General features: G+C 43.1%; 3 protein-coding genes across 5 annotated transcripts in view; 1 reads left to right on the top strand and 2 right to left on the bottom strand.

Moving 5' to 3' along the window:
- VOPP1 (VOPP1 WW domain binding protein) overlaps positions 1–46,356 on the top strand; it is a 68,496-nt gene extending 22,140 nt beyond the window's left edge. Inside the window, exons 2-5 of the mRNA XM_054816429.1 lie at positions 24,138–24,196; positions 39,778–39,855; positions 41,895–42,031; positions 45,913–46,356. Of these exons, the coding sequence (XP_054672404.1) occupies positions 24,138–24,196; positions 39,778–39,855; positions 41,895–42,031; positions 45,913–46,094 (456 nt within the window). The 3' untranslated portion in view covers positions 46,095–46,356. The remainder of the gene's footprint in view (positions 1–24,137; positions 24,197–39,777; positions 39,856–41,894; positions 42,032–45,912) is intronic.
- Positions 46,357–54,240: 7,884 nt separating this feature from the next.
- LANCL2 (LanC like glutathione S-transferase 2) lies at positions 54,241–89,120 on the bottom strand. Its single transcript, XM_054817346.1, has 9 exons — positions 88,035–89,120; positions 74,000–74,117; positions 71,533–71,740; positions 69,171–69,318; positions 68,399–68,545; positions 64,723–64,905; positions 62,593–62,769; positions 59,172–59,244; positions 54,241–57,401 (listed from the first exon to the last, which is right to left on the bottom strand). Exons 1-9 carry the CDS (start codon positions 88,239–88,241, stop codon positions 57,286–57,288), a joined length of 1,377 nt encoding a protein of 458 aa, XP_054673321.1. The 5' UTR covers positions 88,242–89,120; the 3' UTR covers positions 54,241–57,285.
- Positions 89,121–119,238: 30,118 nt separating this feature from the next.
- EGFR (epidermal growth factor receptor) lies at positions 119,239–288,133 on the bottom strand. Of its 3 annotated transcripts, none has more exons than XM_054815212.1 (28): positions 287,654–288,133; positions 171,286–171,437; positions 169,272–169,458; positions 168,418–168,552; positions 166,566–166,634; positions 163,609–163,727; positions 162,168–162,309; positions 161,191–161,307; positions 160,067–160,193; positions 159,894–159,967; positions 158,611–158,701; positions 157,684–157,883; positions 156,531–156,663; positions 155,006–155,105; positions 152,965–153,122; positions 147,403–147,438; positions 145,438–145,579; positions 143,616–143,738; positions 142,256–142,354; positions 137,368–137,553; positions 133,851–134,006; positions 132,923–132,998; positions 131,604–131,750; positions 128,947–129,044; positions 128,321–128,488; positions 128,184–128,231; positions 127,978–128,080; positions 119,239–126,954 (listed from the first exon to the last, which is right to left on the bottom strand). In XM_054815212.1, the coding sequence occupies exons 1-28, from the start codon at positions 287,754–287,756 to the stop codon at positions 126,578–126,580; spliced, it is 3,666 nt and encodes a 1,221-aa protein (XP_054671187.1). In that variant the 5' UTR covers positions 287,757–288,133; the 3' UTR covers positions 119,239–126,577. The 3 variants fall into 3 exon arrangements, with proteins under 3 accessions (XP_054671187.1, XP_054671185.1, XP_054671188.1); XM_054815210.1 differs by having other exon boundaries at positions 127,978–128,083; positions 287,654–288,132; XM_054815213.1 differs by lacking the exon at positions 287,654–288,133 and adding an exon at positions 206,088–206,233 and having other exon boundaries at positions 127,978–128,083.
- Between the last annotated feature and the right edge of the window lie 225 nt (positions 288,134–288,358).

Here is a 288,358-nt window from a genome sequence, read left to right as displayed (position 1 = left end):
TGGGTGAAGATAGTGACCCAGAGTCAGCTGGGTGAAGATGACCCAGCTAGGTAGTCTTCCAGATAAGAGGCACAGAACATGGAAAGCTTCCTGAGCTTGGTTTTGTATTGTATGAAACTCTACAACACAGAGTGGAGAGAAAGCGTGGGATTTTTTTTGGGGGGGGTTGTGGGTTGTGTGTGTTTGTGGGGGTGGTTTTGTAGCCTGTGTTGTTGAGGGAATGCACTCTGATACTTGGTGCCTGTTGGATTTTCTGAGGTACTGATGCCTTTATGGTATATCACATACATCTTAGTGCTGTAGTTGGACTGAGAGATGGCAAAGGCACCCATGCCAAGAGAGCCTGCAGTATGAAGTGGGATGTCCAAGCTGTTGGGGTGTCTTAACTGTGCTCTGCCCTTGAAACTACAGGTAAATTTAACCACTTGTGGATGTGCATGGTGAGTCAGAGATGATTGGAAAAATCCTCAAAGCACATTCTGCTGCTAATTTTGCCTTCTTTATCTAACCCTGTCACCACAGTGGTGAGATACAGGTGGAACTGAAAATCATCTACAGATTGTTAGCATTTGCATCCATGTCACCCATTTTAGTATCACTATAAATAAAGAAAATTGATCCTTTTGAGCCTTAATTTGGTTATCTGGGCACAAACTGCTGGAGAAAGAACTGGATTACATGCTTTGATCTGTGTTGTATCAAACAGATTACATAGTTGGGCTGTTCTTAACTAATGCTTTTATGAGTGTATCTTATGTTAAATATTGTGAATCAAAGTTCAACTGCTTGGGATCTTACATGATGGGTTGGGGTTTTTTTTTGTAGATGAGCTCCAGGTGTGGGCCTATAGTAACTGTAAGTTTGTTCATCAATATAGAATTTTTTTCCACAAATCATATGCCCATGATTTTAATGTTCCTTGTGGCAAACACAAGCATTTGGGTTCCACTTGCTCAGAGACATGCTGCTTCTCCTGTTTCCCCTATTCTTTTAAATTCAGATACATACAGTCTTGTTTCACTTCAGGCCCTTTGTAGACTTTGGTTTACCTATGTTTTGCTGATGTGTGACTAGGTACGGTTTTTTGAGAAGGACTGTTTTAAGCACATCTGATACTTAAAGCCAGAGACCTGTGGTTTCTGTGTCATCAGACCATTTGCTGTCATGACAAAGAATATTGCTTCATTGGTTGCTTTCACCCTCTGTTTGCATTTTGCTTTCTGTTGCTTCTTTCATTTTGTATTTTGATAGTCCCTGCTCCCTTTCTGTGTAGTGATTGTGCAGCAGTGTCCTGGTTCCTGATTAGGGCTTCTAGATGAAACAAACTATAAATACGAAGTAATAGTCACCCTGGCATACTTTCTATCAAACTCTACTTCTGGTGAATTTATTTCTCCTTTATTTCTTTCTGTGGCAAACAGCTGCTCCTACCAGCAGAAACTCAGGAAAACTGACTTTCCCACTGTTCGTTTTCCCTTCAGTCCATACAGATTTCTCCTTAGGCCTAGAGGCAGATGCACTATGCCTGTGCAGTTGTGTAACATGCTTGCTTTTCTGCCCTGAACTCATAATGAAATATCCTAAATGATTATAAAAGCTTTAGCACCAGCTTCATTTCATTTTAATAGACCAATAAAAGCAACCGGTGTGCAAGCTGCTGGCTCCAGTATTCCTGCATAAGCCATTAGCAAAACAACATTACTGGCTCTTGACAAAGAAAAACAGCAGTGACAAAACCAAGAATTTGCTCTGAAAAAATGTCAACCAAGTGCCAGTGAATCCAGAGACTCACTCTTATGCATGCTGGCTGCCATGAGCTCTTTGTTTGAGGTTGAAAAGTCGGCACTTTCTCATAATTTGTTTTACATTCTGACTTTGTCTTCTGTAAATATCCTTTGCAGTGTTTCCAGCAATGCTGGCAACTGCCCAAGCACCTGAGGAGCTTTTCCAGTTAACTTGTGTGCATGGAGACCTGACAGGTTTTGCATTTTATGCATGAGGCTGGCTCATCTGGCCTCTTCTTATGCTCTCCCCCTGCAATACCAGCAGCTAACGTATTGGCAACGTTATACCCCACATGCCAGGTACAGTGCATTGGCTTTGAAGAGCAGGAGTCTCCCCGTAAGGCCCAAAGGAGCCCCAAGATGTCCCTGCTATAAGGTCCCTGGATACCTCGCTGGGTCGTGGGGAGATGGGAGAAGTGTGCCCATCTCATGGAACCCAGCACATGGAGCTTTCAGTCTTGGGCAACAAAAAGAATATCCTAGGAACCCTCTATTTACCTAAGGCTTCTTAAGCATGTCTCAAAGTGTGCCTGCACAATTGGTATATTGTGTATTTCTAAGTACACAGAAACTGTAAAACTACCTGCTATCCCACATGAAATATAAACTAGTACCATCTGTATATATATTATCCTCTAGTGTTTTGCTGTGTTCAAGAAACAAAAGCACTGCATGAGTTTTGGTACCTACATGGACAGCCAGTGGTCTGGTTTCAGACATGGCTACCTGTCAGGATGGTTGCACCCTGGCACTTTCTCATGAATGGTAAAACTCCCGGCTGGGTAGGTCAGAAGACCTCAGCTCTGCTGACAGGCTTTTTTTGGATGGTTTGTGGTTAGGCTTTGCCTAAGCCCTCTGCAAAGGCAATACGTGGTTCAGAGAGATTTAGTCCCCTCTTCCCTCTTTCTTCCTTAGTATTCCTTCTTTCAAGCTGAAAAAAACCCCACCTTTTCAATTTCTCTTGCTGAATTTTAAGATGTCATGATCACTCTCTTTTCCAGGAAGAGCTTTCAGCGTTTCAAATTGACCTAAGACATTCCCTGAGTATGGGTGTTCCCAAAAACAGCTGGTTGCTGGAGCAATCTAAAAATGCAGTATCAGCTAGAACAAGACAGATGCTGGAAGAGAGATACAGATGACCTCAGGGAGAATGAGAGGATAGGAGAGAGGATGAAATTATCCCAGAACAGAGCTTGGTAAAAGAATGAATTTGCGTCTATTGTGTGTTATTTTCTAGTTTAATTGTGTATTAGGTATAAATAAGGGAACTGAGACTTCTTCCTGTCCCCTATAACCTAGAAGAGCATTTAATAAGTTCATATGGACTCTTCCCTTCCATCTCTTTGCTGTTGCAGAACTGGGTGAACAGCACAGTATCATCACCTTTCCCTCTTGTTTCTCTGTTAAGATGTGTTTCACTGTCCCTACAGAACATCTACCAATCATCTAGGTGCATATGGTTGCATGTATACAGTTTTTTAAATTTATACTATTCTGTGATTCATCTGTGTTCAGTGTCATTGGCAACAATCTAAGAGTTCACGATCTGGTGACCTGGTCCTGTGTGTTTCTCTCCTTACTTTTTTGACTGACCTTTCTAGTTGCAAACCTTTGAAGAATGCTCATCCTGTTGTCTCCAGTCTCCTGATGTCATTTCTGGTTTAAAGGAGATGTTCTTAACCTATCACTAATGCCATCACTATGGTAGTTAGGCTTCTAAAGTTGCAGGGGGTTTTGTAGAGCTGTTCGGAAATAGGACAAGAATTTCCAAATGATCATCCTTAGACTGTCAGTGCACTGTCAAGTTGTTATTTTTAGTGATCTTTGTAATTTAGTTGTCAGTCTCATGGTGATCTCCTTCCCCCGCCCAGATCAGCAGCTAGAGTCAAGGGGTTGTGGTTACTTTCACAAATGAACAGGGAGCTTTGTAGCCTGATGGTTGCAGACAAAAAGTTTGAAGTTTCATTCTCTTTGAACAGAATTATAAATAGCAAACACAAAAACATACCATGTAAAGAATTCCAGCAGCATCCTGCTACTAATGTTGGTTTAAAGTGAAGAGTTTCTCCCAATGATGATTCCTTTCCTTTTTATTTAAAAGAACATTGTACTGTTCCAAGAGCAGTCCATGTGGATGTGCCTGGAAGAAGTAGTCATCTCACAGATGCGGTCATTCTGGTTGTAGGGTTTTGGTTTGTTTGTTTGTTTTCCCTGCAAAATACTTTGTGAACATGAGACCGTAGTAAGACAGCTTTGTGGTGTGGGGTTTTTTCTTTTCTTCTCCTCCCCTCCTCCTACCAGTGAAAGGAAAATATAGCCCTTCAGTTGCATCACCTGGTAGTATAGTTGCAAGCCCTGAGGTCTCACTGAAAGCTTCTGGCTGGACTAGGCTGTAAGTGTGAAGAACATCCTCTAGTATAAAGGTTTCCAGACTGTCGTACAAGTACCAGCAATGGCACATGAGCTAGTCTAGACAGATGCACATACTGCCTGCTTTTGCACATGTAGGGTCTGTTCATATTGGTGTAATACCAGCTAAGTTGTTCTTCTGAAACCTCTGTATTAAGTGAGTTGTTGGAGCTCAGCGATGACCAGGGTCTTGTTACATCCCTTCCGTGCATCACCTTCATGTTGCAGTGCATGCAGGAGTGTTGCTGTGATGCCAGGTGTGTGATTCTCTGTTTCTGTTTCCTCTGTTTTCCTTGGTTGTCTCAATTTACTTAGTTCAGCAATTGCTCTTGTGGCACAGGCAAGTGCTTATATTATTGGTAGCTCTGATACCAAATATAAAAGCTGAATAAAATCACTTCTGTGGTCTAGTTTCTTTCTTTGGAGAGAGGTCATGATTTAACCCAGCCAGCAGCTAAAACCACCATACAGTTGTTCACTCACTTCCCTCCCCCCACAGTGGGATGGGGGAGAGAAGCAAAAAGGGAAAAATAAAACCCCAAAACTCCTGGATTGAGATAAAGACAGTTTAATAGCACAGAAAAGGAAGATGATAATAATAGAATATACAAAACAAGTGATGAACAGCACCATTTCTCACCACCTGAAGCTGATGATCAGCTAGTTCCCGAGCTGCCCTGCCTCCCAGCCAACCCCCTAGTTATATGCTGAGCATGACATCACATGGTATGGAATATCCCTTTGGCCAGTTTGGGTCAGCTGTCCTGGCTGTCCCCCCTCCCAGCTTCTTGGGCACCCCCCTGCCTTCTTATTGGGAGGGCAGTATGAGAAGCTGAAAAGTCCTTGACTGCTTGGCCACAACTAAAAACATCAGTGTGTTATCAACATTATTCTCATCCTAAATCCAAACCGCAGCACTGTGCCAGGTGCTAGGAAGAAAATTAACTGTATCTCAGCTGAAACCAGGACAAGAGTAAATGAAATGTTTCAGCTAGACAGTATGTTCTCAAAGAAATATGCACTGAATGGATCCTATCTGAGAGTGCTGAGTAGCAGCCACATCCGCTTCAAACCATGAAGGCCTGGTCTTTTAGCACTGGGGACTATAGCCTATAGGTCTTTACCTGGCTGGATAGGTGCCTGTATGCCTTGATATAGGTATTGTCCCATGACGTGACCTAATATGCACAAGCATCATCTGTCGTGGGAGCAGACATGCATGCAGGGAGCAAGCTGCGGGCAGCCAGAACAATTAATTTAACATGAATAATGAGTTCAGCTCTATTACTGCTGTCTCTATAGACACCAGAGGGATATGGCTTTCCTCTCTTTAACAGCAGGAGGAGGGGAGCAGGAAGGACCCAAGACACCTTCTATGAGCAGGATGAGGTCAGGGAGAGCCTAAAAACCTGAGGAACAGCTGCAGGCTGAGCTGTCTCCAGCAGGCTCCCCAGGGCTCTCACCATTGCTTTGTCCCTTCACAGAGGATTTCCCCAGGTTCACCTGGATGCTTTTCTCCACCCCGGGGCTGAGGGCAGAAGCACAGCACTGCTGTTGGCGCTGCCTGCCTGCTGTGCCCACCCTTAGGCCCTCAGCATCGCGTGCTGTGCCGCATCTGTGCCCTTGGCCACCTTTTGATTTTAAACTCATCCTGCACTTTACCTGCAGGAAAGCATGGGGTCGTGTGTGAAACTAGTCTTTACATCTGGTTTTCACCCCAACTGATTCATCTTCTTCCCCACCTCAATCATGTTTGCCAGGCAGTTTATTTGATGTTATAGGGAGATCTGAACCAGAATTGTTGAGTGTTGGATTGAGCCTTTGCTTTCACAAGGAGGGATAGCACTGCTTGCCTTGGCTAGCAATGGGGAAGTCTCGCCAAAGGCTGGGTTGTTGGGGCCTCCCCCTCCCTTTTTTCTTTTTTTTTTTTTTCCCCCCCTCCCTGGAGTAGATTAAAACTGTATCTGAGCATAATAGAGGGAACTTGGCAATGTTGCAAAGTTTGACTTTTTTGCAATTTCTCCTCCCCCCCCCCCCCTTAAAACGGATACTTAATCGTGTTTTAAATTTTGCTCTGCTAGTGGTTCCTTAACAAGAGGAGAACAGAACTTTTTTTCACTAAATATTACCTGCTGAATTCTCTGGCTTTATGACCTCTAACTGTGCCTTTATGCATGCGAACGATGCAAATGAAGCCCAACAGTGATAGAAGCTCTGTATTTCCAATTATAATCAACAGTTTCCCAATTTCCCTGTCACTTCTGAGCCTTTGAATTTTACTCCTATACCTAAGTCTTTTTTCTTTGGTACTTCATCGCTACTCATGGATGTTGTGTGTGAATTTATAATCATTGTCTATCTACTAATTCTGCTCAGTCTAATTTGTAAGCATGAGAAGATACTTGGTAACTGAAGGCAGAGCTGCAAGAGATGTAGCTAAGCACTTCTGCTGCATCTGACTTAAGTGCTTCAAAAGTGTTTTTAGTATTTAGATGTGGTTTTAGTTTTTTAGACTCTCCCTGCCAAGCTTAAGAGGCATGGTTTGTTTCATTTCTGTTCCCTACAAATACCAAGTACTTTATTACTTTGGTCTGTACTAAACTAGGGAAATCCACTCATCCGGACTGTAGACAAAAGTTGGTTAAAGCCTTTATTCAGGGAGAAAAGCAAGCGAAACCTCCCTGTGTAATGCACTTCACACCAGAAACGCTCAATACTTAAAATAGAAAGAAAAATCAACTTTTCAGCTGTAAAAATTCATGAAGCAGAAAGCATTTTTATTAAGCACACTTTTTTCCTGCTATTCGTGTTAGTAAGTCTGTGATCCTGATCTAATCAGCTGGCGAGTCGACTAATAATTTTAAATGAGAAATAAATGGCAGGAGGAGATGTTTGGCATGGATGTCCAGTGGTCTACATGTTGTCCTCCTGCCCTTTCTCTGCTTGCTGTAGCCGTTGACTTGCCTTTGGCATTTGCACAAGCTAAAATATCTGCCTCCTGCTCAGATAGCCTTGTGCCAGGACTGAAACTGGAGCATATTGTTCCATCATTAAATGGGCAATGTTGAATACTTGGGAAATTAACAACAGCTGCAAGTTCTTCGGCTATTTTTATTTGTACTGTGGCTATAATTTTTCTAGTGTGTTTGTAATGAAGTCAGAAGAGGAAAGGAAAATAGATCTCCCAAGAGGCTGACTTTTTAATTAAAAAAAGGCTATGCTGAACAAAAGCATCCATAAAACAAATAGTACCGAGGGCAGTCTAGCAGTTTATTCAGTGTTACGTGGGACCCCTAGTCTGGTTGCTGGTACAACTTTCTGGGGGTTTTAGTGGCACCTCAGCACATGGTGAGGTAACCAGCACCTTCCACAGTCAGCCCTCTTGTTTAAAAGTCCTACTGCTAGTAAGTAGCATCTGTCTTAGCCTTTTGTAAAGGTTGGTGGCAGCAAAGCAATTTTCTGTTTTGTTTGTGTTTTACGGTCCTACCCTGAGACATAAGCCAAAATCCAAGGAGCCACTCTGTTCAGTCGTCTCTGGATGAGGCCCTAAAATCAAGCTAAGAAAGCTTAAGAGAATGATTGTAAAATACGATTTCTTAAGTATTCTTTAAGAGTCCAGTGACTCGTATTTCTTCCCAGAAGTCGCATGATCATGCGTCAGGAATGACAAGGCAGAGCCCACGCTTTAAAACGAAAGGTCAGTGTGGATCCATGAATTGGCATCTTGCCCTGGTACCAGCGGGGTCCAGGCTCCTGCTCTGCTTCTTCCCCCCGCAGTGCCCCACAGCTCTGCAGGTGCAGAGAGGAGGTGAGGAGATGATGCTGGGGGAGAATGGATATCACAGTGTTAGTTGCTGGTGCGTTTTGGAGCACCTGGAATTAATATCCCTTACAAGGAGTTAGGCTGTTGTCTTGAAGTTTGGAACATAGTGAGAAACAGCAGCTGTAAGGGTCACTGAGGGGGAAAAATGAGGTTTTCACTTAATCTGTGGCCTCTTTAATATTCTGACTAAACACTTGGTGAATGCAGGAGTGAATGACAAAAGCCTATCCTGAAACATTACCCCTTCTGAAAGTACAAGATGCTCCTTAGAAGCCTTCCCGTTAAGCAACTGTGGGAACCAGGCGTAAGTGCATTGTTTGTTTATTTGAAAAGCAATTTAGCAAGAAACTTAGCAAGAAAGTCTTTTTCCTTTAACTGAGGGGAGAGGTGGTCCAATTCTTTTGTCTTTTTATGTGACCCAACTTATGGCAAGACATCCATTCTTTAGGCTGGAAATCATTTTAGAAAAATGCATACCACTTTGGGAATTTGTAGCCATTCATTTAAAAATGTTGAAAGTGTGTTGGTATATTTCTGGATTTGAGAGAAAACAAATAAGGGAGATGGCTTGCTATTCTCACTCATTAACCTAAAACTTTAAGGGCAAAGCTGTTCCCCCTAACGCTTGTGCATGTGCTTACCTTCACTACCGTGAATAGTAACACAGGTCCTCTTTGGAGTCCTAATACGGAGTCCTATTCACGTATTTGGAGGACTGAGGCTTTCTTTGGTATCTTATGTCTGATTTGGGAGTTTGTAAACTGGAGTAAAGATTGCTGCTGCTATAGAAAAACATAGCTTTATTGACATGAATTGGCAGTGCTGCATTTAAACTGTTAAAATTTTTCATCTCTTCATTGAAAAAGAAGAGTATCGTGGCAAGCGTGAGCCAAGGGCGATCAACCTCTCAGTGGTGAGGTGCCATGCTTTTCCTTTCCCAAACTACAGGATAAGCACACTACAAAACAAAGGGTGGGGTTTTTTGCCTTGCACTGTGGGAAGATAAGATTCGTGCCCTGGGCTGGCGTGAGGAGCTGTAACTAATTCATGCTATCATGCTTCTGTGTCAGAAAGGGCTCCTGGCTTGGAACTTGGTTGTAGGTGAAAAATGGGAACTGCTGCCTTGCATGGAGGAGAGGTGCACCAGCCATCTGTCTGCAGTATAAAAATGACAAAGCCAGTGAAGTTGTCCCCTCACCAATACCCTTAGCAGGATGCTGTCACTCCAATATGGTGGCCTGTCTCTGAGTCTGCCTCTGTGATTTCTTTGGCGGCCACCCTGTTGGTTTCTGACCTCTGAAGCCTGTTTGGAAAAGTGCTGGGAAGAAGCCTTGACTATGGCTCAGAGTCGTCGCCGTTTGTTCTAGTTAAGCTCTTGTGCTGCCTGATGGTTTTGTTTCTGAGGAGCAGAAGGGAGGAGGGGAGTTGACCTGACTGAAGTCTGATGTCCTTCTGGATAATCCACATCCTGAAAGCTACACCTGTGGGGTCAGGGATGACTCAGTGTGATTCTGGTTTGATGCTTCACTTCCTACCTACTAACTCCAGCTGGTGTACAACCCGGTGAAAGAAGAATTAGCCCCAGATTTTATTCTGCTTCTCATCTTGCTGGTTATCTTGGATGCGTCATTCTCTCGCTTGCTTCTTTGCCCTGCTGCTCCTATTCCACTTCTTTCTCCAATCTGTGAGTTTACATTTGTGGTTACAGTCTAAAGCGTCGTTTGCCTGCACAGAACTGCCCTGGAAACATATAAGAATGGTGATGCTGCTTTAGTGCCTTCTTTCTGTGGTGCCGTTTCCCCTCTGGGATGAACCCTGTAGCACTTGGAAGAGCAGCATGCTCTGTCTGCTGGCAGGCCTTTGAAGAGAGGGACAGCAAGCCGAGCCACATCCTGTGAAAGCAGGAGCAATGCTCTTGATATCTCTGGAGTTACCCACTCCTTGCACAGGGATTTAATTTTCTCCAAAAGTTCAATTTATGCAACATTGTCAACGCTGACCAAATATGCAAGTGTGTCTGTGCTCGTTTCTGAGCTGCTGGTGCTGTTTCCATGTGTTAATGTGGGCAGGCACTATTAAAATCCTCAGCATTTTCAGTCTAGCTGAATAATTTTCTAGCTGCTAGGTTTATAAATTAAACATTTATGGCCATATCTGATGCTATTATCCGTCCATAGCAATACCTCCAGGCAGGGATCATGAGCTTTTTTGGAGTGTAGACCACGTGTTAATGGAGAGCGAATGTTTCATTTATACCTCATCTCAGTCCCGCACTTCTCAGTTGCAGAACATCCTTGAGGTAACCTCAGATATTCTTTGTGAGGAAATAACCTTAGTGAAGAGATCTGTGATCTCTGTGTAGTTTGTGTCAAAGGGAAGAGCAGAGTTCATTGCAGCATCCTGACTTTTTTTTTGTGTCTTGTCAAGTAACTTCCCCATGCATAAATAGGAAGCAAGCAGGAATAAAGGACAATGTAACATCAGATGAACCACAGACCACAAGAGTGGTAACTAGAGGTCCAACGGTGATGGCTAGGAAACTTGCATTTAACTGTTATTAGAGAAAGCTGGAAGCTTGATAGGGTCCCAAGAAAATCCACGTATATGGACCGATGTTTGGGCAGGGAGCGTGCACTGATTGAACAAGAGAGGAGGCATGTAAAAAGGTATCCACATCCAGCGTGTCCTTCGTCAAGTTGTGGAATGGTGGTTTGAGGGGTGAAAAACAGTATGAGCCAAGATATGGCTGCTATACCAAGAGATGATTTGAATTTGTCTGGTTATGTGTATCCAGTATCTCTATCTAGACAGTCATCTTTGGAATCTACAGTAGATCCTTCTTCCCACCCCCCCCCTTTCCAGGAAGGTATTTTAAATGTGGAAAAACTCAAGTAATCACTCAAACCAAGGGAATGATCCTTTTAGAAAAAGGCCAAATTCTAGTATGCTTTTGATTGAAATGAAGAGATTTGTCAACACTTAGTGGATTGTGTTGAAATTTGACAAACTGGGACATTGGAGGTTATTGTTTAGGTACATTCAGGATCCTAATAGAAGAAAAGCAAACGTTATGGTCTTATGTAGGAAGTTACTTCATTTGGAAAAATGCTTTGCCATTAGTAGGCATTGTTACTTGCCAAAAAGGGTTGACTATTTATTTTTTATTGTAGTCCTTTCATGGGAAATATTCCAAGGACAAATGCTTAGTATTTCTTCATGCTCAAATAAGTAGTTGAGGTACAGCTGTTGGATCTCTCTCACTGGAATGTATTAATCATATGCTATTGCTATGGCAGTGTATTGGACTGTTTGAGTAGGAGTGAGTTTAGGTTCTTAGTTTAATTTAAAAGGCATTGATGTTTCAGTCTACCTGGTGAGTGTCTGCCCAAAAGCCACAATAGAGCATCTTCCTGAAAGCTTGAATTGACTGGTTAAACACAAATTATGCTTGGTCAAACTCTTCTGCTGTTTCTTTATTTGAGGAGTGTTTTGGCCTGAGAAATATATGTGTTTGCTGCCAATTGGAAGGTACTTTAATAGACTGTGTGCAAGCATAGAAAAACCTGATTACTAGCCTGGATTAACCCACACCCATTGTGCTGGTTTTGGCTGGGATAGAGTTAATTTTCTTCATAGTAGCTGGCATGGGGCTGTGTTTTGGATTTGTCTTGAAAACAATGTTGATAATACAGAGATGTTTTCGTTACTGCTGAGCAGTGCTTACACAGAGCCAAGGCCTTTTCTGCTTCTCACATCACCCCACCAGTGAGGAGGCTGGGGGTGCACAAGGAATTGGGAGCGGACACAGCCAGGAGAGCTGACCCCAACTGACCAAAAGGATATTCCATACCATATGATGTCATGATCTGTATATAACTGGGGAATTTAGCTGGGAGGCAGGGTTGCTGCTCTGAACGGATTAGGCATCAGGTTGTGGGTTTTTTAGGAGGTTTTTGTTGGTGGGTTTGGTTTGGTTTTTTTTTCCTTCATATGTGGTGAGCAATTGCATTTGTGCATCACTTGTTTTATATATGTAAAAATAATTATTATTGTTATTCTCTTCCTTTGTTATCCTATTAAACAGTCATTTTCTCAACTCACAAGGTGGTTTTTTTTCCATTCTCCTCATCCCACTGAGGGGAGGAGCGAGTGAGTGAGTGGCTGTGTGGTGCTTAGTTACCGGCTGGGGTTAAACCATGAAAGTCCTTTTTGGCACTCAACGTGAGGCATGAAGGGTTGAAGAAATGACAGATCTGACTAGTGTGTGTTAAAACAAATTAATTGCAAGCATTCATTATATTAGTTTAATAGTTGCTGGTCACAATGTTATATTATTTGTTCTCATGGTTGTGTAAAGTAATTCCTTACTTGTATTATGTATTCCCCACAGGAGCTGGATGAGGTTTTTCCTTTTGCTGCACTGTGCACTACTTGCTTATGATAAGATAACATTATTGGCCATGAGAATGATTTGGTCTGTGTATTCAGCATTGCTGTCATTTCCGTACCTCGGGCACTATCTCCTGAGAATTCTTAATAATCACACTCTCTACCCTTTTTCCCCAGAGAACCAATCTGTGGGGAGACGGGGGGGAAATACTTGTACCTTCACCTTCCCTTTCTCCTTCAGGCTAGTTACAACAGCTCTTGAGAATTTTGAATACTCTTGGGATGTTCAGACCAGCATACTTCTATTGCTAGGTCTCCTGAATGTGTTTCAGGCCTTGTTTAGGGTTAAACAACTATCGAAGAGCGTCACCCAGAGATCTGCCCCGAGGCTAGATAGTTATGAGTGGCAGGGTGTGTGGGATAGTATGAGCAAGTACCTAGAACAGTGGGCACCTCCAGTGTTTTGGAACTTCACCTCTGAACAAGTGCAGAATTCTGTAAAACTAGTAGAATATTTGCAAAAAGTATGCTGTCACCCTGGCAATTCCAGAGAGACTTAAATCACTGCAATGTGCTGGGGCCTGGCCCATGCCTGAGCCCTGTTCAACACTACTCAGTACCCTCAAGGAGAAGAGAAGGTCTCTGGATCTGATGACCAAATGACAGGCACTGTGGCCACTCCAACCCTGGCAGCAGGCACTGCAGCTGAACCAGAGAACCAGCCTGTGCTGGTATCAGTCATCCCCATACAGAAAAAGTACACAAAAAAATCAGCTCACTTAGTAAAGGAGATGACGAACCAGAGTCATCACAAAAACAGGAGGAGGAGGCAGAACCAAAGATAATCACCCGATGCCTATCCCTGAGCGAGCTGTGAAATACACAAAAAGATTTTTAGCCGTCATCCAGGCAAGCACATTGTTACCTGGCTGCTTCAATGCTGGGATAATGGGGCCAGTAGCCTGGAATTAGAGGGAGGGAAGCCAAGCAGCTGGGATCCCAGTCTATGGAAGGGGGGCATCGACAAGGCGATTGGAAAAGAGACACAAGCCCTCAGCCTCTGGATGCGACTCCTGTCAGGTGTGAGGGAAAGGTATCCCTTCAGTGAAGATGTATGTTGTCCAGGCAACTGGACCACCATGGAGAGAGGTATCCAGTACCTGAGGGAATTAGCCATGGAGGAGGTAGTTTATTATGACCTGGACAACACGCGGTTACCCGCAGATCCTGATGAAGTCAAATGCACACCACCCCTGTAGCGGAAGTTTGTACGGTGCGCACCATAGTGTATGCCAACTCATTGGTGGTAATGGACTGGAAAGGCAAAGAGGCACCGACAGTGGATGAAGTGGCTGGCTGACTCCAGCAGTATGAAAAAGGTCTCTCTTCCTCCCTCATCTCAACTGTGGAGAAACTGTCCCAGGAGGTCCAGCAACTCAAAGAGGATAGGTCCTACTCCTTGCCTGTACAGACGAGTATCTCAGCTATAAGGCATAAGCGTTCCTCTACTCAAGAGAGAGGATATAGTGGGTACACACTATGAGGCACCCTGTGGTTTTACTTGCGTGACCACAGAGAGGACATGGAGGTGGGATGGAAAACCTCCCTTAACCCTGGAGACACGGGTACATGAGTTGCCAGGAAAACCAATCACAAAAGGGCATTCTTCCAGGAAAAATGCTCCTCCAGCTTCCAGCAGGCAGTTCCCTAGACAGAGTAGAAGGCCTGATTGTACTTATGATCCTCTTGAAGGGACTTGTAAGTAATTTTTCAAGGAGCAAGTAATGAATACAATGAGCAGGATTAGAGGGGCCCTGCCTCCAGCAAGGTGGAGGAAAGAGACAACCAGATTTACTGGACTGTATGGATCCAATGGCCTGGCACGTCAGACCCACAAGAGTGTAAGGCTCCAGTGGACACTGGTGCACAGTGTACCCTAATGTCATTGAGTCATGAAGGGGCAGAACCCATCTGTATTTCTGGAGTGACAGGGGGATCCCGACAGCTAACTGCACTGAAGGCCAAAGTGAGTCAAACTGGGAATGAGTGACAAAAGCACCCCATTGTGACTGGCCCAGAGGCTGTGGGCATAGACTACCTCCAGAGAGTGTCTTTCAAGGACCCAAAAAGGTACCGGTGGGCTTTTGGCATAGCTGCCTTGGAGATAGAGGAAATTAAACAGCTGTCTACCTTGCCTGGTCTCTCAGAGGACCTTTCTGTTGTGCGGTTGCTCAGGGTCAAAGAACAACAGGTGCTAGTTGCTACCACAACAGTGCACTGATGGCAATACCACACCAACCAAAACTCCCTGATTCCCATCCATAAGCTGATTTGTTGACTGGAGAGCCAAGGAGTGATCAGCAGAACCTACTCGCCCTTTAACAGTCCCATATGGCCAGTGCAAAACTCCAGTGGAGAGTGGAGGCTGACAGTAGACTATTGTGGCCTGAATGAAGTCACGCTGCTGCTGAGTGCTGCTGTGCAGGATATGCTGAAACTCCAACATGAACTGGAGTCAAAGGCAGCCAAGTGGTACGCCACAACTGATACTGCAAATGTGTTTTTCTTGATCCCTTTGGCAGCATAGTGCGGGCCACAGTTTGCTTTCACTTGGAGGGGCATCCAGTACATCTGGAATTGACTGCTCCAGGGGTGGAAACACAGCCCCATCATTTGCCATGGGCTGATCCTGACTGCACTGAACAGGGTGAAGCAATACATCATTGCATGGGGCAAGACAGTTACTGGCTGAGGTTAAACAATGACACCCATAAACTCCTCCTTCCAGGAACTGAGTCCCAAAGCAAATGGTTTTCTGGACTGCAACGTGGAGATTGTATTTCAGCATTCTAATACTCACACTAATGCAGCCCTATTCAAGGAGCTAGCCTTGCAGACCAGACCATGTTCACCTTTGCTGTGTTACTATGTGAGTCTCAGGGTTTACTTCAAGGTAGTTAGTCTAACGTAGCTGGACCAAGTGAACTAAAGTTTCCTTCAGAACTTTCTTCAGTCCTGGTTTGGTCATTAAACCAGATTGGACCTGTACCATAAATTATACTTCTGTGCTTTTCCCTTGAGAGATTGAGATGCCTTGTGAGGATGTGAATGACACAGTAATGATGACTATTAATGGAAGTATCTGTAGGTAAGCATCTGACAGCGGGGCTTACAATCACTGTTTAAGCAGGTGGGACTTGACCAAGAATAAAGCTTCCTCCAGCAGAGTGTTGAAGCAAATACTTCTACTCAACGAACAACCTGGATTCTGACTTTCCAGGATTGTTTTAGAAACTGGTTTTCAAATATCAGAATGTTTCCAGGGTAACCTCTTTAATCTCTGCTGTATTCAGATGCTCACTTGTTTAATATACACGTGATGTCTGTAATCTGATTTAAAACGAACAGATGCTCCTAACAGGGGAACAGCACTTAAATGATACTTCATGATTATCGATTTATTTTGTTCCCTGCACTGGGTATGTGATTGGTCATGGATTCTTGTTTCTTGAGACTGAAGAGTTGCTGCCTTTGGTGTTACAGATGTTTTCAGGACTTCAAAGCACAAAGGATTTTTATCCAGTATTTGCAGTTTTGGAATAAATATCTCAGAAAATTGAAAAGGGAGAAGTCTTAGTTAAATAAACAAATATTTTGTTTTCCAATGACGACTGATAAGAAGGATCTGAGGAAGGTGTGCATCACTGGATTAAATGTCAAGAGTGAAAAATAAGGGTAGTTGGGAGGGGAGCAAGAGTTGCTGTGATTATGCAGCTGCGCTCTGTCCTGTCAGTGCTCTCGTTCTCTCTTCACGGAACAAATGAGCATGTGGGGGGTGCATAACATCAACAGAACAAAGCCTGGGAACTCCCAAGGCAACTGCCGTGAGTCCTGGTGACCATCAAAGAAATCTATTTTCCTGCAGCCTTTGATGGTCTGTCATAGTTTAACTAACCGGCATCTGTAACACAATGCTGTTACTGCCTCAATCTTGTCTGTGCTGCAAATGACTGAGAAAATTGAGTTCTGAATCCATCTTCCTTTGCTCAGTCTTTCTTTGCTTTGGTTTTATTATTGTGGGAGATGAAAGACAGCCCCTGAGGATTTAAGTACTAGGTAATTTAAAGGCTGTTTTCATTCTTGGGATGGTAAAGCAAAAGAATGAAATGTACATAGGAAACAGGCAAATTTGCCATTTCAGCATGAACTGAAGGGAATGAATGCTGGCGTAGCTTTAGATAAAAATAGGGGAAACCCAAATCTAGACTTTGCTCTTAATAGTACTCTAGATAGTATCAGTTCCTGTGAGGAGTAAGTGCCTATGTAGGGCTAGGGCTGGAGATAAACCAAGCTTCCAGTTCTTAGTCAAAGGAAAGCAAATTTGTTATCTATGTCTTGGTGGTGACATTGAAAGTGTTACCTATGTTCATTAGAGGCTTAAAAGTAAAATCATGGTATCGCTAAATTCTTTTATCTGTAAAAAGTAGTATTTGGTTTGGTTTGTTCTTAAAGAGCCTGAAGGTGGAAGTAGTGAAGAAGTGAATATCCTCACTCTTGGCGTGGTCTTCCTTTCAATTCCTGACAGATAATCCTTTCCCCCCACACACCCTACTTTGAGTTGTTTTATAAGGTGACTTATGACTTATTTTGTAGTTAAAGAATGCAAATAATAACCTTGCTTTTATTTCTCATGCACATATAAAAGGAAACAAAATAATTGCGAAGTTAAATTCAATTTTGGAGCTGTGGAACCTTCCCAGTAGCATTTGGAATAGATCAACTGCCTCTAGCGGAGTTGGGAAAATGTTACATCTGTTTCCTTCCAGTTGGAACAAAAAAGGCTACTGCTACCCCCTTGAAGCTGCAGAAATTCCAGTGGAATGTTGAATCTTTTTTGCGCTTTTGGGGGTGAAAATGCTTTCAATATGTGGCATGCCTCATGCTTTCTTGCAGATCTGCTGTTAGAACTAAAGGCCAGTTCCATCAGGAAGGTTTAAACCCTCCCCCAACTTTTATGCTCGTGCAAATGTTGTTGAGTTCATGGGTGTAGAAGTAAGAATGTAAAGCGCGTCCTAACTATCGCTGGAGTTGAGGATCTCTTGACACTTTCATAAGCATCTGGTTTGATGTTCTAATGTAGATCCAAGCTGGGCATTACACGTAACAACAATAACTACCATAACTATGGCTTCCCAAACAGTTTGAAGAAGATTCAGTACAGTTGTTCCATCCAAGTTGTTCTTCTTTTCTCATACTAGGGCTCAAATATGCTGTGAGCTGTTTAGTAGGTGTGACTGCTGCACGCAAACAAGAACTGAGCCGGGTGATGTATGTGGGTGAGGTTTTATATACGCGATTTATGATACCAAATCGCTTTACAACCCGGAGCGCGTATGGAAGGCGAGGGGTGTCGGTCCGGTCCGTCCGTTCCGTGGGGCGCGGCGTGGCGCGGCAGGGGGAGCAGGCGGGGCGGGGCGGGCGCTGTCCGCGGTGCTGAGGGCGCCCCGAGCGGAGGGACCTGCCCGCCCCCTCTCGCATCTTGCTTAGCGTGGGCTCTGAAAAATGAGTCTCTCCCAATTTTCCTTTTTTTTTTTTTTTTCCTTCCTTTATTTATTTTTTTTCACCCTAGGAGGTTGATGAAAGGATTCTATTCAATTGAAATTGTATCGTTCTAGGACTGAAGTGCATTTGCAATTTGCGGCATAATGGGGGGGAAAAAAAGTTGAAAAAAAAAAAAAAAAGTCAGGCTCCAGAAATGAAATTGCATGGAAGGATTATTTGTATTTCTTTTGTGGGAAAGGTTAATAGATCTAAATATAAAGTAATGCTTTGTGATGAGAGGCTATCGAATGCTAAACCCACATTAATTCTAAATAAAAATTTGATGATTAATGCATGTGCTCTGAGCTACTAGAAGAACTAATAAGAATTAGCTGTTTGTGCTGGAAAGTTTTACTGTTGCAAAACACAGATTGATTAATTCAAGGTGAAAAAGTTGCTTCTTTTAAGAATCCTATATGGGAAATAGTCCCTTCTTTCTTAAAGAACAGCCAGAAAGACTGGCCAGAAACAACTCCTTCTGAAATATCTGAAAATCATTCTTCATACTATGAATTATATGACTTTATAATCTTGGTCTTGATGAAACATCTGTGTATTCGGAATAGTATTTGTTCTGTTTACTGTTATATGGGAGGGAAAGCTTGGTAAAGGATCAGCATCCCATTATAGTAGAGTTTCCTGCTGTTTCCTCATGGCCTTAATAAATAAAAATACCTTATTGGAATCCTAGTTTTTAGTAAGAGTTCCCTCTGTCTTTTGTATCAAGAATATTTTTTGAAATCACTGGTAACATGGCTTGCCAGCTCAGTTTCTTAGCATAGATTGGAGATGGGCTACTTTTACCCTCAGCTGTTACTATCACCAGGGAAGAAGTACAGATGAATTTTGATTGATTCAGGCAAGGCTAAAACAAAATGTATTTTCTCTAGTAAATTGTTGTCACCCTTATGCTGCACTTTTCAGTTTCAATATATGTTGTCTCTTACTCTAATGGATGATATTTTGCCCTTTTCTTGACTATGGAAGAGCACTATGCTCATATTCTTGTCTCTGCAAATCTAATGTTTCAAACTTTCAGCATGTAGAAGTTCTTCTGATTTCAGCGCACCATGTCTGATGAGCAGTTCGTACCTCATAATGCTTTCAGCTCATGTCTAGGCACTGAAAAGGATCGTGTTCTAAAAACTGATAGAATTTTAAAGGTCAGATCCCATAAAACATTGTGATTCCTAGCCAATAATGTGCTTTCTGGAACTGATTATTTAGTCTGGAGTTGCACTTTAGACTATCCCATCATTTTGTCTGGGCTCCGTCACGTACTTGCCAGGTGCAGTGACCAATAAAACTGGGAAAGATCTGTGTGGGTGTTTTGCAAGAGTCCTTCTGTAACAGAGGCTGCAGGTATAGCCAGTTGTTTCTCACATGCTATGGAGCTGTATGGTCAGAAAGGTGTTGTCCTTCCCATTTCCTCAATTATGAGTTTGATCTAGCTGTGTGGAATACAGAGTTCTGGGTGTACGTTGGAATAGGATTGTGTAATGCTCAGAAACCATGAGGTCTTGTTCCACATCTTAGATACTTCTAACTCTTTCTTCCTGTTCATCTCTGAATTAATCCTAGTAGAGCCTCAGACGCTGTAGCCACAACAATGACATTTGCATCAACTTGCACCATACTAATGTACAGCATATACCCAGCTGAATGGGAGGTAATAGCCACTAAGTGGGTCATCCCAGAATACTGGGAGCCATTTCTGTCATATCAGTATGGCAGGTCGCTCTGTTAAACGCCTGCTGTTTTCCTTCTGAATCTACCTATTTGGAACCTTATAACTGTAATGCATAATGGAAATTGTTTGTGGCATCTAGCTTTTTGTCTGGTTAAAAAGGAAGACCCTCACTTTCAGTTACTGATAACTAACAGGGTTTCATTGACTTTGTGATTGATAGCAGACCTGTGCCTCCTACAGAATCTGGCTTTGAGCAGGTGTCACAAACTCGCTGTGAATGTCCCTTCAGCATACAGAGAGCAATCGCCCTCCCCCTGCTCTCTGCAAACATGTCCGTCCACAGCAGGCTGCTTTTTTCATTGGTAGCTGTAACAAAAAATGCACTGTACTCATACTGGAAAGTATTTACTATCTGTAGTTGGGGCTATAATTGTTTTTACTTTTTTTATTATCAATTTCCAAACCTCCAATAAAAGCACTGGGTGTGAATCTACCGCTCCCTTGATTGCAAAGAGTAATTAACTGATCAAAGCTGTTTTCTTTTTATTGTCCTGTGGACTAAAAGATAATGATGTGCAATGTGGGGGATATTCCTGCTAGAGATAGTATTTCTGCAAATCCTGCAAAGCATAACTAATGATCTGTAGAGTACCATCTGACATGCAGTGAGCAGACTGCCTGCTCTGTCTTCTCCCACACCATGTGCATACATATGTACTCGCGTTCTATATTTTATGGTGTGATCAAAACCAGTCTTTGGTTAATATTTTAGTAACTTCTCTTTCTCATTGTTCTTACTAGCAGCAGTAAGATTTGCAATTTCAATCTGTGGCAGGAAGCATGTTTCCTTTCTTAAAGGAAATCTGGATGAATTTAGAGGCCACAGAAAAGGATGGCTTGCAATTTGTGTTGCTGCAGTCTGTCAAGGAAAACAGGCTACAAGACAGATGCTGATTTATTTAAAAACAAACAAACAAAAAAATGAATCTTGTGTTTTTTCTCTTTCCAAATACACAATCTTAAGGAATGTATTCAAGCATCTGGCTAATTCACATACCATTAATTCTCTAAAGATTATATATGCACACAATTAGACCTGTTTCACTTATTTAAATAATGAACATACTCTTGTATTTATATTTTTTATAGCTGTGCTAAATTGTTAAAAGACATAGAAGAAGGAATTTTATAAGCAAAATACGCGGAGTCCTTCTCCTAGAAAAGTTGAAAGCATCAGCAGGACCAAACCTAAGTTTAGTTTAAAAACCAGAAACACACTTTTTTTTTTTTTTTTTTTTGCTATTGGTGAATGGGTAAATGGCTTTTTAAAGACATGAACTTGTTAGAAACTCTGAGATATAGTCTGTCTTCGTACAGGAGTTAGTGAAGTGGGCACCAGCCCTGATATCTGAGGTCCTTTTGTATTGCAGTAACATGAGCAATCTTCCCTTTGCTTCTGTTTTGTGGACTGCAGTGAGTCGCTGCCAGCTGCGGTTTCCTGAGGGTTTAATAGTCTCAAACAACTACAAGGACATCATTCTCCAAAGGCTCCGTGAGGATGAGTGCCTGAAGCTGATGGCGTATGTCCCCTCTCATGCTTGTACAGCTCTCCGCCAGCTTAACTAAGAGGCCAGTACCACTCAGAAGAATAATTTGGATCTTGGCAAGAGACGGGCGATCATAGCCTGCTTCAGAGGATGAGTGCAGGATGGGAAAAAGTAATCTGTGTCCTGACTAATCTGTTCATCTCGCTGGCACCTGAGTGCTAAAGAGGCTCAGATCCTTAAAGGCAATGATATTCTTGTCTTATTCTTAGCGGTGAATTCCTGCAAGGTCTGCTAACCAGCAATGGAGGTGGTGGTTAGTAGCTGCCTACTTTATGTTGGGGTTTACTGGAGTAAAGTTGCCATGGAGATCAGTAGGAGTTTTAACGGAGCAGGCACCACAGTGTTTGTCCTGTGTGTGTAAATCTGTTTGGCATGTATCTATCGGATTCTGCCGTGCTGCTCATGTTTCAGGTCCACTTGCTTGTTTGCCTGATTCCCGTGTAGGAGAGCTGAGCAACTGCCATGCAGTATTCATAGTGCTGTGATATTAAAAAAGGGCAGAATGAATTGGAATTGGTACTTGCTGTTCCAGGGCCCATATAAAAGCAAAGTCTGGGCACCAAAGGATTGTTAGTGTAGGTATCTAAGCCCCGTAAACTAGAAGGAACTGTTACTTGCAAAACTTTCCTAGGTTGGAGCCTTTCTTGTGACAGCATTAAGCATATTGGCTGTCTAAAACAGAGAATTGTTAAGAGGCAGAAACAGAAATCTTACAACTTGGGAGATGTGGGAAGGAGGAATCTTCCCAACTCATTTTAGAACTTGTAAAGCAGATTAAAGTATGGGGAGGAGGGTGAGCAGAATGAGTGCTGAATATAAATATCTCCTTTACACTTGTAAAGGGTACGCAGGCTCCACATGCTCAAAAAGCATTGCTGGGAAAACATCAATTAAAATGCTCAAGACTGACAAAGGCTCTAAGCCTGTTGAGGTAAACAGTGACTCATGTTGGTTGAGAAGCAGAAAGGAAAAACGTTTAATGGTGTACGTCCAAAGCTGGACTCTGAAATGAGGCTTCCCAAGGGGTCAACCTGCAGGCAGTGGGATTTTAGCCAGGCACTGCTGATCTGCAGCCTTCAAAGGCTAAGAGCCAAAGTGGTTTTCACTGGCTCAGCAGTGGACCTGCTGGGTCTACAATGCATATGTGTTTGTGGAGTGTTACAGAGAGAAACTTGGCACGTTTCTAATTTTAGAGTAAGAGGAAACAGCAAACTGATGTAAAGATTCAGAAGGAAGGCTTACAAAGTTGAAAGCTTTGAAGGAAGAGGGGCAAAAGGGGGAATAGGGCAAATGTGGAGATAGATCTAAACACCGCTTGCTCCAGCAGCAGCTATGGAGCCCACCTGCATATACTGCCTTGACCATGGCATTGATTTGAGGGGAATGAGGCTTCCGCTGTGTTTATCCCAAGGAGAAAAACCAGTCCTTTCAACTGAAGCTAAAGCTTGTGCATCTTGAAGACTGGTGTGAGCCTGTTGTATTAGAGGAAAGGCCTCATCACATGCATCAAAAGCATTGTCGTTGTCTCCTCCCCCCATCTCCTGTACCGCTCTTAACAATTTAATCCATAGCAGTTTGTCTTCATGGGCTGTAATTGATCTGTCTGTGATTTAGCTCATCAGATGCTCATTAAAGAGCTTGCAGCCTTTCTTATTCATGAGGAGTGAGAGTCAGGGATCTAAAAACACTTTGTCTTTGTCTTAACTGGACTCATTTAGTATTCTGGGATTCGGGGAGGCTAATAAACTTATACAAGCTATTATTTAAAGGTGAACTGCCAAGTGAACATGAAGAATGATCCAAGCACCACTGGTGTGCCAAGCACGCTCCGACATTGGGTGTCAGGTGTGAGCAGCAGAGGGAATTGTTGCTAAAACCCTAGCAAGATATTCCTTGTTGCTCTGTGGAGGGTGTCCCACAACACCCTGGCCATGTGTGATCGGATAACGCAGCTTGCAGTGGAGCTCCTGGAGCTACATCTGCAATGAAGACAGCATTTTATGCTAGCGATGTCAGCAGGATATGCAGAAATATTTTGTGTGTTGTATATAGAGTTTGGGCTTGACATCTGGTTTTCTTTTTTAAGTGCTGCTATTGTTCTGAGCTGCCGTCTGTACTCTGGCAGTGCCTGTAATGATGTGCGCTTCCCACGTTGCCTGCACACACACGCTCAGAAGCTGCCTGTCGCCATCCTTTAACAAGGATACACTGGCAATCTGCAAAAGAGAACAATACCCCTGGGCTGCAGAAAGCAGTTTCCTTTCCCTGGTACTTTAATGAACACTTGAGATATTTCCAGGCTGTAGGAAGAGGAGATGGGATGGATGTGTTCTCTGTTCAGCTCCTTTCTGAGCCTGGCTCCACATGCCAGAGGCTTCCAGAAAGATGACTAATTCCCTGCAATTATTGAATTTACTGTGTAGTCATATGCATAGTGCCATCAAACTGCTTATGCCTTGGAGGTCTCTTAAGTGACTAAAACCATGATGGGCTCTTCAGTTCTCTGGTCTTTTAAGACAGCAGTTCTGCAAGGGAATATGTGCAGCTGGATCCTGTGCCTGCACCGAATGTACGGACTTCGTTTGTGAATCACAGGGAGCTGTGGGGCCCCGCAGACATCTCCCCCGTGAGGGATCTGAACCCTGGCAGGGCACTGTGCCATTCATATGAACTGACTTCCCAGTTGCTGTGCGTATCAGGATTGCGAAATCTTTGGGAATATAAACCTTTTCTAATTGCTCAAAGTCACAGTATTTATAAATACTCTATGCTTGTGTTTATAATTGTACATTGTCCTACGTAAATATTAATTCTATATTTTTCTTTCTTTGTAGTGTACAGAGGCCAAAAAGCATTGCTGGTATTTTGAAGGATTATATCCTACATATTATATGTAAGTAGTCATCATTTTCCTTTTTGTGTTTTCTAGTGCTCAAGAGAGATTCTGTAGGCTCTTAGAGTGTTGTTCTTTCACTAATTATATTTTTGCCATAACTTCTCTGAGACTTCTTCTCATTTAAAAATGAAGGTGCAATAAACTTTCCTTTCCCTCCTTCCCAGTGTCCCATCTCTTTCCCTGTCTCCTTATTAAAAAAAGTGTACAGACTCGTTTCGCCACCCAATCCAGGCGACCTTTCCACTTGAAAATAAAATGCAAGATCTTAAACAGCTCTTATTTCAGAACGCTGAAAGGAAACATAAGTAGAGCTGTGGGAGGACAGTTCTCCTTTTATTTTGAACAAGGGCAGGTAATCAGGCAGAATACCAAGAATGCTTTGAAAGTAAATTTGTCCCTGTTAATACTGTTGTTTAATTTAGGGAGTTGGGATGATTTGTTATCTGTGGCATAATTGTCCTTCTGATGAGTGGCATCTGTGTTCACATCAGGCTTGAGTATGAACCAAATGTCAATGACCTGTAGGTGCATGATTGAGGATCTCTCTGAATTGCAGTTTTCTGTTTTAAATTGCCTACAGCAACAGCACAAAGACGGAGGAAATGTGTGGGTGGGAGGTATCTTCTGTGTGGATTTGGGGACAGAAAGGAGATAAATGTACTAAACTTTGTCCCTGGGTTATATCACTTTATAATTGTAAACACCTGTAAACAAGTTTGGGGGAAAAAAAAATTTAGGGTGGAGGACTAGGTAGCAGCAATAGGTCATCTGTTCCCTGAGCAAGCTTTTCCTTGCTGAAGGATTGGAAATTACTGTAATCCTTATGCTGCCCAAGAACTTTCCTCCCTTCTCTCCACCTCCACTTCATCTGCCAAAAACGGGAGAGAAATGCTACAGACAAAAAGCAGCCAGGAAGCCAGGCGAGAAACAAAGCTCACTGAAATAATGAAACACTGTGCGATTTAATCATCTGCAATCCTGAGTATTAACTGCTTAGGAAATGTTTGTGCCTAGAACTCACTGTCTTTTTTTTCAGGTGATTGAAATGTTGAGAATTACTCATAAATGGTTGGCCAGAACAGATGGGTGAATTTAAATAAGTTCATTTTCTTTGCATGCTAATAACAGGACTTTGGTTCCACCTACATTTTATTTTATTTTGCTGCAATGTGGGAAAGAAGCTGGGATGTTATGAAATTACGAAAATCCCACTGACATTCCCACTTGACATTCAGGTTGTTATTGGCATTCTGTTTACGTTTCTGCCCACATGCTTTTGCAGCTCTCACCTGGTAGCTACTTGGATACAAGTGTTAGTTCAGACTCTTTGTGCCACAGGTGAATACATAGTCCTGCAAAAGCAAGGGGTACAAAGGGGAGGCTCACTCTCTGCAATAGATTTAATGCACACAAGGTTGCTTTCTAGTTGGTTTCCTTTTGGTGACTAGTTTACTGTCATCTTCGTGTGCTGAAATGGATTATCTTTTAGAAAAGCAGTGTGTTTATTTTCCAGTCCATCAAAGAGGCTAATTGAAATTGCAGTTCATTGAAAGGAAGAAGTGTTGTGGTGTTGTTGAGTTATGGGTTGGTTTGGGAGATCTTTTAATGTGGAGGGAAAACCATTGTGTATTGACCATGTCAGGTCAATAAGAAGACTCTTAATAGTAGCTGTGTGTGGTTTTGGTAGTTACTGCAGCACGCTGTTATCAGAGTCAATGCATAAATGTGTTGCAATTGCCAGTCTCCTGGATGGTGTAAGTAAATGGAAAAAGGAAGGAGAAAGGGGTAGGATGTGTGCGCTCAGTGATCATTGCATTGGTGATGAGTGTCATGTTTGTGCTATTGTTGTTACTATGATTTATGAGTTTAAGTGAGGAAGAAGAAACACTAAGGAAAGATGATAAGGATTTGGGGATGGTAAAGCTCAGCGGATAGATGATGTGTGACAAGAGAAGAAATGTGGAAGGGAGAGGAGAGAGGGCATTTGAGGGCATAGGAGCCCAGTAGGTTTAAAGTGGGCATGCATCAAAATGATAGGAAGGTCATTGATGTCTACAGTGCCTGGGGTTTTCTACTTTGTAGCTTCTGCAATTTCAATTTATGTTGTCTAGGATCTCCAACTGCTTCCTACCTGTGCTAACTCTTCACACCTGTATGATGGAGGAGAGGCATACCACCAATCTCAGTATCTTAGGGTGAAGTCCCATTTGCTTTGGCACTTGTTTGACCCTTCACTGAGTTAATTCAAATTGCAAATCCCACATGAAGTTGTTCATTTTAGTACCTTTGAGTCAGTGTTGAATCAGCTTGGTACGGTTTTTGGCAAACACTGGTGAATTGGGAAGAATGAGTATTCTGTATATTGTGGGGGAGGAGGTATGAATAGGATCTTATCCATTAGCATATGGTTAGATGTTAAATCATCTAAAGGCATAACGTGTAACTTTATCCTGAGAGTGTCTCCTCTGTGCAAATCTAGATCTGGGACGTACTGTAGTGAAACGGGTTTTATTTTATCTTACAATTTCTGGAACAGTCCATAAGAAGCAGATATATTTAGTCAAATGAGTTTGCAATAGATTCCATTCCCTTCTATCACTGGTTTTCTGACAGAAGTTTTTTCTGCCCAGTTAACATATGTAGTCTGTCCTTTGGTCTTGACACTATCTTTGGAGACTTATGAAACCCAGCAATGCAATCCTTTTTTAACGATTTCCCTGTGATTTCTGGCAGTATGTCATTTCTCACTTGGAGATGCTTTGTATTATAATGAAAAGGTTGGCTTGTCAGCCTAGAAATAGCAAGTCCTGTGTCTGTTCACAGATCTAGTGTGGCATGCTCAGACCAAGGCATCCCTGGACTGGCATGTCCATATGCATTATCTCTTTTGGGTAGGCACATCCTCCTAGAAGGTGCCTGCTTCTCTTTAAATTGCCCAGAGTAATAGAAATCCAAGGTGGACTGTCACATAAAATGTTTGTTTGCTTTTATCGGAAGTTTAAAGGCAAGATAGCTGAGTTAATCTTTCCTGTAAAGGCTCTACTTCAGCCATCCTAAGACAGAGATAAGAGTCTGTCTGCTAAGCAAGAGGAACATGGGATAAGAAATCACTGTGCCAAAATAAATGTACTGGAAATTCAGCTAGATTGGGGGGTAAAACTTGCAGTGATATGACTGTTCTTCTTTTGGAGCTTAAGTTTTTTTAGTTTTTGATTCAATCTGTCTTCCAGTGTAATTATTTAAAAAAGAAGAAGCTTTTAGAGATGTTGCTCAAAACTTTCTTAAAACTTGTTGGTTGTACTTTCTGTATTAACAGCTAGGACAAAGGTTGGAGGTCTCGGTTACAGAAATAATAATACATCTCTCTGTCCAAGTAGTTAATGATACTGGTACCTTTTAAAAATTATTTTTCCAGTGGACATAATTGTTCTAGCTTTCATAGATCAGCAGTAAGCTTTAGTTTAATTCAAGCATGTTTCTTCCAAATATAATTCCATTTCTTAAGGCTAGACTGAGGAATTGATCATTTTCCAAACTTTTTTACCTCTGTGTGAATCTGTTAAGATACGGCTTATTTCAGACCAGAAGCCATCATGGAAAGCTTGCCAGGAATTTAAGACATACATTTGTCTTCTACTGTTGATACAGAGAATTTCCAAGACTGCTGTTAACTTCACTAACCAAACCAACCATTTCTTCGCGTCCTAGTTGTCTGAGTCACAAGATCTTGTCAGATAATTTTCTCCTGCTTCAGCAAAAGGTTTATTTATGTGGCCTGGAAAAATAAACAAATGTAAAGCAGAGAAAGGAATTAGTCATTGGAGTCTAATTCTTATCCTTTGGAAAAGCAGAGAGCCAAGTTATCCCTGACTTTGCTAAAAGAATTAGATCATACATCTCCTGGTGTGGATGCAGAGAAAGCAGTTCAGAATTAGAGCTGTCTCAACAGATTTGGCTCTGATCCTCTACAAGGATCCTCATCCTACTCTCACTTAAATAAGCAAGCTCAGTCTTATTCTAGATGTACCTGAAGTGCTGATGGTTGGTGGAAAAGACAGTCAAGATACTTCTCTTGGCAATAATGTGAATAATGACATAGTGAATGCATTAGATTGTGAAATCACCTACTCTGTATGCAGATGCCAGCAGCACTTAAGATACTGCAGTTGGTTTTTTTCACTTCTGAATTGGGAATGAATAGTAGAGGGAAGGCTGTCTTACATTTTGATGATGAGTAGTTTGATCAGACTGATTGTGAATGTCCCCCTCATTATGGGGTGAGATATGTTCCATGGTATGACGGACCAATCCCATACATCTTTTCTGTTTATTTTTCTTCCTGTTGTTAGCTACCATCACATCGGAGCTTTTAATGAGGTGATAAATTCCAGATGCTAGAACCTGCATGTTTCTAATCCTCTCCTTTCCAGGCTCTGTGGCATGTTTATAAAGCAGCACAAATGCTTTTGAGTATGAGTGGTAAGCACATGTCCACAGCAATAGAAATACCGTGGCTGATGTCACTGGATCAGTGAAGTAGTCACCCACAAGGAGGGGGTTGGCTGACTTAGAGGGAGAAAAGAGTTTTGATGCTATCCAGTATTGACTTAACATTATTTCAGCTCATCCTGTTGAATTATCGTGTATTGAATTTTTAATATTTTTTTTTCAGAGTAGTAGTGAGGAAAAGAGAGTAATTGTGATTAGAGAATGAGAGAATAACTCAGGTGAGAAGGGCTCTCAGGAGACCTCCAGTCCAAACTCCTGCTCAGAGCAGGATCAGCCATGAGGTCAGACCACATTGCTCAGGGCTTTTTCCAGTTGGGGCTTGCAGAAACTCTGAGGAAGGAGATGGCACAGCCTCTCTAGGCAACATGCTCTGATGTCTGGCTGTCCTTTTATGGTGGTTAAGATCCACATACCAAGTCAAAACATCTTTTTGTTTCAGTTTACATCCATCATCTGTTGTCCTCCCACCTTGCACCACTGAAAAGAGCCTGGCTCCATCTTCTCAGTGAACTGCTTCTGGGTACTGGCACGTTGCTCTTGGGTCTCTCTGAAGCCTTTTCTTCCCTAGGCTGAACAAGCTCAAGTCCCTCAACCTGTCATCACAGGGCGAGTGCCAACTCTCTCAGTGGCCCTTTGCTGAGCTCGCTCCAGTCTATCAATTTCATTATTTTTATTGGGGGCACCAAAATCAAATGTATTTTAGATGTGATCCAGGTAGTGCTCAGTGAAGGATGATAGTTACTTCCCCTGATCTACTGGCTAGGCTTCTGTTCACACAGTCCAGATTGCTGTTGGCCTTTATTGCTGCCATGGCACATGTTTGGCTTGCTATCTACCATGACCCCTAGGGCCTCTTCATGAGAGCTGCTCCACAGCCTGCAAGATGTTTCTTCCCGCAGGCAAGACTTTGTGTTTGTCTTTATTCAATTTCATGAGGTTCCTATCAGGCCATTCCTGCAGCCAGTCTACGTCTTTGAGTGGAAGCCCTGCCCTTGAGCTCACTGACTAATCTCCACTTTGCTGCCATCTGCAAGCTTGGTGAGAGTACTCTGTCTCCAACTCCAGCGACACGCTTGTAGACAGGTCCAGACCTCTGTGGTACTACTAGCGATTACTTCATACATACATAGGGAGAGTATGACCTGTTGACCACTGCCCTCTGAGCTCCACCATACAACCTGTTTGTTTTTGCGTGGTTTGTGGTTTGTTTATTTTTTTAAGTCATCTAGTTGTCTGCCTGTCTAGACTGTAATATCTGAACTTCGGTATAACAATATTGTGGGAGACAGTGTGGAAAACTTTGCTGAAGTCGAGGTGAATGACATCTGCTGCTCTCTGGCTTGTCCACAAATACCATTGTTTTACCCTAGAAGGCCCTCTGGTTGGTCAGACATGAGTTACCCTTGGTAAATCTATGCCAGCTGTTCCTGGTAATTTTCTTCTTCCTATGTGCAGAATTGTGTTTCAAGAGGACTTGTTCCTTGATTTTTTCCAACAACTGAAAGTCTACTGGCTTAGAGTTCTCCAGATCATCCTTTTGACATATTTTTGAAGACAGGTGCAACATTTGCCTTTTTCCAGTGGCTGGGGATCTCCCTCAGTGTCTGTGACTTTTCAAAGATGCTGAAAAGTGGCCTTGCTATGACATTGGCCAAATCCCTCTGTGCCCTTGGACGGAGCCCATCTGGTCCTATAGAATTGATATGTAAGTTCTTGTAAGTAATCTGTGACTTGATGCTCACCTACCTCTGGTAATTCCATCACCTTCTCCAACACTAACTGTAAGCACAGAGGCTTGGGAGATTTTGCTGGTGAGAAGTGAGTTGAAGGCATTGAGTACCTCAGCCTTACCTGTCTCCACTAAATCACCCAGCCCACTCAGCGGAGGCTCTGCATTTCTCTTGTTTTTCCTTCCAGTGCTAGTGTAGTGGTAGAAGCTCTTCTTGCTGCACTTGGTGTCCCTTGCAAGTATCAGTTGTAGGTGAGGTTTGGCTTTCCTAACATAACACCTACTTGTGTATGTGATGATTTCTAAACTTCTCCTTGGTAGCCTGTACCTGCTTCCACCTCCTGAATACTGACTCCGCATTGGAGCTCAGCGGTGAGTTCTTCATCTAAGTATGTTTTGACTGTTTACTGGTGTGCTACTAGGTGAAAGACCTCCAGAAAAAAACATGGAAACTTGCTCTGGAAGAAAATGTTACTGTTGCTGCTGGCAAATATGAACAACAGAAGAAACATAGGGGAGTGCCATCCTGTAACCTCTGCTAATTCTTGTCTGAAGCAGGACCAGAATTAATGTTAAAAGCATGTGCAAAGGGAAGTGCTATATTTTTAGGCTGATACATTTCTGCCATAGAAAGTAGTTTACTGCATACAGCAGACAGCTTGCACGTGTGCACATTTATGTTGATTAAATCTGTTTAATTTTTCATTTAGAATAAGAACATTTATGTAAACCTAAAGAAGGAATGTTTGCTAATATTCTTCATGTTTAAAACATGTTCCTGCCCTACATGGGAACAGTTGATTCTTTTTCTTATTTTGGAGAAGAATGCTGATTGTGTTCTGTTTGTGTTTTTTCATGGTTTCTGAAATAAATTTCTTGTGCATTTCCACACAATTCTCTTCCTTTGCAGATTAAATTTTATTGTATTGATCATGCAGTTGTATTCATCTGGGTTTTGAATGTAAGCCCTTATATGCTTGGTGGTCAGTCTATAAGAATAATTTTGGGCATTACCAAAAACCTGCAAATTGTTCCAGATGAAAACAATAAAAAAGTGGTTTTCTGTTGCTGTTATTCAGATAGGTTAGAGAGCACTTCTTCCATCAATGTGTGTACAAGGGGCTGGGAAAACCCCCCTTCTAGGCACGGAGCATGCTGCATGATGGGAGCTACTTTCTGTGTTCCACATCCTGTTATGTTTACTGCTTTTAATTAAGTTGACTTTCCTGATGATATACTTAGCCTTCCCATTGCAATTACAGCTGCATGAAGTGTCAGCAGGTGTGTGCTTAGGGCAGTAATCTAGCTGTTGATTTATTCTTCCATTTGATTTGAAGCCAGCATGGAGGAGGAGGAGGAGAGGGGAGGCAGTGTAATAGTTTTGCACGCTTCCAGGCTCCTTGAATGGCTGGCACCGTACAGAAATGGAGACCTGGATTCAGGCCAGGGCCACCGATTTACCAGCAAAGCAGCTCCAGGAAGAGCGTGTTTGCATATGTAGTTCAATGCAAGAATGTAAATGCACAGTTTGCATTGTGAAGGAAGACAGCAGTAATTATCAGACCATCTGTATATAACGGCAACAAAAACCCACCACCATTGCTCAGTCCTGTGTGGCCTTAAACAATAAGGTTACAAACCATCACAACTAGCTTCAGTAGTCTATGCTCTTAAGGTGTGGTATGTTTCATGCTTCAAATAAGGGGCTAGATTCCCTTGATGTCAATGGATTTGTTGAGGTTGTAGTCCTCACTGCTGTAATCACCCAGGAACTAGTTGCCTTGCCACACACTTGAATTTGCTTCGATGGATTGGTTGTACAATGCACAACCTAGGGAGAATTAGGCTACCAAATTAACAACCCATTCAACTTGCTAGGAGTGAGACCTGAGGAGGGAAGAGTGATTTAATATCTCAGCCTTCACAGGCAATCAAGCAGGTGACTGACCTAACTTGAAGCTCTGAATGATTTTGGAGTTGGAGGCTGACCAGGTGTAGGCAGCTTATTGTGCGGAAGGAGAGGAGGCAGTCTTTGTCTTCCAGTGCAGTACTCCTCTGAAACCAGACTCTCCTCTGGCTGAGGTGAAGCAGGGAACCCAGTCCACCCACCTCTCATTTCCAGGGGATACAATAACCACAGTTGTGGCTTATCATGAGTTTTTCCTGTTGAGGCTGTTTAACTTGAAATATTCATCAGAGCATTAACTCTTCCATTTCATAGGCAAGAACCCTAATGTGAGGCTGATAAAAAAAATTTCTTCTGGCTTCCTGTCAGTGGGACAGGAAGGTCTGTACCTGGTTTGAGCTCCAGTGGACTGCATCAAGGAGCACTTGACCCCAAAGTCATCTTGAAGCTCCTAACCCTTTCTGGGTAGGGAGAACCTGAATTAAAATTTTGAAAGACTTGGTGGCACCTAACTGTTGGCCATTAGTACCTATGTCCTTCTCTGTGTTTGATCCTGTGGTGGCTTGGAGAAGAAGAAAGATTTGCTGTGCATTAGTATGTTAAATTCAGGCAGATTGCAAATTCATGGACACCCATCGCCCCCTGCCAGCAGATTGCTTACAATCTCCCAAAGCAGTGATTAGGTGCAGTAGGACACTGGGAGCAGCTTGAGATATGAAGAACCAATTGTATTTACTAAGGGTCCCGATGATTAACTAAAGTCCTCATTCCTCTTGGTATGTGAAATTTTCACTTCCACCTCTGGAAAATTAAAACTGCTATCATACAGATAATCTATGTCTTTCTTTTGCCAGAGCCTTAAACCAGGCTGTTTCTCTGCTTTGTTCTGCTAAAGAAAGACCTGCAGCCTGTGTTTGAAAAATAGCTATTTAAGGTGCTATATACTGCCACTGGACAAAGCCCAAACCCCAACAATTCTTGCTAAGTTCTGCCACAGGAGAAGCAGAGATTTCCAGATGGATGTGTGCTGGCTGGAAAACCATGTGATGAGATTTGCCGTCTTTAGAGTCAACAATGAGAGTACCTCTGTAGGGTGGCTTTCCTTTTGGGGTCTGAGAAGAGAGGTATGGTGATATGGCAAGCCCTTAGGTAGCTGAAGGTTTGTAGTAAGGGTTGGTTTGATAGGAGCAGCTGAACAAATACTTCTCATCCCATCAGAAGTAGGGAAAGATTTACCATATTCTGCTTAGTTCTTGCACAGTGACAATGTTTATAGGCTCTTCACCTAAAGAATAATTGAGAAATAATCCCTTTTTCAGCTGTTGCCTGCTCTTATTTTTCATGTCTCTGAAGGACAGGAGCTAAGTATCTCGTCTCATTGTAGGAGATTTTAGTTGTGTCAAAGCAGACAGGAATCTAATCTGAGCAAATATTGTTTCTGTCTCTGTTGTTTCTACCCTGCAGAAAAAATGACCTGACATCCCCTTTCCTTCTTCTTGCCTTATGTTTTCTTATGTAGTTAAGGGCTGAGTGATTTATCAAGTACCTGGGTAACTATATCTCTAGTGCTCTCCTGGGTACCAGCAGCAGTGTTTTAAGTACAGCCATTCTACGGAGGTCATGGCTGCGTTGATCTATGAAGCAGTTATATTTGTTATATATATTGTTATATATTTGCCAAAATCAGACCTATGTTTTACAAGGCACTGTTGTTGCATGCACTAAGAGATCACCTTTGCTATGTATAAGAAAAGAAGAGAAGCACTTTTGGGTGCTGAGAACCTGTGACTGCAGGTAACTCTGGTGGAGTTGTGTCCCTCCTGAAAATTAGGCCACATAGGCAGACGTGCCAGGGAGACACAACCAGCTCCAAGACCAAGGCTGGAAAGCAGATGTTGCCTATAACTCTGCTCCACCAGCCAAAGATCTTGCCTGTGTTACTGCTCCTCAAGCATCTAAGTGAATGCCAGTGGAGGGATGTGGCCTTTGCGTTGCAGCATCTTTCTGGAGAGAGATTAAACCACTTTGGGACTCCAGAATGGAGAACTGGACTTTGTGTTTTGATTTCCGTGTTCAGTGGGCTGCTGTAGCAAAATGGATTCCTTGGGATAATGTCTCTACCATGCTTGTAGCATTAAGCTCCTCCACATGTCTGGTGGTCTTCCCCATGTGTGCGGTCAATAACGTGGGTCTTTCCTTACATAGCAGGACAGCCGATGGCTTTGCTGTGAAAACTTGCTTTTTATTGAAAGATGGAAATGCACATACAGAATAGTCTGAAATGGATTAATCAATGGTGAAATAAACTTGGTAGAAAAATAACTCCTTCTCTTTCAGTTACTTGGTACACCTTCTATTGATCCTATTCCTCATCCTTCAGGTCGAATTCTGAGTCTCGTGGCAGTGTAGTCCTGTTGAGCTCAGTGGCATTATTCCTCATTGATCGCGCAGCCAAGACTCTGAGCTTCATCAGAATTGTTTCTGCTAGTCGTTTTGTGGTGGTTGCCTGCTTTGGTTTTGTTTCATGGCTCGTTTGATTTTTCTCTGTTCAGCATCACTGTATCCTGGCAGCTTAGTTCCAAGCAGATTAAATTATTTTTTTTTTAAACTTTTTTGTTCTAGAACAAGTAACTACATACACAGACTTCAGCTATCTGCCTTCACTTGTTTAACAGTAGCAGACCTGAGCCTTTTGACTTTGAGGGCTCAGCGCTGAGTCTGCCTGGAGGTGACTCAGTCTCAATGGTCCATTCCTTCCAGTTCTTGTGAGCACCTGTAGTTCTCCTTCTGGTGTTTTGCCTATGCCAGTATTAGGACCACAACTGGTACTTCCTTAGCTTCATCTGATGCTACTAGCCAGTCCCCCAAAATCTTTCTCTTCTGTTCTTAGCTTTGATCTGTTGCTACACCCTCCTTTACTTAACTTCCCTGCTCCCTTTGGTTTCCTTACATTTAAAAACCTGCCAGTGTTTCTTGTATTCCAGTGAAACCCAGTTTGCTTCATAGACCTTACATACATGCAGCAATCGTTTAACCTCTCAGTGGTGTGCAGCCTTTTTTGGAATTAAAGTCATGCTTGTCTATAGGACACTGGTTAGAAATCATGAAGTTTACTGTAACTGGCTGTTGTGGGGGTTTTGTCGTTTTCTTTCACCCTCCCATCCTCTGTCCCTGTGTCTACAGTAGGGTTTCTGACACTACATGTGGACTGACAATCTACGCTTTGCTTTTCTCTTTCAAAAGACATTGCTTATCAAGCATCTTAAATGTTAAATCAGGTTTTGGCACATATGATGCAAACAATCTAGAGAAGAAATCCAAGAACACTACAGCCTGCATTTCAAAGGGATGGTGCTGATGTGGAATACCCACAGTGGGTGAGGACAGGGAGTGTTGTCAGACCACTGTGGCCATACAGTCTGCTGAAGACTGAAATCCTTGCTTTACCCCTTTAAATTCTCCAGTTTTCAGCAAGTGCCAATCAGGGAATTATTTTTAGATGCAGTTCTTTGCTGTGGCAGCTCCGCTGAGAAGGGACTTGTTCAGCTGTGTAAATGCAGGTATAAATGGAAAAGAGCTTCTGGACCATTTCATTGAGCATTATTATCTGCAGAACACATGCAAGTGCAGGGTTTGTTTGTGGGCTTTGGGTCATACCATATACCCTTAAGTGAGACTTTGTGCCTTGCTTGTCCATTAGGGAAAGAAGTTCAACGCCATGATTTAAGTGCAAACCCATACAAAAAGCTTGTTGCTGTGATCTGACATGCAGTGTAATTTTGATCTGTGACACAGCAGTTCCTTGGTGTGCTAGCAGTACAAGTCATTGGACACACAGACGCATTCATTTCACTCTACTGAATTATGAATGAAAAGATGTACCTTCTAAATCATAAATCACATGACAGTTTTCAAAAGAGAGGCCGTATTGCTTGGTGAAGTTGCAGATTAGCAAAGTAACTAATGGATTGTGTCTTACCCTATGTAATGGGTTAAATTTTGATCTATGAAACAAGCATTGCCCTAGGGAGGCGCAGTTCTCACGATCATTGTTGATGTGTGAAAGAAGGAAATTGGCTTTAGAAAAGTCTTCTGTAGGAGATGTGCTTGGTGTAGTTCAGATCGATGGTAAGGCTCATTCTTCAGCTGGCACTAGGCACATGCAGTCCTTCCTCATTAAGCAAAGCCAAAGCACCAGTGTAATTTAAAGAATATGCATATCAATTCAATAAATATATGTGTGTGTGCTTAATTGTTTCTTTCTGAACCAGGGTCTTAATTCTGCTGGGATTTGTTGTCAGGCAATAAGAGATAGTACCTCAAAGACCGATTGTACTCAAGCTTGTGTGTTACTCCATTAATAAACTGATTTTATTGACACTTTTCGCCTGCTAATAAATATGGCTTTTGTAAGTAAGTTTATTTCTTGTAATTGGGGTCAATGTTGGCAGAAGTTGTGTTGTTTTTTCATAGCGCATTGAATCAAGAACAAGAGATCAGAGCTTCCACAGTACCCTGACAGCAGCATCAGCAAATGAGCCATTTATTCCTCCAGTCTTTTTTGGCGCTGCTGGGGAATACAAACAGCAGGTTGTTATCGTGGTATCATCCTTGATTCCAGGCTCCTACATATGGGTACCTGTGTCCACACCCGCAGGCACACACTTGTTTGGTTTTATGGGTAAAAATTAAAAGGGTTACTAGTGTCAGATCTCAAAGGCATTTCCCTCTGAATTATGATACAGGTTTAGCTTCACAGATCCACCCAGCAAATGCAGTGCTTAGCCTTCGATGAGTTGCCTCGGAAAGCTTACTGGCTTTTGTAAAATGGAGCTTCTCGAAACACAGCCAAAGTGAGAGACTCCTCCATCCTTTGCATCATCATTTTCAGCCATTTGAAAGCACAATCATCCATGTAGGAGACAAAACTTCTCTTTGATGGCCTGTTTGTTTGCCATTCAGTGGTCTCAGGAGCTTCATAAACATTCAGCAGTTGAGCCTTTCTGTCTTCCAGCTGGTACTTTAGTCCTCTTTTGCAGGAAGAAAAGCTAAGTCACTGAGACTTTAAAAATGGTGCCGACTTGTAGGCTAGACAATTTAGAGATTAAAAATAAAAAGTAAATTTAGGTACTATACTCCTCATTCAGATGCTGGTTTAATTTTGGTGGTTTGATTGACCATAATTATATGTTTTAAAATAGCCTTTTCCCATCTCTTCTGGCTCTAGAGAAAACAGAATAGGCGAGGCAAGGTTGGGCACAGGGGAGGCATACGTGCAGCTACCCTGGGCTCTCTGGTTTAGTTTAACTTTTAGTACAAGTTCAGCTCTTGGGGCTTGATCTGGAAAGTGGCTTTGGAGCCAGAGCCCTGCCGGGCGCATCCATTCCCTGTCCTGCTTGTGGTCAGGTGTAGGTGTCTGGGCTGACAGAGCTAGCATGTGGAGGCTTAGATAAAGACTGCTCACATCCCTAAAATCCTTTTTTTGGCCTCAATTGCCTCAAGAAGGGCATCTACATTTACAGGCTCTGTTTCCTCTCCGCTTTTCTGGCTCGACAAGCCTTAAAAAGGCCTTGCTGTGCAGCATCAGCAAAAGGGGCAAGTGCCGATCAATGTGGATGAGGTGCTCCAACCAAAAGTGTGTTGAAGAGCAAAAAGGCTACCGTGACCATTGGTTTAACAGAAGGCAGCAGCTGCTACCCAATTTCATAAGGGGCCTGATCTTGTCCATTATTTAATGTATGTCTTGAAAGCTCCCATTGGGTTGATCCACCTGGGGAGCATAGAGGAATGCTTAATTCTTGGTCCCGATTGGGCTGCAGGTAATGCTGACTTGCTAACTGTTGCTGTAGTTTTGTGATATCTGGTAGTTTTGAGTATGAGCAGTTGTTAGGGTCCTGGCAAGCTTTGAAGAAGAATGGTTGGAGATTGGGTCACTTTCAGGTTCAGGGACGGCAAAGTGGGTGTTTTCTCTTTTGGCATGAGCAACTGACTCTGCTTGAGTCTCAGACTGGGTGCCTGAGTATATTAATAGAACTTGCCGTGCTGATCATGTCAGATCCTCTAGCTTGCTTAAATAAATCCTGCCTGCTTGTCATCAGAAGAGCATGCAACTGTTTTCACTTGCAAAACAATTGATTCTGTATCCATAGAGCATCCCCCTCTGGCCCCAGTTTGAGGCCGAAGCCTATGTGACTTGATGTATTTTGTGAGTGGAGGCTTGTTAATTGAACGTGTAAATGTGTAATTGTTTGTACAATTATCTAATTGATTTTTTTTTAGCTTTGTGTAGAAATATGGGAGCACAGTCATACAGTTGGGCAAATTTTCCAAAACCAGATGCTTAATTAAATCAGTACATTGAGCATACAGATGTGAACCATTAAAAAGATTGATCCAGTTGTGGTAACCTCCTCTTTTCTTTTGGTGTGTGGATATGCTAATCTGAATGTGTTCACCCGAGTCTGTCATATACCATAGTTTCTGTGTTACCTTTGTCATTTTTCCTACTAAATACATGGAGTCTTTCATTGCTGTGGGAAATGGCAGTTACCATAGAAATCGTTCAGAGGATGCTGAATGTATGTGCTGGCTTTTAGTGGAGTTGTACCTTGTACTTACAGTGGTTGGTGCTATAATACCTTTAAAATGGTTCTATTTCATGTGAAATATTATGGGGGTTTTTTTTAGTGGGAAGCCTGTTTAAATTATGTGAGTGGTTGGCAGTTGCAGTCCAGTGCAACTTCTGAGAAGCAAAAAATGCCATTAAATTTGCAAATAATGGTATGCTTGAAGTTTTCTCTGCACTCGGTTCCTCTGTTTGGAACCTGCTGATTTGCAAAGAGTGAGTGATCTGGCAGTTTTGACCTTGCAATTCTTGTTTGATGGAGTGAATAAAACCCTAGATGACTCGTGTTTGAGGTTTGCAGTGTTCGTTTACTGTGAAAGAAAACACGGTAGTACTGCTTTTCTTTATAATGTGTCCTTTTCTATAGAATTAAACACTACATTCACTCTTTTTGAGGTGGCTTTAAAAGAAGCATCTAGGAAGGTAGTTTCGATAACATGCAAAAAGTTCCTGAATAGTGATAGAGCTGTGCCGTGGATGTGTACATGCGATTGACAACTTTATCCAGCCAAGGGTAGTCTGTTCTTATCCATAGGCCCACAGAATGGTTTGGGTTGGAAGGGACATTTAAAGATCATCTAGTCCAACCCCCCTGCCATGGGCAGGGACACCCTTCACTACATCAGGTTGCTCAAAGCCCCATTCAGCCTGGCCTTCAACACTTCCAGGAGGCTTTGCCTCCCAGGCTCATGGCAATGTTGTAAATGACGCCTCGAGCAGGGGTGCAAACGGTGTCAGATTTGGGGATGCCATTTTAACCTGAGTGACAACCGTTCCCCTAATGCCCTTTTCTCTTTATTTCTCTACAGATGTCGCTCCTACGAGGATTGCTGTGGTTCAAGATGCTGTGTAAGAGCTCTCTCTATCCAGCGACTATGGTATTTTTGGTAGGTCAGAGCATCTGGGAATTTTACATTTGTCTTATTCTTGTCTTGTTCATAGGACTTGAATCAGGGTATTCCCAGCCCTAGTAGGTACAAGTATGCAGTAATGTATATGTGTACACATAAATGCAAGAACTTTGGGATTTTGCTTATATTTGCTTATAAAATCCTCCTGATGTAGTAAGAAAACACTGAAAAAGGAGGTTACTCATGTCGGATTGACTTTTCCTGCTTCTGCATCCTATTGGTCTGTACAGGCAGCAGTCTCACTTTTATCCAAAATTGCTGAATTCCTTATGCCAAGCAGCAGTGTTTGTCCGGTTTAGTTGGGCACTCGGTTTTAAAAGAGGATTGTATAAGGAGGATTGTGCATTTAGGCAGGGTTTAAGACAGTCTTGCCTGCTGAATTGAGGCTTCAATTAAACTGACTTCAGTTATGACTGTGGGGATTTCAGTGGAGATGACAGTAAGGGAAAAGAAGGCAGAAAGATTTGAGCTTGTGAAACCAGCAGCTCAGTAATCTGGATAAAGCTTAAACTAATCACTGTTATATGCATAATGAAAAAATAAGGTAAATTATTTTTGGACAGGAATTTAAGAAAGCACCTGAATAAAGTCTTATTACAGTAGAGAGAAAGCAAAAGCTCTCCTAGGAAACCTGATTTCAGGCATTTTTATGTAGAATTTGAAGACTGCTTAAAAAAAAGCCTTCAAAATTGAAACGAATAAACACTGAAAACCAGAAGCCTGATATATACTATAATACAGAGATTTCCCGAAGCTGACTGTGAGATTTCAGTGTACAATCCTTACTGATATAACTGAAGAGCTCTGCATTTCAATCCCTGGGGTGACGTCGTAAATCTCTGTTTTTCTGCTCAGAACAAATCCTTTGCAGGAACTCTGCCAAAAGGGAATGTATTAATATTGGCTCAGGGAAACAGGATCTCCTTCTGCTCTCGTTTCCACCGCAGAAACAAAACCAGAAATTGTCCCTTTGCATTAAATACCTCTTGCTGCCATGCAGTGTCACACTCTTCTCGGGCACCTGGGAATGCTCCAGAGGAGATTAGCATGGTATGTAGGCTTGCCTATGGCCAATCTCAGTGGCCTCTGGCCAACTTCCATCCCTTCCAAAACAGCACAGTTGTCATTGTCTTCCAGTAAAGGGCCCTGAAATGAGGTGGCAATTAATGGCAGAAGAACCATTTGGGTTTACGGGAGCTTGCAACAGTCACTAGCATGTCTGATAACTAATCAAGGAAACACAGTGAAAGCCACTGTCTGAAGAACAAAATCTTCTGACGTGCTCTTACCGCATATGCCTGTTCCCACAGCACCAGGGCAAGGGAATGATGGAGACAGTTTAGTCAGGTCAGAAGAGGAGCTGAGAGGAGAAGCACTGAAGCAAAATTATGTCCTTTTCCTTGAGAATGTATATCCCATCTAGGATGCACAAAGCAAAGCTTGTCATCTTCAGTGCTGAATGCTTCAGTCTTCTGGCTTGAGCTTAAAGCCAGCTACCATATTTCCCATGGGGGACAAAATTAGTGTTGAATAATTTAAGAACATCTAATGATTTTCTTTTAAGGGCAACTGCAGAACAGTATTCCTCTTTGTTCAGCCAGTCCCCCCTAAACCTGGCCAGCCTCGATACTATAAAAGTGAGGCTTGTGTCCAGGAGATGCAGTTTGAAACTGTATGGACCTGGAATTTCAGTGCAGCATCCCAGTGGTAAAAGTCAGGTATGAACCTGGACTTTCCAAATGTTCAAGGGCATTTTAGTTTCAGATTTGTATTTTACATGCCAGAAAACATGCTAATAGTACTAATTGCTAAAGATGTCTGTATTATATCCATAAGTGCCCCAAGATACGGGTGTCTGAAATGACATAGGCCTGCTCTCAAGAAACAACCTATTTAAGAAACCCCAATAAAGCTCAAGATTGCTAGATGATACTCTGTTTCTCTCAACGAATGGTCTGGGTTTGAGAGTTGCCTGAATGCGGGTGGGTTTTGACTTCCGTCTTCTCTTTGCCTAGGTTCCTTTTGATGATGGGAGTTTTGTTCTGTTGCGGAGCTGGTTTCTTTATCCGAAGGCGAATGTACCCTCCTCCACTAGTAGAAGAACCTACTTTTAACGTGTCTTACACCAGACAACCAGTCAACACTGCGTCAGGTCAGAGACTGCTCATTAAACAAGTTTCACTAATTTCTTACATTTGCCAAGGCATTTAAAAAAGGTGGGTTAGGGGGTTTTATTTGGTTGGTTTTTGGAAACTGTGGGATTTGGACAAGGAATTGCACTTGCAGTAAACTGTGGAGCCACCTCCTGTGACGAGTGAAGTCTTCTGCCTTCCAAACAATGTAATTCAGCCGCAGCAGTGTTTCTGAAACCCAGGGTGACAGGACTTTCAGTTCCTTTCCATTGTGGTTCCTGATACCTTTACAGCTGTGCGTCCATGCATGGAAGGAGGATAGCAAGTTCTCACTTTGCAGTGTTGACAAAATTATAGGCATCCAAAATGAACGATGACATGAAGGAAGAGTTTTAAATACAGTTGGTACCATTTGGCAGAGGTGAAGGAAAGCCTAACATTTTTCTTCTATGGACTGGCTATCTTACAAGTCTTCTCTTTTTGATGAGCCCGTGCGCTGGGCTACAGTTTTTTCTGCAGCAGTGGTCTTTCTCTCCTTGTCAGTCTGCTCGCTGGTCAGCAATGGCCGTGAGCATCAGGAGGATCTGCTTAGTGATGGCTCCTCTGGCAATACTGCATTCTAACTTTCCTATTTCTTCCCCTCTGGCTGTTATATAGTTGGGAGAATTCAGCAAAATAAGAGTCACCTGTAAGCAGAAGATGTTTGTGCCTTATGGGAGCAGTTTGAATCCAGCTGTCTCTAGTTGGAAGACCTTCTGCAGTACTGAGATTATATCTGAGTGCACACTCAGGTGCTTGCCTTCTCCCTGCCTCAGCAAGGCCAAACTGAGACATTTTTAACCACTGTCCGGATTGCATAAGCCGGTGCTAACTTGTGCCTGTGAAAGCACACACATACGCACATGCAGGCACGCTTGGTACACTGACACTTTTCCTGCCAGGCTGATATTTTGCCGCACATTGTATTAAAGCTGAAGCCAGAGGATAATTACGTTTTCTGACAACTTTTTCAGAACTGGCAATTTGATTTTGTTTTATAGTGGCTTGGAAGTGGAAATACAACTGAATATTTTCTATTGAGAAGGGAGATCTCTCTGAAAATTTGCTGCCTCAAACCTCTTTATCAAAATTCGTCTTCTGAAACACTACATCTCTGCAGTATTGTGGCTGCATCAAGACAGCCTCCTTAGAAAAGTGTCCTAAACCCCTTTCTAGCTAGCTGTGACTATGAGCGTTGTGCAGAGAGGCGGCATTCAGGCTCTCTGCCCTGTTGTGCTGGCTATTGCACGCCCATGTGCCTTGTGCAGACTTCGGAAATGCTCTTTCTTGTACCCTTAAGCAGGTACCTACCCATAGACATACATTTCCCCCCTCTCTCTCACAGGGCTAAATGGATAAAAAGATGTTACATACACAACTAACATTTTATTCACCCTTTTTTTTTTTTCTAAATCCTAAAAGTTTTTTTTAGGGCTTCCATTCTGCATCTGTTTTTATGCTTGACTGAACAAACATTTCCACAGAGAGTATTTATTTTTCAACAGTGGGGAGGGAGCCAAACTAACTAAACTATATTTTTAAGCCTGAAAAATAACCTCAAGATTATGTGAACAGGGAGTGCCTTTGGCTGGATTGGTGAATACCAGATTTAATTTTAGAGCAAGGTTTTAGTTTTTCATGGAATGCAAACTGCAGGCAAATATAAGCACAAGCCCTTTGACAACCTCCTTAGGCTACCTGCTTCCAGACTGTTATTACTATTTCTTAAAAACTCTGGGCTCTGAGCTAACCCCACCAAATTTTTTTCCTACTTTTTCTATTATTCTAGGAATATTCAACAGCAAAAGCAATGGGAATTAGTAGTCAACCAAGTTCTCATTTTCCTCTACCTCCTCTTCCAGATTTGGTGGCAGTAGCCAGCTCATGGTTGAGGTGGAGCCCTTGAAATGTGGCTCCTTGCCCATCTCCCTCCTTCTTTGTAGAGATAACAGCAGCATCTTCTGCCATCGCAGCAGCAGCCTGGAGGTGGGAGTGCTTTTTCTGTGGGCCTGACTGGGAAAATGGATTGAACACCTCACCTGCAAGCAGCAGTTTGCAGACCTGGAGGTGTCTTTCACTTTAGGTCTGGCCTCCATAGCCCCAAACTGGCAGTTCAGGTGCTAGAAGAAGGGTCCCTTTGTAGACACTTAACAAATGAGTTGATAATCAAGTGTTGTTTTCTGCTGTGTTTAATGAACTGAAAAAATATCTCAAAAGATTGGTGTCCACACTTGCCCCCCCTCAATCAATAATAATACATGGAAGTTTTAATGAAAACAGTTATTTTCCTAAAGAGCAAGCTGCAGTGAGCTGCCTCAACCTCTCCCATTTCCCCATGTGGATGGAAGTTGCAGAAATGCAGAGCTGGGCAGGATTTAACTTTCAAACAAAAATGCTTAAGAAAAAGGCTACAGAAAAGGATATTAGCCCAAACTTTGGAGAGGTAGGACTCGGCTCCTGTTCCCAGCCCGGCTCTCCCGCAGCCACGTGCTGATGCTATAGGTGGAAGCAGAAGGAGGGCTTCTTGTCACCGTTGCAAAGGAAGAGAGGCTGCGGAGCAGCCCTCTTCGTTCGGACAGGCAAAAGGAAAAGTTATTGTGGTGGTGCATTAAAATTACTGTGCTAAGAAGGAAATAGCTGTGTTCCTGGTCTGCTTTCTATCCTCTTTGCTCCCGAGTGTCCAAAGCAAGGTCCCTAGGCAGACACCCCAGGCACTGGGACAGTTTGCACCCCAGTGCCTTATGGCTCGATCCATCTGATTTAATATTGTAAGGACACATTTTTGGGTTTGGTATGTAGCTCCTTCCTGAATGCTTGCAGTACTAAAGGATACTTAAAGCTTCAGGAAGCCTGTATTCCTTCTGTGGCAATAGTGAGTCCTAGTGTTACTAAGTCATGGAAAACTAATGATTGAGTGGAAAATCTGTGAGAGGCTGTGTCATTATAAGAAAAACAGACTGACATCAAGAGAAGAAAACCTGTTGCTCAGCCATGATTTTTTTTTTTCCGGTCCAGTCTTATTTAGAGACAAAGAGAAGAAAACTAATTTACATATTCCAATAGAGACTGTCTGTGACTTTAATTGCTGGAATTGCATTAAGTCGTCTTCCAACACTCGCTGTGATATCTGACGAGGGTTACATGCCACCTTTGTTATTCCTCATGGCAGCAGTCTCTGTTACTCATCAAGTGTCATGGCTAAGGAATTTTGCGTTTGATCATACGTTTCCTTTCCTCATCCCTGTAGGCTCCAATATTGTTTCTTAAATCTAATCTGTGCAAAGCGATCTTGTCCCATTGTGTTAGCCAGCCATAATTGGCTTCAACTTGGGTTTTTGCCTCATACATGTTTACTCCTTAGCTGTATCGTGCCTTGAAGGGAAATTATCTATTTAAGATGCACTCTGGTGTACGGGCAGATCCAGTACACCACAAAATAATCTGTGAAGTCCTTTTGTAAGACTTGACACCTGAGTCAGGGCTGCAGTGGAAACGCCTTTGTCCATCTAGGATTCCACGCCTCTCCTTTCTGCAGGCATGACAGCTTTTCTGTCCAGGGAACTGAGCAGGGCTCACTGTTTTCCCTTTCAAATGGTAGTCACTTGGGGCAATGGTACGCTTTGTTTCACTAAATGATTTCTATTGCATGCAAAATTGAAACTTTTTGGTGAAATCTCAAGAAGTGAATGTAGTCCTGCAAGCCTGGGTTTTCTCTGGAACAGCAGAAAGGTGTCTTGTTGTCTTTGCTCTGATGAATACTTTGAGACAACTTGTCCAAGTGTGCAGAGTATAGGCCCTGGAAGAGCATGACCTTATGCTGCTGCCATTGTTGATACCTTTTCTCTCCTTTTCTTTCTTTCAGGGTCACAACAACCTGGAGTGCCGTATTACACAGATCCAGGTGGACCTGTGATGAATCCCATGGCTATGGCTTTCCATGTCCAGCCCAATTCCCCACAAGGAAACCCGGTTTATCCGCCCCCGCCTTCCTACTGCAACACACCACCTCCCCCTTATGAGCAGGTGGTGAAATCCTCCACGTGAGGACTCTCTGGCTCTCTGACCTGACTGTCTGAGAAGAAGGTGCCATTGCAAAAATGACCGAGATGGAGGGCATCTGCCCATTGGAACACTTGCTAGTTCTCCAAGTCCTCTCTCCCTTCCTTCCCTGCACCTTTCCTCATTAAAGTTACTTGCAAAGGGGTGATTTTTAAATATTTTTTTTTTAGTAGAAGTGGATTTTTTCTTTCTCTTCAAAATAAGAGAAGTTGTCTTTGTAATGCTTTTAATGGAAACCTATATTTAAAACCTGTATGTCTTTCTCTTTATTTACTGTTTGTTTCAATCACGGGTTTAATTGCCTTGTGGCAGGCTACTGATATGCAACCCCAGAGTGATGTGCACTCTCATAAAACCCCATGGCAGAAATGCCCTCATCTAAGGGAAATGACAGAGAAAGAGGGCAGAAGTAGAAGAGGGAGGGCAATGCTTTTACCAGAAATGGTGGCCACCATATTTTCCATTACGTTTTTCTTATGAAACTTGGTTCTGATGCACAACAGAGAGACGCTGTGATAGAAGCCCATGAGTGATGGGAGCACCAGTGTTGGTTGAGTTGTGGCAGGGGCTTTGCCAAGTGCCCTAGAAAAGAGGGAGTCATTACTTTAAATGATGCATCTAAAAGCAGAGGACCAGGACTTGAGTGTTTCTTGGCCAGCACCTGGACTCTGCCTGTGTGATCGGCATCCTGACTCCCCTTGGTTTGTCAGCACTGAGATTATATGAAACAGCCGATGACCTAAATGTTGGTAGTGAGAGGGAGGTGTTATAACCTCAGAGCTACTTGTGCTTGTTCCTCTTGCCAGAACAGTTAGAAACTCTGAAATACGTAGGTAAGTTTTCTTTCCTAAATCGGAAAATAACTACAGTAAGAAAGAATGGGAGCACACCTCCAAGTTTGGTCCCTTTGAAACTGATGGGAGTTTTGTCCCTGAGAAACAGTAGCTTTCATTGTGGTCTTACTGCTGCCACAAAGAGTACTGAGCAGAGCTGTCGCCTCCAGGTGACAGATCTGTAAAACTGCTCTCCTCTGTAGGCCAGACAAATAAATAACTTTTGGGGCTGGTGTGTAAGAGCAGTTCCTTGGCCTGATGTGCAGATGGTTTGGCTTTCAAACACTCTTAGCTCTTGGTGGGGTTTGCTGTGAGTGGCCCCAGGATTCCAAATTCACTCTCATGCTCGTGGCTGCCTCTCTTGAATGACCGCAAGTCAACACCTTCAAATAAACACAGAGCCCCTTTCCCTCTGAGGGCTCTCAGGCCCATCTAGCAAAAGCATGAAGCTACTCTGAGGCATGACTACATACTAATGGGACCTTCTCCCTTACCGTGTATTCAGAGCCATGTCACTAACAAGTGACAAAAAGATGATGTCATCACCTTCTACTGCTGAAGGACCTGCAGAAACAGCATAGCTGAGGGTGAAGAGTCCGATATTGTCCTTTGGGTACCGGGTGAGTGCTTACTGCCAATACACTGACTGTTCCTGTGGCACTCCAGTCAGGGCACAGAAATCACCCTGCAGTGGTTTGGAGTACCCTGAAAACCTGCGTTGCGCAGAGAACAGCTTTATTGTGCCGTTAATGCATGTCAGTGGTTTGTGAGAATTTCCTCCTAGGCAGAAAGCTAGGTTTGCAGAAGTGGCAGAAAAGAGCATCCCTTTGTTATGAATGTGAGTCTCTAACAGAAAAAAAACCCAAGGGATGCTGTGTTTCTAAAAGCTGCTGGTGGTGTTAATAGTCATCTGGAGCAGAGCTAGCTTTTGAGGAGCTCACTCCCGCAGAGCTGACTTGGGTGAAATTGCAACTGATGTAATTGCTTGGCAGCTGGGGAAGGGAGAAAAGTATTTTACAGTCTGTTCTACTGATGGGTGTTGTGGAGACCTGCCTGGTTTGGCAGGACCAAAACTCTGATTCACATTGTGTTACGTTCCCCAACATCCTTTCTCTATAACCTGCCTTCCAGGACAGTGGTGGCTTCTCTGAGCCAGGGAAAGCTGTGTCTGTCATTTCAGGACATAGAGCCCCTGTTCTGGTCCATAAGGATGATTCTCAGGTGGCATAGAAGATCTTTAAAGGATAGCAGAGCTGATTCTCTCTCCAGTGAAATGAGGGTCAGTGCAAGGGTAGACTCAAGCTCTGAGTTTGCACTTGCATTATAATCCATGCAAGGTTCTCCTAAAACGTATCCTGCTACGTATGTTTAAGTTCAGCATATGTTTTAAAATGTGGAATGATACACACTTATCTTAGGCTGCAAAATATTCTTGCTTTTTTTGAAGCAGGGCACTTTCTGTTGTGCTAGCAGGATTCACATGCCCTGGTCCAGGCTTTTGCTTAAACTGCATTATAACTGATTACAATTCAGCTATCCACAGTCTAATACTTTTCACAGTTCTTTTTCACCGCACTTAGAGATGAAGAAATGCCAGCAGTCCTAGGTAAGCCGCCTTTTGAGTTGAAATGTATTTTAGTAGTGGTGAACTTAGGAAGGACAAAAATATTGTCTTATCTTCTCGGAGCTGATATTGTGTAAATGGTGTAGCTAGAGCTGAACCTTAAGTAACCTTTCCATCGTTTCAGGTATTTTCATAGGCAGAGCTGTTTTGCAATCATTTGGCTTTTTCATTTTAAGTTGCAAAACATAAAAGCAGCTAGTCATGTCGAATGCTCATGTAAATGCTTGGAGAGAACTGCCTGACAAGTGAATGCTTTGATTTTCTTAAACATCAGGGGTTCTGCACAAACTTCATGGCATGTGAGAAAAGACCGAATGAGCAGTTATGTGCTGCTCCTCCCCTATTGCTGTGCTGCTTGGAGGGCTCTTTCCAGTCACCTTGTCTCCTCCCCAGTATATCACAGGTTGGAGAACCTCCTCCCTATACCCATTCATCGAACCTGAGCCAGCACAGAAATACTTTTCAAAATATTTCAGTAATAAAATGCTTTTCCTTACTGTGCATCATCAAAAGGGACAAAGCAAAGTAGTTCTGTGTGTGCAGTGTTGGCTCAGCGGACACTTAAGATACAAAAATGTTCATTTTATATATGATTACTAGGTCCATCTGCCTGCACAACTGTACATATATATTCTAAATTTGTGTGCACTCAAAGTTTAACACCGACTATGGTTATATATACAGGGCATAATCTTTTTTAAAAGGAAATCCAACCTGTCTTTTTCTGTCAATAGAAATGACAACAGATCTCATGTTAGTAGATAGTTGTTGTTAAGTCCTTTTATATTCTGAAATGTATCTACGAGAGCTGGCGTTTTCCTGACCACATTGAATAGAAGCCTTTTATAGTGTAATTCTTACGCTGTACATTGAAATTCAATTTCTGGTGAAGTTTTCCTTGAAGGCTGGCTGGTTTATTTGCTAGTGTTGGTGGATGACGCTACCTCTTGCCACACACACACACACACGCCTCTTCTAGCAAACTTGCTTGGTCTTCTCTTAAAAATGCGGCATCTGTGTAGGCATCCATTTGAATTGCTTACAAACTGTGTACATGCCTTTCCTCTCACTGTCTTGCTTTTGGAAGGTTTTAGGTTTCTTCTCATTTTTTTCCCTTCTAACCAGTGGGCAGTGATGAGAGGTGAGGTGTGCAATCCCAGAGGTGAAGGAAAACATCATCTTCAACCCAATTTTACTTGGCAGTAGTGATGCACTAGGAGCTGGCAGCTGCTGCAGCTTCACTAATGTGAGCTTCCCTATGGTGTGTTGATGTTTTATCCATCGGGATGCCTGTGTCGGATTCTCTGGGTGCTGCTACTGTGTCCTCTCTCAAACACAACACAGGTTTTGGTGTCTCGCTGCTGAGGCAGGGTGGTGTGACTGCAGAATAAAGTTGGTGCTGGTGGTTGGGAGCTCCCAGCTGACTCCCCACCTGCCTTTGAGATCTCACCATTTATGTCAGAAAGTTGATTTCATGTGCTGTGAGGATAGGGTGCCTGTTTCTTTCATTGGTGTTTGATGTGGGGGTTTAAATGCCTTCACCTTAGACAGAATGGAGATGCTTAAGCCTAGCCACTGAGCCCAGAGGGGAGCCAGGAACATAAACAATACCTCCTTGAGGTCCTTTCTTCGGTTGTGCATCATCAAAACATGTCTGATATATCTGTGAGGAGGCAGTCATCGGGAGGAGCATCCCTAGGTGGGTAAGGAAGGGAAACCTTTGAGGTCTCTGCTGCTGTGACCCTGGCAGCAGCGGGGATGGGAAGGGAGTTAGTCCCTTTCTGCCACGACAAAATCTCCACTTTGAGAGCCCAGGCACTACCAGGGACTCTTGGCACACCTTGCACGTAGCTCTGGTGAGGCCAGGGCTTCGTACATCCATGTGCGAAAAGCCCAGGCTGCGCTGTGGGAAGGGGAGGGAACCTGCCCTTTTTGTGGCTGGGCAGCTGGTTTTTCAGCCAGAGGTTTCGCTGTCAGTCCTATCTCAATGAAGAACCGCAAAGATTATGGATGACTGGATGTGCTTTGCTCTCTTTTCTTGGGGACCGTGCAGGGAGGGAGCGAGCAGAGGTCTTTGCAGACTTGACCGAAACACCATCCACCCTTCCTCCTCATGAACTCTTCAGCTAGCGCTGCCCTACCTCCATCCCACCAGCCATGTGTCTCCCAGGCCAGAGTGGTGCAGGGTGTGGACTCTGCTCCCCAGGTGGAGGGAATAGTTTAGTTCTCAAGTGTTTTTCAGGTCATTAATTGGACCAGTCTGGCTACAGATACCAGAACACCTTGAGATTTATTTTGGATTCTGTTAAATCGATTGGCTGGCTGATGAGTGCTAAGGGTAAGTGCTTGGGACAGATTCCTCCACACGCTAGAAATGCACTTCTTTGGCAGAACAGGCCTTCTTAAATCTTGGTTTAGGGAGTAAGCCGAGGGTGAGCAGGCTCTGCCAGCCTCCCCTCATCTCTGTCATGTATGTGAACCACCCTGCCATGGGCTGCAGCCACAAAACCTGGCAGCAGGGGATGGATGCAGGCAGTGCCAGGCTGGTCAGGAGCTGCCTGTCAAATGCGATGCAGTCGGGGAGGCGCACAAATGCTCAGCTCTGTGGGTTTGGGAAGAAAATCAATCCCAAGCCCTGAGCGGCTGTCCTCCACTCCCGCAGCCCCATCTTGCGTGGTGGCAGTGGAGAGCTGGCAGTCTGGGTACCTGCTGCACTAGGGAGATGTTTTTGGTTGGGGGAGAGGCAGATGGATGCGTGTGACCCAGCAGCAAAAGAGGGACAGAAGTTATCTGGCTTTCATCAGTAAAGGTGTGAAGTGGCACAGCCTGGAAACTTGCTGGTTAGCATTGTGTGTGATGCTCTATGGCTGTGGTCAGCTCCAGGGGTTTACACAGACTTATCAGCCTGGGTTTGCTGGTGGGCTGCTGCGGTTTGAGCGGGGTGGAGAGGAAGAATACTCTTGTAATACTATCTTCTTCTAACTAGCTACTGCCAGGAGTAAGCAGGGGTGCAGAGCAACTCCATGATCATGGGACCAGCCTCACAGGTGCTGTGTCCTGCCTGTCCCAGGAGGCTTTGGGAATTACTTTCCTTGGGCTTTTTTTTTTCTCCTCTCCCTCTTGTATGGTCCACACATCTCCTTTCAGCCCTGCAGCAGGAGAGTGATGTCTCATTCAAGATTCCTCCCGTCGGAAGAAAACCAGCAATGGGGATTGCTTTTTTGTCCTTCAGCAGGGCTGTAAAGCCTCTTTGAGCAGTCAGGCTGAAGCTCAACCTTCAGCCACTAGTGTCAGGGCTGTAACTGCCTCAGGCTCACGCTGGAGGCAAGGGCTGGCTGTTGTCAGACCATCTCCTGACCACAGGAGATGCTTTTTTTCCTCAGGAAAGTAAGTAAGTTTTCATGCCATGAGGTGCCTTCCCTCCAATGTGCTGCCTTACCCTGCTATTGAGGGAAGGCTCCATATTAGTGGGTGAATTAGTTTCATTGCAGTCTGAGGGTTCATAAGGTTTTGCTGCTGCTTCTTCAGCCTTCCAGCAAGTACGCAGCTGTGGCACTCACTGTCAGGCCCTGGGCACCTGAGACACCTCTGCCACGGTGTGGGTGAGGGAGCCCATCAAGGCAGCAGTGTTGGGCTGAAGCCGCTAAAGTAGCACAATCTTATTCATGGCATTTTGTTCTCGTGTCTCTCTCCTCTACCTCCTTCTCCCTGGTGTGACTGGGTACCCCATGGCTCACAGGAGAGGGGCAAACATCCCCTGCAGCATCCTGCAGTGCCTTCCGTGCCTCCCAGTAATTAGCAGGCTGACTCATCAGTTCTGCTGCAAATAGGCCCTGGATTGACAAGGAGGGTACCAACCCTGCCATTTCTGTTTGGGGCTGCCAGGCAGCTGCACCTGTGTTGCATTATCACTTTGGGAAAAGATAATGTAGTGAGAAGCTTTTTTGTTTTGTGGGTGGGGTTTTTTTCCTTGTCTTTAGAGCCCCATGACAGCTTACACCACTGTGAAAACAAACAGCTGGGACTGCATTTTCCAACAAGCTCTTCAGCCTATGTGAAGCAGCAAAGGAGGTATTGCTTTCTTCCCTACTTCAACCAACCAACCAACCCCAAAACCCTCAGATGGCCGAATTTTATATGCATATACCCAAGAAGCCACTTCTTGGCACACAGGTCAGCCAAGGAGATAAAACACCTTGTCAAATGGCAGAGATTTTTTTTTAATTTTTTCCCCATTTTTCTTTTTCTGGTCTAACTAATGCACCACTGCTAATTCAGTGGGTAAAAGAAACAGGCCAGGATATCTTTGGAGGCCCTGTGGCTGTGGGAGCCTTCCCCTCTGGTGCCCTGTCCCTGGAGGGTTGAGCTGCCGTCTGGGATTTTACAGTTGTTTGTACTCTCTGACAGGGAAACATGCAGGGGAAGATTCGGCATAAGGCAGTTTCTACAAAGCAACTGCTAGACAATAATGTTATTAAAGAGGAGAAGTGCAACTGGCAACCACTGTCCCAGGCTGCCAGGTGCTGCCAGGTGCAAGAGACAGCAGAGAAAGCAGAGGGAACAGTGACAAGCAGCCCTCTGACCCCAGCCCCTGCAGACAGAGGTAGCTCCTTAGCTGCGTATACATGTTATTTTGGCTTTATGAAGTGAGAGAAGTCGCAAGAATATGTGTATGTGTCTGTATCTGTGTCTCTATATATAGTTATTGCTCGCTGCCTAACCCTAGCTTACCTAATAGCTACAGCTGGATTTACAGCATCCCACTTGTAGCTGTTGAAGAGAAGCGGTGGCTGAAGACAGGTCACTACTGCTCCCTGTGTGCAAATCACAGCTGCTCTGCCGTGCAGAGACTGGATTCTTGCACCTGTGAATCAACATGAAACCAATGAAAACAGATAGGGGAAAAGCAAACAATGTCTTCAGGAAAAAGACTGCTGCATCAAAAAACCCTGATGGGCTCGGGCAGCATGCTGCTGCCTAGCTATTACCTGTCACGCAGCACACACGCTTCCTCCCACCTCTCTATCCCAGCCTATTTTGCTGGGACTATTGTGCCAGAAAAGTCCCAATGCATTTATCAAGCTACAGCTGAATTTGTACCAATTATCTTCACGTCCCTACCTACAGATCAGAAATAATGCTATTAATTCACAAAAGCAGCAGTTGCTCTCAGTGGCAGAGGGTCACCAGTGGCACATGGGGCGTTGAAACAGAAATACTGCCCCTTGCTTGCAGCACACTTGAAGTTTTCTGTTAAAGCCTAGCTAGAGAAAAACATTGACCTTTCTCAAAGCTGGAAAACATGTTAGTCAGCTGAACAGAGAAATTTCATACATGTGTTCTTAAAAATGAGCTAGTCATGTCAGGCTTTAGCTGCAAACTCTTCAACAGGACCTATGTGGCCAGAAAGGAAGGCAACACTTTGCACTAAGCAATCCACGCCAAAATTCACCTGGGAGAAGCAGCAGTAAAGAGGCCTGCAATGCTTAGTAGAAGGTGAAGTTTTTTTTAAAAAAAAAAAACAACAAAAAAACCACAATTTGCCCACACTCTGGCACACATTTCATCCTGCAGGACTATGACCTCGGGAAGCATGACCGCTATCACTACAAGTGCTGGAGGGAAGGAAGGAGTACAATGGTGGGGGAAAAAAAAAAAGGAATCACACAAATTACCACCACATAGCTTGATCTTTACTATTAAAGCCAAAGAACAAAACATCAGCATTTTTTTTTTCCTCTTTTTCTGCCCAAAGAGCATCTCCATTTTTAACACTACTGCTTTTTGCAACAGATGGACTATTACACACAGACAAAGCAAACCAGGGAATATTGAGACACTTTCCATATTTTTAGTTTGATGTGATTTCTGAAAACAATGCCTTGGTGAAATGCATTTTTTCACCTTCACACAGTATCCTTTCTTAATGGGCCACCTAAATATCACAACGCTGTGATGAACAGAAAGGAGCCACAGGGAAATTCACGTCAGGAAGACGAGGCAGACGCACTGTCAGGTACTTCCTGACTCAATACATTACGTTTCCAGTCTTGCTCAATTCCAAGAGGATTCTGTGGAGAAAGACGGTGCAAGGCCCCACCGCAGCAGAAGGCTGGCTACGGTACAGAAGGAGCTGGTAGCTGACTTGCTCATTATTTCGACGGGTGCACTCAAGCATCTCGGGGATCTGCTCAGTATTAAGCTGTTCTAAATGCGTATATACCTATATATTTTTTAAACCAGCGAGTTTTAATTCCCCTTGGGCTCCAGCCAGCCAAAATCACCTCCCACAGGTGCCATTCCAAGCTCAGCAGCCAAGAAGGCGTATATGTATGTAATCTGTATATAATTTTGTAATAAAAAACCCCCCTGCCTGTCAAACCCCCAGTTAAGCGGTCAGTACCACGCATGCTCAGGATCTGCTGGGAAGGCCGGTGGCTTCTGTTCTGTGTTCGCAGGTGGTTCCTGCAGACCTGGCAAGCCCCTTTCCCTGTTAACCCACCCCATATGCTCTGCAGTCACAGTGGAGGGGAAGGAAAAAAGAGGTGGGGGTGGTCTGAAACAGGATCAGGGCTGCCATCTACCTCCTTTGCAAGGATTTCTGAGAGACTTCACCCTGGGCCAGGTTCCTCCTGGGGTTGTTTACAGGCAGGGTCAGTGATCCACAGGCTAAGAGTTAGACCTCAGCACGCTTGCCACGGAGGAACATCTCAATTGAGATGGCCTCTACTGGTACACTCTGTGCATTGCCTCCTGGTAATCTGCTCTGCCTGTTCCCCACTGATCCCTCCGTTTTCTGCCGCTCTGCTCCTGTTTGCTTCACCCCAGCCGCTTGCCATGCAGCTTCCCTCATTCCCACTGCCTTTCAGCAAAAATTTTTTCCCTTGTCCCTGGTTGCATGGATGCAGCTGGCTGTAGTGTTCCCCACCTCATCTTCTGCCCTTTGCCACAGGGGTGGAAGTGTCTCCTGCTGCTCCTGTGTTTTAGTCCTATCTGACAAACTAGCAGAGGAGCTATGCTGTGACATTAAGCCAGCACTGCTGCTCTTGCCCAGTAGAACTGAGCGTGGAGATTATTAACGTCCCAAAGGATTTGGCAACAGCCACTATAAAGTTCAAGGAAGTCACCTGCTACCATTCAGAGATTTATGCAGGAACGACAACGCATCTCCAAGCCCGACTGCAAATGCTGGCGCTCAGCAGATGGCCCACAGGTCACGTATATCCCAACGTGCACCTGAAAGGTCACAGTCTCTGCCATCTGTCACACTCCCACCCGACAGAAGATATCAATTAAAATAAGCACCTGGAATGACAGAGCACAGGGAGATCTGAGGGAAGGATGACAACAGAGCTTGAGTGAGAGTGCGCTACACTTACTTACCTTTCCCAAGCAGTAAGAGTACTTACTAACTGGAACACCTAAGCCCACTATAAGTGTACTTACAGTATGTCCCACTTCCCCTCCCAAACCGAGCACCTGATACTCAGGAGCACCTGGAAGCAGGTCTAGTATTTCACAATCCCACCACACTAGAAGGGGAAGCAAAGCACTAGCAACACAGTTAAAACTAAGTGCAAAGGGCTATTTCTGTTTGGATTTTAAGATGAAATCAACTTTAACTACAGCCTCTAGCAAAGGTTTCATATTTCTCATTAATCTTCTGCAGCCTCCACAAGCAGCTGGTATTTATTGTTCCTATCACACTATATAGGCTAAATGCAACAGAGTAGGAGAGGGAGCTAAGGGCCCAGAACAAATCACCGCCTTGGTATGGAAGCAACACTCATCCTGAGTTACCAGCATGAGAAACTGCCCTGACGCCCTCCCTTTTCATTTGTATACTAGATGCTGCAGGACAGGTTTATTACAAATCCACGTACAGGAGAGGAGAAGCAGAGTTATGCCGTCCCTGCTCTGCTCTTGGCAGCAGCAGGAGGTTATTATGGGTGACACCACCTTTGGTTTGTTAAGCTCATGCCACGGGATGGGGCTTTGCAGAAGTGGGGACAAGCATCTCCACCCTGCTGGAAGTGCCTAACACGCTAACCAGGTGCAAGGACCAAAGGAAGCCTCTCTTTCAGGCTTTCAAAAAATCCTCTCACAACAGCAGCAAAATACAAGTCAGGTGCCTTCCAACCTGCTAAGTTTCTGACAACTGAGATGGCATCATACCTCTTCATCAAAAAAGGCTGATCTCTATCACCTTAGCTTCTGCAGAAAAATAATTTTTCATCTTTTTTTTTTTGAAGTTGCCAGCTCACCAGTGAAGCTGGGCAATGTCCTGCAGTGAACTCTCTGGCATAAGGTGGAACTCTCTGGGTAACCACACTGCAGAAAGCGACACTGGTGTTGTGAGTCATGCACGAAGGTACAGGACAGAGATTCACACAGAGACCAGCTTTTTGCTAACAAGACTCAAATCAACAGACAACACCAATAAACATGCAGAGCATGTCAAAGACCTGAAGAAGACAAATACAACAAAAGAGAGAAAGTTCAAAACTTGACTTCTCTTGTCCTGTATCTGAAGGTGTCACTTCAACAGAACTTAAATGTGGCTTCTCCCATTCATGCTCTAATGACTTCATAGTCCTTTGAGGCGGGGGTTGAGAAAAGGGGTTTATCCATCCATCAGTTCAGAGTCGAGTTGGTTCAGTATCAGAGGCACTAAACAGTCTCATCTCTTTTGGCATCAATTTCCTTTCAAAATTATCTTTTAGCTGTCCTGTTCCACTTTGTTCTCCCTCCTCTGAGGTCCAAGTTCAAATGCTGGAAACTGGGAAGTCTCCGGTACTGAAATATCTGAGAGGAAGTGAATAGCTCCAGCCATGCCTAAAACATAATGAGAAAGAGATCTTTGTGCATCTTTGACATTAAAATATCACAGTTGACAGCAAAGGCAACAGTGCCTTTTTGAACACCTCCTCACTAGATCTTTTTTTAAGCAGGTGAACTTAGGGCCTACAGAAAGGCAAGTTCATCTGTACTTTGCCCAGGAAACCAAGTTTCACTTGAAAAAGATCAAAGGCACGAACCAAGATCTCTCTGCTACCATATTTTCAGCCGCACAACCTCAGTGCTCCTTCAATTAAGAAAAAGTAAATCCCCGTTTGGACCATCCCTCAGAATTTGAGCCGCTCTTGCTGATTATTTCACTGGTTAAAAAACAAAGGCAAAACTTTATTGTACTTGGGATGTACAGAATCATTTGTTCACTGTTCACTGTTCATAAAGAGGTCATCCAGAACCTGAAGCACTACCACCAGCATCACCTAATAAAACTCTTAATGTGACAGAGGCACCCTACAGCAGGAGAGCAAGCTCAGTTTTATGATCAAGCTAAAATCCTATTTTATCAACAGCTAAGCACATGTAAACAAAAGAGCCTTCCTGAAATACAGCATCTGATGCAAGTGAAACGATCCAGACAATCCCATCAGATGCACATGCAACTTCCACTGAAAGCGTGCACATACATGCAGCATTGGACAACTTCACGCACAACTTTGGCTACAAAAAACCCCACCCAAATTAAGACTTTTTTTGTCTCAAGTTTGAGACTTCTGGATTTTTCGAAAAAAAAATCACTGACATTAAAAAACTAAAATAGAAGCTGTATGTCAGCATTAAAGCACAAAACATCCTGCTGTTGGCATTGCTTCACCTTCTCATCAAATTTCAAAGTTCTTATACAACAGATTGTACGCCTGCCCTTTCCCTCTACAAGTGCATGCAAGGGAGCTTTCAGGAATAAGAATAAATATACTTTCCTCCCTTAAACATTAAGACAATAACTCTATATTTAGAAGGGACGCATATAACTACTGCTCTCTTGTGTTCATACCTTGGATTGGTTTATTTGTAAAATAATCCTATTCGGTCTGCTGTAATTTCACATATTTATGATAGGTGGCACACTAGGCTCATTGTTCATAAAAGAGCAGCACTACTCTAAATCCTGCTTGGCTCTATGATTCCTTTGCTGCTGTGTTTCGAAAACGTAAGGATGAAATAGGGAAAATAAACTACAAATAAAAAAAATACAACTCTAGGAAAATATTTAGGAACAGCTTTGAACTTACAGAAGAGCCCCTAAGAACTCTGCATTTCTCTTCTGTTCAAGTGATTTGGGTTCATATGAACCCTAGCTTTTCCTTGCTTTAGTATTGCAGCAGAGAAGGTCTAGTTCTGACAAGCCAGCAACTACTCTGAGACCCCCTACCCAGAGCTGCTCCTCTGCCCAGTCCCTCTGCAACAACACCTGCGACAAAACTGTTGCCTGGACTTTTCTTTGCTTTAAGCCAGGAGGCATCAGCACAGCAGAATTTTATTCGGGAATGACAGTTGCACTGGCTTTGCATTGGAAACTGCTAAAATGCAACCAAAGGTGAAAGCTGTGAGAGTGAATGATTTTTTTATGTCTTTTTCTCCACCATCACCCCTCCGCCTACTTTTAGGCAGAGGTGGTAGTAGGGGGTGGGTCTGTTTTTAACAGAAGAAGAACCCACCAAAGATTACCCAGCTCTGAAGCACGTGTCACAACTGCAAGGTTGCACTCCTTTCCTGTATAATGCAATACCATTTGCAACACCATAACTTTACCTTCAAAGAGAGAATAAGGTCGGTCAGGAATACGACATCCATGTGCACCATACTCCAAACACCATTCAGCAAACTGGCGAAAACATTAAAAAAAGAGAGACATATTAAATTTTTTTTTTCATTTAAGACTGTTAAATGCAAGCTTGAGTATCTGCATATCTTTAATAGGTACTAAATGTAAAATAGTGTAAGCAGAGACATAACACAGAAATCACTGTCCGAGATCAATTTGTCCCACTTCAACAGCGGCAAGGCTGCAATTAGGTTTTAGGATATGTATTTCCACAGCGCGAGTTTTGGTTTCATAACAATGTAATTAGGTGGGCTGTACTTAACTTCTGTTTTCTGTAAATCAACCCTTCTACATGTCAATGAAAAATGCTATGAGAACAGGTATGTTCAGTTTCAAAGGCAAAATTTTTCTAATACTATAATATCAGTTTCTTATCTGTCTTGGTGCTTAATTTATCCACATGCTCAGGACTCAGGGTTGTTAACTGCAGTTTGGTTTTCTTTCACTTCCATGGACCAATTTAGAGTATTAAATTTCTAGCTGCCATTACTTAATTTTATTTCTCTCCCTAAGCCTTATGAAAAATCGTTATAAATACAGTTAGACAATTATGGTCATCAATAGTTTGTTGCAGAAGATGGAATACCATTAAAAAGAGTTAACAATGTCTTGTGTTTGATCAACACTGCTGCAGTAGCTACATTAGACATACATGACTTATGGACCGCATCTGGATCAATTTAATAGCAACCATCTATTTCTCCTTTATGGCTCCCCAGAGCATATGGGGCCCACAAGTTCCCCTGGCATTTCTGTGCTTGGAAGAAAACCACTGCTTATTCAAAATACAGTGTAGAGATTCCTGCAAAGCAAAGAACTGAGAAGTTTCTCCCCACTCTCCCTGCAATTTGGGCAACCTGCTAGGAAACAGCTCATCTTACTGAACAGAGGGTGACCTGGCTCTGGAGCTGTAAGGGGTGTGAGCATGCCCCTAGAGCCATGAGGATAAAGGATAAAGGCATGTCCTCCCTTCTTCCCCCCACTCTGTTCTGTTTATACGTTTACAGGGGGATGGATTTTTCTTCCCTTGGTAGGGGTGCGTGCATGCACGTCTTGAGGAAACCCAGCAAAAAACCCACAAACACAAACATTGTGTTCTGCACCGTTAATGAGAACTGATAAAACATTTTTGGGCCTCCCACGGGTATAACTCTTGAAACCAATGTTTAATTCTCCATGTAATCTTGTCTTATATATGAGGACAGAACATGTTTATGGCATGTTTCTAAACTACAACCCATTCTTGCAACATCCACATCTTATTGCATGCTAGCCTTTATTATTACTGCCAGACTGGGAACTGCAACAGAAATTAAAAAAATGCACCCCAGGGTACTGAAGCACAACCATCATTTACAAGTTCATAGCTTCAGCACAACTCACAGATCCAGTAAGCCGCACTAATATCTTTGTTAAACTAAGGGTGGGAAAAGAGAGAAGTATCTTCTAGCAGGAAGACATCTGCCATTATTTGTCACACAGACTGGGCATGCTTGCCATCAGCAGTGGTTTAATCACAACACTGAGCGGCACAGGGCTCGGATGCTCTCTGTAGCCTGGAGCCCAGGATGCCACAGCCCCTCTGTCCTCTCACAGGCAGGCCAGCTAGGAGCGGCTCAGCCTCCCGGGAGCCTGGTCTGATAATGTAGGAGAAAAGCTGTGAAGCTGAAAGTGAGAAGCATGGTCTCTGTGAGCTATGGCCTTTCAAGCTTTCCTGGTTCATTTGTGAAACAGTTCCGTGGCTCCCAAGAGGAAACCAGGGATTCCTAGCCAGACTCCTTCCTCTGGGCCTCATGTTTTCAGTATGAGCAAACACCCCTGGGAGGGGAAGCCATTTAGTTCTCTGTTACATGCCTTTAGGTACCAACATAACTCCACACTTGCTTCCCTGAATGCTGTGGCTCTAAAGGAGAACATTTCAAGAATGCCAGACAAATTCCTCTGCCTGTTTCAAGACTTCCCCCGCAAGAGCCCAAAGGGTCTGACTGCTGGCGATGCCAAAGTGCAGGATGGCTGTAAGTACACTGCCAGACCTGACTATGCCAGGCATCTCCAGCAAACAGTCGTTTGGCCACTGTGCCCCGTCTTCCTTCTCAAAGGGATTTCAGGTACCTAACAGAGTCTCTTCCTTCTTTGGCTTTGAAACAGACGTGCTTGCTTTTCTGTAGCTTGGTATGGAAGACTGTCAGGGCTCTCTTGGGCCAGAAATGCAGCACGAACAGGAGTTGCCAATGCTGCAGAGAGCCACAGAAGATGTACTAGCATGGAGGGTGACAGGGAGAGCCCGACAACTGTGCCGACAGCAATGCCTGCTTGGTGCTGTAATTCACATGTCAGCAGTGGGAGGAGTGTTCATATCTAACAAAGTCACACATTTGCCGTGGGAGTTCTAAGGGCTTATGTTCTCTGGGATACAGGTATGCCTACAGGAGTCCTCATGGCCTGACGCTTTGGTAAACGTAAGATGAGACAAGCAGCAACTTTTTAAGTCTCTGCTGACGAACGACAGGCCGACAGTGGAGCTGAATACAATAGCTTTACATGTGGCCAGTGCTCATATGAAAGCACCTAAGAAGCAACTCATCAAACTTCCCATTACAATCCTTCCAAAAAGGCCTCAGCTAAATAGCTATGTATGCAGTACGAAACCTAATATCCATTAATTAAGCTGAAAAAAACCGCATCCAACAAACCAAACCAAAATCAAACCAAACCAAAGTCTTACAGGATGAGGAAACAGAGGCTGAGAAAGCCTCCTCCTTTGGCAACTGCTAGCATAGTCAGAGCTGACAGCAGAACCTGGACAATTCCAGTGGAAAAATTCTGAGTGTGTCTTTCTCTGCAATTTGTATTAATGGAAAAAAAATAAATATCTAAGTGAGCAATTTAGTAACTGCAATTCAGAGCTCTAAAAGCCCCAAACAGACACTAGTCTGAAAACAAATAATTACACAAGACTACAAGCAGTATCACTCAAGGAGCTGAGGACGACAGTGTATGTCTCAATGGAATAATTACCACCACATAACATTAGTCTGTTATTGTTCAGGCAGGCTGATTTTCAGACTCTACTTTCTTCTGAACATGTTTAGTTCCTCCCCCCTTACAGGACATGTGGGTGTTTCCCTCTGTGTAGTAAGACGGTGCGTGCCCCACGTACACAGTTGAAGTCATCCAGTCAAAGTGTGAGCAAAGGGGAGCAAGTGACAGGACGCTGTTGACCCATGCAGCTGCACAGCCAGCCAGCTCCAGCACACAACAGCCTACTCCAATCAACAGTTTACTCTTGCACAGGTATTATGACGTGAAAGGGCAACAGTAATTTTGTTGGCATGCTGCAGAGCTCACCTTGCAAGCTCGGTAGAGGTACTTTTTGTCCTGAGTTAGGTTATAGAGAGACAAGAAGGAATAGCCATTGCCAGCAGTACCATGGCAGATCCCATATCCTTTTCTCAGTAAGCCTCTCTGCCAGATGACATCACTACACTCCATAGCATCTTTCAAGTATTTATCCTCTTTAAAGGTCTGTGGAATAAAAACAGAGAATAAACACACAAAAATTAAGTACTAATGAAAACGAAAGGAAGCTGGACCTGAGAGATGTTTTGCTGTTGTGTGGGGGTTTTCCATATACAATTTATTTTGAATTTTAATAATCCATTCATCATAGACTTGCCTTTCTTTTCTAAGTTGTTTCTCCTTTCCCTGCATTGAAAAGGAAAGAACTTCAAGGTTTTGTTTCTGAAATAAGGACCCCAAAGGAAAAACTCAAGTTCAAGGCCCTTGGTTCTACAACCTATAATTTATTTGAAGGATCTGTGGTCCTTTTTTGCTTGATTTGAAATACAGATATGTAGTTCTTGCCTCCAAGAAATGTAACACAGAATACTGGACATCAAATACAGTCCTAAAGTGCTAGGTCCTGGTCTTCGCAAGTAACTCTTCCTAGTTACTCACCACCTGCCTTCAATTCCATGTAAAATATGCACAATATCTCTTTGCATAGCACAGAGCTCTTTTCTCTGTCACAAGTACAAATAGGAACACTCCATTACCTTGATTAGTATTTGTATTGGAAATACTCAGAAGCACTAGCCAGTTTGGGCAAAGGACCAATTTTGCAAAGTTTACTGCAACTGAAGTGCATTTTGGACACAGAGAGCCCAACAAGAGAGCAGAAACAAAAGCAAGTAATTTAGCTGAACACCACCAGACTTCCACCTTTACAGGGCTACTTTTTTGCTCCCCTTTGCCTAAGTCACTCTACAGATCAACAAGACACATACACAAAAAAAAAAGTAACCAATGCACTACTGTGGACTTGGTTCTTTAGAGACGGCATCTCCTCCCAGGCTATTTAATAAGGTAATAGAAGCAATTAACATGCAAGATTCCTAAATCCACAAGCTTGATAAAGTCCCTCTCTCTGAACAGGGTTTGTCAGCTACTTAGCTGTAACATTTCAAATTAAGGCCTGGCAACAGCATTTGATTTCCAGGGAAAACACTGCTGTCTGTTACTGCAAATCCCTGTGCTTGGTATGAAAGCATAGCCAGCAAAACATACTCCAATCTTTCTTAACACTTCTTCAAAAAGTGGAATATAGAGAGTAAAAGAAAAGCATCATATGCCCCATCACCTAAAACATAAAAACAGACCAGAAAGGAGACTGCTAAACAAAACAATCTCCTACCACAGTCGGAAGAAAAAGCAACTGTGATTGCTGCTACATTCAGCAGTGCTGTAAGAGATTTACAGTTCACATTTCAGGTAGCAGCATGAGGTATTATTCCATAAACCAAGCCTGCTTTTCATCAGCCCACCCAGAGGCTGACCAGGGAATTTGCCAAGGAGGGATGTCAAAAGCAAAAATCAATTTACATAAATTTAATTAAATGGCATACTTTCAAATATCATGCAAATCAGAAATGCACAACACAAGAGAGATAGCAAACCTAGTTAAGAATGGAGACGAGCAAACAGTAGGCTGGTGATAGCTGAGTGGTTATATTTATACCCTAGAAGGGGCCTGGGATCTTTGCTCTGACATTAAGTTCTCAAAAGCTATATCTTAATAATGGAGTAATTTATGGAAGACATTCTTTGGCAAGACACATGAACCCATGCTTTTGAAAACCAACATAATTCTTAAAACTCCTGGGATGAAGATTCAAAGAATTTAGGTCAATGTTCTCACACCCAGGACTCTGATATCAAATTGTTTAAATACATGGCCCTTTTCCAAGAAACCCTAAAGTCTAGTAACTACTAGCACCCTGAGAAGCAATTTTACCCACTTACTTCCTCTTTACAGACATACCTATGTCAGTATTTTGAGATTTTTAAGTATCTAGCCTAGGGTTATGGTGTGAAAGTCTAGATCTAGAAAGATGTAAAATGCAAGCCTTACGATCTAACAGGCCTGCGTACAGGTGCCTCTGTAAAAAGAGAGGTCTGTAGGAACACAGAGTGACTCACCTTATAAGCTTGCATGAGCATGTGGATGACTCCAGGGGCACCATGGCACCAGTGAACTAGTCTGTCAGTCTCATTGCTCAGTGACGATGGGTAATTCCCAGATCTGAATTTTTTATGACGCACATAGTCAATGCTTGGCTTCACCAACTCTGTCAGGGTCTCCTGGTCCACATTTGCAATAGGCTAAAGAAAACATTAAAAAACAACCACAACCAAAACCATAAACAGAAACAGTAACAAATTGTGTATCAACACTTAATTCTATGATCTATTTTCAAGTATCCTACATATGTGCCCTTGATCCAAATACTTTGAATCACTTCATACAGATTTAATTAATGTCTGCTCACAATACCCTTGTGAAGAGTGTTTTTACAGCTACTGTAGTGACAAAGAAATTGGGGCACCAAGGTGTTACCTGTCTTACTGGAGGTGACACAGAAAGACTATGGAAGAACTGAGAACAGAATATGGATTTCCAGACTCCCATGTTTCTCTTTATACCTTAAGATAGAATACTTACAGGAGAAAGATGGTTTTATAGATATGTTGCTCATAACACACACTTAAAACACAATGGGTTACACATTTTGTTTTAAAATTAACTAACATAGACAAGCCTGTCCTATTTCCCAATAAATGAAGAGTGTATGTAGTGGCATACCTGGCAAAGGTTTATGAAGGTTAATGTTTTCCATCACAAACAAAAACTCCCTGAACTTACGGGCTATAAATATGCATTTCCAATTTCAGAAGAAACAGCTACTTCTCCAGGTACCTAAACATCTTTGTACTACAAACTCATCCTTAGATTGCTCTTCTGAATTTTCTTTCCCAATTTTTCTATTTAGTTTACATCCTTGCCAAAAGGATTATATTCATCAACCTGCATGTTTCTTGTAAGTAAAGGTTTAGAAGCCGAGTATCTGTTTGGTCTGCAGTTGTTCTTAGTTGGCAATACCTCCTCTACCAGCCCATTTTACAGTATTTTTGTAACAGAGCTCTCTATTTTTACACAGCCTACATTTCTGGAATTCCTGCAAGCTGTGCGAACAACTGCAGAAGCTGGAACCTATAGGAGCCTAATAACTAAGCTTATTTTTTTAAATAACTTGTCTTTGTTGCTGACTCAATGTCATGAAATTTCACTGTTTCCCACCAGCTCTAGCACATCTGTGTTCAATAGGTGAGCACGCTGCTACAATTGACACTCTTACAGCCAAATAAAGAAAGACTTTTAATAGCTGTATTTTCAGTAACCTGAAAAAAACAAAAGCCTCTATTTCATCTCAGCCAGGAAAGCTTTGCCAGACTTCTACCTACCAGGTCCCTCAAGCAAACTCCACCTCTGTGCTTTTCTGAGCGGAACAGAAACCTTTATGCTGCCCATCAGAAGTACACCTGAATACAGATCAGCTTATCATGAAGAACACCCCACAGCTGATCAGCCCTCACTCAGACACTAACCTGTAGGGTCAGGAGGCTCTGGGGGAAGCTTTGTTTTGGGGCTCCGATTTCACACTGCACCCCTACAGTAGAAGGGAAAGTGTGTGGGCACCAGCAATAAATGCCTTCAGTCTTCAGCTGTGCAAGCCCAGCCCAGCACATTTGTCCTTGGGAGGCAAATCCAAGAACAGTAGAGCTCTTTACAAATCTCCTTCTCACCTTGAGCTTCTGAGAAGAGTTCTTTGCCCAAGCTGCTGAGGTTCCCACCACCTATCTTCCAACCTAGTAACCTAGAGGTATGTGTCCTGACTCTCTGGCCGAGAGCAGTGATATGCAAACAGACATTTTTGCCTCAGGGTTAGTGAAAGGGGCTAGGATTAGATATTCCCTAGCTAGCACTTCAGAATTCCCCCTCCACCTCCTGGATGAGTTATTTAACACTGCTGAGCTCTTATTCTTCCAGTAGTCGTCTTAGGTAAATCCAGCAGTACATGTTTCTTCATAAAGGTGTTGTACAGAAATGATGATCAGTGACCTTCACATCTCAAGTGCTATGTTGGGTGCCTCTTTTTTTTGTTATCAAACCACCACTCAAACCATCTCTTGCGTTCTTTGCTGAAAATATGGAAATATTCTTCCAATTTGGCGTGGGAGGGATGGGGAAAGGATGGACTCCGATATGCCATCATCTTCTGCAATGGATGACTCAACTCTGCATGATTCACAATATTTAATGTACAGTGAAAAGACAGTAATCTAATGCTGCATAAACAATGGCTTTGTGGTAATTCTTAAAAGCAGCAATCATATGTAAAGGAAAAGATAGTTAGGATTTTAACATGTAGACAGAGTAGCTTCTGCTTAAACCAAAAAGCACTGTGCAATTATTTCTTCTATCAGCCTTGAATAGTAAATGAAGGATGGAGGCTTCTTTAAAGGACTGGACATTTCTCAAAAAATCTAGCAGAGCCAGGGAAGGAAAAATAGAAGCCAGGAAGATGAGGGAGCTGGAAGGGCGTGGACCACCTTGTTGAAGAAAGCAGGAAGTGAAGATAAGGGCACAGTAAATCAGAGCAGCCTGAGGCCCCAGTGAAATGGTCACTGCAGAAAATGGCTGCAGTGAGGTTTTAAGATATGCCCCCAGGTAGCAGAGGAGAAGCCACTTCCACAGCAAAGTCAGCTGCTTTAGCCTCAGCTACCGGTGGAAATGATGTGAGCTAATCTGAAACAGATGGGGAGAAGTCACAGCATGTTTTGCAAATAAGGAATGGCTGAGCAGTGGTAACACCAAACACAAGCTCAGTCACTTCCACAGTATTTGTACGCAGCTTCAGCCTGCAAGGATGTACAATACTTCCACTTGCCTGAAGGAAAGTCATTCTGCATAACACAAATACAAATTTTGCAGCTCTATGGCCATCTTCCATAAAGAATCTTAAGGCTCTTTTTTCGGATTGTACAACCAAAACAAGACATACAGGTCTGTTCTGAAAAACATCATGATCCTATTGGAGATTCTTGGGACAGGGGGGAATGGATTTAAGTGTAGGAAAGAGGAGGTAAACAGAAGAGAAGAATCTCACTCAGGACAACAGAAAGAGGAGAGCAGGGGTCATAAATGCACTAAGGAACATCAGATTTTTGGGGGAGAGATATGAGGGATAAGGAAGAGGAAGAACATATAAAGAATAAAAGGATACCGAAGACTAATGTGTGATTAAGGATAGTCTTCCAAAAGTTTCAAGACAGTGAAGGAAAAAAAAAGTCACTGAAGAAGAGAGAAAGGGCATGGAGCGCAGGAGGACAGGAGGTACCAGCAGTGCACTCATTTAAAAATAGGAAAATATTAAGATGAAGAGTGATGGATGGTGAGTAAGTGAATATTTAGCTGGTCTAACTTCAGGCACCAGGGGAAGTAAGTATGGGAATGAGGGGAGGCACCTCACTGTCTCTGTTGAGGACAGAAAACTTCAGCTCCTGGAACAGTGGTGCTCTGAACCACAACTCAAGGTTTAATTCACTCTAACATGAGAAAATCCAAGTCATAGTCTTCTGCTACCAGGGCCTGAGCTAGCATCTCTGCACAGTTCAGTGCTGCAGAGTCTAACTTCACATTATGAGACCCTGACCCAGCACAACACTGCACTGTATGAAAGCTGAAGATAAGATCCTCTGATGCAAAACGAGAAATCACTGGTGTTTCACCCAAGCCCACAGAAGACGCTCTTACCTGCATGAGCATGTAATAGATGCCAGCCACTCCATGGGCTGCTCCAACATACTGCTTCCTGTGCCACTGGTACAACAGGGGACAACGGTCTGTTTTCCGCTCCTCCTTTGAAAAGTTTTTCCCCGATTCAATAATAGCATCTATTACCTAAGAAAGAGAGCACACTCCTTCTGTCTTGCTTGCTTGCTTTGATTCAGAGGGTTTTCCTTTGTCATGACTAAAACCACAGTAAAGTCTAAGCCACAATAAACAGTGACAGGGCAACAATATTCAATTCATTTGGACTTGAGTGTTGAGGTAGAAATGGAATTTTTCCTAAATGATGGAATCACTTATATTTCTAAGAGTAGAAATTTTATATATCATTATTTCTAATCACCTTCTTCCAGGCCTGCCTTCTCTGGTTCTGTTATCTACAGAACAGTCATGCATCTTCCCCACACTGAATTCTCCTTCTTTTCACTTAAACACTTACACACTTCTTTCTCAAGGTTTTTCGTAACAATTTCTCATCCTCAAATGCTCCAAAACTAGCTACATATTAGATCCATTTCCACGGCCGGCCATGGACCCACCTGCACTGGCCTGTCTCAGTCCCAGCTGGGCAGCAGGAAAAGGGGGAAGAGATTGGAGGGAGGCATGAGACAGCGTTCCCAGTTCTAGGTCCCCCTCCTCTCCAGCATCCCTCTCTTAATCCCTTGAATTATGTGAAGGAGTGATTCCAGTTCAATCTCACTAATGCTGTGGCACTGGAAAGAGAAAAGTATCTTACTTCTTTGATAACAGACTGTGGGACAGTGTCCGGACCGATTTCGGTATTCAGGTACAGCAAGGCATATAGGTAACCTGCTCTGCCATAAAGCAGCTCATCTGGAAGTTCGGCATCTGTGCTTATGACTGTCCTTTGGAGCTGCAACAACCTGCATCAGACAAGAAAGGTGGGGAGAGAGAGCATCTTCTCTAGAAACCATACTGGACTATGTATTGTTCTGCTTCCAGTTTGGTTGATGGCTTGTACGAGTGCTGAAGCCACACAACCTCCCTCCAGCCCTCCCCAATTCAGCTGGCTGCCAAGTATACACACAGGAGCTCTGCGTGCCCACCGTCCCTGACAGACCAGCTACTCGGAGCCAGAGCCAGGTGAGTATCAGTGCAACTATCAGGTTTTTGTGCAGACAGAAACAGATGAATGGGGGGATTGGAGGAGACTGGAGAGCTACTCCAACAAATAGGGAAACCTCCTGGAGCCTCTGGGAATTTCACCTAAGCAAGGACCCTTAATTGTAGATGTGTAAGAGGAAAAAAAACAAAACCAAACAAAAATACCCCAGTACAACCATTCAGCACTCCCCCTTCCTAGGCAACACATCTCAAACGTTTAGCGGCTCAATTTCGAAAAGGGCACTGATATTATGCACAAGTGTTTTGCTTGCCTTTAGCAACAGGAAAAAAAACCAAACCTTGGGCTGGCCATCATAACTCTCAGTTGCTCCAAAGAGACTCCTTGCTATTACTCCTCCAGTCTGCATTAGAACTGAGGTACAGCAGAGACCCATTTTCCTGCCACTTCCTCCCTGTCTCTTCCTAGCTTTTGCAATTAAATTGGCAATTAGATGAAACCATGGAGATGATCACATTTTAAATCTGCATTAAGACCAAATTCAATTCCCAGATTCCCCCAGCCACTACCACTCAGCAGAAGTGTTAGCATTTAAAATCATGCTGGAGCAAAAACACCAACCCCAATGGCCGATTTATGCTGTCACTGCTTAATACCAGGGAAAAGCCGCTCACAAAAAAAAAAGTTTTATATTATCATTTGTTTCTTGGAACTACTCTTTGGACTTAGAATTAAATTATTTTATTCTAAACTGTCCACTGTTAAGTTTTATTATTCAAATCATACAACTGGACAGCTACAAGGTAAAAAGTGAAAAGTGCAATCATAGATTACATTTTGACATCTATAATGAACCACTCAGCTGATGTCATGAATATATTTGTAAACAAAAAAGGAAGCAAAGAAGCAAATAATAAAACTAACCTCCTTTTCAGTCCTCCTTCTAGAAATGACTTTTCAAGGAGAGGCGAGACTAAAAGATTTATTGCTAATCTCATTTTGCTATACTCATGCTTCATGCCTTACAGAAACACTGCCTTCCTAGTTGCATCCAAAATGCCATGTCCAAGTTTACTGCCAGTTCTAAAAGCAAAAAAATCCCAAACCTACCACCCATTTAAAAACAAAAATAGTCATTCAGGAACAGCAGCAGAGATTGCTCACACTAGGATTCTAGATTATGAAGAGATCAATTATATTTCCAAATATAAACCAGAATGGAGATGAGGACACACAGCTAGTCTGTAAATTCTGGCAGCATAAGGTATGCTGCTGGACTACTAGCAGGTGCATTGCTGGTGCTGAATGCAAACCCCACAGGGCTCCAGTGCTTCCAGTCTTCACCAGGACAGCACTCGGTTCCACACCAGCAAAGGGATAGTCAGTTCTCCAAGGAAGCTCTACATCTGAATGGGATTTCTCAAGACATTTGTTACATTTAGATTACTTTGAAAAGGGGTAGGAATTTTTTTCAGGCTACCCTTCATATGCTCTGACCTAATTAAAGCTCTCGCCTTTGACAATTCAACAAATACCTCCTCTTTGTTTTATTAAATCGTTATTACATATCAATCCAATATACCACGTCTTTGTATGGATGTTTCCAGATCTCTGCAGCGTATGTGTTTTGTAATGAATCTACAATTAAGACCCACGCTTTACAGGAAGCATCACATACTGCATAAGCACTACATATTGCCAATGACGAGCATGCAGCTTTTGTTAAATGTCACTTCAATGTGACAAAATCAAAACGTGCACGCACTACAGATATGCCCAGGACATCCTGTCCTTACAGCGACAAAGGACTCAAGATAACCTGCTAAACATGAATCAAGTGTAAGCCAGCTTTAATAAAGATAAAGCCTATTTTGTATTCTTCGACTGAAAATTTATCAGGGAGAAAGAGTCTCTGTTTTTTAATCCCATCCTCCAAAACTCCACTTGCTAATGTTACTGAACCAATGCTCTCTAAAAATGAAGGGCATGGCTTTTTCCACCACCAACCACTTACTTGGCAACACATTCTTTAGATTCACTGTCATTTTTCAGCTTGTGATAAACCACTGCACCCACTGCCAGTGGCCCAGCATCACCACAGAGGAAAGTAACTCTTCTGCCATTCAGATTGCGAAGGATTCTTTTCACATAATCAAGAGATCGCTGCAAATGGCTCTGGTTTTTCGTGACACGGTACAGTTGCAGATATAAGAGGGCAATGCCTGGAATGATCACATGAAAAAAGAGACAGTTTCATTTACTTTTCCTTCCGAGTATATCATATTCCCCTCTCTAGTGCCTCTGAAACAGTAACTCAAATGCAAACACATATTTGGTCAATTAAAACATGTCAGTCAAGGGTCCTAGCTTATGCAATAGGAAGGCATCAGGCTATCTTGATTACATTTCAATTTGGATTATGACAAAAATTAAAAACAAACAGACAAAAAAACCCACCCCAAAAAACAAATTGAAGCCCAGTTGCAGAGAATGAAGAAAATTGACAACACAGGCACCAAAACTTGGTGAAGAAATCACTGCAGGGTCAAAAACTTAGGCCAACAAGCATGTGTACAATCAAATACATTGATTGTACAATACTCATCTATTATATGCAAGAAATTATTTATTTTCCATTTGATTTTTAAAAGCCTCTTTTGATGAGTTTTTTAATTCAACTTGCCAGGTTCTTTATAACCCTTAAATGTATTTCACAACGAGATTATGAGCTTTTACAAGTTAAGCTGGTTTGTAAAAGCCAGAAAGCAAACAAGTCCTCAGAGAATGATGGAAGGTAACATCAAGCTTCACTCCATTGAACTCATTACATAGTTTTCCATTAAAACAAAACCAAACCTTAAAAATTGCAACCATGTAGACTGAAGAAAGTGAAATAAATCCATCTAAGTGGATGTTTATTGGCCAACTGCAAGTGTACATGTGCAGAAGCAAATCGTTTATCTCCTGACCATGCTGTCTCTCAAACCTCTGTTTCAGAGCATGGAGAGCAGTTGTTTCCAGCATTGCTTTTACCTTCTGATGTGCACACTTGTAAAATGCTGCAAGGAAGTTTGGGGAGAAACTATTTGCCCTACGTATTTTACAAGCCAGATCACTTAAATATTTTTATTCATAGTCAATTCCACAGGAGCCTCAAAAGAAGTTTACAACTTGGAATAGATGTAGCTGGCGATCCTTCTACAGGGTGGAAAAACCCCATTCTCATTAGACTGTATTACTTTTTCATCTACCTTCTTGTTTCAGCTAATGACGGCTGTGTTACTTTTAGCTTATGACTCATTTTCAGCATGCTCTGGTTTATCAGCTGTAACTTCAGTTGTCAGTCACAGTGTCAGAACACAGCTCCCCAGGAGCCATTTTGTAATGTCAGCACGAAAAATCCCACCACTTGAGATCTTCTGCACTTACTTAGCAGCCACTCACTTTCAGACCTTGAAACACATCTAATGTTTAAGTCTGAGTTGTCTAAAACTTCCCCACCCATCCACCCACAGCACCATCTGTACTGAAATATCAAGAAGAAAGCAAAGAAATTTTACCCTTTCATTGCCGGAATTAAGCCTGAGCATGGGCAAAGCCTGGACAGTTTCTCAAGCTGCTTCCTCTCACGACAACAAAGATAAAAGAATAGATCTCCTTGGGGCGCATTTCAAATATGCTGTGCTAAAAGCATGTCTGAAGCATGAGCTAGACAGAGCAGGAATAGAATACGCCATCGTAATAGCAAAGTGGCACTTAAGAGGCTGAGACGGAAAAGCATTTTGGCAGCTTGAAGAGCAGTGGCCACACCAGGCTTGACAACTGCAGGCTCTGCCTAAAGGATCAGAAGGGCTCATTCACATTTGAACAGCATCAGTGATGCAATGCTAAATGAACAACAGTGCTTAGCAATGACCAGCACTTGCACACGCCTGTTTATCTTCACATACTTCCAACCCCACCTCCATACACCCCCTTCCTCACATGTTCATGCTACCATTTTTGTACAGACAGAGTAAGCAGAGCCAAACTATCCATATTCCAGATTTTAGGGCTCAAGCCCAGAACAGCTCCCCCTCGGCCAAATGATTAGAAGATGCTGTTACCCTCACAAAACTGCTATCAGTCAAGTTGAACAGGAAAAGGTGAAAATAACCCATTTTAAGAAATTATTACAGAAATTAGAGGTAAGCCAAAAGAAGGAATAGCCTTAGAAACTCCACTCCTTTTCCAAGACAAAGATCTCCATATACAAAAGCCAATTATCTCTCTCTAAATAGATCCTTTGTCCACTGAAATCAATGCAAGGTCATTGCAGACGGTAATGACCAAGGGTCCAGAGTAAAAAGAAACCAACTAATGCAAATGCCTGTAGCAGAGTATTTCTGCTGCTCCTGTGAGAATATCAGAACCTCCTCCTGTGACTAAAACCAGTTATGCCATTTAACAAACACACTTCAAGCAAATTCTAGCTTTCTCACCAGTCCAGCCAGTATAGGCAGAGCAATCATGTGGATCTGCTGTCTTCAGCCCTTCCTCCATTTGTTGCAGAAGGTCCTTGATTTTTGTCTGGATCCGTTTTGAGAACCGAACACTGACCTGAAAACAGGAGACAGGAGAAAAGGAGCGAGTCAAAAAAGGAAAGAATCCAAGAATGCAAGCTGGCTGCTCCACTTTCTTGTTTGGAAAAAAACAAAAAATAACTAGGGAATAAATACTACATGCAGCAATTAGCAGTGTCAAGGTGGTTCATCTTAAGAGTGTCCCATGTAATGCATTCTCATTACATATTAGAGTAAGTTATTAGTATCTACATTAAACAAAAATTATCTGGGGATGCCTTAAAGACACATGAAGAGCAGCTATGGATACTGTGGCAGTATGTAACTATATGCTGCCTCTTATCTCAGGCTCTGTATTAACTGTACAACAGTATGCAAAACTTCTCTGAGACAAATAAAAGGTGAATAAAAGCAAACAGAAGACAAACATCTGCCGCCACTCCATGGGCCGATTACTCCATTCAGCGTCCTGATACTAAGACCGCGTTATGAATGGACACAGCACAGTGAACCTACAAGCCCTGTATCACAGGTGGCTGCTCTCATCGCAAGGTCCCTGGACATCCTTTGTGGCACTATGGAGCAGGAAATAGCTAAAGGAAAATAAATACTCATTATTAGGACAACCAAGCCAAAGTCAACCCATAGTCTTTAATGATGTGCTTAATCACATCATCCATGATGTATTACCATTTTCTTCCTAGATCCAAGACTCTTTTTGATGTCCCAGTTTGTGATCACCACATGGAAGGCAACTTGCTTACAGCCATAAAATGCCTTTCCCCTCACTTCTTGCTCTCTCCTCCTCCCAAAACAGTATTAAGATTGACACGCTTTATCATGAGAGGAGGTTGTTAAATGCACCGAACTATTAAAGAACAACTATCTAACAGAATGAGCTAGACACAAATAAGATGAGTAGAAGCAGCTTGGCAGCTTCCGCGCATGCGTGAAGTTGAAGAGACAAATCTTTGATTTTATTCATTGCTTGCTTTTACTTTTGACCAAGAAAAGTTTACACAGATGCTATATATGAAATATAACACAAGATACTTTACTCTTGCCACCATTTCTCTCTCCTTAAGCATACTGTATGAGATATATGAGTATGATATATTACTGATTACTCTCTTCAGTCTATGCAACATGGAAATAGTCAATTGACTAGAATTCACTGCCCCATTAACTTCCATGGGAAAGAGTATTCAGGAAGACCCTTCACAGGACAAGTCTACACGTGAGTGGGAACATCAGAAACAACACTCAAAAATGTTGTGGTTTTGTTCTTGTTTTTTTTTCTTTTCTATAAACAGTACCACTTATCGATCAACTTTTCCTATTAACACATTTATTAAAAGCTATTTTATGTAGTTAAATAAAGCCTAAGGTCTAGGTTTAGTTCTAGAACAATTTAGCTACTATGGAGCTAGAGAGCGAGAAACAAAAAAACCTCTTCCGTTCCTGGGCTACAGGAAAAGCTTTATCATTACCAGATAATTGCATCACTTTGACAAAATAGTGATGTACAGAATCTTTGTGCCACTCAAAAATATTTTCTAAATGTGCTTTTTCTATCCTTTACAGAAAGCCCCAAGCATACATCACTTGTCACCCAATCTTAGTTATCCATGAACATCTGGAAGAGAAACTCTCTAGGAACATGGAAGCCAGCAGAGCTTCCCCACCTCCCAAACCAAGATCACAATGCAATGGTCATCACCATCCAGAAAAATAACATTATGAAATTTGTCTGCCTGTCAGCTTACACTGAGAATAAGCTACTGTTTCCTTCCACCACTTGCTTCCCCAATCTGATCCCAAATAACAGCTGGAACAAATCAGATTGGTGAAGGCTTAGTTTCATGTTAAACACATCTACACTTATGATGTTTTACAACAAAAGAAAAAATTAGCTCATGAGGAAGGCAAGTTCTTGTTTGATGACAACACATCCCAAAAGGGAGGGGTTCAGAAAAATGACAGGTTGTGAATGCCACCATGCAACTGATTAAATACACCATGCTTTGTACTCTTGTTCAGAGTGGAACTTCAAATAAAAATCAATGAATTCAAACATCCATTCAACAGATTCAGGAATCAGAAAGATAATAGGAATTACACAAGTCCTCTGACACACTCAAAAGTCTCCAGGGTCAACAGTAGAAATTATTTTATGATGGTAAGGAAAAACAAATTGTGCCATTATATCTCATGTCACACGCATACCACTCCGGGTGGGAGCTAGAGCCCCCTTAGCCTTCTCCAGTAACTCTAGAAGTAGCAACCACACACAGTAAGTATCTGATGTCTACTCTTTGGCCTTAATATGGCATTAAGCACCTTTTTGTTACGAAACTGTACCATACACACACAACACAACACCCCCCCCTCCCCTTTTAACTAGCTCAGTGAAGTCTCAACACAGAACAAAACCTTTCCCAAGGGCAGGGCTTCTCTCCTTCAAAAGACAGCTATGCCAAGCATATGGTGAAACAGTGTGAGGACATCCACGTGGATGCATCCAGACGTAGTGCTCAGTTTATCTGACAAGAGTGAACTAAGGTTTCAGACTCCCGGGTTGTTTACCTACTGCACATCACAGGCAGGCTGGTTATCTTTTTGTTCTGACAATACACCTACTGTTAACAAATCAGGATATTTTTTATCAAACACCAGATCAAATTGCTTAGAGGCAGGAGGGGAGGACTAGGACATCAGGACACCTGGGTTCTACTTTGAAACCTCAGTCCCATACAAATAATTTAGCTCAGGGTGGCATCTCTCTCTAAAACAGGAATCGTAACTTACCTATCTTGATTCAGTGCTTGAAAAGATGAAAAGATTTTTTTCTATTATAATTATTAGCTACTCCCAAGCTTATGCCAGTGTGAATAGGTCATGAGTGGCAACAAAGTTCTCCCCAGCTACCTACTCCTCCACCACTCTTTTTTTTTTTTTTTGTTTTGGTGGCTCTGAAGCTTTAACAACCAAACACCATCACTATTCATTTGTGTACTGGGTTTGCACGGCAAGGTTTTGGTACGGGGGGGCTACAGGAGTGGCTTCTGTGAGAAGCTTCCCCTGTGTCTGATAGAGCCAATGCCAGCCGGCTCCAAGACAGACCCACCGCTGGCCAAGGCCAAGCCCATCAGCACCTCTGTGATAACATATTTAAGAAGGAAAAAAAAACAACTTAGGGAGAGCTTTTTGCAGCTGGAGAGAGAAGTAAGAAGATGTGAGAAACTCCGCAGACACCAAGGTCAGTGCAGAAGGAGGGGGAGGAGGTGCTCCAGGCACCGGAGCAGAGATCCCCCTGCAGCCCGTGGTGAAGACCATGGTGAGGCAGGCTGTCCCCCTGCAGCCCATGGAGGAAGGATGAGGGGGTGTAGAGATTCCACCTGCAGCCCATGGGGGACCCCACACTGGAGCAGGTGGAGGCACCTGAAGGAGGCTGTGACCCTGTGGGAAGCCCACTCTGGAGCAAGCTCCTGGCAGGACCTGTGGACAGGGGAGCCCATGCCAGGGCAGGTTTGCTGGCAGGACTTGTGACCCCATGGGGGACCCATGCTGGAGCAGTTTGCTCCTGAAGGTCTGCACCCCGTGGGAGAGACCCACGCTGGAGCAGTTCGTGAAGGACTGTAGCCCATGAGAGGGACCCCACGCTGGAGCAGGGGAAGAATGAGAGGAGTCCTCCCCCTGGGGAGGACGGAGCAGCAGAAACAATGGGTGATCAACTGGCCACAACCCCCATTCCCCATCCCCCTGTGCCGCTGAGGGGGCAGTAGGTTGAAACCAGGAGTGAAGTTAAGCCCGGGAAGATGGGAGGGGTGGGGGGAGGTGTTTTAAGATTTGGTTTTATTTTTCATTGCTCTACTCTGTTTTGCTTGGTAATAAATTAGATTAATTTTTTTCTCTAAGTTCGGTCTATTTTGCCCGTGACAATAATTAGCGACTGATCTCTCCCTGTCCTTATCTCGACCACAAGTGTTTTGTTATACCTTTTCTCCCCTGTCTAGTGAACAATAGAGCAGTTCTGGTGGGCACCTGGCCCCCAGCCAGGGTCAACACACCACAATTTGATAAGATTCCTCTATAAGCTTATAACAGATGCTTACAGGCACTAGAATAAATTAATTACTTAAAGAAATGGATGTTGAAAGGTAGCTTTAGAAGATTTATAAATCTCCTTCAAGGAATCTTATGGCAGCATTACAGCTGAGCATAAAGCACACTAATTTGTGTTGAGCACAGATTGATTTTCATGAGAAGCATATTCATTTCATGAGGATGATTCCAGCTGGCATTCAGCCTTTTCTGCAGGTGACTCTTGTAATTCCTGTTAGGAAAAAAAAAAACCAGGAAGCCTGACCTCTGATATCCAGTATCACATTTACTCCTGGTTCACAACAGACTCTGTGATAATAGGAGCTGAAGAATAACAAGTAGAAATGGCTCTCTCCAGGAATTCAGCTGCTGCATTATTCCTCTGCTATTGCAGGAAGAACAACAACTATCATCCTAAGCAATGCTCAAGTTTCAAATCAGCAAAACAAAAAAAAAATATGCAAGCTCATCCCCCATAATACCCACCAGAACCCTGTACCATATTGATTATGGTAACAAGAAAGGCTTGTTATCAGCATGAAACAAAAGTAGTGCAGAAAAATACAAATACATTGGTTTTGCAAATTAATTGTTTTGTGATTTGAAACATATTGCTTTTTCACTCCCTATCATATTTGAGAAGTCCTGGCAGTCTGGCGAAGTTCCTGCTGACTGGAAAAGGGGAAACATAACCCCCATTTTTAAGAAGGGTAAAAAGGAAGACCCAGGGAACTACAGGCCGGTCAGTCTCACCTCCGTGCCTGGCAAGATTATGGAGCAGACCCTCCTGGAGACTATGCTCAGGCACATGGAAAACAAGGAGGTCACTGGTGACAGCCAGCACGGCTTCACTAAGGGCAAATCGTGCCTGACAAACTTGGTGGCCTTCTATGATGGGGTTACAGCGTCGGTGGATAAGGGAAGGGCAACTGATGTCATCTACCTGGACTTGTGCAAGGCATTTGACACTGTCCCGCACGACATCCTTGTCTCTAAATTGGAGAGACACGGATTCAATGGATGGACCACTCGGTGGATAAGGAATTGGCTGGATGGTCACACTCAAAGAGTTGTGGTCAATGGCTCAATGTCCAAGTGGAGAATGGTGATGAGTGGCGTTCCTCAGGGGTTGGTACTGGGACCAGCACTGTTCAACATCTTTGTCGGCAACATGGACAGTGGGATCGAGTGCACCCCCAGCAAGTTTGCTGATGACACCAAGCTGTGTGGTGTGGTCAACATGCTGGAGGGAAGGGATGCTATCCAGAGGGACCTCGACAGGCTGGAGAGGTGGGCCCATGGAAACCGCATGAAGTTCAACAAGGCCAAGTGCAAGGTCCTGCACATGGGTCGGCACAATCCTGAGCACGACTATAGGCTGGGCAAGGAATGGATTGAGAGCAGCCCCAAGGACTTGGGGGTGTTGGCTGATGAAAGGTTCAGCATGAGTTGGCAGTGTGTGCTTGCAGCCCAGAAAGCCAACCGTGTCCTGGGCTGCATCAAAAGAGGTGTGACCAGCAGGTTGAGGGAAGTGATTCTGCCCCTCTACTCCGCTCTTGTGAGACCCCACCTGGAGTACTGCGTCCAGCTCTGGGGGCCCCAGTACAGGAGAGACATGGAGCTGTTGGAGCAAGTCCAGAGGAGGGCCACAAAGTTGATCAGAGGGATGGAGCACCTCTCCTATGAGGACAGGCTGAGAGAGTTGGGATTGTTCAGCCTGGAGAAGAGAAGGCTCCGGGGAGATCTAATTGTGGCTTTCCAGTACCTGAAGGGGGCCTACAGGAAAGGTGGTGAGGGACTGTTTATCAGGGAGTGTAGTGACAGGACAAGGGGTAATGGGTTTAAGCTGAAGGAGGGTCGATTTAGATTAGATGTTAGAAAGAAATTCTTTACTGTGAGGGTGGTGAGGCACTGGAACAGGTTGTTCACCAGAGAGGTTGTGGATGCCCCATCCCTGGAAGTGTTCCAGGCCAGGTTGGATGAGGCTTTGGGCAACGTGGTCCAGTGGAGGGTGTCCCTGCCCATGGCAGGGGGGTTGGAACTAGATGATCTTTAAGGTCCCTTCCAACCCAAACCATTCTACGATTCTATGATTCCATTGCAGCAAGGCGGCATGCAAAGCTACATGCCAATCCAAAACCTTTTAAAGCCAACAAAAACCTAAGGAATGTAAGCACATATGCAACATCACTCACCTTTGGCACTAATGCCATGGTGTCCATATTGTGCTGTCCTTGTCAGCAATACCTGTTTCCCCTATCTGCCTTCTTTCATTTGTAGGGTTCCTAAAAAGAACTTAAATAATCTTCTTTTGTAAACCCAGTTCTAAAACTACACACATATTCTACAAAAAATACACCACAATGCAAACGAAAATCTCCTAAAAGAAACACACGTATCACTTGCAGTTGATATTACAATAAAATACCAATTCTTCCTGAACTACCTCTCCCTATCCAGCTTTAAAACAAACCAGCACCAAGAGCAGATGAGGCAATAAGCAGCTGCTATGTATGTGTGTTATACGATGATTTCTGGTAGGTAAGAGAAGCCTGTAACTTAAAGTCTTGCAAGTTTTAAAATAAAGCATGCACATTTGGACCAGATAGCCCAGTGCTTACGTAAGTCTGCCAACACAACTGTGAGACCTCACGGCACTCGGGCTGTGGTTAGAAGTAATAACTCACCTTACATCAGTCAAACCAGGGTATCTCATTTGCCTTTATCAATGACATTTAGATATTAATGTGTTTTTCAAAAACACCTCTCAGCACTTACTTGCATCTCTGCACATCTATGCCAAGTAACTTGTGCAGACTCAGGGCAGGACAATGGAGACCTGAGCTCAGCTTCCTCAGGAGTTGCCTTTCTTGCTGCCACCACCAGCTCCCAAAACAACCATCTTACTATTAACCCTATTTTACCATTACACCATTTTATTTTACCCCATCACCCTTTGGGGGACTGATGCTACATGCAAAACTAGCCTGAAGAGGGAAGTGGTTGATTATGCAGAAGTAGCAAGGAGATGGCCTATGCACAGAGTGCTACCTACTCAACAAGCAAAATACGCTTTTATTTCATCTCAGTTTGAATCAGGTTAAGATAGATTTCAGAGAGAAGTAACTTTACTACTGGTGATGCGTAGAACAGGAGACATAACACGGTCCTGGGTTTTCTTTCAGGCAAAGCACATTTCACAGAGAAAAGAATACAGCTCAAATTGGCACTGCAGTGAGGACTCATTCAAAAACCAAACTTGCAGAGAAGACTGCACGAGGGACAGGTCAGACACTGGTAAGAGAGAACGGGGTGGGGGACGATTCAGAGCTCCGCTGAAATGAGAAATCCTGGCCATACTGAAATCATTGGGAACTTTGCCACCGACTGTAAGGGAGCCAGGTTTCACACCCACGCGCTGGAGCATGGGTTTACTGAAGCAGAATGAGGTCTCACGTTCACCTCCACAGAGCTCCTGCAAGAGCAGACCAGAAGGAATGGCAGTAGGATACCACATGCAGAACCTAGCAACGTCAGCTGGGAAATGATCTGCCTGTTTTTACAGAAAATTAAATTTTACTTCCGTTTTACCTAAATCAAGACTGTTACAGCTCCAAGAGCAGCTTTTTTTCCTTCTCCAAAAATATCAAATACTAAGAAATCTCATCACCCAGCCTCCGAAACAGTTAAACACAACTCTCTGCTACTACTCAGTTAGGTCCTTCCAGAAACAAATGCCAGTTCTGCAAATCAACATGCTTAATAAATGATTTGAAACACTGCTGTCCGTAGAACACACTGCTCTGTTTTTCAGTGATCTGACACCTAGTGCCATACATGTGATAGTGGGGGGAAAAGAAAGAAAAAAAGAAGAAAAGAAAAAAGGGGGAAGGGAGGGAAAGAGAGAGAGAGAAATCAATAGCTGTAGGCAAACTATTACGCTGCTACAAATACCAACTTAGGAATAGGCTTTAAATGTAGGCATCACCCTACCTCAGAGGAGATGAGGGCATGAAAAACAGCATTAAAAGGCTACAGAAAGGATTGTTTAAAGCATGCAAGAAATAATGAGACTCTGCCTCTAATGCATTTGTGTGTAAATGGAGCTATTTGTCTCAGTGATGATTAGGCTGCAAAAAGACAAAGCCTGAAGATATAGATCATCATGAAGAGTCATCAAAAAGCTTCACATTATTGATAACAAAAATAAGCATGTTTAACAGACACCAAGCAACATCATCCTATGTTTTGGGAAATGGAGTCTGATAAAGCAAAAGAGCAATACTGAAAATCACTGGTACTCCAGGCAGCCTAACACCAGCATGCTAGTTCTTGGAAACTAAGAAAACTGAAGTCTGTTGTGAGTAGGATTTAAATTCACTCACTACACAGAGGTCTCTGGCCTAGCTGGGACATTTTCAGGTGGTCCACAAGTTGTAAAAAAAGCTGAAACCTCTACCAATATTGCCTAAATTGTTCTGATGCACAGTCAGCAGCTATATTCCACGTATTGATCTTAATAGCATACCAGTGTTGTGCAGGTAGACCCCAAATAGAATTTATTGCCACCAGAAAATGAGTATCTGTATTGCACTTGCCCATGCAACTAGCCAGAGTAACAACTCATTAACACCCAAGTCTACAAGATAAAACTAGAAACCGGTGAAGAGTGGATGGACCTGAGACAATTTAATCAGAACTTGGGTTTTGATTTTAAAAAGTATCTTCATTCAGAACTGGTTGACTAAAGCCACATGCAGTTATTGTCCTGAATTACAGGAGAGGCTTTCAATATAAAAGCATCAGAAAAGCACTAAGTGGGATTTGATGCTGACGTGCAGCATAGGAAAGAAGCAGCAGCTTTTCCTCTCAGACTGTGTACACTGACTGCCATGAGTTAGTAATACACAGTGAAGTTCAGTAGTGATTCTCAATTTTGACCAAGACTCCCAAAAAGTGAAACAAACTTTCCTTCAACAGAACCATGATTTTGAGTACACAGAATACTGTCTCTATTAAAATAGAACACATCTGAGATGGGATGCTAGGAAACAGCCAAAAAAGTGGCAATCTCAAGAAACACAGCTACCCCATCCCACAGCTCCAGCAAGAAAGTAAGAAGATATATTTACTGGCTCTAGAGGTTCAATTTTGCCTCCAGTGCAATGAGTGGTATGATTCCCGTTAGAATAAGTGGTTGTGGAATCAGTTCCAGAACAGAGAGAGCTTGCTGCTCTCAACGAGACAACTAAAATGCCCAGCGAGACAATCCAATAAATGCAAAAAATACCTCAGGGAGGAAAAGGAAGAATGAGGCAATGACAAAGGATTTTTTTTTTTTTTTGGCATATTTTAAAAGAGGAGGAAGACTGAAAAGCAACATAAAGGAATGATCAGAACTAACAAGAGAGAGAGAAAGCACCAGGAAACTAAACACCACTAAATCACCTGAAAGATTAAGTAAATATTCTGTATCCCCATTAAGTGATAATCTTTGCCAATAAGCATCATTAGCTTTAAAACAGGCTCCCCGCAAAGAGTCCCTGCAAAGCCTAATTAAGTACATTGTATACCTTTGTCAGAACACACAACCTTTTACTAATACTCTTGAAATATTATGACAAGTCAGAAAAAGCTTATCAGGAAAGAATTGGCCTAAAAAAGAAGTTACCCTTTGGGTATCCCAGTGACCTATCATAAAGTTTGAATCCAATTTCAGTGCTGTCAAAGAGTACTCCCTTATGATTCCACAACAAATCCAGACGATTTTAGATCGAGGGCTGGGATGTGGTAATGTCTTGATGCCAGGGTGCTTTGCTTCCAAACACACAAAATCCACATCACGTTGCTTCCACCTTCTCCTGGATGAGCAGGGAAGATCAGCCTGCCTTTGGTTCCCAAGTCACTGGCCTGCAGATGGTGCAAAGGTGGCTCCCAAATTACACCTGACTACGCTATGGATGCAGCCACAGAGCTGTGGTGGCTTAGAGGATGGTGGGCAATCTGAGGTTGATATTGGTGGGTCATTTGTGGAGCCAGCTCCTTGAACAAGCCATCGCCACCCCTTACCAGCAAGCTCACCCTTCCCCTTCCTAGGAAATCCATTACAGCTTTGTAGCTCCCTACCACACGAAGGTTTTGATAAAACAGTTTCTGAGCCAAAACTGGCTGCCCCACTTTATACAAGCCTGTGCAGACCTCCCCATTCTCGGTGCCCCACCCACAGCTAATGGACAACACAATGCCAACAAGTCTTGACATTAATTGCAGCTATAGGTTGCCTCTGCCTCAGTTCAGCAAAGCACAACACTGCTCAGACAAGTTACTCTCTGGTTCCCAACCTGCACAGGCCCATAGCCTGATATCGTCACATTTAAGAATAGATGAGTTTGTAACGAAAGTTGCTTACAATGCACAGGAAACTATCAGAAGAACATCTGCTTTTCAAATATTAATGTTTTCCCCAATAAACAATTACAGTAAATTAAAAATTAAATGAAACTTAACAAACTGATTTTCCTATGAACTAGGGAATATGCTTTGTTCCGAGACTATAGCTGTCTATTCATTTTTCTGCCTCCCTGACCATTTACATTTCCATTTTGAAAACTTTTGGATGACTTCAAGATAACATCTCTGGGTACTTTTTCAGGCTAAGGTATCACTGTGGGATCCACATCAAAAGGACAAGGGCTACAGGATATATATTTAGTTGAAAGATTTGTCATTTTTTAAACATATTTAAAATTATGTTTCTTATTAATCTAGAATTAATGCTGTCTGATTAATTATTACCTTCAGCTTTCTCAGACAAGTTACAGAAGCAACGCGAGTCCACAATTTTCACTGTGAAGAAATTAGTTAAGAAAAAGTGAATTTCAACTACGTGAGTAGAGCCCACCTAGATAACTGCAGTGTTTACTGTGACTATTTTAAGACTACAAATCTCTCCTCCTGCTCCCACATACTGCTCCTGAACTGCACCTTACGCATACAAACACACACTTCCATATGCAGCACTTTGTCCCAATTGTCTCACATTTCTGGCAATGACTTGAAGATCTTCTTGTCCTTTGATCAGCTGGATGAATTTTAGATGGCAATTGTGGCAGCTTATGAAATCAAATGGATGGATTAATAATGCATTGCCTTCCATGACAACAGCAGAGCCCTGCACACCTCTAGCTGTCATTACGTGAGTCACTCAGTGCTCACCGCTCCACATAGCAGCAGATGGGAGGATGAAATTATGCAGTGCACTGAGGGCTTCTGAAAACTGCTCTCATTTTTAGGAAACTTGTGCTATTGTGTACAGTTGTTTACAGAACAGACTCCCTGACCTGTGTAAAATCCTTTTGTCTTCACTGGGGCTTTAGGCGGGCAAAAATGTTTCTCTGCTGTGACTAGAGCCTGCTAAATGAAAAAAACAAACAAACAAAAAAAAACCAACAAAAAAACCCAGCCAAACCACAAACAACAACAAAAGCACCCCTGAATACTTATCGGAAAACCTCATTAAAGTTAGGATAATACTAGGACTGACAATATGCAAATGCTGCAAAGAATATAAATACACATAAGTATACTCATAGCTATGTTCTAGCCCAGAAATATGTAGGACAATTCCTCAGATTTTGCAGATGTAGAAACAAAAGAAAATGTACACTCACATCTGCCTTCTCCTATAAAATGCACAGAGTTGAAAAAATTCAAAGACCACTGAAAGCTGCTGTAGTTACATCACTTTAATGCGGTACAGAAGATGATTCTTTTCCAGAGGAGCTTCATACTTTTGAATGCAACAAAGCCCAGACACCACCTTTTATGAAATACACAGCTACACAGGTGCTCAAAGATATTTTCTGAACAAACCTGCACAAAAAGCTGCCAACTCCCACACGGTTACAAGGAATATCATCCACCATTGATGCTGGGAAAGAAACATTTGCACCCACTGTAAAACAGCATACTCATCTACAGCAGAGCAGAACAGACATTCCTAATGTGGATCTAGGGCTACAAATTCACTAATTCATTTCAGCTCTGCTACGGAAGGTGGTCTCTGAATTTGGATTCATTCAAGAATTAAATCTGAAGTAAATTACACTTGAATCATTCTGCAATACAGCTAGTATTCTCTAAAAAAAAATTTTTAAGGAAGTTCACCTTCTCTGACATCAGTTCTCACTTTGGAAAGCTGTAGTCAACCTAGATCAGCAGTAAATGAAGGCTTATTTTCTCTTTTAAAAAATGGACATGAAGTGTGGGATTTAAAGCAGGTACATAAGAAGGATGACTGATCTACAGAAGGACTTAGAAGAAAGTTCTTGGAATGTTTTTTACCAATTTAACAATATACCTGTTCTGCCATCTCCTCTCTGCCTTCATACTCAACTCATCATACTTGGATGTTTTTTATATACTGAGCCAGATACAAAAGAACAAAGACATCACAGTTCTCTTTCACACACACACAGAGAAAAAATTAGTTTTACCAACACACCATGGATTTTTGTGAAAACAAAGCTGATTCCACTTCCAAACCTACCCTTGCTTTTTAACATTTTTCAAATGCCAAGTCCTGCTTTTGACAGCTGCAATTAGCTGCAGCAGTAAGACACCAATCCCCCAAAGTATTCTCTTCTGTGCACTCTGCTTAGCCACACATAACTTCATAAACCTCAGCTACAACAACTAGTGAAACCTTTCATTGCCTCGGACTGATGGTGAGCTGATGCTGTCCACCCATTCGCATGATGCTCAGGAAAAAATGCTGTTCTCGCTGCTGGGCATCACCAACCCTATCAGTAAGTCAAGGTAATTCCTCATTGCCATAAGCAAGAAAATACACAGCTGAGATTAAAGGCTCTCCTTTATTCACCCCAGCGTACAGTCAAGTGAGTTAGGAAAGTTAGCTTCCCACTCAGCGCATTTGCGCTTCTAGCAATGTCACCATGCAGTGTTTTTCATCCAAAAGATGACAAAGCAGCACAGTATTAAAAAATAAGGCTGGTCAGGGGCTAAAATGACAGAAGGTCCATATTCTGGTACTCCTTCTGCAGCTTAAGCCAGCCTGCGTGGTAACGGGCCAGAGCAGCTTCCATGCTTAAAGCCTAAAATGCACATAGCTCCCCAACCAGCAGCGTGTGGTGTCAAGGAGATAAGTGAAGCAGGAAGACTCTGAACCTCACCATAACCAGCGCCACCAGGCAGACCTTCTGCTGGCCCAAACTGACTGCCAGGTGCCTGTCATGGTGCACCCAAATCTATAAACGGGTGTATACCAGTAAACACATGCCCTGGAGAACGGTACAGCATCACCTGAACCCTGAGCATTGCTGCCACCTGAAGAGAGACTCGTCTTTTCTCGATGCCTGCTGATCTTTTCCCTTCCCTGCGCGCTTTCTCTGGTGAAACTCGGGCAACTTCTAAGCGGTGTGACAGAACCACCGTGATAACTGCAGCACGGGCAGCGCTACCTCCAGGCCCTGCACCGTGTTCACTCACATTCAAGAGTAAAATAAACAGCTGCGGGCAGTCGCCTCCGCCGACTCCAAGCCGTGCGGCCGGGCCGAGCCAGCGCAGAGCTCCCTCCCGCTCCGTCCCTCAGCTCACCCCGCCCGCCTCTCCCCTCAGGAGCCCTCGAGGCCGCTGCCTCTGCCACGCCGCACGGCGCTCCGCTCCGCAGCGGCGCGGACAGGCCGCGGGCTGCCCCACCGCGCCGCCGGAGGCCGCGGCGGGCCCAGGGCCCCGCCGGAGGACGCCCCGGAGCAGCACTCACGGCCGCCCGCGCCGCTGTGGGGAGGAAGCGCCCCGCGGGTGAGGCAGGGCCCAGGGAACTAGGACTCACCTTCCCATCGGCGCCGAAGGGGAGGGACTCCTCCTCCTCCGGCGGGAGCAGCGCCTTGTCCCGATGGGCGTCCGCCGCACTGGCGGCGGCCGCGGCTCCGGCTCCGTGGGGCTGGTAGTCGGGGTAGGGGTTGGGGAAAGCCCGCTCCTCCATCTCCGCCTCGCCGCCCAGCTGCAGCTTCAGCCTCTTGGACATGCTCTCTCCCATCTCAGCCGGCCCCCGGCCCGCCTCCCCACACGGCAAGCCGGCGGGGACACACTCCGCCCCGCAGAGCGGCGGATTTGCAGCAACGCGAGCGCCGCGGCCGGCAGCTGCCCCCGGCTACAGCCGCCGTCTGGCGGGCGCGGAGGCGGGGGGCCCGCGGTGGCCCCGCGGCAAGGGAGGGTGGCGAGGCGCGGGCCGCCGACCCCGGGCTGAGGGGGCTACGGTAGCAGTGCCCGCGGCCGCCGGCCCATCTAGGCCGCCTCAGGGGCGGAGGCGCCGCCGGTCCCGAGCCGCTGAAGCTCAACTTGGGAAGGCGAAAGGGGAGCTACGACGCCGCGGCTCTGCCAGGCGTCCCCGTCAGCCGGGGCGGGGGGGGGGGGGCGGCGAGCGCGGCGACGGCATCACACCCGCACGGACAGAGAGCAGCCGGGGCCGCGGCCGGCCCTCCCCGCGGGGAGAGGTGTGACCCGCGCAGGCTGGGTGGCACCGCTGCAAAGCCCGCCCGAGCTCCTCATCGTCCCTCGCCGGGGCGTCAGTCCCTCGGGCTGCTGTCGCCGGCCGCACGCCGGCCGGCACAGCGGGGCTCCCGCGGGCTCCTCCCGCCCGTCCCCTCGCGGCGGGGACAAGCCGTCGCCCGGTGCATCTCAGAGGAGCGGCAGTAGCAGCAGGAGGGGGAAGGACAGCCCCAGGAGCAGGCAGTACGCCACCAGCTCCTTCGCCCGGGTCATCCGCAGCCTCCGCCGGACCACGCTCATCCGCCGGCACCCCTGGGCCCTGCCCACCGACCCTCGACCAGCCCCGGCGGGAGGGAGGCAGCGGCCGCGGCCCCAACGCCCACCCTGAAGGGAACGAGGCGGCCCTCGGCTGCCGCCCGGCGGGGAGGGGGAAAACAGCGGCCGCCCCTCACATGGCGAAGGGAGGCAGCTCCTCGGGGAGAAGGGGAGGGGGCGGCCTCCTTCTCTCGTCCCGCCCTCGGGTTATAATGTCGGCTTGGCTGCTTGCTGTGGCAGCCGTAGCCGTACGCAGCGCTATGACCGCGGCGAGCCCCCTCCCAAAAGCTTAAACATGCTACAAAAAGCAAAAACCATCAAAAAACCCCCTCACAGCACTGGAGGGGGGCGGCGGCAGCAGCTCGTTGTCCCCACCCTGCGTTCCCCCCTCCACGCGTGGGGCAGGGCGCGGGCGGGTGGGGAAGGTGCCCAGCGATCGGCGGTGGCGGCTGGGTGTGAGGGGGGGATCGGAGGGAGCGGTGGGTCGTTCCCGTGTGGATCAAGCGTTTGTGTTTGGGATCCGGTCCTGGGACAGGGCTGAATGCCAGGGCACCACGTCAACATAAATTTCATGTACGCTTCTGTCCACAGCTAGGAGAAGAGCTCCAGGTGAAGGGGTACAATAATCAAGGATAAATCTTTTCTGTTCACAAATAAATGGTAGGTGCTGCCGATACTGTGGTAGCCTTCAGGAATTCGTATCACATACTGAAACACCCTCGTGTAGAAACATGCTGCAAAAAGCCTGCAGTCCAGCCAAACGCAGCACACAGAATTGTGTAAAAATACAGACACGGGAGACCTCATTATTCCATTAAATATTTACTCCCAACTATGCTGTCGCTTTTTGCTAGTGATTGTAAGTCAGCCAGACCATAAACTATTAATTTAAGATCTGGACACTGTGCAGACTTAGTGATCTTTAGTTTTCTGTGCTGACTAATTTTATTGCTATCAAAATACATATTCAGTGTGTAATACTAAATATAGGTGACGCATCTCCCAGCATTGGCTTCAGTTTATGGTTGGTTGTAGCAACATACACATGAATAAATGGGACATGTCCATTATTTTGTGGCAGGATATAAATTTTAGGAAGTACTTTCTTCATTTTATGTATTTTTTAGAAATTGACCTGATGACAAAGCAGAAATTCCAAACAGCTTGTCCGACAAGATGTACCTTGTATGTCCTCTGGAAGTAAAAAAAACACCCACTCAAAAATTACACAATCGTCTATAAAATATCCTGTAATAATTTTTTAAAATCACTTTATGCATGATTTCCTCTTTAATGGGAAGTCTTTTGTGCTGTGTTGTGGAGCCTGAAAGAGTAAACATAGAACCTTTTTAAAAAATCTCTAGTCTCTGTGTAGACATTTTACTATGCAAAGAACGTTTTTTTCATCTTGAATGGTTTCCTGCCCTCAGCGAACACCAGCTGTGTCAGTGCAAGTAACTACATCCCCATAACGAAGATCAGAATTAAGCCTTTAATGCAAAAAAATGTGTGGCTTCTGTTTTCTTACAACTTCTACTCTCCTTGAATCAAAACAGTGGGGATATAAAAGCAAGATCACACGAACTGGTACCTGCTAAAGGCCTGTGGATGAGGAGTGAGGGTGCTCCCTGGCACCTTGCAGGAACAGGTTCTTCTCTTCCCCTGGAGTGGTGGGTTGGGGAGTGGTGGGTTTGCATCTCTTGCACTGTGCATCATTGCGTGGTTTGGTTATTTGCACACTGCTGTGTTTATCACCCTGTTAAACACCTATTCCTGAGGCATTTCTCTCCCGTGTTCGCTGTTCTTCACATTTGTTGCAACGTGGTTTGTTTAGTCTCAAGCATACAAGGTCTTCTTTTGTTCTTAACAGGGGGGATATAGTTCAAAAGACTTTTAGGCTTTCCTTTTGCTCTTTTACCTTGGATACATACAGAGCTCCCACAGCCTGAATGGGAATCATGGATGAAGGAGGAGGAAGAAGGTCGGGCCGAGCGAGGTGATAACCTTTAACAGAAGTTTTAAGCAAGAATCAATTCACATCTCTTATCTGTAGCAGAATGGAGCAGGAGGCCTTGCCTGCTGAAATCAGGATTTCCTGGGCGCTTTCATCCAGAATACGTCGAAATGCTACTGGAAGCAGTGAGCCCTCATCCTTTCCTCCCACTCCAGCTATGCCCTCCTCTAACCTGCCTTCTGCAGCACTGGCAGATGTGCAGCCCTGCAGCAAGCTGACCTAGCTGAAAGCTGTCCTTTTCCTTCCTGTGATGTAGGTGAAATTGCAATGGATGTTTCACCAAGGCCTGATTCCTACTTAGATATCAGTTTCTTCATGTAAATCATGAAGAAATTTGCTTAACAGATCATTGGGCTACTCATTCGTTACACAGGGGGAATTCATAAACCCCTCTCTTTTACTTCTTCTGGCCTTTTTTCCGCTCCAGTCCTCTTTACATCCTGCAATGTGTGATTGTGCTCCCGATGGGACTAGTGCCAGTTTTTTTAAAGAGTAAAATAAAGTTTCATTACTTTTTGGGCCAGGACTAAATAATTGGAATCTATGCATAAACCATTAACGATGCTGTGCTTACTCACGTATTTTGCCATTTGACTCCCAGTATGTGTAGCAAGTTACCCTAACTAACAAGGAGGGAAGGAGCATTGTACATCGCAGAGCCAACCCTCCCAGGGCTAGCACGCAGCTGCCCTTCACGCTATGCTCCACGAGAGCTACATCATATTGCAACATGACACAGCTTGCAGAACGAGTGTGAGCAACCATCAGGAATCTCCAAATCTTTAGCTGTAACATGTTTAAAGGTTCCTTCGGCAGCTGTGTTCATTCTTATTACAGTACAATAGCATTCATTTATTTTTGTGCGCAATGGCTCCGGATATGTGCAAGCAACAGCCTCGTCCATGTTCTGCGGGGAAAGGATGATGAGTATGTGACTTCAGCACCTATGGTAAAGTGTTTTGTAAATTCTGGGAAATGAGTGTAGCGGCTGGCATTAATCTCATTCTATTTCTAAATGTAGATCTATGAGATTCAGCTGAAATTAACTGAGAGAAGCAAGAGCTTCAGGAATGGACCCTGCTAATGTGATACATATAGGAGAACAAGGCTGTACGCTGCTTTCTTCAGTATTTGTGGAAAAACAAGGTAGGGTGATTTCTCAGCTGGTGTTAATTAGGACAGCGGGTCAGTGGAGATGTGGCAGTTTATACCTGCTGCAAATCAACGATCATACCTTTATTGAACTTGAATGATGTCTTTCATACTGACTTTTGCTTTCTCTCTCTCTGCTCCTCTCCTCTTCAGGCTGCATTTTGTCTGTGCTGCATCCTTTGTGCTCTGCAGCAAGCCTTTTTCTCCTCTAGCACTACCAGAGGCCTATAACAGCCTATAAGGACTTCCTAATTCCCTCATCACCATTACTATCCCCTCCCCTTAGCTGTACTTCCTAATTTCTTTTTTTCTCCACCATTGTCTAATATTATATTCTGCAACTAAATTCTTTAAAACTGTTTAGGCCTAAAAAAGTATGGGGAGCTGCTTCTTGTAATAAACATGATATTATGAAATCAAATCAGCAGGATCAAGTTTTGCATTTTAATTGCAAAAGACTTACAAACTTTGGACCCAATTCAGTCCTGTGTTTCAGTTCAGCTTCAGGTGGCGTATAACCTAATGTAAGAATTAATCTTATTATCATATTGCTTTTCAGTAGCAACAAATTTATCTGGCTGCTGTAAATAACTGATCTCTATTATAGCGTAATCTTGCTATGTAACATCTCGGAGCTTTTTGGGAATCTGATAAGACGCTATGCATTCTTCAAAATGTGCTTACAAGTCCACAGGTTTGGGTTCTATCTTCAGTGGTTTTCATTGCTTCAGGACAGAGAGTGATAATGTAGTGGAGTTTTTTAGAGGACTAAACATGCAAAACACAAGCACCTTCAAGCCAAGTAGCTTTATAACTTTTGTAGGATAAGAAAGAACTACAAAAGCAGAAGAAGGGAGAAGAGAAACAAGGGGAGACAAGGCAATGCGAGGAAGACAAGACAAAGAGGAATCATCAAGGACTAGTGAAGTGCCGTGCTTCTCCTGCTAAAGGAAATGGAGAAAGATCTCACTGACTTTAAATGAGGCAGCTAGCTTATCTCTACCCTGACACTGAAAGTGCAAATACAGAAAATATTGCTCAAGGTAGTGCAACGTGGATAATGATAGTAGTGAAATGGCAAGAAAGTCTGCAACACAGGGTGTACCATCCACTGCCTGTTGCTGTGGGTAGTCACCAGCCTTCAGAATCAGCAACACGGGGCTGAGAGAGAGGATAAACAAACTTCCCACCCGCCCTTTGGCTGCCAGAGGTCAGGGCTGTTCCTGACACATTTGCCTGACCAGATTTTAAAAACCACCACCAAGGAGAGTTGCCTCTGCAGGCAGCCATTTCTGCTGTTGGTCCCATGAGCAAGTTCTTCCCTGTGTCCGACCTGGAAGTCCTTTGCTGCAGTTTCAGACCATGCGGAGAAAAGTTTACACTACCATTCATACCTCTGCAGCCTTGCTAATAAATCAGAACTAGCACAGGTACAACTACCTCAATACAGTGTGAGTTTGTGAGTCATGGTGCAAGGAGTGAAACGGGCCTGATGTCTGAACAACACCCTGCTCTTTCCCTCCTGCCCCCCTCCTTTGCAGCATGATATTTTGCATCCCTTGGTTGCTGTGCATTTGATAGCTATTAGATTATCCAGATAACATGCTACAACTCCCTTTGTTATCTGCACCAATCTCCCAGAAGGGCCCTGAAGATACCTGGCTTGCCACCGGCAGTACAAAGGCTGACGGGTCATGCATTTAACTGGAAGCCTGTATCAGTAAAGCATCTAAGGTGAAAGAAGAGCCAAACCTACTTGTGTATCTCAGTTGATTACCACTAATTGCTCTGAGAGCCCTTAGGACTGCAGCATTTGTAGAAGCATAGAAAGTCTCATTTTCTGTTGTATGTTATGGACATGTTCCTGCAAGCTGTGGAGAGCTTGTCTGAGGAGCATATGATTTTCAGAAGCCTGGATCAGAAGCCAATTATACTAAGATGTTATAGGAGCATTCAGTACTCAGCAGGATTCTGTCCTTTGCATGTATACTGCTTACGTGTTTTACTAGAAATAAAAAATTTCTAGACGGACTTCTGCATGTGGAAATATTCTGCGCATTGCCTGATGCTGTGGAGAGCACTTTTCATCCTTCACTGTGGAGTCCATGCCCTAACCTTAGTGACAGAAGCAGAAACTGTCTCATCTGGTGCTTTAGGTCCAAGCATGAGCTGAAATCACAGAGCAAGGAGATAGATAGGGGTTAACAAAAGGATAAGCATTTTTCCCTGTTTACCTGAAAGGCCAGAGGAGAACCACATTCATGTGGAAAAGCTCCTAACACAGCCCTCATGCAGGAAGAGACTCCATGTGGATACCAGTCTTTTGATTTAGGTATAACACATTCCTCTCTTATCCTTGTGGGGAACAGTATGGGGGGCCGGTGTGTTTTTACAGAAGAGCAGTGATGACCAAGGGAGTCACAGCCCCCTTATTCTCATTGCCTGGTGCGATTTTGCACACACATTATAAGATGGAGTCGCAGGTATGAGGTTATGCAGCTCATTCCTTCCAGCTCTTCGCAGTCAGCACCCCTGTGGGGTGCACAGTTTGCATGATTAGTGTCGCTCTTCCCATGGTTTCTGCATCTTGAGGTTGGGAAGAGGGAGAGACAGAAAAAGAAGCTGCTCCATTTTTTCCATTAGTAACCAAAATGGTCCATGATAACCAAAAACCCGTCCTGCCAAATGTGCCTGGATGATCTTTTGAATTGTTCTTATGACCTGTCTCCAAGTTCAGATCTGCATCTCTAAAAAAAGCCCTGCTTTGTCAGAAAGTATGAGGAAAGAAGTCAGAGTTCCCAAAATTAAGGTGACTAGGATCTTGCAAAAGAAATCAACTACTGCTGTAACAATGGTAAAATCCCTTTAGCTACATAAGTAACAAAGAAAAAGATGTTTGCTTTTTTTTTTTTTTAAATAAGGTAAGGAGAAGATTGAAAGGTATTAAGGCGATTAAGGGTAATCTAGGTCTAGCAAAATGAATATTTTGGATCAGTTTTCAGGAACAGTGGTTACAGAATGTGACAGTGAAACAGAGTAATGGGAACACGTGAAGGAGAACATATACCACATTCTGGGTTTGAGTTGAAATAAAACTTAAATTATTTAATGCCCAGTTAAACTAGGATCATAAAAGTTGGCAAATGAAACTGCAATTCCCTTAGCGATGTGTATTTGTGCAGTTATCAAATTAGGCAGTACTGTGTGGTTGGAGAATGGCACATTAATAGGACCTGTTTAACGAATAGAGAAATAATGAAGCCCTCCATTACCAACCATTAGTATGACCTCAGTATGATGCAAAGATTTAGAACAAATGTTGAAGACAAGATTAATAGGGGAGGTGGAGATAAATGGGAAAAAAAATACGATATGGGTTTGCAATACATCACTCACACTGGAGAAACTCACTACTATTCTTTGATGAGAAAAACAGTTCTGTAGCTAAAGGACTTACAGTAGCTGTCACTTATTTGTACAGCTGCAATAGCATAACTGGTTGTCCTGGTTTCAGCTGGGATAGAGTTAATTTTCTTCCTAGTAGCAGGTATAGTGCTGTGTTTTGGATTTAGGATGAGAATAACGTTGATAACACACTGATGTTTTTAGTTGTGGCCAAGCAGTCAGGGACTTTTCAGCTTCTCATACTGCCCTGCCAAGGAGGCAGCGGGGGGCGCCCAAGAAGCTGGGAGAGGACACAGCCAGGACAGCTGACCCAAACTGGCCAAAGGGGTATTCCATACCATGTGATGTCATGCTCAGCATATAATGGGGGTGTTTGCTGGGAGGCGGGGCAGCTCAGGAACTAGTTGAGCATCAGCTTCGAGTGTTGAGCAATTGTGCTGTGCATCATTTGGCTTGTATATTCTATTATTATCATCATCATCATCATCACCATCATCATCATCCTTTCTATCCTATTAAACTGTCTTTATTGCAACCCATAAGTTTTACCTTTTTTTTCTTTTCAAATCTCTCCCCCATCCCACTGGCTGGGGGAGCGAACAGCTGTGTGGTTGTTTTAGCTGTCTGCCTGGGTTAAACGATGACACTGGTAATTTCCCATGTAGCCCAAGAGTAGATTAATACAATTATTATACAGTAAGCAAGCATCTAGCAGAAGGGGAGGCAACAATGTGCTGTTGTCAAAGGGGATACATGGGGCCAGAGGAAAGGTAATAGAGTTAATGGTAAGGTAATAGAGGAGTGGATTTCAGACTGATTCAAATAGACATTTGTATTAACAATGTTTGTACAGAAAATAAGAAAAAGAAACCCAAACAGTTAATTTTGCAGAGAACAATCAGAATGTTGTAGTAGAAGACTTAAGTTATAGAAATGGGCAGCTGTGAATGGGTTGGTAGTTTCAGTAGGAATAAGGGTGTATTGACCACAGTACAAGGTCGTAACAACTGCCTGCAGTAGAGCTGGTCAGTCATGCTCAAAAAAAGGCCATTAAAATTGAAGCAGAGGCAGAGAATGGGAATGGAGAGTCTGTTTTGTGAGGAGCGGCTAGACCACTCTATTTTAGCAGAATGAAGGCTGAAATGGTGCATAGTTGCATAAGTATGAGAGAGATATAAATATAGATCTGTATCTATACTACGGGGGGAGGCAGAATGATTAAGGACTATACTCACAACTGAACAAAATGGTTATATGTTGCCCATGATGAAATTCAGGCTAAAAAAAAAAGGTTTACCTATCAGAGGAGGAGGGTTTTGAAGCAGCCTTTCAGTGAGCCTATTTAGAAAGACCTCATGTCCTGGTTTTCGGCTGGGATAGAGTTAATTTTCCCCAGAAGCTGGGAGGGGACACAGCCAGGACAGCTGATTCAAACTAGTCAAAGGGGTATGCCATACCATGACGTCATGTTCAGTATACAAAGGGGGCTGGCCAGGAGGAGGTGTCACTGCTTGGGCTTGGCTGGGCATCGAGCTCTGGGTGGTGAGCAAATTGTGTTGTGTATCACCTGCTTTGTGTATTCTTTTATAAGTATTGGGTTTGTTATTTTCCTTCACTGTCCCAGTAAACTGTCTTTATCCCAACCCGCAAGTTTTACCTTTTCCAATTCTCCTCCCCATCCTACTGGGGAGGAAGGAGTGAGCAAGTGGCCGCGTGGTGCTTAGCTGGCAGCTGGGGCTAAACTACAACACCTTGATAAACATCTTGGAAAAAAAGGCTATAATGTGGTTGTTGTGCGCCAGTAAACCAAACAGCCTGTAGTTCTGTGCCTCTGGGAAGTACAGTGGTCTCGGGGAATGTGAAAGAGCTTCTCCTTATTCATGGACAGCTTCTAGTAGCCAGCGATTAAGAGAACATAGGGGTTTTTTTCCCATCATAATGTTCCTGCTGAGGGAGGTATATTGGCAAGTAATATTCACCGAGCTTCTGGGGGAGATTTCCTACAACAGGCTTTTAAAGTCGAATTGTCATTAACAGTTCTGCACATGTGGTGTTTACGTGAGAATGGAAAGCAGGCATCTAAACCTGCTTAAAATTCTGCCAGGGGAATGACGAGCCAAATCACTGGGCTGACAGATAAGAGAAAGTTAGAAAAGGATGGATCTAGGCAGCTTTCCATTTTATGGCTTGAAGGGAGATTTCTGTCTGAAGTGAATTCCCCATTCAGACAGTTTCCTGACATGTGTTTTTACTTCTGTAGCGCTCTCCTGGTGTTTAACTGTACAAATATTTCTGTCATCCAGCACTGAACTTCCAGGTCTAACAATAATGAGAAGACAGCTGAAATATGAAAGTGGTGCCCTCCTGGAAGCTGTTTAAAATCCATCAGTCTGACATAAAAGAGGCTACTAATAGTGCCATATTTAGATTTTTCCTAACCTGAACAGGTAAGGAATTTATGTGGGGTGTGCTCCCCCTTTTTCTTCAGATATTCTAGCTTTGAAGAGCATTTCGGGTCACAGAATAGAGGAATGACTTAGTTGTTGTATAGTTCCTCCATCACTGTTGGACTGGATGCAGTTCACCATAAGGCTGAAGGGTACCAATATGAATATCCCTCTGCAGTTATAAAGATGCTAAGAAGAAGTCATAGAGTACAGAACTTTGTATGCTTGAATAACGTGAGTGGTGACTGCTAACACCTTAGAAAATGTAAACTGTGCTGGGGTAACTGCATTGACTGGTTTAGGTTTCCTTAAGTAACACAATGGACTAACATTACTTCTCCACGTGTGTGTTGCAACTCGGTTGCCACGTCACGTCAGAATTAAGCAGATCACCTTTGCATTTCTTGAGTAATGTTGACCATTATCGAGTAGTACAGGTATTGTTGTATCCAGGCTCAAGCAGGACATGCTTTGCAGGCTTTTTCATATCTTTTGTTTGACCAGAAACTACAGCAGCTTTCAGACACAGGGGTTTCTTAACACCCTGGCCCAATTTCTGTAAAAATGATAGATTCCAGGGACTAAGAGGGAGGAAATGGTTGCAAAGCTATTGATCATAGTTCATTACTTTAAGAAAAGGACAGCATGAGAGAAGCAAAATAGAGATAATGGGCTTCAGTAAAGCGGATGTTGATAAACTCAGGGAATTTGTAAGCAGATTCTCTTGGGAAGATAATTTAAGGATAAAGAAGTGCAGGAGAGATAGCAATTACTGAAAGAAGTTGTATTTAAGACACAACGGCAAATTATTGTGCTATGAAGGAGAAAGGAATCAGTGTAAGAAGAAGGAATATCTGCAGTAGAAGCTCTTTAAAGTCTTGAATATTAAAAAAAGGATTTATTTACAAATTAGGAACAAGGACATCTGGCTAAAGCTGAGTAGGAAAAAAGTAGACCAAAAGTGTATGGTTGAGCCTAGAAAGATAAAGTACACAATGACTTACTACTTTGAGAGTGATAAAAATTAATGTGAAAAGATTGTATGAACACTACAAGAACAGAAAAAGTAAAGTAAAATTCAGGCCCTTTCCTTAGTAGGATTGCAAATAATAGACCACGATGAGAAAGGCAAGATATTCAATGACATCTTTGCTTCAGGCATGACATAAATTGTGAGCAAATGCCTAATTAGGTTGTTTACAAGAACACAGATACATGAGTCTGAGTAGGGAAAGTGGAAAAGATTAGAAATATTTGTGTTACGTATATTAAAGTTAGAGTGGCCTGGTGGAATTTACCCTGGAATATCTAAGAAACTGAAGCAGTATCTGAACCATTAACACTCATTGGTAACAAAAGAGGAGAAGGTTCTCTAGGAACTAGAAGAAAACCCACAGAACCCATCCTTCACAAGAGGAAAGGGAAGGTTCAGGGAGATAAAAGTCTATCTGTGTTATCCTGAAAGACACACAAGAATAAATTATTAAAGAATCAATGTATAAAGTACCTGGAATATAATAAGCTAATAAAACCCGCCAGAGTAGATTTGTCGAGAATAAATCATGTCAAACTAACTTTTTTTCCTTCTTTGACAGGATAGTTGTTCTCATGGATAAAGGAGAAGCAGTAGATATGTCTTGACTCTGCTAAGGCTTTTGACATTGTCCTGCCTAACATGCTCTTAAGGAAACAAAAGAAACGTGTACCTACCCAGAGCCGTGATGCAGTGAGCACACAGTCACGTGGTTTGATGTTAAACTGGGAAGGCATTAAAAGCAGGGCTCTGCAGAAACCATATTTCTACTCAGGATTTTCATTAACAACTCGAATCATGAAACACACAAGTTTTCAAACAATGTGAGGCTAGTAGGGATGACAAGCTCTTTGAGTTACAGGATCAAAATTCAGAACCGTGTTGAGAAACAGCACCAAAGGCCCAAAACCAACAAGGGAAAATTCAGTACTCGAATACAAGCACTTATCCTTGGGAAAAGGAGATTAAAAAATAAATTATAAAATAGGAAATAAAGAGATGTGATTGTTCTAATGGAGCCATCTAATGGAGCCATGACAAATGAAATTGTCGTAATATGATACTGTTACAGTACTAAGCAAATCTCATGCTGTGTGGTGCTGACAAAAGGGTTGTAGGTAACATATGCAACGTAATTATCCTTCCCTGCTTGACCCTCAGGTACTGACATTGGCACTGAACAATTTTGGGCACCAAACTTTCTGAAGTGCTGCCAAACTGAGAGGAGTCCAGAGGAGGGAAATAGAAAAGGTAGGAGGTAAAGGAAACATGGACAGAAAACAAGACCCAAAGACATGACTTTTGAGAAAAGATTGAAGGAAATGGCTTTGTTTGGTATAGGAAAGAGAAGACTAGCGGTGAGATGTAATAATAATCCAGTATTCAAAGGCCTGTTTAAAAAGAAAGGTTGCAATTTGTTCTCAAAGACCCTTACAAATAGACTATGATGAATTCAATGAATTTGTATTGGAGATACTTTAGGGGTTGGTATTAGGAAGTATCTGTGGTGCATTGCCTAAATATGCTTCACAGAGGAGGACTGTTTATGGAAGGGTTTTAGGATCAAGCTAGACAAATTATTAGACATGGTCTAGATATAAAAGCCTGATCTTCAGAGAGGAAAAAGGACTATGTGGTCCCAGGAGGTCCTTTCCAGGCTTGCGTTGCCATTATTCTATTAAATTAAGACCTGGAACACAGCAGGGTTGGCTGTTACTATCTTTGCAGATAATTTTCAGTTCCAAACTTCCAATATACAAGGCTATTATAGGTTGTATTTTGTTTTATATGTATGTTAGACAACCACAAGTAAGAAAGGAATGTGATTAAATATTTTTTTTAAACTGACTTTAATTTGGGACTAGTTAAGGAATAATGATACGTGGAGAACAAGATGTAATTAAGGAACTGTGGGAGGCCTGTAAAGAATTAAATATGGCGTGTGTAATGAAATCCCAGTAATTTCGGCAGTCTAGCCGAGCTGGTAGCTCGGTTGGCAGAAATCGGGCTAATTGCGTGTACCCTGAAAGACCATTCTTAGGGCATGCGATATCGTGGAAGAGAAAATGGAGGATAAGGCAGAACACAACCTTAATGTGAAAGAGCAACCATACGAGAAACTGAAAGGCAAGAGGAGGTGAGGGTAGGCTGTGGGAATCCTGAAGACCTCCAGAACCAGAAGCAGTAACAGAGAAATATGTTTAAGCCCAAAATCTGTTCTGTGTTTATTAACCAGGGCAGAGACTGTAAAGGCTTCCAAAGTTACCACTTACTCATTTTTTCTCCAGCCATGTGGTCTAGTATGGTGGATGCTGGAGAGCTATGACCGTAATCCTCTTGGGAAGCTGGGAAACCTGACTATTCATACTGTCACTTCAATCCTGCTCCGTTTATAAGAGCTCTCCCAAATAAAGGGTCTGTATGTAAAGGTTGCGCCAGTGCTGGTTTCAGCTGGGTCTCTAACACAGCAGCAGCGAAGAGCTTTGCTTGATAGCTACCGCAGACCGTGCACTTCCCTGAAAAGTGCTGGGTTTTTGAATGCCAGTTGTGGAGCTCCAGATTTGAGATGCAATACCTGTGAACCGGGAAGTGTAGCACTCTCCTTACTTAGCTGCTGGATCCACGTACACCATTCAGCGGCTCTGAACACTGCTGGTAGCCTTGAAAGGGGAGGCTTTACTCACTGCTGCCACTGTCGAGGCAAAGCTTTGGCTGGTGTCACCAACTCAGTCCTCTTCCAGCCAACGTGCTTTATGTGCAGCACAGAGGACAAGTGTCTATGCAGACACAATGTCCCTCCTGGCTCCTCACCCCCCAGGCTCAGTCTAAACTGATTCCCAGAGACGAACTGATGGAGCAGCAAAAAGGACAGAGCTCTTCTCACCCCACCTGGGGACACAGCAACCAGGAACTTTATGGAATGGTGCCAGGGCTCCTTCCCCCATATCCTGCCCCATCGCAACATCCACGTGTGTTTGAACCCCTCTTCTGTGACAGCACTCCTCCAAGATCAGGAGCTGTGGGATCTCTGCATCACACACGAGTCCTGGGGCTGAGCCTGGGCTCCACGTTTCCTTTCATGTCGGGAAGGCAAGTGGAGACCCTCAACACAAGAAATGGGTCAGGGATGCAAATGGAGCTGCCCCATGGTCTGGGGCAAAAAGGTTTCCCTTTCCCACTCGGTGACCGGCATACTGTCCCCACTGCATCCTGAATCTTGATGTCTGATGGCAAAAGACCCGTTACAAGCAGGTTTCCACTCTTTAGCAGAAACCCTGGCATCTGCTGTGGTATGCTGTTGAGAAAAGGCACAGAGTAGGAGGGAAGGAAGAAGTTGTTCCGAGGAAAGTGTGTTTTCTGAGCGAGCTTCAGAAGCAAAGGGAATTAGGTTTGAATGATTTCTAGCTTTATTCCACGTTAATCTCCTGGCTATCAATCTGAAGTCATTATCCTCAGAGCACCAGTGACTGCAAATGCCCTTCTTACCCTTCTGAGCAGAGGTATGTGTGTACACACCCGTTGACCTGCACCTCGGAGGAGCAGCAATAGATAGTGGGCAATAAGGGTTGTGTGAGGGAGGTAACTGTCCTTAGCAGATGGGATTCGTTAATTCTTTGTTCTTAACCAGACTCCTGCTGTTACTGAGAAAGAAAAAAAAAATAATACTCTAATTTTTCTGTGTCTGAGGCAAGCAAAACAGCTGAAATATCCAATGTATGACTGCTGTAGTTTGCAGGGGCTCAGGAATCCAGTGTGGTGTATGCTTGGGGATGAAACAGAGCTGGACCCCGAGGCACAGCCACCAATAAGTCTTAAATGTGTCCACTTGACTTTTGAAAAGAGGCAGAAGCAGCCATAAGGTCAGCATCTTTGACTTCTAATGCCTGAGGCTCTGAAATGTTATTCAAGGCAATCATTTATCTTGTACCTGTGAGGAGTTAAATAGGAGGGGGTTTTTGCTTAAGAGGAAATAACAGCAAAACTTTGCTCCTGTCAAGAAAGAAGACATGGTATCTTAATTAGCTAAAGGACAAAGTTGATTAGCTCTTCTGCTAGTGATGTCTCAGAAGATCTCATTGACCATTAACAATAAAATAGGCAAAGGCTTAATGTGAATATAGGACATATTATTTCTCTACAAAAGGAAGGATTTATGGACAGTGCTTACTTTAAACTTGGGTTTTCTTCTTACTGTATTATAAACAAGCCCCTCCCCATTAATGAGTAAGATTAAAATTTAAGAAAAAGCCTTTTAATCTGTAACTTCAAGCCCCTCAACAGAGAAAAGTTAATATGCAATGATGAAATCTCTGTTTTCTGTATCCAGGATGCTTATTATTGCACTTCCAGATGAAGAGGTAGCCTGTGCTACAGCTAGTCAAGCTCACATTTTCTTGAAGATGGGTGGGGATTTAGTCAACGCCCAACAGTGCATTGTCCAGAGAACATAATCTACTTGTCTTCTTTCATATCAGGAGCTATTGAACAGATGTCTGCTCTAAGAATGCACTCTGAAACAGTGTAAGCATCCTTATTTATCTAACAATAAATTGAGCATCTTTTGTAACAGGAGTGCTGCAGAGAAGGGAGGAAGGATTTGTAAAAAGAGGACGTTGATAATTAGCAAATCCTGAAAAACTCAACATGGTATTTAAGAACTGAGTGTGGGTTGGTTTTTTTGGTTTGGGTTTTTTTTATTATTTTTTTTCCTGGCTGAATCATCGTCACAAGTGATTAAAACTTGCATATAATTTGTAGAAATTTTTGCTGGGATTTAATTAAACAATTCTCTCAATGAAAAGCAAAGCAATTTAGAATCTGGTTTGTGCTTTCCTAGCTGTGTAGCATTTTGGAGCTCATGTGACTAAGATTCAAACAACAGTATTTTTATCTTGAAATCAGCACAGAAGATTCTGAATAGATGCCTGTGTAAGACCAGCTGAATAAACAAGAAACACCTTACATATATGGCTACTTTCCTGATTTCAGTGACAGTAAAAGCATTGTGAGAAAGAATTGGGAAGACTCAGAAGTTTTAATGTATTTTGAGGTAGTAAGATTTTTTTCATGACTTCTTTCTTCTAGGTTTTATCAATTCATATCTGACATTCAGATTTCTATGGCTAAAACGGATCTCTGTGCATCAGTCTTCCTAAGTAGTGCAAATCAAGGAGCATCACACAGCAATTTCTGCAGCTAGTGGAGAACTTAACTTTGAATTATAGCATGTTTTAAAAAGACGTCCTGGCTTGCTTTTCTCTCTGTTACAAATTCTGTTTGATTGCCTCAATCCTTATCTGTAGGTATTTTGGCTTTTATTAGTGCTTTGTAACCAACAGAAATGTCTTTCATCGAAATGCATATATATTGTGCCTCTTCTAAATAAAAGATATGTTAACTTTATGATAGTTAAGATGTGCATTTTACACATAGTATCCTGACAGTATTAATTAACTCCACACCTGGTAGTAACCCAGTAGCAACCTCAAGAAAGAGCTAAATGGCCAGACAGACATTGCTGTGATGCTACCACCTCATCGGTCAAAGCCGAAGGGCGGTGGTGCACAAGAAAAGCAGCTTGTTTTGCTGTTGTCTGGACTCTCATTAGACACATTGATTAAAAAAAAAATTGTGGATGTGTTGTGCCTGTGACACTTTCAGAATTTACAGTATTCAGTAAAATATGGAAAGTGGATATTTATTCTCCAAAAGATCTGCATCTAGTGGAAAAGATTGACATTAGTTGTAATCCCTCCCTTATCAAAGATACCACATTGCTTTTAGAGGAACCATTATGTCTTAACAATACTGAATAGCTATCGGTGGTGACTACTCAGAGTTCACTGATTGCTAAAGCTGGTTACAGTCTGTACCATCCCTAGATTTTTTTCTTTGTGTTCAGTGGAAATTCATTCCTGTGCTATTTTGAGTCTACTAACAACATTAGTGATGTGATATTTTCTGCCTGCTGGCTCCTGGTTTGTCAATGTTGGGGGTTTTTTATTCTTGGTATCTGTGTTGAGTTTGCATTGCTTAAATGACATATCTTTTTTTTTTTTTTTTCCCTAAAAAAAGAAATGCTTCCCTCTTTTCCAGTTGATCAAGGCTTAGAAACCCACTGCCTCAGGTATTTTGAGTCTCTTTTGAGTTTAACCTTGTTTGTCAGGATTCTTGCCAAGCGCCTCAGGATGTAAAAGAATCACAGGCACATCATCTGGGAATTGATTTTGAGTTCAAGCCCAGACTGGTTATATAGGGTACTAGGGAATACACATATTCGCTACATCTATCTTCAACTCAGGATGTCGCTTAAGTACAGGAGGAGCAAAACTTAAGATTTATGTTTTAACATAATTGTCAGATATGTTCTGCTTGCCAAATCTTTTAATTCTTTTTTTATACACCCAGTACGCAAGTGGATATTTTCTGATGCCTAATGTTTTCTAACAGACTGAATGGCAGTGTCATGTTCAAACTAATACAAGGTGTCTGATCACAGCAGAAATTGTAGTTCAGTCGTCTTTTGTTCTGAACATTTTCTAACGTAAAGGTGAATGGGTCTGAGTTTGGATGGAAATCTTGCCAAAGCTCAACTGTATCACTTGGACATAGTCTATAATAGCATTGGTCAAAAGCCATGCTGTTGCACGGGGATCCTTGGGAACAGTTTGTCACAGGGAAGGAAAATGCCCTTTTTGGTGACATTACCATTTGAGCATGCGGTGTTAATCTTACCAAGATATCATGTGCTAGACAGACACCTTAACATATACCAATGTCCTGGTTTTGGCTGTGATAGAGTTAATTTTCTTCCTAGTAGCTGGTATAGTGCTGTGTATTGGATTTAGTATGAAAATAATGTTGATAATATACTAATGTTTAGTTGTTGCTAAGCAGCATTTACATTTAAGTCAAGGACTTTTCCCCTTCAGATATTTCTGAGCCAAAAGCTGTTGCGGGATGGGAAAGAGTGGATTGATGCCTCCATTCCCACCCTAGATGTGGGCAGAATGGGTATATTTTCTTGATCATGTATTGATCTTAATACAGAAAGTTATATCCTGATAGCTGCAGGGGCTGAAATCTTTCGTGTTCAGGTACAATCAGACATTGCAAGCTTCTGTGGTACTAAGGTCTCCTAGGGCTACTTCCTAGGATAAATGGGCAGGTCTGTCTTCATGATGATTAGATCCAACATTTTGGTGACGTCACCATTTTATTCCAACAATTAAACTGAATCCATCTACCTACTTCACGTACGTCAAACAGTTATCAGAAGACAGCTTTCAGCAAACCCTAATTCAAAGCAGCCGTGTACCACTAATTTAGAAATTCATCCTAGTCCCCTGCCAATTCTGTGGGTTTTCCAGATCTCTCTGTGAATATTTCTCTTTCTTTCTGTCTCTGGCTTTGAATGTAAACAGATGGAGGATTTAGGAAAAATAAAAAGGAAATGCTCTGTGGTTTGTAGCTATTGGTAAATACCCGGATAAAGTGCCCTCAATAGATTAGAGAAGTAAGCTCTTGAGAAGCTTATCCAGCCTCATCTCCTACTATTGAACCTTTATTTTTTTCAGAATTAGCACTGTTTTGATTTTTTCCTGAAATTGTTTTCTTCCTGAGTGGGCTTTGTGATGTGTAGCTGTGCACAGTGTGTGCTTCAGTGAGCGCTGCTGATAAACAGGTAGCAGCTCTGAGGACAGCGGGCATTCACACACCACTTCAAGGACTGGAAGAGGAGGGGGCAAAACAGGGAAAGAGAGGCTTAAAAAAAAGAAAAAAAAAAAAGTCCCCAAAATGGTATTGGAGATGATAGTGTGAGATTCTGAAAGCTGATGAGACGGTAGGAACACACAGTGCTTGTGCTAGCATATATCGTAACAAAATGCTTAATCACTGAGAGGAAAGAATGAAGATGGGGCTCTGAACTTTGCTATATTTTGCTCATTGTCACACAGCGGGAAATCAACATAACCTTTGGTACAGTACTTTCTGAAACAGTAGCTCTGCAATTTTGAAACACTGGATCGAAACTTACAAGGACGCATTCAAGGCCTGAAAGTTTTAAAAAGAGTACGTCAGGGAGAGGAACTTTACCTCAGATCCCCCCAGATACCCAACCGGTATGCATTAGCGCTGCTAACTGCCAGGCCAAGCCCGGAAGTCGGGTGAAACAGTCCTACTGTGGAAAACGTGCTGGTGGCCTAGGAGTCTCAGTAGTCCCGCAGAGCTTTGGAGAAGGACGGGATGGTGTGGGTTTGCAAGAGGTAAGGAGGTGCCCTTCAGCTGTGCAACGTGAACTCGGGCTCTCTTTGAACTTCCTGGTGATGAAAGTTTCCCTGAAAGATGAGGAAACCCTTTATATGATTCAAACAAATTACATGCCTCAAAGAAGTAAAAGATTTGAAGGCCGCCTTGTATGAAGCTGAGACAAAAGCTTCAGTGAAAACTTTTTCAGAAAGTGAATATAATGAACTTTGAGGTCCCTCTGTACAGGCTTGCATAAAAGCTTTCATCTGTATCAACAGATGTACCCTTCTTCCCGCAGGGAAGTTAAAGAGAAAAATCCCACTGATGGTAGCCCATTTGGTGGTTTAGTGTGTGACTTGCAACCATTTCCACACCACAAAACTGAAACTGCTGAAACTGGTAAAAATTGTGACTGGACTAGTAAATAGCAAATCCTGCTGCTCTCGTTTAATTGTCAGTGATGCCTGCTTATGATAATTCTGTCACTCTGTCATTGTGGTCACCGCAGAAGCCCAAAAGCTGAAGACATGCAGGGACTCTTATCATGGCAGAGCCTTTAAAAATTTGCATTTGAAATTAACTGAGTAATACAGTCTTCAGCGAAGCTGTGTGACTCTAAAGGCATCAGACAACAAACTCTATGAGAAAGTTCTAAATCATCTAGAGTTCAGATCAGAACAGGAAGAAACACCTCAGTATGCACACATTACTCAGTATTTGTTTTTAGGTGGGTTCTCAGACCTTTCTGTAGCCAATGATGGGAAACTAAACTTTATGGGCACTTTCCTAAAACAGCTTAAGTTTTATAAGGGGGGGTAAGGAAAAGTTTCCGTAAATGAATCAAGATCACGTTTTGAAAGCAGTGGGAGTCAAATGGCAATCCAGCTGCTAGGAGACCATCTAAATGTCTAAGTGTATGTGTACTTTGAAGAATTGGGTCCTAAGTGATCTGTTTTTTCAAAATCCCATTGTAAGAGAGACCCAGCCACTTAGAAGTCTATTTCTCTGAGCTTTCATAAAGGGATTCACATTATGCCATACAGTATTTTTGACGTCCATACACCTAAGAGGAAATCTATGCAGAATTGTATCATTTAAAAATCAGATTTTACTACAGTTTTACCATTTGGATTACAATCATCAGCTAGTGAGTTGAACTCAGCTTTTATAACATGCACAAATGATTGATTCTCTTATCAGTGGCATGGCAAGAAACTCCGCTGCAGTGAGGCTTCTTGGGGCACACTCTGGTTTGGGCCTCCAGGTGAGCCACCAAGTTGCCTCCCCAGGATGTAAAGATGCCCAGAAAAAAACCAAGTGAGAGTAGTAACTGCAGCAGGGCTGAAGGACTTACCTGTGCATAAAGGCACCTATGCCAACAAGAGTAATGATCCAAACTGCCACTTTATACTCATTACGGGTTTGCTCATGCAAACGTTGCATGCTTTTATTACACCAGGAGCAGCTTCACCGAGCTTCTGTGGGATTGCTTTACAAAATTAATCACATATGCAAATCTTTGCAGACCCACCTAGAGAAATTCACTCCAGCAGAGAGGGCCAATGTGCCATTAGTCATGTTTTAAAGACTAAGGAGGGACATAAATGATGCATAAGTTTTTACATAGGTTGTGTACACAGATATACATTTCAATAGCATTGTTAGTGCTATTTGAAGTATTTATAGAAGTGCTTTGCATTCAGTGGTGAGTTTAAAAAAAAAAAAGGAATCTGCGCTTCAACTGACATCTTAAAGGGATATTTAGAAACTCTACTACTGTTTCCCCTGAGGCCCTTCCCACGATACCTGCAATACTGAGACATGGAAGGTTAATTAGTGAATGTTTGTAAAGGACTTGGAAGACGAAAAGCTTTCTTTCTTTTTTTTTTTTTTTTTTTTAATGCTAAACAGGCTGATGATTATGAAGGTGAGATTTCTAACAGCTTCTTTGTTTTGCATGCTGCACTGAGGTGGCTTGCTATGAATCCAGTTTGCTGCCAGGTTTTCAGTGGCGAGTTTACCTGCTCCGCTTTGTCAACATACCTAGAATCATAGAATTGTTTTGGTTGGAAAAGACTTTTAAGATCATCAAGTCCAACCATTAATGTAACGCAGCCAAGTCCCACCACTAAACCACGTCCCTAAGCACCACATCTACACGTCTTTTAAATACCTCCAGGGATGGTGACTCGACCACTTCCCTGGGCAGCCTGTTCCAATGCTTGACAACCCTTTTGGTGAAGAAGTTTTTTTAATATCCAATCTAAACCTCCCCTGGTGCAACTTGAGGCCATTTCCTCTCACCCTATCACTTGTTACTTGGGAGAAGAGACCAACACCACCTGGCTACAACCTCCTTTCAGGGAGCTGTAGAGAGCAATAAGGTCTCCCCTCAGCCTCCTTTTTTCCAGGCTGAACAACCCCAGTTCCCTCAGCTGCTCCTTGTTAGACTTGTTCTCCAGACCCTTCACCAGCTTCGTTGCCCTTCTCTGGACACACTCCAGCACCTCAACGTCCTCCTTGTAGTGAGGGGCCCAAAACTGAACGCAGTACTCGAGGTGCAGCCTCACCAGTGCAGAGTACAGGGGGACAATCACTTCCCTAGTCCTGCTGGCCACACTATTGCTGATACAAGCCAGGATGCTGTTGGCCTTCTTGGCCACCTGGGCACACTACTGGCTCATGTTCAGCCGGCTGTTGACCAATACCCCCAGGTCCTTTTCTGCCGTGCAACTTTCCAGCCACTCATCCCCAAGCCTGTAGCGTTGCATGGGGCTGTTGCGACCCAAGTGCAGGACCTGGCAGACCTGCTGCTGCCTTCTGTTATGCTGCCGCCTCTCCCGTGGACCAGCACTGCTGAGGGTGCCTGCTGATGCAGGAGGAGGCTGAGCTCAAGCACCATGTTGCACACCACCACTGTGGGCCAAATGGAAGAACCTCCCTGTTTGTAACATTAAAGTCCATCAGAGTTTCTCCTTGACTTCAACAAGCAACAGAAACATAACCTTGGAACCCAGGAAATTAAGCTTATTGAACAAGATCTGTGAGGCAAACTCTTCTCATCTACAAAGGCAACCCACACTGACGTTCTGGTTAGCATAATACATCCTACCCTTGCAAGACTGAAAAGATGTGACAGCAGCTTTGCCACTGGCAAGTTTGATAAAACCTTCTTTCCATGAAATCCCATACAAAATGACAATATATAAAGAGCCAAGTGCTAAACAGTCTGCACTAGCACATCTTACTCATTTAAACACAAGAGCTCGGCAGCAACAACAAGCTTTGAGTTGAATTCTCAGAGCTTTCTGCTGTTTCAATAAAGAAACTTCCCCTTCTCTTCATTAAACTCATTAGGTTGTTCTTTATCTACCATATACGCTTCCACAGGAACTGAAGCATGGAACAAGGCAAACAGCAGTCCCCATCATGCAAGTTAGTATATTTTCATATTCAATAAAATTAGCTAATGTTATTCTGCCAGCAATCTTGACATGCCTAATTTATTAATCTTTCATTAAGGTAGACCACTGTAGCATTGGAAAATTTTATACCCAATAGAAGCAGGTTTATGAAACAGGTTATATTGGTACAAATATGCTTGGGGGCATTTCCCTATTTGAATGTGTTTATAGCTGAGACATGGGGATACCTTGAGAAGATGCAAACAGCAACCATTGGACTTCATCTTAGCCACTGCTAGTTACTTGTTGCTTTGTGTGCCTGCTTTGCTTCTCTATATGGTGAAATGCATCTTCCCTATAAAAAGCATCCCGAGCACTATGACAGAAACCCATCATTAGAGCAAACCAGCAGTGTTACTGAGAGAGTTCCTATCAAGACAGAACAATGCACAGAGTGAGAATTTTCTAAAGGTACAAGCTCCCTGCAAAATAAAAAAACAATGCATTTCCCCAGCAAAGAGTACATTCACAGCCCAGAAGCCTCTTTAGCCCAACCTGTGTTAAAATATTTATTGTAGAGTAATATGATGTTGCAGGGAAGGCATTTATACCACATAAATAATTCTCCTTCTTGTTCATGAAATGATGTTATAAATTATCATTACAAGTTTATCGAGCACTAATTTCTCACCACCTATGGGTAAACAGTCGCTCGCAATATATTTATATTTTCAATATAAAGAGTGTCCCTATTACATATTTCAAGGCAAAAATCATAGTCAACATAATAGAGGACAAGCCATAAATTTGTAAACTGATATAAAGCACCGCTGGCTCAGTGGATGTAAAAGAGCAGGGCTCCACTTGGACCCCATTGCATTATACTCACTGGAGAGCTGAAGCAGGCCCAGCAACGGGGAGTAACTCTTCTGCTTGGTGAATGGGTGACCTGCCAAAAGTCTTTCAAGGGTGGCTGGAGCCAGGCTTGCTCTCTAGTGTCCATCAGTGTTATTAAAATTCTGTCTGGATGTCATCAAACCAAAGGTCTATACAACAAAATATCTTTCCTCTCCCAGTGGCTAGAAGTAGGTGCTCAAGGAAAGCATGTGAGAAAGAGGGCATGTTTACCGCTTGGGGCAATGCAGTTTGTAATGAACCTATTTATTCACTTTCTGATAGCCTCTGGGTAATTTTTTGGTGTTTCTTTGTGTGAGAAACCATAAATTTAAGTTGTGGTCATTAAATTAGTTTGAAATAGATATTAACAGAATAGCAGTCTTTTACCCAATAAAGGTTTTTGAGCCAACATTTTGGATGATAACCTTAATACTCAGTAACCCAGCATTGAGGATGAAACGTCATCTATGAGCCCATTAAAAACTCTTTGAGGTAATACCTTCTCTATGTAAGCAGCTGATAGGTTTGCAAAATAGGAAATTGCATCCTGCAAGAGGATTTATACGTGCCTGTGCCCTGTTCTACCTACTGAGCAAACCTCTTTGCATGGAAAGGTTAGACCAGAAGACCACATATCCAGTGTCTCTTTACAGAAGGCACTCTTGGTACAAGGGTCGTCTTTTCCATGCAAAATCTAACAGAGGTATTCCAAAGGGACGTAAGTGAGATGGGTACCTAAGTAACCTTGCTCAGAAACATGCTGTACACAAAAGAGTCTGCAGCCTGTACGTAGATCAGCTACTGAGCTAACGCTTGTGAAATTGCACTGAAGCTTTGTCAAAGGAGCTGTGTAAAAGGCTGCCATCACTGCAGCTGAAGTCTTAAACATGGGCTCAAAAATTGACTTCTATAGGTACTTCCTCCAAGCTGTTTGTTCCTAAAGCCTGTGCTTCTCCTCCCTGCTTCCAGGCGGGACATACATCTACTTTTCTTCCTGCGGCACTGCCCAAAAGACCACTTGCTACATTCTTCTCCACTAAAGAAAACAAGTCCAAAAGATCATCCAAAGAGCAAATCCACCTAATCCTGTCCAAAACATTCTAGAGGGCTCATATCTTTTTCCCAAGTGTGGTGGGTTGACCCTGGCTGGGGTCCAGGTGCCCACCAGAGCTGCTCTATCATTCCCCCTCCTTCACTAGACAGGGGAGAAAAAGTACAACGAAAAGCTTGTGGGTCGAGATAAGGACAGGGAGAGATCACTCACTAATTATCGTCACGAGCAAAACAGACCGAGCTTAGAGAGGGAATTCATCTAATTTATTACTAAGCAAAACAGAGTAGAGCAATAAGAAATAAAATCAAATCTTAAAACACCTCCCCCCACCCCTCCCATCTTCCCGGGCTCAACTTCACTCCCAGCTTCAACCTCCGCCCCCCCTCCATAGTGGCACAGGGGGACGGGGAATGGGGGTTGTGGTCAGTTCATCTCATGGTGTTTCTGCTGCTCCTTCCTCCTCAGGGGGAGGACTCCTCTCATCATTCCCCTGCTCCGGTGTGGGGTCCCTCTCACGGGAGACAGTCCTTCACGAACTTCTCCAACGTGAGCCTCTCCCACAGGCTACAGTCCTTCACAAACTGCTCCAGCGTGGGTCTCTCCCATGGGGTCACAAGTCCTGCCAGCAAACCTGCCCTGGCGTGGGCTCCTCTCTCCACGGGTCCACAGGTCCTGCCAGGAGCTTGCTCCAGTGTGGGCTTCCCATGGGGTCACAGCCTCCTTCAGGTGCCTCCACCTGCTCCGGCGTGGGGTCCTCCACGGGCTGCAGGTGGAATCTCTACACCCCCTCATCCTTCCTCCATGGGCTGCAGGGGGACAGCCTGCTTCAACATGGTCTTCACCACGGGCTGCAGGGGGATCTCTGCTCCGGCGCCTGGAGCACCTCCTCCCCCTCCTTCTTCACTGACCTTGGTGTCTGCAGAGTTTCTTACATCTTCTCACTCCTCTCTCCAGCTGCAAAAGCTCTCCCTAAGTTGGTTTTTTTCCCTTCTTAAATATGTTATCACAGAGGTGCTGATGGGCTCGGCATTGGCCAGCGGCGGGTCCATCTTGGAGCCGGCTGGCATTGGCTCTATCAGACACAAGAGAAGCTTCTCGCAGCTTCTCACAGAAGCCACCCCTGTAGCTCCCCCCACTACCAAAACCTTGCCGTGCAAACTCAATACTCAAGACAAAAATAACATGTATAAAGACACTGAGTTAATAATTCAGGAAACAAAATGTTCTGTGTGTATGCATATGCGAGCCTCTAACATGTCTTTTCTCACCTCATCCCTCCACCAAGTTTTGTTTCTGTCCTTAAAAAGGATGTTACTCTCCCAGCCTGAGAGCCCTTGTGCAGCCCCACCAATGCCTACCTGCTCCCTTCCTTTAGGCCATCCCACACCAGCCCCTTTATCTCTCTTCCCTACCTGTGTGTAACATGTTTTCCTACCACCCAGGGTCCTTGGGAGGCTAAATTTGTGTCACATGCCATGAAGCAGCCAGGGGCACCATGGAGGTCTCTCCAGGATTATTTTGGGTAGTCTGAATGTGCCACCTCCACCCTCCTGCCCCTCAACCAGCTTTCCCTTGCAACCAGCCTGGTGGAAATCATCCGAGCCGGCCCAGCTACTGGCATTTGAATGGGCTCATCTCTGGCTAAATAATGATTTCAAGATTCCCAGTGAGCGGTTGTCCCCTTGGGAGAAGTGACCTATTGGTCTGAACCACCTTCTATTGAAGGGAAGCATTAGAAAAGCCAATACAATTAGCACCTGACAAGGGTGCTTACAAAGATGAATTTGGGTTCAGTGCTACCTCTAATAACTATTTCCTAATTACATTTTGTTTAATCATGTATAGCTCACTGTTTCTCCCAGGAACTGCCTGGTGCCTGCCTGCCTGCCTTTTTGTGTTGGTTTCAAGTGCCCGTTGGAGGTAGCCTCACCATTAACTACGAAGGTGTACCTTGCTGCTGCCTGCTCCGAAGTGGGGGAATGCCCCATTGGTATACAAGACTTTCTCAGCAGCCGTATCAGCATGGTTTTGCTTTGATATGAAACTGGGGAGAAAGCAGCCTGACTTTCAGGAGGAAGGCGTCTGCGTGTGCTCTTGAAATGTTGCATGTTACTTACGGAGATGTGCCTTGGAGGCCTGCCTGTTGCCCTCTGTGAATACAAAAGAAAGCTAAGCTCCCAAAGATCTCAGTTTTTGGCAGACAGGCATTTTGCTACTTCTGCCCACTTACACAACTGATGTCTGATGGAAGTTAGGTTTGTTGGCTTAGCACCCAAAACCCGAGAACAATTCGGAGCTTCACGTGTTTACAAGTCTATTCCAGCATCATTATTTACACCAAAACACAGAGCGGCCTGATTTTTTAGGCAGATCTTCATTGGATTCTGAACCAATAAAACAAGTTGTCATGGTTTTGGCTGGGATAGAGTTTATTTTCTTACTAGTAGCTGGTGTAGTGCTGTGTTCTGGATCTAGGGTGAGAATAATGTTGATAACACACCGACAGTTTGGTTGTTGTTAGGTAATTGTAGTGTCTACACTAAGTCAAGGACTTTTCAGCTTCCCATGCAGCTCGGGAACTAGCTGAGCATCAGTTGAGCAGGTGGTGGTAAGTTGTGCTGTGCATCACTTGTTTTGTATGTTCTTTTATCATTATTATCTTCCTTTTCTGTCTTATTAAACTGTCTTTATCTGAACCCATGAGTTTCACTATTTTTTTCCTGATTCTTCTCCCCATCCCACCAGGGGTGGGAAGAGTGAGTGAGCGGCTGTGTGGTGCTTAATTGCCGGCTGGTGTTAAACCACAACACAAGTACTAGAAATAATCTTGCATTAGTAAGCCCCAGGGACCAATATACTATTTTTTTAAAGTATACAGAGGCATTATTTGCGTTAGGCAAGACCATGGCTTTTCTGAAGCTGCCATTCACTGAAAAGAGCCTTTTTTATTTCTGCAATGGGATAAATCTGTGCTGGAGCCTCCTCGTATGAAACAGAAAGGCTGGATAAAGAATTCTCCCCACCAGCAGTTTAATGATCACAAACAAAAAATGAACCTAAATCTCTTTGTCCTGACACAGCCTATTTGCATTATTTTAAGACTATTCACAGCATCGTCTGCACAATATTGATTTTCTTACAAGACGCAAAGAAACCCAATATCTGAGCATTAGGGGAATGGAGTGTTTTACAGTAACTGCACAAGAGCTTCTGAGGGCAGGAGGATGTCACACTTGTTACGAGTTTGTCACTTGTACACTTGTCACCAAGGGGCATGGTTGTGTCCTGTGGATGCACGTTGCCATGTCAGACGTCAGCTCTATTGTCCATGCAATTGCATTGCAAGTCTGCTGAAACTAAACTGCCAAAGAGAAGGATTAATTTTCCATCGGATCAGTGCGGTGACCCTTTCCAGCAGCAGCCCGTACTTAGGTTGGATTAAATGTACCATGAACCTGTACTCCAAATGGACTGGAAAATAAATCACCTATGCAAGCTCATTTTTTCTGCTCTGTTTGCTGGGAGACCTATTTCAAAGCTATGTATGTTGTGGACAGAGTTTTTTTCTCTTCCAAGAGAGGGCACTATTAGCTTTCCTTCTGCTACTGTCAGAAGCAAGGGTAATTGCAGTAGCCTTGTTAGCTGGGCACTAAGTGCCAAGCCCGAGGTACAGGCACCAGAAACTACACGGACTTTGCAAGCTCGGTTTCCTTTTCGAAATCTCAAATAGCTGCATGTGCTTTCTACGATTGCCCCGTGGCGGGTCTGGCCGCAGGGGAGAGCTCTGCGCCTGGAGGACCTCACCACCCTGCTGTGCCGGAGCTGCATCCTAGTTACATTGACACCTAGCCCAGCTTGGTTTGACCCTGCATGGCTTGGTCTCCGTGGGCAGTGGTAGAGGTCACGCGTTGCTGTATTTCTTATCCACGAGCATTAAACTTACATGCAGGTCCTCTGCTTTTGATGATTTAACAGGCTCCAAGAGCTAGATGGAAACTTATACGACCAGCTGTGACCCTTATTAGCTGTACTTTGGCTTGTTAAATGAGTGCCAGTACAAATGCTGCTAAAGAAAAGCTATCTGTGAGACAAGAATAACCATCTCCTGTATCATCATCGCTCCTCTCTGAGAGTGACGGCGTCCAGTGAAGTGCAGTGCAATCTATAAGTCTCCCCACCCCTAAAAAAAAAAAAAAAAAAAAAAAGGAGAAGGAGAAAAAAGATGGAAACTAGCCCATATGATACTGGATAAAGATGAGAAACACTTACTGTTCTATTTCTGAGCTAGCTCAGTTTCACAGGGCTGTAACTCACCGAAGGCAGCAGTCCCTGGGGTTAATACGTGCATTAACATTCCTTCTGCTCTCTTTAGAAAGAAAACAGGTTTTAAAGTAAAAGGCTTTCTGCAACAAGAGCTCTAGTGTTGAACTTCACACAGATGGTGCTTATTAGAGAGATTTCAATTCCCAAAAAACAATTTAAAGCACCACCTAATTCCAGCTCCTTTCTCAACTAAACAGTAACAATAATCCACATTGTGGGACTGGGGTCTTACTCCTCCACATACTAAAGCTGCCCAGAGAAGGGAACCTCAATCCATCCCACTCCTACCAATTTGATGCCAGTGCCAGCGACAGATGCCCAGAGCCAGGAGAAGGATCGCAGGGCAGCAGGAGAGCACCTCAAGTGCAGCACAAAGGAATTCCAGCCACTCCAGCCAGTCAGTCAGCTTCATCAGGGGCCCAAATGAAACGCCTCTGTGCAAACACACGTAGTGTGGGGAATAAACAAGAGGACTTAGAGATGTGCACATGCCTGCAGGGCTATGACCTTATTGCATCATGGAGATGTGGTGGGATAGCTGCTATGGCTGGAGTGTTGGAATGGAGGGATATAGGCTTTTTAGGAAGGACAGGCAGGGGAGATGAGGAGGGGTGTTGCCTTCTATGTCAATGACCAGCTGGAGTGCATGGAGCTCCATCTGAGGATGGATGAGGAGCCGACCAAGAGCTTATGGGACTGTTTACAAGGGCATGTAGTGATAGGACAAGGGGTAACAGCCTTAAGTGGAAGGAGGGTGGATTTAGATTGGACATAAGGAAGAAATTCTTCACTGTGAGGATGGCGAGGTATTGGAACAGGTTGCCCAGAGTTGTGGATTTCCCATCCCTGGAAGTGTTCAAGGCCAGGTTGGATGGGGCTTTGGGCAACCTGGTTTACTGGAGGGTGTCCCTGCCCATAAAGGGCAGTTGGAGCTGGATGATCTTTAAGGTCCCTTCCAACCCAAACCATTATATGATTCTATACATACTTACAGGTGGGTTTCAAGCAGGCCACCTCATCCTGTAGGCTGGCATAGAGGGAGGAAGCCATCACACCACTGAGCACCCTAGGCAGGACGTGTCCCTTGGCACCTGCTGTGTCAGTGACACCACTCCTGGGGGTCTGCCATGGTTCTGACTCAGGTGGGCACTGACGTAGGAGCTGAGCCTGTCACTGACAGCAAACATAATGCAACGTTAAGGAGGCTGAGTCACCTTCTCAGCAGTTCCCAGCACCTGCCTTAGGTAATTGCAAGTTCCCTCTTTCTTGCCACACTCATGCCTGGTACAAATGCCCCTTGTCTGCTGCTGCAGAAGTGTTGCCCCGGTCGGCAGCCTTAGGGCAGGAATGAGCGAGGCCACCTGTGACCAGTTGCCGATGAAACGTGATTGCCCCAAAGAGCAATGGTGGAGCCCTTCCATGTTCAGTGCCCTAGTAGCAGGCATGTAGGTCTGTCCCAGGCACCATGGTAGGTGGTCTCACTATGGCTGTGGGGCTCCTCAGAGCATGTCGGTTCTTTTATTGGCTGCTTTGGAAATTTCTTACACGAGCTGATGTAGTTATCGTGTGTTCAGATTAGTTCCCTAGAGGTTGGCTTTGTTGCTTTCCTGGGGTCGAGTTCAGGAGCGCTGAAGAGTGAGGCTTGCTTAGTGCTGCTGCCGACAATGACGGAGGATGCGGAAGAGATTTGTATTCCTTTCCTATCTTTAAATAGCAATTTTATTTATCTTATCTTAGCCTACCATATCCTGTGCAGGCCGATAGGGGGGTTAAACTGCAGCTGTGGTTCCTTGGCTGCTTTCTCCTCTGTGTCACTTTTTATGTTTCAGTTACGTTGGCAGCACTGAGCTCGGTGGAATTTCCGAATGCCCGTCCTTCCCAAAATACCTGCGCATTTCTATACCTACACCATTCTTCATTTTAAGTTCCTCTGTTTTGGTGCTTGACAGTGGGATTTACCCTCATCAGTGTCCCCACCTCTCTGGGGTTAGTACAGAGGCATTGCTCTGCCTCTGTTATCCTATCTGTGAAATACGGAGAACAGCAGTTTCCTGTCTGATAAAGACTTCTGAATTTCTAAGCTCTTTTCTGATCTTCACAGAGGTGGTATATGGATGTACAACACATATTACAGTTTCCTTCCCAATATTAATACTAATTATTATTCTTCATAATATTAATACTAACTTATATAGAATCTTCCCAGGGCAGTTGATCATCAAAGAGGGGTGAAAATCACTTGCCAAAAGAGTAAAGACTTATTTAATTACTTTTATTAAAATAAAAATATCATGCATTAATACGCATTAGACATTTCTGAGAACCGGTAATATGAAGATTAAGACTACGTCATTTCTGCATAAAATAAGTTGAGCTGGTAAAACATGCAGCCTACGTATTGGAAGGGACTGGATGGAAAGATGAAAATGAGAAAGGTGCTGTAGTGGCTTTTTTTTCCTGTGTACAAAGTTCATCTATAAAGACAAAAATTATTTAATTTAATTTACTAATCATGAAACCAGGGACTTATCCAGGCTGAATGTGTACTGACAGTTCCAGCTCCTCTCTTCTTTACTATCTTGTCAACCCAGTGTATTTTGCTCTGTTACATAGAGGACCCTGTAATTCCTTTAATTTTTGCTACATGTTCCACCAGTTGGATAATGAAACAGCAGTACTCAGGGGGCCCTGGGGCTTCATTTGGCTGGCTTTGTGAACAGAATTTCTCTTTCTGCATAGCGTAGTACAACAGTTTAAGTCGCTAGCATGACTCTGGTGGAGACTTTATTTTGCCTTTCCTTACGAGGGAGCCCTGTGTTGCTGTTGCACAGCTTATAGCTATGCAATTTGTAAATGGGCAGCGGTATGGCTTTATCTGCCAAATGACACATGGATCAACTTTTGAGGGATTGCTTTGACTGTGACTCTGCTTTTGTAATAAAAGTGAAGCAAGAACCTGCCATGCATTTCAAAAGAGCACCTTTTATTAGTGCCCTGATAAGCAGCACCTGGGCTTTCATATTGCACTTCCAATGGTCACAAGTGTTATACTGTATTATTGCTCACATTATGAAACTCCAGCACTGTGCATGCAGAGAGCCAAAGAGTCTTGGAGAGAGGAAAGGGTCCCGCTATTAGCTTCACTAAGCTCTGGATAAATCCCCAAGGTGACAACTTTTACCAGAAAACAAAATAATAATTAAAATCCAAGTCCATCAATAAAGAACCCTTAATGTGAGTTCTTCTCTGGCTACAAACCCTAAAAGCTAGCCACTGATTCTTCTTCCCCCCGAACACAACAGTACATTACAATAAAAGTTCTCCAAAAATTAAAAACAATTAAAAAGAATAATATACACCTCGTTTTTATCACTCAATATACAAACAATCTTTGAACAACAGTATAAACCATTAAACCATATAAAAGTCAAGAGTTTCTTATTGTACAAATAGTGCTTTCATAGTTGAGTAACTTTACAATGCTGCGAGGGTACTGTCTGTATCTATGGATATATTGCTTGACAGTTTATTGAAACCAAGACATTATACCTTATACTTGGTTGATTGCATCAATACAAAGCAGCCTAGAACAGGCAATGGATCCATAGGATCTCTGATTATTGCGAGGGATTTTTCAAAAATCACTCAACATTAGCCTTGTTTTATACTCTCAGTGTAATCAAGTTAAATATCCCATTAATTTCAAGGGGAATGATATTAGGAATGGAGGATTTAAAAAGCAACCTAGGTATGTGAGCCAAGCCTCCTACCATTGTAGACAACTACTTCACTTATTCCCTTTCATAAAATATGAGGATGACGTTGATGGCAGTTGCAAATGCACATTCTTCAGCTAGCTTGTGAGAGGTAAGGAAAAGGGTCTGGATAAATTCCAGCGCAAATGGAAATGATGTACTATATCAGCTACATAGGAACACCACCTTCAACCAGTCCAGTTTTTAGCTGCAGGTTTGATTTCTGGTTTTCACCTTATTAATCTCAAAAATCCATTACTTCAAGGCAAGAGGTACAGAGAGACCAGAAAGCCCACGCTGTCGTGCATCCAGACAGCCCCATCTGCACCACGTAAGAGGATGAGTGCAAAATTGGTGGAGCACCAGCTCTGAATCTTGGCTGAAGGCATTTTGCCTGCTGACTTCAGCAGTGCAAGAAGTGGCGTGTCTTTTGCCGGCTAGGTCTCCAGTTACCAATTTTTCCTCAGGAAACCCTTTGTTTGGATGCTACTGAGGGTTTGCTTGCCCTCCCACGGTGGTACAGCCTACTATCGCTGCACTCTTCTCTCCCCTGTATAGGAAGGAGGGGTTGCACACAGTACCTCTGACCGACCTGCAATTCTTTTAGCCCACGTGGCCATGGTAATACAGGTGATCTGCCAAAACACATGATGTCAAATGGAGGCAGGACACGTGGCAGAAAGGAAAGCCTATCACGGAAGCGCCGTGATTTCAACTCCCCCACATAATTAAAGTAATTCATAACCAAAAGTGTTATCGGTTTCAAGTCTCGCTGCCTGCCTACACACTTCCTCACATAAAAAGCAGTTATCTCATCATGTCTCATCTTCACATCATTGTATTTTTTCCTGATACTGAGCCAAAACATCATGTATTTGTTTCTTTTTTTTTTCTTGACTGTGTCCCTGTTTAGCTATTGCATTGAGTAGACAATGAATTGAAATAGAGTAGAGGTTGTAGGTCTGGCCCTGAAGTGATACCTGGTCCTGATATTTGGTTTGGTTTTCTATGGACAGGCTTCACCCTCCTGTCAAGCCCTCCTGGCTCAGTGGAGGTCTGGCCCAGCCCCAGTGAGGAGTGGAAATCTGTAGCTTTTCCCTTTAATGAGAGGCTGTGAAAGTGGTGATCAATACCCTATTCCTTTAAAGCAAGAAAACAAGACGTTACATCTTTGGTCCTAATGCAGCCCATTTGACAAGATACTTGAAGGTGTTGTGTTTTTCTTCTGTATAAACTTTTTTTTAAATTTTTTTTAAATTATTTTAAAAAGACTCCTTAAAAGTTGTATGTCAGAACAAAGAGGTAACACTTACAAAAAGAAAGCTAGAAAATGGGATCCCAATATAAAAATTAGAACCAGTGGTAAAATATTACAAAGCATTCTTGCTAAGTGTTATACACAGAGTTTGACATTTCATGAGTATACGGTTTCCCTCAGAAAGGAGGACGCAGGTACATTTTCCTACTTTGTCCTGATTCAGATGTTATCTCACAGAGAAATGCAGGGGGAAACAAAAGCCAGAGTACCATAGTTGCTCATTTGGAGAGGCAGCAGTTGTACTAACAGAAGATGTTGAACTCTGAATCTGAAAAATGAGAACTTGTCTGGAAATGCAAAGTTTCTCCTTAGCACCCTGGAGCACCCCCAGACAGACTGAGGACACCCCAGGCACCTCTTCAAGTGGTTTGGGGTCCTGTGACATTGTTGTAGCCCTCATTTTGTCTCCCAGGGAAGAGATTCACCTCATAATACATTGGTCTTTGCACAAGCAATCTCTGCAAGAGGCCATCGCTTCACGCCGGTAGCAGGGACAGGAGCCACGTGTCTATTGCCACCTGTACCTGCAGGAACAGTCAGTGGCCTCAATGATGTCCCTGGGCAAATTCAGCAGCTGTCTCGTGTATGGATTGGCCAGCCGCACCCCTCCCCTGGCATTACTCTCCCTACACAAGCCCCTTCCTTTCAAATAAACCACGGGACCGTGTTTTCTAATGCCAGGACTTCACGTGGCCATCTGATGATGCTGGTCATCACCCTGAGGCATTCCAGAAACCACCATCTATTTCCAGCTGCTCTCTCTAGAAAACTCGCTGCATTGTTGCCTGACAGCTGGAAACAAAAGCAAGCCCCCAGCCTCTTGGATTAATTTACCTGACAAGACCAATTGCAACATGAAGGAACTTTCCCAAGCCAACTCCCTTTGCAGCAGAAGAAAACAACCCAAGGCCCAAATGAAGTGTGCTGACACTGTACACAGATCACTGGAAAACATTAAAGTAAGATGAAGACTCTTGACTTACATTTTCATGTACTTAGCAGTTATTAAAAGTCTTAAATTATTATTGCAAAAGCAGTTCCATATTAACTGCTTCTTTATGATTAAGAGATGCTAAGCAGTAATTTGTGAGCGGTTTTATTTTGCCTTCCATGAGAAATATAGTAAAAAGGGAAATTTTTATTTTCTCAATTGGTAAGACTCTGTTAGCTTTTAAAAGTGGCTGTGGCCTGCTACATTTCCCTATTCAGTTGCATTTTAAACCCCAGCATTTTCTACCCACACCTCGTGAGAGACAATGGTGGAACTGTCAAGTTATTTTTAGATGCCGATTTATGCAAGCTCTCCAGATGCAGTGTATTTATTTTTTCTATTATTTGTAAAAACACAACTTTTATGTCCCATTCCGTAGCCTAAACTCCATGCAACACTGCATCAGCAAGGTTCCATGAAATGCTGCCTAACCATGTTTGCCTTTATGAGCGCCTGTGACCTGCATGGGGGTCCTTGCTGTTACATGGTCAGCAAGCTGCAGTGGGAAAAACAGACCATTTCAGCTGCTTATTGATTTTATTTTTTTATTTTTTTTTTCATCTCACTGGAAATCATTTGGTACATTGGTAATGTCTGTTACCCTACGAGCATCACCGTGTGTAGCACCCATGCCTCCAGCAACAGCCACGCAGCTGCACGGTCCCACCGGCTCCCACTGGCTCCCACTGCCGCTTGCAAGTGTTGCCCACAGACTACAGCACATGGCCCATTTTTTAATTTTGCTGGTTTTTGAATCATTACTGAGCTGCTGATTTACAAATCACAGCTTACAGGACACCTATTTACCAGAACTACTTTACGAAATACGTGATCCCATCAATCTAGAATCTGTACATTTGTGTCGAGACTTTGTGGTCCTACTTCCTCTTTCCTACTTTTCTTATCAAAGAAATACATTCAAAAAGTGATGCTTTTTCAAACTTACATTGCTTAATTTTTAGATGAATCTCCCTGTTTCTAGCAATGAGTCGCTGTTGAATCCCTCCTAAATTGTTATGGGCAAGCATATTAACCTCTATTAAATAATGTTCATGCTACATAATGCTGGTGATACATATTGCTACTTCTTAGTCACTTTCTTGTTTTAGCTAATAGATTAAACCAAAACATCAGTACATTCTTTTGCACAAGTGTCGGAAAGATTCTGCAGGAGAACGTGCACTATGTGATTTTCTAGTGTTCTGCTTGCAGACATAACAGATTTAGCAAAGTGAAAATTATCTGTGATTTCTGTTAAGATTTTTTTTTTTTGTTTATATACATTCCTCCCGGGGCAGTGGGTGGAGAAAAGCAGCACTGCCTGTGTGTACATGTTGCACGCTTGTGAGAGCAACACAACAAATCTGCTCTCAGGAATGCAAGGAGAAATCTGCCACTAATTGGACGTGGGAACTGAATTTTGGTTAGCGTTTTAAATACAAGCCAGTAATAATCAAAGTGAAACGTTGCATTCTCCATACTGCTGTGCCTGGGACTTGGTCACGGTGACACAGATGTACCAAACAGGACAATCTTTGGATTTTGACCCAATATATTGCTCTACCCTAGACTGCAGTGTGGCCGATGAACTACTGCAACCACACAAGCTGCTAATGCATTTTACACAGTGTTACTTATAAAAGGGGTCATTTCACATGACCATTCTTCTCCTTCATTCCTCAATAAATCAGTTAAAACAACGTTCTGAGGATTTGCTGCTTGATCCTGGACACCAGATGCAATACTTAAACTGAAACACATACTGATATATTCAAAACACGGTGGTGGCATAAATTTGACTATTTCTTGCTACTTAATATAGACTACATATCCTCTGCAACTCAGCTGCTTATACTACCCTCAAGCAAGTTGCCAATGTTCAACTAGTCAAGGGCCTTTGTACCAAAATCACTAAATGTACATTTGCTTTCTGATCTAGTCGTTTGATTTAAATAGCACTGCCAAACTGCTGGTGGGATGCACCTAAATTACTGACTAAATTCACACTTTAGGCATTTTACTCCTCCTACATTCATAAGAAATGTTAATGATGGAAGAATCTGAAATTCTGTATCACAGGCCCCTGGAAAGAGTAGCTGCTTTTGCTGCTGTGATTGATTTATCCTATGAAGCTAAAATCTTAGCCTTGCCTAGTCTGCCTATTCCACACTGGTAACAGAAGATGATGCTGGGTATTTTAAAGAAGCACTAGGCAGCCCTGTGTTTCAGAAGAGGGAGATAATATTTTCCATCACTCCAGATTATTCTTCCTTTCCTTTATTCATTCTCACTGTCCCTCCTGCATTGCCAGGATATGTAACGCCAAAGGGACAGGCGACCAGCCCCAGCCTCTGCCCCAGCATGGTACAGCAATTAGCAGTATTCTGCCTTGAAGTGAGTAAAGTGTAACACTGATATACCCCTTTTCTTTGCCAAATGTGTAAGGGAAAATGATTTCTGCTCTGAGCCCCTTTAAGAAGGGAAATAAAACTGCTTGATTAGAACTACCTGTGTTTCTTGCCCTAGTCAAGTTTAATTTACCATAGTTCTTCCAGTCTGTCTCGTGAATGCTCCAATTTGCCACCATTTGCATTTCCTTGACATTTAATTAAAGTCTGTTAAATATTATTTGACACTTCATTTTTCAGTTATGGCAACATCTTTAACAGTTTTGTTGAAGAAGAAAGGCATTTTGACAACTTGACAGCTGCATAAGGGATCAGGAAAAAAAAGTCTTGCATTTGACCATCAGAAAGCAGACTAGCGAGCACTTTATAACCATGTACAGACAATTTTGAGTTGAGTTCCTCCTGTCAGTTTTTAGCAGTAGTGGTCAATAGGTGATGCGTCATGTCATTTTGCTCCTTGTGCTAGTCTTCCCCAGAGTGATCCATTCTATACTGCCCTGGGCAGAATCTCCCACGTGTCCCCCAGATGCACTTCTCTTCATGCCAAGAAGCAGTATATGGAGCCAATTTGTAAAAATCCGGTGGTTTGGAATAACTGTTTCTGTTCCAGGAGTTTTGGAAAACTATTTAGTAACATTATTTTTTTTTCCTGCTGGTGATCTGAGTACCACATAGCAGACCAGCAGTACAAGCATCTGATCTTGTAAAAGATCCAAAAATTCTGTTAGAAACATTTATAAAAATACAGTCTGTAGAAAGAAATTTGACTGTACAATGTGTACAGCTCTCAAGTTCATCCCAGAGTGGCTTCTTACCATGCTACCATTTGAAAATTAAAGGAATGCATCTGTATTTCTTCTGCCCAGGAATATCCCACTCCATTCCCAACCTGTATCCAAATGCAGGCTATGGGCCTAAGTTATTACGTGGAAATGGGCAAGAAAAGACCCAAACTACCATCAGATAGGCTTCGCAGTTTCAGCCCCCATGCTGAAAAGGAAAGGTGTGCTTATTGATGCAGTGCAGTCGCTGTTTGCTACGAGCAAGAATCTGTTCTTGCAGCAGCCAGGTGATTCACCGAGAGTCTGGCTTGCCTCGCTGCAAGAAGTTCTCTACGGTCATGCCGAGGCTTCAATGTATTCACTTTTTGGTGCTGCTACCCTCAAGTACTCTGGGTTCTCTGCCGCAGGAACTTTCAAAAGACCATTAGGTTTGGTTTCCTTCGGTAAGAAGTCCTGCTGGTAGTCAGGATTGTCCAGATTTATTTGGTGGTTGCCCGCCTGGATCCAGTAAGGAGAGCTCTCAAAGACTGTCTTGGCCAGTGGAGACTGGTTGGTGTTGAGATACTCAGGGTTGTCCACAGCTGTGCTGTGTGAATTCTGGTAGCTGGAGTCCGTGGGGACCTTTGAGTTTGCTGTGAGTGAGAAGTTGTTGTAGATTGGATTCTGGACTGCTGAGGCAGATGCTTTCTTGGGCACCAACTGGTTTACATACTCTGGAATAAAAAGAGAAGGAATGAAAATGAAGACATATAACTAAATGCAGCCATTTGCATCACTTGAGGTGTAGTTTCAACCTAGCTGCCACTTGCTCTTTACCCACAGCATCTCATTGAACTTCCCGGAGCGGAAGAGAGCCAAAGGCAGGGACTTCCGTGCCGTGGCACCAAACGCGCTGCCCTGAAGTTCACCTTCAGGAATTCAGTTTGCAAAGCAGCAGAAAGATGGCTCGGACCACAAGACAGCAAGATAGCTACCGCTGATTTTAGTGACATGGGGGTGGCTATGTCCCAGATACTGTTCTGAAATTGCAGTCAGGGAGCTTTGCTGCCAGAAGCTATTTCCTGAGAAAAAGGTTTAGAGATGAGGAAAATGCCTAGAAAATACAGGACTGGCAGTAACAGAGACTCCGTGTTTTACTTAAATGCCATCCCCTGCAGGGCCTTTCACCCTTTTTAGCTGTGATGTACTCTTGGAATGGTTGGTTGGGTGTTTTTAAGGACATAAAGCATCACAACTGCATAACCCAGCACCAGCTCCCTTGGTGCTCACTCGCTTGCTCTCCGACTGCCTACACTGTAAGTCCACGTGAAACCGTGAGCTGCTTTCTGTGTATCAACATCTGAAAGCAGTGAAACTGCCAGAAAGCTATTTATATTGCTTAAATGGTTTAAGGGCTGAAACCCAGTTTTTTAGAGGATCTTTTCCAAAGTGTAGGGGTGGTAGAAAGCTTTAAACATGTAACTACGCATTCAAACTCCCCTGCCAGATGGCACACATGGCAAACATGGGGAACCTGGCTTATAGAGGAACCAAAATGAGATGCAGCTAGAAGCTGCCAGAAAAAGTCTAGGAAAAGGATATGTGCACATGTTTCCACTTCTGTTTACCAAGCAAAAAAGGTAGGAAGCATGCGGATTGCTTCCTTTCTACAGAAAAGAGAGGACAACAATTACATTCATATCCAAATGGCTTGTGAACAAATGGCCGTGGGATGGAAACCTGGGAGAGGTACTCACCTGGGGCTGGTAGGAAGCCATCGTCTATGCTGTCCTCCAAGAAAGCGCCTGTCGGGTCTGAGCTATATCTCTGGACAAAGCTGTCTTCCCTCACAGGGTGCCCCTGCTAGGTTGGATGTAGAGAAAATCAGTATTAAAGGGATTGTTTTGCAGAAGTTGATCCACATAGGAGAAGCTGCTCATTTTTTAAAGGTCATCCCACTTACCCCGTTTCTGTCAATGCACGTTGTAGCAGAGTTGTTGCTAGTAGCACTCTTAAAGGGAGAAAGAAAATACAGACATTATGAGAAGCAGTTCACTCTTAAATTGCTTGTCATGTTTCCACACGGGAAAAATTTCATACCAATGAACTCAAGAGAGGAGTGCGGGATGTTGAGGGGCTGTTGAAAAAGCCCTGGTGTGGCACAAGATACTCGTCCGCGTCCACTATATCTTCCATGTCCTCCTCCTCCATCAGGGTGCGATAAAACTTGGAGTCTGTAGGGCTAGGCAGGTGCATCCTATCGTCTCCCTGTGAGACAAGTTGGCGTGAGAGAGGACTCCCAGACTCCCTTCAACCCCTCATTATCCCCTTCTCTGAGAGACAAAGTAATTTAGCAAGAGGCCCAATATGCAAAATCTTGATCTGTGTGTTTAACCAAATTTACCTAGAGTTTAGGGGAATTTGAGCCTGCAATTTCTGTCTATGCTGCTGTAAAACGGCTGCATTTTTAAGAGGATCAAACTCTGTTCTCCTCTCAGGACTGCAGTATGGACTGTTACTGGTCCTAGACTGGGACCATTACTAAGAAAATAGTGACTGGTTTTGAAATTGTGTTTGTGGTTCTAGCTGAATGTGTTAAGACCTGGAGAGCCATGATAAATCTAGCTTTACATTATCAATATTACATGTTTTCATATGCATTACTAACCATTTTGGGCTTCTTATTAAATGCCCATCAGACATCTTCCTACCATTGGGTTTAGTACCTGTATAACGAGATAGCGTGAGGGGTCACGGGCCATTTTCGAGAACTCTGCTATCAGTTCGCGGAACTTGGGACGGCTGTCTGCATCAATCATCCAGCCTGGAGGGATGACAGGGAAAGCAACGCACAAATAAAGTTATTTTGGTGATCACATACAGAGTTTAAAATATAATGTAACAGTGAACAGAACAGCACCATACACAGTGTTAAGGATTTACCTGCAAGGGTCCTCCATAAAAAGTTCATTCACCAGCCACTGCTGTGAATTACAGCATTTAAAATGCACACCTTGGCAGTTTTGGAAAGAATGAAGGAGGTAATATAACCCCGTGTTGGAAAAGCTCCAGGCCGAGCCTGTCTCCTCTCCTGCTGGCCTATCTCCACTTGGGCAGGCAGGTCCCACCTGAGTGATAATAACCCATCAGTCCTCTGAGGATACCAAATGGGTGGCCAGCCTGGATAAGTACAAATTAGGCTGTTCTAAAAAAGCTCTTGAAGGAGGGGAAGCAAACTAACTTCAGCGGGCGCCTGCAGATGTACGGTGATTTGACCGTCTAGCCCTCACTGCGCTGCTTTGTAAAATCCTGGGAAGCCTAAAGCAGAAGCTACCCTCTGTACCTCTGTCTTCTAAAATTCAAATCATCTTTGCTGGGGACACTGTGAAAGATTAACCATATATAAGCTGTATTTAATTAGTAAACGGACTTTAACAAAAACAAGTCCTACAGCTTAGTGTGGATCAATGCTAGAAGAGATTTTGAATATAGATACCGGTGGTTTAACATGTGATATTACTTAGGAAACCCACACCTTCTGTTATCAACTAACAGGTGAGCTGATGTAAAGACTCTTGTGTTTAAAATTAAAAATAATAAAGGGCAAGCTTAGTGTGTCTGGAGGATCTCATAAGAAACAGCCTGTCCATAGTAATGGAGAAATGAAGTGATAATATGCCATCTGAAATCTGCATTAGACAAAATCTCATCATTGCCAGTGACTTTTTACCATGCTAGAAATAGGATCCCTTGCTAATTCAAGAAATCCTTTTTGGTTTTAGACAGAGTGGAGCATTTGGGAGTTTGCTGGTGTTGCAGAAGTAGCATCTACTATTTCTGAATTTATCTCTGAGTTGCATATGTTTAAATACTGCTTCTTAATTAGAAAAAGAAAAAATAATAATTGTTGTGCAATAACTTTGAACACTGCAGTTTATACTCTGCTTATAAAAGAGATGACTAAGAATCCTGAATTCCTTTAGACAAAATGGCATGGCTTCAACAGGGTCTGTGCTGTAGCCTGCAAACACAGGGTGACCAGAGCAGTGAAAGATGGGCAACTGAGTCCTGTGACAGAAGGAAAGCTCACACCCCAGATCCTCATGCTCTTGCATTTAAATTCAGTGTAACAGTATGAAAGGGGATAGAGACACTCACTGGTGGTGTTTTAAAAGCAACAAGTACCTGATTAGGTGCCTGGAAAAATGCCTGCTTTCTACATCTGGACTGACCCAAAGGAAGGGCAATGGATGGAGCTGCTGAGCTTTGCAAAGGCTCAGTCCCTGAGGACATGCTCTAGTGCAGAGCTTTTGAAGACCTGGGACATGACTGCTGCAAGTGGAGATGTTGGCAGGGCTGAGGTGTTAGTAGGGTTCAGCATTACCAAGGAGGAGTTTCCAGGACACTGGTTTTGGGTCTGGGCACCTCTCAGGCTAGGTGCACACATCTGGATCTGGTTGTGCTCACTGAGGTGAACACAGGATCAGGGTCTCCCTGTGCGGTGCCTGTCCTAACAAAGCAACACTGGGGCACTCCAGGACTCCCCAAAAGTGCTGCACTATGGGGTGTTCATGGTAGCGTGGCTCCTATTTCAGGAACAGGTACATTTTGCTCCTGTGAGAAGGTCTTAAATGCCACCTAGTGGGCTTCTTGTCAGCATCCTCACAGACACTACTGGTAGAGAGCAGGGATGCAGCAGTCATGGTCTAGAGTAATAACCTGACATTTTAGCAGCTGATATAGATGGAAAAGGGGTTTGGGGTTCAGAAGCCCTTTGATGTGCCCTAACAATGACCAAAAAGTACTTCAGAGACCCCCAGCTCCTGTGCTACTTTACAGTAACATCCACGTACCCAAAAGGAGCCATCCAAAACTGAGAAAGAAATCAGATGAGGAGCTCTGGATCCTCATGTGCATCTGCCATTACGGTGGTGCCTGTACTCGCAGCACTCCTTTAGTAAAAGGAGGACTAATCCGTGTGTGTGATTGCAGGGGGAAACACATTACTGAACTAAGGGGGAGCCTGGAGGAGAAGGCAATGTTAATTTTATTTTCCAGACATACAAAACCAGAGTACCAGGTAAAGCGGGTGGTGTTACACTGATTTATACTGCCTGACAATAAAATAATTAACAATATCATCCAGTGGTATGAATGGTGAAAAAACATTAGTTGGCTGAATTAATGACTAATGAAACCATATTCTGTGCTCCTAGCTAAAGCTCAAGGTGTGGGAACACACTCTGGTGTCACCACTCTTTTCACATAACCCTGTTTGTGTGCAATCACCAAGAACACAGCATATACAAATGCAACATAATGAAGGCAACTGTGCTACTTATTCGACTTAGGTGAACACCCACAACCCCAAACATGAACTCACATTTGACCATGATCATGTACACATCGATAGTACAGATTGGGGGCTGGGGCAAACGCTCGCCCTTCTCCAAGACAGAGGAGATTTCACTGGCGGGGATCCCGTCGTAGGGCTTGGACCCAAATGTCATCAGCTCCCAAACTGTCACACCTGCAGGGTGGGAAGAGAAGGCCGTCAGAGATGCTTTGCCAGGAGCCGGGGTGCTTGGCCTGGGTGCAGAGAGGCAGTGAGTGGAGAGGGCTTTCCCAGAGGCACTGCATTGCCAGAGCCCCACCCAGGAAAAGCATTTTCTGCCATGATTTTGAAAAGAGACAAATTAATAAAACAGGTTGAAATCATCTTGATTTCCCATTTGTGGGTTTTTTTTAATCTCAGCTAGTATCTCAGTATTGAACATCCCACAAACTTCCCAGCCCCACAGAAAGGAAATGCATGTTACTGTCTCCTGACTCCAACTCAGCAAGTGGTTTTAAAAATGGAAGTTGTATTTTTGTTTCGAAACAATCTCTTTGGAGACGAGCAAGAGCAGTTTTTGAAAGACGTGTAAACCAGTTGCCTCAGTGTTGTTTGCAGACATACCACGTACTCTTGTGATGTAGCTGTTGTGATTGTCTGGTAGCTTAGGATACAAAACAAGATTTTGGATGCCAAGATACATAAATGGATTAAGAGGACCAGAGGCTGTACTTTTTCTAAAAGGACACAGGATCTGACCATCTGTATTAAATATTTTCCATCAATATAAGAGCCTATGGTGTGGAAATTTTGGAATAAGTTGCTTTGAAAAGTTTCCTTTCTGCTCCTCTTTCTTTCAAGCTGGCTTATGAACTATATCAAATATAAAATGAATTCTCTAAGGAGGTTATCACTTTGCTTCCCTTCTAGTGTTGTCCCCTCAATACCAGGACAGCACAAACATTTCAGGTCACAGCAGAGTTACACTGATTGACACTGACAGGGTGGCCAATGGTTAAGTCTTCCCTCTAGTTCTGTGGCTTCATTGTAAGCCCAGTTACATTTCACGTAAAGTTGCTGAAGAAAAGCATTAGCAGAACTTCAGCAAATGGAGCAGTCTCCTACCTGCAGCCTCTTTCAGGGGAGGGCTCATGATCTAAAAGCATATTCTGCGAAACATCTTACATCTCACTAGCATGCGATTTCACGGGAATTTTACTTTGTTTGAATAGGTGATTTGGGCCCATTGTTTATGTTCAATCTCTCAGTCTTCTCATGATAGAAAGAAAAAAGTCTGTGTAGAGTCACTAGCAAATCCTGCAATTTTCCAACCCATTTGCAATAATTATAACTGGTTTTAGACTCACCATAACTCCAGACATCACTTTGATGAGTGTAAATCCGGTGTAAAATTGACTCCAAGGCCATCCATTTAATAGGAACCTAGGAAAATTCACAAATAAGCCTTAAGAGGCTGATCCAAAATTTATCAATGATATTTACCACCAGGTGGTGTTTAAACCAATATTTTGGTTGCAGAAGGGGAAAAAACACCTAACAAACACCACAACTATCTGAGTAGTAAAGCAGGGAACTTCTGACTCCCTTATTATTTTCATTTATTATGTTGAACCTGGAAACTTGTGAAATATTTGGCACGTTAGAAATATCTCTTACAAATTAGTTTTAGAATATTTTTACAATCAAATTATTTTTAACCTTCTCCTCTCATACACAGGATACAAATCCAATCTCAGTCTGTATGACAAAGACTGATCTGTGCTCATATGGTTTCCATTTATGGTCTCTGCAATATTTGCAAGCAGCTTCTCTTTAATTTCTCAGCAGGACACATTCCCTCCATCAGCACGTAGTACAACACGAAGGCGTGTTGAACCAAGTCTGACAGGTCTTTCTTCTGCTATAAATATAGAGCATTCCCTTTCTCTTCATAAACTGCAGAGTGTTATTGGTGTTGGCTACACTGATGAATTCAGCCATGCTTTTTTTTTTAAAAAATGTTTTTTTAATAATCTTGCTTTTTCCCAGACATTCTGGGTGGGAATTTCAAAAGCATTCACTGCTCTGCGACCTCCGCTCTCACTGCAGTCCCACTGGCCTGACGCTGCTTCGGCTGATTTCAGAGGACTCCCACAGGCTTCAAAGGCAGCACACTGAGACGGCAGCTGAGTGCTTTGAAAAACCCACTCTCTTTTTTTTCCCCGTGTTTAAGGCTCATGTGCAAGCACGAACACCGATGAACATGCAGCGGTTCATTTCTCTGATGCACTCTACCTTGCCTCCCTCAGCGTGATACTCCTTCTCGTCGGCGCCTAGCAGCTTTGCCAGCCCAAAGTCCGTGATTTTCACGTGTTGAGGAGTCTTAACGAGGACATTCCTGGCAGCAAGGTCACGGTGCACCAGGCGACGCTCCTCCAAATAGTTCATTCCCTGCAATACAACAGACCATGGGTAGGCATCACAAGCTTTGGGCTTGGACGTGCAAACGAGTTACCAAACGTCAGCTGCTCTGTGGTAACTGTACGCACACCACCATGAACACGTGGTAACCTATCCCCCCATTCAGAAAAAAATTTGCTGTTTTGATTTATGTGATGCATATTGCAGGGTGAGGACGTGTGCTTGCACAGTTACAAGGAGAAGTAACTATTACCCTCCAGGAACCTTTTTGTGGGTCCCTATGTCAGGAGTCATGGAGAAAAAGGGACAGTAGCAGGTATAGCAGGGGATGTGGTTCCTTTCAGATTTAGATCAAGAAATAGAAAATTGGGATAGGGCTTGCAAATAAGGGGGCAAACCCTTCTTTCAGCTGCATTTGTACAACCCCGGTGACTTCAGGAGAGCACAGCGCAGAATTTAGCTGTCACCTTCCATACACACACAGGCCAACCCTACAGAGAGTAGGTAGACACTAATGGCCCGGGAGAAGAGTCAAAGCAGAAATAAATTAATCATTCAAAGTTGCCGATTCTGCATCTCATTACAGTGTACTCTGCCTTCTCCCTGCTAACAATGATGCAACCCACCACAAAAGTGAGAAAAGGAAATAAAATAATTAATTTTATGGCTGAGCTCAGAGTTGCATCTATTTTCAAGTCCTCTTTGAAAAGGCAAGTTCTTCCAGTTTCATTGCCTCCCATGATTAGACTGGGTTCACCATAGCATACGTGCTTTTTTGGTAGAACCTCCTCTCCTGGAAGAATACAACTAATTGTGCCGGTTTGACTTTTAAGGTATGACTCTAACAGCTGCATTTCTGACCACAGAGATTATTCCTGTTTCTCTCAACTCCAATCTCTTGGTGTACAGAATCAAAAAGGTAATGATTTCTAAGTTTCCTGCAAGATCCTTTCTAAAAACCACAATTATTCCCAGTTGATGGGTTTCTGCTGGCGGCAGCTTATGCGCTTGTATTTTTATGAAGAAAGAATTAATTAAAAAAGTACTTCCAACCTACAAAGTTAACACCAAAATGATCACGTTGATGTGATGACAGAGCACTGGAGGGAATAATTCCCTTCCAGCCTCCACCCCCTTCCTAAGCCCACTGCTAACCTGGACCACCATCGAATCCTCCACCCAAGTCCCTCAGCAGAACTTCACCCATGCGCTGCTAATGTTGCCAAAACAAACCACCCAAACAAACTGGCACAATGCCACTGCAAGCGTACATTTAATTACGCAAATAGATCCTTAGCGAGCAGAGCTCTTGAAACACAAAATCTTGAGCTGCCAACAGAAAGCAGCCTATCTTAAAAAAAAATAATAATCACATAATCTAGCCCCAGTAGAACAAAAAATTTCCTGCTAAACATGTCTTGCTGCAGGGACTTTTACTAAGACTCAAAAGCTGCTGAAAGGCAGAATATCAGTTTCACACTAAGCTGTTTAAGACGCTGATAGCTAAAAGACTTGTGCATGTGCATAATTGTACACCAAAGATGTTGAACTGCTCATCCAGAAAGTTCAGCAGATCTATAATTGTGTGTGGGCCTGGGATTTAAAGCCATTTTTCATCATTAAGTGTGTGACCAATGTGTTCAAAGAGTGTTCACAGTGGTTCTGCGTGTGGAGTGCCTATGCTCTGTCATAACATCTTGTCTGAAAGACAGGACTCCATACTTCAGAGAAAGATAATGTTTATAGATGCAAAGAAATCTTAATTCAAAGCTGTGAGAACAGAAACAAAAATATGCTTCCCAGGGAACTTGCCTCCTGCTGGTTAGTTACCAGACATAAATATATTTGTTTCAATTTTTTCCCCCCTTGAAAAGTACATTTTTTTTAAAGAGTCAGAGAATATCCAAAAATCTGGCATGACTTTATCAGAGTATTAACACCAGACACATTGGTAGGAAAAAGCCATACGTGTGATTTACGAGCACTTTGAGGAGAACTTCAGTGCGGAGCAGCACAAAGGAGTACATTGAAGGTCAGGCATCACTAGAGAGGGTAGAGGTTTCTATGGTCAAATGTTGAACCGACACAAAAAAAAATCAAACAGAAACTAACAATTGTGAATGGCAACTGTTCAGGCAAGTGATGCCCCAAGGATCGATTTGGGAACTGATTTTGCCACCTTAAAATTTAACGAGGAGGAGGAGGCGGAGGAGGGAAATGTGGCCTCCAGCTCATCCTCCAAAGGGACTGAAAGCAGGACAGAGCAGTAATTGATTTTAAACAAGAGAGCAAAAGAGTCAGAAAAAGGCAGTTCCCATCCCGAGTGGACCCATAGATTAAAATTCACTTGCTATGGAGTGCGCTGTAAAAAAGTATACACAGAGAGATGAAAAATGTGCTCTGTATACTTTTGGTGGATACATTTCTGAGGTCCTCAGCATGTTTCCTGAAAGCAAACCACAGCCGGGCAAGCCTGGGATGTATACAAGGTCTCAAGGGACCGATAAGGCTATAAGTGTGTGGTTAGCTTGCAGACCGTCATTCACGAAATAAGCAGCATTAAAGCAGCCTGGCTTTGCGGATACTACCATCTCATATGACAAATCTCCAACAAACTGCAGCTATTTTTTTGCTGATTTTGCTCCATTCTTCCATGCTTGCAAATGGCTAACCAACTTCCAAACACAGCATATTGCTGCTAAGGACTAGAGGCTGTACTTCAGTCTCCTTTGCTGCTCTTCTCTTTGGCAAACAGTGCCAGGTGTGATAATGAGTCTTTTGTTTGGCACTACAGCCATTGCAATTAGATTACAGGCACCAACTCAGCACGTATAAATTACAGAACAGCCCTGAGGTGCCTGAATGTCTTTCGGTCACAGCCAGCCTGCGCTAGAATAGAGCTGGTATTTATTAATCAGCAGTTTTGATCGCCAGGCCTCAGAGATTTCAGCCTGAAAAATCAGGGTCATTCTCCGAGGCACACAAGGACGACATCACCGTTTGCCCCATGGCACAGCCCAAAAAAATCCACTGACGGAAGCAGCACTTTGGTATGGCAATTGCCAAATTCTATGCCTTCCCTGCCACAGCTTCGTTGCATCACTTTATTGTTTCATCACAGGGTATTTGGTTAGGACATAAATGTGTTGGTGATAATATTACACTGTCTAGGAGCATTTTGAAGAACAGTTGAAGTTTGCACCGCAGCTTGAAAATGGTAAATTGTTTAAGACAAAGTAACTGCTGGCTGTCATATATAACGTATCTAGGAACCATGTGGTGAAATACAAAGACTTACAGACAAGTAAGTAAATAAATACATTACCTGCCGTCAGATCTCTGTGTTAGAGTCTGAGTTTTAGCTGATCTGGCAGGGTGCCGGTCCGCTTACCTTTGCAATCTGCACACACCAGTTGAGAAGGTACTGGGAGCCGATGTTGTCCTTGTGCTCTCGAATGTAATCAAGGAGGCAGCCATAAGGCATCAGCTGTGTGATAAGCTGAACTGTAGAAGTGAGGCAGATTCCCAACAAGCGGCACACATGAGGATTGTCAACACTAGCCATCACATAAGCTTCCTGAGAAGAAAGGAAGAAAAGCAACGTGAAACACTCCCTTTGGCATGACACAAATACTTGGAGGCAGTTTAAAATAAGTTGGTTGTTCAGGAGGTTGCTAAAATACTATATGCAAACTCTGTGTCTCATGTCACATACAAGATACTTTTATTTCCCACTCTGTGGACCAAGTATTTTCAACTCAGTGGAAGGTCCAGATTTTGAACACTGAAGCATCACCAAGATGCCACAGAAGAGCCAGTCTTCCACTACTGGTACACCAAGCAAACTTTGAAGATAAAATGCTGGGGAAAAACTTACAGACCTAGGAGGAATTAATAAATTGATCATCAACTGGAAGCTGATGTGATTTCATCATTTTGAGCACTTAATTGCAAGGGGAAAACATCTTGTGAACATGTGTCATAGGGATTTTTTTCTTCCACAGATCTTTTCACAAAACTGACTAGAAATAAGTATTTTTGAGACTTATGCCCCTCTGCCAAGGTTTGTACTAACCCAGAAAGTCAAAAGTTGTCATCTAGGATGTGACTGATAGTTTGACTTTTTAAGAGACCATGTTCTTCTTCACCATGTTATTCTTCAGTCCATGTCAAACCAAACAGGTTAATAATCAGTTCACCTCTTTAGAAGCTTGATTATGTGTCTTACTTTAAGCAACACTGGTGAAAACATTGTCCCCAACTGGAAAAGCTGTTTTAGACCCATATAGCAATGCAAATGATACCAGAAAGATACTTATAATGTGGGAGCCCAAGCATAATAAACCCTTTGGTCAACTGGAATTTTGGGTTTGAGTTTCATAAATATGTGAAAAATGCTTCTTTCAAGCCTGGATTCACCCTATGTAGGTTTAGGTACCTAGCTAAGGTACCCAAGGTACCTCCTCTTCCTTTGCTCTTCTGTAGGAAGGGAGAGGCCCCTTCAGAGGCCGGTGCAATACGCTCCAGACACACTGAATAATACATCCTTTAACATGGCCACGGGGTAAAAAACTCCAACTTCATGGTTTTTGTGTGCAAAAATTACTTATGGATTGAAATTTGAGATCTATATATTGACATCCACTGTCAAGTGCCAGCTCAAAGAATGGATTCCAACTGGGGAAAAAAATTAGAGCAAGTGGTTTGGTTTTTTTAACTAATTTTGTGCCTGATTTACAGTCTGTCACTTTTAGACGTTTTTAAAACCGTTTGATTGAAAACCAACACAACAGGAAATAAATGGGAATTTTTCCATGCAGTGAGCTTTTAGGTCAGCATCTTAACTCAGCGTCTGGAGTGACACCACTTAATCATCCCTTGGCAATCAGCATTAGGCTAGCAGCCCCCCAAAGCCTAAAATCATAGTGAAGACACTATTGTGACAAGGAAAGGAGCAAATCTTTCTTTTCTAAGAGCTTAAGAAAAGAAATACCATAGCACTTTACTCATCATCTAACAAGCTTTCCACAGATGTCACATAGCTGTGTAGCTGGTGAGAACTATTATTAAACAAAGTTATTAAAGCAATGACGTTCAAGAAATGAGCAACTCCAACTCTTAAGCAATACTTTCTGGCCTTGGTATTGTCATTTGACGTGCCAGCCTAAGTAAAACATGATGTAATGCAACTTCTTCTGAGGTGTTAATTCTGCATTTGGTATCCTTGTTTTGGAACCCTTGGGATGAAAATAGCCTCCAGGCAGCCAGGTTAAAGATGATCTCCAGCAGAACTGGATAAGTGCTCCTCAACCTACTGCAGGATGTGAGCAGGTCATGGAAAAACAACCCTCACGGACAGCACTGATTCTGTGGGCTAGATCAAGGAAAGATAAAGCAAGAATACAATCTACTATTCAATTACATAGATATTTGTGGCTGCATTTTTTAGAGAATCTTGAAAATCTGTTATACAATGCTCAGAAGTAAGCTGAGACCAAAACACGCTCATCTCCCTAGGCTACTGCTACCAAACCAAGCTGTCGTACTGATGAAGGGCGTCTGTTTCTTGCCTTGCCTCCCGTTGGGATTCAGATCCATATTGTATTCATTTCAGCTGGGGCGGGAGGGAAGGGGGAAATCTGCAGAGTCGGAGCGGTTCTCACTGCCCATCTGCCGCGCAGACCGCATGGGGCTGACCTGGGGGCTGAGAACCAGGACGCCGAAAGAACGGGGTGGGTGTATGGGCCACACAGCTTTCAGAGAGCATCCAAGAGTTGACACCACCTATTACATTTGATACTGCAAAGTAAAATAGGCCACTGCCTCCTCGCAGGGAGCAGAAGGGAACTATTGTGCGGTCGTGGGTCCCTCTAAGTAGCCCAAGACATTAAAGTGGGCCTTTGTTTCAACTGTTTATCTTGGAAATCTCTGCGGTACGCTCTGACCTGCTCCAAGTATGCTTGGTATTCAACAACAATCTTCTGAATTAGCCCTACCCTAATAAAGTCAGTAAGAGCTTGCCTGGATTATATGAGCTAAAGCTGCTGTGCTTGTTCTATACCTAGTGTATTTCTGTAAGACAAATCATCTTTAATTGGACATTATTATCTCTGAGGTTTCAGTGACCTTGAAAAGTTGGTTGTGTCATCCCTCTGACTATTTCCACTGGTTTTGTATTTTTTAAATTTTCTTCTAAAATATAGAATGAATTCCACCAACCAAATCATCCAAAAAATTAACAGGACTGTATAAAGCAAGAGCTTTTTGTTAAGCATCCTAATTCAAAGGAAAAGATAACATGGGGCTATGCTACAGAAACTTCTTTGAAAAGAGAAAGTACTTCAATATCACCAAGGACCGTGCAGTCCTTGCATCTACTGTCCTGTCGTATGTCTATCTTGATGTGCTGAAGGCAGGATGCAGTACTGTAGGCTTATTCATTAACCCCTCCTTCACTGTACAGGAATTTAATGCAGTTAAGTCCAAATCGTCCTTTGCGAAGACCGTGCTGTTATTCTTATCGCTGTGAAGAGGGAAATAAGGGGCAGAGCTCAGGGCCGGCAGCTGAGCAGCGTCTTTGCCAGCTCCTCAACGAGGGGAGCACCGGCGAAGAGAGGGACTGCAGCCTGCCCGCAGGTGGGCAAGGGGCAGGGACCAGGGCCACAGGGGTTGGGGACCTGGGGAAGGGCTGAGACTGGCCTGGAGTCTAACTAAACTAAAATCAGGATGGATATTGCTTCGTGTATGGATTCTGACACAGACCACTTATTCTTTTGAATTGCTGCAATACACGTATCAAATCATATGGTACATAGCACATGATCTGTTGAAGTAATGTATTGGAATAACACTATTTATTCAGGGTGATTGGAAAATTCCAGCATGCTTTATTATCATCAGTAGCACAGGTAGGTTTGTTCATAGCAATTCATCCTGACACTTATCAATATGAGACTTGGCCTTTTGTTAAGATCTTTGCCAGCTTGAATCATTTGAGATGAACCTTCCTACCTGAGGTGTCATTTGCTGTCCAAAGCTGGATTTATTTTTTTTTTTAAATAAATTTCCTACTAAAGTGGTTCAGTTCCTACCAAGATAAAAAAAATTCACAGTTTTCCCCTGATGGCTGAAGGACCATCACTTCCATGTAAACAGGCTGTCCCAAGCTGTGGACCTGCACTCCACAGGTCCATTTGGGACATACCAGGGACGTACGTCCTGTCCCTGCAAACAAGCACTCGATAGATGAGCCCCTGCCAAATCCAGGCTTCCAACCTATGCTTTCTAGAGGCACGCTCATGCGGGTATAGCAAGGGGAAGCTTAAAGACTTCATCTGTACCACATATACTGTATTGCTTGGGGAGTCCCTGGGCTGACCAGTCCTCCAAAGTGACCCAGCAGGCTCCAGCTCAGGGCTCGAAGGGCTGAACAGGACACAGACACACATACACACAACGCATTTCTTGTTGCTGAGGGCTGAACCACAGCGCAGGAAAGCCAAACTGAACATATACTGAAGATCTGAGTGCTCCTCTCTGTGCTCAGCATTTTCCTTTCCTTGTACATAAATATGTATCCTTGGTGCTTTATGTTGTATGGCTTCAGATCTAGTGGCAGAATTCAGATTTTTAGCTATTCCAAGTTCAGGGAACTTTGTATTTAGGACTCTGGCTCACTCACTGTAAACTCACACATTTATAAACTCCTGAAACAGTGTTCCATAGTCTTTCTCCCTGTTCTCTGACATGATGAGCTATATCCAAGCAAAAGAATAAAATTCCCATGCCTCTTTCAGGAAGAGAGACAATTTCTGGCTGTTCATGGCAGAGAAATCAGACAGTTGGGATTTTTTTTTCCTTTTGGATTTATAGTTAACTTAATCCTATGTAACCAAGCAACTAGCTTATGACAATCCGAAATGTCAGGATTCAAAAATCATTAGATCTGTTATTATTGGTTTTAGTTCTACTGCCACAATGGCAATGAATGCCAAAGTTTAAGGCCTGAAACATCAGAAGAAAGAAAACAGAGTTAGCTGTAAATGTATGTCTCTTTAGGTGCTATCCCACGAGTATAACATCAGTATTTGGACAGCGAGCAAGGGGTTCACAGAAGACACAAAAGCACTTCACAGACTGGGCTGCAAAGCCCAGTACTTCTGTATGGAGAATGCAGTTTGGGGTGCAAAATATTTCTTCCCACCCAAAATCCTGAAATCCCTTCAGTTGTTACAGAGGAAAATCCACAGACCACTGACAACACAAACATGAAAACTTACATCAAGTATTTCCTTGTTGGCTTTTGGTGATGTAGCCTCTCTCAACTCTTTAATAGCGACAGGAATTTTAACCTTCTCCCCTTCTGGGATCCAAAGTCCCTACCAAAAAGAAGTACAAAGAGTTACCTAGTCTCATATCTAACAGGTTAATTGTCACAATTACATATACATTTTACATCTTCTGAGTAGACTTAAATATTCTGAGCAATGGGAAGACATGGCAGACAACAAAAATATGCAAAAAACATGTCTTGTGGGTGTTAGTAACAAAATCCTTTTAATGGAGTGACCGATATTTCTCTTTCAGTCACCTCTACCCTATTTTTTGAAAAAAACAAACATGTTCATTACTGCCCCTGTATACATAGCCCAAGAGATGCATAAAGAGCAACTTTTGTGGATGCAAATGCAATTAATTAGTGCATCACAGCAACTGCATGTGCAAAACCTTGCCACTTCCAATTTATAAATCATGGCATGAAAAGAATTGGCATTTTCTCATGAAAACAAGGTGGCATCTATACTGTACAAATAATCCAGTCCTAAACATATGCAGTAGCAGGTAGGTTTAAGCCTGACTGGTTCAGTACTGTACACCTATAGTGTCAGGAGGCCATTTAGGCGGCAGGTGAACAGCACAGCACTGCGAGGACACTTTGCTGAAGTACCCAGCAATGTAGATGCACATTTTCAGAGGTCAATGGGATTTGTGCCCCTGAAGTTCCTAACCATAGCTGGAAACCTGCTTCAGAATAGAGCTTTATAAAGAGATATATGAATCTACAGTTTATATTTCAGTACTACTGTCAAAGCCTGAAACACATATCCTGAATAAAAAGAGGAGCACAGAAAAGTAGAACCTGGTGAAGAAGAAATGCAGAGGATAAACAAAGACCAGAGGAAAAAATAACCTGTAGACCTACACAACTGAAGGTGTGTAGATACTTCCACACATCTGAGTCAATTCTAATGAAAGAGTGATTGACAATTATAAAAACAAGACCCCAGATCACACAGAAAAATGGCTTAGCACTGAGATGACCAAAGTGAATTATTTTTTTTGCCTAATATTCACAACAGGGTGTGTTTGGCTATGGTAGTTTTTAAGTCGAGATCTTTGTCCCCCAGGTTCAGGAGTATGGCTTTGGCAACATCTTATATAAAAATTCCCATGTTACCCAATTCATAACTCAACTAATGATGATTGAGTCATCTCTCTACCATTCAATATATACCTGCTATGAAAGCTAGTAAAAAAAAAATCCACACAATGATTGCAACTCCCAGTTCATGCTTGCTTTGGGTGGCTTCTGCATGAGGGAGCGAGATGAAAAGTAGAAGAGAAACATGGTGATCTTACCTTATAAACGGTGCCAAAAGCTCCAGAGCCTAAAACTTTGACCTTTTTAAATTCTGTTTCCTTTAAAATTCTCAGATGAGCTTGGTTTGGTGCCTCCCCGCTGGGTGTCAGTGGTTCGACAAGCTGGTGCAGAGAGAAGACGATGTTAGAAGGATATACAGTCTAGGAGGACAGCCAGCAGCATACTTTGGGGAAGCAAATAAATCCTTCCTTTAAAATAATGAACATTTAATTCTACATTAAGTTTATGGGAGGACAGCTCCACTCTGGCTTGCAGCAATAAATATCTAGAGCTGCTCCAAATTTCAGAGGTAAAATCCATCACAAAGTGGTGACTGCCATTTTGAAGGACAGTGAAGGAATACCACTGTTCAAATGAAGTCTTCAACTTCAAAGCCTTAAAACACATACCATGAAAAACAATGTAATTACCACAGATCCTAAAGAAGACTTTAATTTTTTTTTTTATCTTGTGAATAAATTATAAAAATGTTTTAAATAATGGGCAAGAATCACCTGCAGCCTTTCAGGTCTTCTCTTGTTTAACTGGATGAAATTCCCATGATACCAGTGGCACCCCACACCACAGGGTTTACAACCAGCAGCTGAAAATCTGAGAGTGATTCTTTTCTCAGTAAAAAAGGGGATGTTGAATCGACTATTGATGTTTTCAAAATTTGATATAAGCCTTATTGTAAACAGTGGTAATGCCCTCCAGACAGAGATATTTAACACCTTTTTGATGCATGAGTCAGCTTTTTGCCTTAGTGATTTTTCTTTTTCCTTTCCTTTTAATAAAACTGTATTTAGCTAGATACAATCTGATTTTAGCAGGCCAGTAACCTTTCTGTTGTGATGAAGTATCCTCATTTTGAGGAGTCCAGAGTGTACAATATGAGCTGAGCACAAACTGAACTCTGCTATCACAACTGTAGAACACAGTGGTACGTAAAATATTGTTAGGTAGTGCGTTAAAAAGCAGGACAGCTTTTTTTAAAAGATTTTAGCAGCTGACTCTGCAAAGCCAGCAAGCACAGAGAGAAGATGCAACTGGGCTTTTAGCAGAATGCTAAATACAATTTGCTAATTATTTACTAGGATTGGACTAGAAAGAGAAGGTGGCTAATCATAAAAGAGTGGCTTTAATCCAGGATAATGAATTTTGCTATTTTATATGTGAAGTACCCAGAGGGTGATGCTGTAATGCACACAAAACCATGCAGAAAATAAAAAGCAGTGTAGAAACCTTGTTCATGCCCAACAGGCCGAACCATTCTCTTTGATGGCTTTGTGGGGGTCTTGTGCTAAAAACAAACCAAAGACAAGACACAAACACTTTCTCAATTCCTTTCCCTCCTCTCCTTTCTCATTTTTTTTCTGCAGGATCAGACATAGGCCTGATCAAGGGGGTAAAATTTTCAGAAGTGCCCAAGTTGCCACAGCAGCCTCAAGGGTTGTCTGGAGGGAGAAACGGTTTGAGGCTGAGGGTCTACATATCAAGGTGGTATGGATCAGCAAACACACTGCACCTCACCCTGAAGGAGTATTTTTTTCTGAGTAGGCAATCTCAATTATTTTCACTGGGATTTAGACATCTAAATCCTCTAAAGCTTTTGAAAATCATATCCAGAGGGATCAGACTTGAGATTAAGTGACAACGTGTTAGGTGCACACTGCCTCTTTTCTGACTAGTGCAGTAGATTTCAACAACCCAAGGGCTTGTTGAGTCACACGTGGTGCTTTAATTCTCTGTTAGGAGGAGGTCGGCACCCGTTGCCCCAAATAAAGCAGCCGGTGTTGTGGCCATGCTGGTGGCACTCACTTCCCTCTCCTGCAGCAGCCGGCGCAGGGTCCTCTTTCTGACGATGTGACGCCTTCGCAAGTAAAGGCCAATGCCCAAGCCAATCACCACCAGGCACAGGAGACCTCCAACAACGCCAGCTGCGATAGACGGAATTTTGGAGCTGCAAGACAGAAGAGAAAAGAGAAAGAGAAAAAAATGCTTAAGTGTAAGATTTTAAAAAAAACCTAAACCCTACAGAGATTGCATGAAGCCTTAGGTTTTGATCAAACACATGTTCTGGACATCCACTTAAGCCTATTTGACTTTTCAGGTATCTTGGTCATCCATATTTTTAAGTTCCTCATCCAGTGGTTATATTATTGGTTTTATTCTTTAAGAAAAAGCAAAGGATCAAAAGAACTGAATTGATATGAGACATCCTGACTTTTACTATGCTTGGCAGTGAAGATTTCTGCTCCATTGTTCAGCCATCTCCTTCTTCTTCTGCCAATCGTTTCTGCACAGCCTTCTGCACCTACAATTTTTGTGCTGTTTGCTTTGCTGGGTTTCTACTTTTGTCCCGTATTTGCAAAGCCTCCTTTAATAAATCAAAGCAGTTTTGTTTCTCTTTTAAAACTGCTCCTGTGGTGTGTGTCAGGAACTGAGCCTTGCAGAGATGGGCCTGCTCGTATACGCTGGTGATTTTAACATTGCAAAGCAGGAGGAAAAGGAAAAGGCTCTCCACAGACAAGGTATTGACAACTTTGTATGCCTCCTTTTCAAAGCACAGTGGAAGGTACATTGATAGTCTGTCCAGGGAGGCAGATGGAGAGGAGGTTGAAATATATCCCATTCCTCACTTGAGGCTTTTTCTTCCAGTGCTCAGTAATGACTGGGGTGTAACCTGCTTAAAGTCTTCACTCTGCTCTCAAACTCACAACTGGAGCTGATCCTCATGGTTTAAGCGAGGGGATTTCTCCTCCCTCTGACAAACCCACGGAGCACATCAGCATCAAATCTGTGGCGCCTCTATGTGCCAGCCACGGGCTGCGTGCATGTGATCAGATACACGAAGCACGTGGAGAGAAGGTCATACCAAGAAGGCACATGCAGCTGTGATACCAGCAATGAAGCTGACATCTCACCATTAATGGGGGGGGACGACAACGACACATGCTATAAGGGTCTTGATGTACTTCAAATCATTAGTCCTTCTCCCCAGGTACAAAATGTCTGAGGCCAGGAAACGCGTGAACCATCCACGTTGTATGTACAGATTGCTGCCTGTTTATTAGAGCCTGGATTATTTCAAATTTAAGTTGAAAAGAAAAAACTCTTTTCCAAGGTTGTTTTTTGGTCTGTACTTAGAGCTCCACCACAGCTCTTTCTAAGTTGTCCCAGGGTTTACTATTAAATAGAGTCACTTTTTAACAGCACTTCTAGGCTGAATTTGTCTTGCCATAGCATGACTTTGTGGTCAGAAACTAAATCCCTCTCTCTCTTAGTCAGAGAAACCTGTTCTCTTGTCACATGAACTTGAGCAAGTCATGAGGCCAAACAGTGCAATGTAAGATCTAGTGTGAAGAATGAATGTCCAACTCTGCAGAGAGTGGTTGGTGATGTACAGATCACAGAGCTGGAAAAGACTCCCTGGGTCTCTGAGATGAACTCCCTGCAATGCAGGTAACCATATCAGTCCTAAACATATCTCTCTCTGCCACTAGCCCTTAATCCTTTCTTTTTCCAGCTCCTCCTTTTGTTCTCCAGTAACAGATTTGAGGTCTCGCCTTGACAAACAAGCTAAGCAGAACAAGGTTTTGGAGTCTTGTGCCACTAGTTCTTTAAATCATTTTTATAGGTTGGAGCCTGCTCTAATCTGTCACTTCCCTGTACAGAGCTGAAGACTTAACTTTAGTCCCAGCCTTGCAGTTTCCAGACTAGAAATGTAAACATGCATGCATTCTTTCCAGCTCTGTTGTTAATTGTAGCAGATGAAATACTCACCCATTTGGACAGCCTTCAAGACCTGGCCCTTTGCACCTGTAAAAACAAATGAACGTTACAAGCATATTAGCTCTGGCATTCATACTCCTATAATTCCAACTAAGAGTGCTACTGATTGAAAAGTTTGTGTTTCAGAGCAGTCCAAGTATTAACATAGGAATTTATAATAGTCATACACTCTATTAAGTATCAGTCAATGGCCTTGCTCCGAAACCTTTTATCTAGAGGCATAGTTATGCAGCATACTTAGTATAAAGAATATTTTACACCAACTGTTTATCATGTGCTAGAATGGGGGGAGGACATAGATACACAAAATTCAAATGGACCTGGATTCTCTGGCTCTGTGTGGGACATCTGTGTTAGTGTAGAAGCTCAGAGTTGACTGTGGAGGAGGACAGAAGTAGCCTCTCCCCTGCACAAGGGCAGAAAGCCACATGGAAGCACATCGCTGCAGACCCTCCTGCATAATCCTTGTTTCCTGATAAGTAAAAGATTACAATTTCCAGACTTCTGTTGCAATGGAAAACTTGGGTAGCAGATACACACTGCCATCAGAAAACAGGATTTGACAGCACGCCCTTTGGCTATCGTCTGTTAGTATGTGTCCATGATATTTTTCTTTCAGAATCTAAGATCTTAAGTTACTGGTCACGTAAACAGGTACAACAGTTATCCAGAGAGCCAGAAACTCTATCTACTAGCAAGTCATTCACCCTCCATTTGAGTTTAAAATGCCTGAAATTAATTTTGGCAGCCCGATGCAAAAAACAACACGGATGAAAACACAGTGACTGCATTCACTTGATGGTCTAACAGGCGTGAGAGGCACTGTGCATTCCCTAAGTGCTGCTGGGCTACAAGATGTATGCTCTTCATGGGAATTGTGGTCTTTGTGGTGTCTACTGAGGAAGGAGAGCATTACAGAGAGGGTTACATCACCTCTGAAAAACAGAGCACAGCAAGGAGAAAAGTCCAGTTTGTGGTATCCGCTCCCTGCGCTGACTTAAAGAAAATGCATCATCCCAAAACAACTCCAGAGGAGGTCAAGTAGGGGGTAAGGAGTGAACCTGTGCCAGGAAAACTGCTCTGAATTCCCTCTTGCCAAGAGGAGGAACCAGAAAAAAATTCAAAATGGCAGGTGGAGTTACAGATCTTATCTCATAACTTGATCTAGGTCTGGGGGAGGAAGAGGTGAAGCAACTACTCATTTTATTGGGTTTTTGTTTGTTTGTTTGTTTTCATTACTCTGATCTTCCCTCATGTATTTGACTTGTTTCTGGGCCAACACAGTGCTCCAAGACCCAGCATCTGGAAGGTCTTGTGAGTTCACTGGGCTCCCATGCAAGAATGTGCATCCCAGTGTCCTGGACACGCTGGAAGTGCTGTGCATACCAGTTCCCGGATCCCGGGCGCCCAGCTTTGTTAGTATTCCCTGTCTGCCTACGACTTGGTTTGTTTGCTCAATTGTGTAACTAAGCAGAGAGAGGCCGCACGTGCAGAGCAGAACCACCAGCTTGCTTATGGCCACAGGAGATGTATCCTGCTTTGCACGAGGCTTCTCTCTTCAGGTGCTCAACAGAAAACAGATCTAGGACCCAAGACCTCATCCTATCACACTCTATCATCTGGATATGAATTTCTACATGCTAATGCAACAAAGCATGTGCAGCTTCTTCCGATAAGGATGTGAAATTAAAAGACCTCACTTTATTTCAGAATGTGACTGTGATCCCTCAAATTATCTCTTCCTAAAAATTCTGGTTTGTCATGCTACTTTATGATGGTACGTCTCCCATGTGCTCCCTAACAGCAAAAAAAATCGGCTGAGGGGGTAGTATCTACAGTCTGAGGAATGACTGGCCAGTTATTTTCCTACACCAGAAAGTAGAAGCAGGAGAAGTGTAGATTTTCACCTGTCCCTTTTTTAAAATTATTTCCCACACAAATCCATCAATATCAAATTTAGTGGGATAAAGTAAAAAGGTGCTTGGGAAGAAAATGACAGATCAGCTTGTACTTTTCAAATCCCACATGATTTTCTGATTCATTTCACAAGTCAAAGGAGAAACAAAACCTTTGACAAATATCCATCCAGGACTAAATATAACCATCTTTCTTAATGTGGAATTTTATGATGACACCCAACATAAGTAACCCAGGTTTTATGGAATCTAAACAATCACTTTTTCCATTTCTGAATCGTTTTTCTTCTGCTTACAGAAACCAAAATGAGAAATGTGACCTCGTGTTATGAACTGCCTCAAGATCTTATGGATATATCAGATGGAATTTAGCAGCAGTTGTAGCCTCTGAAATATTTCTCTACTTATTAGAAAATTAGTGCTGTGTACAGTCCCTGAAAACTACTGCATCCTGAACTTAGCATTTCATCTGTCTACATAAATATTACTCATCCCTGTGCAGACACAGCTATTTATTTCCCATATCCATCAAGATTTTAGCAACTTTCTCCTCGACCCATAGTTCCTAATTGGTATAGTACAGCCAGGTGGCTATGATTTATGGCCTTTCAGAGGGAAATCACACTATAACACTGTAAGTTACTTCACAGTCATAAAAGAAATGGAAAACCACTGGACTTTTTAAAGCCTTACAAGAACTTTCCTCTGCCCTTTCTTTCTCATTAACCTTCAGAGTGTGACAAAGGCATCGCATTTGTGCTGTGCTGCTGTAACCTTCCCTCTCAGACCCCCTGGCCACTTTCTCACCCTCCCCAGCCTAAATCCCCTGGCATTTAACATGAAGACTGGTAAGACACATAGTGTTGGTAGGGACAGCGGAGGCAGGACACATCAGCCAGTGCTATTAACTACAGTGGTGGCTTCTCTCCTTCTTGCTCTTCCACCCCAGTGGCCGCGGCTGAATTTAATTCCCGTACCCTGGGAGAGTGGCAAGGGAAAACCAAATCCTTCAATGCTGAGCAGATTAATCAAGCTGGTGTGTGTCATTGGTTGCTGGAGTTATAAATGGGGTAATTCCAAGGCTTTTGGGACATCGCTGTCTTTATTGGAGCCTATTTTGTCAGCTGTACTAGAGACAGAGCAAAAGGAAGCTCGTGTACAAAATTCCCAAGAGGTTACAGGAGAAATGGGAGAGGAGGAGTCTTTTGGGCTGAGCAGGAGAAACCTTTCTCAATTCTGTCTTCTAATGAAGGCTGAAAAACCGACTCAGCAAAGAAAATGAGACTAGATGAGATTCTTCACAGTGATGCAAAGGAAAAGATGCACTACCAGTAAGCACACCTGAAGTAAAAAACCAAATTTTGTGACAAAGTTCAATTGGGAAGAGAAGTCCTCTTTACTTGCAGCTTCTTCATATAAGGAAAATGGAGCCATATCCTGGAAACCCTTATGTGCATGACTACTGAAGTCAGCACACTTAATCATGCTGATAAGATTTTGTGGGCTCTAGCCGTGAAATTGGACAGGGACAGAAATAAAGTTGTTTCTTGTCATGCAGAAATAGCTGAGACTGTGGTTTTTAAGGATGCAAAAACTTTGCAAGACAGATGTTTTCCACCCACTGCTGAACAGATCCCATTCCCGCGGCACAGTGAAGGAAAGGCATGAAGAGAAGTAAATGGCATTACTGATTGATTGCCTTCACAGGGGCAATGCTGCGCCAAACTGCACGTTCCCAGATTACGCCTCTGACACTGGCTCCCTACCCGTCAATGCCATTGGCCTCAGGTGTCCTATCTGTACAGTAAAAATAGTAACACTACCTTCTCGTAGCTCTCTTGAGCCCTGCAGGGATACAGCCTATTTCTTCTGCCACATTCGGGCAGCAACTCAAACAGGGCCATTGAGCATGTCTGCAATATAGCTGCGGGAAACTTAGCCCAGTTTTTTCACGTAAGAGATGAAATTGATACTACTTTTTATGTTCTGCCTTAGTAACTCAGGGCCAAATACACTGAGTCATATGTTGGGTACCCCTGATTTTCAAAAATCTCTCCTTACCCTACCCCATCACCTGCCAGACTCCTGTGGTACACCCATCCACTGCTAAAGCCAGACAGCAACGGACTTTTCTGAGGAACTCTGCTCTATGGACCTGCTTGTATACAAAGAGCCACCGCGTGGCTTGGAGCTACATCCATGTCTGGCAGATTGCTCTCCAAGTTTGCATTCATTTGAGTCCAGTGTTTGATGTTGCTAGTGAGGACGCACAGTTGAAAGCCTTGTTCAGATGTGGTTATCCATTACGCTGCTCAAATAATCAGCCACATTTTCATGTGGCCAGTTAGAAGAAGGATATTGTATCCCTGTGGCCAGTTTTATATCAGTAGGGACTAATTGTTGCAGCTACTGAGGTCATTAATAAAGAGCAAAGTTATTAAGATCCCTTTTCAACTGAGATTATTTGTTCTCAGGAGCGTGATGGGAAGCCCCAATAAGCCTTGCCTGTGACTGTAACGAAACACAGGGCTGTAAATTGTGGCAAACCCACATGGCTGTTGCAGCTACCATCTGAAAACCAGAGCACTGAATTCACTAGGAGCACTAGGAAGGGCTGTCACTTGCTGGTTTAACCCTCCATCTCCTTTTCTCTGTGAAGGTGGGGGCCTGAGCACTCTGCTTTTTAATAACCTGGCAGTTGAATTACAATGGGATGATGGTTGGTCTGAATATGTTATAACTTCCCTCTTGCAACACTCATTACAGACATATTACAGAAGGTTTTTGATCAGACAGACCTGCAGCATACAGGGCAGGGGTCTGTGAAGGAAAAGACACCAAACGTGGGCTGTTTTTTTTGCTCTGAAAGCGTCACAGTCCAACATCCAAGTCTCAAACCCTAAAACCTTTTACTGTGCATCCCGTGTCCTTTGCAGGTCAGAAACCAGGAGAGGAGACAGCTGTTGCTTATTGTCATGTAGGTTAAATACAGTTCAAGTTACAGCTCTTTACAAGTGGCAGTTTAAGCATGTCCCCAGATGAGGACAAAAATGGTTCATATAGATTGGGTTTACTGTGATACCCATTAATAAAGCCATGCTCAGGAGGCAAGCAAGGCTTTAAACTCAGATCAAGTGCTAGCATATGGAAAGAAGGAAAGAAAGAAAATCACTGTGGTACCTCACTGGGATTTCCCTCCTAAAAAATGAAAGGTGTAGAGAAAAATGGGCTCTGGGAGCCCAGCATCCACCAGATGTCACTGATGTTCCTCCCAAAACGGGAGGACCCAGCACCAAGCCAGGTGGGGAAAAAAAAAGCGTGCATCACTGGTGGGTGAGTTCTGTAAAATTCCAGGAAGTTTCCTATTTAAATCAACAAACAAACCTGTTTCAAACCCTCTAAAACATTCTTCCTTTTTTTGCCTTCTGTATAAAGATGAAGTGCCACTGAACTTTTCCTATTTACAAAGTCTGCTGCACTCTGCTTACATTACCTGCGTACTCCTGACCTCTCTCGCTCCCTGCTACTTCTTCTTGGTGGTTTAAAATGGGACCATTAGGAAGGGAAAGAGCTCTAGATGAGCTGTTCCCCTATTTCCCCCCCCGCCCATTTCCATTCAGCCTGAGGTTTTACTCACCCCCGAGTACAGTTTGGATGGCAGAGCTGGCAAACAGCATTCCCATCAGCGTATTTCCAGACAAGGGTGTCATTCTCGCCCAGAACCCCCGCTGGGCAGGATTTCACACAGTGGGGGCCATCTATAAAATGGGCACACTTCATGCAATTGTCAGGGCCCTGCAAAGAGAAACAGCTTGCTTATAATGCCCTTACATTGGCCTGCTCAGGAGGAAATTCAGAAGATAAATCGACATGTCTTCAACTGCTGGAAGTTTTCAGCATCATCTGGTTTTATTACCTTGCTACCTGATATTCTTGCAAGTATTTGCTCTTATATCATGGACTGTACAAAAGGCAGTACCTGATGTTTAAAGCTAATATTTTCTTGAGTTTCAGTGTTGCTGATTTTTTTTCCCCTGCCTTCTGCATGTTTGGAAAGTTTGCATTTTTTATTTAAAATAGGGAATAATCTAATGACACCTTGATAGGGGTAAGCTCAAAAGCAGAGGGCCAGGCTGCTCTCTGGTGCAATCTACCATCACATGATTTAAAATGATGGAGCTGGACCTGCTGACACCTCCCTGAAGTACTGACCTCAAATCATAATTTTCCTGTTTCTCAGCACAGGGTCTTTCCTCTGTTAGGGAGAAGCAGGGAATTAGGAGGCAATCCAAGGAGTCCATGCGTTTTTTTACTTTGAAGATCACTTAGTTTGTGTTTAAAGGCATTGCCCTTTGGCCACTTTTGACAGAACTGTTTTTATTCAGACCATTAACAGCACCAGGAATGCCCTAAATATTTTAAAGCAGGGAAACCAGCAATTCTGGGTCAAATTCTACTATGGAGAAACACCAGACCAGATCCACAGTGCGATGCTGGTTTCAGTGGGACTACAGTTAAGACATACTACAGGAAGATTATTTTAATTACTGTAATGTCTAAGGGCCACTCTAATAGACTGATTACTAGATGCTGGGCAAATATGGAACAAGGGGGTGTTCACCACCTGAAGGAGATTGTAATGTTAATAACACCCCTTAGGCCATGGTGGTCTAAGCTAGAAGGGAGGATGGAAATGCTTCACATTACTGAGCAGTGACTCTGCAGACTGATGATGGGCAAGGGTCAAACACTCAGTGGCTGCAGGGGATGGCAAGAGGTGTTTGAAGAGTTGGGTTAAGGAGCACAGAGAAGAATCTGTGATGGAAGCAGGAGACCACTACCTGCCTCCTCCCTCCTCCCCCCAGAAAAGGGGAATTAGAGTTTTGCAAGTAAGATACGAGTTTGAGCTGATTAAAAGGAAATAATTTTGCACTGCTGCCAAACTGGACGTTTCCTAACGCAAAAGAATATTCTCAAAATTAAAGAAGACCAAAATTGAGGAAGACTTCGGATGAATAGCAAGACTACACTGTACTGACTTTTGTAGAAGGAGCTTTTGTATGAATTTGGAATATTTAAACAAGTTTGAAAATCCAATAATTTTGTTTTGATCACCTTTCAACATAACTTACACCTGCAATTACTTTAATATAGGTATTTACTGTAACCTAATTAGAGGAGGGAACATAGTTTTAAGTAAAAACTGATTCCTGAATGTTTTCCAGTAAATATCTGGTTTTGATCACAATTTTATCATGGCTTTTCAAAAAGGCAAAAAGCTACTGTTTTAATCCACTACTTTTAACAGTTCTTTCCCTCTGAATAAGGAAATTTAATTCGTTCACGCCAACTTGGCTGTTCAGTAACTACATGTTCCCCAAATTCTCATCAAATTACTGTCTTGTCACATATGTAAGCCTTACATTTTTTCTGTAAAAAGACACAAAAAGAAAGGCCCTGCAATGCCTGTGACTGTGGATTACACATATGATGGGTGACATGAAAAAGAAATAACACCCTGAGGTTCCCCCTCCTGTTAGAGATCTTGCCCTCTAACCCCTCCACCTCCACTCCATCCCAGAGAAGGGTAAGTGAGACCTCAGGATTATCTCGACACAGGAAATACTTATTAATTCAGGGTCTGAGGTGCAGGTTTGCTAAGCTGTATCTGCTCTTACAGGTCCAGTGCAGGTTGCGTTGTATGCAGTGGAGTTTTGCACCAGGCACTCAGGGTGGCACGGGAGGCACTTGAAGTCCCTTTCAAACTCTCTTGGCTCCCTGGCAAACAAACAAACAAACAAACAAACAATAATTAAAAAACAGGCTGATGTGCATGTGATTAATTGTGATCATCTCTCCTTTTCCTGACTTTTCCAGTTTAAATAGATTAGGATGATGGTACTGAGACAGGAGGAGGTACAGGGGAACCCTCCTTGTTACACCGGTAGCACTTGCTCAGGGCAACCAGGGACAGGTAACAGTAAGGGAAATTTGGTTGACGGTGAAACACGTGGCACTCCAGATTACACACTACAAATTAGTTTACTTTCCCTTTTAAGCTAATGACACAGAATATTCACAATGATTTCTGAAGGCTTTTAAATGGTAGTGATGCAAAGAGATCAGCAAAAACAGTTCAAGTGATTCCAAGGCTCCAAATCATAATTAGGAAAGTTAAACAGCAATGCACTGATAATTAAATTCATGCCCTCCCTACAACACACAATGAATCATTAAAATATGAAAGTTGGGAACAGATGGTTTCAATAGCAATAAAGCTGTTCCACTTCAAGTAATGGTGTTATTAATTAAACTAAATCTACTCATCATTTGACACAAAAAATGCCCAGATCTGCCCTTCAGGTCATAATAGCTGCTGGAGGGAATTCACTTACAAAAAAGACAGCTGCTGAACTGCAAGTTGCTAGACAAATACAAACATCAGGGGCATCAGCACCCAATCAAGTACTTGCTTTACACTCCTGATTTTTAAAACTTAAAGTTTGAAAGATTTATTACAAAATCTGTGTAATTTTTGGTGCTAGCCATGCTTCCCACTTGCATCACCTGGTGAACTGACTGGAAAACCCAGCAGAGATACAGCCCTGACACACTGGCAGCGATACATTTTCCTTGACCTGAGCGAAGCTGAAGCAGTAATTTTGCCTGAAATTGCTGCTCCCAGTGCTTTTTGGATGAAAGCTCATTCTCCCTTGACTGCAACTTTGCAACTTTGCATTTGAGCAAATCTAAGAGTCCCTTTGCAGTAAGGAAGCCTACAGAGCAGTGAAGCCCTGGCTCTGGCGATGACTGAGCTCCCGGTGACAGCAACTGGCTCCAGCTCTTGCCCGATGTGCTTGAGATGACAGGCATAGCTCAGATTTTCGCAGGGAGCTTGAAGCTCCTTTGTTTCTTAGGGGAAGGGAGTGTAAGGCTTAGCCGCCTTGGCCCTCCAGATAGTCTCCTCGTGGGCTTGAGGGGATGTTTTCATGTCAGTCACCGTAGCAGGAGCAAACTCCTAAACAATGCTGAATGGGGAAGGAGAGCTACCTCAGCTCCCAGCTTTTCCCTCTTTTTAGGTACTGTGCTCGCACAACATCTGTGCAAAGCTGGTGAAATCCTTTCTTCCTAGCTACAACATGTTCTAAAACCCCAAACCCCCAAAATCATTGACAAACCTCAAGCACTCCCCAGACACCTTACCCTTGCAGGATATTGCACTGTTTCACACACTCCTTCTGGCGATCGAAAAACCTGCAGGAGAAGCAGTGGAAGGGTCCGGGGCCCCAGCAGCCCACGTCTGAGCACAGGGGGTCACAAACATGCCTGGCAGCAGCTGGGAGAAAAAGAGACAAAAAATAAAGGCCATGGATATCAAGGCAGGGGAGACAGCAAACACAGCACTGCAAGTGACTCCATCTCGACCAGCCAGTTTATCCAACATGTTCCAAAGCAGTGTGGAAGAGGAATAAGCATGCTTCTTTTAATTCTCAAAGCCTGAAATTAAGAGTGACTTCGGCCTTTCGAAATAAAAACAAGTTCCTCTGTGACACCTTAACAGCTGTGTAATAGAGGTAAACCAGTACCAGGCTGAAAGAGTTGGGGTTGTTCAGCCTGGAGAAGAGAAGACTCTGGGGAGACCTAATTGTGGCCTTTTAATACTTAAAGGGGGTTTATAATGACTTTTTGCCAAGGCCTGTAGTGATAGGACAAAGGGCAATGGTTTTCAACTGAAAGAGGTTAGGTTTAGATTGGACGTAAGGAAGAAATTTTTTATGATGAGGGTGGTGAGGCACCGGTTGCCCAGAGAGGTTTTGGGTGCCCCATCCCTGGAAGTGTTCAAGGCCAGGTTGGATGGGGCTTTGGACAACCTGGTCTAGTGGAAGATCTCTCTACCCATGGCAGGGGGGTTGGGCTAGATAATCTTTGAAGGTCCCTTCCAATACAAACCATTCTGTGATTGCATGATCAACTTCCAAAATACAACAAATTCACGCTCTGTGAAGAGAAATAATTAGATTTTGGCCCGGGGACCACTGCAGTCAACAGCAGCATGGTTGAACAACCACTTTGATCTTGTTAAAAAAGTCCAATGTTTGGAGTTAGCTCCTGTGTCCATCAATCTACATGGGTTCACTATGCCCACAGTGGTGAAGCAGCTCCTTCCCATCTGCTGGACACCATGAAGTCCACATCCTCATTGGGAAAAAATCTCACTTTTCCCTCACTACCTTCCTTAAAGCGGTATCACTGATAAATTTTGCAGCCAGGGAAACAGAGAAAAAAGCCTTGCTTGAACAACTCTTGCATTTTAGCATGAGCTTCCACAGGGGGCAGGAAGGCAGCATTGACTTACCACACTCATTTTTATTTCTGTTCTGTATAATCTTTGTTTTCTGGCTGTGAGTTGCAAACAGGCTGCGCCAGTCCATGGTGTCAGCGTAGCAGAGGTTCTTGTTCTTCATAATGGCAACATCTCCGTCACTTATTTCCTTGAGGGAGCGCAGCCCCAATGACTGTATTTTCAAGTTAACAACAGCGAGGGAATACTGGCCACTAAAATGGAGATGAACAAAAAGAAAGAAACAGAAGAATTAGTAAGCAGGGCTTAACCCAGCACATTTTTCTTTTTGTTTTCAAACATGTGTTGCTGCGAACTCAATTTTCTTCAAGGAAGACATTGCTCAGCACTCTAAGCTTAACACCTGGTACATGACATACCTATCATAAAACAACTGCAATACTCGTATCTGGATTTGCATGGGAATTTTAAGATAAACAGGACGTGTGTGCTCTGTCAAGTAAATGATGTGCAACAGTGGTTGTAGGCAGAGCAGCTGTTATCTTGTGCTGGTCCACCAAGCCATCCTTCCTGTCGGGGTATGCCCAAGTTGGCATTGGATGCACAGCCAGTGTCCACACTGCCTGGCAGCCACGATCTCCATCCCTGACTGCTCAGCTACCTCAAATCCCAAAGTGCTTCTGATCACATTGTAACTTTCCCTGGACTGCGAAGAGTGCTCTCTGTCCTGCATGCACTTCCGGGCTGGTGGGGGAGAGCCTGATCCTAGAGTAGGCTCAGGGCAGCCCTCCACATGCAGCACAGAGCTGAGGGTCTCATTCCCCCAGGGCACATTATCTACTGCTACAAAGATGATGCTCAACTTCTCGCAGGCTTTTTCCCATTTTGCATGTCTCACCACTTGGCACCTTGGCGTGCTCAGACAAATGCAGCTCTAAACAGAATTTCTTTTGCAGTGACTCTGGCACATGATTTACTTACTGTTGCTTAGTTCTGCCTCGTATAATCTCCAGATTTTCGAAAGCATAGAGATCAGTAGCATTATCGGGCCAGGCCTGAATCAACAAAAATCCTGAAATGAAGAAAAGAAGATTAAAAAAAATAAAAATAAAAATAAAAATAAAAATAAAAATAATACCACAGTCAGTATTGGCAGCAGAACCTCCTCCTCAAGCTTCTCCTGTGCCAGGAGAAGGTGCTTGTGCTTTCCCTATGCTTATCTGAGAATCTCAAAGTGAAACATGACATTTTAGGGAGCAGGGAGATATTTTTAAACCCTGTTTTATAAACAGTTTACTTCTTAGCCCACCACAAGGGCTTAGGAGCACAAGAGATGAGTGTGTCAGTGAGCCGCACATCCTGCCACACCGAGCTGCCAGTGACGACGGGTCTTGCCAGAAGATACCCTGGCTGAGAGGCTGCGGGAGAAAGGCATCGCTCCGTCCCATTTGTGAGCTGCCCTCAGGGACAAGAAAAACTGAAAAGAAAGCAGAAACAGAGCAGAACAGGCAGCCGCTTGGAGTGGATTTGCTAAGGCAAGCAGATTTCCCTGCTCAGCTGAGGCTCTCAGGAGGAGGAGAATTTACAAAATTGCAGGCTGCCGTATGAAGCTCTGAGGTTAGTCATTACTACCCTGAAGGGAACCAGACAGGTAGAAGACAGAAAGAAAAGGGGAACTGCAGTCACGTCTGTGGACCCAGCTCTGATGTTACACTCCTTTTATAATGGGCTAAACAAAATTACTTTTAATTGATACTTGGTGCAGGACTTGGCTCCGCTGGCCATTTTGTGCTCACGGAGACACATTCACCCCGAGGAAGAGCTCTTCAGGCTGGAGAGGGTGTCTCTGCGAGGATGACGTAAGCCACTGAGCACGCTTCCCTAAGGAGCTGCTGAAAGGTTTTCCACAAATAGAAACATACTTGGCTTTTTTTAACTGGAGTGGCACGCCTCTGCATCACCACATACTTCTTGGGTGGCTGAGGATCTCCTCTGCTTTTACTCTTCGCTAGGGCTGACAATTCAGCAGAAGGGATGGTCTGGCCAAACCACACACCTTGGATGGGAGACCAATAAGGATTATGTGGGTGTAGCGCTGGCGAGGCGCTGCTGACCACCTTTGTGAAGAGTGACCCCTGGTAGCTCAGAGACAGAAACCATTTGCTTGCACTTCTCTTCATGTGTTTAAAAAATTTCCCTCCTCTCCCTTTGTGTCTTTGGCAGTACCAATCCGAGAACATCTCAGCTTAAAACCCATTGCTGACCTGATATTTCTTTGACTGTTTTGAAGACATCCAACTTCTTGGGGTCCAAGGGTAGGGTCTTCGTGAAGGCATCGCTGAAAAACACAGAATTAGGAATTGGGAAAAGAATGACTCAGCCTGAATTTCTCCCTGGCCCTTTTTCTCCAGTCCTAACTGACCAGCAGGCAACTCACCCTAGAAATGCAACTGGGAGAATGCTGACGTCCCCGTTGATCTTAGTACAATTTTTGAAGGAGTCAATGTTTGTTGCATTTATGGAGAGGATCCCTTTAAGTTCACCTATTCCAATGCCGTTGCACACTGTTAAAAGAGAGATACAAGAGTCAGGGGGGAGAAGAGTGAAGCCCAATCACATGGAAAGGAATAAACATGAAGATCACAGAATGGGTTGGATTGGAAGGGATCTTAAAGATCACCTAGTTCCAACCCCCCTGCCATGGGCAGGGACACCCTCCACTAGACCAGGTTGCCCAAAGCCCCATCTAACCTGGCCTTGAACACTTCCCGGGAGGGGGCATCCACAACTTCTCTGGGCAACCTTTTCCAGTGCCTCACCACCCTCACAGTAAAGACTTTTTTCCTAATATCTAACCTAAATCTACCCTCCTTCAGCTTAAACCCATTACCCCTTGTCCTATCACTACATGCCCTTGTAAACAGCCCCTCTCCAGCTTTCCTGTAGGCCCCTTTCAGGTACTGGAAGGCTGCAATTAGATCTCCCCAGAGCCTTCTCTTCTCCAAGCTCAACAGCCCAAACTCTCTCAGCCTGTCTTCACAGGAGAGGTGCTCCATCCCTCTGATCAGCTTCATGGCCCTTAGTCCAGAAAGCACTCCCATGTGGTCAAACCTGCCACTGTAAGGTGAGTTTCATAGATCTTTTGCCTACTTTTGCTTTTCAGAAAGCACCACAGGATAAATGTTTCCTGCTTGCCCAGTTGTGCAGCTCTCGTTTGAGCACCTCTGCATGCAGGATCTGGCACATGCCCTTCTCTCATTTTGTCCCAATTTCATTTTATTCCCCTTGATGAGATACTGGGAAGGACAAACGAAGGAAAAGGCTGATGTGCAAGATACATGCACACGATGCAGGGTTTATTTACTCCACTTGTGGTGCATCCCAGCTAGAGAACATGCTCCACAGCCATGTTTGCTGCTCAAACCACTTGTCAAATCCCCAAACTATGACTGGATATTTATATTGAATTTGCACTTAGTTAAGGTCAGAACTCCATGTACTTTTACTAATAAGTTACCTATCATGTCAAAGTCTTACTGGTTTATTTCATGCTTTTTATACCTTTGCTGCATAGCCCATCACACTTTTTACACTTCCGAACACCGTTTTCTTCCACTTCATAAGTATCGGTATTGCAGGAGCGAACGCAGGAGCCGTGGTCTGTCACCACATAGTTGTCTGGAAAAAACAGGGATACAAAGGTCATCAAAATATGAGAGGCATGTGTTGGGGGCTGCACAGGCACTTCAATACTAGGAAGAAAAAGGTTTTTTGAACTTTTGGCATACTTAGCAAAGTACAGGCATTAATTATTAATTCTCACAAACGTCCTTTGAAGGTAGATGGACATACAGTGCTATCACCATTTTACAGAGAGCGGAACAGTCACAGAAGGTTAAAACAACATTCCCAAAGTCAGGCTGTGCAGCAGTGCCATAACCGGGATCAATACGTGGCACTTCTGATCCCTCACCTTCACTCAGGCTAAGGGCCAGGCAGGGCAACGGCCAACCTCAGAAAGAGATACCAGTTCTGTACCCTCTTTTACTTTTAAGTCTTGATGGGTTAAGAAACCATGGACAATGAACAGCATGAAAGAAAAAGCAAGCATCTGTAGAGGAAGCAATTATCACAGGCCTTGAGAAGGAGTGTTTAAACCAATGACTTTCTACCAGTCCTAATTAAGAACCAGTTAAGAATTTATACTGCTTTGGTACTCCACAGGATTGATCCCATATGGCAGCTGTTTTGATGATTCTCATAAGATGTTTTTCTCCCCATCAACAGAAAAACCTTCAGAAGTTGAAATTTAGTGGTTAAAAATCAGGGAAGGTGATGGATGCAGACACTTTGAAAGGGCTATCTTCTTTATCAGCTATTCTCTCATTTTTGTCACCTGTTCTTGGTTCCCACAGAAGCTGAGGAGAACAAGAAAGTGCCCTTGCACTTGGCCATAACGCAGAGGGATGACACAAATCCTTTCCCACCTTTCTCCAACGCCCTACCTCCTCTGCGGCTGCAACCTGAAATGAACTTACGTGGACATTCCCTCACACAAGTGGCTCCAAAGCTGTATTTTCCATCGGGGTTGACATCCATCTGATAGGTGGTGGGGTTATACAGGACCAATGGCGGACATGTGTCCTTACAGGTAGCATCATCCCGAAACTTGCGGCATGCCTGTCATTGAACAACACCACCCATTAAACTACCTTCACCTTAAAAAGCGACAATGGTTTTACATCAGCTCTTTAATAACACTCTGATGGGCTCATTTGTTCTCTGCTTAGCTCTAATGGAAACCCCAAGCACCTACACGGATGGTCCCTTGTGCTTTGAAGGTGAAAGGTTGCTTCATGTTGGGCAATCGAGTTTAATATTTGGGAAAAAAGAGAGGACATAAGGTTTTCTTGTTCTGAACAAGAAACCTTGGCACTCTGGTGGAGAGCTGCTGGGATTCACGTGGGAACAGGAGCAAATCTGCATGCCTTAGACAGAAGAATTTTCCCTACAAGCAGTAACCAGATCAAGACAAATGGTACTTTTCTTGGCCGCTTTTTAATAACCTAAATCAAATCAAGTCCTTTCCTGCCGATTACTGACTTTTCTGGCTAAATATGAAACTGAATCCATTATATTTGGCTGCAGGTAATGAACAATTTAGCAGGCATTTATGAAGTACAAGTTGGTTCTTCCAACCTAATTCTGCATTAAATTAATAATCACTCTTTTTCCCTTTTTTCTTCCCTGACTTTCCAGATGAGAGAGAATAACTGTCTTCTCTGTGAGCCAGTAAGGATATCATAGTCATATAATTTAAGGGAACCAGGAATACAGATAACAACAACAAAACCCAGACCCGACGGTTTCTGTGGCAATTACTCAAGTGTCACTTAATTCAGAATGAAATGTAGTGCAAACATGGGGAAGAGTTAAAAACACAGCACGCACCAACCCCCTGAAACTCTTGTGGAAAAGCAATGGGATTTTTTTTTTCCCTAAAAAAAGCTCCATTTGCTCCTTCTCCGTGCACTCCTCTCGGTCCCCCAAATACAGTGCTTTTGCAGCAAGAGAAAACCAGAAAGTGAAAACTTGCCTTTGTGTCTGAACTTCAATGAAACACAAAAAGAGTGAAGATCCATCGTATTTGATTCCCCTTACAAGATCTTGCTTTGGTAAACTAAGATTATTACTGACTAGTGTTAAGGAGCACATGGCGAAGCACTGCACCGTGGCAGCATCGGAGGACCTGGGACCTGCCTATGTGGGGAAGTCGCCCTACAGCAAACACGTAGCGCTGTGAAGTTCATGTCCTCTTCCCTCCCACCAACCACCCGTGCAGGGAAGCCCCAGGGCACCTTCCAGGTCAGCATCTCTCAGAGGCCTTCTCAGATGAAAGGCTAGAGGACATGCAGCTGAAAGCCTGCCTCGTCGTGCCCAGGGATTTAAGCAATTATGGTGGTGATGTAGCATCATTACCAGGCAGTCGCTCTCCCGAGGCCCTGTGCACCCCGCGGCACACTGGTTGTGGCAGCAGTCGCTGGGCACCTTTCCCCTGCACCGGCCGGAGCACTGCTGGGCACAGATGACTTTTGTTACTGGAAGGCACAAGAAAAAAGGAAAAACATCAGGAATGAAGAACATTTAAGCTGTACATGCTGCAATGAGATCAAGAAATATGGAGAAAAGGATCTATCAGGATCTGTGCTAGATTTTCCCCATGGGATGCGTATTCTGTCCTGTTTTAAGGCCAAAGCTTGGGAGGGGTGAGAGCTGGTGGGGGTGGCGGTGAGAAGGGGTTCTGTTCAGCCTGTAATTATCTTGGCGCTTGCGAGGTGCTAAGCACTTTGGTCCCAGCCAGCAAACCATGTGCTGCTTAGAAAGAGCATCCAGGTCCCTGTGGCATCAATGCCTAAACAAAAAAAAGCCTTTGCGGAGTCATTGCATCTTACAGCTGGGCAACAGAGCAGGATCTGGCTCCATTTTGTTCAAAAAATCTGCTATTATTGGTGCTAGCTTTGGGAAAAACAACACGACAGGAGAACTGCCAGGACTCTCTACTATAACAGGAAACCGTACATCGTTGGTGTGGTGTTAGGATCCCTTTAATGCACTAAAAATATTTCTGAAATTTGCAGGGAGAGGGGAGACCCACTCAGCAAACTGATTTCATACACATATTGTATTATTTTTTCTTCAGGCTTCAATTCCTTGGCCAAATTTTATCTTCATTACTCAACTCCCATAGAGTTTGCACCAGTGCAGCAACCCAGAGGAAGAACTGGCCCTGAAGCAGAGAGGCAAAAACTGCCTGCCACATTTTATTGAGAATCAAGAAATTGTCTCCATTTGAATATCAAAGCAGAGAAAATGATAATCAGAACAATTAAAAAAAACCCCAGAAATTAATGGATAGCATGTGTTTGTACAAGAGACACAAAATGGGATTGTTTGTTCTCTACAAAAAAATTACTGATCCATAGACGCTGGCATTAGAGGTCAGAGAAACCTGATGGCTAATCCATTGCATTGCAGCACCCTGAGCAACAGCATAACAGTAGCTGTTATCAACTTCACAGTTGGCGCAAATGAGTTACAATATCATCAGGAATTCCTGTAAGTCCGAAACAGATGGTTGTTAATTAACAGAAAATTATTGGAAAATGTAGCCCACTACAGGGTATGTAACAGTGATTTTTTTAAAATCATATTTCCTATCTTTTTCCATTACACACTTTTGTATCCAAACTGTATTATTTTATTTTTCTTGTAGGCCTGTAAGCAAGATATATTTTCAAGGAAACAGATTATTTCCACAGAATGCATTAACTTCTCTGATAGCAACTCCTCCGTTCAACTAGAAACAGAGGAATAAAAGGCACATTGTTCCACACGAACAGCATTTTGATATAATTTTTTTCCTAAGCATCAGCAGGGGAGTAAAACAGCCGTCACTTTGATAGCTATTGACTAGAGCTTCCTGCTGGAAACATATATCATGGCAAACGTTTATATTTCATACAGAATATCTCACATTCACTGAAGGAGAAAGATACGTATCACCCCAAACTTTTCCACATATGGAAATAAGGGATACATTTTCAGTTGGACAGATTCTCAAATGTCTCGAGAGGAGAGCCAGAGCCTGCAAATGGTTTCATTTTATGCACTCCTAGTCATCCTCCTGAAGCCAGCAAGAGTTTGTAAATGCTGGAAGCTTGCAGGGCTGAGACCTGAGGTTTCACAGCTGTGCAGTCTCAGCTGCTGGGACCAACCTGAGAAGGGCTCGGTGTGCACAGCCACTGTCCACCTCAAGAGCAGTTCAACCATGATCCAAACTGTAGAGCTGGCTGAAAAAAACCCCTAAAGCTTATACTAAAAGAAGAGAGAGAAGCTGTATGTTCCTTTTTCCTAAGTTCTAGAAGCTGTACAGGTTTAGGTGATTATTTGCAATGGAAAACTGAAGATAGGATGTTGCTTTCATTTGCATTATGTCTAGATCAGCAGTCTTTCCACTGAACTTTACACAAAACCGGCACAACAGAACAGTCAGAAACAGCGAAGTATCAAAACAAATTGAGATGGGCTTCATCCTCAGCCTTCGCTTTAGGAGAAATAAAGCCTTGCAAAATCTCAAGCACTTCTAAATGGATGTTTCTGTTCCTCTCTTAACATCAGGCAAACATCCTACCTGCAAAATTTTACAGTAAAGCACAGGCAACCAAACTGAACAACCTCACAAAGCCAAATATCTCCATTTACAAATTAAAAAATGGCTATGCATTTTCTGAGAGCCTTCCAAAGGTCCTCTGAGTACCCACATGAAGGTGACATCTTTTGTGTTTACAAAAACACCTACGGGGATTCCAAAAAGATTAATTAAAGCCAGCAAAAATTAGGTTATGCTATTGCTTCTAAGTAGAAATTAATCCAAAGTATTGTTAACTGGCCTGCAGAATGGCTCTGCGGGAAACAGCAGGAAGGCAAACAATTCACCACGCAGCTACTGCGTTCTCTCTTATATGGTAAAATAACCTAAAGAATAAATGTTCCCAAGTGCAGATGGGAGAAAGTTGTGGGCGACAGACAAAAGCTTTCAATGCAGGAGACAGCTGTGGTCTTTTCCCTCTGGAAGAATAGCACGTCTGCAGGGAAACCCAGACCCAAGTCAAACCACCTCGAGGCTCCCCCTCAGAAACGGAGCTACTTGAGGGGAGTAGGCACGGCTGTCCTCCCCACAACTGCACTTCTGCAGAGCGGGAAGCAAGTCATATGCCTCTGTGGTGTGCTTCAAGGAGCCCCAGTGTAGCGGGATGCAGAGAAGGACAAGTGTGAAACACGTCACTAATTTGTGCTTGAAAGGTTAGTTTTTTGGTAGATAGAAATTTAGTATGTCAGAGCACACAAGATATTTCTTAATTAATCTGCAGGCTTACATGTCTGGCAGTTCTGTTCGCCAGGGCCCCAGCAGTATTCTTCTGTGCAGTTCGGATGGCATTTGGGACCTAAAACATGAGAGCAGAGTATTATATTCTATAAACATGTACAACAACAACATCACGTGAGTCACAGAAAACAAAGACTCGAGCTTTCCTTCTCGATAAATCATGGGAGGAAGCACCTATATACCAGTGCTCAAAAATTTTGAGAGCTGGACCTTCAGTCCTAATGCTTTGTTCATTTCTGGTTTCCTATGTGCAGTTCTCCACACCTTTGAGCAGGAGAGTGCAACACCCAGCCAGCCTAGCTTACGAAAGAGGCATATCTTTCCCAGGAACAGGAATCACAACCACTGCCCTGCTGGCCCTTCTGCCGGAGTTTGCATGCAACGGCAAGTCACCGCTGGCTTGCGGCCGGGCATGTGCCAGCTGCTCGCTACAGGCCACATGTAAATCAATGTTTCTGAACAACGCAGTTCTAAAAAGAAAACAAACCCAACTGGATTCACAGGCAACTGCCAGCTACCCCAACCACAAAGTAATTCGACTTGTCTGCTTCGTACCCTCCTCCAGCCCTCTGCCAAAAATACTCCTTGGTGTAGGACTACACAGCAGATGGACAATCGATGGAAAGGCAGCAGGATGGATAGACACCCTGCCTGACCTTCAAGGTTCAGTGCCAGGCTCTTTCCCATTCCTCTCTCCTTACCCTTTTCTTTCTTTTTCTTTCTCTTAATGACAAGCAAAGTCTCAGAGAAAAAAATTATATTAGACTACAGAACTGTTATTAAAATGATAAAGGGCTGTCTAAGCAGATTAATCTGGAGCTCACTACATTTAAGAGACATTTCCTACTAGAGTGATTCTTCCTGCTAACAACACGTGATTCTCCCTCCCCCCCCACTGCCCATCAAATAGCTGAACTAATGCCAATATTTGTCCAAGAGTTGATTGATTTGGTGTGGGACCAAAGAACTATTTTTTCTTTTTTCTTTTTTTTTTTTTTAAGTTGAAATGTTAAAGGTTAACATTTCTCTGTATTTAGAGCCAAACTCCTGTGCTGACTTGTACAGTTCGCAACTCCTTGATTACGCTACGGCTCCGCAGAAAAATATGTCAACACAGAAGATGGCTATTAGCTCTCAGGCAATTACGCAACTGGAAGAAGATAAAGAAAATATGTTTTCCCACCAATTTATAGTGCCAGAAATTAAATGCTCAGAAATGAAAACAAACTCTCCTTTCCGTGAAATGACTGGGGATTTTGCAAGGGACTCATAAGGCTGAAAGATTAGCTTGAGCCTGCTCTAAGCATATGCTACACAAACTTTTAAATATACGCTCATTTCCCTGCTGATCTAAAGCATCACATCTATCTGCCTGTTTATCATGAATTTTGCAAGGATGATCCGTACAGCCTAAACCACTGGTTTTACGGCACTCAACTTGGGCCTTAGCGCTAAAAAGGCATCAAGTCCCACAGTAACTCTATGAAGGTGCTCATATGGGTCTTCTAGAACAGAGCCTTATATTGTAAACAGAAGATTGCTGGAAAGCACATGAGTGCACGTTATTCTGAGCTGTCTTTGAAGAACACATATGTGGGGTACTATCTGAAACCAAGAGAAGCTTTCCCAAGAACTTGGCTGAGCTATGAGTTAAGGACTTAACCACCATGAAAAATTACATCTTAGGCCAGTGGTGATGAATGGACTTCCACTGGAACAGGGCTCGGTGGCCCTGCATGCAGGAATTGGTGGATCCAAAGCCCACTGCATGAAGGATGGGAAGTTTGTTCTTCTCTCTGAAATGGGGGAGCGCATAGCATTTTTGGTAAGTTAATACTCACAAGAAGACAGGTTGCTTGCAAATTCAAGCACCGTGAGAGGCTTCTTGCTCGTGTCAATGATGTCATTCCAGAGAACAGTGTCCATGTTGCACAGTTTGGGGTTGTTGCTGATTTTAACACCTCCATTGAGAATTTCTGCCACGGAAAGAAAAAAATTGGTAAGTGAAGCAAACTGCCTAAGTCTTCTGTCTCTGATCTAAAGAAAGGAAAAAGAAACATATATTTTTTTGCCTCAGTTGCACTATGCCAACAGAAAAGGACAATCTGCATGGCACTGGCACGCCTGATGGTACAACTGAAACCAGGCTCAGACTGACAGGTTCTGGAGGGTCAGTTGCTGTTGGGTGCCACTAAGATGCCACTAAGATGTGGCTTTCTGCCTGGTGCCACCTCCAGAGGCCACTGCGCTCAGCAGAAATGGCACTGCTGGTGTACACAGCCAGAGACCATCAGGTAGAGACCGTGTAAGACCCTAACTCACATACCACCAGCTCCCACTGGAATTTAACAGTAAATACTGACATGTATGTGCTGGAATCAAATAATGCAAAATAACAAGTGGATACTTCTTTGCCATTTTGGGGGACACAAATATATCTCACCACCCTGATGATGCTTTGGATTTTTTGGATCTTTCTGCAATGGGAAATCATGAACTTTCTTCATCTTTTGAAGAAGGCCAGCTAGCAGGAAAGCAATTAGGAAACTGGGAAACTACATTCAGGTCCTTATTTTTAAAGCAGGATTTGATGGCATATGACTCTGAGAGAAGATCTTCAATCGGATCTTGATACCAATAACCTAACAGCTGAAGTTTGCTTTACAGGTGCCTCCACCTCTTGCTCTTGTCTCACCTGACAACCGTTTCATTGGCAGCTCTCGGAGTCCCTGGGTTTTATTCATGTGGTAATTGGATAAAACTGCCAGAGCGTAAGAGTTGTCATACAGCACATTGCCTCGGATGATCTGGAGGTTTTCTAGGGGAATGACATCCACCATGTTAAGCGCGATGAGCACGTAGCCTGCAACCTCCTGTATCGTCTGAGAGAACAACAAAAGAAACAAGGTCCTTAATCCATAGCACTCTTCTACTCTTAACAGAGTTGCTTTCCTCCTCCCACCCCTATAATCCACCATCTTTCCATTTTAAGGAACGATAAACCACTTAAGCTCATTAAAAAATAAATAAATCTGAGAACAAGAAGGGACTATGTGGAAAACTTTGCTGTCTAAGCAGGTATAAATTGACCCTTAGAGCAGCTACCAGGGGTCACTCCAAAGGTCCAGCATGGGCAAGTGGGGCTGCCTAGGGGATGCAGGAGAACAGGGCAAGCATGTATGATATGGCAACCAAGTGTGATGCTTCCCCTGAATACTTGCCCAGCTTCAAACCATTGGTAGCACAGAGATGGCACCTGACTGAGGCTTTTACACTCTCTCTTCTGTGCCCATTCCCTTGCGGATCCTTCAACGCTCAGCAGAAGGGAAGATGAGGTAACCTTCTCCCTCTTAAGTAATGAATAGTTACAGGACAAAAAGACAAGTGAGGCACTGTCCCTGGATGTAGGTTAATACCTGCCTTGTACTGTGAAATGCATGCATTTCTATCTCCTACAAAAATCACCATAAATGAAAAACTCTCAGGCTACCACTTAGGATATTTTCCTATTCTATCAAGACTACCTGTGAGTTTTCAAGAGATCTGTTATGTTCCTGGGAAGACTAAGCTCCATGGTCAAGTTGTACTTGGGAAAGAAAAATGGCAATTCCATCATATTTGTAACCTATATGTCTGAACCATCTCTTTTCTGATGTTCTTGCTTGTTACTCTAATGAAATGGGGTTTTCCCCTTCTTTGTTTCCTGAGAAGAAAAGCTCACACAAAGAGATTACTCCTCTCAACCCAGAGGACTGACTTGTTTATTCAAAGCTACCATACAAGAGCTTTTGATACCAGATGTACACTTATTGTCTCAAAAAAACTTCTTCCTCTCCTGCCTCTTTCCTTGAAAACCTCCTAATCTGATAACCAGGCATGCGAAAAGCAATGCATCTAAAACATCTTTAAAAAAAACCCCCAACCTACAGTGCAATGCTATTGCCACTGGCAGCAGCCTGGAAGCAAAGGAGCAGAGCTGTACCCCTTGCTCAGTCTCTGCTGGTGGAGAACCTGGAGGTTCTCATGGCAGACAGTGCTTCTCCCCACTCCACAGCTGCATTTTAACATCCATTCCCTGTTTGTTCCCCTCTCAGCTTGCCATGGTCATTCATCCACGAAACAAATGTGTGCACAAAACAAACATTGAGATGGGAGTAGCCCATGTGCCAACTGCAGAGGATTATCTTGAAGATCACTCGAAGTTTCCACGTAGGAAGTTTTTGCTGTCTGCTCGCAGCGTGGGAGCTGCAGGCTGGAGAGGCACTCACCACCACGGCAGGGGAAGGGGCCGCAGCTTGGAGGGCAGGGTAAGGGCCTCCACACTTCAAAATCTGCCACCAGTGGGTTGCCACTCACTTAGCACTTTGCTTTGCCCAACAGCACCACAAAGCCTTTTGCTCTCTGAGGAGTGAGGCAATGGGTAGGGATGTAGTAATATTTATAAATAAGAAGAAACCCATCTACATGGCAACCAGCACAGGTTAGCAGGTGCTTGAAAAGCTATTTCTGAAAGTACCTGATTTGGTATAGTAGGGTTGAGCATATCCTGCAGCCTACACGTATGCCGAGCCTGATCTGCAACTTCTCTGACATTAGCTAGCTATGTTTTTGGATCACCACAGAATTTTATAGGTAGCTGACCCTTTGCACTTAAAAAATGCAGTAAGATTGCTTTAGCAGGGAAGGCCACATTGGCCAAGAACACTAACCTTCAGGAAAGAGAGATCACGATTGTGCTCCACATATGTAATCTCCAGGTTGCTGAGTACCACCTCGCAGTTGTTGTACATCCTCTGCAGGCTGGTGAAATGGTCTTCCACATGTCCCAGTTGGGTCAGCTTGTTATTTGTCCCTTGACAAACTGTGGAGGAAAGAAGAAAGATCCATGAAGGAAAGCAAGAATAAGTACAGGGTAAAGACTTGTTGCCCACCTATCTTTACAAGCACCACAGTAACTGAAGCATCAGCACAGATTCATAAGAAACAAGAATGTTATCTTGCATGACCCTAATGGTAATAGCATAGGGAGCATGTGATGTTTCCCAGGCCCAGAGATGTACCAGAATTAAGAGCTGGAATAACCCTCCATCACTTTCTGTTATATTAAAAAACTCCAAGATGAGACTTTTGCACATAAGTAGCACTAAGTTTTCTGTTTCACAAACATAACTCAATTCCTGAGGAAAGGGCATTGATATAGTGCCATCAAACACTACTGTAAGTGTTATGTTGCCAGGTATCACCAAAGGGGATTTCCCTGAGGACCCATTTACAATACTTTTGGGGGCACTGGGTATCCTTGTAAGCTCAGTGGGAGGGAGCGAGGGTTTCCTGCAGGAGCCCTCAAGCTACAAGTCCAAGTTTGAAGAGCAAAATGAACCTCCAGGGCTCACACATCTCTTGCCACTCTCACATATTGGGAGTATATTAGATTCAATTTCCTGTCATATTCAGCTTTGGCACACAAATCCACCTAAGCCTGCTTTGCTGGTGGGGAAGGAAGTCGTACCACACAGACCACCACTGAGATTACAAATATTTAAAATGGCATGATGGAAAAATTAGCCCCACCTGAAATTCTGTTACTCTGCTTTACCAAACCTAAAGGAACTGACAAAAGTTGTCACCACTATATTTGATTGCAATGAAAGAGGAAAATGCAAAATGCTTTAAAGAAAAAAACACTGCACACAAGCCCCGGAAATTCTGTACTCATCCAGTCATTCCCTGGGCTACCCCTACATAGCTAAAATTAAAACATCTCTGAGTTATGCTAATACAGAGGAAAGGAGAATGATACAGAAGTCAACATGGTAAAAATCTTCACAACACTTTCCAGGTGGAAAGCTTCAGCCCAACATTGCTCTTGAGTGGGAGCAAAAGGAGGCAATTATCTCATCGTCGCTATAGTGCAACCCCAGCCTGACCTCATGGCTTTCCATAAGACATTGAAGGAATTGCATTCTTTTAACTTGGAGAAAATAATAAATGAAACTATATTTTTGTGGAGCCATAATTTCTAGAAGCACCAGTCAGAAACTGGAACACCATTGTGTGGTGCACTGTAAAGTGAATAACAAAGACTCTTGACAAAGCTGGAAATAAGTTTAGGAGCTAGTAACATAAGACAACACCTGTTGAAGATTTACCGAACAACTGATCTTTTATTAGTAGGAAAAATAACTTAATAAGCAGTGATAAAAACCCACTTATCGATCGTCAAAACCATTCGCTGAACATGTGTTACTTCTCAGTACAGTCATCACCATTAAGGAGCTACAGTGATAACAGATTATATACTCTTCATCCACATTTAGAGCAAGGCTATTCAGTCACATTCCTCACTTATTTCTCATTTTATGTCTAGATAAACATTTGGGTGTTTGGGATCAGAGTGGCAACTGCTAGTAAATGGGCACAGTTTAACAGAGGCTGCGACTACACCATCTACGCAGCTTGTTACTACATGAGCCTCAAGTGTAGAAAATGACCCTTTTTACATTTGCCTTGAATTTCTATAATAGATGAGAAATTTCTAAGCAGGATTTTCTGTTCCAGTTTCAAACTTAACTGTTCCAATGTCGTCATGCTTAAAATCTGCATTTGCACCTTCTGCCTCAAGTACGAGGACCACAAATTATCAGCCAGAGTCACAGGAGGGATCTTATTCTGTGGAGTGGTCACATTTTGAAGGCAGTAAGTTAGAAATATTGTCATATGCTGGTCTGCCCTGGAAAATGTGGTGTTGTTGGGGATGGGGGTGAAGTGGCTTTGAACTGATTGGAAAAGTCAGAGTCCTCCCAGAGGTCATCTTGAACTATAAGCAATGTTATCCTTCAACCAAGGAAAAAGACAGTAATAAAAGATTCTCAGACGGTTCAAAACCTCAGCTCAGATGCTCAGTTTAGGCATCTCAGATCTGATCTCCAAATTGATGTGATTTCAAAATGCACTCAAATACAATGCAGGAGCAGGTGCAGTTTAGGCTGCTCACAGAAATGAAGACATGTAAGTCAGGCTGTGTTGGTCTTCAGGGTCCACAAATGGCCTGATGCTCTCACTGCATCTCTGGTGTTAACAGCAAAGATCTGCCCTGGTATTCAAGACAGGACCTATGCAAAAGCTGCAGTGTTTATGCTACGTCTGAACCGAAGGACAGGTGGAAGGAGGAGCCTTCTGTGGCGGCATCCTCCTGGCCACTCGTGCCCATGATTGACCCTACATGGCTTGGCAACAGTTGGATCATACAGTCCAGCTCACTGAAACAAGCCCAAGGAGAAACTGTACACATTTGAATGTGCTTTCCTTGGGATCAGACAAGCGTTGGAGCTCTGAACTTGGCTTAGCTGTCTTGAGAAACACAGACTTTTTCACTGCTTACTAGGTCAAGGCCGATGCAGCAGGCAGAGGGCATGGTTAGTCTTGCACTTCTCCCTCTCCCATGGGGCTGCTCAGTGAACCATGCCAAAGAGTTGATCCAAGCTACAAATATGCAGAACAATAAATAAATAAATGGACAGAGGGTATTTTTAGCTCAGGAAAGCTCACTGATTTGGTTCTCCATGGTGCCCCATGAACTGCTGCACTGGAAACAGCTCCGAGGATAGCGAGGAAGCAGGAACAAATAGTCAAGAGATGGAACTTGCAAGCTTGTGATGCTGCAGAGGGAAACCCAGACATAACGAGCTCCAAAGAGGCTTCACATTGGTCCTCCAGGACCTACGTTCTTTCCCTGTTCTGTGAGTAGAGAGCACTTTGATGTCTCTCTACCAAAGGTGTCTTAAGTCACATGCAAAACCACTTCTCCCCTATATCAGGCTCATCACATCCTCTATGCAGTAAACAGAAGATGTAGGTAAGATGTTAGTTAAGATCCTGAGAGCAAAAGAAAATGGGTTGCTTCTGTTAAGATCTTAATAGTATACAGCTAGTGTCAGTCAGACCACCCTATAGGAACTTTCCCCCTCATGGACAATTTTTTGTTTGCTTAAAGAGACATAAGGCCAAATCCTTGTTTGCTGCAAAGAGATATAAGTACATCCAAAAAGTCAACTTTATCATAGCAGTATTTACCAAATGAGAACTTGGGTCATAAGCAGTATATGCTGAGCAAATAAAACCCAAATCAAACACAATGAGCTACAGCCCTGCAGCAGTATTACGGAACTCAGGCAAAGGTGCTGAATAATTTTCTAACTAGAACATTTGGAAAGAAAAGAAAATAGCCTGCTGGTGTCTGATGAATAATACCATTCCTGCAATTTCTTTGCTTATGAAAACCATGTTCTGTAAAGATACATACTATAATTATCTGTATATAATACTACAGCGTGAATGCGATTCTGGCCAGAGGCAAAAGCACAGACAATGCAGTGCTTGCCTCACTCTGCAGAGTTTTAAGTGGGACGTGCATGCTTGAGTGGATGGATTATATTATGATTTAACCTCTATTGAGCCTGACCTATTTGCCCTCCAAAGGATAGATTTTGGTGCCACATATATTCATTATATACTGTTATTTCAATGTGCAGCAAAGCCAGCACTATCCAGGTTTAGGAGTCAATGGTGGGTATGGATACTTAAGTGGTACTGCTGGGGGCTGTGGTAGCACATACCACATAATGTACGTCCCATGTTGACACTTACACATGGCTGCAGCACATTTTAGCTATAAAGGAGAGTAAAAAACCCAGAGAAGTTTCCTGATGAAAATTCAGGGTGAGAATGTCCCTGACCGGTAGAAAAGCTGAAGATCCAGAACTGAACTTCAGGGCACGGGCCCTAAAAGACAAAAGCTTTGCTCTTACCTGTGATGTTAATATAATAACAGATACAGCCAGTCTGGAAAGTTTTAACACAGAGAGGATGTCCCAGGAGGCCGCTGTCTGCAGCAGTGCTTAGAGCGTGGCTGCCTGCTGGGAGCACGGGGCTCTCCTGCCCCAGCCCAGGCGATCTGCCGGACCCCCTGAGCCCCAGCCACAACCCCTGTGACATGGAGGCAACCCAAAATGCCTGCAGGGCAGCAGCATGGGATACCACCGCCAAGCATTTTATTTCTGTATGATGTTGCTCTTAGCACACATGCCGCGCTTCTGAAATGCCAAAGTAATGTTGGCCTTGAATCAGTTACAGTATTACCTCAACAGCCAGCCTAAAAAAGGGCAGATATTGCTGAAATGAGCCAAAATGTCAGGTGCTGTATAAGACAGCAGCGATCAAAGAGCTGAAGAAAGAGGCACACTGTACTGACAGACGCAAACTCACTGAATTTTAGTGCTTATGAGAAGCGCAGGGTTGGCTGCCCTGGATACTAAAATCCTCTCTCTGTCCCCAGACATGCTTGCTCCCCTTCTCTGCCTCAAACTTGGCCTTAACGGAGTATTTCTAGGTGATGCAAACGGCTTCCCCCTCTGCAACCCTCTACTCTTTGGCCTTTTTTCTCTTGTACAGCCCAAAGAAGTGGGGTGAAACCAAAGCATTTCCTAAATGGTATTTTCCACGAGTGAAGGTAGGGAGACAGAATGCATCTGTCCAGCTGTAACACTAAGCGACTGTATTCTCCCAAATCCATACAAGCTCAGCTTAAAAAAAGTGGTCCCTGCAGCAATTGCCCTGATACAAGTAAAATCTGTTTTCATCTTTTCCCCAGAAAATCTGATTACTGCAGTCTCAATCCTGTCACGCATATTTGTCCCAGACTTGAGAAAAACCCTGGAGAATGCTTTGAAACCAAATTATCACCAATCCCCAGGTCATCAGCTGTTTCTGCCCATGCTTAACCTGTGTTAGTCTCCCTGCAGCTCTCACAGACACATCAAAATACTAACTCACAAAGGCAATTTCAGAGACATGCAAGTCCATTCCCATGCTTCATATATCACTTATAACTCTATAAGTCCTAGCATAATAAATTTATATACCTTTTCTGCATGTTTTCTAGCCATTATTGACAATAATGCAAAACTTGCAGACAAGATATTTGTTTAATCTGCCAGCACATTTAGAAATATTCCTCTCTCCTCACTCATTGGCAGTAGTTTCACTTTTGAACTATTTTTTTAATTTTAGATATTTCATGGAAGAGCAGTACTTTCCCGAGCACTTGGTCCAGATACAAAGCTGCCTGTGAAGGCCAGGGGAGATAACGGCACTCGCTGTCCTACCATCAGTGTTGCCCACAACCAATTCTCCTTAACCAGAGCTTGGGGAAAAAAACCCACCTTTCAAGTGAACTGGAATAATTTTGTAAGAAATACTGCTCGACGTGGGTCCGTATGGGCAATCACACCATCCCAAAACCCTGCCCCTCGCCCCCGCCCCCGGGTCAGCCCGTGCCTTGCACCTCCACACTCCTCCCTAGGAGAAAAACTGTTTCCCCTTTACGAGGGCTGCCACTGATCTTCACCTAACGGGGCCTCAGATATTACATGAAGATCCTTGTGTCATTCAAGCACGAATCTGTACATCAGCTATAAGGGCACATCCTGTATATCAGGTATTTTTTTTAATTGACCTCAAAGCATTCCCTTACACCTATTGAACAGATCCACATAACCTAGTCTGTAAACCTGAAAAGTGCGGCTAATACTGTCAAATGATCAAAATAATGGCATTTAAGCTTACAAGGAAGTCTAGAGCAGACAGGACATTTGTCATCATGACTAACCTAATTTCTAATAGAAAGAGAAAGAACCACGCAATGCTTTCCCAAAAGAAAACAGGGTATGAAATGTCAGAGGTTGGGGAAAAAAAAAGCAACATTTCATTATATGTGATTAACCATTTAAATAGAAACACTTCATACATTAACCAGTTCCTCAACACTAGAGAGAGAAGTGATGGAGAAATTTCGGTATTACTGGGTTGAGTGTGTTTTACATACTAAGAATTTCAAGAAAGTCCACATGATACGAAAAGAAAAACAAATCTGCTGTGTTGTGCTGTGGGAAGTTACGAAAAGGAAAGGAAAAGCTAGAAAACAGGTGAGGAGTACAAACAGTGCTCAGACATGGGCAGATGTTTTCCCTTGAGAACCATGGTTGCAAATACATGTGACGTCTAAAAAGTTCAGTTTCAGCTTAATGACAGCAGCATTCGGGCACTGGAAATGCTGTTGCAGAAGATAATAATTTTTGCACATATTCAAATACTTTCATTTAAAATATTACGAAAAATAGTCTCATGCGTCTGTACTCAGTCCCTCCTCGAACAGTGTGGTTTAGAGTACTGCAGTGCCTGAGATTAATTCCGACTTTTAGACACACGAGGAAAAAAACAATTACAGAGCTCTTAAAAATACTTAGATGGAAACTATAATTGCAAAAAGTGACCCAAAAGTAATGCCATAGTGGAGAAAAAGAATATGCCTTAAGGGAAAGCTTTCCCACATGGTTTCTTATTTCTGTTTACTTGATGAAAGCAACTTTTCCAGCTAAATCTAATTTTAAGTTTCCCTTTCTCCTGTTAGAGTGGAGACCTGCCCTCCCACGGCAAAAGTCATGTCCTGAGTGGCAAGGGAGATGATAGGCAGCATGACAGCTTACCCAATTGCTGGTAAGCGCCTTCACCTGAAAGAATAAATTATCATATACAGAACAACTTGCTCCTGAATGAAGACCTCTCCAAAGTCAGAACATTTCGGACAACAAGGGATTCAGCCTTATTAATTCCCTAGGGTGCTTTTTTTTCCCCCTCTCCAATATAATTTATTAGTATTTCTATTTTTCTTCTCTGTTGCTATTATTTAATTCAGCATGTATCTTCATTAATCCGCCAGATTAAGGCCAGACCAGGATGTACTGAAATCAGTCTTTGCACTGGCTTCCATGCAAACTGGATGGGGGATTAAATTCTTCTCTCACTGATGCCGGTGTAAATTTGGAGCAACTACAAGGACAGGATGGGCTTGCCCAGAATGTGAGCTTTCCCCTCTGAATGCTTTAGGATGCAACTGTGGGAGGGATACCAATAATTTCTGTAAATACCAGCAGAATTTCAAAGAAATGGAAATTGTCACCTTGCAATTTTTTACAGTTTGGGAAAAGGTCTTGCTTTCTAAAGGTGAATAATGGATCACAATCTTTGGAGGGGGTGTTTCTAGCGAGATACTGTGAAATAACCCAGTTTTACATCAGTTTTCTTCTGATGGCTTTGTTAGTGGTCTGTAAGAAGACACTAAATCACTGCTGAGGATGCCTGCAGATGACACAAACATCACTGGGGTTCTAAATAATGAAGAGGGACAGGCACCTGCACAGGCTGGTTTGCATAATTTAGGAAAATGAGCCCTCTGAACAACATTTATTTGAAATATAACCAAAGGCAAGGTCTTATATCAAAGACCACAGAACACGTACTAGACAGAAAACGGGGAGCTGGGATGCAATCGCCCTGAAAAGGACTTGGGGATAATAAGAGGTGACCAGCGCATCACTTGATGCAACAGAAAACCACAGCCGCTGGGTGCATCAGCGGGAAAATGCCGAGTGAGAGGAGGCAGGAGCTGGCATTAATCGCCGGCAGTGCCCCAGCATGCCTGAGAGCCTCTGCACTAGAGGGCTCTCCTCTCCTGACAAAGCAGGTGCCGTGGGGCGCAGCTCCCGCTCCCAAGGGCACCGGGATGCTCCACTCAGGCTTCAACCCTTCTCCAAGCTGTATTTCAGCCCATGTCCATGCCACGTGGCCAACAGCTACTGCAGTATGAGTAGTTTGCCTTGAGTTTTGTAGTTTATTTATTGGAAGTGATGGCTGGAAAACCAAGATCCCCAAGACGTCCTCACCAGCAGCTGGGGTGCTGCTGCTGGATTGTTCCTCCTACTGGCATCCTTTGGGAAGGCTGCTATAAAGGAAACCAAGAGCTTGCGTGGGGTTTTCTCTGTTGAGCTGTTGCTCAAGGTTAATGGCCAGGTCTATCTCAAGTGCAGTCACCAATGAACTCAAATAATGAGCTGTTCCTATGATTTATCACTGAGGAAAATCCAAGAATAAGGAAACTTCATATCTATCAACTGCTATGCAAACATACGCACACATATATATACACAAATGATAACAAACAGTTTATAAATTTTATACACACCACTTACTAAATTTTGTACAGAAAACCACACAGGCACCTTCCACCCCTTTTTAACCATCTTTATAGAAACTCAGGCTATACTGACTGTGTTATTTGATGTCAACATCGACTTTGAGGTCCCCCCCCCCAGAAGTTTCTCCATGTGAACCTGACAGAGCAGGGTGACAAGCTTGGCCCTACAAATCTATCATGACCAGGTTGGGCAAAGTGATGAGTTCATACCATAGCTTGCCATTTTTAGGCCTGCAGTTCCCTATATACAGCAAAGTGACTGAAGGTGGATGCTCTAAGGTGCAAAATGCAGCTATTCAAGTCAAAACATTAGCTGCAGCTTGGGCATCCAACTGGTGTACAGCACAAGGAAACACCATCGAGTGCTACGGAGAGGAACAAGACTTTGGAAACTACCGTGGAGGAAATCGAGGAGGGGGGAAAGGCAGAGTTGGTGGTATATTGGTAACGCTGGATGGAAGTATTGCCATCCCACTTAATGCTGGGTCCTCCAAGAGAAAGCATTGCCTGTGCCTGTGTCTCAGGACAGTGATCTTTTGCTGTGTGAAATCCACATACTGATCAAGGTAAGTTTGTCTTTTACTGTGGAAGACAACCCCAAGCAAGACCATGCAGGGGGCAAAAGACCCCGGTGTCAGTCCCAGCAGGCTCTGTGCCCTCCGATGGTTTCCCTCAAGGATGGGCCCACCAGGTAGCACAGCCTCTGGCTAACAGTCCATGGCTGCAGCCCTCCTGTCCTCCAGCTTCATGCACTGATATAGCTACTACACCCAGCACAAAAAAGCCATATGCATCCACTGGGCAGAGCTCTGGAGCGGGAGAAGGGCCATCATGCAGCCCCATCTACTCAAGGTTCAGGCCCTAGGAAATGGCTCAGAGAAACACAACGGTTCTTGGCATCCACAGTGAATTTTGTATTACCGTGTTACTGCAAGTGGTGTAAAAAGCCTGCGTAGAGCGCAGCAGCAAGCAGCCGAGAGACCTCTGACAACGGGCATGGCTCATGGAGCCTTTAATCTGTTGAGACAGATGTGTGGCAGGGGTGTGGCATCTCAAGATTTACACTGGGATATTTGGGAAAACAAGTGGATGACAACAGACGTGAGCTTGTGCTCTGTGATCTAAAAAAATTACATTCTTCGTTGCTTGTTTGTTCTGGCAACATCTACGGAGCAGCAGGATTTTATAGCACGCTGAAAAGAAACTGAAGATGTGTGCCCATGAAAATGTGGAACTGGTTTCTAGTTACATCAGCACTGAATTGTTTAAAATTGTTTCAAAATGAGTTAATTTGAGAAATGAGATTTAAAAGCATTAAACTATGCTGTGAACATTTTACCACGTAGGATTTCTTAAGACACTGCAATTGCATATTTTAATTTCTGCCTGCCAATGAAAAGAAATCGCATGGTTTTATTTATATTAAATCAAGCCTTATGTTGAAATAAGCTGTGGTGCTCATACATGTACTTCTGAATTCCTTGAGGTGTAAATTCTACGTGAGCACTCACACACTGACTCAAAAAGGGCAAGAGAAACCACTTACATCTGATTCCAAGTAGAAGACTAAAAGCTTGGTATCACAAATGCAACACATTGTTGTGGGTTTTTTTTACCAATAAATATATATCTACACATACACATATATAAGTAGCTCACCCAGATGACTAGACTGACATCTCTAGAGACTGCAATATATCTGGAGAGCTGCTGAAAACACAAAAGCAACCGTGCAAGTTTTGTTGACTGCCTTGAATGCCCACCTCCACGATAACCACATCTACTTCTTTGCGCGGTTCTGCCCGCTGAAGTCATGGCAAGTGTTGCCAGCAACTACAGCGGACGCTGCATCAAGCCTCTGGGCCCGTATAGCTGCATCACTGCATGATGCTTCCTCCAAAGCTGGTCCATAGCAAGGAACTATAGTCAGTTCCAGCCTCATACAGATTCAAGTTGGAAAGCTACAGAAGGGAGGATTTATACCACAAAATTCCCCAGGAGACATCTTGTCCCTTAGGAATGAGATCATCTTCTCAAGTGAGGCTAAAACAAGACAAAAAAATGCAGACAGGACTAAGATAAACAATATTTGCTGCTTCAAACAATAAAGGTACTGTTAAGTTATGTGTACTAATGTAGCAAACGTCCTGTCAACTAACTACAAAGAACAAGTAAAAGCCGATAAAAAGCTTTAAAAGCGTGTCTACAGCTTCATGGGAATGAATGCTATGGTTAACACTTACATTAGGGCTTCCAGCAGAAATTTGGATATTTGCACATGTTCACAAGCAAGCAAGTTAATACATGCTGCTGGGTTTGAAAAGCTTCCAATAATATTTAAGTTTAAAAGGAATAGCTGAAGAGCATATTAAATGTAAATGAGCTCTGGATCACCTTCTGATCTTCATTTAAGCCTTGACTAAAACTCAGTGGAAAGACTGCTATTGAAACCAATGGGATCTGAATCAAGCTCTTATTTCACTTAATTTAACTGTGTGAAATTCAATAAATGAGGTAAATAGACTTTCTACCACCCTTTTTTCTGGAAGGAGGAGAACTACAATTACAGTTTGAAAGCACAGCTAAAAAGCCACAAAGTGATTTAACAGCACCTGGGTAAGTTTTGAAGATGGAGTCCAATTTATCTTCAAAAGTCTGGGAAGAAAAAACATTGAATTTAGTCGTCGGTACTATAAATGTTGCATGTTACAGCAAGTGGATTGCTTTTAGAGTCAGTCTTATTTAGCAATAGGGAATCTCAGCCACATTTAATGCCAGATTTTAGTTCTGTGAAGAAATGTAAACAAGTTTGAACATTTTAAAAGGTACTTGAAACGCACAATTACACTATGTTACATGCTGTTCAAACTCTGTAAAAGCTCCATCTCTTCATTTGCACGGCTAACCTTGGCCATGCAACCTGAGCTTGAAGGCAAGCAACCTTCCTCACACTATTTCACCTTCTTCAGCAAAGCAACCGCTCCATGGCTTAGTACCAAGCCCAGAAATTCTGCAATCTGAACTCCAGAAATATAATGTTATCCTAGACAAACCTCTGCTAATGCTCTCAGAGTTGTACCTTCATAATACCCATTCACACAGGTCCCAGAAAATGAGATGCTGGAGTTTATATTTTTTATTTTTTTTTATTTAACTGGTTTTAGAATAGGGCCCAGGCACAGGTTTTATTTCTCTCTGACCTTGCCAAAATAGCCCTTCCACTGCCTCGTGCTTCTTTTTCCCCAGTTCTTTAAAATAAACATTTCTGATTCTGCATGAAGTATTTTGAGGCCCATACGTTCAATGGACTGCACAAAAGCCTGTAAAGCAACTGTTACAGAGGAAGACTTTTGAGGGCCCATTATTTATCTCTTGCCTTTGAAAACACTAATAAAAGAAACATATTAACAAATGGGTTTTCCTTTCTGAAAAGAACAAAAGTACAGATTTGTCAAAAGCTGAGACATCATCCTGTACTAGTCTTTTTAGGTCAAATTATTAATTCAAATATACTCAAATTTTGTGGCTGCTTAAAATCATCATGAAGATGACTGCAGCTGTTAAATTTGATTTTGTAACTCTCTTGTCCCCAAAGTTTGAGAGACATCACCAGTTTTGTTTTCCTCATGGACCTGTTCTAAGCAACGAGGCTGGCAAAATGCCGTGCAGCTTTCTCAAACACCAAAAAGCCTATATGCAAATAGGAAAACCCAGAAGATGACATGCAGATAAGGATTAAAAAAGAATCCATCCTTACATGAATGCCACAAACCTGCTTTGACGCATTCCACTCCCTGCACAAAAAGTTGCCAGAAATAAACTGCTCCATCAGTTCAGTGATGTCAATAAACATACTCTTTTATACAAAAAGCTTGTAAATTAGCTACAACCTAAGCGACAGCACGGAAGTAAAAATGTTATCAGTAGCAGTTGGTTGGACTGTGCTTATCTTTGCCAAAGATGTCTTGAGGGGGGAAAGAAAAAAGAAACTTTCTACTAATGCAGCAGAATTCAGTAGAGACATGAAAGCCTGACCATAAAACTGATCTCGTTCACTCCTGCTCCCATCTGCTCCTCCGTCCCCACAACATTTCTTCTGCAAAAGATTGTGCTAAAGTATTTTGATGGATGGAGGTTTTTTGTAATATGGTGGGTTTGGGGGTTTGTTCTTTTTTCCACACTCTGACTAGAAATAATCAACTTTTGTCTTTTACTATATCACAGAATCTTGGAAACTTGCTGCTGTACACAAGTTGGGGTCCCCGGGCAGCAAAGGGGGAGGTAAGAGCGGGTGTGCAAGCCCTGCTGCACCCCCATCCTTCCCCTGCATGCACCGAAGGTGTGCCAAGGAGCAACACAGCGGCTCTTAGTCCTCTCCTCCACAATGTGAGAGGGGTTTTTTTGTGTTTTCTAGAAGAAAATGGAGGGGAACAGAGCTGGGAACATCCCAGCGTAAAATCCAGCTCTGGAATTACTGCTGCAGGGCGTCTTGGCAGTGTTGCAGGAGGATGGCCCCTGCCCATCTGCCAAGTGCATACACCATGTACATGCTCATCACCCAAACACTGCTCGGATGCCTCCCACTACAACTGCACTTGCCGAAGAAACCCGCTGCACTTTGTGTCCCTGGCATTTCCTTGCCTTCCATTTTTTTTGTTGTGAGAAGTTTCTTTAGCGGGACAATTAAAATCACATTCTGGCATATCTCTGGTACACCGTGTGGAGGTGCCACGCTTTTGCCTAGCCTGTTTCTTACATGGAAATTCAAAGAAAGAAAGACTTGGTGGAGTAGCAAGCTGTGAAGAAATTAAAGGCAAGTAATGTTAAGATTTGAGATCCACCACTCCAAGAATTTGCATGCTTGAATCTTTTAAGCTTTCAAAGAGTTTTAGTGAGTACTAAAAATATCAGAAAAAGAATTATGCAGGCACTTACGAACCTCAGTTGAAAAAAAGAAAAATAAAAAAAAATCACACTTAGTTTTCCACAACATGACATTAACTTTGGAAGGATCTGGCTTTGGCCACTGCATCCCAGAAAGTTTCCAAAATTGCAAAACAATTGCCTTCTGAGCAAATACACACGTCACCCTGCCAACTCTCCCACTCCATTGCGAAGCTGCTCCTGCGTTAAGTAACTTCTGATAAGCCTTACTAAAACCAGAGCCGTCTTATCTGGGAAAAATGACACCTAGCAAGTTTTTAAAGCCGTAGGTCTGTTCAGCTGCCTTTGATGCGTTTGCCAGTCTCCCATTGCTATCTATCGCTTCATGGAGGAGCTGCAGCAGCTCTTGGGAGCCCTGTAAATCACCTAGCTGCAAGCGATGAAATACTACCAGCCCCGGAGAACAGAGCAGCTTTGTGTTTTAGCAGCTTTATGTTGCCCTCATCTTTAACCCCCACCAACAAACTTGGAAAGAAATACCCATCTTGAGCAAATCAAGTTATTTCTTTCTCAAATCTAGAAATAAAATTTGCATTACAAAATTTAGGTGGAGGTTTTCCATAGTAGGAATAGGAGTTTGGCACACAAATTACATGGCATGCAGTGGGAGGTAGACATCAGAACTGGCTTTTGAAAATCTTCTCTTTAAGATGGATCAATACTGTTCAAGAAAGGATGGAAGTTCTGCCACTGAAAAATGAAGTTTCCAAACCTACTATGCCTTAGTGAAGGAACTTTCTGAAGGAACGAGAGCACAAACTTTACTTGTTGATATCAATGCATTAGAGTATTTCAAGAGCCTGTCTCACTCCAAAATGACTTTGCTTAATTGCACTGGGCTGCAGTACCTTGAAGCAGTCTCCTCATTTTTAAGCAGAACGCAACAGAGTCTTAAAAATAATAGCTATAACATTAAAAAAAAAAAAAGAAAAGAAATAAAGATGGGCTTAGAAAAGACAGAAACCAGCTGCTGGTAGATGCATTACAACCTCACTCAGCTTAGAAGCTCCCAAAGGTTCTGGTACAGGAGCTGAGAAAACCCATGGGAAAATTTAGCTTGTGATGTGAATATGTTACACAGCTATGGGATGTCTCTGCTGTCACCAGGTTTGCTTTTACAAGGCAGCCTCTGACAGAAGGGTTTTGTGTTTTAGCTCTCGGATCTCATAACAAAGATTATTGAGTGCTTTCAGAGCTTTGCCAAAACAAGTTTCCATTAAAAGGCTCAAAACAGTCCTGCTATACTCTACTGAACTCTCCCAATAAATGGCAATACAGTTTATCCTTGTGGGAAGAAGCTCTGTCAGTGTGCATCTATTCCAGGTAATGTGCTACTAACACAACCCAGAAAAGAAAATGTAGGTCCAATAGTAACTCCAATGTGGTTTTTAGGGTGTTGCTCTTCTCTCCGCACATTGGAGCCGGCAGTTGCACAGAGTCCCGCAACTCTTGCAACTGCACTTTGCATGACGTGACTGCAAGATGCCACATTGCATGCTGCAGGACATTGGGACACAGCAAAATACTGGTTTGAGCTTGCATTCTCAGGAAAAAGAAATCCTACCCAGAACTGTGTGGATGCTCATAAACAGCAAACATAGTCTTAGCAGCTCCTAGTAACACGTGTCTTGAAGCATGCAAAATTGCCTGCTCTTCTTTTTCCATTTAATTGCCTTTATCTCAAAATTTGGCTTTCCATCAACAAGGTAAAAAATGTTTTACGCTTCAAGAATAAAAAACTCATATGGTTGAAAATCTGTGATGGCCTAGATCAGTGACCATGTAAAGATGATGTTGCTGAAGCTTTGACGGCAATACTGTCGCTTTTGAAACTTCTGCCTTACTCCATTCTTTTTGTTTTTAAGCTCTTTTTTAGACCCAAACTTGGCTATAAGTAATCGCACCCTACACCACAGAACTGGAAGGTCATCTCTTGATGGAAAGCTTTTCATTGTGGTCAATATGTGAAAACTTAAGGAGAGGTAACAAGATTTCAAAAGCAGTGAATAAATATGCACATGTCTCAGAGCACTGGAAACTTATTTTTGCCTGTATTTTAGTAGAGGGATGTTATTAGTCTCTGTGGTTATTACTGCAAAAATGTATTATCTCATTCAATCCAAGGCATCATTTAAAGTGCTTCCTCACCCTCACCAGTGATTTTCACAGAATCGTAGAATGACAGAACAGTTTGAGTTGGAAGGGACCTTAAAGATCATCTAGTCCAACCCCCCTGCCATGGGCAGGGACACCCTCCACTAGACCAGGTTGCCCAAAGCTTCATCCAACCTGGCCTTGAAGACTTCCCGGGAGGGGGCATCCACAGTTTCTCTGGGCAACCTGTTCCAGTGTCTCACAACCCTCATAGTGAAGAATTTCTTCCTAATATCTAATCTAAATCTACCCTCCTTCAGCTTACCTTGTCCTACCACTACATGCCCGTGTAAACAGCCCCTGTCAAGCTTTCTTTTTCAACATGTGCTCTGCATCTCCCTGGGAGTCCCTGGATTATTTTCATGCCCATGAAAGGTAAACAATGAAATGCAGGTTAGACAGAAGTCTGTAGCCCACCTCCCTTAGAAATACTGTAGGTGCCTGCATATTGAGCAATGCTGGAAACCACTGGTATTGTATAATCCCATTCTGAATGTCCTGTGCACTCCTTCAAAGCAACTCCTTCCACTGCCTTTCCCCCCATGGCATTGCATACGCACACACATATTTTATTTTTTTTATTTTTAAATATATTAAATAGTCTCTTGAAGTCACTATATATCTACCTGAAGTACTTAAAATTGAGACTAAACTTGCAATTCTTGAGCTTGGAAGATATGTATAAATTCTCATTTCATAGATAAAGAGAATCCACATGCCTAATTATGATTAACAATATAAAAGTGAATGTAAGGAATAAGCTACTTAGTTGCTAGAACATCAGCTCTGCTCCATTTAAACATCACAAGCCGTTGGTGTCCCTGCTCACTAACCCCATCAATACTCCCCATGAAGGCACGTGGCTGCAGAGCTACTGCTGCTGCACCATGACAGTCCCACTCCCACCACAGTATCTCCACTCCTGTGGAGTTTGGGTAGCCAGAGAGAAAGCATGTTTTATTGTCAAAAAGGCATTGCTAGGCACTTCAACTTTGCCAGATGGTGCTAAATGCTCTTTATTGCATTTTAACACATCTCTTGTTCAGGAAACACATGCATGAGCAGACTGCAAGGCAAGGTGACTCTCCAATTTGCAACAGTGGAAATCAGCAATAGGCGAACAAGCTATTTACACCCTCTTGAGCTGATACTTATTTATTTATTTTCCTTCTCTTAAGGACTGCAGTTCTTAAAGGGGAAAAAAATTTCTGCCTCACCCTAATAACTCAGTGCCAAAAAGGAAATATATCCTAAGCCTGCCTCCTATTCCTAAAATGAAGCTTCATGTCCTGACCTACATAAAGAAGCTGACATCTGCTGAATGCACAAAACCTTACTTGACCCCAGCACTAACAACTCACAGCGACCAACAGGCTGGTTTTGGGCACCCAAAGCCGTCCTCCAGCAGCCTGGGCAGATGTTCTTCAGGGCTGCCCCGGGGCAGACAGGCAGTATAAGCACTGCACGTGGATTTTGAGCTCTCCCTGAACACGCACAGGGTCTACTGGTCTCCCATAAAGTCTCGGGTGCTAATGCGCAGACTCCTTAACAAGCAAACACTCCCAATCATGCCTGTGCTTACACGAGTCTCCCCACGGAGCCGCTGTCATTTCTTCCTCTCTTATTTTCAATGAATGCATGTCATCAGCTTTAATTTATACAGAGCAATTAAAGTTCCAGATCAGTTGCATAAACACTCCTCTAATTGTATAATGAAAATCCCAATGATGAAGACACAGTGTGCTAGGAAGTGCTCTGGAACAGCTTCAGAAAAAAGAACAGAGACCTAAGATATTTTATGGCTATATATGATACTAACAGATACATGGCTGTGAGCAAAAACCCATGCTGTCTCGACTTCCATGGGATTTTATCATCACATAACCCAGACGCTGTAACTATTTCCTTGCTATGACATGAAAAGCTTCTTTCCTTGTTCAACAATTGCTTGGAAGAAAAGGAGGGGGGAAATTACAGGGGTTTGTGGGGCTTTTTTAACGAACACCTGAGTTAGAAAGTGCAATAATTATTTCTTAGCACTAGTATGTAACAGTGTGTTCTTAAATAAAAATAGTCAGCATATTTATCAGTGACTTAAAAATGTACTTTATCCTCTATGGCACAATACCACGACTCAAAAGAAAGCATGAATTCTTCATCCAGTATTTTTTCCTCTAGGGTCATGCTCCTGTCTTGATTAAGAAAAAAGAAAAGGGTTTTGTTTGTTCGGGTTTTTTTTGAGGAAAGCATCAGATTTTCTTTAGTTCTGTTATGAGATGAGATACTCCCGAACACAGGCTACAAATATATGACAGCGCAATAAAGACTATTTAATAGCCTGGGAATCTCTTGCTCAAGAGTGCTAAGAGGTCAAAAGTTACAGTGTAAGATTATGATATGGCTTTGACATATAACATATGCTTTCTGAGTGCCTTCTAATTGCAGTAAATGTTTCGATTTCGCAATCTTACAAATATTCCTGAAGACTCTGAGGTATTTCTCAAAGTGATTCACTCACGTGGGATTTAAAAAATCGACGCTCCCTCTGACCGCCTTACATTAGCACAGAGTGCCTTAATAAATGTGTGCTTTAAGTGGTCATGGACAGCTATAGAGGTATTTCCCCTCCTGGGAGGGCCAAAGGGACTGCAGTGGTGATATATATGCAAAGTGCTGCAGACAGAGGAAGAGATCACCCATCGTTATGCCAGCCATAGGATAAACAAATATCAAGTCCAACTGTACTGCAAATATACACAAGCCCCACCGATTCCCTGCTGGTAGGGCTCAATCCCTGCCTCTGCAAGGGCAGAAAACTCACGTCACGCCCCAAGCTTACCGCTCCTACTGACTGGGTGCTGCTGAATCACCCGCACCGGGAAAAAGGTAGCAACAGACACAGTTGCTTTAATTAGGAATGAATGACATCAGTGATAGCTATAAGCAAATTACTTATCCATTGGAACCTATAGGGTCATATAATGTTCCTATAGGTTCCTTGTGTAATGCTCGGCTGTGGCATGCCACCCCACTCTGGAGACACAGAGCTCCAGTGAGGCAGCAGGGCCCTCTGTGCCTCTTGGGATGTTGCTCCAGACCTTCACCCCTCTGACATTTATGAAATTTGCTTCTAAATGTTCAGCCTAAACTCAGGCTTTACCTTTCAGACTATTGTTCCCCAGTCTGGTATTATCTTTTCCAATGCATATACCAAGTCCCAGATTAATTCGGTTTATTCAACTAGCCAGACTCAGCCCTGTCTCATAAAACAGTGTATTTTCCCTTATTTTCCTTCTATTATATCTCTTCCAGTTAATATCCATCTTCCATTAGAACTGTACATAGTATTCCTGGAGAGGACTTAGCAGTGCATCATAAATGGTATTAATGCTTTACTCCTGCTGGGACATTCTGCACAGCATATCCTTATTTTCTGCATATACACAAGGGCTCCACTGTTCTTTGGCATAAAGCAGAGTCAATATATACTTTTGGGTCCTGCACAACTTTATCTAACTTTTATTCCATTTCTTTGCATCCTCTAATTCTACTTAAATGCCATCCAGACGTTCTTCTTCCTTCTCAGTATCTCGCAGCTCTCCGTCATGAAACGCCACTGAGATAAACTCATTTTTCCCAAGAATAACCCTTAAGGATACCCAGCAGACACCTGTCTCCAGAGCTCTTCTGATACAACCTGTTGTGTCCTCTTTAATAAGCTCTTCCTGCAAATTTAAACTCTTCTACTAAACTTCACCTCCTTCAAGATACACAGTAACTTTGATCGTTTCAATATTTATACTGAAGTACAAGTAAGTAATTACCTCCCTAAAATAAAACAAAATCAAAGCCCTAACCACCTCAACAAGACAACCTGGTAGAACTGATCTTTGCTAACCAACTAAAGCTTTTGAGTATTTTCCATTTACTTTATTAACTTTAATTTTCCTCTCCTTCAAAACACTTACTGAAGCTGAGCATGGTCTCAAAGGCAGAATAAAGGTTCTATAGCTATGTGGCTTTCTTCATTCCTTGAAAATATAGCGACCTCATTTTATTGTATAGGCATGTAGAATCACGATTGCCTGATGACAGATTAAATTGCTAGCTTTTTAAATAAAATATTTATTACTCCTTCTAAACTATACGTAATAGGAGCTTGACCCGAGTATGCTGTGACTGGGGAGTGATGGGAAAACTGGAGATGATACGTTTCTCTCAGCGAAGATTTCAGGGTGGCAAAATCCAACCTGACACAATTTGGAGTTAACCTCTGATTCATTTCCTTCTTAATCAATGCAACTTTCTGATTCACACCCTTTGCAGAGAAATAAGGAAGGTTGGTCTTTTAAATCTAAGTTAATTTTTAAGGGCAAATATGATTTAAGAAAAAAAAAAAACCAAAACCAGACAGTCATATCTGTGTCACGGAGACTCTATGAGCTGTACCTGATAAATCACCTGTCTACAATGCTTCAGAAAATACTCAGTGCTGCCTCCCCATACACCTTGTTTGTAAAGTTCTGTTTACCTACCTGTCACTGTTTGGCTAACTATTAACCACAAGTAACCTGATGGGGTTTTTTTCCAAACAAACCAAATATTTATCAGAAAAACAAAACTTATTCAGTAAGCCAAATGCAAATGTTGTCTCAGGCAAGGTCAGAGAGGTCAGGGGGAGCAATAAGGCTGTATTTCCACACGCAGTAGTTTGCTCATTATTGCTGGTTGCAAATTAGAGGGAAGTAAGTAGAAGATCAGAACAGTAATTTTCTGTTCATTATTGGCTTTCTTAAAAAGTATTATTTGCACAGTGGTATGTAATCCATTTCCACAGTTCAGGGAGGGAAAAAAAACTGTTTTCAAGACTGCTTGACAAAAACATTTTAAAATTCACTGCAATGCCACTGACCAATTTTGGGGTGTTTTTCTTTCCAACTGGCTGCTTCTGAGTAGCATGCAACAAAATATTTCTGGAGCGCAACGGATGTCGCATCCTACCAACAACTTCTGCATCCTTTACTAACCTCTCACTGGCACTTCCACTCACTCTAACAAGGGGGGTGAGGGCTTCTGTCCCACTTCTGTCCCTTTCGCGGTGTCCCCGGGACAGGCTTGCAGGGCTACACCCGTGACAGAGCCTTATTGCTCTGAGACACCACTCTCACACGCGGTCAATGCTCTCGTCTCCCCATGTCTAAAAATCACCAGAAATTAAAGGAGGAAAACTCAACTTTTATACTAACAGTGCCAAAAGTAGCCCAGGCTATGGCTGAAATAAAAAAAAACGTAAAAGAGACTTTAAGGTGATACTGTAAGTGCCGGCAGATCAGTCTTACTTCCACCCTTCCCAGGGGCCAGAGGTGTTTCACCAGATACTGCAGACAACTAAGCTGAGAGCTCAACTTGTAATAAAACGTTTCACTTTTCCCAGACGGTGTTCTCCTATTCGAGGATGTTTGTGAAACCTTGCTGCCAAATCTGTGATTTCACAAACTTTTCCACGGTGATAACATAAACAGTGAGTAGTGATTTATCTGTTGGATCAAGCTGCGTTAAAACGGGAATGTGAAAAAACGTGCATTTGAAGACATTGTCTCCCCCGAGGGAGGAGGAAAGCTCATATACATGTATAAAATGAACCACATGCCCCAGGCTTGCCAGAATCAGAGCTTTTCTTTTTGTACTTTCTGAAAATCCATGTCAAATTCAATGAATTGAAAAAAATGGCAAAATTTAAAAGTCCTTTTTGTTAACTGAATTAACCCTGCCTTACAACTTAATAAAGTAAATTTGTGAGATTTGCATGACAGACCATTAATAATATTCTCTATAACCCACTGAGCTTGCAGCCTTCCTTTTAAACTAGCAGATGATGGCTTTCTCAGGGATGATCAGATTTTGCTCTCAGTTACATCCACATCAAAACAGAAGCAATGCCACTGACTGGGGTAAAATTATTCCAGATTTACATCTCTCTCATGGACAGCACTGAGTAACAAACGTTTAAAGACAATCCAGTTAATTAAATCCAAATTCATCATACTTTTAAAAGTTATGAGCAAGAAGAAAAACTAGTCTTAGCATGTTAGTCTCATTGCCACAAAGCATTATAAAACCCCCTTAAATTCAAGAGAAACGTGCACATATGTTGTAGCAGTGAAGCTCTGGCAGAAAGGAGAATAACTTTCCTAACTAAGATAACTGGTTGATCCGGAGTTTTGATTAAATGGTCCTTCCAGTAAGACGTTATCCTCTAAGAGGGCAGCAGCCTTGAATTCCCCCTCATATTTCCTTAATGGCTTTCACATTTTATTTTCTCTGCTGCAGTCAAAACAACTTCTTTGGCAGTCCTATCTTCCTGCACTCCGCAGCCTGTGTGACCACTCTTATCCCCACCAAAGGCATCTGGGGCTATGTTCTCTCCTGGATGAAAGTGAGAGCATCTGTCTTCACCATCAAAATTAAATCCTTATTTTTGCAGAGCTCTCAGGGCCCTGGTTTAAGTACTGGGAGAAAAGGAGGATATCATATGGGGCTGCTTATGCAATTATCAGGATGTGCATCCACGGTACACAAGAGGGTCAGGGGAGGGAGAGGAGTGCAGCCAGCTACCTGTCCCAGCATCTGCGCCTTGCCCTGGTGCTTCTCCCTCCCTGCTCCAAAAATACGCACCCAGGTTTACAGCAGCCAGCACTGTTTAGAAGAACCACATGATCAGAAAGTGCTTTCTAATCTTTGCTTTGCTACTCAAAAGGGATGCTCAAGTGAGTTAAAAAAAGTGATAAAACTGCCCATAACATAAACTATCCTGTAGTTTATCATGTACTCGGGTACCACTCACAGTTGGGCAGCACCGCGCAGGGAAACAAGCAGACCAGAAAGGATGAACTCTGCCCAAACACATGCTACTCTGAAGGCCAAACGAGCATCAACCTCTCTCAATATAGCAAAGAGAAAAAGGCAAAGAGAAGAAAGGTCTCGTTTTAGAAAAGCAAAGCCCAGGAGTGAGGAAGGCATGAGCTTACTGTGCAGTGAGGAGCATGCCTGTGGGCTGCAGCCTGGGTGGGTTGGTGTGGGCTGGGGGGGCATTGCTCCTGCATCCTTGTGCCATCCCACCCCAGAGCCAACATTTTTTTCCATTCCCACTGCTTGACATCATCATCCAGAAACCCTCAAAAGCAAAATCCTTTTGCCTTGTTATCAGCACCATCCAAAACCATTTGCAAGCTGAAATTAAGGGCTGTGACACGCTCAGAGTAAATTTACCCAGAGTAAATTTAATAACTAACAGCAGAGTTATTGTTTGTTAATGTGTGGGGCCTTGTGCCTTATCACTTTATTAAAATGTCTACATGTATTTATCCCCTTTCAGGAGACGTTTAATCTCCTCTGTGACCACTAATAATGAATCCCTGCCAATATTTGATATTACAAAGTGCTAGGCATTAGTGAAGTGCCAATTTCCAGGACCTATGAGTAAAAACTCCCTCGTGAACAGACCAAAACCACCACAAACCTACGATTATTTAGTTCTCTGAGCCGAATGAAAAAAAAATAAATAAATCTCACCACAAATAACAACAGAAAAAATATGCAAAAATCAAGACAGCCACATTTTAGGATGCATTTTACTTTTAGCAGTTGATGGTTCTCTTCATAGCAGCTATAGGGAAAAGAGGTGCTGGGAGTGATCTGTGATGGCAAGGAGGTGAGAATTGGCATCCCAGCCTCCTGACGTGTGAACACCAAGTGATTTGCAGAAGGGAGAGGTGACGCTTCTGCTCAGGGAGCACAACCAGGAGGTGGATCCCAAAGGATCCGAATTGCCCCGTGACGTCTCCAGCAGCTCCGTTGTGAAGCGGCGGGAGCTGCCCGTGCCTCCGGCAGTGCTGCTGGAGCTGCCCCCGGCTCAGCTCCTGGTGCTGGCTCAGCATCAGGCAGTAAGGGCTTTCCCCAGAGCAAAGCAGGATCGCTATTTTCTAAACGGCACACCAGTCACGCTGAGTGCGTATTGTTAAAAAAAGAAAGAAAGAATTGTTGCAAGTACTTTTCCAATTACTAAAATGCTTGGGTTTTATCCTTCGTTACAGCCCTAACTTTCTTATAATAGCTCCTGTTTATTTGGGGCAACTAAACACTCTCTGCAGCAAGCCAAGCAAACCCAGCTCACTCTGGATTTCCATTTGCAGCCCCAAAAGGCCATGTTGGGAGGATTCTCAGCTTCTGCAGGGTGCTGAGAGCTGTCCTGCCCACCATCTGGTGCTTCATGGTGCAGTCAGGCTCCTGACGAGCAGGGCTGGGCTTCAGCTGCCATGACGAAAGGCCAGGTAAGCACCACAGAGCAAGACACAGCTTGCCTGAGCGTGGTGGCTGGCTGAACTCAAAGTTACCGTGGGCTGTAGGAGCTCTTGCCCTGCCATCCCAAGGCACAGACCGGCTGAGCAGAGAAGCCAGCATTCTGCTGCAATACAGCGTGTCCCCCAGATGTGTTAAATCAAAAATAATAATTAAAAAAATTAAATTCACATACTGAGTTACGTACACGGGCTTTGGGAAGAGAGAAGGGGAGAGGGCAGCGAAGAGCCGGAGTAGGTGCAGTCAGCTGCTCACCAGCATGTGCCGAGTTTGCTCAGCCACTGAGTCAGCTGCTGGGCTGTAAACAGAAAAATCCAAAACACAAGCAGCAAAACACTACACATAGGAGGGATGGATGGCCAGGCACCTACTCAGGGGATGGACTTTTCACCAGATCCATCACCTGCTCAAGTCTGCTTTTTATATTTTGGGAAACCAACACCTCTGCCACCTCCATCTCCACCGCCCTCATGTCCCTTCTCTCCAGGGCGGTACTAGCCAGGATGCGGATGCACCATGCAGGGCAAGAAGAGACTAAGAGCGTAGAAATCCTACAGAGTTCTTGCACAGACTCACCACCCATCTCTGTTCTCCCTCAGAAGCAGGGTAACAAAACCAGCTGGCTGGGACACAGGATGGTGTTGGCTTTCCCATCTACCTGCAGGTACACTCCTGCTCTGCCGTTGCTGGCCACTACCCAGGGCGGCACTGGGAATTTGATCCCACAAAACCCATCCTCAGTAAATGCATTGCACCTCATTACAAATCAGAATTACGCCCAGCGAGGGATAAGGGAGCTACATGTCAGGTATTACCCAAGATTTTATTGCTGCTAGTGCCGTTCACGCAGAGCTCACAGGCAGCCAATGCAAGGCCAAACAGGAATTACTCAGGATTTGGCGTGACATGTTGTTTTCCTATGAAGAAACATGGGTCACTTTGGTCCACTTGATGCCAGAGCCTGGGGAAGTCTGAAGTCAGTGCAAGTTATTGGTTCTTCAGGCCTCTCCGAAATACATGTTAGAGCCATTTAGGTGCCCCTGGGGACACCAACACCTGTGCCACCTCAACCTCCACCACCCTGATGTCCCTTCGCTCCAGGGCGGTACCAGCCAGGATGCAGATGCACCATGCAGGGCAAGAAGAGACTAAGAGCATAGAAATCCTACAGAGTTCTTGCACAGACTCACCACCCATCTCTGTTCTCCCTCAGAAACAAAGCAAGTTATAGCATTTGGGGCTGATTTGCATAGCTGATCGAGGCTGCTAATTGTCAAAGGGGCTCCAATGTACACACACGTAGCTGACAATACACCGGGTATAATGTGAATTTTCCTGTGGATTATGGTACAGTTCCCTTTCTAATTTCCAGTGCTACAACAACAAAAAGCTGAAATATTTGCAAAATTTTCCATATAGAATAACTATCTTAACACTCCCTCTGAATGACAGCATGAGGGGGGGTGCCACAGGCCACGTACTTTGGGTTATTAAACCAAATTCTGCCCTCACTTAATGCTATTCTCTGACTTGCAGAGATAAAGACACAGGGCAGAACACAGTCCACAGCACACAGTAAGTAACAGGAACAATAAATGCAGTTACCTGTGCCCCGAAGCAAACACACACCTCCCTGAACTGCCTGCCATGGGAAACTACCCCGTTCAAACTACCAGCAATTCAGCCCAGCGTTTCACATCGTGTTGTTGCCTGCAGCGCTGGCAAGAACACTGGAGGGATTTTCCCTACGCGTGCTCTAGCTTTCCTGGTGACAGGATCTCTGGACATCGCCTAAAACATCCAAGGCAGTGCTTATCCAGATCCACATTTTATGGCCCAATTCCAGGACTGCCTTAAAAAATTAGGTAACTTAAGCTTTTTTGCAATGCAAAAACTGTATTAGGGAACATGAGCAATGGTGGTGTGAAGCAGGTCTCAAAGAATGGTTGGTCCACTAGTGAATTTGACAGTATTTCTTTAAATCTCCACTCTTTTTCTTGATCATCTGCATAAATGGCAAAGGTAATATTATCAGGAAGACTGACTCATCTGGGAAAAAGCAGGAGCTCCCAATTATTTTTCTCATACCTGTCTCTTCTTGCTTTGCAGCTCGCTACTTGTAAAGAAGAGAACAACTATTAACCAATAGTGTGCTACCCCACCTTCCTTTTTAAAGCGATCTGAGATCACCTGTTTTTTTTTTTTCCTCAAAGATACACAACTGAGCCCATCTCTGCACACAGAAGGGGCTTTGCATGAACTGTGGCAAGATTAATCTGTTTTTCCTTCTCAGCATTGGCATAAGCCTATCTGCTTCCCCATCCTTTCTGCTTTCAAAAGTTATTTTATGGATGAAAAGTTATTGAAACCCAAAACTGAGAAATCTGTTCTTGGAATTTGGGGGTGGGACACGACCTGCCCCTAAAAATTTGCAAATTTTTAGCAACTTTTTCTTTCTTTTTAGCAAATTATCAGAGCTCACTGTTGGTACCAGCAGATGAATACATCTGCAATGACACGTGTCATATTAATGAAAATACCTTTAAAATGCAAATTATTCATGACCCATTAATTCCGAAGGGCACACCTCCATGCAGCACCTGCAGCTCTCTGCAGCAGGGATTGTCCCTGCCAGACCTTTAACCTTTCAGCTTAAATCCAACACGGCTGGCCCACAGTGACACGAATTTGGTGGCAGTCAAAGCTGTGATGGTGACCTAGTGAGTGCATTTTACTTCATATAGGAGGGTATTGCAGGGAAGGGGACAGCAAGCTGTCTCCACCTCTTCTTCTTTTTCTATTGCAGGCAGATGCCTCATTTTCAGTCTTTTGTGGAGTGAACAGAAAGTCAGCATCTAGATACCAGGAGGGGTTTATGCACTGATGCTCTGTATATTTACACAACCTTTAAATATTTTTCTTAGCTCCCAAACAGTCCATCCTGCCTGCCGGTGACTTGCTTCAGGGCTTCACAGATATGTCTGGTGGGCATAAGGGTGGAAAAGGGTGACTTTATTTTGTACCTTTTTTTCTAACAAAACTACTCATGCTAGCTCTCCTCAAATAAAAGTAGAATTTCACCAGGAAGGTTTGAGTACAAGGGGTGGTTATTCCTGCTCTCCTCTGCCTTGTGTTTACCAGGAGTGGCAGAATTACACAGAAACTAAGCAGTTTACACAACCACCTGAAATAACAGGATTTGTACTGTTTTAACTCTATAGGAGTTCGTGACTCACTAGCAATGATAATACACTTCAAATAAAGACATTCAGCTCCATTTTTTCAGTTTAGCAACCTAGCCTAGCAGGGGAGGTCCAAGCTGTCATTCCTCTATTAATATTCTTTCAATAATTAGCTGCTTCTCACAGTTTTCTGTCTTATTTCATGCCAGAAAGCAAGCCTTTCCATGAACAACATACCAAAAGAGAGAGCTACTATTTTAAAGCATCTGTGTTCGCAATATGAACCGCTCTATGTAAACAATGAGATCTTCCCCTGCCTTGAGTGAACCAGATGTTTCAGGAAAAAAACCCCAATCCTCCCCACATGGAGGACGGTTATGGCAGAGAAGAGATTCTTCCACCAAACTGACTGATGGACTTTTATCACTGGTGGAACAGGTCCACCTTTTTATTTCTTCCAGCTGATCTGAGCTATTCAGGCAGAGAGGTATAAACCAACTAGTTTTTCACAGTCATGTCTTAATAGCCAAAGCTTTAAATGCAAGGCTATATCTTCCATCTTCCCTGTCTCCTCTCTCCTACACAAACTGCCCTTGCTATGTTAAGATGTTGGATATGGTGGATCATAGTTTCTTAGTTGTTTTCTAAATCCTGGCCAAGGTCCATTTGGTACAATAAAATACTGTTTGGACACTGCTGGGCAGAGCATTAAACAATACTGTCTTCTCAGGTGGCAGAAACAGAGAGAGAACCAGGCTATGAAGATGCATCTATTCCTCCTGGTACTGCTTTCTGTCCCTGACAAAGCCTGCTCACATCCAACCTCTCAGCATGGGCTAAAGCAAGTGAGGTTTTGACCATGGCTTGCTCAGAAGGGCTAACAGAGTGGGGATCAACCCAGCAGGAGCTCTTTACTTAGTACTTGCAATGATAATTTCCAATGGCAACATGCTGGACTTTGAGATGACTGTGAAACCATCTTACGGTGTTTCACCTAGTTACAGAGAAATCAGTGTTCAGTGTGTTATTAAAGATTGCATTTAATTAGTCAACAGAAAAAAAAACAAAAACCAAAATAACACAGCCTTGTATAACTTCCAAAGAAGAAACACCTACATGATTTTTTTCCTCTTTCTCTCATTAATCAAAATTCAGTTTCCCACTAAGGTGATATAAATTTCATTTTCTGAGGTAAACATTCCTGTGCTTTCCTCCTGGCTCCTTTTATTGTTAAAAAGAAAATCTCAGAATTGCACTAGTGAGAAATGAACTTGCCCTCTCCTCTGTCTTAATAAGAAAAATTGATTGTGGGTAATTGTGTTGTCTGTCTTTGTAAAAAGCCAATGTAGATGCAAAATGTTCATAGCCGAGCTCAAATTATCTTTCAGATGATGAATGTGAATAAAGAAATTGGGCTTCAATACTGAAGTCAAGCATCTGATTTTATTCTCTGCCTATAAAAATGAGGAGCTGAATACATGCTACTGCTTAAGAAATTAAAATCCTAATTAAATGCATTGAACATAGTCAGGGGCCAGAAAAGCATGGAGGCGTTGCAGTGCGGGCCCTAAATCTTCTTGTAAGTCATCAGTCAAGACAAGATTATTTTTTTCTCCTGTTTTCTAACAGGTTGACTCAAGGGCCCCAAGGGATCTCAGTTCCAGATGTGTTTGTACTTCCAGCTTTTCATCCTGGTGTCCTCAGAATAGCACAAATAAAAACTAGAACCCCTATAACGAGGTATCTAAACAAAAAATACAAACACAGTCTGCATCAAAGAGCTTGGGCTATAGGATCCCAAATTTCTCTAAAGTACAGCTGCTGGAGCTATCCTCCACACAGCTATTGTTAATTCAGTTAAACTGCCCAACCAGAAGGGATATGGCCTGTTTCAGTAACCTACCAAGTCCTCGACTTACAGAGCCAGGGACATGCCCAAGAGCTCAGATGAGTTGGAAAGAGATATACTTCTGCACGGGGCATGGGAGGAGATACCTTGGGACTACTGCACCTCTTCATGCCATGGCTGCAACTCCTCCAGTACTTTCCTTCCCCGCCCCGCCCCCCCCCCCCCCGCGCCCCAACTCTAGAAGCAGCCAAAGCCAATACTCAGCTAGTTCTCAAGCCGAACTGCCTCCCAGCCCACTCCCCATTTATATACAGAGCATGATGTCATATGGTATGGAATACCCCTTTGGCCAGTTTGGGTCAGCTGTCCTGGCTGTGTCCTCTCCCAGCTTCTTGGGTGCCTCCCACTTTCTCATTGGCAGGGCAGTACGAGAAGCTGAAAAGTCCTTGACTACTTGGCAACAACTAAAAACATCAGTGTGTTATCAACATTATTCTCACCCTAAATCCAAAACACAGCACTATACCTGCTACTAGAAGGAAAATTAACTCTATCTCAGCCAAAATCAGGACATGGTCTTGAGGGACAGGTCATCTGCTGGACAGCCTTTATATGCCAGCAACCATTATGTGAGCAAATACAGCATCTTGCCTTCTGTCAGTGAGGCTTCAGTGCCTCACAACTGAAAAAAAATCCTGAAAAGCTGTCAAACTGATTGTCAAACTAACATTACTGTCATCTGTTTACAGTCATTGCGTAGTGTGTATCATCACTTATAAGAGAACAGCATCATAAATTTAGAAAATTAGCAAGAAGCTGAATGATTCAAATCCCTTCCCCAGTCATGATACTCAAGTCTTTTCATAGCATCTGCTCTGCTACTAGTCAGGCTCAAACCACAGCCTGAAGGTCAACAGGCTCCAGTTTCTGCTAGACCAGGAAGAGAAGTCCAGACATCCCATCTGAGCGTCTTCTTGCAGGCTCCACGGGACTGACCTGCCTGAACCAGGGTTCTGGCAGACCTCTGCTTCTGGAAGGGGGCACAGCATCGAAATGGCCATGTCTGCCTAGTGACCAACCGAGATGATCAAACCATAACTTGCTGGAAAGTCTGCTTGAAATTTAAGACTTTGGGCGGAAGAGCAACTTTGCTGAAATGTGTGCTCCCAGACACAGTAAGTATTTCTAGCAGGGTTGCAACGGTTACCTTCAAAACCAGAAACACAGGCTTTTTCCTATCACTAATATTATTACACAAAAAAGTACATTTCTGGCATTGTTTAAAATATATATTTGAAAAGAAAGTTCACATCCTCTTGGTATGCAAAAATGACTTGTAGGCAGTAGACTACATAGCCTATTAAGAAGCTCCCAAAATGGCCCCAGAATTGATGAACAGGCAATCATTTACTTTTCCAAAGCACTTCCAAGTTGGCAAATGTGACCTTTTGTTTGCAAGGAAAAACACAAGTTGCCTCTACCATTTTTCTGCCTTTCACTTCACTCTGCAGTACCCAGAGGATCTTCACAGTATTCTCCTCTGTCCTGTATATTAGAAGTTCAGCTGAAATCTTTTCTGCCTAAGCTTAATGAAAAATACAGATGATAAAAATCCTTTCTCTCTTTTTCCCCCCACTCACTATCAAATACCTTTTTGGAAGGCACTGAAACCGATAATGAATACACCAGGCTTTCTAATATGTTTGATTTCCTAGACTGGATAGGACTTTTGTATTAATACTCTTTATATTAAACCCAGATGGATTTAATAGAAAGACAAGAAACAAGGAAAAGTCTATAGGAAGAGGGATAGTGAAAGGGTAAGATGTAGTATGAGGACAGAGTGTGCTTCTTTTTGCTGTCCAACTAACTACACTTCATGGTTTGGGACCACGTAAGTTAAAAAGGACTTACGGTGTACTTCTAACTGTTGCACATTTTTATCATTAAAGATTGCTAAAGACACTTAAAGATTCCATTAAAATCCCAAAACAATGAGACTGCTGTTATCAACATGATTACCCTAAATAGCAGAATCTGCCCAGAATGAGGTCTGCACCTCTTTTGGATCCCAGAAACACTAGTGGCAATTTTGGGGTTGAAGGTCTGCTTATATTTCAATTCTAGGCAGTTTTCCCCAGAAAATTCCTTTGCCGAAAATTTGTGATCATGTTATTTCTTTGTAAACAATACAATTGCAAAAGAAGGAGAAAAGGCTTTAATATTAAAATGTTTTGAAAATCTGCACACACAAAAAAATCTTCAAAGGATGTTTCCATCCTTTATCAAAGTTTGAGCTATAAAGACAACATCATGAAAAAGGCCTCCTAAGCTACAAAAGTCACTATGCCCATTTGAGAATGGCAACCAAAACTGCCATCAAAGAAAACAATCTTTTCTGGCCTTGCTAATGTTATTTGCAGACTAGACTGAACTGAGATTATAGGCTACATGCTTGCTGGAGTTTGTCATGACTTAGCACCCAGCAAAAGAAAATAGTAAATGTGAGCTCCCTTAAGGTTAGAGTTCTACCGATAGTGGCACATCATTTTGACTCTTTTATTGAGATGCATGAATTATGATACTGTGCACAACCAGTTCTCTCATGCCAAATAACAAGGGTAAAATTAACTTCCAAGAGTCTCATCAGACACATATTTAAATATACACACAACAGCTTCATAGCTGGACTTAATCTTATTTACAACCAAGATCCCAATGACTTCATAAGAGCAGAATTAGGTACTTAATATATGCTGAGCAACCAAGTTACACCCATATACAAAAGCTAAGCACCTTTCCCAAGTTTCTAATACTATTAATCTGGAAAAATGCATTCATAGACAGTCCAATAATTCTGCTTATAAAGTAGCTGGTTGTAAGAAGCACATCTAGTATGTACCTCTGTTATGAGTTTCAGTTTCAAATTGTTTTCCTAAGTTGCCTTCCTCATAATGGCTTTGCACAAAGCTCACATACTTACACATCTGTTCTTACAGCAGTTATCCTAAAAACAGACTACAAACAGAAAATAAAATAGTAAAGAACATCCATGAAATCTGCACACACAGCTGATTTTTTTCCCTATTTTCTATTTAAATATGCCTACTGCTGCAGCAAATCTCTTAACACTCTTTCAAGATGCTTCATACTTCACTCAGTAGTACTGATAAAGCATAAGAGCAACAAAATGTTAACTATAAACAAAGAAGTCCTGTTGTTCTTTGGCCCTTCACCAGAAGAGCCAAAATGCTTAATTGTATGAGAAAGGTGTTATACTTTTTTTCAATAAGAAGAACCGGATCAAAGTCCAGAGACTTTGAAGATGCTGAAGAAAAACAGACTGCAGATCAACTGCTGTTAACCCAATGCATTTTTTCTCTCATACTGGCCTGGAGAAAATAATAAACAATTGGTTTAGGACCACATTCCTTTCATGCACCAAATCAGGTCTTCTTTTATCTTGCTGGGAAGCAAAAAAAAAAAAAAACCAACACCCAGACAGACAAATTACAACAAATGTTCTTACAAGATATCTCTGATACAACTGTTTGCTGAAAACATCTGTACAACCAAATACAGTCCCTGTGTGCAAAACCCAGCTGAGATTGCATAGTCTCATGACCATGAGGTCATGATTCACAAATGGAAATGTACATCTATACAAAGCCCTTGAAGTAATTAGAAGTCAATTTACAACTAAAGGAGATGTAAAAGAGAAATTTGCTGGCCAGATCAGCCTCCACAATTTATTAGGTAATTTATTATTTATTAGGCAAGAAGGCCTCTTTGCTGCTTAGGACATTCAACTTGGGAGGACTTCTGCTTAATTGCATACAGTACAGGTAGAGCATAACAGGGGTCTCCATGCAAACCACCACCAGCACCATAAGCTGTGAGGTCTGACACTCCCCAGAAAAGAGAGAAGAAGGTGAGTACACATAGTTCTTAACCAGGCATGATTGAGTTGGGGAAGTGATTGCTGTATTAATGCACTGGGCTTCAGTAACAGCAGCAATAACATGCCTGTTGCTTAAAGAAAGGGCTGAAGCATCTGCAGTACTTTAAGCATAAAGAGCAATATCTTGTAGAGTGACATGGTAACTTTACTGGAAAAAGTAAAGACCTACACTTAAGTCCATGTAGAAGCCTCTGGACCAGTCCCAACTTATTTGAACATCATGCCATTAAACCTAACACGTGTACAGTGGCTTTTCATAAAGCCTGACCTTTAAAAACAAGCCAATGGTATTAGACAACAAACACCAACAAAATACTCAGCATTATGGAGGGATAAAGGAGAAAATCCTCTTCCCAAAGTAAGGTCAGGCTTCAGGACTGGAAGGCAGTGCCACCTGCCTCAGCATACCTCATGGGCCATCGGCGTGGCCCCAAATGACTAAAAAGTTTATAAAATTTCCTTTTTAATAGAACAGCCACAGATCACATTCTGTGGCCTTATGAGCCACCAAGACATCTATAAATCTCTGCAGCAGCTGGGGAGGGACAGGTCTCCCTGTGAAGAGAGTGCCCATGTTAGTGCCTCAGGTCAGACAAGGGATGTGCTGGTAAGGGAAGAAGTCTCTTTGGTTCACAGACACCCAGACACCTTCCCCTCCCAGCATTTCTTTGGGCTTTATAAGTGCAGCATGGATGACAGATCCTGGCACCAACTCCACAGGGTGCACACTGCCTCAGGCAGAAGCCCCAGTCTCACTGTATTTCCTACCAACCAGCAGAAGTTAAGCATATCCCAATATCTCATTAACTTTGCACCTTGGTACCATGTTGGAATATGGGGACACCATGCTCTTAAGACTTCCCTCCACAACAATTCAAGGACAAAAAAGGCTCCAGGCTTTCCCCTGTTGCAGTAGCTAGTAATGCAGCTGCTGAACACCCACCGCATTAGCAGCATAAGGACAATCCAAAGGCACCTGGTCAATTCAAGTGGCAGGGGTTGAGCCTGCGTGTGGTAGAAGAAGCCAAAGGAAAAAAGCAACACAAACAAAACCTCACCCCACGCCCCCTGATTTCCTCCTTCTAAACAGTACCATAATAAACCAGCTGTGCGTGTTATTGCCTTTCTCCGGAAAAAACTCTTCTATTGCAGTTTTTTCTTCTTCCTTGTCACACAAGTCACAAAAAAAATGTGGCAAAGAAACATCATGAGCAGTGTCCTCAAAAGGGAAGGAGAGAGATGCCTAGAAATACAATATGTACTGAGTACAAACCCTGCTGGATGCCAAGAAAAAGGCTGTATTTCCAGGAAAGCAAAAGGAATGCATCCTCTTATTTTACCTCTGATGGCTCAGTCTCCACCGATCAGCTTCTGGATGGGGGGGGGTGTGTGTGTTGGTTTTTCTTGCTGCATTCTACAACTATGAAAAAGGACAGCATAAGGGTTTGACTTAGGCACTACAACTGAGATAATATAATTAGCCAAATATTTGTATAGGAAAATGATGGAAGCTTTGTAGCTGAGCTGCATAATGATAGGGAATGAATAGCAAAGAGGCTGGCAAAAGGACTCCAGGGTAGCTTCTCCTCACCACCCAGAGGGAAGAGGAGCATTTAAGGGACAGGACACACATGCAACCTACCCTAAAATCTAACTGAACTCCCTCCCCCTACTCTGTTTGCAGGATAAGCCACAAGCCAGTCTTGCACAAAGCATGCTAGAAGCCTAACCTGATGGCTTCAATGGCACTTAAAGGCTGCAGAGCCTTGTGCAAGCTACACGCTGCATTTTAGCTTTGAAGAAAACAGAGCAACCATCTAGCTGCTGAGCACTTTGCGTTATGTTTAGGCTTGGCGTTGAGTGACCCCTCCAAATCCCCATGCAAATCATCAGTTCAACCACAAAACAAACTCCCCCAGTTTACGCAGGAAACAAGAACCTGTCCCCGGCGCAGAAACAACCTTCACGCATACCTGATGCATCAGCGTGAAAGTAGAAGAAGACCTGGAAAGAGAAAGCACTCGCTGTGCTCTCGTAACTTGTTTTAGCCATAGCTTACAACTGCGGTCCCTGTGATCACATCAGAGAGCTGGTGCAATAGCAACATTGAAGGGTTTGTTGAGAAAGGCAGTTGGGATCCTCTTCCTTCTTGCCACCTCTCTGGAGCCAGTTGATTCCTTTTCCTTTCACCACCTCTTGGGAGTTTTGAATCCACTGCCAAACTCATCTTTGAGAGCGAGTGTATTCATTAACCTTTAGGAAAATGCCTCACCAGATGAATTAAGTCAGGTGACATTTTATAGGCAGCGAGTGATTTTCCAGGAACGTTTCTGTACTCGTTAGTAATATATTTGGATAAAATTTCAGTGTTGTTCCTAAGGCTTAGAGCTGGAAGGAGAAATGAGCACACTGGCACGATGAGGAATGGGAAACAAGCGGCACCAGTCTCCCCCTTCGCTACAGAAAGTAACGTTTCCTCTGAAGGACCACAGATGAGAAGCTCTGGCACATGTTAGGAAATACATATGTTTTGCTTTTCTAACAGCCCTAGTCTATTACTCCCTAAAAGTTTGAGGCCAAACCTTTTAAATCATTACGTTTTCATTCAGAATTCAAGCATAAAGAGACCAAACCAAGACTGAAAACTATTCCCATTTCTCTCCATCCCCAGGAGATTTTCTCCCTATACCACAGGCTTCCCTCTTGAAAACCACTGTCCCCAATTCCCTAGAAAGCCTCTCCACATCAGTCTCCTGCCACCCCGTAATGCCCTCTATTGGGAAGCCACTGATTTTAATCCCTCAGCAATGCTTCCCCTTGACTGAGCTGCATGTGGGCAAAAGTCTTCACAACTTACTCCTCTGACTACAAACCCTCTCCAGATAAGAGTGTTGTGTGCTCTGTTGGTGAAGAAACTCTGCTCTTAATTTACTTAAACTCAATTTACTTTAAATGGAGGCATCTCATGGCTGACAGATTTAAGATCTCGAACATTTGAGTGGAAGGATGTAGCCGTGCCTATGTGCCAACTCTGAGGACATTCACCACTTCATATGGTAGCATTCAAACCTAAAAGGAGCAGACAGACTCCTGTGGCTGAAAGCACAGGGACATCTCCAAAATCATTCACAAGCAGGATGGAAACTGATAGTAGACTGGATCTGAGTGCAGGATGCCATCTGGATGGCCCTTGTCTGTGAGGCATAGGTGAGATATAAGCTCTGTTAACAGCATTTAGTAGCCCTGCAGAGTTTTATTAAAAACAAAACACCTCCCCACACAACCCATGCCAGATCTTGAGGTTTACTTTTATCAGGAACATGCAAGTTAATAAATAGGATAGAGAAGAAGGTGTGGCCACCATAATAATTGTTTGCTCTCAGGAAGGCAATGAGATGTCATTTTGCGTATCACTATTTTCTTCTCTACTGCAGATACAGAAAAAATTTCAAAAAAATACAACAGCATTTCAGCTAGATTTTTACACATAGGTGTTTATCAATCTGAGTGGACGAGAATCACTCTTTAGTAACAGGATCATGTTTCCCTCCGCCAAACACAGAGCTATTTAGAAGCTGAGCAAAATACCACAGATAGAAATATTAACCAGAGTGCTTTGTACTAAAAAGCCACAGATTTTTTTCAATGTATGGACCATAAATACTGTTAGTGAAGAGAAACATTAAACATAAACCATCTGGCACACATCTTTAACTTACACACCAAAGTTGTTAGCAGCTTTATTTCAAACATGGATCTATTCTAATGAGGCCATTCCAGCTTCTAGCACTGTATTATATTGTTTCAATATACAGCTGAAAAGCTTCCATTATAATTAATTTTTCTGCATTTTCAGAGCCCTGTTTGGCTTTTTAATATTTGGTCTACAAAGGCTAGAAGCTCAGCTGGTTGAAATCAAAGCAGCTTCAGAGCAGGAGACTTTTCAGATAGCAACAGCATCTCTATCAGACCATACTGTACTGGCTGTTGGTGATAACTGGAAAGGGCTGGAAGAGACCGTGGTGGCAGCAAGGGAACAGTTAAAGCTCGGCTGAAGAGCTTCAGCTAGTTAAAAAGAAAAGCTCTGTTAATATTTCCCAAACTTCCTTTTGCAAAGGGTGTACTAAGTGAAAATACAAAATACGCCACCTTTTCTGTTTGCGTGACTGCACAGAGAATAACCCATACAAAGGGGAGGGGGAGCCTTTTAGATGCAGAATTAAAAAGCTAGTATGTTAATTATGTGCCCAGTCCTTGTAAAGCAGAGGAGTTTATAAACAACGAATTCTTTCTGGCGAGTGGAAGTGCTGGGGGTTAAGCTTAATTGCGAACCTCTGATCCCTTCCCTCTGCTTCTGCACTCGCAGACTCCACATGTACTATGCACCCAGCCCCTACATTAGTAGCTTTCCTTATGTTTGGGGTTTTATTACAGACTCCTGCGAAAACCTAATGAGCAATAAAGTTGTCGTTGTCTCAGACGTCAGCAATGACCGTGACAAGGGTATTCTGACTAAGTTTCCCTGAATCACCCAGTTATTTATCAGTTGACTAGAATAAATATTGACTGTTCTTTGCACTGTCTTCTACAAATACAAACCCACCAAAGGGCTCAAAAGGCTAAAAAAAAAAAAATCAAAGTTACTAGATAAATATGAAAAAGAGATGGTTATTTGCCATGGGATTTTCTTGCTGTTTCAGATTTCCAGTGTATCATAAAATGGCATTTAGAGAATGATATTAAAGAAAGAGACCTGATATTAATATAAAAACCTGAGTAGCTTAAGTTTTTGTTGGTCTGTTTGTTTTTAAAGGAATTGTCCAGAAGAAAAATAAAACCAAGAGACCACTTTTTCAGCCATGGCAAAGTTTTCTTTCCAGGAACACAGATAAACACACATATTCTGATTCGCATAGGTTTGGAAAAGCCAACGGCAATTAAGCCTGGAGCTCTTTCCTAGATCTTTAGCTATAAGTTTTCTGCTTCTCTCTCTCCTCTATTGCTTAATGTTTCAACTACAATTACAGTCTGGGATGTTTCCTTTTTTAGGCACCCAACTAGAGGCACCTTTCTTTCAATTTTCCAAGGTGCCCGTTTCCAAAAACATCAGTCACAGTTCAAGGGATGCAAAAGAGCACCTGAAAGCAGCAGCCCTTGGCATCTCCATCTGAACACTTGGCCAGTAAGGCACTCAAAACCACAGAGCACTTGACAATGTGATGCTTTTGTTTACTTGCCTGTATCTTGCCCAGAACAAGCAAAAAAGCAGTGAAGATGACATAGAAACCAGTCTCCAAAGTCACTTATGCAGACCAAACATGAGTGCAAGCCTTGCTGCATGTGACCTCATATATAACTTCTTCTATTACTGTAATAACAAAACATATAAACTTACGGGCTTTAAGAAAGCACAGCTTCACGTGAGAATGTTTCAATTCTCCCCTCAGCGCCCTTATTTAGTGAAAAAAGGCTCTAGGGAGCCAAAATAGAAAAAACTTCCATTGACCTTGGTACACTGTGGGTCAAAACTTTAACCTTTTTCTCCCTGGGCACCAGCATAAAGTTGAGTCTTCCATTCCTCCACCACTGGGCAAGTTGAATGAACCATCTCCTACCCAGCTGGAAGTTAGAGGGGAGGCCAACAGTGGTGGAAAAGGAGGTCATGAGAACCCAACAGGGAGGGCAACTGGGGCTACCGTGATTAGATACCACATCCAGGAGACACGGGAAACATCAATAGAGAAGCAGCTCCTTTAATTCCACCACTCACAGGGTCCTTGGTGCTCAAAAGTAACACTGAGTAGGGAAAAGATAAAAACCCAGAAGGAACACTTTCAGGAGTAACGGGATGCTATTAAATTGTCTATGGTACTCTGGATAATAAGACAGTCACTTTTAGCTTGAAAAAGTCTATGACGTATGTATCAATTTCTACTGCTGGTTTACAGGTGAAAAACCCAAATCACACAAACAACAAATCCCTCTAACCTTATAAGAAAAGTGTAGCAGCAGAAATACTGGTCAAAGGCAGTAAAAAGGAAGAGTCTTTCAATTTTAATTAAAAAGAAAAACCTAAACACCCTATTTGGATGGCTGTCAGACTAACACTTTCTGTCTCTATTAGTTCCCCTAGTAACAGTGTGCCTCTGGTGAGCCTTAGCTAAGGGTAGCACTCTGGGAAGAGAAGGTGCTCTTCCCTTGATGCTTCTCTTTCTGCATGAACATATCCATGGAAATTCTGGAGGCAAATGAATATAACTCCTCAGATGAAAAGTATGTAATTCAAAGATACTGCACACACCAATATAATTTTTTTATTAAAACACGGGCTCCAACAAAGCATTTTTAATAAAGATCAGACACCAAAATATTCTTTTAATGTTTTCAAAAACAGTTTTAATCTCATACTTAACGAGATGCATTTCACTTTTCTAAAATTCCAGCCCTCTTCCAGATAGACTAACTTAAAACAAAAGAAAAGAAACTCCACTGGCTTCAAAGTCACTCCAGCTGCACGGCCCAGCTGGAGGGAGACAGAAGGCGTTACTCCACATCCACTCCTTCAGGGGCTAGAAGAGTCCAGTAGTGTCCCTGATGGTTTGATATGTGGAGGGGGAGGAGAAGAAACACAAAGTTAAGAGCCATCGGAAGGTCAGACACCTGGGTGGGAGCCCTCCCTCAGGTACTGCTGTCCAACATTGGACGCTCTCCTGCTGCTGGCTCTGCTGACGGGCTCCATCAGATCCCGCAGGCATCAGCAGGAGCCTGTCCATTCGCTTCAGTAGCGCTTTAGTACCAGGCCCCCATGTAAGTAGATGGAATTTTAATTAAAGAAAGAGAAAAAAATGTTAATCTCATTATTAACCGTGGAGGGGAAAACCTACTAAGATGAAAGCCTTGTTTTCTAGGGGCATGAGAAGAATTTCCCTACGACCGGCGCATGTAGTGCTTTTTACTGGTCTGTCCATCCATCCTTCTCTTCAGGAACATTTGGCCAGTGAGGGGTTTATTGTCTGGGAGGGGATAACATCACACTCCTGTCACTACCCTTGTACTAAGCACCAGCAAAGCCAAGGAAAGAATGCATGTAACAATAAGTAACTTAATGCATTAAATCAATAAATAAATCCAAAATGCAGCATCCTCGTGATGGTCTTTGCAGTGTTGCACATGCAGTAGGATTTCTAAAAAAGAGGTATTTTTGCAAGGCACATGCCAAAGCACATTACACAAGCACATGATAGATAATAAATACACTAAGAAAAGAAAGTGCAACCAGGACGAGTGACAGCAATCCTGCTCACAGCTGAGTGAATCAAAGTACACTGTAACATTTAAAAATATGATTGTTCCGGTAATTGCATCATCATAAGGGGTGCAATTTGTGTTATGCTGGCTGCTTACATATGCAATAAAAGTAGACAACAGAACCAATATGAGTAACTGATCTCAGGTTATTTCAAAATTTAAGTCTGTCCTTTTGTTAAGGAAGTGAAGAAAAATCCTCAACATCCAAACAATGTGGCGAAACTTGTACTTGGCTGATGGATGAGAAAAGAGAAACAGGTTACAGAAAGAAAAGGGAAGTATGTTGAACAAATTTTCAGGGGCTGTTCAAGCAATTTATGTTCTACTTCTCAGCTGTGAATGCCTTTATTCACCTGACGTGGAAGCTTCAAATAGTCCTCTGATCATCAGTAAGTAAATGAAATGAAGTATAGATGATAAGGTTTGCAAGCTCTGGCCTCAGAGATCCCTCTGAAATCAAAGAAAGCAGAAAGTGTTTATCACCTAAGAAACTTTTAAGTGTCTATTTGTGCCCTTGCTTTGCAAGTTTATCTCCTGTTGACTTAAACCAAGGGCAAGATTAGACTCAATAATTAAATTCCCATCAGTTTGTTAAAGAGGGGGACCATTTTCTGCTCTGTATTTCACAAGTCTTGGATTCCTGGAGTGCAGCTTAGATGCAATTGCTGTGAGAAGAGACTCTGATGCCCATGAAATGAAAATAAAAGACTTGCCTGGAAAGTGGAATAACACCCAATTCATCAGAAAGGATTCTGTGCTGGCAAATGTCACCAAAGCCACCTTGTAAATTTGTTTATTTGTACTAAGTAAACATTAGATAATCTAGAGTTTCTGTCTGATGAGTTATTTCCACATAACATTTCCATGAAAATTTTCATTTTAGGGTTTTTTAAAATGCTCTGAGCAGATGGACAAAAATAAACATATGTCAATGCTCTTATAACTTTATCAGCTATGAAACAAATGCACAGGGCAAGAACTCTATTAAAAGAGCAGCAGCACACATTTTATCTAACCTACCTTGTTACTATTGTGCTGGATGTCTGTCTTGGGCAGTTCAATATAGCATATGGTACTAAACTGCTTATATCCCAGCGTTTTTAACCAGGACTAGAATTTCTTGCATGCAGCTCAACACTGCTTAAATTAGAAGTCTTAATTAATTTTAAAAATTTAATTATGTTCTCTAAACAATGAGCTGAGAATTCATGCTTGGGAGATGGCTGTGGTTAATATCACTTGACCACAGTGAAAAGAATACATAAATTTTATATACTTTCATGATTGCATCTGGTTCAGCAAAACTAATCCAACCCTTCCCTGAAGTCTAAAGCCTGCCATTTCCAGGAGACATCTGAAACTTAACAATATTCTTGTGTAATAGACGGGATGAGTTATATCCTAAGTGGGTGTGCAGTTTGATACCGTACCAATATATTTTTTCCATCAATGGCAACTGCCATCTGCATAGAAACAAAAGTTCCAAAGGAATAAATGTTATCACCAGGCGTCATCCCCTGGGACGCAACCTCAGGAATTATGTTTTCCTCTTGCAATGTGGAAAGTTGTTCAATGTGCAGCATCTCTGGGAGCATTGTGGACAGCATGTTCTCTCATTAACTTGAGAAACATATTTAATAAATGACTGGGTTTGCATTTGATTGCTATAATATGCCTCTCACCTTATTCTCCTTGCTTACATGTAGAGGGTGTCTTAAAAGAGTCCTAAGGCATGACTTATGAACACAAGAGGATTCACTATAGCAACTGGATGCACTTAAGAAAAGCCAAGACCAGTTCTAAGAGTAAAATACTGGCAATTGTGACTGTAGTGGTTCTATTCCTGGTGCTTCAGATGTTTTTTGGAGCTATAGAGGAGAAAGAAGAGGTTCGAGGACTCTGTTTCTCACATTCAGCAAAGCCAGGAAGGCTCTTTCTGCATGCCCTCACATCCATCCTAGCCTCCAAAACACTTAGAGTAAGAGTTTAATTAATAGATGGCTTACATGTATCTTTTTAAGACCATTAAAACTGCCTTAAGATGGACGAAGTCTCCTCCTACATGCCCAAAAAAGCCCAGCAACCCACTTGAGTGTTGGGCACAGCAACAAAGAGGGGGACTGGCCACCCTGGGACCAGTGCTGCCTGCCCCCCACCCCCGCTCCTTCAGGACCATAGCCCAGAACACCCCACAGGACCCAGCATAAGCCTCTTACTGGTCACAAACATGCTCCAGACTCACTTGCAGCACACATGGGGAGGGGAGAGAGCTCTTTTTCATGCCTCGCTTGCCTGTCTTCCATAAAGTTCTTTCAAAGCATCTTACCCAAATATTAATCTCAGTAGCGTTGAACTACAGCAGCAGTCACTAGCTTTATTTGGGGCAGTTTAACTTAAAAATACCCAAAGAATAAATGCTATTTGTTTAGTAGAGCTTTGCAGACTTACATGATTGGCACAAGAGCACATACATGCAGCAAGAGCTGGTGTGTGTGCGCTCATGCAATTGCAAAAGCTTTACAGGCCAAAACGTCCAACTGCTCATCCTGAAACCACTTTCAGAACATCACAAACCAACTGTACCACATGAATATTAATTTGGGGTTCAAAGATCATATAACTATTTTCTCCCACCTATTTGCTGCCCTAACACGGATAACTTATCACCTTTCCCTTCCTCTTCTACAATAAGCAGCACAAAGTTCCTAACAAAAAGTAGATCCTGTGATTTGTCTCATGCACAAAAATTTTTCAAGTGGCTCACCTACAGGTTGGGTAGATTACCTACATTATGTTTGAACGGCAAAACCAAAGCCACAGGTTATCCCAAAGGGATGCTAAGCAAGTCCTGATTCCCAACCCCCCGATCCCACCCCCAATCATTGTGCTTCATGATGTCCAGAAGACCTGCTTCAGGATTCCCACTACGTTATTGACAATAGCTTTCATATTCTGCCATTAGTACGTGTTAAAGACCTACTGCAACTGCACCCACAGAAGGGGATAATTAGACTAAAGCTGCAAATTTAGCAAACTTCTGAAGCAGCTTTTCTATAAATAAATAAATAATCCCATAATATAAATAATACATAATATAAATAATATCCCATTGATACCTTTTAAATAGTAGATTAAGGAGAGGAGGAGCTTTTCAGTCTTCCTTTGCACTGACTATAATACCCTCCCCCCAGCCCCCAGTTTGCTGCTGGAGCGGAGCAGGAAGCGGGGGCTCCCATGAGTGAGACGGCAGCACAAACCCCAGTGGGAAGGGCTGGGCCAATGACCAAGGGCAGCTGCTGGTGGCGGCTCGGGGGTCAGGAAGCGAGCCACTGGCCCTGGTGGGGATTTAGTGGGCAGAGTGCAGATGGGGCAGTCACATGCAAATGCAGTTTCTGCATGCAGCTATCAACTGCAGATGCACAAGTTCACATAGGGCCCTGAGATCACTTAGGAGCTGTGTGCTTGGAATGCAGAATATACATTATTGATACAGTCTGGTTCAAATATATATGCTTGCTTTTATGGAGGATATGCATTCATGTTTTCTGCTCCAAACCCAGCCGGGGCAAGGAGGGAACAATCCACAAAGTTGTGCCAAATCCCACACCCCAGGCCAGCAAGCATTACTGGGATGAGGCTAAACCTAGCACACACCAATGGAAGCCAGTGAGCGTGCATTTGCACAAGCAGGCTGCCTGCTGGCACCGTGGGTGGCCATCAATAGCAGAGGATGGGCCAGCCTGCAACAGCCTTGCACCAGCACCCCCCTTTGCTGGGAGTGTACCTGTGCCCACCCCGAGACCTCCACCAGCCTGCATATTTGGCCACAGTGGTCCCACTTTGGTGCCAGGACATGGAAATCCAGGAGAAAAACCCTTGGTGAAACTTTGTAGTTGATAATTTTGGCCCTAACCATCTTCAACAAAAACTGAGGAGGAACAAACATATAAAGGATAATTCCTGTGCTATGTTTTTTTAGTACACCTCTAATTTTTTAGCTTGAGTAATGCCACAGTGTGATTACTACTTGTAATAGAAATCCTGAAAAAGACATGCTACAATCCCATGCATTTTATTTTTTTTAAAAGAGAACTCAGAAATGCAATTTACACTTCCAAACAACTCACTGGCTCTGTAGAAACAAGAACTAGAAGCCTTTAAATATTTGACTTGCCAAATAGTCCTTTCACAGGATATACCAAATACATCAATAAATGCCAGCATTTCAGAAGAGGAGTTGAAACTGCAGCTCTGCAAAGACTCCTCTGATTTAGCATAAAGGAGTGGAGTGGATCTTTTCTTTCACCTTCGTCACATAAGGGAAGATTTCTTTCAAGTGCCAATTGATGCAGTAATCACAGGGGTAGCTCACACTATAATACACTTACTTGACTTTAATATAAATGTCACATGCCCATACGTGTTCTACTGTATTATAATTTGCTCTATAATGTAGTATTACCTGAACAAAATAACACCCTCAGATTTTATTTTTAAAGTTAAAAAGACCTGGCAATTCACTCAGAAATTGCACTGATATTTTCTGCATTTGATGTGACTAACCACACGTGTTTGAGCTGCTCGCTGCCTGAAAATGAGGGAATTACCATGGGAAGGGAATAACCTCATCTGAGAGCTGCCCACTGGAAGGTGAGCATCATCCACCAGCCAAGGCCCACCTTCTCAGCGTATGAAGATATCAAATGGACAATGAGAAAATGATCAAAATCAGATTAGTGATGTCGGATTTTAAGCCCTACTCCCAAAAAAGAAACCTAGAGGCTCTTCTCATATTGTATATGATATTGCACACAATATTGCCTTGACCTTCAGAGCCAAACCTGCCTGCTGTGTTGTTTGGAAGAAGGAAGGACTGAGGGCTAACCAGCTTCAAATTACTTCTGACTTGCTCTTTGCTGTCTCAGATCTGTGCATCCTGCCAGTTAAGTAAGTGGAGTCTGAGGAGAAGTTGGCAAAATAACTGAATGCTTGCTCTTTCCCCTCAGTGCAGCGTTGCTCCATGTATTACTGTATGGCACAGTCCACATCAGCTATTTTCCCAACATACTATTACTTTTGAGCAGCAGATACACTTGAATGACAACTTCTAAGCAAATATAACCACCAAAACACCCTTTGGGGTTTATCATCCACTGCCTAATCTAAATTTATCACAATATTGCCAGCATGCTTCAAAGTAGAGGAAAGGAAGGAAAAGATAAGGGTTTCTACAGTGATGAATAAAGAAGTGCTCTTATCTGATTCTCCAGTTCATGAAATATACCCAAGTAAAATAAGCATTTAATATCTATAACTTCTGGGCAGCCCTAATGGTGAAAAATTCTTCAATCAACGTCATACAAAATTATCAGTGCTGCTGGATTAAAGCATGTACGTATCGCTTTGGGGGTCTCTCATGTGGGTGAGTCCCCCAAGCTCTGCCGAGAAGATAAACGGGATGCTTTATTGCCATAGTTGGGTTTTTTCCCTGTTGTTGTCTTTAGGGGGAAAAAAAAAGTTTCCAGATGAAAATATGCGTGAGTGTAATGGAAATGACATGCAGGCAATAGCCTCCCTCCTTCATTTGGCTGTCAAATTGAGCTCAGGCTAGAGCAGCCCAGCAAACTGCATGGGGGGGTGAGGGGGAGGTTCAAGTGGGCACGGGAAGCAGTGAAAGCCTAAATAAACTTTGACCATTAGATAACAGGGCTATTATTGCTCTGTAAGACTTCCTGAATGGCCTAGGAAAAACAGAGACAGTTCTTGTTCCTGCCTGAAGGAAACACAAGGATGAGTGCTCAGTATGTCAACTGAAAACTCTGGTTGTTTCCTTCCTTCCTTCTTTCTCTCTCTTTTCTTTTTATTATTTTTTATTTGGGGGTTTTTTTTCCCTACTTAAAACCCACGCTGTATACTTAGCCAAAGCCAGGCTCTCTTCACGCAAAAAAAAAAAAAAAAAAAAAAAAAAAAAAGAGAAACCAAACCCTTTAAGTTTCTATTGCGGGACATAAAACCCACAGATTTCACACAGGTGCTGGGCGCAGGCCACCAGCTGCTTGGGCTGCGAGGCGATGCATCCCACCATGCTGCCAGCAGCACCCCGGCAGCGCCGGAAGGGAACAGCCGCAGCTCCGCTGCACCTGATAGCAGCGACAAGAACAAACAGAGCAAAGATAGGAGCATCCACGGTAATTAAAAGAACTAAAAGGTAAAAAATAGGAAGGAAGAAAGAAAATGGCTTTTTGAGGAAATACAATAATTTTTAACAGTAGGCAATTAAAAATATGCATGCTTTATGAAGGGTTAGCTCCCCCTCCCCAGATTTTATACTGAAACAACTGGCTGGCAAGTGCAAAAACTCTGTCCCTTCCCATATCTTTCCTTTTCCCTCCAATACATCACCTCTCTGCACAAAGACATTTCATTCTTTCAGAACTTTGAAAAGGTTTTACTTACTTACATCACCTCAGTCAAGGATATTCACCGCTGTTAACCTTTGTGCTTGCATATATAATATTGTTGATGTGCTAAAGCTGTTAGATTCATTAGGAAAGCATCTACACTAGTGATGTATAATTACAATTCCTCAGGCTCAAACCAGATGCTCCAGACTGTCACGAAAACACTAACTTCTGCTGTTTATATTCACTGTTCTCTTTTAAGGTGAAAGCAGTGAGAAGTAGATCACAACACCACAATTGGAAGATGGTGTGACTTAAACCTGGAGTCCCAGCTGATCTTCTTCTCTCAAACCATTGCAAACTTCTCCTTTCCTCGCCACCTCCTCCTGGTCCATCAGGCACTCCCCATCTGCTGTGAGCTCCCACTCTGGCTGCTCAGCTTGCTCTATCTACACAAATGTTGCTACAAAAGGCAGTAACTAAGACAACCTCACTGCACTGCCTCTCAGGCGATGCTACTCACCTTCCCAAACCTGCTCACCAGCTTTTGTACCAAATGGGAACTTTCTACCTAGCGTGCTCTGCTACTGCAGTCAGGCAACATCTGTATTTTCCACTTAATTCCACACTCCTCGTTGTGTTCATGCTCTTGTCTAGACTCCTCACTTACATAGAAGTTTTCTGTTCTTCCCCAGCTCCCCACTGCTCTGTACTTTCTTCACAGGCATTTCCCATTCCTTCCCCACTAATCCACTTCAAAGCCTTTATTCTTGCAGTATTCAATATAAAATCCCACCGAGAGCAACCATCTCTTTGGCGGAAAAAGGGTGGGCTGGATCTGCACAAGACTCCTCACATCCTAACACCTGCTCCTACATTTTGAGCAGCATCAGGTTGGCCATTGGGTTGACTGGTGCCAACCGCTGAACAGGAATGTCAAACTGGAAAGTACTAATCTGTAACTGGAGCTAAGGGGACAACCTTTACGGACACACACCTCCAACCTCTGTGCACTCAGAACTGAACAGAAAATACATGGTTAACAGGCACACACATTTCAAACTAACAAAGACCAAATCCTTAAATGCCCCAATTCTGGTCTAGTGGCCCTAATATGTTGCTTCTCACTTGAGCACAGAGTATGTTTAAAAATCAGAAATGTAGAGGAAGGAGAAGAAGCTCCATCCCCAGGAGACCAATGAAGGCACCAGGAAGAGAAGAGAGAGAGAGTGGGAATAGCAGGTTGCTGAAATGTAAAACTGAACTTGTGGCAGACAAGATGAAAATAATGCTTAAACAGATTTCCGGTGCAAATAATCATGATTTAATTTTTCATAACTCTTTTCTAATATTCGCCCAAATTGTTCCTCCTAAAATACCTGCTCCTGGCTGGGAAAATGAACACCTAGAGGGAAAAAAAGAAAAAAATGGAGTAAAAGCAAATTTTGCACTTGTATTTTAGTAAGCCTTCAACATAAAACATTCACCAGCTGTGAGCTCATCCAAAACCTTAAGAGGTAGAAAAGTCATTCTGCAGGACTGGAAAAAATGATGTTAGTTTACTTTTAAGTGACTTAAAGAAAAGTCTAAGCTCGTTTCCTCCAGTTTCAGCATCCTCCTAGGAACGCCGAAGAGTCAATTCAGGAGCCCTTGTGATCATAAACAATTTTTTTTCCTGGTTAGTGGCTGTTTAATTTTTTTGTTCCCAGAAAGGTTGTCATTAAATAAACAACAGGGTTCATGTATGAAAAGACAGACATCTTTCAAACCTGAACAAAGAGAAAGCAATTCTAAAAGCTCCTAAAATGAGCAACCAGACAAGAGATGAGGACAGTGTCGTCTACGACTCAAGGTCTGACACACTCCTCCAAGCCCCAAGGACTGACCTCGACCGGGCGCTCAACAGGGAAAACAAACCTTTCCAGAGAAAACAAAGCCGTTACATGTAACGTGGGTGAGGAAAGAAAGGAAGCCTAGGCTTGCTGGTGAGAAGCCCTGTCACAGTATCCCATAGGTTTGAAGTAAGCCTCAACGTGGCATGTGGTTTGGAAGACGTCGTAGGGTACCTACAATGGGGCAGCTGGCTGATATGCAGCAGACCTATGGTGGGGGTAAAATAGAGGAGCCAGAAGTGCTTGTGTGAGCTGCAGGACACTGACTAGCATCTAGTACTTGGCTAGCACATGTTGTAGCTTTAAACGGCTACAGCAGTTGTTAAACGGCTCCTCTTGTGATAACTCAGTGGTACAGGCAGGACCGGACCCTGCAAGTGCATTCATGGGGTCCCAAGGAGGGGGTTAGACCCATCCCTGCCAAGGTGACCGGCACCAAGCCAATATGGCACGTTGGCTTTGGTCTTTGGCCTGCAGTGGGTTTCCCCCCTAAGAGCTGGCTGGTAAAGTCTTCTAAGAAACAAGACTGTTCTATCAACTCCTGCGTGCGCCTGACGTTGGCAAAGCCTCACCTACATGCTCCAGCAGCATATTGAAAAGCAAGGACCTGTGCTGCTCTTGAAGCCTTCAGGGCTACTCAGAGCTCATCAGGGCAGCTCTGAGAAAGCAACTGCCCTAAAAACGATGGATCCAGACCAGGAAACACACTAGAAATCAGTTGCCTAAGTCTTGGCTGAGAAGTCGCAATTAAATATCAGATCTGCCTAAATGCTAACGTTGACTTTTGCCTGTGCCATTACCAAGTATCATATCTGACTGTCTTTTCTAAAGAAGGACCTGTTGGAAGTCCTCCATAAAGATGAAATCATTTACCATGGCCAAGTGCAGTGCAAGAGTTGGTGTCTGTTATCACATGGTAAATGATTATCAGAAAGGGTTACCTTGATGGTGGCTGTCCATTTATTCACGACTGGAAGGAATATTCCCATCATGACTGCACTAGGTGTTTTGAATTAAGAGTGTCACCACAAAGAGAAGGCATAAACAAATTTGGAGAAAAAAAACCTCAGAAAGAGATGTTCTTTGCAGCAAGACTCATAGCTTCTTGATGCAAGCATTTCAACGTAGGAAAGAGACAGAGATTTCCCATGTTCTATTTTTATTAGACCTCCCCAAGCAGGGATGCTTGCTCCAGGCTTGTGGAAGCAGCACATCAGTAAGGTGGGGGGGTTTTTGTGCAGCTTTGCATCCATATTACTCAGAATGAAATTTCTTTTAAGTGCACTAAGAGGAGTATTCTTGACAATACACTGTTAAAGTTAAGTAGCTTTAAAAGGGAAAAAAGTACAAAAACAGGTTTGAACTGGCTAATAGTATTTTTTCTGGTTGAATGTATTTACCTCTGTGCTCATTTAAATGAAAAGAATGTACTCCATCGAGTCCTATTAGTTTGTATAACTAAGGAACTTGGCCAAAAATGAATGAATGAAAGAAATAAATCCTACGTTTTGCCCTAGTTTCTTGTTTCAAGCTATGTGATCAGCACATTTCCTTTTCCTGTCCTCAGCCCCCTGAAGCAGTGGCAAGTTATTCTCTTTCACAAGGATCATTGTCGCTTTACCTGGATAATTCTACCAAATGAGGCTGAATCCCAGTTTTTCACCAAGTGATACTATTACTAGATTACCTGAAGGAAATATAAGAAACAGGACAGAAATGTAAAACATGAAATAAGTTTCTGAATATGAAATCACAAGGGGAAGGGCTGGAGAAGGTCAACATAGTCCTTTTATTCACTCTGCGCTGGGGCTTCCTGTGTAAATTGTTGAGAGCACAAGTCTGAAACGCTTCTGCTAAGAAAAGCTTAAACAGTTGTGCCTTGCACATCTACTTCTAGGAAACAGCACTTAAAAAAAACCCCCACCAAACCAAACCCGAAAATAACTCCAAACAACAACAAAAAACCCACAGACCCAGTTATTGATAAATAACATACACTAATACATCTGAAAGTTTCAATGAGAGATATAAGTGCCCATAATTCCTTGGGACACAGTTCATACCTTGTAAAACTGGAGAAAAATACATCTTCCAGATTATTGAGGGTAAACAATAAGGATGTCTAATGAAATAGCAAGAACACGAGGTAGCAGTGATTTGCAAGGCTGCTTCTCTTTTGATGCCTGTCCATGTCAAAACCCCCTTACCTTTTACATTACTGTCAGTAGCATGGCAAGCCTTAGCCTATCTCTTCTCCTGGACAAGGTGGCAGCCATTGGGGCACAGCAGGCTTCTAACACCCCCCAAACATTTGGGGGAGTGTGGGTGGAGCTCACCCTCCATCTAAAGCTTTCCTGGTACAAAACTCTTCCGGCCGCTGTTTCCAAAGGAGAAGTCTTCTTTCACAAACCACATTGAACGTAACGGTTTGTCAGCTATAACACCATAAGACCACCGGCTTTGGCAAAGAGATGGTCTCTACATCTACCGAGTGCTTCTTCAACGTGGTGGCAATGTGGCACTTTGAACACCTGCTGTCCACAAGGCCTGATCTGTTCTCCATCAGACGTCAGTTCTTTTGCTCTTCCACTATTTTCTTACCACTGGCTCACATGAGGACTCTGGTGTTGCTGGGTTAAGATTATGGGGTTTATTTATTTTCCCCACTATAAATGCTCTCCCACTGAAGCCACTTGGTGACAACCAGAATGTTAAACAAGACACTTGAAGTCTAAAACACTGGAAAGCCATAGCCCCATCCAGCATTTCCAATTCTGCAACAGAAGAATGTTACACAATAGAAAAAGCAGGGGGGGGTATTTATTTTTTTTAGCCTGCCAGAGCATGGTTACCTCCAGCCCTTCAACGACCCTGTCTTCCCCGCTTCTCTCTCCAAGCCTATTCTTATGCCTAGCCCAACTCAAAGCATTGTGGTTTTTTTCCATGCCCAACACTTTAATCTCCTCAAACACTGCTTTCATCCTGTGCCAATGGGACCTCCTACTGTTCTCTCAGCTAAGAAACACCTCTTTCTAAGCAACCTCAGGAGAAAAGTAGCTAAAATGCTGTAGTTAATAATCTGGATGAGGAAACATTACCACTGCACTCCAGCCTGGGCCCCATCACACATCTCTTGCATGGCACTGGATAAGTAAATTGCTCTCCTCATATCTTTGCAGAGCCAGGCACGGAAGACTCGAATAAAAATTCGATTCGCTAATATTTGCAAAGCACTCATTGATCGTAAATGGGAAGTGTTATTAATACTTTATTACAGACATGACCGGCTTCACTGCAGAGACATACCTCCTCTTCTGCACAGCTGAGGGTTTGTGAAATAACCAGCTGACCCAAAAGCTTCATCAGTCTCCGGTGAGATCTGCTCTAGCACTGCTATGCTTTGTTAGAGGGGGAACTGTGGGACAGAAATCTAATTTCATCTCATTAAACAGGCTCAGCTACAAAAAGTTAACAAATTGCTAGAGAACCATGCAAACCCGGGTTGGCACGGTGGCGGCGCATGACTGCAACAGAGCACACAAACTGTGAGCCATGTGAAAGACTGATGAGATCTTGAAGCAAAAAACCAAACTACAGACTAGTAAATTAAAGAGAGCTTGTGTAGGCAAGTCTACCTCGTTCCCTCTGGTTTTTGTAGTAGGAAAGATGCCATTATGAGTGGCTGGAGCAAGTTAAACACCTTTTAAGTGTGTTCTAACAATTAGTGGTATTATGAAAAACAAAAACTTGGCATTTAAAAAGTCGTCTTATTTAACTACAACTCCAGTGTTCAAAGTATTAATAGCTGCCTATGCTGCTCGTTCCTACATGCTTACATGCTTTTCAAATTGCATTTGGTAAAGCTCAGTCCATCTGTTTTCCCACACTCTGTCAACACATGCAACAAAGTGAGCAGAGGCTACCTATGGTAGGGTTGTATTTTGTTCAGAACTTTCTGCTTGCATACCAGAAATTCAATGCTAATTCAACATGCTTTGGGGGCATTTGAGCTACAAAGGAAGGGGCTCAGGGAGGGGAGGAGAGAAAGGGGGTTTTCACTCATCAGGATACACGCACTTACAGACGAACCAGTGCCTGGGGAGAATTTGTGCATTGCCGAAGCCTGGTTTCGTACCAGTGCCTCTCGACTCCAGCACAAACCTGTTGCAACATGACAATATTATGCACCAGAAACTGGACAAGTGGCTGCTAATTCGCTACACTAACTGCAAAAACCATAAATTTTCTTTTCAAACCTATCCAACAGGACAAAGAGAAGTCTGTTTGAGATGCACCACAAGTCACAGGCTGATGGCTAATTTGTATGAAAATAGGTATGGTGGTTCCTGTAAATAGCTCTCCTCAGATGCTCTGTAGGTAAGTGGCCTAGGGAAGATTTGAAGAGAGATCACCCCCCAAAATCAGCCTGCACAGAGTCTAGAAAGAGACGAATACTCAGATGTGTAACTGCAGAAGGGATGGTGAGGGGTCTTCATAAAAAGAACCGAGGACCACCGTGGAGAAGGAGCAGAGGCAGAAATTGAGGATGCGCTAAGGATGTGGCTTTCCAGGTGAATTCTTCACCAGCCATACATCCTGGTTCACTACTGTCCTGCTGCTCCTCCATCCCTGCCTGTCCCCACAACGCTGTCTGTCTGCCACCCCCACTGTTGCACCAGCACAACTGTTTCAGCAGACATGTTCTGTGAACCGGATTAACAGGTCTGGCTTCCCAAAAAACCAGACAGAGCCATTTTAATTGCCAAGCTATTTTTAATTTCTCCAATGTTACACAACGTGGCAGGTACAAGTGAGGGGGTGGCACTCATTAGCACAAGGTAAGGGCAGGGGGAGAATGAGGATGCTTTTAGTAGGTAACATCAGGAAAGGTTTTGTCAAATGAAATAGATGTACGGCCTCACTTTCTCCTCGATTAGAATTCACGATGGCTGCTTTGCCTGTCGTACTTTTAGGATGGCCCTATTTTGGAGTCATATTAGCCTGTGTGCTAGCATAGACATTTTAAATTACTACTAATTTCTTCAAATGTCTACATTTTGACTTATAAAATCATGTTTAAAAAAATCTACCAACTCTTGGAAAAAAGCCAACCAGACACAGAATTTTCAGGAATTTTTAATTTTTTTTTTTAAGTCTTCTTTGGTAGGCATTCATATCAGGGTGCACAACCTACATCAAATGCTAATTAGGCACTGAATGACCATCACTTGTATTATCAAATTGCCTGAAAGTACCTGGGAAAAGACACTACATTTGGCAAAGCACAGACAGAGTAAAGACATTGGCACCAACCCTGGAAGCATTTTTAGGTGGAGAAATGAAGTAGCTATCACTGAAATCCTTTGTACATAAAGCTTTGAAGGCTTTTTGGAAGCAGAAATTATGTTCAAAATCCGTGAAGGAAAAAATTTGGAGTTGTCTCACTAAGGTTTTTTTTGCTAATGTAATTTATCATTTTTGCTACGCATCATGGTAAATGAGCTGCTGAGCATTTATGGTTAGAGATCAGAATAGATATTTAAAATACCCCCTCTATTACAGATGGGTTTCTGGTGAAGTAGGTGAGATGCTATATACATTTACTGTTAAACACACAGGCAGCAGCCAACTGCATGTGCTCCGAATGCCATCCGAACGTCAACCAGGAACCCTGAAATGGAGCTCAGAACAAAAAATTCCTTCCATCAATATAATAGTCAAAACCTGCCCTCATGCGAAGCCTAGATTATAAGTATTTTTCCCATTTAAAGCTCTTGCGCTGTAAGACACTGAATTCTAATGCAGTGATGGTTTGTGCTTCAGGACCAAGGGTTATTGTTTTAAAATATGGGTCCCTACTTGATTCATATATCCGCAACCATATGTTCAATGCCACTATAAAGTTTTCCAGTAGCTTATGCCAATGTAAAACCTGGAATAACAAAAAGAGGTCCCCATTCAGCTTTTACTCTTCCTGGGAAAGTCCTCATGGAACCATTTAAAAATATTCTTTGGCTAAAGATTTCGATATTTGGTTCAAAGAATGATATCCCAGTCCTATTCAACCGTAAAAGTTCAGTGAGGCTAAAATTTAAGCCCAGACTTTGCAAGGCTGAACTCCCTGCTACGTTTAAACTAAAACTGGTTTCCAAAACCTGTGTCATGTTGACTGAAGTATGGAGCCACACTGCTTGACCAATGAGTTTTAATGTCCTCAGCCTCCCTCGTCTCGAGTTCTTCCTGTGGCATTGGGAGGTACTCACAGCTCCGTAAACTTTGACTCCCCGAAAGAAAAATCCCCACACCTTGTGGGATTTCCCCACCACGCAACACGGTTGAACTTAAGGGCCAGCAAATCTCTACTTCCTCTGTGTTTATGTTGGGTAGCATGGAAACTCCGAGTCAATTAAAGGAGTTTATTTGGTGTCACTGTGATTTTTTTTTTCCCCCATTGTTAGTTTTTATACATTCAAAGGCAGAGGAAGGAGCTCTGCAAACATGGGAGATCATTACGAATTCCTTCAGCTGTCCTGCTGCTGCTTGCAGTCAACGTGTAGGGATGGAGTAAAGTGAAAACATCTTATACTATGACTCACAGTGACAGAGATTTTCTCCAAACAGCCTGGAAGTGAATAATTCCAGGAAGACCATAAAAGTAAATGGCAACAGAAGACTTTGAGGGAGCAAAATTATTCTGTGGTGCAAAATGAGCCCATTCAAAAGAAAAACCACAAAGATTGGCTATTCATCCCACTACCAGAGCTGGAGTAATTCAAATAACATTTCACTTCTACGTGTTTGGTTCACTTTTGCTTATGAGCAGTGCAGAATTTAATAGTAACCTGGAGCTTCCAGCTTCCTGCTTTCGACATCTGCCTGCTATGTAGCAGGCACCAGACACTGGTGGAGCCTCACATCACCTTCACCTCCAAACAACCCTAAACCTTGTTTCTGTTAAGATGATAGCAGAGAACAGCTAGACTTTTATTCAGTGCTTTCATAATGTCGGCCAGGTTGTAATTTGCTGGGAACGGGACAAGGCTATCAAAGCAGAACAGGGGGATTTTGTTCACTGCCATTTTTCTTCCTAAATCCAGTGCTTGCTTGAAAACGTATCACTTTATCTATGAGAGATTTTCATTCACAAGCAATTTGTCGTGTGACTCCAAACTTCTGGGACCGTATTGATTCCAGAACTGCAATTGCAGTTGTCAGCAGCACAGGCTCCTGTGATCTGTTAAACGCATTCCTCGAAGGTGGTTAGTATCCTCCCTCCTCCTTTCCTGTGGGAAACATGGCAATGACGGGCTCTCACTCACCATCTTGGTTTATTATATTTAAGTCCCGCAGGTCTCTTTGCCCTTCCTCCCCCTGAGCCTGCCTCGCAGCGGAGCCAGCCAGGCTGGCTGATGCGTGGCTGTAGCCCGCTGACTGATGAGTAAGTACCCTGTAACGCACCAGGTCAGCCATAGGGGCTGGAGGCCCAGTGCCCGCCACCTCTGACACCCCCGGGACAGGGACAGCAAAGCCCCACGATGCATCAAAGGCAGAGGGTAACCCCAGCTCAGTTTGGACAAGAGTATAAATCATTCCCCCCAGTGTATCTAAATCCAGGGTAAGAAGATTTTTTTATATTTTTGCAGGTTCCCCCCTCCCCCCCCCCCTTTTTAATGCATCTAACAGGAATAGAGCAAGTTAGCAGCAAAACTCTTCATCCCCCACATATAGCCAAAGAGTCAGAAGCCTGGCAGTTGAGTTGCCGTTGCTTGCTGCTGCTGCTGCCTCGCTTAACTTTCGCTGCATAAACACCTCTGGGCTAGCTCTCGTTAAAAAAGGCCACGAGTTATGCACAGCACGGAACAGATCCATTCTTAGGACGCCTCTTCTTCCAGGAGTTTTTCGATTGTAAATTAAAACCTTTTTCTGACCCAACAGTAAGGTGAAGTGAGGTATAAGAAATCACTTGGACTCCTCAGCCAGCCTTTCAGCTGGCAGAGCCTGGCAGAGGGCCAACGAGAAGCAATGGTACTCTGCTGATTTGCACCAGCTGAGGCTCTGCCAATAACCCTTTTAAGGATTTGGAAAGAGTCCCTGTGAACTAATAGGCCACAAGATTTTAATCTGAGTGAAGGGGAAGGGCAATTCCGTCCGACCCTTGCCTCTTCCGAAGAAGGGTGAAGGAAAGTGGGAACAGCCGAGCTGAAATGATCTGAAACAAAAGCAGGTGCTGGCACACACGAGGTACAGCCTGGAAAACAGAAAACTGCTGCAGCCTAAACCAGCATTCCTTCATACCAGAGACATGAATAATATCAAATAATACCCGCAAGGAAAACGCGCATCATTCTCATCGATTCTTTGTTTCCTTCCCCCTTGTACTTCTCAACTATGACCAAGATCAAAGATAAAGCTATTCCAATGTATTGCAGAGGCTTTTGTTTGTTTTAAATAAAAATGCCACAAAGGTGCCAAAAATAACACTCAAAGGATTTGCATCAGAACAATCCCACTGAGGGTGCAATGTGGACAAGTGGCACAAGGACTAAACTCATGACGGTCTAAGCCTAAGAAGGATTACTTGGCTTTGTTGTAAGAAACTTCTGTCTAAGCACTCTCTTCTTTCAACACTCCCGAAATTGTTGCTAGCAACGAAGCAAAGTAAAAACAGAAGAAAATTTGAATCTAACATGCTCTCAGCAAGAGAGGGCATTAGCTGGCAGTCTGCATGGCAAAGCAGACCTGTAGAGTTTATGGCAAGCTCTGCCAGAAATGCAATAGTCAGCCCTTTTGAAAACTGTGCAGTTTGCCTTTAATTTATTTTACTGTCATATCTTCTAGCAATACTCAGTGCTCTTTACAGGAACTGCTATGGATACCACAGTAATCATTAAATTATCGAGGGCAAATGGCATGTTTTAAGAGCAGCCACTTGAACTGCAGCTCTTTTTACAAAACTAACTCTATTAGCGATGAGTTTTCTCCATATGCTTATACACGTACATCAAAGGCTGCTGGCTGTGTTTCTAAAAAGGTGTATCAATGCATAAATAGAGCTGTATCTCCTCAGAAAGCAGAAGATATTGGATAAACGTTAACTGCTGTCGAAGGGTTCTCACAACAGAGAGCAGGACATCACATATGCTTTCACAGAAACACTGGTGTACAAACAAGAGTGCTATATTGCAAATAAATACAATTGCTATTATATAAATGCCATTGTATTAGTCATCATGTTCTTCTAGATATTAAAATCCCTTTCTCTAATGAACTGCAACCATAAGCTAAAGTAGGTCAAAGGATACTGGGACATTCAAATCCTGCCATCCAGCATCAGTATATGTAGCAGCAACACCAAAGCAAGTGCAAAAAAAAAAAAAAATTGTATTTCATCTGGATGTCCTTGTTTTGTTGGTATACTCACGTTGGTACTCTTTGCAGGTGGAGAGAAAGAGATAGGGCAGGTTATATGCCTATATTTGTATATACAAGGAGTGTAGGGAAGCAAGAAGCTGGGAGAGAGGAGCTGTGACGAGGCCCCAGGGGAGCGAAAACACTTGGCTGCCACCAGCAAGCCTTCCCCTGATTACAGCCCATACCCTACCATCTCACTGTCAGATTCTGCAAGGGATCCAGGGCTTTCAGTTCTTGCTTATTTTGGGGGAAGTTGATGGGATTTAACATCCCATGTGTGACCCATGACATGGCAGGATTTCCCACTTCGGTTGTAGTTCATAGAGTCACAGAATCATAGAATGGTTTGGGTTGGAAGGGACCTCAAAGATCATCTAGTTCCAACCCCCCTGCTGTGGGCAGGGACACCCTCCACTAGACCACGTTGCCCAAAGCCCCATCCAGCCTGGCCTTAAACACTTCCAGGGATGGGGCACCCACAACTTCTCTGGGCAACCTGTTCCAGTGCCTCACCACCCTCATAGGGAAGGATTTCTTTAATCTAAATCTACCTTCTTTCAGTTTAAAGCCATTACCCCTTGTCCTGTCACTCCATGCCCTTGTAAACAGCCCCTCTCCAGCTTTTCTGTAGGCCCCCTTCAGGTACTGGAAGGCTGCAATTAGATCTCCCCAGAGCCTTCTCTTCTCCAAGCTGAACAATCCCAACTCTCTCAGCCTGTCCTCTTAGGAGAGGTGCTCCAGCCCTCTGATCAACTTTGTGGCCCTCCTCCGGACTCACGCCAACAGCTCCATGTCTTGTACTAGGGCCCCCAGAGCTTGATGCAGTCCTCCAGGTGGGGTCTCACAAGAGCAGAATAGAGGGGGAGAATCACCTCCCTCGACCTGCTGGTCACACTTCTTTGGATGTGGCCCAGGATTAGTTGGCTTTCTGGGCTGTAAGTACACACTGCCGGCTCATGTTGAGCTTCTCATCAACCAACACCCCCAAGTCATTCTCCTCAGGGATGCTCTCAATCCATGCTCTGCCCAGCCTGTATTTGTGTTTAGGATTGTGCCAACCCATGTGCAGGACTTTGCATTTGGCCTTGTTGAACTTCATGAGGTTCACGTGGGCCCACCTCTCAAGCCTGTCAAGGTCCCTCTGGGTGGCATCCCTTCCCTTCAGAGCATCGACCACACCACACAGCTTGGTGTTATCGGCAAACTTGCTAAGGGTGCACTCAATCTCACTGTCCATGTTGCTGACAAAGATGTTAAACAGTGCCAGTCCCAATACTGACCCCTGAGGAACACCACTCATCACTGGTCTCCACTTGGACATTGAGCTGTTGACCACAACTGAGTGCAATCATCCATTCTACAATAATTTTCCCTAGCAGGTAACAAAAATGCACTGGGCTATCATCTAGCAGCTACCCATACTCCAAAACAAAAAAACCATTCTTATTATTCTTATTTCAAACACAAATTAACTACTCTGACCAAATGCCCAGAGACCTGATTTCCAGCACAGCCCTATGAACACTTGTACAGGCACAGGGTGGAGGTGGGAAACTATAGTAGGTGGCTATGAATGAGGAGGCAGAGTAAATATTCCCTAAGCCAGCTTTATGGATGAAGAAGAGAGTCTTGGAAACAGTTTCCTAAATATATGTATACAATAAATTTATTGGCATTTCATTCACTGCCTGTGTCTTCTACCATACTGTCTATGTCAACTTCTCAAACACTGTACTTATAAATGTTTTAAATAAGGTAATGGAGGTTATTTAACTAAGGCTCTGTTCCATATAAAACGCTCTCCCCTGGGTGCTTCTGATTAATTCTGGTTAAAGCTTAATAGAGTAATATACATTGATATGCCTTTCTACATTTCTCACTGGAGAGCCTCCTCTCTTTCTAGCAGCTTAGGCTACAGAATCCCCCCAATTTAAAAAATCAGAGTTGAGATTCATTTAAAGAACTCTTCCTCCTCTTTAACTTTTGCAATTCATTAGACCTCCATAATTAAACCAAATGGGAAATCTTCCAGTTCCCCACCAGGTTTTTGTTAGTCAGGGGAAAAAAAAAAAAAAAGTTTTCCTGCATGTGCCTTTCAGTTTGTACTGAGAAAATCCCAGGCTTTTCGTGTGAGCAGCTGCAGCAGGGTTACCCAGGGTCGGCTTGGGTAGGAAGCAAAGGTTTCCTCCAGTCAATTAGGGGGAACATAGCCACTGTTGGCAAAAGGGGAAAAAGAAAACAACTTCCATTCAATTGAAAGTGCTTTTAAAATGAAAAGCAGCAAGAAACATTTAAGAAAGGGGCTTAGCTAATGGAGATGATACAGAGATGAAAAAACAAAAAAAATCTAGATGAAGTCCTAAACATTCAACAAAAAAGTCAACAGAATCCAAATAAATCACTGACATGAACTTTTGATTTTATACCTAAGCACACAGTCAGTGTTCCTTCACCACGCAAACCTGTGCTCAATACCTTTCTTCCAATCTTCAGTCTCAGCTGAAGCAGCTTTGACTCCCGCAGTCCCTCCATGCTCCACCAAGCGACCCATATCCCTAAGAGCTTAGCAGCTTGGGCATCCCAGGTATGTGGTTACACGTAACAGCATGAGCCAGCATGGCCTTGTCCTTTTAATTGTACTGTTTTTACTTTGGAGCAGGTCAGGAGGAACATCCTCCTGCCCTTTAAACCAAAAGGGAAAAGGGGCAAAACCTGTCTTGAGAGCCTCTCCATAGCACTACCCACCAGTGGCCACTTCGCATGGGCTCAAGTAAATCCCATGACAGTATGGGACGGTGCCCGGGTCAGAAAGAAAATCTGGCTTTGCTGCATCCAGGACCCCACCTCTTTGGGGACTTAAAAGTTAAGAATAAACAAAGCCATCCTCATCCTCTAAAATCCCCCTCAAACCCAAAATGCACTATGATTTGCAAGGTTCTTGGAGTTTCGATTTCCGTCCTGCTTACGAGAAAAGGGTATTCTTACCCATAAACGAAAAGCAAAGCCGATAGTAATATTAAAACCTAACCTCAAGAATAGCTCTTTCTATTCCTCAGCACCTACCCCCACTTGTATACATGCTTATTTTCCTTGTTCAATGTGTGCTGCTCATTAAAATCACTGGGAGACATGTCTATGTTAACAGCCTGATGAAAATACACACAGGACTTATTTTCAATACTGGTGGTATTTGTACCTCCTCCCCACTGCATACAGTAAAAAGATGATAAACAGACTTTAAAATATTTCTTTAAGACTTAAATGAACAAATGAAATTGTTGGTTTTGTTTGGGGTTTTTTGTTGGTTTTTTTGTTTGTTTTTTTTAAAGAAAGAAAAACCTTGTGTAGCACCTGACAGATTGCAATAGCTGCAGAAACTGAAATTCGGTTTATCACCGGAAGAACTGCAAGGAAGGGATGCAGCAGAAGCTACCCCAGCTTTCTGGGCCACCGTGCTCCACGGCAGGGCTAGGAGAACCTGCCTGTGGCAACAAGGACCACTTCTCTGCTTGGCCTGTAGCAAGCAGTGCCAACCACCATCCCAAGGGCAGCCACTGTTTGTTTTGCAGATGCCCAACAGCCAGTGGTGACGTGGGACGGGGATGAAGTTGAGCTCTAGAGTTTTAACAAAACAAGCAAAAAAAGATGGGTTCCGCCACAATATTCTGCCCCAACACCATACATCGGTGTTACTGGAGCCAAAGAATCTGGAGCTGCTTTACATAATCTCACTGTTTCCCTCCCAAAGCGTCAGCATATGTAAGTACATAATGTACATAAGTAGATGTTCAAATAATGTCCAAAATCAACATTGATCGGTCATAGATCTTGTTTATCATGTTTTTATTCCACAAGCTGTACACCTCACTGGGAAACCACATAGAAAAAAAACCTCAAACAACTCTTATTATTTGGTTCATGACAAGATTAATGAGTTGAAATGCATAGATTATTTTCTTGCTTCAGACTACACCAATCCTCTAACAGCAGATCCCTGTTGCGAAACGAAAAAGAGTACAACTCAATATGCTATTCATGAATAATCCAATGTGGATACAGAGTTATTCAGCTACAATGCAATTAAGAATGAAAAAGAGAGCGTAACAGCGGTAAACACCCAGGGATATTTTGAATTTAATTGGGATTAGCATGTAATACGCTTACAGCCTTTTGAAGAGAGGCTACGCAGCAGTGTATTGAGAACATAGGCGTTTGAAAGCCCCAAGCACCTCATTTAATGGTCTTTTCAGCTGGCAAAAGCTGCTTTCCACAGTGGGTTCATTTGCAGGGAGTTTAACCCAGCGCTATTGCTTGGAGCTGAACTGCACTAGGGGGAGCAGAATCCAATGCTAAAATACATTTTTGTAGTTTTGGGGTAGAGGAGCTGAAGCATGTGTGGGCATTTCTGAAAGCCCGCGACCTAATCTCCTCTCACACACTCAGCTGCTCACACACAGATATACTACAAGTAATACTGGGGAGTGCTCGCCTTGAAGAAAATTGCAGAATAAAGACAGATTTGGAGGGCTGCCAACATGATGTTGGGGTGGTGTACAATGGACCTAGCTGGATGCTACTTGGATGGGAGGTGTAATCTCTATGCCTTCTGTACATAGATCTTCCAAGGGAGTTATAAATAGGGGGAAAAATAATAAATTACTATTTTCAACTTACATTTTGGGAAGGTATATGGGAAGAAATCAAGCAGCCCTTGACGGTTTATCATCCGCCCAAAGGAATATTTCTGGCTTGTACCAAAGTTTTGGTACTGCCTAAGTTGTTTAAGAGGCAATGGTCCAAATATCTGCAGCCTGTTTGCAAGAGGAGGGCATCCACTGGCGTCTCAGATAGTTGTGCTGCCCTTGTCTGGAAGGATGTCTCAGGGAAGAGAAAGGGCTGTTTCAGAGCCCACATCACTGTTATGGGCTCCCAAAGCACATTTAGCAGCTATCAAGCTCACAGGGGGCATCTCTAAGGCTCTCTCACGGGGCTAGACAGAGGGGAAAAACTTAAGAACTGTGAATTTTACCTTGCGAATTTCCACAGCCCATCCATTTTTTTGGTGACTTAATCTACTAGGAGGATAGTATGGAAACTTGGGCGCACAGGGGAATGAAAAGTGAGGAAAGTCTTTGATATTTTTTTCCTTTCTACCTGCTGATTCTCTCTCCTTCAGATCACAAGTGTCAGAATGGTTTTATAAAAGCCAAAGTTTGCAGTAGAGCTCCCACTGCAAAGGCCCTACTGTCCTTAAGTAGTCTTTGAAGATTTTCTTCCAAGCTGTTCCCACTGTGCTCCTCCTTGTTACCAAACCCAGTGGGAATGAGTTGCACATGTTGCCTCAAGTATTTCTACAACTGTAGAGCTTTGTTTGTATGTGGTGATAGTGGGGGAAATGGCTTTATTCTAAATATATCTACCCCTTACATCTGGGTGAAGAAACAGGGATGAGGTTATGCTTCTAAGTGCTGGTAACCAGGGGTAGTATATTTGTTATTGCTGCACCTCTGAGAAAACTGAATTAGGGACCGTTGTACTAAGTGTTATTTTTCTCATGTAAGGACAGTCTCTGCCCTGGTCAGCTTATACAAATCTGCCTTCTGCCAACAACTTAGCAAAACACAGAGCAAATATTCCGCTGACTTATGTCTGCTGCAGTCCCACTGAAATCAATGAGGTTGACCTACTTGTAAATTGAGCAGAATTTGATTCCTGTGTTTATTTGTGGATGGCTACAGAAGAGGCTGACCAAGTCTGCGTGGAAAAAGATAACCCAGAACATCAGAGGTAGCTTCTGCGTGGACTAAACTTCAGAGAGTTTGAGGACAGAACATGGGAACGGATGGACGAATCCTTACAAAAATAGCAACCGGACTTAGCAACTTTGCTTTGTTAACCTGAAAAGTGCTCAGGGAGCTCCCATGCTGGGAGAATTCACGTGATTTCACTACTACGCTCACTACCACTTTTCATTTATATACTTAATTTGAATAAAAGGAAACCAGCTGCAGATCAATGACATACACCAATACCACAACAGCAGTAAATCAAAACCAAAAGGCAAAGAAAAACACAGAAAAGATTTTTAGCTGCACCAAGTAACCAGCAAGGCAGCAGAGCCTGAAATGCGCGTCATCAGCCAGGCATAGCATTCACAACTGGCCTGAGCAACGCAAGCAACACAGCAATGTAAATCTGAACATGCACCCTGTATTATAACAGAAGAGCATTAGCATTTGCCAAGCAGCCTCTAGTTGCCATGGGTTTAACAGGGATAGAAGAAGTGAAGGGGCATAGCTCAGAGCCAAAGTAATTAAAGGTTTGGACTGATGACTGGGATTAAGATACCAGCACCCCTGTTTATCTGTAAGCATTCAGGAATCCCAGGAGCAGCTGCACCAGTTGCTGAGCTGTTGCTCCAGGTTCAGCAAGGATTCATGCATCACAGCCTGCAAGTATCACTCCACGGAGATGGGAGGGAAGGACAGCTAGATGAAGCCTCAGCAGTCTGGAGAATACTTCTGAAGCTTGCCCCTAGACTACAAAAAGCTTTTTTGGGGACCACAAGTTTTAAAAAGGCTGGAAAGTATAAGCACATAAGAATTAGACCCAGAACGTGGATTTGGAAATGGCTGGGAGTAAAGAGTCTCTTCAGCATCCTGCAGAAAGCAAGCCAGCCTACTATCAGACCTAGAGGAAGCTGTGGTTCATGCTCATTGACTAGCCAGTTGGGTGGGTTAAGAGACAGATAGCATCATGTCTGCACCCGCATTTCAGAGGCAAAAATCTGGACAGAAAAAAGTATGCTACCATTAAGTGAGCAAATACAGGAATTATTTAAAAATTCACAGGGAACGGAGGAGGAAAAGTCTGAGCACAGGCAAGGTAAAACATCTTAAAAATGAGCCTTCACACAGAGCTTTCCATCATTTCCAGGATGCTCTAAACCAAGCTGGCATGCTGCGGTAAGAAGGCCAGTTTTGACTGGCACGCAATAGCTCCTGGCTTCCAGCGATTTCCAAACTCAGCAAGAGCTAGGAGCCAGGAGCCACTACCTCTTGCAGACACGCTACCAGCATGCTTAATTTGGGAAAGGAAAATATAGTCTGGCACATTAGCCCTGAACAACTGCCAAGCCCTGCTCTCATCTATGCGGTGCTGGAGCTGGCCAAAAATTAGGGGAAAAAAAAGAGTCCGACACCAGGTTGGACTCCGTCAGTAACAATCTCCCTTCCCTTCTCTGTCTCTGTGTGCTTGCCTTCATCTGAGCGTAACAGGGAATCAGAGCTTATATCCAGAGCTGATAGAAACATCAAGTCATGAGCAATCTGGGAGAAACTGGGAGCCAGGCAACTCAACACAAAAGTGAGTCTACAGAGGAGCTTGCAAACCCTACAATGTTGAAATAACCAGTTCTGGAGATTGTGCTCGGGCTTGGTTCACCACCCTGCTTGATACCACCACCAAGTATGACAAAAATCTTGCCTTCAAGGCTGCTCCACAATACATACTCCTGTGTCTAATCCAACTATAATTAAATAAACCTAATTTCAAATGGGGAAATTTCAAACCTATTAAGAAGAAACCTGCAGCTATGATATGGATTAAAAATTTTTTTGGAATTATACATACATGTATTATTGACACAAGTTAGGCCTAATCAGACAAAAACCCCTACGTCGTTGAACAGACTACTACAATCACCTAGATCTTTTCAGAAATCATAAAGTAAACAGGCCTCCAGAAAGGAATTTTACAAAAATAAATGTATGATAATAAATGTGGCGATAGCTGTATTTATTTACATTTTAAGCCCTAGGAAGCATTGATGTCTTATTTCAAAACATTCTCTACAAGCAGGAAGAATAAACCCAGCATTTTGGGTGGGCTTGTTTGGGTTTGTGAGGCTTTTAAAAATCGTTTTGTCATTCAATCACTTGCTTCCAGGACACTGGGCTTTAAAGAAAGTGTCAAGTGTCATCAGTTGACAGTGCTGACAATGGAAAAAAAAAAGTACATACAGGATCATCTATTTGGCTTTGACCAGCACTAACTAGTAAACAATGTTTACCCTCAAAAAACATGCTCCAGAAAACGCACTTAAATACACACGCAAATGTATTTGCTTGCTGTCTTTTGTTGCAAGTACTGGTATTAAAAGCTTGAAAGTTTTCTGCATTCACTAAAATAAATGCAAGAAGAAAGGACTGCAGTAACACATTACAATGCTGGACAAGAATATAGTGTGCAGAGCAGAGACAGTAATTCAAAGCTTATCTATATATCCACGGTCCCACGAATTGCTTTTAGCAACAACTACAATTCCTACAAAGGACACAAGCAATGATGGATCACATTTGCCTCCATCACCCACCCATGTTCCCACTCAGTCATACCAGGCAGTGGAGCAGCTGATAGCCATCCCACTGAGTTAATCAGCTCCACACCTCTCACTTTCCTCCTCAAACCTGTGTCACCCTTGAGTTTTCATTTGCTGGGATGAGCCTGCCCAGTGGTGCAATTTCAGTGGGCACAGTGGAACGAGAAGCTGGGACCAGCTTAGAGAGTTTTCTTGTGGAGATAAGCTCATGTGTCCTGTCTCCCAACCCATTCATTCTCAAGAACAGGAAGAAGCAGACATAATAATTATTTTTCACAGTCAACGATTAAAAGAACTATTGATTTTGCCCCCATTTCTAGGTCGGACCCAATACCTCTCCAGCTGCAGGGAGATGCTGGACAGTTCCCCATCCATGTAGCAAGATAGAGTCAACATTGGCACCGACAATAAGGTGTACTCCCTGGTCAAGTATTAAGTAAAGGGGATCAAATCGCCCATTCTTTTGAAATGTTCCTACCATTTATAATACTAAAGCCACCATAAATCCCAGGGAAACCAACCAAAGCTCAAGAGAAATCAAAAGATGATGGTTTAGATTAAAAAAAATAATAAAGGATTGTCTTAATTTTTTGGATGGATAAACTATTGGAAAAGGTCTTGGATAAAAAGCCAAAGTTTTTCCGATGAACCGTGTAGTTAGGCAAGTGCCTCATTTTGGAAGCTGTATCAATTTCTGATGCTTTCTTGCCTCCTCTTAGATTCATTCAGCTAAAAACTGCTCAGAAGTGCAGCATAGCTATGAAAAGATGATGCCACTCATTCATGAGAAGCAAGCGTGCTAGGAAAGCAGCAGCAAACACCCTGCTGATCCACTGCCCAAAAAAACTGTGTTCAAAGTGTATGAAAAAGAGTACAAAAACTTACACAAACAAGGCACTGTTCTTACAAAGCCTTAATATACTGGATTTATGTTGCTAACTAACTGCCACTTGAAGGAGCTGAGCAGCTGGTCTGTCACACAAGAATGACCCAGTCTCTTGGACACAGCATAGACTAAACAATGATAGCCCACTTTCAGAACCTGGCAGAAGCATCCCAGCCTCACCCCATCCTTCTTTAACCACAGGCTCCCTCCTTGCTCTCTTTATTTAATATCTGCCACCTGTTTACTGCTCATTGCCTAAAAACTGCCTAGTCTCTGGAGTTGCAAGAATGCTGTGTCTGTCACAAACCAGAAACCTCAGTTTATCTCAGAGAAGGATGGAACCATCTTTTGCTCTTTCTCATCATTTGTTTGAATTAATGATGTTTTCAAGAAGAAAAGAAACCCACAAAACAAACTGAACAAATGAAGATAGTTTCCACTTGAACTGGCCCTCCCTGAGCAGACAAATATTCCCTCTCATAGCGCTAGCACTGCCCAGATGAAGGAGCAGGAGAGGTTGGTAAAATAATTGCGATGCCCTCATGGTGCCCAGCTTGCTGCTCCTCTGCTTCCTGTTAGGGCAAACAGCGAGTTGTTACTGGTAATTAATTACTTAATATTTTAAACTAGTAATGCTGCTTTGGGTATTTTTCCTAGTGGAGCTTAGCTAGGGTCAGGCACTGATGGCATGTAATGAAAAGCTTTGAGAGGAGCTCATGACCGGCTATGATTCTCAAACACATTTTGGTAAAAAACAGAACTACACACACAAATGCAGCAAGGAAAATAAGTGGAAGAATACTATTAAAAGCAGGAGTATCATCAGAAGTTAAAGCAATGGGAGGAGGGTGTTTCCTTCTGCTCTGTATTCTTTCCCATATTGTCCCCCTCTGCCCTCCTTGTTGGATGGCACAGAGACAACTCACAGTCCTGCTTCTGATTTGCTTCGTTCCCAGCCCACTGGGGCTCTGATACAATAAAGGCAGCCATCTCCCATCAGAAACAAAATCCTCACGTAGAACAGGGCAGACCTAGCTTCGGTCGCTTCAAACCAAGTCAATCTGAAGAACATGCAATGGGCCAGAGAAGAAGAGTGGAGAGGGGAACATGCTTCCAACATTCATTCTGGGAAGTTGACTCTGAAAATAATCGCAGCTCTCTCACTTGCTCTAGAACTGTGGTTCATGCTGGAATAAAGTGTGTCTTGTCCCTACTGTCTTTACAGGCATTTCCATGGGTTGACCTAGAACAGGATCTTCAGGGCTGCATAGGTACTTCATTACTTGCTTATACAGTACCTTTGCTAACGGGACCCTGATCATGCCTGGGACTGCTGGTAACCCACCTCAGAAATCAACATAACAGGAGCTTGCCTCCTGACTGTCGCACTTGCAGATAGTGGAGACCCAGTTTTACACAGGCAGAATTTCAGACATCAAATTCTTGTTTCAGTTGCGCTAATTCACTAGCTCCAATAATGTCATGGAGAGTCGTCCTTTCCCATTTCAGTTCATGTGCATTGTCTCGCTGCAGGGGACGTTAAGCTTCAATAAAGACTATTTTAAGTAGTCAGCTCATCTCTTTTTTCTTTTTTTTTTTTTTTTAAATTCCCAAACTCAACTATGAAATTGAACAAAACCAGACAATTTGTCGTTAATCTGTCAAGTGAGATAGACCCACTGAGCTAAGATAATGGTATATATTGAGTGGTACAAGCTCACGAATTACACGAGCTGAGAATGCACTAAGCTGCCATGAGAAATCTGTGGTGTCTCAGTGTGATCTCACGCTGTAATTTCCATTCAAGGGAGGCCCTGTCAATCAAGACATATTATAAATGATCTAAGACTTCTAGTGTTGCTCAAAAAGGTCTTAAAGCACCAAATTTACATGAATGCTTCAATTTTAGTTTCTGACACAACAGAGACTACATCAACGTTGGGGATGTTCAGCGCTATCACAGCGTAAACAAGTCAAGACACATAAGCAAAAATAAATGAAAAGCCATCCCCTAATTGCAAGGCAAATCTTAGAATATGTTGGAAAATAAGCAGCAAATCAACATGGAGTAATGTGTTCTGGTCATACATGGCAGACCATGGAAAAGTGAGGAGTAAGCTCCATCTCTAAAGCAAAGCAAATAAATGTGTATTTTTCTTTAATCCAGTGTTACAGGACCAGTAAATAAAGGTTTTGTCAAAAAAAACCCTGAAAAATCAGTTACTGTCTACTCTTCTAAAATGAGGCAAAATCTCTAGTTGTAGCTAATGGCAGCCCACGATGGACATCAACCTCCTCCCACCTCCTCCATCAGTGCCGCTGCTGATGTTCAGCAAGCAGAGGTCACACAAGTCTTTCAGTTTCACCCGCCCCCTCTCTCATTTTTTGGCACAGGGCTTACCTGCCCAACGTTACTCTGATGACATGTTTGATCTGTGTACCCAAGTTGCCATGGAGTAGGACAAAACTTTGTAAATCTCCACTGTTCAAACAGATTCTCTCAAGATGTGTCATTTTAACGCACTTTCTCAGTCTCTCTTTACACACCATCTCTCTTCCCTCCTTCCCCTTCAGCCCAATTTCCCTTTCCACTGCCTTCAAGAATAGCACATGCAGTAAGAACTGAAAATGCAGCAGCTGCTCACTTGTTAAAATATTTATATTTTTCATTTATGCTTTACAGATTGAGCCAGTTATGCTCTCTGACCTAATCTGAAAAAGATATAGAGCTGTATGTTTTATTTAATCTAAATAAACGTGCAAAGAGTCTGTGGCATTTGGGAGAAACAAACACAAGAGACAGGTTGGGAGATGGGACGAAAAGAATATGCTGGCTATTTCTTTTTAAAATATAATCCTGCTTTCCAATCCTTTCTTGGGAATGTTTACTTTTGTATTAACACCACAAATTATTTCAACTCCACTGTAAATATTTCTATTAATTTCCTAGTTTAGTTTAAATTTCATTAGTGTCCTAAATACAGAAAAAAGGAAACATCTTTAAATGATCAACAAGATGCAGAGAATTTTGCTGGAATGCTGGAAAGGCTCCTGTTTGGTACTGACCCCGCTCCACTGCAACAGCCCAGTAGCTATTTCAGTAACTTGCTCTTAAGCACAGTTATAGCAATACTGCCAAAAACACTACAGACACTGCACTAACATGCAATTAGTGTGCACGCAAAGAGAGGTACATCTGCAGTGGGAAGTACGAGAATTAAGACCTGCTTAGGTTTCAATTGGATTAACATTTGTTGAGCACAAAAAGTCAGTCTATATGGAAATAATGAGTTAAATGAAGACTGAATGCTCAGTACAAACTTTCCTTAAGTAAAGCAGAAAAATATATTGCTTTTCAACTGTACGAATGACCTTAATTTTTTTTGTCTTTTCCAGTAGAAAACTCCCACCATTCATTAAAGCACTTCACATCTAACAGTGTCCTTAAAAGGAGATGTGGCTCTCGCCTATGAGCAAGATGGATATCTACCCAGCCCGTATCCCTAGAGTCTTCTCAGCTCACAGACTGGGGAAGAAAACAAATTTAAAAAAAAAAAAGAGAGAGTATTGCAGGTCTCTTCATCTCTTTAATTTTCCTCTTCATTTATCTTTGCTTTTCATACTATTAGACTGAATTGCAGTTGGATATTATGTCATCAATGGAGATCCAGGGTTAAAACCCATCCATAGGTTTTAACTTTCTTGGCTCACAGTTCTCTAAAAATAGGGGGGAAAAAGTCTTCAGGTGGACAGTAACTCACTGAGATGTTTCACACTTGCATTGCCCTGTGGTAGAGACCCACAGACATGTACTAATTTAGCAAACAGCTGAAGCAATTGACCATGCCCCAGCATCCCCTCTGGGCTTGTCCCAGAGACCTGAATGCCAACACACTCCTAGTTTTCCTTTCTTTCCTCTCCTGAGCACCTGGGCTTTAATTCACAGCAGCTTGAGTTTCTGTAGCTTATTCAAAGACCCAAAATGATACGGACCAAAGAGGTGAAGCAGACTATCACATGGGCCTAAAGAGCTCCGCTTTTCCCTGGATTTTTTCCCAGAATTTGGTATTTTCGCTCATTTTGAGGAAAGATATTCAGGCAAGCCTTGCTGTTTCTTCATCTCCAACTCACAGATGAATATAGCAACACTATATTCATCATCCAGACTGCAGAGGGACTTTTCTAACCTTGTTTTGAAATCTAAGTTAGTGCAGATAAAATACTGGAAAGAGTAATGAAGAGGGCCCACCTCAGGTGACAGCTTTATGACTGTGCAGGTCGGTGCCGGAGGAAAGCCACAGCACCCATCAGCATGTCACAGACATGTTTCCTGCAGGCAATGATGGCTGAAAGAAACCTCATCAGGCAGGAGGCAAGTGGGAAGTGGAGGGGCAAATGGCTTCTCTTTTCCCGTGTCGCATTAGCACTGGTTGTGTTTATTTTACCAGAGCCAGATACTTCACATCACAAAAGGGCATAACAACCTCTGAAACAAATCCTAAAACTCTGGTTATATATTTTTTTAATAACAAGGCCAATACTCATTTTTCACAGGAAGAGTCAAGACTGTCAAGAATTGGCTGGTTCCTTCATTAAAGAACCAAAAATCACTTTGGTGCTTCACAGAAAATTCACATTACTTCTGAAGGCAGAAGTGAACCCCACCCAGGTCTAACTACTTTGCCTTCACTCAAGAACCAACTTGCCACAAAATTTCACTGGCTTGCAGCTCAGGAACCACGCAGAGTCTTTCAGCAGCTTCTTTTCTCTTCCAGAACCACAGCATACCTGTCTTCAATACGTTAAAAAAGAAGATATGCCGAAGCCAGATGTTCAACAAGGAAAAATGAGCTGTTGGTAACGCTTGAAAGATACATCATTGGTTGCATATAAAGAGGTTGATGCTGAGCTAAAAATACACTGAGGACTGAGGATTGTCCACTAGTGGTATCCCACAGAAGGCACAGGGTGAGTGCCAAATGCTGGCGGGGCAGGACCCTTCCCCATCTCATCGAATGGTTGGTTTCCCCTCAAGAAGTTGCAGCTGGAGCCACGGTGGGTCACGTTGACACCCTCCCACCTCTCTGGTTTGAGCAAGAGGACAGGAAAGCCACAGAGAGCATCCCATGGGAGGTGGCAATGGGTTCAGATCAGCCACAGGCACATGACAGCATTTCTGGCGGGTTAGCTGGGACACACGATAGGACATTTATTTTGACTCGGTGCTTTTACACCACCTTCATGCCAGCTGTAGAAGAACAGCTAGTATCTGATCAGGCACCAAGCCAACCGGTACTGAATTACATAATTCAACTTTTCTTATTTTTTATTTTTAAATAGAAGTCTGCAACTGGATGCACAAGGAGCAATGAAGCAGGATTTACCTCATCACAAAGCCACCACTGCAAAAGATAGTAAGCCTGGGAGAGGTGTCTACACAATATAGACTGAATTGCCCATCAGGCTTGGCCACTATTTAATAACATACCTGACCCCTGCCCTCCCAGTCATGCCTCACAAAAGTTTCTCACAAGAAACATGACTTCCAGCCTGCCAAAAGGCTTAACAAGAGTGTGAGGCTCCTGTGAGGCTCTCCTCAGAGAGAGGAGAGCCTAGGCCTCAGGAGGAGAGCCTCAGGCTTTCCTCAGTCCTGAGGCCGAAGGTTTGTGAGCAGCTATAGGAGCATGCCCTGACAAAAGTCCTCTCTGTCAGTGCCAGGACATGCCACAAACCATACCTCTTCTGGAGCTGGGCGTGCAGCAGTCACAGGACATTTTGTAGGTGCCACGCACCCTCAGCCATGGGGCTGGGTGGGACCAGCATGGCACGTCCCTGCACGGAGCCAGAGGAGTGTGGCACTCGCAGGGCGCTCCAAGCCAGGACTCTGTGTCCCTAGAACATTCACAGTGTTTTCAGACCTCTGACTCCGCTATTCCAGTGGGGTTTCTGGTCCAAAGGGCTCTAGAAAAATTAATCAGGATGCAAAATGTCTTGCTAAGGAAGAGAAACTCTCCTGTAGGCAGTGGAGAGCCTCCTATTTCAGCTGGTGCAGTAAGGCCATTCACATCCCCCCCTGCAGTTTAACTTAAACTCTTAAACAATTCTGTTTAACAGAGCCATACCTAATAATCTGCCTACTGCTGGTTCTCAAAGCTAAGGCACAACACAAACATCAACTAGATTTTTTCTTTTCTTAAACATTCTCAGTCATTTCTTTGAGGGATCATTAAAAGATGATTTTTAGACTCAAGGAAGTGGAAGTACACTTTTTTTAAAAGTAGATTACTGCAGATACGCAGAAGAACAGAGAGGAGTTTGCTGACTTAGCTTGGGAGAATCCCCTCCATCCCCCAAACGCAACTGTCTTCAAATTGCAAGTGCAACCTCACTGCTGAAGAACGCCTGAAGCAGCAAGTGGACAAGAGCTAGAGCCAAGCTTTTCACCTCCTCCAACTTTTATGTATCTGAATTCATGATGAGTCTAAACTGCAGAGGTTGATCCAGGGTTTTGGTCTAGGTCTTTCTCTTTACTGGAAAATGAAGATGCATTTACATGCACAGTACTTGTAAATGTTTGGGAATACCTTTTATGAAATGGTCCTCTGTTATTACAGCAGATGTCTCTCCAGTTAGAAGAAACTGTAATAAAGACATCAATCTTGATATTAATTTCCCTTTTTTCTCCTTATGTTTCTGAACTGCTGGCCTAAGAGTTTCCTCATTTTACCTTAATGCACTAAACAAAGTTCTCTTGGTGGCACTATATTTAAAGAAACCAGGTGGCCTTCCTCACCTGCAAACCATCACTGCAAAGACATTTAAGATAACATAAAAATTACTTTTTCCATTTGGAATTTTGGGCTTAAAAAGTCACAGATTAGCCAAAAAGATTTAAGCCCCACTTAAATTTAGTAGTAAAATCTTCAAGTCATTAGCTGAGCTTTAGCATGAACTTCAGATGTTTTCAGGCACTATGAGGTTCTCCTTGAGCTGAAAGTGATAACATGAAAATGGAGTTAATCCTAAACTGGTTGGTTTATCCCTGTTTTCCAACACAAGTGTGCATTTAGCCTGCTGGCAGATGTTAGCAGGAAGCAAACTACAGACCAGAGGTTAAAACCATTACAAGAAGAGAGCGTTGTTGTAGAAAAATCAAGATAGTAATTAGGGAAAAGCATTTTCCAACCTGTGAATTTCCCCTGCTCTTTTATATACCAGTTCTTCCCCACCCCTATTTCTCTCCTGACAATCCAGTTGACAGTGCTGGTTATGAGGTTCAGCTCCACAGGGGTAGCAATGTTGCAGTGACCCAGATAGGAACAAACCAGCAAGTGCTTGAGAATGGAAGTGAACCTCAGTTGTTTTTGTATAATAGTGCTCCCTCCTCCTGCAGACCACCTCCCTTGTCTTTTACAAGGACTGTCCAAAACACCTCATCTACCCATCTGCAAAAGGAGGTGGCATAGTCTATATGATCTATATAGGTAGCTGTACCTATAGCAACTCAGAAGTCAGCAACTTTAACAGATGAGACATGACGGGGGAGGGGGGAGGGCCCAAACGCAAATAATTCCAAGCAGACTTGACATCACAGGGGAGTAATAATGAAGGGAAAAGAATCGGAAATGAGCAAAAAGCAATATAAGTGCAGTGTTCTTTCCTGTTCATTTATTTCTTAATTTTTGTTCATGTGTCAGTTGACCCCATCTGGTTTTTTCCTTCAGCTCGTGAAGGGAGAATTTGGGCCACAGTTTAAGCTCCCACAAGACATGGCAATTCAATGTCATCGTAATACATTATTCCAAAAAGTAGAAGGAGGTACAACACAAAAGGCAATGAGTGCCACATGACAAGCAATATCCATTTGCAGAGACATGTAGGAGAAGAATGTACTGACAGCAGAACAAAACAAATATAGTCCAACATTAAACACCAAAGAAAAAGTACATATTGTGAAGGCTAGTTCTAGCATGGCTGCAAGCAGCGAGAGGATTTTCCCACTGCTACTCCTGCCATGAATTTGATGGTAACCATGGAGCACTTGCAACATCGTGAGAAAGTCACAGACCAAGAACACTCTATTTTAGAAAAAAATCTCTATAGATCATTCTTTTGAAATATCTTCAAATTAAACATTATGGAAGAAGAAATCTGTAACCATCTTTTGGCAACTCTGCAACATAATGTTCTAATTTCATTTTAATAAATGTCCAAATGCTGCCAGGTCTCCTTTAGGGAGTGCCATCAAAATTAATTTCTTTACCACTTCACAGGAACTCATCTAAGAGTCTGCTTTTACACCAGTAAACTTTGGGTACAAGCTTTCAGGGTTAAAGACTGAAAATATGAAAAAATGAGGATGGCCACAAAAACAATCAGAGGGCTGGAGCACCTCTCCTATGAGGACAGGCTGAGAGAGTTGTGGTTGTTCAGCCTGGAGAAGAGAAGGCTCTGGGGAGATCTAATTGCAACTTTCCAGTACCTAAAGGGGTCTACAGGAAAGATGGAGAGGGGCTGTTTATCAGGGAGTATAGTGATAGGACAAGGGGTAATGGGTTTAAGCTGAAGGAGGGTCGATTTAGATTAGATGTTAGAAAGAAATTCTTCACTGTGAGGGTAGTGAGGCACTGGAACAGGTTGCCCACCAGAGAGGTTGTGGATGCCCCATCCCTGGAAGTGTTTAAGGCCAGGTTGGATGGGGCTTTGGGCAACATGGTTTAGTGGAAAGTGTCCCTGCCCATAGCAGGGGGGTTGAAACTAGATGATCTTTAAGGTCCCTTCCAACCCAAACCATTCTACGATTTAACAGCTACATGCATATTGACCAAAACCTTCTATGTGTACAGAACAGTCCCACCGTGTTATTTGCAGTATAGTCCTTCTAATGCAGATTATGGAGGTTATGAACTTACTTTAGATGCAAGTCTTGTCCACAACTTATTTATAATAGCCTCTTCTTTAAAAACAAAAAGTTATCATTTATAGTTCTCCCGCACACTTTGGGACTAAAGCGTTCAGCCCTCCACATTACCCTGGTGCTCTAATTTGGGGTTACAATCATATAGCACAAAGTGATTTATTGCCCTGGGATACTTTATGAAAGGTACCCAGCTCTGAAAACAGGCTCAAAAAAGGAAGTTTTCATCACCCGGTTCATAATAAAAACATTTGAAAGAAAGGGAGGAATAAAATCTAAAACACATGCACAACACAGATGTTGTAGGAAAAAAATCTGTTTGTTTCTAATGCGCTGGTGAAATTGATGAAGACCATCACATCTGTTCTGAAGTACAGTTCTCTAACACAAACAAGGCCACAAGCAAATGGAAGGATTAAGCAGAAAGGAGGAAAGGTAAGAGGCCTTCGGCCCTTTTCCAGCACTGGCCGCCATGGCACATACCCTCATACTTTTTGAGAGGCAGAGATGCCAACACATACCCTAGACATCAGTCACCCTTCTCTTCTATGCTTGAGAGAGGGGGATCTGGTCAAAACAACTCAGCACCAGGTCCTTGGGAAAGCCATTCCCCTATCTAACTGCATCCATCTGCTTTGGGACACAGACACAAATCCCGTTGCAATTTTTTTCTGGGAAAACAGAGATCTTATAAAAAAAATAGAACAGAAAACACACAAATCAGATGCCTTTTCATTAGATTCCAAAAACCCCCAGATATTAGAAAAACTTCAGTCAGTATAGATGGAAACTATATTTTTGGAAACAAAAAATTCAAGCATGTGTAAATTGAGAACAGCCAAGCACTGTCCACCCTGCAGAGAAACGCCTCCAGAGCATTCCCTCTCAGCCCTACAGTTAGAAACAAATCCTTTTGCTATCTAGGCAATCAAGTTTTAAGTAGAAATTTTTGCTTTCAATAGGGTATCAAAGTCAAGGGTGAGTTCTACTAAAACAAAACGAAAAAGGACACTAGTTTGGTCTAATGAGACTTGCATGTGTCCACAAGAGTTTATGGAGATGAAATGACAACGCTCTCTGGGTACTTTCTGGGAGCAGTTGTTGGATGCAGCTAGTTATAAAAGAAAGCCAAGCTAGGAAATCAAGTCTGAAAAATCTTTCGATATATTGTATTTGCCATGGAAATGCATGCAATAAAGTGGCACGCTGAAATGGAGGAGTGGGAAAAATATGCAGTTACCAAGGAGGAAGCAGCATGCTCAAATAACTAATTTTCCTCTAAACTTCCTTTATAAAAGAAGGATAGAAAGAAGGTGTTCTATGAGTCCTCAGAGGCAAAAGTCACTACATAACTCAATAAAAGAAAGGCTATTTTATACAGAGCAAATCTCTATTAAGATTAATTACAAAACACTGTAAAACAATAAACTTTCCTTTGCCATGCTCAGTTGTAATTTTCTTTTAAAACCTCATGACCTTCTCACCATGGCCTTGAATTGTAGCATTAGTTATCCACAATATTGTGAAGTAAAATGAACAATGATCATCCATGCCCAAACTTTATATATAGATTTTAAAAAACATTGGCAAATGGGCTATTAAAAGTGGATGCACCTTATTGATTCCCCCTTAAAGCAATTTACAGTTAGACAACACTATTTGCTCAGTAGCATTAGAACAAAAATTGCTTGTATTTATCTTGTTGGCAAGGACAAAACACATCAGTGCATTAGAGCTGAGATTTGTACCTTGTTCAAACAGTGCTAAGAGCTTGTCCATTGTATCTAGCACAGAACTGCACATGTGCTAACGCGCCAATACTTCAAAAGATGATCAGCAAAAGAGAGAAATATTTTGCTGTACAACTGCATTTCCAAGTGGTTCCTTATATTCTTCACTCCTTAGTGGATCTTCAAGACAAGTAATTACAGAAAACACTTTCACTGCAAAATGTCTGGAGATTTAATAGTGCATTTCATCAAGACAAAAATATCTTTATCTATGATACTTTAGTTGATGCTCTTAAAGAGGAAAAAAACACATATTAGAAGGAAAGACAGCTACAGAGATCAGGAGAGGAAGGAAGAGGTATCTTGACTGACCAAACAGTGCATAAATCAGAAAAAGAACTCAGTTTGACTAGTTCTTTATATTACCCTGGTTCAGAATAAGTTCCCTGACTAATGTGCCTTCTTCCCTCTTAGGCATTCATGGAATTTTTAGGAAAAAATGCAAGAGCATTGCATTTTGCTTAATTCAGTGAGAAAACCACACAGACCACGCTGCACTAGTCAGTGTTTATTAGAGATATATAGAGGCTCTCACCTGCACATCTGATTGAGTCATGCTTAATGGTTTCAATATCTGCCCACCCTCACCAAGCACGGCTTTTGGTACACACCTTCTCACTTTTATAAACAGCCTTTCTCAAAAACATGCTTCCCAGAAAGTCAAATAGTGATAAAAATAATAGTCATCATAATCAGACAAAAGAGAGATTGAGAGAAAGGTTTACTTTTGCTGCTTTGCAGTAAGGTTAAACATCATAATCACTAATGACTGTGAATGTCATTTAATCCAGCCACTGACTGAACCACGAAGTTAAAACCAAGCAGGGATTCTAGCGATGCCATCATGACACTAAGTCACCAGGAGCACTGATGCATCAGAGAGGCTAAGAGGGCTTAAGTCTGTTCCTAGCAGACACTTATCCTTCTGTATCACCAACTGCTGCCACTACTGCGTGTCCACTACCGTTAAGAGTCTAACTACGTTTGTTCCACCATGTGCAGCAGTGCTGTGTCACAACACGATGACACCCTGATCTTGACCTACATTCCTCTGCTGCTCTGGTTTGGAAACATCTTACTTGTGGGTGAATGCCATCTTTCTCTCATACTTGTTACCATCTACACTGGAGATTACTTCCAATTCGGGTAAACAATTTTCTCATTCTGATAAATTCTGAGGTGGAGCCACGAAATAGATTTCTGGTTTGAGGATACAACTGTGAAAATCTAACCTCATGTCTGTCTATTAGGAAGGAGAGCTTTCAGAGTAGAGGGTACCAATGCCTCAAATGCACTCCTGCAGTAATAAATTAGCCCTTACTCGCTTAAGAATATTTATTTTGTTCTTGATTAACTGAGCAGATATCATCAGAGCGTTGAAATGCCTTGAACAAGTTAAAGAGTCGGTGTCCTTGAGATTAACTGATCAGCCACAGAATGAACCAATATCTGAAAGCTCTCGATAACCAGAGACCGCTGTGGTTTTCTGACAGTTTCTGGGAACGCATTCTAGAACAACAAGGATTTATCTCCGAAGAGCCTAGGGAACCACAGAAACCCTGCATCCCCCAAACACTGGCAAAAATAGCAAAGCCTTCTCCAAAGCATGTTTATCTGATGTTTGCCATTTTGGAGGTCAGTGGAAGGCAGGTTGGGCAGCCCTTCTGTGCTGAAACAAAGGAGATGCTCTCCAGCCTCTGAGAAAAGAGGCGTTTTTGTCACATGGAGATCATGTGCGTCTAGGAAGACTTCCCGTGACCAAACGTAACTGGCATGTACTCAAGATTGGAATCAGGACACAGAACAACAACAGAAGCCCTGCAGCTGCCTTGACGTCATCTGTTTGGATTGCACAAGTCATCAATAACATTCTTCTACTGCCATTATACAAAACAGCCATTTCTGTCATTGATGACTGAATGCGATTGCCTCCTACCTCTTATCAAGGGGCACCGTGACTCCAGGCACACACTGTGTGTCCGAACGCTTCATGGTGGACTCCTTGTTCTGCCTTTTGTGTGTCCGTAAGTACATATGTTAACAGGTAAAACACACAACTGCACAATTGCATCTTGTCCAGCAGATGAGATTTTCCTACCGTATTCATCACACAAACAAACATCTCATCAGCTACGTATAATGCCATTACTACAGAATCAGCAAAGTGTTTGTGAACCTTGACTGTTTAAAGGAAAAAAGATGAAGCTTTAGGAACAGGCATCAGCAGAGGCATACAAAATCTGTGTAACATTCATCCAACCATAACAGATGGCTTTAACTTTGGGCTTCTCACAGGCTTCTGGAGCCATATTAGTTACATCTTTATCAAATGCTTTAAGGAAAAAAAAGTTGTTACTGAGATAAAGAGTATGCCACAGATGTATTATTTCCTTATACTAAAGTAAATACTCATTAATATACTGGAGATGGCTGATTTACAAAGCACTGGGCCTGATCCCAAAAGTCACACCCATGCAATGACTTGCTTTCTTCAAATCAGTGTGAGCTGAGGTTATTCAAAGACTCCCCAGAAAATCTTAAGAAACAGCTGTGTTTTGCACTTTTAACTGTTCTTTAAGCATTTACAGGCAGGATACTGTTAGTAAACAAATAAATAATACTTCCATGATACACTCCTTTTCTATACTATTGAAAGGGAAGTTAATTTTACAACTAAAGCTTGGTTTTCAATGAATGCAGCTTTAGCACAGATGCTTTGGTGCTGCTAAAATCCACAGGATTTCCACAGCATCTGCATCATCAGTTATTATTGCCATTAACCGAATGATCTGTGGTTCACTAAATCTATACAGGCAAAATACAGGGTCTACTTCCAATGCAGACAGAGAAGGTTCCTAGATGTCAAACAGGACATTCTCTCCGAATCAGCACTGCTGGTTCTTCAAGGCATTTGCTGAATTTTGCAAACTAGACAGCAACAATTTGTCCGCCCCCTCTGAGCGATTAACACTCATTCAAAAAATGAGCAGAGACATTTGAAGTGAACAAGCAGCATATGAGCATTCCTGAAGATTTTTTTATTATTTTTATTTTATTTTATTTTATTTTAGTGTGTGGAAGGTGGAGATTTTCATCCAAGAAAGTGGCTTTATCTGGAAGAGGTATCATGATCATCTTACAAATGGTCTCCTAGAGCTCCAGCCAGTGAATGCTGAAAGGCAAAGTGCACAGAAACAACAACAGGATCGTCTTCTGCCCATCTGAATACGGCTGTCAAGAGGAAAACTGAAACTGGTTCAGAGATTTTTGTTCCTGGGAATGTCAGTAACTTCAGGGAGCTACTTTACAAAGCCATTTATGGCAGCTATGAGAAGCACCTAGGGGTCAGGAGACCGCATTAGCCAGCACCAGCAAATCAGCAGGAATCGTGCTCAACCAGTTGAAGTACTGCAGGTTAATAGCCTCTAGCCCGTTCAGCAATGTCCTGGTTAACTATAAAACATCTTAAAACAGACTAATTGTTCCAAAGGCTTTACAAATCAGCAGAATAAGAAAAGCACAATCCTACCAACCATACAGATGTCAGACTGATGGTGGAAACTTCACAACAGCATTCACATGTTTGGATTGAGCTTCCTTTTAAAAATCCACAATCATGTTTAAAAATTTAAAGATTGCTGTAGGGGGCAATGCTCCAGGAGGGACAACTAGCCCAAGTTCTTTTCCTGGAAATTGCTAGAGGATAAAAGGAAATTCCCTGAAATTCATCACCAAGTTTTACTAGTCCTCAAAATCTTTGCTTTGATCTTCCATTTCCTGATGTCAAATCACCATGCTGTATACCAGCCTGATGTCCACAATGTCACTTAGAGTATGAAACCGCCTATGTTTGAATGAACTACCATGCTAAAACTGGGTTGGTAACTACTCAGGGAGAACAACAGACCAGGCCAATTTTATTCAGTACTGGGTTCATCTCCAAGGATGCTTCTATTGTTTCTTTTCTCCTTCAAAGCCTATACTGTTCAAATCCTCATTAACCTGTGCAGAATTCAAATAAATCAAGCTCAGTGTGCCTCAGGACCATAAGAGCCTTCTGATCATTTGGACCATAAGCCTCTCCATCTTGTCCCCTGCTCCAGTAGCAGCAGCAGCAGCAAAGGAAAGCAGCCAGGACAGCAGTGAAAAACAAAAGATACCTCTCGTTTTTTGTCTTTCCATCAACCTGCTGCTGAACAAATTCTGGAACCAAGGGATGTAGTTGTATTTAATGGCACTTGATAGATATTTCATCTACAGATTTCCCCCGCTTGCTCTCTCAACCCATGTAAACACTGTGGTAGTAAGTTCAAGGGTTTTAAAAAAATTCTAAATAAAACTTGACACAGCTGTCAGATTCATCACAAACTATAATGTACTGTTGCAATACAGTGGTATTTATGAAAAAGCAAACATAGCAAAGCTAAAGGCATTGGTGTATGCTTTGGAAAGGGAAGGCATGGGCCTCTCAACCCCTTTTGCAGGAAGAAACTCATTAGTGACACAGGGCCATGCCTCGAGGGATGATTAAAGGACTTGTCCGGCAAACATTTAGACACCAGCTCAGTTTCAGTGGGATTCCTCACATGCTTAAGGCAAAGCAAGTGTGTAATTGTTTGAAGAATGGCCCTTTGCTAATGTTTGACACTGTAAGAACACCAAATATTTGTTATTGCCTTGGACAACCTGGGGACTCTCAAAGAGATCTTACATTCCTATTCACAGAAGGATTCTGCAGAATTTGGATCCCACAGCAAGGTGGGCTGTGTAAAAGGAAGCTCAAGGCAACAGACCTGTTAACAAAATGCTAAGAATTCACATCTTTTGCCCTCCTGGTTCAGAGGCTATCACCTAAGCCTCTTTCAGTCTCAAAAGCTGCTACCAATACACAGTTCTGTTTCAGAAACACAGCTCAGTACACTGGAAACTTACAGTTTCCAAATACTGTCTTTATTTTTTTATTCTATAGTTTTTCTTTAGTGATTAAAATAAAATAAGCATGAGACAGGCTCTGACCTCACTCTTCTGCCCTTGGACATGGTACTACACCACACTATTGTATAAAACCAGCCACTCTCCAAAGACTGTTGGAACAGCAAAGCTGTCCTGAATTACAGATGCAGCGTTATCCCCTTATGCAAGCACTATGCACATACAAGCACCCCTCCTTTGACACTCAAGCTGGTTTATTGAACCAGAGTTTGTCTGTCTGAAGCTCTGACTGGTACAACCTTTGTAGCGATACCTCCTCATGAGCACCACAAGTCCCTGGTACTTTCCTCCTGCTCCCCACTTGCTCACAGGGCAGGAGGGAGCTCAAAGCCAGGTCAGGTGTTTAGCAAGCAGGAGGCATAGCCCAGCGGTCCCTGTACCGCACGGCACCACAAAAACCCAGGGGTCTGAGTGCAGCACCCCTGGCCAAAGCAGCGGGACAGATATAGGGAGACACAAGTAGAAAGGGCGCATCTCCCTGGGGTTTGGGCATCAGAGCACTTCCCACTTCCACATTTGCCATGGAAAAAGCATACCCACATTTGGGTTTGTTTGTTGTTTTCTTTTTAAATAGTGCATTATTGAGGCTGTAGCCCCTGCAATGGAGGGGCACTGGCAGCAAACGTTGCCTTAGAGGAGTGGTTGCACACCTCTACCAGCCTGCTTGCTCCTGTCCTCACCTGGCAGCGCTCCTCCCAGCCACACCACCCCTTGGGGAATAGCACAGGGCCAGCCCGTTTGTCTTGGTAAGGGAGGATTTTTTGACTTGGTCCAGTGCAGCAATTCATTTCAAAGCACAGTGGTGATGGAGAAGGGCTTGGATGCACTAGGATGGGAAAGGTGGCAGAGGAGCAAAGCCTATGGCAGCACTGCTGCTGGTGCTTCCTCTGACCTGAGAAGTAAACTGTGGAAAAGCAGAATGAATTTAATGCTATTGCCAGCATGTAGCTACAGGGAAGATGACCACCTTGAGTACTGAATAACAACTACTTCAGGCAGGGTTTCAAGCTCCCCACAAAAGAGAAGAGCTCTCCTGGAGCGCTCACGGAGATGCTCTGCAGTGACACAGAGCAAAGAAGAAAGCAGAAGATTTAAAACGGATTGTTTTTGGCTTTTCTAAGTACATTCCCTTGTTTAGGATTAGAAGATAATGACTTTTGCTACACTGCAGAGCAATTATAGAAATAATTCTATTTACATAGTATCTTTTAACATGAGAGATCCAAGGGGTATTTATGAACCATAGGCCAGATTTTGTAGCTCAGGAATGCATGCAACAGCAAACAAACACCTCCTGGGTTTGTTCAGTTCAAACGTTTGCACGTGTGAACATCCAGCTATGTGTTTCATTTCATCTGCTTTTAAACAAAGAAGAAAACATGCTAGTTGCAAAACTGATTTGTAGAAATAAAATTCGTGTGTTTTTAGGAAAATACTGAAAAAGCTCCACTAAGAAAAAACACTAGTAAAACTATAAATTCAAGTGTGGTCCTGTTACAGATTCCATAATAACTATATTTAATTACACCCATGCATACCAATTTACCTCCGCTTTCTCGGAGGTTGTTTTATTATAGCTTGAGAAGAGTATCTCCCAGGCAACTCACTTGGGGGAGTGGTGACAACTGCTGTTTAATCAGTGCAGCAATTAGCTTAAGTTCTGCTTAATGGCTGAACATTCAACCGATGGCATGGACTTTAGTGATGCTTAACTCAGGGATGGAGCAAAGGCAAAAGTTTAAACCTCAATTTTGTTTCAGAAGAAACTGCAATGAAGATTAAATTAAAAAAAAAAATTAAAAGAAGTATCAGCAACAAAATTTCAGAAAGGCTCGTTTTCAGGATTTTTTTTTTTTAAAAGTAAGCATGGTCCTCTTGGCCAAATACAGTAAAACAATTCCCAAAGTGAACTTCCTAAGGGAGTGCTGAGGGTGGGAGGGAGAAGGAATCTTTCTCCCACTGCAAAACTACTTTACATCTGACGGCTGAAACAGCTTTCTGCAGCCATACTGCTCCCCTGCTCCAGAGAGCCTGGGGCACAACCAGGAAAAACTTTGCTAGATTACAAAGGCTTCCAGATGCACTGTAAATACAGTGAAAAACCCACCAAACTTTCTACCCAATTCCTGTGCAACTGAGTCTCCCTGAGAGGTCAAGAAATGGTTGTGGGCTGGGGAATGCAGCTCTCAAACCCTGCTGGGAAGCCTGGGGGACATTCTCTTCCAAGCTGTGAATCACTAAAAAACTGCTGCTGATGAGGTGGGGAAGGGCAATACCGCTCTGAAAGCCCTATCCCCTCTGTTAAACGTTGCAAAAGAAAGGCAGAGAGCTCAACCAGCCATTTAACATCCTGCAGTGGACACGGTTTTGATTGAAATTCTGATTTGAGGCTTGATAGCTTTGCCAGGGAAATGTATTGGGCCTTTTGACTCTGATGAGAATCCAAGCTGTACTGAAGCATTCTTAGATTTTTCTTGAATAATTGCCATCTTAGAAGTGAAATCAGACCATCTTTCTCAGCACAGGATACATTATTATTATAATTTGCATGAAAGATACCTAAATAAAGGACGATATTCATTCTACCAAAGCTAAGGTGCTCTTAGTAGACAAAATATATTACTGGAGTTGAACCCTCAGGTGAACTGTTCTTGTCTATTCTGTGATATCTGCTGTTACGTGATGTTCTGAATATCAATTACTGCAACAAAGTACTGCTAAACCTCTGCTACTCAGAGGCCAGGGCAGAAGATATAATTCAATTTAGTTTAAGTGGACACGATTCACTAATTTTTAGAAGCATATGGATAGCTCTCCATTATACGCCTGTGCTATATATAAAGTTCATTAACTTTACCATTTTGCTTGGGTTTTTTATTTAATTCCTCCTGAATTAAAAGTGAGGATGAAACCAACTTGTATTCTCTGAAAAAGAACAAATACAAGTCCCCAACAGATGTTAAACCGCATGCCGCATTTAAAAGGCATGCAAAGCACGAGTGTATCAGAAAAAAAAAAAAAAAAAAAGTTGGTGCGTTAGTAATGGGTTTGTAGCATTTCTTTCTCTTTTCTTTGCAGTAGAAAATATTTTGTGAGAAAATTGTGCTGCTAAAAAGCGATACAAGACAGCCGATAGCACATACTGTGTTAAGTGCCATGTTCACGATAACAGAAGCAGCCCTTCCTAAGTGCCATAGAATAAATACAGGAGTATATAGGCTTTAATCAACAGGGCTGCTTTAATACAGAGTTAATTCTTGCTCAGCTTCGTGCACACACACTGCTCTTCTGCTACACCACCACCCACATATTGTGCTCTTCAGAAGTATCTGCTCGCCATTAAACAGACAGCTTTCCGCTTTCCTAATCTGCTTTGACTTTTCAGAGTCGATTTGGCCACACATGAAGTTACACTGATACATCAGTTTACATTCACCCCTTCACTTACACCACTACAGCTCTTTGCGCTTGCTTGCGAGATGCAACAGCGCATAGTGTAAATACAGGGGTTGGAGAGCCCGGGGGCTCCTTCTGGAGACCCTTCCCATGGAGGGTGCGGGCGCTACACTCTACCCCAGCCGCTTTGTCCTTCTGCCACCAGATATCCAAAGGGAATGCTGGCTCCCGCCTCCGCCGTTCCTGCAGGGGATCCCACAGCTGAACCCTCGGCGGCGAGGGCTGCTGCTGCTGCTGCAGAGAAACTGTCTCAACTTGAAGCTCTTAGAGAGGGCAGGGAGTAGTTTCACCAATCAAGGAGATCAAGGCAGAGGAGGGGGAGCGTGTTCCAGCTTTTAATATAAACACGAGGAGCTCTGCTCAGCCAAGTTGAATTTTTTTTTTTCTCCTTTGTAAAGCTCACCGAGGTGTTCCACATGGTGGAACAGAACAACAGGGTTGTTTAGCACCCCAGGCAAAGAACAAATGTTTATTAACCGAGAGAAAATATTCCTGCTCAGACATGGCCTGGCATGTACAGCTCTGATGAAAAGTCACTCCAACCTTCTACATTAATCAGACTGAGCTCTTCATTAAGAGTAAAAGAAGTGTCTGCTCTACATGTCCGTCATAGCTTTCTACTTTTTTTTCTCTTGTATAATATACAAGTTTTCCCATTTTAGTTTTAATTAATCTGTCATTTCTACCTGTAGCCATTTGCTGGGTACATCATGGCTTTCATGTAAAAGGGTCTGTTTTCATTAAACATATGATCTCCTAATCATTTCATACTTCTAACTTCCCTTCTTCCTTCCATCTCTTAAGACACTTGAAAATACAATATCTTATTTTAAATGCTTCAAGAAAACATATGTTAAACAAAGCCAAGAAGTGTTTAAGATCCCAGAGCTTTAGCAAAGCGCAGGTGAAGCAGAACGGATTGTAGATCTCTGCATGTGAAAGAAGCGGAGACTTCAGGACATGAAGCTGCTGCAGAAACACTTCTTTACAGTTTCATCAATTATTTCATTTTAAAGGTAAGCACAGGAACTGTTAACCAAAATTCTGCTGAAGTTAATAGTCAAAGTCACATCCCTCCACTGCTATCAGGGCCGGAGCGTGCACACACACACACACACACACAGAGTTGCACTGAAAATAATCTAAATTTCTTTCTGGGGCAATATCCCTTATTTGTGCTTCCTCTCTACAGTATGGGATTGCTACGTTCCTCCCACGTGGGCTAAGTGCAACCACTGAATTTGGATGAGTAATGACTGGCTGGGCTGAAAGGCCTCCACTAAAATGTTCCTCCACCACAAAGTCTGAAGCCTGTTTTGTTTTCTGGCTTTTAGTTCAAACTACAAAGTCCACAGATGCAAGCAGGCAGCCCCTGCTTCAGCCAAAGATTTGGTCTACGGAAAGTTCATGCTTGCTTGGTAATGCAAACAGAGCATGCTGTCACCTGGAAGGAACAGAAACAGGATGACACACAGGAAAAATACACCTTAAAAAATACTCAGCTGAAATGATACATGATACAATTACATTTACAAAGCGGGACAATCAGCATTCATCTCAGTCGAACTATAGCTCCTAATTGTACCTAACGATCTTGCCAGGTAGCAAGTTACTCATCAGATCTACCACCTCAGAACAAGAGGACAGATGGTTCTTCTACAACATGTTTTCCAGAGAAAGGTAGGAAGAGCCAGTAACTATCCTAGACAACTACAAGTCTCTCTCCTGACTTCATTGTCTTCCATTCATAAAAGATTGGTTACAGTAATTTTCTTCACAAGCAGCCTTAGAGGGAGTCTGTGACCCCAGGGCAGACATTCTGAAAAACCTAAAGATAACTCCCTGATAGAGAAGCAGTGCTAGTATGAGAGATGTCCTAACAGATCCCATATTCCACATCAGCTGTCCATGGAACAGTATTTTCAAAAAAAAAAGCCCAAACACAAAAAAGACCCCCTTCCCCAAAACGCTTTGCTATTCCAAATGCTGGGGAATGAGAAAACACAAGCAGAACATGTAGCTTTACTCCCCCAGTCAAGGTCCAAGCATTAGACCTCTCTGCATCTCATGCAGAAAGGATTCAACAGTCTGCAGTACTGGCCATGGGCATTTAACTGTACATAGACAAGCACCTATTTGAAATGTGGGAAGGGACCCAGAAATCTCTCCCCAAAGATGAACGTATGGAATTCAACCATGTTATCTACAAGAACTTGGATACATCCCAACAACAGGTTAGAACAGCCTTTACGTATCTGATGCTTCAGCAAGAGCCCTGTGGGAATGGCTCACGCCAACCTGTGCAGCTGGCAAGCATCCAGCTTTCACACAGAAGATCAGGAGAATCCCAAGAACTCACCAGGACAGCAAGAAACCATTAACAACTTCAAAGCCAGGGGTATAAAAACAATTTTCCTTTTTTGAAGGGTGGGCCAGAAGACCCATAAAGGCAAAGCAGCGAATAGACATTTGGAACTGTCCAGTAGCTCTCCAGTTGTAATGTTCTGCCTCTCTCCTGGAAGAAACAAAGCACCTTAAATCATATCTATACTTATATGATCCAGGAATCCTACATGCTTTCAAAACTGTGAGCAGACACAGTCCTGTCAGCCAGTGAGCCTAGCAAATGACTTCTCTATCAAATAAAGGATAGAGATCCACTGCAAACATGAGTCATATGATGACGGGATGAGAGAAGTTCCTCCATCTTGCCACTCCCTAGAGATTTATATAAAAGCGGACTCCCTACAACATCACCCACTCAATCTCAGTTCAGCTCTAAAAGTCAGATTATGCTTTTCAGGTGTGGCATTACGCAGCGCACATCCCAATTTCTCATTATAACCTAATTCTGCATATCAGCATGGCCATTTCTTCCAGATCAGAACAAAAGCCCTTGCACACACAGTCTTCTGACTGTTGGTTGCATAGATTACGTGCTGAGATTGATCATTTCAGCTTAATCATACCCCGATGCTCTGTTAATTCTACTGCTACTCCAGGAAGAAACTGCCAACTCGACAGAAGTCAACACTGCTGATCACTTCTAGCTCACACAGCCTACTATAAGACTTCAGGGTTTGTGCTGAGAGTGAACATCTCCATCCTAAACAACCTGAATTGCCTCCCTAGGCTTTCTGAGCTTTCACGTTTCTTACACTGATGCCAGTTGTGCACAGTTTGGAGTTAGGTCACTGCAATTTACATGAAGGTGTTAAGATTCGCACTCCAGAAATGGAGGCACTTTTCCCTCTGCAAGACCCTCTGGTGGGCTCAGCAGTGTTGAGCAGAAGGAGCTCCTTCAACCAGTCCAGCCTAACTCAGAAGCATGTGTCTGAACTTGACCTCTGGCCCTAACTGTGCTTACTGAAGCAGAGCTTTGTGTTGCAAATGCAGGATTAGGATTGAAAAGGAGCATAGGAAAAAAATCGATTTCATAAAGCACTTTTACTGGCAGAGAAAAGTTCACCAGAAAGGTCAAAATTGGGTGCTAAAAGCAAGCTGCTATATTTTGCATACATATGCTACTAACCATAGAATAATTTCTGGTATTAAATTGCTGGGGTGGGTATTTTGAATTGTATCACTGCATGTTTGAAAGATGATTAATCAACCTCCTCAAATTAGCCTTAGGGAAACAATTGTTCTCTCTCATCATTTATTTATTTATTTACATTTCATTACAGCCACGGCTTAGGTTTTGAACCCAGTGACTAACCAAAACAACATACCTTCTCTTTTGAAAGGTGAAAAGTAGAATACCTCTCAGCTGAAAAAGCAGCAAGTAAGATCTACCTCCCATTTAGTCACATCACTGTCTCCTCCCTCAGCTCCCTTTGCGTAGCAGGCTCAGGTCGGGCTAACAGGTTGCAATGCACTAGTTACCAACCTTATCTTCACTTTGTAATCCCACATAGCTTTAGGAGGCACGAACAACTTTGCAGAGCGTAATCGTGAATAGCCCGTGAGCTTAAGGGAGTGAGCTGTGGCATGGGCTTTTCAGGTCATTGCACTTCCACCTCTGAAGTACGGAAAGGCACCTCTTCTTCTCAACTCCATGGAGCTGGAGGTGAATTTCAACGGAGATGCAACCACATAGGAAGCGTCTACTTTCCCCTCAGTGAGTGGTAGGGCTAAAAATCAAAATCAATATTTTATGTGTTGCTTCTGCTTATTTAATCCAGCAGTTCACATTATGTTTTCAAGAAACAATGAGAAGACTGGATTTAAAAAAAAAAAAAAAGGCTATGAGCTTTTTTTTTCCTCCCACAAATATGTACAAAGTCCTTGGATGTTCCCATCAGTTTCTGGCCTTGTCTTTAAAGACATTAATATGCTTAAATACCTGGGAATAAGGTTTCAATTATCACAGTCCCCCAGAGGTGTTTTTACTTTTTTCTTCTTCATTATGCAAAGAACATGAAGCAAGATCAGGTTTTTATGAGCCCACCCACAAAGGCATCAAATATGCTGACTCTTAACAACAAATTTGGAATGGAGAACCTAGTCTTGGTGAATGTATTTTAATGTTAAAAAAGAAAAATGCCAAGAGGTCCTTTCGCTCTAATGGCACAACCACAGGACAGTAACGAAAGTAACGTGTCCCCAAAAGGTCACTCCGTACAATTTCATCACCTGCCAGGGTTCAGGGTAGATCTAACTATTCCTGCTGCCTTCTTTCATAAAAAAAAAATTGGGGAAAAAAGAGATCTGGCAGCTTCAGTTCCATCCTGTTCTCCAGGCATTAGCACAAGGTGGGCAGAAACAGCACCAGCCATCACTCACTACACCTCCCTGCTGCTGAAAAGACTGAGCTGGTTACCAGAACAATAATGCAAAAATCAACGGGTGCGGACCCATAACAGGCAGTTAATACAATTATTAATAAATATAGCCATTTAGTAAAACCATCCACTTACTTTGTTTACGCACTAGAAATTTTAGGCCTCCTCGGAAATTATCTTTCATCCTCTGGGAATGGAGTCTCATGGTTGGCTTCAAAGATGCTGGCACAAAGCGCAGACCTTTTGTTTAATTGCTTCTCTTTTGAAGCAGAATATTAAGTCAAATGAAATTGAATATGAAAGGGAGAGGCCATACTGCAGTCGATGGGAACAAACAAAGCTAACACAGACCATATCTGCCCCCTTCTCCCCATCTGTAATGTTATTAAGGGAAGCATAAATTTCCCATTTAGCCTCTGCAAAATGCTCCAGCAGGGAAGACAAAAATATGGTTTGGATGGAAAAAACTATACTTCCCCAAGTAAATTTTATTTCATTTTCTTTTTTAACATACAACAATATCCACAGACTGTGTATCTAAGGCTGACGCTCTCAGAAGTACTGGCACTGGAATAGCTCTCCTCCCATTGTCATGAAATCACTGATACCGAGTTAGACTAGGGCCATTTGGAAAAAAAACATGGGTAATGTTTTTAAAGAATCACAGTTTCTATGCAGCAGATGTGTGAAAATATGAATATACATATACATACATTTCCATGGATACATGTAAGTAAATACATACAAAAATGCACCAATTACCACACCTCTGTGGACACTAGGGGTTGGTTCCCCCCCCCCCCCCAGGACTCAGAACTTTTCCAGCATGCTACAATTTAGTTATTTGCATTCCCTCCATTAAAAAGAAACTGCCAAAGTGAGTACCTTGAACTGTGTTTTCGTTTGCTGATACAAATTATTATGCAAACAAAAGGGAACAACTACTCTGAGGACTGTACTTAGGAACACCCTGTAAGCTGCTTATCTTTGACAAAGAAAACTTTACGGGGGGGGGGGAGGGGGGGGGGGAGAAAAAAGGTTTCTTCTCCCTTTCCTGTAATAGCAAAATTTTCTACTTTTTTTCTCAGACATTCAGGACATTGCTTACTTAAAGCTTCCAAAATTTAAATGAAACCACTGCATTGTCTTTATCCAGTTAAGTAAACTATTGTAGATCCTACAATTCTAGAGTGCAGAGAGACAGATTTTTTTAGTTGGAGTGCCCCGAAACTCCTCTTTAAAACGTTTGGGGCTGGATTTTTATTTAGCTTTTGAAGAACTTCTTTTCCTTCCTCTCCTTAATTCTTCACCTCAAATGAGTTATCGCAGGCTGGGATCTGATGGGTTGAGGGACACAACCGTGTCCTTTTCTTTTGGCACCCGGAAGCGTGTGTCATTCACATGAAGGAGATAAACTGTGGCCCTAAAAAGGATGTGCAGTCTGGGATTACACAGTTGATAATGAGTCATTACATATAACATACAGCGGAACGCAGAGGCCGCGCAGATCCAAACTACCGCGTACTCTTAAGTAAAGAGACAAATGCTTTTTCTGGGCAAATACAGAAATTTACGCTGTTCCCTGCCACGGCAGACAGGGAATTCTCCAGGCAGGCATAGATCCATACTGTACTGTAAATTATGGCCTGCTATAAATGAAAAATGCTGATTTGGGGATTGTTCACTTTGTTATAATTTTCCAAGAGTAATATCCTGCAGGGAACAGCCAAGTTAATACAATGTTTCCACTCAAAAATTGGCAGCCTGAGCGCAGGCAATGGGGTGTATTTAATGAGAGTTTGCTTGCTGATAAAATGTTATTGCAGAACAGGCAGGCTAAGGAGAGCCTCCTATTTTCCATCCCTGGATGTAACCTTAGCCTAGCAAACCGGCTAACTAGCAATAGTTCTCTGGATTTGTAATACACCGTATATTTTTACCGTTTGAAACGTGTTCTGTAATTTATACGGTCTTTCAGCCATTAGAAGCGTACAGACGGTGTTTTGTCTGGTTTATTCCCAAAGGTAAGGGCTTCGGATCTGCCATGGATGCTACTCACACCCGTTATTTTCACGCTTGGCTCCAACGTGCCACGCAAGGCTCATCTGCTCCCTCTGAACGGGAGCGTAACTCAGAGCTGATCACCTCCGACACGAGTATTTGCTCGTCTTTCCTTAACCTTACTCACGGCTGGCTCGGTATTTTCTCCAAACTTCCGATTTCTGGTCCAGCGAGTGAATAATTTACAGTGAAATGTAAAACTACGGTAATGTACAAAACAAAAGCCGGGATTGAGCAACTGAACTGAAAAAAATCCAAAGTGTCAAAAAGCCCCCGCTGCTCTGTGGCGAGCATGGCAGGAAGGTAACAGATGTGTGCAGCCCTAAAACCATCCTCCCTGCCCCTCTCCCTACCCTACACCTACAGCGCTCAGCACTCCTTTCACATCCATCAGCTTACATAAAGCTCACAAGCTGCTGAAGTCTCAGGCTCGTGGAAACGTACGGGGGGGAAAAACCTCTATTTCACGCTACAACTCGGTGATCAGCATCATGCACAGATGAGGTTTCAACTTCTGCGACTGCTGCCAGATGACGAATCAGTGCATGAACACCGAGAGCTTGAAGGAAGAAGCCAAGTACCACAAGAGCCCTTTGGGCTGGGCACAGGAGGATGCACAGACGCACACCAACAAATGTTACACGTCTTCCCCAGGGAACTTGAGCGCTAAACGTGACACAATTTGTATAGAGTGATAGTTTTGACATAATTTGTAGAATATAGTTTTGCAACATAACTGGTTTACATCCAGTATTGTGCAGAGGAGGAAACAAAACCCCAAACACTGACTTGAGACTGCAGGCCAAGTGTTTGCTAGAAGCTACTAACAAACATGTGTGTGTGTGTCAGTATGTGCGTGTAACTCCACAGCTCCTTTCTCCACCCCCATATACAGTGCAGGGAATCTGCTAATACTTAAATGGTGGGGAAGGTCAAGGATTTATTGTGGGAAAGCTAACAGTAATTTTGCTGCCTCTCTGGAATACTGCAAACAGCCAAATTGCACAGCTTAAGAAGAAAAATAAAAGTTACCCTTTAATTTAGGACTTTAAAGAAACCGTAGCTCTACTGGTCTTAGAATGAACTACTCGAGGGTACAGAGCCACTGTATGTTTCCATAAACCAAGGGCAGCAAGTTATTCCGTCATAAGCAAAGCTTCTTCTACAAAACGTGAAAAAAAGCTTTCCAAAGGTAGAACCGGGACTTCGGAAACCTCCTTGGTTACAGGTCTGCCAAAACCCAAATAACCTTCCCCGCCTTTCCTAAGGATTCCTTCAACTTTCCCTAGTGCTCCTCCAAAGAAGAGGCATGCAAACACTTTGGGGAGAGGCAGGCACATCTCCTGAAGACACCGCACAGCACTGCGCTTGATCTGGAAGTATGGCTTCCCTGAACACCGTGAGGGGTGAACAAAGAGAGATTTTGCAGGAGAGATTTGCTGTCTACACAAGCACCCATTTGCCTTTGGTTACACGCACACAACTTTGGGGAACACCCAAATGCTGCAACCGTTAAATGCCCCAAAAAGCGGACTGATGTATCTAAACATGTATTCAATTTCTTGGCTGCAGGGCAGCATCTTGAAAGATGTTGTCTGACGCCCCCAGGCTGGGCCCAGGAGGAGAACAGCTCTCGGTCTTCGCTTTTGGGAGTACTTTTTTCCATGGAAGAAGGCAGCTAGTGGGAAAGACTCCCTGCGCTCAGGAGCGGCTGCGTATTGCAACACCCTTGTTCGGCAGAGGAGCCTGCGGCATCCCTGCAGCTGTCCTGGGCAGCGGCCAGGGGCTCTCGCTGAAGGTGCTTCATCCCGTGTCCAAGTCTTTTACGAGTCCCAGACTTGCATAAGAGGACCGATGCCAAGTTCAGTATGTTCTTGGTTTTACCACCTGCCTTTTTAAATTAATTTAATTTCATTCATAGTGGGATGAGAGACTATGAATAGCAAGGTGCGAAAGCTTCACTTGGTTTTGTTCATGTTCCTTGGTGTTTAAGCTGGAGATGTTCACCCAACAGCCCAAGGCCTCAGTCGGTGCCAGTGGGGTGATACAGACATTTGTCTGGTAGGAGCAGGAGACTAAAAGCATTGAAGTGCCAATCCCATGTAAAAAGCGTGGAGCATCTGGCCTGTGCAGTACTCTCCTGTGTTAAACTGCTGCTAAGTGCCATAAAAAGTGAGCGTCCCTACGTACTTCATCCCAAAGCCTCCAGCAATTTGTTCCATTACCAAAGCTCAAAGCAGCTACTTTTCCCATCAGTTGCATTTTTTACCTCTGTGTGCCACTTTTTCATTTGCCACAGATACTCAGAAATCAGGTACTTAGCGTTTTTTGCTCTACCTACCCTCAAGCCAAATGACAAAAAGCCCACTACAGAAAAAGTCAAGGGGGAAGACTGAGTGTTAGGGCCTCCCTGTGTTTCCTTCTCAGACCTCACCACAAGCAGACCTTCTGCCGACTGGGTTCACCAAAGAAAATATTCAATGCTACCTAGGTCCCAGGCCCAAGGGATTTTCCTATGCATCATACAAATTTCTCATCCAACTAGCAACTTCTCTTCTTGCCATGATGATCAGGAAAGTCAGTTAACAAGCATCCACCAAATTTCGGAAGAAACCCTGAGGTATGAACCAGCTAGGTTTTGATGGCATATGACCACGTGCCCCATCCAAACAGCTCGATCTTAACCAGCACAGGAAATGGAGCGGACAAACTGTGCCAGCAGTTGAAAGGTTTTCTAAAAATCACTGAGGAAGAAAAAAAAATCCATTGCCAGCCTGCACAGTAGCATCAATACTGACAGAAAGCAAGCACTTGGTTTCAAAGGGGTCATTAAGCCTTTAACTATCCACTTAACATGAATGCCACTAGCAATACTGGTCAAGTCAATGTTTGTGCATGATTACACTTCAAATTTAGATGGGAAGCTGTTGTACATAACATGATCTGTGGAGACTTGTTTCTCTTTCTAATAGATTTAAATTGCCGATAAAACGGTACCCAGGACACAGATGCAAAACAAAGCTCAAAGAATAAACATTTTCTTGACCGTTTGTTTTCAAGACGCTGTGAAGATCCAAGGGAATTTTGTCTTGCCTGTCCGATGCAAGTAGTTTAAAAAAAATCAATAAAAAATAAATTAAAATTATGAGGAGGAAGTGCCTTTTGAATCAAATCACGTGAGGGACAGCTGTCACATGGCACTCTTCTCCACTCCTCGCCCCAAAGAAAAGGGCCGCAGGTACAAATACCCTGTGCCCATATAACTGCGGGCAATGAATTAACCGGTCTCTGCTGCCTGGGGAGAGAGCAAACCCAAACCCGTCAGCTATAAGCTGCTCTTCCTTCCTACGGAGCTTCGGTCCAGGGGTGCAGATCAGCCCTGCGTGCCTTCAGCCACCTGAAAACTTCTGGCAAGGGCAATGGGCAAGTGGCTGGGCAAAGGCATACGCCTATCTTCCTTGGGAGAAAATAAAGCAAACACAACACGCCCAAGATTGGCGTTGGGTTTCTTTGCCAGGGAGAAGTCTCCACCCCCATTCTTCAGGGCTCCATCCGGCAACTTTGCAAGTATCCTTGTTACACATTAATTAAGGGGAAAAGTTGTTAGCACCTTTAGCAGGCTTCCCAGATATTGCAGGGCTAGTTTTTGCTTACAAACCCCTTTTGCCTTCAGAAATCACGTAAGATCTGCAAACCAGCTATAGTCCTGAGATTTTGCCAATGTAGAAAAATACTAATTTCTCTTTTGATGCAAATAAGGTATGAACTCTTAAGCCTCTATGGGATCAAACACTTTTAAAAAAGAAAGCAAGAAAGGAGATGTAAATATCCCACCTGTTATCCTGGCATGCTGCAGAAAGTAGTGTCACTTCAAAACAAGCAAACAAAAAAAAAAAAAAACCCCACAAAAAAAACACCCTCCCAAACACCCAAAATAGAACCCACTGATCCACGCAGGTGCCCCATAAATATCCGCTTCAAACCTTTACCCATAGCTGAATTTGGACTGCAGCAAAAATCTAATTTATATTCAGCAGAAGAATTGCTGCTAATGCTGCAGAAAACCACAGTGCAGATTAATTCTCAATATTAACGAAAGCAGAATATCCCAAAGCTGTTAACTAACAAACATGCTGCACTGGCTAATGACAGTTTGTAGACAACATGTAGTTCAAAGTTTAATAGATATTTCCCCCCCGCTTTTTGCTTTCTATTGCTCCATAACTTACAAACCCTGACAGACTTTGCAAGGAAATGCTATTGATGGATAAATTAAGAGGAGCCTAAGAAAGAGGTTATGCAAACCCTCACCTAAGCCGAGTTTTAACACGGTGAATCACGCCTAACCCAAACACAACCTCCCAGCTTATAAAGAAGACTCCAACCACTCCAGCCACCAAGCCCGGGGCCGAAGAACGAACACAGCAGCCGGGCCAGCACGCGAGGCAGCGAGCGGTGCCGGGAACTGCGAGCGGGCAGAGCCCTTCTTCCCCAACACCCCTGGAGATGGGCTCCCATGGGGGCTCCTCCCACCCAGCGGCAGCCCCCCCACAGTGCTTGGCCCCGGCTGGTGCCTACGGGCTCCTTGGAAAGTCAGAGGCAATTAACAATGCACACATTTCCTGAAACCACCGGATTTCGTGGTAATTTCCACACACGGACACACAGATGCTTTTTAAGACCCCAGCATTTACATCTTACTGTGGCTTCACCCGCTTTTTGTTTTATGGCTTAAGTAAATGCCTGGGGGGGGGGAAAAAGTAATTTCTTTAGCCCATGTGCCCTGTATCAAAGCATGTAACTTCTTGATTACATACAGTTACTTGGGGTTGGGGGCAGGGCAGATTTTAGACCATATCAAATCTATATAACAGTGCAGACAGTTATAATACACAGATCCTGACTTTATAATCCTCTTTTGCTTATCATCTCATGGGAAATCCATTATTCTGATCTCTATACAGTAAGTCCAACCCACACAAACAAAACCAAAACCAACCCCCACTTCTGCCCAAAATCCAGAGCCTGCTGAAGATTTGATACTTGAATTCAGGTAATTTTAGCTCCTCCTTGCTGTATTGTTTTCTCAGCCATACTTCTTCCAGCGCTTATTCTGAGACACTAAACCAAAATCCCCTGCTTTACCTGAAAGAGATTAATTATGATTTCCATGCACAATGCTTTATTGCAGTTATACAGTGGTCTGAAATAAATACCCAAAACATCAAAAAGTAATTTAAAAAGTACTGCATGGGACTTCTCTACAAGGGCTTGGATTCATAAAGTATACAAATTTTATTTATTTTTTTTTTCCCCCACAAGCCCTTTGCGCCAGGCAGCACAGACTGGGAGCAAACCCAAAAGACTTGCACCCCTACTTTTGAACACTGCTTTCCTGGCTGTAAACGCAGGTCTACTTTCAGTGCTTCAGCAGGGCTGTGAAGGTTTCCCCGAGGGCAGAATGTGACCTCATGTTTTCATACCACTGTTCTGCAGATCCTTACATTCCCCCCTGCTTCCATACCTGCGCACATAAAGGTACTGTTAGCTTTAGATAACAGCTGCCTGGGCAGCTGCCTGCTGCACAGGTAAATGTTTGCTATTCCTCCCTATAAATGAAACTATGCTATCAAACTAAAGACTTTTTACACGACTTTCAGAAGCTTCTGGTGTTTATACATAGCTAAAGCAAGCTCTCCTTAGCAAACCACATCGCATACAATCAAGGAAACACAGCAAGGGAACACATGCATTTTAAACAAGAAGCATCAAATATTATAAATAAATTTGGTGCAATGAGATACAGAGCCTACGAAATAACCTTCTGAGCCTTGGGAAGCTTCCTCCCCCTGACATCAGTCACTTGCTTTCACTTTGTGCATAGGTTGTGCGTTATGGCGAAAGCGTCATCCTCAGATATCAACCCTAGCTACCACTACATCCTTGCAGCGAGGCCCTGAACTTCACGTACTGGAATAATCATCTCACTGCCTTTAATTTTGAATTTGAAAATAGACTGTCCCCTCAATGTCTCTGTGAGCAGACGACCAAATAAATTCCCTGCCTGGTTAAACCACTATGAACAGGGAACCCAGTTACTCTGCCACTGGGAACAGATAAACAGTCATCAGACTTCTAAGCTTTTCTGTGTCTCCGTCTCCAAAAGCATTTTTAATATACATCTAGAGCAGCTTTTTAAAAATCCTGCTAGTGCTGGAAAGCATTCCTCACGTAACATCGAGTTTATCATCAGAGGTGGTGATTAATTAGAAATCAGGCAGACAGAGGTTGCATTTTTAAAGGTATATGTACATTTCTGAGATAAATCACTGCCTGCCTAATTATTGGTGTACTGCATTCAAAACACTGAATGCAAACAACAAAAGGTCTCTTAAAAATTCTACTTTTGACTACAATGACTTTTTTTGTTATGTTTCAGGCAAATTATCATACACGTTACATGTCCGAGCACCTTCGCTAAAAACCTACTCATTTAATACAGTACTGCAATACCCATGGAAAATGTTTCATGCACTGGAGCCGCCTGGCATATTAGTACCAGAACTAAACTGAGTTACTGAGGAGACTTCTCGGGGACCACCTTGCTCAGCTTTCCTTTTCCTTTGGGTAGCACCGCAATGATGCCCCACGCAAAGTTTCCAGTCCCAGGATACAGCCACTGTCACTGCCTTTAGCTCAGTGAGCTTCAAAGTGCTTTTGGCATTTGTTGGAACAAAATGTACTGAGGCTGTCGGATGGTTATTGAGTATAAACCTGCTCCACCATCCTAAGTACAAGTCGCAATAAAGATACTTATCAAGGGAGAGTATCTGTGAAGACCACAATGGGATTACAAAGAAGGAATATCAGCACAAGCGCTGGAGTTTATACCACAGTGAGGGTGTAAAAAGTAGAGGTTCAGAAATTGTCCAAAAGTGATCTTTAAGTGTTCGTGCCTACCTTACTCAGTCTAGGAGGGGAAAGAGTCAGCTGCCTTCCAACCCAACACAGCTTTCACACAAAACGTGAATTTTCACAGGCATTTTAACGGCACCCGGGCTTCACCAGGGCTTGGGTTCAGCTCTGAACATCCAGCTACAGCAGATGAGACAAACTTCTGCAATGCTCCCTCCTATGTCATCCACCAACTAAGTAAGGACCTTCATGTGAGAGGGAGAGAAAGGATGCGAGCCCCAGCGCTGCCTGTCCTTAGGTGGATCGTCAGGACCAGCCCCAGAGCAAACCAGGGAAAGCACAGTAACCCTGCAGGAGCTGAGACACCACTAAAGAGCTGCTCCCTCCAGCCCCGCGCATCGTTTATCTCACAACCAGCAATAGAGCTCAACTGGTAAATGTTAGTAGAGGAGAATGAAATTCAGGCTGCAAAGCACAGGACTCATTTTTACACAGTTTTGGATTAGCATCTATGCAGATTTTTGTCCATATGGTGATTTCAAAACACTTTCAAAGACTAAAGATGCTGTCCAGAAATTCCTGTCAAGAAGAAAAGGGACCAGTATACACGCATAGCTTTTTTCTGGTTTTTATTTCAAGAATTAGAAAACCGCATTTGTGCTTTTATTTTATGCAATCTGATGAAAACAGTAGCTGTGGCAAAAGAGTCAAGAGAACAGCAATCAATAATAATCTTGCAAACACAGTGCTACTGAGAGTAGTAAGTAATTCCTCATAATCCCAAGTATGCTTTTTCTAAGCCCACAGTTTTATTAATACACAGATACTCAGCTCTTTCTAAGAGTTGATAAGGATTAAGAATACAAAGAAATGTAGTAAATTCATTAGCATAGAAGGTCTTCCTATACCACAGTGTCTTAAAAAGAAAACTCCTAAATAGGATATTGACCTTACACAACTAGGTTTTGAATGATAAGGTACAGTCTTACTGAGTCCAGACTAGCTTAAAACCTTTCCAGGTCTTTCCTAGGTCTCTTGCCTCCCCTACAACAATTATATTTTATGGTACAGAAACATTTATAATGTACCACTCTAAGGTTTAATAGACAGCAAAACATCATTATAGGCACACACCTCAACACTGTTTCCTTGCTATCAAATAGAAGTGATGCACAAATGTAATATGAAACTTTGTCCAAAATTCACACCCATAAATCAAAACTTCTGATACTCATGACTTCCATTTCAATCATCCTCAGCAGCTCATTGTTGAGAAATGCCAAGTATCTGCCCTCGCCAGTCACACCCTACAAAAGTGTCGCCACTTGAGCCTCTCAAAACCATCACTCCTTTGAATGATATAATTTTTGTGCCCTGTAAAACAAGGCTCTTGAATCTGTACAAACTCTAGGCCCACACACAACTCCAGTGATCTCAAACGGATTGCACGTAGACTTGAAACAACGCATCTGCCAAAGCAGCTTGCTGAATCAGAGCTATTGCTAATTATTTCCATTAACCACTTTTCGCAACTTCCGAACAAACTCATGCCCTCCTTTGACTGCAGCATTCAGCAAGTGTTAAGTCCCTACTCTCACTTTAGTTACATGCACTTTAAAAATCTGTCTAATGTACTTTTATAAGTGCTACATAGACAGGAGCTGCTTCAGTACCGGGTGGTATAGCAGTTGCTGTGGTAACACCATTTTTTTTCCTTAAGTATAAAGCAAGAGTGTCAGAGGCCTCTATAAACTAAGAATTGCACATTAACCTATCGTCTCAGGGCTATAGTAAATAATTCATTTTATTTCAGAGGGAGGGAGATACGTATATACATACAAACATGCTTCTTTGCAAGAGTTTTGGGTCCAACACATCCAGTGTGCAGGTGAAATACCACTCAATTCAATGAAGTTCATTCCAGCAAGTTTAGAGATATTTGCTTTTTGCTAAACCATCAGACCATCACTTTGGCTGGCAAAAACCAGTGCTGAAGCCGCACGACTTTACATGGCCTAAAGAATTCACCTATCTTAATCCCATCCAACAATGTATCTAGAAACATTCTTTTAGGAAAAGAAAGTGGAAGGACAATTACCAGAACACATACTTACTAGACTTACTTTTAAGCATACCCAGTCAAAAGACTTATTTCAAGTTACAACACTGACACCACAATACCTTGTGATGTGATTATAATTTATAATACCTTCTGTTTCAAGAGAATTACTTTTTGGCGTAGCCTTCATGTAACACAGTGTGATATTCTACATCAGTTTTTCCCTTTAAACTAGATGAGAAGAGTTTTCTTAGGCAAATAAAGTCATAAAAAAACCTGATCCTGCAGTCCTGGCAGGCAAAATATCCATAGACTTCAAAGGAATATTATTGCCTAAGGTTTGCTGGATTGAGCCTCAATAGAAAATGCGTGTCCCTGCTGCAGCGTTACTGTAATTGAGAAGCAAGAGTTCCAGATTTTCTTCTTTCTTCTCCAGCTCTCCCTAATTTTACCTTTTCCATAAACTCCCCTGCATGCAGCTGCAGTGCTTTTCTCCAAAGTTGCACGTTCTGAAGCTGAGGAGCCTGACTCAATTTGAGGTCCTCCTTGAATTCCACTTTACCACTTGCTGCCAAATACATCAGGAAGGTGGAGATGGAGCAAGCAATTTTACCACAGCTAGTGGGCCAGTCAAGATCATTAGTTTAAGGATTACATTTTTACGGGGTAAAGTGCTCCTGAAGCTGCACAGGTGGAGATTGGAGAATATATTCCCCCAGGATACATTCCTACCTCTACCGCCACCCCCTAAAGTAAATTAAGCAAATGAAAGTGGGCATGTGGCAAATCTAGGAGGACAGACTCTGTCTATTTAGCAACAGGTACATTTCTGTTCCCCTCCTCCCTAGAGTATAAAAATGAAACTCCACCTACAGGTAGGTAAGACAGCTCCTCCTTCGCACCGCATGCTGCAGAGGTGGAAAGTCCACGTTCAACTCTTCATTACGCTTTGTATTATCAATGCCACTGCATTAGGTATGCTGAATATCACCAACAATATCAGAGCCGGAGCATTTCACCGCTTGACTAAACTAACGACATATAGAGTATTTTCCCGCTCTCATCACTGTATTATCAGTGCAGTCGAACAGCTACATTGCTTAATGCCCTGTTAAATACTCTGTGCTATTTATTTTCTTGCAAGAGAACTTCCGTCTCTTCCCGCTTTGGATTATAGCCCATTTTGCCTCACATTGGTTAAATAACAAATTATCAGTCAAAATCGCATGGAAGGGATGAAGGGGGGAAGAAGGAAAGTTAGGAAGTCAGTAGCTGTAACCATACATTGACATAGCTTGTAAGTTATGGACAAAATTTAAGTGCTTCTGCATTTTTTTAGAATAGCATATTAAAGTATATGAAATATGCTTTTTCAATGTTCACATTCCAATAACTGTTATGCAAAAAAAAAAAAACCCAACCATAAAGAAAACTAACAACAAAATAGAACTATAGTTGACTTTTTAGCTATTTTTCAATTTCAGACAAAACCCACAATGCTATTTCCCATTTCTGCTGACCTAGCGAGCGCTTGGCAGAGGTAATGAAAAGGCACCTATTCTCCACACCCCGGACCACTACTTCAGGTGTAAACCTACCCCGGCCCAACCCAGGTGAGAGAGCTCTCGGCAGTTACAGCAATTGTGGATCTGACCCGTTAATTGTCATTATTTATTGGGGGTTTTTTTGAGTTATTACACCTTCAGAGTGAAAGTCTTATTTTATATAATTACATAAACACAATTGATGGTAGCAATTTATTCCAGGGGCTGAAGACGTTCATTTGCAATCTAACAATGGAGGGAATTATTGCTGACAATTTAACAAAAGCTTTTATCAAAGTTTATGGGCCATTAAGCCCAACAGTGCGATTACCAGTACGATACCATCATTCTCAATAGTTCAGTGTTGGCCCAGAACAATCCATTTTCTAATCCTGTCTATTATAACTGGTCTGTTTACTCATAAGTCATATGTTTGCTATTTCTGAAATGATCCAAGTCTTTGAAACAGTATTTGAGTTTAATTCACAGACAGGATCCAATTGGTACCATATTAAACCAAGAGAAAATAGCCTGAGTCCCTTTCAGGTGCCCACAACTAATTCAGATTTTTCTCTTCATATAATGAAATACAAAATACAGATGTTACCTGAACATACAAACACACATGTATTAAATTCCATGATACACAGAGGCAGCTTTGAGAAACAGGCAATACAATAAAAAAGGAAATATTTCTCTCTAAAATCTCAAAGAATTCAGTTCTTGACCTGAGTTTGGCATTGGCACCTTCCATGTGCTATGCTATCAGGAATTAATTTGGTTCACAGTGACTAATGACCAGACACAAAAGAAACAGAAAAAGTGTTAATTAGCTATTTTTACTCTTAATTCACTGAATACTATGCACTCATTGATGCAAAACGGACTGCTGCCCTTCAAATCAAGACGACCCTCATTTAGAAAAAGGGTCTGTTCTTCCTTTCTTGCGCTTGACAAATCTTTTAAGTGTCGGGGAAAATTATCCACACATACTGATGGGAGCATCTTACACACTGATGAACACAAACTTCCATGGTGCTGGATTAGTTCATCTACCATAGAAAACTGTGATAAAGTGATGCTGCCTAGGGGATCTGCCTCATTAAGGAGGGAAAGAGAGAACAAGAGCAGCTCTGAAATAATAAAATCATTAACAAGAGCACCTTGCAGAGCTTATTAGGTAGGAAACAGACTGACAATGCCATTGCTCAACACTTAATTACTTTTTGAAAACCAGATGGAAATGAGACAGCGTTTCAATGATAATCCTTTCAAATCCCAAACAAAAAGAAAAATATCAAATGGATCCAGTAATTGGACATATATCCTAACACAGACGTTTTAAGAAATGATCAGATCCTACCAGATAACTGAAGATGCTGAAGTTTTGACTTCACCTCCTACTGCAGATATCCTCATTGCAAGTGGTCAAATTAGAAATTATAAATGGAAGGGACCACATTTTTCCTTTTACACCAAATAAAGACTGCTGCAACTCAACTACTTTTCCTCCTTTCCAGATACGTGGAAGCCAAGTACACAACAAACATGACTTGCATGTTTCCCTTTCCAGATCTGCAGTGAAATACTTATCCTTGCTCCCACTCCCAGAGACTGAACTTCTGCCATTAATTTTGAGGAAGCGATAATGGCATCAACATCTGCCTAGATGCTACAACCACGACAATAAAGGCAAATCATGGAGCTGATACCACCTTGCAAGCCCCGTGCACTTCATTCAGTCTACTGCACAAAGACACCAGCTCAATTCTAATGTTGCCTTTTCTCTGCTACACGAGTGAAACTTCAAATGGAAGGCTGTTCTCTGTCCCCAACGTGTGCAAGTACACAAGGACCAGCTAGAGAGGTTTTCATTAGAAAGCCAAACACTAAATGGTCCATTTGTATGAGCGATCAATGCCCCGTCAGCTACTGTGCCTCAGTAAGGACAATCTCACTGCGAGCGATCGGATACCAGTCAAAATCCGAATACTGAACCTGAAGAGGGAAAGACACTCTTCATGGGCATAATTCATCTTCTGCTCACAGTACCGCAGGTCTCCATTGAAAAGACCTGGATCAGTACCTGAGGGAGGGGAGATGTGGCTGTTACTAGGTTTTCTGACAGCTTGTTTTTCAGGGAGTGACTTCTCTCCCTTAGTCTGGCTCTGAAAACAAAGTCACACTTCCACCACTTCCCAGCTCTCGGCAAACACCAAGGATCCCATGTCCTACATACTGCTCTGCGGTGCAAAACCCATGTTCATGTGGAGACCTAACAGCTTCAATTATGGTCTAGCTCTGACAAAGCTTCCAGAGTCAGGATTTTGCCGACTAACACTTCTGTTTCCAAAAAATTGGTTTGTTTTGTTCTGGTTTCATCATTTTTTTGCTTGGGTTTTCTGTTTGTTTCTAGGAAGGGGGGTGTAGGCATGGCCTCGGTGCAAAACTAGTCTGAAAAGCAGCACAAAAAATTGAATCCTGTTCAACAAGTGAGAATGTCAAGTTTCCATTCATGAGAAAATAAGCTGCAATAAAAATGGAGAGGAAAAAACACTCTACACACGTAACAGCTTTTGACTAAAGGCCTTTTCTGTTCAGTGGTTCCCAACATCATGCCAACCAGTGATGGACTCTCACTCAAAGACTTGAGGACATCTCCCCCTGCTTTATTTAAGGGGGGGGGGGGGGGAGGTTTCCTTGTCTGCACGTGCCCAGGGGATGATCTGTGTACCTTCAGATTTAATGCATTAGAAGCAAGCTTGTCAAACATTAGTCATATCTGTTCTTACCACAGCTTTCCTTTCCCAATAATTAAAGGGAATGAAGAAGGATTTTTTTTTTTCTTTTTCCCCCAGCTTCCAAAGTCATAGTTTGTACAAAGTTCACCACCAATGCCTTCAGGTAGGAGAACCAGTAACTTCCACTTCCAGAAGAAACTGTGATCACATATGCAAACCAGTATTTTTGTCTGGCACTGAAAATCTGGTATCTTCATTATTTTGAAAGGCTGTTTTATCAAATAGGTATCCCCAGTTTCTTACAGATCTTTTATGTTATATTGAGTGAAAAAGTTGGAAAGAAACACGATACCAAAATTTTCTCCCAAATAAAACAGATGATCATCTGGCCAGTAGGTCCCCAAATCTTATCTATTCTCCATGTCCCCACAGTGCACCATCAGCCAGAGCTGCTTATTGCCTTTGACAGCTCAGGGTGTATTTTCTTAAATTAATCAACGCTCCTTTGTACATGGTATAACCAGTTATGACAGAGTAGTAAAGTGACCATATTTTTTCTTTCACAACACCAAAACCACATAGGCTTTTTCAATTGCATAATACAGCTACTTAAAATTAAGACAAACTACCAAATAACATTAGGAAACAGAGGCCAAGACGACCTTTTCTTCCCTGTCTTCTACACCGAATTACAGTGCTGTCGTCACAAGTCCAAACCCAACAGCAGAAGTTGGAGGTGAACCGTGAAACGCGTCCCCTTGGAAACACCAGCGATAACGTGCAATCCATGAGCACATCTGAGAAAAGCAGTTTTCTGCATCTCTGGTTATGGCACATCCATTGGAGTTGATGGTCCAGGAAGACATGAAGGAAAGCTAAGACTGCAGCAAATTGCAAATGTTTGGGAAGCACCTGCTTATGAATTACCCACTACGATTAAAGAAAACGGAGGTGCACTTGGCAAGGTGACTCCTTTTCCCTGTTAAGTATCTGCTTGTGGAAAATTAATAAGAAAACATAAGTGTTGAAGATACAGCACAATGCCACCTGTACAAAACAAATGTGTATCTCATTTTAATGTAAGCTTTGGTTAAGTGGCTTGTGTTGAAATGCCACCTAGCATTCCAAGTGTAACCCAACTTAATCATATCTATTGAAAACCACATAATAAATAACATGAAATATGCAGCATGCCATCCTAATTGCCGAGGTTGTCTCATTTACTAGAAGTCATTTATTTATTCAAATGACTTGAACTACGTGATTCAATCTGAATCATGGGAACTAGTTACTGATTTGTGCAAACAGCCTCTCACTTCTTTGCTAAAGGCATTGTTGAAATAACTGATCCAACTGCTAAAACAAGCTTCTTCCTTGAACCCTGCCTCCTTCCTTAGTCTTACCTCTCGAGTGAACTTCAGAAAACAAGATTGTTGTACAAAACCATTTTGAACATGAGAATTTTATTTTTTAAAACAAACCTCAATTAATTACGTGCAATGAAAAAATGATATTTCCGAGATGACAGAATTGCTTAGCAATAGGGAACTGCACATGCAGTCATAATTGCACTTTGCAGAATTTAAGTACACAGCTCAAGAAGAAATGTTTACCGCCTCAGACGTGAATCAAATTTGACTTTCAGAAGTGCACGTATGTCTCTTGGATCTTAACAGGGCGTGTGAATACATATCCACAGGTAGAAGCAGCTATAGTCTTTTTGGTTTGTTTTTTTGGCATTTTTTGTTTTGTTTTGCTTAATTTAGGCCCTGCAAAATATGAAAACTGCCATCACAACTGTGCTGCAGCTATGTAGAAAGCATAATTTAGGAAACAATTCAGACTTTACATCTGCTTACAGCCAACCTTGATTTGCAGCTACTGCCTCACGCCGCTGTTATTCCAGGAGGTGCTGGGGCTCCCCCCTGGGCAGCGGAGCAAGGGGCCGGGCATGCTGAGCCCTACTGCAGGTGGAGAACGAGCACGCTCCGGTCGCAAGGAGCCAAGCTAGATGCATGCCACCGTAGGTCACCTCATCCTGGGCTCTGGCCAGCCTCCATCAAGGGACATGTCCACGGGGAAGGACACACAGAAAGGCCTTCAGGAAAGAGGGGAATGATGCTCTGCACGAGACATCACTTCAAGGCTTCTGAATAAGCTGTTGGTTACCTTCAACTCCAGGCAGTGTTTAGCATTGGCTTGGGCATGGGGCGAGAGGCCAAAATCCTAGCAGGCAACTTCACCAGCGGCCAGCTGTGTTGCCTCAGGCAACCATTCAAAGCCTCCGTGGCTCTGGACAGGCAAAATAATACTTTTCCCCAGCTAGAAGAAGTGTTGCGCGAGCTCATAGTGCCCCAGTGCCAAGAGCAGCTAATTTCCAGGGCTCTTCTGGTTATCTTCATATTTACTGTTGAATCTGGTGACGGGAAGGCAGGGATCGTGCCACCGCATTTTGATTACCAAACGCACACAAACCCCGTTCCCACAAACTGATAATTTTCTTCTTGTAAAAGCCAGAGCTAAAATACTACTATCCTGTCATCAAGACTGCTGGTTTATATCTTCCCCTCCTTCCTTCCACATTTTCCCCAGGAAACATCCTGCCTGACGCGGTCCCCGCCGACTCGCCCAGCCTTGCTGGCCCCCATGCCCCAGGAGGAGCCGTCTACCCTGGCAGAGCAGTTCTGGTAAAACCGCCTTTGCTGGTCCTACCTTATTTATTTTTTTTTGTTTTGTTTTGTTTTGTTTGGGATGGAGGGGGCTGGCAAACCCACTGCTTTTCCAGGGAGCCAGAGGGTACACCTGGGGAGGCTACCCACCCTTCGCGCAGCACCTTTGCAAGGTAAAGGAACCACAGAGCAGTAACCACTAGACGGAGAAGGCGGCTTTTAACCCACACAGCAGCACTGCCGGCCCTTGGGGCATTGCTACTGCTCAGCATTGCTACTGCTCGGCAGCTTTCACCCCGTCTGCCCAAAGCCCCAGCCTGCCTGCTTGTGCACCTCCAGCCAGGAGGTTGCGAGCCTCCAGCTCCTCCTCCAGCCAGAGGTTAGCCAGAGGTATGGTGAAGGCACCAAACATATGTAGGCCAGGGAGGTAATGGACACCAAGCTTTTTATTTTTTTTTAATTACTTATTTATATATATTTTAAAATTTCGTTATTTTTATTTCATTATTATTATTTTGTTTGATGAAAATGGAAAAAAAGTGATCACAAACATTTTGGACTGCATTTATCTCTCTACTTAACGTTCACCCAGATCGGAGCGGAGCTATTTATATGTATATAAATGACAGTTTACCCCACCCCCAAAACCTTAAGTTTTTCAGAGGGAGGAAGAAGCGAACTGAAGTTAGTTCATTAATTTGAGCCAAACTCAGCAAACACGCCTTGGCCAGAAAAATGAGTGGGAGGGAGGCATAAGAAAATCAAGTGGTGTTCTAGTATTTTCAAAATAAACCTGCAAATTTTCATTTCAAACAGCATTTCATTTTCCTTCTTACCTAACTTAAAAGAAAAGAAATGGTCTCAAGTCAAATTTAGTCTACCAGATTATCTTAAACTAGGGGGGGGTTTATTGGTGTTTTGTTGTTGGGTTGTTGTTTTTCTTCCCTTCACTAGAACCACCCTGACATATTTGTTTCAGTTTGACTGGAAGTTAATCTTTTTTTCCAGGGTTTTTTTTTTTTTCCCTTCAACCACTGAAACAAACAAAACCCACCCCTGATTTGATGCACCTTAATAGTACGACATGCATGCGAACACGTAGATGTTTACTTTCATGTACACAGATGTGCTGGGCAGGAGAAGGCACGCTGGCAGGAGGAGGAACCTTGCATAGACCTGTCAACAGGCAAAACTCATTTTGCATTAAAACTTCAAAACGAAAGCTCACACGCCTTTACAGGCTATATAAATCCAGCGCTGCTCTCTCCTAGTAATGCCTTCTGTTCTTTAAAAAAAATTTTTTTAAAGGTGCAGTGTGGTAACAAGTGTACTTCTTAGCTCAACGGCCAACCCACACGGCCTCCTCTTTTCACTATGGTCATCAGAAAGTTCTCCTGTTCAAACGCACAATCTCACAAGTGGGTTTCTCACACTTCTTCCCTGTGAGCATCCCTCAGTAACATTATTAAGCACAGGGAGCACAAGACCCACACCTAAATATTCTCCCTATAAGACAAACTACGAAGGCATGTCACAGTTCTTAATAAATAACAATCTTGTTTCAGCAGGAATAGACGTTTATTTTGGTACAACTTCTCTGTACAGAGGAGTATTTTTTTTTTCACATTTCTTTTAGGAATGACTTCTGCTGCACATATTCATGCCAAATGTTCTATAACTATTTCTGAAGAAAAAAAAAAATACACTATTACTCAATACTGTTAGGTCAGCAGAATTCAGCCCTGAAAAAGAAGTATTACAGTCCTGTTTGCTGTAATTGGAAGCCAAGAAGTAGCACATCAAAAACCAGAATGGGCAGGAACGATACTGGATCTCATACTGCACCTACTAATAAAGCGTTCCTGGAAGCAAAGGGGCACAGGAGAAGGTCAAATCGATATGTGTTTAACAGGGTCAGCGTGTACTGCTCCGAGCTGAACAACTGTCAGAGTCCACAAAACATCAACCTGTGGATTCCCGCACTGCATACCATTAACTCCTGGCAAAAAAAAAAAAAAAAAATTCACCTGAACACTTTCTACCCCCACCTACACAACGCTGATAAATCCGTAGCGCTGGCTCCCCACATCCTCACGCGTTTCACGAGCTCTCCAGAACCAACAGGTATGAACAGCAGTGGTCCTCGGGAGCAGAGGACTTCTGAAGAGTCGGATCCAAGGCAGCTTTTCCATCAGCCTCATTCAAAGGATGCATCCCAGAGGTGAGGGCCCATCTGCTCATCCTTGGTCATTATCCCCGCTCTCCTGCTGTACCCCTTAGCTCCATGAAGCAGCAGCTCCCGCTCAGTCATCGACCCCAACACAGGAGCTGGCTGAAGCGCTGCTTAGGCCCCAGAGAGGCAAATTCTGCACTAACTTTGCCAGCCGCACTGAGGGCAAGACGTGTTGCTCAAGCTAAGCTCGAGGCGAGAGCAAGGCAGGTGACTATCCCCTCACAGCAGTAACTGCTGCTTCAGCGTTCATCAGAGGCTACGCACCTTCTACAACTGCTACAGAGCAAATCCGGGAAATGAAAAACGAGAATACGCCTTCCACTGAGGAGGAAATAAAAGCTCCGCTGCCTTTCCTAATAACTTTCCCTTTCTGCAAAATCCTAGCTGGATTAAGTGCGATTCCTGTGCCAGCTGAGCCCCGACTGACAGAATTGCATTTTTCCCTAGTAGGTGTGCAATGAGAGCAGTATAGCGGAATGGGGTTTTGAGAAATTATAAACACAAATAGAAGATGCCTAATGCAATTCACACATTTCTAAAATAACAATTGCTCTAGCTAGCAGGTCATCTTTTTACAGAATAAGATCTCGCCCCCATTTTGAGTAGTCTAAATTAAAAAGGTTTCTCAGCTGGGTCACCCCACCAAGTGCTCCTATTTTAGACCATCCAGAGGATGCTTTTGTGGGTACAGGCAATCCTGGGTCCCCAATAAAGTCCTCCAAGTCAAAGCACTTATCTGACAGTACAATCACGTTTGCATCACACAAGCACTTTTGGAGTACAGATCCGAGTCTAACTCGAGATTTAACACAAGTTCTCGTACCTGTAAACACCAACACTTATAACATAACATGCTGACAACTAATTTCAAATGTACGTTAGTTCTTTCTGGGATACTCCACTCACAAACGCAGGGCAACTGTACCCCCGATGCACACACATGCTTGGACTAATCCAGAAGTTTGTGGCAATATCAACAGTTTCTACGCAAAACCATTGCATGTCATCCTCCCTAAAATTAAGTAAACCTTTCACTAGACTTGTTTCTGAAGAGCTATTAAGCAACGACAGATTGTGCTCAAGGAAGATAAGGACACCTTCTGAAGGAACTGGTTTGGCTAGTCAGCTATCTTGCTGCTAAAGCTAGCATATCCCGGTGATTTCAGTGATACATGGATCCCCGAATGCAAAAGTCAGCCCTGAGGACCATAATGGCATTGTGTGACACTCCCTCAAAGTCTCTCTCTATAAATTAACAAATAAATTACAACGGACTACTCTGATTGTAAAGTCTCCAGGGCATTGATCTTGATTTCTTATTTATCTGCAAATCTCTTAATATGCTCTTGATGCAAGAAGTAACACATTTGTATTTACTGCTATCACTTCTGTGTGTAGTTTGTTCACCACGCACACACACTTTTCTGAGAGGTCATCTCTTTTGTGACATTTTACACATAGTCACCCTATTTTGCAGGCTGCTCGAATTAAGGGGATGACTGCTGGCACTTTACCTTCCCTTCCCTGCTCATCAGAAATTGCCCTTTATCATGGGAAGATTTGGATTTTGTTCTTAATTATTCACACATTGAAGCACTGGAGTAAGAGCCACTCTATAGTCAAGACTACTTATCTAACTACATTATTTCACCAAATTGGATTGTATCAGTATCTAAATTCCCGTATGTCTAATTGCATTAACTGCCAAGGCTGCACAGATTTCTTTTAGTTTCCAAATCCAAAAAAGTTCAGTCATTTATCAAGGAGAAAAAAAAAAAAAGGGTGCATAGGCAAGACCTTAAATAATAAACAAATACCTACACATACACATACGCTCCTGTCTCCGCACAAATACAGGAATGACACAAGAGAGTAGCAGCAACCCGGGTACTGTAACAGGAGCATGAGACATCCTTCACCTGCGACCGAGTGCCTGGCACCAGGCAGGCAGAGGACACTGCCGACTCCTCAGCCAAGCTGCGGATGCGCGGGCACCTGCCCGCTTCTGGGAGGCCCCCGGGCTCGCTCCCACGACAGCCCCTACCAGCAGGCACATTTCACAGGGATCCCCCCCCGCGAGATCCCATGGAGCAGTGGCCAGGTTACACCAGAGGGCATCTGAAAAGGCACTGGATGCCTGTGCATAACCAACCAAGCCCTACACAATCCACAAAGATTAGTCTACTTGTATACATCTGTCACAAGTAAGTATGGAATGATACACAGTGCAGAAACTACAAGACAATGTAAAGGGCAGCAACACATAATAGCAGTACACGCGTAGCCCACAAGTAAACACTGTATAGGATATTAGATGGAGCTTTTTCATTTCACGTGAAAATGAATACTTCCACATCCTTAAGGAACTTAGTCTTACATGGCTTTCTGGAAAACAAAGGAAAACTATCAGGTACAGACAGCCATCGCAGCCAACTTCTGCAGCCACCAAGATGCCCAGCATGCTTGCATGCACGCTCCCAACGCTGAGCAGCACGCTCCCATCCCACAATGGCTGCAGCTACAGATCAAAACTAGTGATATAAAACCAATATATAACAACAAAAAGCAGTTTGCTTAACTGTAGTGCTGTCATGGAGCACTGACACACAAAACAGATATGGGTCAAATGCATCCTGTGTATGTGGTGTGCCTGCTGTCACAGGTATTTCTCTCAGGTACCACCAAGCAGGCCGTCCAGGGTACATTACAAGAAATCCGGATTAGTCCCACTGTGGCTAATCTGGGTCAACATCAGAGCAAGACGATGGAGACAGAGGTGGGTATCAATCCCTGTGAGTGTACTTCGGTTTCCAGCAATGCCATTTGGTTCTGAATATGCACAATTAGGGGGTTTTTTTGTATCTTATTGACTACATTGTTCTAACTAAACCAGTCTTCTCTCATCCATATTCAAAGAACTCATTCTAAAATTTTGAGAAAGGACACAATTGTATTTAAATTTCCATTCAAACATTACATTAATCAGATTTTATAGGTTGATTCTGATATTCTTTTAACAAAAACAACATTTGCCCAGGAACTCTTTTTTTTTTTTTTAAACATGTCCTCTTTTTGCTAATATACAAATCAGGTTGAAATTTTTAAAAGTGTAATTTCATATGCAGTTTGAACTTCTAAAATCCACAGAATTCAGCCTTAAAACTCAAGAGTGTGTTGCATATTACGGCACATTTACTGCCAGAATTACTCCGAATTCTGATACTGGGTCCTGTCACTTGACCGAGGCAGGTTCTCAACATACACCGATGCTCTGTTACCTGTTGGACCTGTCACTTCAAACCAGTACCTCACAATTCTCAAATGCTGCTTCATTTTGTACCCAGACTTACATTCTTGTTTATCCTCAAGTATGGGGAGAAACTAATAAAGACCAATCAACCAATTCACACTTCCTGAAGAAATTCTTCAACCTTCACCTCTGCCACTGAGGCTCCAGCTCTCCTCAGAGGAACAGTTACTTGCTGACAGAACATACTGAGAATAATCTGCTGGGTTTATCACTTAGCTGTTGATTATTAAGTAATCCTCAAATAACTGGCACCTTCCTAAATTTATGAGACACAGAATTAAACAGTATAAACAAGGTATTTCTCCTCACACTTTATATATTCTACAGGGCATGTGCACCTGAGACTACATCTCAAAAGACTTTTAACACAAGCACAGCAGATGGAGTCACCTTGCTTCTCATCATTTTCAAAGGGTGAGGGGGGGGGGGGGGGGGGGGGAAAGAAAAAGAAAACCAGGAAAGAAAAACTGCCCATGTTACATCAACAACAGGTAGGAACTTGATTTCTGGAACAAGAGAATCTCTCCACTTTTTGAAGGTTGTGCAACTAGTTCTTTTGGACGGGGTGTTTCTCCCTTTCAGGGCAGTTTTACTGTTCACAGTCACGAAAGACTAACTCAGATGCTTTAAGCCATACATCACTCCTTCTAAAAACTGTTAGTTCTCTTCTCCTGCTTTTTCTTTACAAAGAAAGAATGACAGAGAAAAAAAAAAAAAAAGCCAAACCAAAACACCCAAATCTGCATTTTTTTTTTCCCTGGCTGGCAGATTTCCAAGATAAAGAAGACTGCACTCTGCCTGGAACAGCAGCCGGGGCCTGCTCTCCAAACTCACAAAAGAGACCACCACACACAGAGAAAAAGCGACGGATCTGACCAGCCAGAAACGTTTTCTCACTCTCTAAACCAGTTTCTCAAAAAAAAAAAAAAAACCAAACCCCAAAACCACCAACCCAAAACCACCGGCACCGGCAGACAACCCGAGCCGGAGGCGCCCGCTCCGCGCCGTTCCCACGCACCGCCGTGCCGGGCGGTCACTGCCAGGGGTGACAGCGCCGGCACAGTCGGGACAACGGCTTCTTCATGCTGGGTCACGCAGGGATAAATCGCTCCTCTTTTCAATAACCGGGGAACCAGAACCCACATGAAGAAGTTTCCCCTCTTTCCGCGTCCCCCCGCCCCCTTCCCAGGTGTGTACTTTTTTTTTAATTTTTTTTTTTTTTGTAACACCACAAGCGGAGGTGTCCGGGTCAGGGCGACAGACCGGTGTTACTGGAGCGGCGCTTACTCGGGAGCTACGCGGCTTTTCCCCGCCGCTCTCCGCGCCGCCACCGCGGTGGTGCCGGCAGCGGCGGTGCGGGACGGGGGCGGCCGCCGCGGGGCTGAGCCCGCTGCCCGGCCGGGGAGAGCGCTCCGGGGAGCGATTGGGCAACGCGGGAACGGTGGGAAAGAAGAAAAAGATACACGAAAGGAGAGAAGCACAACCGATGTGTTAAGGCATATTCCCTTTTATTTCCTCCACCCCCACAAAAGAAAATAAGCCTAGAATCAGGAAGTCAGAGCTCCGCGATCGCTACTATAGGTTTGGTTTCGTTCCCTTTTCTCCTCTTTCCCTGTTTTGTTTTTGTTGTTGTTGTTGTTGTTGGTTTTTAAGGACAGTAGTATTTGGGACTTTCCCTTCGCCGCTCCCCACGGCAGGCCGCGGCGCGGGGCCGTCCGCAGCCCCGGCTCCCGCGGTCCCACGGGACGCAGCCGGCAAAGCGGCGGCGGGCCCCCCGGGCCCCCCCTTACCTTTCTTTTCCTCCACGGCGGAGCAGAGAACGACGCACCCCAGGAGCAGCACCAGGACAGCGGCCCCGCGGGGCCCGGCGGCGAGGGGGCTGCGGCCGCCCATGCTGCGGGACCGCCGCTCCCTCGGAGGGGTTGGGGAGGTCTGATGGGACGGACGCACGGAGGTTTCAGCGGAGCCGGTCCTCTGCTCTTCTCCCGCGGCCACGATCAGCTCCTCTCCGCCGCTCTGCCCTGCGAGGCTCCGCGCAGCATGCTGGAGGGCGGCCGTCGAGGGCTGCGCGCACACGTGCGTGCCCCGCTGCGGGCGGGCTGCTGCTGCTGCCTTCCTCCTCCTCCTCCTCCTCCCTCTGCTCCTCCTGCTGCAGGCGGCGGCGGGTGCGCAGGGGCTTGCGGAGCGGCTGGAGCCGGCTGCGGGATGGGGCGCGCCCGGCTGCGCTCTCCGCCCGGCCGCGGAGCGCAGGGGCTCCCTCTGGGGACGCTGAGGAGGAGGAGGATTGGGCGGGAGCAAGGAAGAGGAGGGAGGAGAAAGCCGTGGAGCCTTCCCCGCCCAGGTGGGGAAGCGGCAGACCTGCCACCTGTCCCGGGATGTAGGGTGAGAGGAGAGATGGGTGGGGAGAGGGTAGTTTAGCCGCCCCTCCTTGCTCGGAGGGTGAGGGGGATGTCCTGCGTCTCGGTGGCTTCTGTCTGGCAGCTGCCAAAGGCACG

The sequence above is a fragment of the Grus americana genome, chromosome 2 (assembly GCF_028858705.1).
Source record: "Grus americana isolate bGruAme1 chromosome 2, bGruAme1.mat, whole genome shotgun sequence".
Lineage (NCBI taxonomy): Eukaryota > Metazoa > Chordata > Aves > Gruiformes > Gruidae > Grus > Grus americana.
The sequence above is the reverse complement of the archived record's forward strand: the minus strand, read 5'-3'. Positions and strand labels throughout refer to the sequence as shown.

What these genes read in the sequence shown, in the direction of transcription:
- LANCL2 (XM_054817346.1), bottom strand. Translation starts at nt 88,241, where the DNA reads ATGGGAGAGAGCATGTCCAAGAGGCTGAAGCTGCAGCTGGGCGGCGAG. An exon ending in CACAGTCTGTTATCAAAGAA is followed by an intron (nt 68,546 to 69,170) that starts GTAAGATACTTT and finishes TCTCTTTCTTAG; the next exon opens with GTAATAGATGCTATTATTGA. An exon ending in ACCTCTACCGAGCTTGCAAG is followed by an intron (nt 59,245 to 62,592) that starts GTGAGCTCTGCA and finishes TGTTTTCGCCAG; the next exon opens with TTTGCTGAATGGTGTTTGGA.
- EGFR (XM_054815210.1), bottom strand. Translation starts at nt 287,756, where the DNA reads ATGGGCGGCCGCAGCCCCCTCGCCGCCGGGCCCCGCGGGGCCGCTGTC. An exon ending in CTTTTGGCACCGTTTATAAG is followed by an intron (nt 142,355 to 143,615) that starts GTAAGATCACCA and finishes TCTTTTTGGTAG; the next exon opens with GGACTTTGGATCCCAGAAGG. An exon ending in ATCACGCTGAGGGAGGCAAG is followed by an intron (nt 132,999 to 133,850) that starts GTAGAGTGCATC and finishes GAATTTTCCTAG; the next exon opens with GTTCCTATTAAATGGATGGC.